General features: G+C 38.0%; 1 protein-coding gene, 2 non-coding genes and 2 pseudogenes across 4 annotated transcripts; 3 read left to right on the forward strand and 2 right to left on the reverse strand.

Annotated features, from left to right (window-relative positions):
- Positions 1–4023: 4023 nt before the first annotated feature.
- On the forward strand, positions 4024–4374 carry LOC122689004 (annotated as a pseudogene).
- Positions 4375–10482: 6108 nt separating this feature from the next.
- LOC122690932 lies at positions 10483–10589 on the forward strand. Its single transcript, XR_006340186.1, has one exon. It is a non-coding gene; the product is annotated as a U6 spliceosomal RNA (small nuclear RNA).
- Positions 10590–58916: 48327 nt separating this feature from the next.
- On the reverse strand, positions 58917–60335 carry LOC122689600 (annotated as a pseudogene).
- A 16236-nt stretch (positions 60336–76571) lies between these two features.
- ATP7A (ATPase copper transporting alpha) lies at positions 76572–213851 on the reverse strand. Of its 2 annotated transcripts, XM_043895905.1 has the most exons (23): positions 213680–213851; positions 144617–144757; positions 127404–127893; positions 126163–126888; positions 121517–121723; positions 117569–117732; positions 106700–106861; positions 104929–105005; positions 104505–104730; positions 103157–103390; positions 101793–101884; positions 99852–99979; positions 98696–98850; positions 98348–98482; positions 94728–94922; positions 90597–90779; positions 88697–88913; positions 83757–83903; positions 82807–82949; positions 81045–81248; positions 80415–80532; positions 78187–78289; positions 76572–77805 (listed from the first exon to the last, which is right to left on the reverse strand). In XM_043895905.1, exons 2-23 carry the CDS (start codon positions 144734–144736, stop codon positions 77529–77531), a joined length of 4503 nt encoding a protein of 1500 aa, XP_043751840.1. In that variant the 5' UTR covers positions 144737–144757; positions 213680–213851; the 3' UTR covers positions 76572–77528. The 2 variants fall into 2 exon arrangements, with proteins under 2 accessions (XP_043751840.1, XP_043751841.1); XM_043895906.1 differs by lacking the exon at positions 103157–103390.
- LOC122690978 lies at positions 79630–79736 on the forward strand. The gene has a single exon (XR_006340229.1). It is a non-coding gene; the product is annotated as a U6 spliceosomal RNA (small nuclear RNA).
- Positions 213852–214152: the final 301 nt, after the last annotated feature.

Consider the following 214152-nt stretch of genomic DNA (forward strand, 5'->3'; position numbering starts at 1 on the left):
GCTGGAATGAAATAATTTGAGTCAGAAACATAAAAACTAAAAAAAAAGAAAAAAGAAAAACTTTCCACGCGGTATTCAAGATCCGGGTAAGATGTAAGAAATATTAATTCATAGTGCACTGGTACTGAGACACAAGTTCAAAGTTATAAGCATTCGTTTCTTTCAATCCTGTCAGTGCATATTTGGGAAATCTCCATGGAGTTATTTCCAACTGAGTCTGAATTTGAGACCCAGATGGGCCTGCTGGCCTCCTGGTCATCAGCTCTGCATACCTTTAGCACTCATTTCACTCCACCTGGGTTGCTGTAGTAGTCGGAAGCAATTCCTTTTGCATAAGATAGAATAGCAACCAAGGGTATCAGCAAAGAAACTAAAACAAGCATATAATCTGACAGACTGAATTTAATAACAGTTCCCAATTATTCAGCGCTTGCTGTATGCCAGACACTGTACTAAGGATTGAACATACCTGACCCATTTACTCCTCACAATAGCTTTCTGAAGTAGGTACTGTTATTATCTCTGTTTTACAGATGAGAACACGGAAGCTCAAAAAAGATAAGGAAGCTTTTTCCACTACAAATTTGAAGGAGCATCAGATATGCAAAGATCCTAAAATGGGAAAGAGTAGGAGACAACATAAAAAGTCCAGCGTTGCTGGAAAATAGAGTTGAAGGAAGAGAGGTCTAAAATTACACTGATGAGGCAAGGCAAGGGGAGGCCAGATCCCGTGGACTTAACAAACATGATAAAGATGTGATTTTTATCCTAAAGAGCTATGAGAAGCTATTTGTTGCGAACACTGTTACCTTGAATTCATGATATATAAAGAACTCTCAAAACTCAATGTTAAGGAAACAATTTTTTTAATGGTCAAAGGATTTAGTGTGTGCATGCTCAATTGCTCAGTCTGTCCAACTCTTTGCAACACCATGAACTGTAGCCCACCAGGCTCCTGTGTTCATGGACACTTCCCTAAATACAATATACAGATAACAAATTAGCACATAAGAAAATGTTTAATATCATTTGCTATTAGGGAAATGCAAATTAAAACTGCAATGAGATGCAAGTTTATATCTATTAAGGTGGCTAAAATAAAAATAATACCAAGTGTTGACAAGGATGGAGGGCCCTGGAACTCTCCTACACTGATGGTAGAAATGCAAAATGGTACAGCCACTCTAGAAAACAACTTGGCAGTTTCTTATAAAATTAAACCTATACTTAGAATATGACCCAGCAATCCCACTCCCTGGTATTTACCCTAGAGAAATGAAGATTCACGTTCACACACACACCAAAAAAACCTGTACACACATGTTTATAGTAGCTCTAGTCATAATTGCTTAGAATTGAAAACAACTCAGAAGTCCTTGGATGGATAAGCTAAAAAAGAAGCATGTTCCTACAATGAAATACTGCCCAGCAATACAAAGGAATGAACTATTGATACAAGTAACAACTTGCATGAACCTCAAGGGTATTATGCTGAATGAAATAAGGCATACTCACCAGTTACCTGGTGTGTAAGATTCCAAATGTATGACAGTCGGGAAAAGGCAAAACTAGAGAGATGGAGATCAGATCATTGGTTGCCAAGGACTAGGAGCCAGTGGAATATGTGATTACAAAGGAGATGCATGAGGAAGATTTTTGTGACAATCGAACACATTGTATTCTGAGTGTGATAAGGGTTACATGAATCTATACCTGTATTAAAACTCTTAGCACTGTCCCTCAAATAAAGTACATGGAGAAAAAGAAAAGACTCTACAGGCCAGTATTGCATAACTCAAACAGAACGTCTACCAGCTGGATTCAGCCCATGAGCTATGAGGTTTTAACCTCTGCTCTTTAGTTTGCTGTGCTCATATTAAAATAGAGGACCTCAAAATAATCTACGGTGTTAGAAGTCAGGATAGTTATTTCCTTTGGGGAAGAGGGGTGGATAGTGACTGACAATCCATATGAGGGCTTCTAGGGTGCTGATAATGTTCTGTTTTTTAATCTGAGTGAATTAGGGTAACCAACCACCCAGTTTGTTCAAAACAGAGGGGTTTCTCAAGATACAAATCTTTCAGTGCTGAAGCCAGGACACTTTTAGGGAAATTGGAACATTTGGTCACTCCAGTGGTTATGTCCACTTTGTGAAAATTCATTGAGCTGTATATTTGTGATTCGTGCATTTTTCTATATGTGTGCTATAAAATACTTAAACTGAGCACAGATGAGATCTGGTTAACACAGGATACACTAGAACTGTCACTTACAGTAGCATAGACTTAACTCAGCTTAAAGGTTACATTATCATTTTTCTCAGTCATGTCTTAGAGATAAAACTGTCATGTCATAGAGATAAAATCTAAATTAAACTTAGATATTTTTTCACATGAACTACTTTTTTACACATAGCAACACTTTTCTTCATATATACAAGTAATTTCTAAACTTAGGACTTTAGATTTTCCCCCCCTATTAAAGTTCATCCTGCTTCTGAGAGCTTCTAAAATATTCTATTCTATTTTACTGAAATATATCTTTGGATTTGGAAATTTAATATCTTAGCCTGGACCTGCATGATATTTTGCATGCTATTAAAAGGTATGAGGATTTCCCTGGTGGTCCAGTAGTAAAGAAACTGCCTGCCAATGCAGGGGACATGGGTTCCATCCCCCGTCTGGGAAGATTCCACATGTTGAGAGGCAACTAAGCCAGTGCACCACACCGAGTGAGCCTTCCAGTCACAACCACTGAAGCCCATGTGCCCTAGAACCCATGCTCCACAAGAAAGAGTAGCCCTCAAAATAAGCCCGTGCACTGCACAGAAGAGTAGCTCCTGCTTGCCCCAAGTAGAGAAACCCTGCTCACAGCCAAAAATAAATAAATACACCCCAGGTTTAAAAATGGATGTGAGAGTTGGACCATAAAGAAACCTGAGCGCCAAAGAATTGATGCTTTTGAACTGTGATGTTGAAGAAGACTCTTGAGAGTCCCTTGGACTGCAAGGAGATCAAATCAGTCAATCCTAAAGGAAATCAGTCCTGCATATTCACTGGAAGGACTGATGCTAAAGCTGAAGCTCCAATACTTTGGCCACCTGATGCGAAGAACTGACTTATTGGAAAAGACCCTGATGCTGGGAACAATTGAAGGCAGGAGGAGAAGGGGGCAACAGAGGATGAGATGGTTGGATGGCATCACCGACTCGATGGACATGAGTTTGAGCAAACTCCGGGAGTTGGTGATGGATAGGGAAGCCTGCCATGCTGCAGTCCATGGGGTTGCAAAGAGTTGGACATGACTGAGTGACTGAACTGAACTGAGATTTAAAAAATAAAAGGTATGAAAGAGCTCTCATCCACCAAACTCTATCCCCTTCACCCACCCTTGACATCATATATCAAAACCACCACTTTTTTCTGAATTGCCCCTCCCTTGTTGACCCACCTACCAATAGAGTTCTGAAACCTTAGAATACTTCTGTTGTTACAAATTCAATTAACTCTTATTCAAAATACTTGGGAAATATATATACCGATAAGGAGATTTTATGGTTAAACAAGTGGAGTGGCCATGTGACATGTCACTTAGAAATACCACCACCCCCATCCCTCAACCCCCTCAATCCCCTCCTTTAGAAATGAGACACTTAGGGATGGGATGGAGAGGGAGGTGGGAGGGGGGATCAGGATGGGGAACACATGTAAATCCATGGCTGATTCATGTCAGTGTATGGCAAAAACCACTACAATATTGTAAAGTAATTAGCCTCCAACTAATAAAAATAAATGGAAAAAAAAAGAAATGAGACACTTATTCCTAGCTGCTGGAAAATATTGGTTGCTGACCACTCACGACTGAGTACTTCCTCAGAAATTGTCCTGTGTTGCCCTTTCCTCTGCTGCTGCTTAGGTGCTTGGTCCTTCTGAGGCAGCTAAGGCCATTTTGTGGTGAGACCCTCACTTCATCTGGGTGACTAGCACCACTCCAAGCAGCCCCCATCTAGTATTTGCCTGCACTATGGCCTCCACCTTGGAGCTCACCTGCATCTATTCAGTCCTCATCCTGCACGGCGATGAGGTGAGGGTCAAGGTCACTGAGGATAAGATCAATGCCCTCATTAAAGCAGCCGATGTAAATGTTGAGCATTTCTGGCCATGCTTGTTTGCAAAGGCTTTGGCCAATGTCAACATTGAGAGCCTCATCTGCAACATGGGGGCTGGTGGACTTGATGCCCGCAGCTGGTGCTGCACCCACAGGTGGTCCTGCCCAACCCACACTGTTGCCTCAGCTGAGGACAAGAAAGTAGAAGCAAAGAAAGAAGAATTTTAAGAGTCTGATGATAACATGGGCTTTGGTCTTTTTGACTAAACTTCTTTAGTAACACATTCAATAAAAACCTGAGCTCTTTGCTGCTAAAAAAGAAAGAAAGAAATTGTCCTGTGTTGAACCTGCCTTGCCTAAGGTTATGCCCCCTTCTCAGGGGCAGCCCACATGTAGTGGTTGCTAAGTGAAGGTCACAAAGGCCTAGTTCCTTTGCTTCATTTCAGAACACTTCTGAAAGACTATCTCACTCTGTGAGATTGCAACCTCAAATTGCAACTTTTTCCTCTCTATCCAATCTTTTATTATATATAAAAATTAAAAAAAATTTTACTGGCGTATAGTTGATTTATAATGTTATGTAAGTTTCAGTAGTACAGTAAAGTAAGTCAGTTACACATATATACACATCCACTCTATTTTAGATTCTTTTCCCATATAGATCATTACTCCTCACTCCTTTACAGTTGTTGTTCCCAAAAGCAGTCCCCAGTAATCCATCTATCCACAAATCTCAAACTCAGAGTGTTTCCCAGGGAACCTTGGGAGGAATTATAAGATGGCTCTCATGATCTTCACCCTCTGGAATTCACATCTCTGTATAATCCTATCCCTTTGAGTGAGTAGGGCCTGCAACTTGTTTTTCACCAATGGAATATGCCAAAGTTGATGGGATGTCACTCCTATAATTAGATTACAAGGTAGATATGAGTGCTTCTTTCAGACATACACTAGAGGGATTCCTTTGCTGGCTTTGAAGTAACTGCCATGTTGTGTAAGGGACTATGGAAACAGCCACATAGCAAGGATCTACAGGTGGCCTCTAGGAGCTGAGAGCAGCTCTTGGTAAATAGCTAACAAGAAAACAAGAACCTCAGTACTACAGTTGTAAGGAAATGAAGTCTGCCACCATTCTGAGAAAAGTGGATCTTTTCCTAGCTGAACCTCTGATGAGACTGGCCAACACGTGGGCAACACCTAGATGGTAGGCTAATGAGACTTTGAGCAGATTATCCAACCAAGATGAGCCCATTCTCCTCACTCACAGAAACTATGAGATAATAAATGGATGTTGCTTTAAACTGTTAAATTTGTTACATAGCAAGAGAAAACTAATACATACACCTTGTAGACAGGAAGGTATGGAGACTGACAATCAGTCAAGGAAGACTGGACACTGACAACCCTTCATGGTGTACAACATTTGATTTTGAAACTATATAACTCTTCTTATAGATATCTCAACTTGTAGGGAAAATCTTTTGCTGAGGATTCTTTTTTCTGTAGGAATGTGTACATATAGACCTCAAATTCCCTAACTATCCCTTCCCCCTACCCTCCCCCCAATAACCATAAGTTTGTACTCTTAAGTCTGTGAGTCTATAAGTTCATTTGTATCATTTCTTTTTAGATTTTGCATAAAAAGGAGGATTGTATTTTTAATTAGGTAAATGGATATCTGCTCCAGAATGGAATGAAATTGAGACATTCTAAAATTTTTCAGTATCTAAATTTGTCAAACAGTCAAAGTAATTAAAAGTAGAGATAACTTATTGGAAAGATTTTGTCTTATAAAAACATTAGTCAAGGAAAGGTACTCTGAATGGAAGCAAAAAGACAGAACCTGTGAATATATTTGAGTTGAAGTATATATCCATTTCTAATAAAAATATTAGTATTGAAAAAAAATATTAGTGTTGAGAATGTCTTCCATTTAGTAGAATTGTTTTTTCTTCTGTGGAGGGTGTTTTCTCAGTTAAAAACATTGTGATGAGAAGAGTCAATTGAAGATGTTTGCCATTTCAAATTTATAAAAATTTGCAACTATGAGACAAACTGCAGGCAATTTTATGAAAAATGCAACTGTGAAACAAGTTGCAGACAATTTTATAAAAAAATTAAAATATCACAGTCATATGGAAAAATACATTTTCAGAGAAACACTGACAGTGTGATGTTAAGAGACAGGTGTGGCTAAGAAACCAATTAAAGTATGTGGATATATACCAAAAATTCTTCTGTTTGTGTTACTTTTTAATGTTCAAATAATCAATACAAATAAGTGTTTGTTGCTTTAATGTGAAGTGACATATGTTTTTACTTTTAGAAAGAATTTTATTTTTGAAATTAGTTTTTAACAGTACTGTTTTATAGTCTACGAATATAGTAAAGCCAATTTGTTGATAAATAGGTAAATATTTCATATATATATTGAATTACTTTAGTGCCTCCTTTCACTCTCTAAAGTATCCCAGTCTAGTTAATATGGTCTCTAAGGCTTTAGGATCTTTCCTTTTTGTTTTTATCCCTATCCTTTAGCATAGCAGTTTCTATAACCCAGATCTCATGTCATATGTAAATTTCACCTTCCACAAATATAAAAGGGTCACTTATTTGGGTCACTTAAGCTACCCATTGTTTATCACATTCAAGTGGGATAACAAGGAAAGAGATGTAGAAAGTTTAGAGGTATAAACAGGTTCTTGTTTTTGTTTTCTGGGAGGCCACTTTTTGCCAATTAATTCATTAACAAGTCCCACGAGTTGCCTCAGAAAAAAATTGTTATCTCCAAGGACATGTGAATAAAGCAATAAGAAAAGAACAAAGCAAAAGAAAAAAGCCTACACACATATGAGAACAGAGAGAGAGAGAGAGAGATAGCAGCCCTAGCAAACAGTAAATGATTCTGATGGGAAAAAAAGCACCAGTGTTGTGAGGGCAGGAAAGTAAAGCCTATGGGAACCCTAGACACTTTTGCACTGGTCCCTGGGAGGGAAGAATTTATGCCATTCTTCAGGTTACAGTTCCTCAATACCTTCAATGTCAGAGTCCTTAGTATTAGGTCACCATTGTAGAAGAAACCATTTCCCCCTATTTACTAATAGAACTTCTAAATTTTAGCCAGCTAGATGGCTATCCAGCGAGAGACTACATTTCCTCATCTCCCTTGCCACTTGAAGCGGCCAAGTGACCAAGTTCTGAAAAATCAGTGTGAGCTATTCCACATATGACACTAAAATGGAAAGTTCATGTTCTCTTTTGGCCCTTTCCCCCATCCTGCTGGCTAGGAGATAACAAAAAATGAAGCAGCCACCTTGGACTCAGACATGGCAGAGCTTCTTTACCAGCCCTGGACCACTTACCTCTACCCTGTTAACATAAGAGAAAAACCAACTTCTATCTTGTTAAACTACCTGTGTTCAGTCTTGGGTCTCTTTGTTACAGTACCTGCACCCTCCTTAATAAAACCATGCTGAGCTGAACTTGCAAAATTTTAAAAGTACACACTGAGTCACTACAATATGAGTAGACAGACCACTGGGACAAAAAAGAAAGTCCAGCATAGAACCAAACACATAGAGAAAATTAGTACAAAATCAAATCAGTGCAGTAAGCATGGACTTTATTTTTTGAATGAATGGTGTTGATACAACTAGGTAGCTGTACTACAGAAAAAGATAAAGTTCAATCTCTTCCTCACACTATAGGTGGGTTAAAACTCTAAGTGGAACAAAGATTTGATGGATTTACCTTTGAGCTAACAGTTTTATTTATGCAAATCTATTCACAATAAGGACGCTTCTGTACTTTATGGATAATGTAGGTACATTTTCTCATTGTTTATAATAGCAAATGACAGGAAAAAACTTACATGTCTAACAATAGGGGATTAAATTTTAAAAACTATAGTATACAATAGAATGCTATACTATATATGAAGTTGTAAGAAAGAATGGGAAAGCTCTGTAAGCACTGATATATCTTCAGGACGCACGTAGGTGGAGAAAGCAAGATGCAGAATAGTATGAAGTAATAAGGTACATTTTGTATAAGTTAGGGGAGAAATTAAAATATATATTTATTTTTGCTTGTATCTGTATGAGAGTGAAAGTGAAAGGAAACATCACTTAGTTGTGTCCAATTCTTTGTGACCCCATGGACTGTAGCCTGTCAGGCTCCTCTGTCCATGGAATTCTCCAGGCCAGAATACTGGAGTGGGTAGCCATTCCCTTCTCCAGGGGATCTTCCCAACCCAGGGATCGAACCCAGGTCTTATGCATTACAGGTGGATTCTTTACCCTCTGAGCCATTAAAAAACACTAAAAGGACATATCAGAAACTAATAAAATGGTTAGTTATGAGAGTGGAAAGAGTGGGGTAGATGGGAACAGGAATGGTTATGTGAGTTCTAAATTTAAGTATTATGTAAATAATAATTCATCTCACACACTTGCAAAGTAATGCTCAAAATTCTCCAAGCCAGGTTTCAACAGTACATGAACTGTGAACTTCCAGATGTTCAAGCTGGATTTAGAAAAGGCAGAGGAACCAGAGATCAAATTCCCAGCATCTGTTGGATCATCAAAAAGGTAAGAGAGTTCCACAAAAGCATCTACTTCTGCTTTATTGACTATGCCAAAACCTTTGACTGTGTGGATCACAACAAACTGTGGAAAATTCTTAAAAAGATGGAAATACCAGACCACTTAACCTGCCTCTTGAGAAATCTGTATGCAGGTCAAGAGACAACAGTTAGAACTGGACATGGAACAACAGACTGGTTCCAAATCGGTAAAGGAGTATGTCAAGGCTGTATATTGTCACCCTGTTTGTTTAACTTATATGCAGAGTACATCATGAGAAATTCTGGGCTGGAAGAAACACAAACTGGAATCAAGATTGCCAGGAGAAATATCAATAACTTCAGATATGCAGATAACACCAGCCCTATGGCAGAAACAAAGAAGAACTAAAGAGCCTCTTGATGCAAGTGAAAGAGGAAAGTGAAAAAGTTGGCTTAAAACTCAGCATTCAGAAAATGAAGATCATGGCATCTGATCCCATCACTTCATGGCAAATAGATGGATAAACAGTGGAAACAGTGACAGACTTTATTTTGGGGGGGCTACAAAATCACTTCAGATGGTGACTGCAGCCATGAAATTAAAAGATGCTTGCTCCTTGGAAGAAATGATATGACCAACCTAGACAGCATATTAAAAAGCAGAGACGTTACTTTGCCAACTAAGGTCCATCTAGTCATGGCTATGGTTTTTCCAGTAGTCATGTATGGATCTGAGAGTTGGACTAGAAAGAAAGCTGAGCACCAGAGAATTGATGCTTTTGAACTGTGGTGTTGGAGAAGACTCTTGAGAGTCCCTTGGACTGCAAGGAGATCCAGCCAGTCCATCCTAGAGGAAATCCGTTCTGAATAGTCATTGGAAGGACTGATGCTGAAGCTGAAACTCCAATACTTTGGCCACCTGATGTGAAGAACTGACTCGTTTGAAAAGACCCTGATGCTGGGAAAGATTGAAGGCAGGAGGAGAAGGGGACGACAGAGGATGACATGGTTGGATGGCATCACCATGTCACCATCACCATCACCGATTCAATGACAATGAGTTTGAGTAAACTCCGGGAATTGGTGATGGACAGGGAAGCCTAGCATGCTGCAGTCCATGGAGTCACAAAGAGTCGGACATGACTGAGCGAATGAACTGAACTGAAGTAATAATTATTACTATTATCAAGTATTAATAAGTATTATTATATAAGTAAATGTATTATTTGCATTTTGAACTATGCTGATATATTAATTATTTTAAACAAACAAATAAATATAAATTTCAAAGAAAAAAAATAAGGGTGAGGAAAACAAAGTCATCTATCAACTGCATCATGAAAGCCCAAGGTTTTCATTTACTCAGATGCCAAAGCCATCACTAAATCCTGCTACATACACATTCAGTGAACACCAGCATGCTATTAGTGTACCTATAGAAGACAAAATCAAGAAAACTGGTGTGTCTTTGGGTTGCAAATTGGCTCGAGAATCCAAATACCATGAAACTACAGTAGAAGTCACAGAAAGGTGATGTGCGCAGAATTCTCTATGGCAGTTAGACTTCTTCCTGTCCCTCTTCTAGTCATCACATATGGTTTCCAGAGCAGTCCCTTTAGGCCACATAGGAAAATGGCAGAGAGGATCAGCAACAATGAGATCACAGCATGCAAGGAATTTTTATTGAATCATTTAGCCATTTGGTCATGTACAAAAATAGCTGTATGAATAGAGAGAATTGATAAGGATCTTCAAATGGCTTCAAGTGGCCACCTTGCTTAGATTTCCTGGTACATTGAAACCACCAAGTAGTGCTCGCTTCGGCAGCACATATACTAAAATTGGAACGATACAGAGAAGATTAGCATGGCCCCTGCGCAAGGATGACACGCAAATTCGTGAAGCGTTCCATATTTTTAGATCTGAAAAAAAAAAAAAAAAAAAGAAAGTATCTAATATTAAAAAATGAAAAAAAAAAAAAAAGAATGATACATACACACATATATACATGTATGTATGTGTATATGTGATAAAATTGTATTCAATGTGCTCATAATTTGAATATGTATTTATCCAAAAAATAATAAAATAAAGATTAAAATTTTCATCCAAAAAAAAAAAGAAAAAAAAGAAACCACCAAGTACTTAAACCATTTAAGGCAATGTCAGGTAAAATTTGGAAAACCTTGGCTAACTAGGGAGTTAGAAAGTTGTATTAGGTGATTACCTAATATTGTGCAGAGGAGAAAGAACCATCAGAGAGGGAAGGGGCAAAGATTCAAAGTAAGAATAGTGATTGAAAAAGAAAAAAAAAAAGAGTAGTGATTGGTGGAAAGAGATTTCTAAGAGAATAGGAAGGGATGGGAGATAAAGCTGGCCAGAAATTCTTGGAAAGATTGAGGTATAGCATGGAGAACTTTATTGAAGCAGGAGACTATAAAGTTTTGGGGTGTAATCAGATCAAAATGTGGTGAGTCAAGAATACGGAAAAATAGTGGTTGAAGTAATGGATTGTAGGGCCCAGGCCAGTTAGGAAAGAAAATTAGTCTGGAGGAGACTGATAAATTGGGAGAAAACAGGAAACCAAAGATTAGGAGTAGTAAGAATGAAGAAATATAATCCCTTATATGGGAAAAAAAGTAGCCAGAGAGTTGCAAATACAAATTTAAGATATTAGAAGTGGAACAGTAATGAGTGATTTAAAAGACCCTGGATGTGGCCATGAGTGTGGACAACTGAGGTGCAGGGTAAGTCTCTGAAGTTGAGCCAAGTGGTGCTGTATGATTTATCTTCATGGATGTTAAAGTCTCTCCATGATAGTACAAAGACTTGCATCACATATTCAATTTACATTTGGGAGAAACCAGGAAGTAGGCAGATGCCAGTGATGAGACTCACTGGTGGGAAAAAGCTAGTGTCTCAATTGTCATTTACTTACCCTTTGACTATATGTTTGTCCATATAGTCAAAGCTATGGTTTTTCCAGTAGTCATGTATGGATGTGAGAGTTGGACTTTTGAACTGTGGTATTAGAGGAGACTCTTCAGAGTCCCTTGGACTGTAAAGGGATCCAACCAGTCTATCCTAAAGGAAATCTGTTCTGAATATTCATTGGAAGGACTGATACTGAAGCTGAACCTCCAATACTTTGGCCACTTAATGTGAAGAATTGATTCATTGGAAAAGATCCTGATGCTGGGAAACTAAAGGCAGAAGGAGAAGGGGATGACAGAGGATGAGATGGTTGGATGGCATCACCGACTCAATAGACTTGAGTGTGAGCAAGCTCCAGGAATTGGTGATGGACAGGGAAGCCTGGTGTGCTGCAGTCTATGGGGTCGCAAAGAGTCGGACACGGCTGAGCAACTGAACTGAACCTAATAATACCTTATTAAGAATTAGACAGTCATCTAGAGTTCTGAAAAATGAGAACAAGAAATTATTATTTTCATTCTGAAAAGAAAGCTAAAAGGAATGGTGCAATGAACACTACCAGAAGAGGGCAGGCTTGGGTGAGCCACAAGAATAGGGATTGTGAGGCAAAGATGAAACATGAGAGCTTAGAAAATGGAGTTAGGAAAAAAAAAAGAAAGAAAGAAAGAAAATGGAGTTAGATGGGGAAATGGACGGGCCAGGACAAAAGCCCGTCTAGTTCCACACAAATGTCTGACCTCCACCAAGATTTACTAGATTATATGGTAGATGAAACTCCACACGATACAAAAAATGTAATACAAATTGAAAGAGGAGCTATAAAATTTTATCAAGTACCCCAGGTGAATCTAATGCACAATAAAATTTGAGAATTGCAGTTTTCTGGAATCTATTCACCAAGGTAGTTGTATTTGTCATTGTGAATAATTAAATTTGGTTTGGGGGGAGGGCTGGACAATTCTACAAGAATTCAACCCGAGGACATGCCTAAAGGCCTCAGTGACATCATGATCAAAGACTGGAATTAAAGTAAGTGAAAAAAAGAGAGGGAAAAGAAACACTTTAAGAAAAAAAGAGAAAGAAAAATTTGAAGCAAGGCAAATTTGAGCAGACACCGGCCTCATCGTAAGATGAAGAAACAAACCCACAAATTCCAACAGATTCTACGAAGGAGGAAACAGAAAAGGCTCTATCTTGAAAGTAGGACTCCATCTTGGGCCAGACTGTGGACTTTGAGCTATATGCCCAGTATCTATGGAAACGACATACCAACTGGAAAACCAGGCCCCGGGAAGGAAGAGCCCCAGGGCTTTCCATCGCCTAAAAGAATACCCTAATTATCTGTGTAACCGAATAGAATTCTATTCTATTCTATTCATTCTTTTATGCTTATTGGGGTATGACCACAGGCCTATTGATAACTGTCCACTGTTAACTACCTAGGCTTAAGGCATATGAATCATGGGTTAACTTTGATTGTCAAGGAATTTGGGGAGGTGGGTTTGTGCACGTACACTTAGGGTATATACGGTTTTCACAAAAACTGGTCAGGGGTCCTTGGCTAAGAGGAGACTCTGCCTTGGGCCTGACAGTGTAATAAACTCCACTCCACTATCTGCATCGTCCTTCTGAGTGAGTTTGTTTCCTGCAATGCGTGGCTACAACACTACTATTATAGTTACAAACTGAAGGATACTGTTCACATATGCATAGTACTAAAATAATGATTGGTCACACAATGAATCATCAACCACATTTCTCTCACTATTAGCCATATTATCATGAAATATAAAGAACAGTGCATTATATATATTCAGAGATAATTTAGTTACTTTCACTAGTGAAGGTAAACAGTGTCATGGATAATTCAAGCTTTCACATAATTAAAGCTCACCACTCTGTGCCTCAGACAATGAGGAGTCTGCCTGCAATGCAGAAGACCTTGATTCATTCCCTGGGTTGGGAACATCCCTCTGGAGAAGGAAATGGCAACCCACTCGAGTTTTCTTGCCTGGGAAATCCCATGGATAGAGGAGCCTGGCAGGCTACAATCCATGGAGTAGCATAGTTGGACACAACTGAAAGACTAACACACACACCAGTTTGGCTGTAGAATATACTTTTTAAATGTGCTCAAAAGCAAATATGTATCAAAATTCAGATGTTAACAGATAACAAATGAGTGCCTGTATTTAAAAAGTTATTTGCTTTATAGCAAATATAGTCAGAGTATGAATCTCTTTACGATAATTCAACTTATAGGCAGCACTTTAAATCTGTTGTTAAATTTGTTTTAATTATTTGGGGGGCAAGAGGTGAGTAGTGACTAAAGAGGGGCTAACAGTCCCTTTGCTAATTGGCTGCTCATTACTTGAGTGTGTTTATGAAATTTCATCAGGCTTATTATGCACTTTATGTATACTTCAATTGAAAGGTTAAAAAATAAAAAGATGAGGGAAAGTATGACAGGAAAGCAAACAAAATACACAATGAGAAATAAACAATGCTAGAGCAGATACTGTTATTTTCCTGTAAGTTTGAACAGAACCATACAATCTTGGTCACTCTCATCAATCTATAGATACCTATAAACTACATGTGGGGTAATATTTAGATGTGGATATGAATAGCTGAACAAGTGTGAATTAAATTTTTGTGATTGCTCTACTGAAAACAATAACAATAAGATAAAGCTTTTCGGCTATATACATTCTCTCAGATTTTCTTGAAGAAACTCATATTGTCTGCAAACAATGACAGCTAGTTTTGTCTTTTCTTTTATAATATTTATGCATTTTTATTTCTCTTTCTTACTGATTGGCACTTCCAGGAAACTGTTGACAAGAAGTCATACTATTGAACATCTTGTTTTTGTTTCTGACTTTTATCAGTACTTTCACCTGTATATCAAAGCTTTTCAACTTTTTTGATCATGTCTTGCAGTTTAAAAAAATTATTTTACATTCCAGTATACACACACACACACCAAATTTTCAAGAAAAAATGTTTATCCTTTCTATATGCAACACACTCTAACATTTTATGTCCTAGTTTATGTTTTCATGCTGAATGCATTAAAGATCTTTAGTGACAACTGAGGAAATTTGAATATGAACAGATTTTATCTGATATTAAATTATTGCTATTCTTCATTAAGTGTAATAATGATATTGTGATTATATAGAGAAATATGCTTACATTATAAACACTGAAGGTTTTAAAGGCAGGGTGACGTGATAATTTACTTTGGTGATGGACACACCTATTACATGGCTTTCTTTGTTTTTTGAGGGGGGTTTTGGCCATGTGACACAGGATCTCAGCTCCCCAAACCAGGACTGAACTCAGGCCACAGCACTGAAAGCCCAGAATCCTAACCACGAGGTCACCAGGGAACTGTCTTACATGACTTTTTTTAAAAGCTGGCAATATCAAGACCTGGTGAGGATGCAGAGTAATTGAAGCTCTCATATATTGTGGTAGGAATACCAAATGGCACAGCCATTCTGGAAAACACCTCGGCAGTTTCTTATAAAGTTAAGCGTACACTTATCATATGACCCAACACTCTCACTCTTAGGTATATATCCAAGATAAATGAAAATATACATCCACATTGAGACTTGCACATGAATGTTTATAGCAGCTCTATTCATAATAACCAAAAAGTGGAAATAACCTTCAATGTCTGTGAACTGACAAGTGGATTTTTAAAAGTATGGTACAATGGAATAATACTCATCAATAAGAAATAAACCATTATTAAATGCAAAAGCATGGTTGACTCTCTAATGCATCACATTAAGTCATAAGAAGCCACATTCAAAAATGCTATATACTATCTGATTCCCAGGGCGAGGAGTAGGATGAGGAAGGTTGGTGCTCAGGGCTGTGCAGCTGCAGGATCAGAACCTAAGAGTGGATGGCTCCTTACATTTTGCTCCATAGACATACCACTTGCCTCTCCCTAGTCATAGCCCTGATGATTCCATTTATATGATGTTCTGGAAAAGGTGAAAAAAGGAATAAAATGAAGATCAGTGTTTGTCAGGGATTGGGGTGGGGAAAGGGTTGGCAACAAAGGAGTAGAATGACAAGATTTGAGAGGGATCAGTCATAGAATATCACCTGATTGTGGTGGTGGTTACATGACTGGGACTGCATGCATTTATCTAAATTCAGGTAACAATACACCAAAAAGAGTGAACTTTAGTCCACACAAATTTTTTTAAGTGAACAAAAATCAAGAGAAAATCTAAATAATGAGTATATAATAATTCATGATATTATTTTCTCCATTTTTCCTGATGCTAGGTATTTTTCATAATAAAGAGTAAAACATCAAAATGCCAGTTGCTTGCAAGCATATTGATTTCTCAACCCATTGTTTTAAAAACACTGTGCTAAATTATACATTGAAACATGTATATTATCATTTGTAAAATAGATGACCAGTGCAAGTTTGATGCATGAAGCAGGGAACTCAAAGCCAGTGCTCTGGGACAACCCAAAGGGATGGGGTGGGAGGGGGATTCAGGATGGGGGGACACATGTGTCCCATGGCTGATTCATGCTGATGTATGGCAAAAACTACCACAATATAGTAAAGTAATTAGCCTCCAATTAAAATAAATTTTTAAAAATGAAGAAAATAAAAACACTGTGCTAAATTGTACATTTCTGTAATGTTTGAATATTTACTACAGGATGGATAAACAACAAGTTCCCACTGAATAACACAGGGAACCATATACAATATCCTGTGATAAACTACAGTGGAAAAGAATATATGTATAGGTATAACAGAATCACTATGCTGTACAGCAGAAACTAATACATGATAAGTAAACTATACTTGAAAAAATACATTAAAAAATTTTCATCTTCTGTTCAGTAAGTGAAAGCATACTTGAAGATCAAAAAAATTTTAGGCACTTCCCTGGCTGTCCAATGGTTAGGGCTTCAAGCTTCTACTGCAGAAGGCATGGGTTTGATCCCCATGAACTAGAATCCCACTTGCTGCAAGGGATGGCAAAAAAAAAATTGTTTTAAATTTTAACAAGTCTTGTGTCTCCCATGAAGGAGTCAGGCTGGCAGGGATAGTTCTCCATATCAAAAGCTCTAATTAAATTGGAAACAATTAATGAGACTTATTATGGAACAGGCATAATGCTAAATATTTTACATGCTATATCAGTTTGCTATGGCTGCCATAAGAAAATATCACAAGTTGAGCGACTTGAACAACAGAACTTTATTTTCTGAGTTGTGGAGACTAGCAGTTTGAGATCAAGGTTTCTTCTGAGGTCTCTCTCAGTTGACTTGTAGACCAGCGTCTTCTCACTGTGTCCCCACCTGGTCTTTCCTCTGTGCACACATGTTCTGAGATACTGGGGGGTTAGGACTTCAATGTATGAATTCTGGAGGGACACATTTCAGCCCATAACACATGTATTATCTGATGTATCCAACAATATTATAAGGTGCATTCATCCCCCATTTTACAAATGGAGAAGTGTGTGGGAAGAAGTCAAAATATAAACTCAATCCATTAATTAAAAAAAACTTCAAGAAAAATGCCTCTTCACAAAAAGGCATTTTGTAAAAAGTTTCACTTTTAATTAAAATATAAAGAGATGGAAACAACTAAAGCAGTACGGATTTTTATTTGAAAGGGAGGTGATTTGGCTCTTTCAATTTGTCTGCTAAGGCAAATACTATTTCATTTCTGTGCAATTTTTGTTTTCACCCTGACTGGGCCAGATGTGACCCTCTACCCTGTGGGGATTTCTGCTTCCCTTCCAGTCCTTCTCTTTACATAGCAAAACCATGTCAGCTGGAGAGCTAAGCTGAAAGAATCATTTCAGCTATCTCCAAGAGGTTACCATAGAATTCTCTTCCTCCTTCTGTAACCAGGAAGGGTTAATTTTAAATTCATGCTAGATCTGCTTCTGGGACTTTAACTCTCATCTTGCCACTTGCTTTTGTTATTGTGGCATACATAGTAACTTCCCAGGTGGCTCAGTGGGTAAAGAATCCGCCTGCAGTGCAGGAGATCCATGCGACTGGGGTTTGATCCCTGGGTCAGGAAGATCACCTGGAGGAGGAAATGGCAACCCACTCTTGTATTCTTGCCTGGAAAATTCCATGGACAGAGGAGCCTGGCAGGCTATGGTCCATGGGGTCACAAAGAGTCAACCACCACTGAAGCAACTGACCATGCATGCATGCATGCAGGCAGGCAGGGAGGCATACCTAATAGCCTGCATCAGGGAGATAACCTGAGCCTGACCACCTATGAAGGACTGTAAGGAAGTGAAACTAACAGGACACCCAGTCTGAGGCTTGCCATTCTAGGAGATATTTGCAAGGATTGAATAGTCTTTTTACTTTGTTTCCTTACCTCCTCCCATCTCTGATCCATAAAAGAACCTGGCATCTAGGCCCTGACAAAACGGTTATTTTGAGGTGCTAGCCTGCCATCTTCTCCATCAGCCAGCCACCCAAATAAAGCCCCTTCCATGTCTCAACCCCTCATCTCTTGGTTTTATTGGCCTAATATGTGGCGAGCAGAGCAAACTTGGAACTCAGTAACACTCCATCTGAAAAAAAAAAAAAAAGAGGCTGGAGAGATTTGTTCTATTCCAGTTTGGCCCAACTCCAGACTTTGAAAAAGAATCACATAAATTTTTTCATACCAATAGCAAGTCAGAAAAAACTGACTATATTACAGCTTCCCTCAACCAGTGGTTCAAGACCAATCCTTTTGTAATTTAAACCTCATTGATTTACTTTCAAATAAGCTAGCAATCAGATTCGAAGAATATATTTGGGGGTAATGCAGCTTTATTATGAAAATTAAAATGGTCATCCATAAGTAAACAGTTAGCCATTTGTCTGCCTGAAGCATCACCAAAACAATCAAACAGAAACCCTAAGAAGTGTTGTTTACATTTGATGTGGGCACTCATTGAAGTAGGGTGAAGTGGACAGAATCTGGTTTCCAAACATACTAGTTGTGTCATCCCTTAGGCACTCAATTCTCAGCAAAAGAACCTTAAAGTTTAATCTGAAACATTTTTGTTTATGTTGAGAACAAACAGACATTATGTTGAGTCCTGCCCAAGGCCACAGATATGAGGCTTTGCACCAAGGCCACAGAAGTGGAGCCCAGAACCAAGGTCACCTCCTGAGCTGACTGAGTGTGTGTGTTAGTTGCTCAGTCGTGTCCAACTCTTTGCGACCCCATGGATTGGGGCCCACCAGGGTCCACCATCCATAGGATTTTCCAGGCAAGAATACTGGAGTCGGTTGCCATTCTCTTCTCCAGAGGATCTTCCCGACCCAGGGATCGAACCCAGGTCTCCCACATTGCAGGCAAACTCTTTACCATCTGAGCCACTAAGGAAGCTGACTGAGCCCCTTTGTAACTGTTGCCAAAAGCCCTCTGATCATCACCAACAAGCTTCCTGACTCCCAATTAGGCAAAGGTGCCTGTCAGGGAATATTTGATGGGAGGGTTCCTATGTGCTGTTTCTCGTAAATTCTCTGTTCCCTATCAGCTTCTGCCAGAAGCGAGTAGAACTGCACACAGCTCTCAGGAATGAGGTCATTGTGTGAGACAGGCTTAGGTCTCCTTTAGTAAAACATTCTCTTTATGACAAAACTGCTTAGTCTCGCCCCCCTCTCTTGAGATATGGATTGTCTCCTGACCTTGTAACCATTATTATCCTTTGCTCCCTTGGTAACGGTTACTGTACGTTTGGTTTTCTGATCTTTATCATTATCGAAAGAAATTTCTTGTACTACAGCGTATATACACTCACAGAAAAATCATTAAAGTACCTTTGCTCCATCAGAGCTTGGTTCCCCGTGTCTTTCTTTCTTTCTCTCTCTCTCTCCCTCACTCTGGCTCTCTCTTTCACTTTCTTATCGTCAACTCCGGACTGCCAGGTCCCGGTCCATTAAAGGACTCCAACAGGTGCCCACTTCAGCAAGCACCCTATAGCACCCCAACCAATCACCTAATGCCAACCTGCCAGCAGGAATTTTCTTTGTCTTGAGGCTGTAAAAGTTGGCTATTAACCCACAAAAACTGTCAACTTTCCCTGGTCTATCAGGTGGTCAGCCCACTGCGATCACAGTGCCCACATTATCTCTGCTCTTTGTTCTTAATAAACTCACTCCCTTCTGAAATGCTCTCTGTCTGGAAATTCTTTTTCAATCCATGCTCGGACTGCCTCAACACAATAGTCTCCATTCAGACTTGTGACTGTTGCAGAGAAAGAAAAAAGAGGAATGAGATTTTCTCTTTCTTTCCTGAGAACAAAGAGGATAAAGAGAACAGTGAGCCGGCCTGAACATTCCTAGCATTTTTACTTTAACTGCTCCTAACTCTTTTTTGCTTTTCTGACCCCTAACTCTGCAGGAGCTACAATTCACATTTTCTCCTTTGACTCTATGCTAAATACATCCCCTATCTGGTGTTTACCCTTACAACACCTTTCCCCTTGTAGTTACATATCAGAAAAAAGGCTGCAGAGCCACCAAACTACCAGACTCAATTACTGGGTTACTAATGCCATTTTATGACTTTCTTTGAAACAATGCAAGAGGAAGAAATCAATATCCTATCACCTTCATATCGCATCACTGACTCCTGACTGATAGCCCTTTCCTTATATAAGCCCCTAGACTCCCCCTCATGGAGCAGAGGCACAGTTCTTGAAATATGAGGCTATTGTGTTCCCCTCTCTGACGGCTGAGACTAAAAGCCACCTTTCTGTTTCCTCCAAACTCTGTCTCCGTATTTTTCATTTGGTTTCAGTGGGCAGAGAAGGCCAAGATTTTAGCCGGCAACATGACCATGCTCCAATCTGGTGTAGAATTTAATGGCAGCCTCATTATACCTCTCCCTGGTTATTTAAATTTGAAATCATCTAAAAGGGTCCTCCCTTTGAAGGAGGAAACAGACAGAGCTGGATTCCATCTTAGACCAGCCTGTGAACATTAGGCTACACGCATGGTCACCCTCCCAATGGACTCTGAACTTTGTGCCCAGTGTCTATAGAAACGGCATACCAACGGAAAACCAGACCACCACCACAACACCCCCTCCAACCCCGGGGATAAAAGAGCCTCAGGACTTGTACCTAGACTCTCCGTCGCCTAAAAGAATATGCTAATTATCTCTGTAACAGAACATAGTCGTAAATCACATAATGCTGATGGGTATGACCACAGGCCTATTGATAAATGTGCACTGTTTATCTAGGCTTATGACACATAAAGCATGGGTCAACTTTGATCGTATCTCTCTTTTACCTTGTCCCAGACTAGTTTTAAGGAATTTGGGGAGGTGGGTTTGAGCACATACACTTAGGGTATATAAAGTTCCCACAAAAAGTGTTCAGGGTCCTTGGCTAAGAGGAGACTCTGCCTTGGGCCCACCGGTGTAATAAACTGCACTCCACTATCTGCGTTGTCTTTCTGTTTCCCGGAAAGCGTGGCTACAACACCTTCACCCAATTCCCTCTTTTCCATCAACCTTCCCTAACTTCCCATCCCCTTCCTCATTTCCTCCTTATATTCCCATCAGTCATAAGCCTACAATAACCTGCTTATAAAAAATCTTAATGTCACAATGATTTATTTACTATATTTATACTTATTTAGTGTCAGGAAGTGCTTGGTTAACTCTACCACTTTTGCTTATTCTGAGGTATTTCCAGCTTTGCCTGGGTACACAAAATCTGCTGAAATTGAAGTACGGAAGCATGAAATGAAAATATCTCCTGCCACATTACTCAACAAGAAATGTCACAGGCATCAGTGATTTCTGGCCTCCAAATGTTAATGAGAGATCCCAAGCTGCAATCCAACCTGGCGGATGCTGCCACTCCCACAGTGATTGCTGAGGAGTTGGGGAAATGCAGGAAGCAAGGTGAGCAAGGAAACAGGATTGGCCCCAGACAGCGGAGGTGCATATGAAAGGAATGAATTCTGTGAGTCCAGAGGCTTGCATCTTCCCATATATATAGAGTGCTAAATTCCTTAACTTGATATCTGATGTTTGATGTTCAGACTCTCCACTCCCTTTGTTGCAAGCTTGTAAATAGTCTGATTCCCCTCTTACCTCCTTGGAACAGTTTTCTCAGAGCTACTGGGATGCTGTCCCTGGCTCGGTGTCCTAAACATTCCCACCAAATAAAATAACTCTCTACTTTCAGGTCGTGATTATATTTTTCAGTCAACAGAAGTCTGCCTAAACTGCAGAAGACGCTGCACACCACAGGTGACAAGAAATGTCTGTGGAGGGCACTGGATATGGGTGTTGCACCTGGAGCTCCACAGAGCTGACATTTTTCCATTTCAATAAATACCTAAATTTATATGAGGCCTGCATAGCATTCCATTTTATAGACCTATTGTCATTTGTTTTATCAATGTCCTATTGGCAAACATTATTATGGTTTCTGAGTTTTTATCATTACATATAATGCTTGAAGAAATAGTTTTTTGTATCTTTCAGAATTTGTTATTTCCTTACTATTAATTCTGGCACTCAAAATGCTAGATTCAAGAGGATGGGCATTGAAAAAATATTTAATGGAAAATACATACATATGTAAGTTGATAAAAATTCAGATCATACAAAATTCAGGATATGGAATTGAAAGTGTCTCCCTTTTACTCCATACTTTCCAAGTCCCTCTTCTTTTCACATGAATGATAGCATAATATATACATGGTATTGCTTTTCTTCATTCAAATGTCTTAGAAAGATTTCCATGTCTTATTTTTCATTTATTTTCCATACTAAAGATAAATAATGAACCTTGAAGACAGTATGTTAAGGCAAATAAACCAGATATAAAAGGACAATTATTTTATGATTCTATTTACATGAATACCTACAGGAGTCAGATACATAGGATGGAAATTAAGGCAGCAATTACCACGGGCTGGGAAGAGGAGAAAGAGGGATTTATCACTTAATGAGTACAGAGTTTCAATTTGGGATAACAAAAATATTTTGGAAATGGATGGTAATAATGGTTGCACAATAGTGTGAATGTACCTAATGCCACTGGAATGTGCACTTAAAATGGTTTAAATGGCACATTTTATGTTATGTGTATTTTAGCACAATAAGATAAAATAAAAAGAACTACGAGCACTCTCCTTCATCTTGTTAGCACAGTTAATTGCAAGTAGTCATAATTCTGCATTTTCATAAAGGTAATCGGACACAACTTAGCAACTAAACAATACAAAAAAATCTACCCAATATTATATTATGTGTGTGTAAATAAAGTTATTTGTATAAGATGGACAGTATTAAACATAGTCTTTTGCTCTTGAGAGGAAAGCTAGAAAAGGAAACTAGGAGTCAGCACCAGAAGTCAGCCAACAGGCTCTCTTGAGGATCCACAAAGCTAGGTTAGTGGCAAAGCCTCATTTTTCTCAATGATGCATTATTTGGATGTATCAAAATGTAACCAACCACTGCCCTGCTGAAGGACATTTGTTTCCAATCTTCTGTTACTAAAAACAATGCAGTAATAAACACCTTTATATAAACCTCTTAGAAAGGAAGAGGGAATATATATGTAGAATAAATTCTTACCTATTCTGAGTCAAAGCATTTAGGTTTAAATTATGGATATATATTGTGAATTTCCCTCCAAAAAAGTTGTACAATTTACACTGTTATCAACGATATATGAGAGTGTTCTTTTTCCACCAACACAATGTACTGTCAATCTTTTTAAAATTTTTGTTCATAAGCAAGGTAAAAATGGTATTTCCTTATAGTTTTAATTTGTACTTCTCCTATGAATAAGGTTGGAAATGTTGGTTCAGTTCAGTTGCTCAGTCATATCCGACTCTTTGCGACCCCATGGACTGCAGCATGCCAGGCTTCCCTGTCCATCTCCAACTCTGACAGCTTACTCAAACTCATGTCCATCGAGTTGGTGATGCCATCCAACCATCTCATCCTCTGTTGCCCCCTCTCCTCCTGCCTTCAATCTTTCCCAGCATCAGGGTCTTCTCCAATCAGTCAGCTTTTCGCATCAGGTGGCCAAAGTATTGGAGTTTCAGCTTCAGCATCAGTCCTTCCAATGAATATTTAGAACGGATTTCCTTTAGGATGAACTGGTTGGATCTCCTTGCAGTCCAAGGGACTCTCAAGAGTCTTCTCCAACACCACAGTTTAAAAGCATCAATTCTTCAGAGCTCAGCATTCTTTCTAGTCCAACTCTCAGATCCATACATGACTAATGGAAAAACCATAGCTTTGACTAGACAGACCTTTGTTGGCAAAATAATGTCTCTGCTTTTTAATATGCTGTCTAGGTTGGCCATAGCTTTTCTTCCAAGGGGCGTCTTTTAATTTCATAGGTGCAGCCACCATCTGCAGTGATTTTGGAGCCCAAAATATGTTAAGGCTTTTATTATTGTCAAACTGCCTTTAGAAAGAGGTTTATCCCTAGCACTCCCTACAGGAATGTGTAAGAATAATAATTTTATTAAATGCTCACCAACAACTAGTGATTATTCATTTCATGTTTGCCAATTTGTTCAGTCAAATATGAATCTTATTATTTTTACTTTAACCTATAATAATATCAGAGTTGAAAATTTTTTCATGTACTTATTGACCAATTGTGTTCCTGGTTTTGTCACTAGCCTTTTCATACCTGCTGCCCAATTTTTCTACTATGGTAGATGTATTTTTCTTTTCTTTTTTTTTCATTTATTTTTATTAGTTGGAGGCTAATTACTTTACAATATTGTAGTGGTTTTTGCCATACATTGACATGAATCAGCCATGGATTTACATGTGTTCCCCATCCCAATCCCCCCCCCCCCGCTGTATTTTTCTTTCTAATTAAAAAATTATAGTCTGCCTCAAGCCTAAAGGCAGTAGAGGCATGTCTTTTGGAAAGTACATTGTGCGTGGAGGAATGGTGAGCATATGATTGTCTTCCTAGCAGCAAATGAGTAGTGTCCCTGTCTTTTCTCCTCAGCTCCTATTTTTTAATGCCCACATCCTAATCTTTCAGGAAGCGGTGGGAGGGCAGTGTACTCTCCCTGCTACACTTTCTCAACATCTCATTCTCAGCCATCTTCCCCCTTACCACTGTGGGGTGTGTGACTGCGTGTTTTGTTCTCTGTAAAAGGAAGCAGGGATATGGCCTTGCTCTGGTTGGCGGCCTTGGTTCTAATCACTTGTACAGCAGCAGAACCAGGCCTTGTGCTCCCTTTTAAAACGAGAAATTCAAAAAAATAAAATAAAATGAGAAATTCTAAAGGATTTGTCATCTGAGATTTTGTTCTTGTGTAACTAAGCTTCTCAAGTGATATGAACTTAGCAAGAGCAGCAAAAGACAGGTCATGTGGTAATCCTTCATTCTTTAATGCATTTGTTTGGACAAACACACTTACAGTACACAGTGCATAACTGCAGAAGATACCAAGATAAATTAAATTCTCTGCCTTGAAGGAGCTCTCAGTCTAGTGACAGTTGAGTAGTATTTATGTCTTCGCTAGATTTACTGGGACAAACATAGAATAAGTGAAGACCCAGAAGAAATCACCAAGATTGCAGAGAAAATGTTCGCTGTGCCCCTAGGTGAGAGTAGCTTCCTGATTGATTCATGCAACAAATATTTATTGAGTGAAATAATACATACTCAATACAGGAGGGGCAACTACCTCCTGTTTTAACAAGACACAGTAAGTAAGTGAGAATATGGCAGATTTGTATGTTTCATAGCAGAAAAAAGTTGGGAGAATGCCCATTTGATATCTACTCTGTGAAATGAGGTCATCTACCCAGAGGGAGAATGGGGGAAATAGCAAGATTAGAGATTTGAAAAAAGTGAAAACGTTTTGTAGAGTATTGAAGCATAAGTTAACCAAAGAAATAGAGTAGGACTGCTGAGCAGATGTTAAGGGTCAATTGAGCTTAGTGATAAAGGATTTATATTGGTGCCAAGTTGCCCTTGGGGAAAGACTTTCCGAGGAGCTCTTGGTTGCTACTGTGTAGTCACTGCCATACCAGCAGGGCCCTTGAGAGGAACCAGGTCACTGCATAATATCCAAGGGCTCCAACCTTTGCTTCTGTTTGTTTTATTATGTTTTCTGTGTATCTGGATACATTCTGATATTCTGACTCTAGAAACAATGTTTGCTAATGTGGTAGGTTAACCTATGAAGATACTAGTTTATTCTTTCTTTTCTCAAGGATAGCTAAAGAATTAGAAGATAAATCCGTTCTGCCTCTTGTGAAAGGATAGCTAAGCCTTTGTTTATGAAAGTCTAGGCTTTTTGTGTTTCAGGAGTTGTCCTTGAAAAAAAATGCTCTGTGAATTGAGTCTCAACTTTTAGGAGCATTAAGTCAAATTCCTTTGTCTGTTGTGGATTCACCTTTTTATTATTGGTTAGTAAGAAGTCCTGTTCAGTAAATGTTTCATTCATTTTTGTGTTTTAATTTTGTTTTATGATGGGTTGTTTTGACATATAGAAATTTTACATTTTATGTCTTGTCTTTTATGATTTTTGGTTTGTCTTTTGTTTAGAAAGGCCTTTCCCAACCCCATGCAAGAAGTTTTAAGTATCAGGCTATATTTTCTTCAAAACAAAAAAAACTTTTGTTTTACATTTAAATCTTGAATCCATTTATGTGGTTACTTCTGAAAATGTGTTGGGGAGTATTAAGTAGCTTTTTTTTTTTAAGTAGCTTTAATAAGGTGCTTTCTTAGAACTATTTTCATTTGGAAGTCACAAAAACGTAGACAAAATCCAGCAACTATGCAACACAATGTTGCATTGTGTACAAGACAAAAGAAATAATTGCATATGTATTTTCAATATCAGTATAAGAACACTTTTCTTTATTGAACTTTAATGAGATTTCCACCATGAATTGACTTTAAATATTTTAATGTACAAAATATTCTGTTAAGAAGTCTTATCTGTATCAGTGCTAAAATTCAAATACGATGAGCTGCAAGATCAATGGCACTGCTGCCACTCTATTTGGTTTGGTCAAAGTCCCTTATAGCCTTCAGGACCAAGGCCATTCACCTACATTTGTTCAGTTTATAGCCCCAGTTCCTGCAGTAATTTAGCATGTGTCACAGACTCATTGCATGTACCTACAAATATTTAAGCATAACTGCTTGGGAACGAAAATTGAACTAAAGATAGAGGGAAAGATATTTAACTTCAAGAAGCAAGATTTTACTGAGCTAGGGGAAAACAAAGATAAAAGAAATAATATGATGTTAGTGCTTTTTGAGAGGTGGTTATGCCATCTAAAAAGTTATGCACAAACAATTTCTGAGAGTATAAATATGTATTTATACATATAAAGGTGTCATGTATATATATATATATTTTTTAAATTTTGAATCAAAAAAGGAAAAAAACTTGAATCAATTTAGAAATAATATTTATAAAATAATATGTATGTATGTATGTATTTATAATCCCTACTTACTTTACTTAATATCTCACATAAAAGCATTTTTCATATTATGGTATACTTTTCATAAACATAATTTTTATGACTATATTTCCTCATATGGATGAACCAAAATTCACTCAACTATTACTCTCTAAAGGTAGACATTTGAGCTGTTTTCAATATTCAGTTCAGTTCAGTTCAGTCACTCAGTCGTGTCCAACTCTTTGCGACCCCATGAACCGCAGCATGCTAGGCCTCCCTGTCCATCACCAACTCCCAGAGTTCACCCAAACCCATGTCCATAGAGTCAGTGATGCCATCCAATCATCTCAGCCTCTGTCGACCCTTCTCCTCCTGCCCTCAGTCTTTCCCAGAATCAGGGTCTTTTCCAATGAGTCAGCTCTTCGCATCAGGTGGCCAAAGTATTGGAGTTTCAGCTTCAGCATCAGTCCTTCCAATGAACACCCAGGACTAATCTCCTTTAGGATGGACTGGGTGGATCTCCTTGCAGTGCAAGGGACTCTCAAGAGTCTTCTCCAACACCACAGTTCAAAAGCATCAATTCTTCAGTGCTCAGCTTTCTTCACCGTCCAACTCTCACATCCATACATGACCACTGGAAAAACCATAGCCTTGACTAGATGGACCTTTGTTGGCAAAGTAATGTCTCTGCTTTTTAATACGCTGTCTAGGTTGATCATAACTTTCCTTCCAAGGAGTAAGTGTCTTTTAATTTCATTGCTGCAATCACCATCTGCAGTGATTTTAGAGCCCAGAAAAATGAAGTCAGCCACTGTTTCCACTGTTTTTCCATCTATTTCCCATGAAGTGATGGGACCAGATGCCATGATCTTCGTTTTCTGAATGTTGAGATTTAAGCCAACTTTTTCACTCTCCTCTTTCACTTTCATCAAGAGGCTCTTTAGTTCTTATTCACTTTCTTCCATAAGGGTGGTATCATCTGCATATCTGAGGTTATTGATATTTCTCCCGGCAATCTTGATTCCAGCTTGTGTTTCTTCCAGCCCAGCGTTTCTCATGATGTACTCTGCATATAAGTTGAATAAGCAGGGTGATAATATACAGCCTTGACATACTCCTTTTCCTATTTGGAACCAGTCTGTTGTTCCATGTCCAGTTCTAACTGTTGCTTCCTGACCTACATACAGGTTTCTCAAGAGGCAGGTCAAGTGGTTTGGTATGCCCATCTCTTTCAAAATTTTCCACAGTTTATTGTGATCCACACAGTCAAAGACTTTGGCATAGTCAATAAAGCAGAAATAGATGTTTTTCTGGAACTCTCTTGCTGTTTCGATGATCTGCCGGATATTGGCAATTTGATCTCTGGTTCCTCTGCCTTTTCTAAAACCAGCTTGAACATCTGGAAGTTCACAATTCACGTATTGCTGAAGCCTGGCTTGGAGAATGTTAAGCATTACTTTACTAGCGTGTGAGATGAGTGCAATTGTGCAGTAGTTTGAAGAAGTACCTTAAAAAGATATAGGAATGTCTTTGTGCATAAATCTTCCTGTATTCTTATTATCTCCTTAAAATAGATTTCTAGATGTAGAATTACTGGATAGAAGTGTATGATATATATGTAGAATTGTTCTCCAGTTCTCCAAAAGGATTTTACCAACTCCACCCGTCTCACCAGCAATGTCTGAGAGTACCCATTTCCTTATACATGTAGAGGATTTGAAGCGTCAGAATCACTTACATTCAGCTTACTAAAAACAAACAAAAGTTAAATCTTGGCTCACCATCTCTTTCTTGCTCTTTCTGTACTCTCTCCTCCACAATATGTGCCCAGAGTCTTCTGTGCTACTTCCCAGCCACCCAGGGTCTCTCATTGAGCTGTCCACCCAAACCAGCCTTCCCGAGAAAACACTCTAGACTTTTCCTTCCCTATCTCACCCCCACATCCAAATTAAAAACTCAGTATCCTGCATCAGCCTGCCCTGGCCAGCAGATTGATCTTATATATTCATTACTGACAATGTAAATGATAATAAAGAGAAATATGTTAGGCCAAAAAATGGTCCCCAAAAGAAATCCACATCAAATGACTAGAGTGTTTGCTGCTGTATTTGGAAAAGAATCATTGCAGATGTCTATTGAATTAAGCAGAAGCAGATGTTTTTCTGGAACTCTCTTGCTTTTATGATGATCCAATGGATGTTGGCAACGTAATCTCTGGTGCCTCTGCCTTTTCTAAATCCAGTTTGAACATCTGGAAGCTCACAGTTCACGTACTGTTGAAGCCTGCTTGGAAAATTTTGAACATCACTTTGCTAGTATGTGAGATGAGTGCAATTGTGCGGTAGTTTGAGTATTCTTTGGCATTGCCATTCTATGGGATTGGAATGAAAACTGACCTTTTCCAGTCCTGTGGCCACTGCTGAGTTTTCCAAATTTGCTGGCATATTGAGTGCAGCACTTTCACAGAGCTTTTAGGATTTGAGATAGCTCAGCTGGAATTCCATCACCTCCACTAGCTTTGTAGTGATGCTTGACTTCACATTCTAGGATGTCTGGCTCAAGGTGTGTGATCACACCATCGTGGTTACCTGGATCATGAAGCTCTTTTTTGTATAGTTCTTCTGTGTATTCTTGCCACCTCTTCTTAATATCTTCTGCTTCTGTTAGGTCCATACCGTTTCTGTCCTTTATTGTGCCTATCTTTGTATGAAATGTTCCCTTGGTATCTCTAACTTTCTTGAAGAGATCGCTAGTCTTTCCCATTTTATTGTTTTCCTCTATTTCTCTTTTCCAGTAGTCATGTATGGATGTGAGAGTTGGACTAGAAAGAAAGCTGAGCACCAAAGAATTGATGCTTTTGAACTGTGGTATTGGAGAAGATAATTGAGAGTCCCTTGGATGGCAAGGAGATCCAACCAGTTAATCTTAAAGGAAATCAGTCCTGAATATTCATTGGAAGGACTGATGCTAAAGCTGAAACTCCAATACTTTGGCCATCTGATGCAAAGAACTGACTCATTGGAAAAGACCCTGATGCTGGGAAAGATTGAAGGCAGGAGGAGAAAGGGACGACAGAGGATGAGATGGTTGGATGGTATCACCGATTTGATGGACATGAGTTTGAGCAAACTCCAGGAGTTGGTGATGGACAGGGAGGCCTGGCATGCTACAGTCCATGAAATCACAAAGAGTTGGACACGACTGAGTAACTGAACTGAACTGATTGAATTAAGCATCTTAAAATGAGGAGAAGATACTTGATATTCCAAGTGGGCCCTAAATGCCGTTTCCCTATAAGAGATAGGCAAAGGAACATCAGACACACAGAACTGGAGAAGACGATGTGAAGTAGTCAAGCAGAGATTGGAGTGATGCAGCCGCAAGCTCTGGAACAGTAGCCAGCAACCACCAGAAACTGGAAAAGGCAAAGAACAGATGCTCTCCTAGAGCTTCTAGAGGCATCATGGCGCTGCCCACACCTTGATTTTGAACTTCTGGCCTCCAGAACGCTGAGCAAATAAATTTTTCTTGTTTAAGTCACCATCTTTGTAGTGATTTGTTATAGCAATCACCAGAAATGAATACAGTGTATCATCCCGTTCTCTCAGTTAACACTAAGGGTGCACATTAGAACAAGACTATATGAGGAAATGGAGGAGGAATTGGCAACCCACTCCAGTATTCTTGTCTGGAAAGTTCTATGGACAGAGGAGCCTAGTGGGCTACAGTCCACCGAGTCTCAAAGAGTCAGACATGACTGAGCATGCCTGTGGGAGGAAAAGATAGTGTAGGTCAGTAAATAAGCACCAGGTGGCAGTACATGCAGGGGATAGCAAGAAAACATGTTCTGAAAAAAAAAAAGAAAAAAGAAAACATGTTCTGCTGCTGCATGTTCTCTTTTTTCCTTTCCTCACTGCACCTCATTGACTCCAATCTTTTTTCTGACTGTAAAAAGCTGCAGGCTTGGGCCTTTGTATCCAGGGGTATTTTAGATTATAGAGATTAGGTTGGGCACGTCAAGGGATGGTAAGCAATGAAGTGAAATCTATCTTTTAGCACTCTACAAATCTTGACGTATCATTAAAGCAGAGCTGTACCCTTTGAGGGAAACAACCTAGGTATCCCTTTGAGATGACCTTTAGCAAATGGTGAACTATACAAAGCTGGTGGCCTCTATATTTCTAGCTGCTCCTCTTTAGTAAGCTCATCCTCAGACACCCATTGCTCTTTCTGCCCCAGGTCCTTCAGTAATGAGGAAGGTGCATTTCTTAGCTAACATCTATGAGCCAGGCATCCTCCTAAGACCATCTGCCCATTGTTTCATTTAGTCTTTAAAACAGACTAGAAAAAAACTATTATAATTAACCAGATTTTTACAAAATGGAAAATTGAGGTTTAGAGAGGTTGAGTAATAGAATTATAGTTCCTAAGTGGTGGAGTCAAGTCTCAAACCTTGGTCATTTGATATTAATTGCCATTCCTTAGTGCTACTCAGCTTCTGGCCATCTTTCTCTTCTCTAATTAATTTAGCATTTACAGTCTGTATCACTCATTTGACTAGCATTTTAATTTTGTTACATAAATATATGTTATCTCCTGATTAGGTTGCAAGCTCCATTTAGGGATTACAACTTAAGCTGTGTTTGCAGCCCCACACAATATCTGTGGCAGTGAGCCTAAAAGTTGTAGCTTTTCAAAAATGCTTAACATTTCTCATCTTGGGAAATAGTTCCCACAGTTAGAACCCTGGTCTGTGCCACTTTGTTTAATGACTTTCAATTTAGAAAGATTCCATTGAGAACTTTATTTGGAAACTACAAAATTGCTAGGACTGAATTTAGAACCACCATAATCCACAGTAGCTTTATCCCATTCCTCCTAAATGTTTTTGGATGCAGTACGCCACCTGCTGCTGCTGCTGCTGCTAAGCCGCCACCTAGGACAGGCTTAAATTCCTCCTAGAGGTACTATTTTAAAAAATCAAAGATGATTGTAGTAAGTGACATTATTGGGTCAGTGTCATCTTAATCTGCCAACAAAACCTTTACAGCAGTGTCCAGACACATCTGCAAATCTGTTTTTATAGTTCCCAAGTTAATAGAGCCTCCACACTGTTCTCATTTTTCCATTTAGTATCTGCATTTTCTTAGGCTAATTTTAACTCAAGTTGTTTACTATTTTAAATGAACACAGGTATAGCTTCCAGAACTATTTTTTTCGCTTCAACAATTAGAATGAATGTTATTTTAGACATAGTAATCAAATCTACCCAAGGATGAAGAAGATTCTTTCTAGGAGTCTATGAACCATTCTATTATTTTCATGCTTAAAAATATATCCTCACAAAAACAAACAAACAAACAAAAAATATACCCTCACTATATTCTTTTATCTTAAAACTCTTATATCTATTTTGTACTCATAATTTATTTGAATTTCACTGTACCTATATATTAAGAGTTTCCCAAGTGGCACTAGTTATAAAGAACATGCCTGCCAATGCAGGAGACATAAGAGATGCAGGTTCAATCCCTGGGTCCGGAAGATCCCATAGAGGACAGAGGAGCCTAGCGGCCTACTGTCCATCAGGTTGCAGAGTCAGACATGACTGAAGTGTCTTAGCAGACACGCCCTTACCTATATATCATTCTTGCAGTTTTTCCCCTGCCTTACTGATATATAGCTGACATAATATTGTGTATGTTTAAGGTGTACAATGTGTTGATTTGATAATTTATATAACTGCGGAATGATTACCATCATAGCATTCTTAAGTTTTTAATGGCCTTAGGCAAAAGCAATACAATATTGACCTACCTTCATATTTATTGGTAGAATGATTAGGGTACACTGGTTTAGTGGGCTACCCATCACAAAGTTATCAAGTGAGATCATAGGTATGAAAGTGCTTTGGAAAAGTAATCAACAACACGTGTAAAATTATAGTACTGTTACTGTTATTTTTTTGAGAAATATCACAAGAGAAATCCAAAGAATATGTAATGATTACATTTTGGTCACTGTGTAACCTAGGAGGAGTTAATATTTGAAGATAGGAGAACCTTCCCAGAGCTTCCTCAATGTAAATAATTTCTTAACCCAGTGCTTTTCAAGCTTTTATGTGCACAAGAATCTTCTGGAGATCTTGTTGACATGCAGATTCTGGTTCAGTAGGTCTGGGATGGGCCTGAGAGTCTGTATTTCTGACAAGCTCTAGGGGGTTGCTCATGCTTCTGATCTCTGGACTACACTGTGCATGCCAAGGAATAATTTTGGCTCTGCCTCTTAAACTCAATCATTAGTCCTATTATTAAGGGCAAATGTGTATTTGCAAAGAAACATATATTTAATAGGTGCAGACATTACCCTTTTCCCATAAATACAGAGCTGGCACTTAAACTCTAATTTGGAAGATAAGTTTAAAAATCATCCAAGTAAGCCCATATAAATAATTTGAAACAGATTTCTACCCCCTTTTTCAGTATCTGTAGGGAAAAATCTTTCAGATCTTTCGAACAAATTAAGCTTAATGTATTTATAGCTTTACTGGTAGAAACATTTCTCTTCCTCTCATCTAAAATTTTTTCTCTTCCAAGTTAAACCTCTTGTTACTCCAAATTGGTTGATAGAGAAATTAACTATATCATCATTTCCAAATATCTTTTTTTATATAATCAGAGCTCCAATGACTTCATTTTAAAATGCCTATGTGTGTGTGCTAAGTTGCTTCAGTCATGTCCAACTCTGTACAACCCCATGGACTGTAGCTTGCCAGGCTCCTCTGTCCATGGGATTCTCCGGGCAAGAATACTGGAATGGGTTGCTGTGCCCTTCTCCAGGTTATCTTCTGAAACTAGGTATCGAACCTGAATGTCTTACATCTTCTGCATTGGCGGGCTGGTTCTTTACCACTAGCGCCACCTGGGAAGCCCAAAATGCCTATAGTTGTAGTAATTTAGTTTAGGAAATGAATTTCCCTGTATCCCAGCTAAGTAAATATTTGATACATGTAAAGACATAATGCAAACCTTTGTATAACATGTATGCCTTGAGTCACTACCCCAGTCCCATCTAAGATTAAAACAACAAGAAATGACAACAGCATTTAATCTATAGTAGTGATGGTATTTTTTTTTTAATATAGAAGACAATTCCATTTATTTTTTTAGATGACCTCAAAGACTGGTGAGATAGTTTCATTCAAAGAAATAATCATCCATTTACTGGATTAAATAATATGTTATGTGGGGAAATACCCTCTGTTTTCCTATTTGGAGATTTAAGTTGTAAGAAACAAATCCTATGCACCTGGCTGATAGTCATAAGCAGGGCCAGTGTCATGGCCATGTGCAGTCACACAGGGCCCCACACTCAGAAGGTCCCTATACTTGGTTTAATGCTCTGCCATCTCTGTCTTGAAATTCTGAACATTTTTGGACAAGTGATCCCACTTTTTCGCACTAGGCCCTGAACTTATGTAGCTGATTCCAAGTACATGGGTAAACACTGCCGTTCATCTACTTTCCTAGAATATGTGTATAAAATTTAGTCTCTGTTCCAGCACAATTGCCTCATCATTTCAGAAATGAGACCAGTTCAAGGTATTAATTATTCACCTTTCCTTCTAAGAAAAACTACACACATATGCACCAATATGTACTTTCCTACTAGGCTACAGTCATCACCCTCTTCATGGTATTGTGTCCCTCATATCACACACTATAATTTCAGGGAATCCTATACTGCCATTGATTGGCATGCTGCCCAATGATCTTAGTCTGCCTGTCATTTTCACTTATTAATTTTACAACGGGATAATATATAGAGATATTTTTGCTTTATTTTTCTTGCCATGTAAGAATCAGGAAGAATAAGAGAAATATAGCTCCCCCCATCCAAAGGGAACATGCTCCTATACCTGTTGAAGTTGTCTGAATACAACCTGTCTTCCTGCCGTATTTCATTGAGTCATGCCACTGTGTGTGTGTGTGTGTGTGTGTGTGTGTGTGATGGGGAGAGAGCAGGGCATAGAATGGTGACTGAAGCAGCCAGAGAGGTAAAGGTTACTTAAGATCAGGAAAACAACAGAAGTCTACTTGCTGTTTCCTTGAGTAGAAGGATTCAAGACATAGTCCATATCCTTGGAAGTAAATGGCTATGCCCAATTTCAGCAAAAAAAAAAAAAAAAAAAATGCATTGTCAAGCACAGCCCGGAGGCAGCATTGTCCTCATATTCCAGGGATCTGACTTGGACAATAGGCATACAAGGGGTAATCAATGTGGGCCAAAGACTGGAGAACTTGCCCGCAGTTTTCTTCAGGATGCAAAAAGTTGTTTTGTTTTTCCCTCCTGAGCACTTCTTTTCTACAAAAGTCTTCCACCAACTTATTCTTTTTTTTTTTTTTGCCTTATGCAAGAACATGAGGAGTTAGTGGGTGAGAGGGAGAAACCCATAATTTCTAAGGTAGACTTTTCCACCAATCTAGCAGAACAGGGCCTTAAAATCAGATATCTTTTGATTTTTAAAAAATTAAGTAATGTGATATTCTTGCATGCCTTATCAGGCAGTTGTAAATTATTTCCTGCAACAAGGTAATATTTAACCCACAAACATCCAGCTGATGACTCACAATTTCCCACACAAATGCCCTTGGAATTTTCCATAACAGTTTAACCAAAGTCCAGTCCAAAACAGGCTGCTCACCTCCCTTCAGACAGGGGAGTCATTTATATACGGAGAGATCTGGCAAGGGCCCACTGAGGTAAACATTTGACTACCCCAGCTGCTAAAGATTCTGCCTGCCAGGGTCTTTTTTTCCTCAAAAAACTCTTCCTAGAGTCTTGGGGATAAAGGAGGACTGGAGAAGAAGCCAGTCATAAAGACCAAGTCCTTGTGGAGAGACAATCAGAAGAGGGCTGTGTTGGTACCCTAGTCATCTGGCTATAGACTGATCTCTAGATCCCTATGGACCCTCTTGCTCCACGAATTTATAGCACTTTTCCTACAAGAAATCCCTTCTACAGGAATTTGTAGCACTTTTGCCTACTACCAGAGCCATGGCCCCTATGCTGGGTGTTGCTCCCTATAAACATTGCCTGCTACAGGACACTGGTGTGTCTGAAAGATGAAGCCATTGGGAATACAACCCTGTCTAAGAATGGCTGCCAAAAACTGCTTGGTCTATGAAGTCTGATTTTATCACAGCTAGGTGATAGTTTCTGTAGCCCTCATTGCGCTGCTAGATCAAGGCTGCTTCCCTTTGAGTAAATCAGTGGAATCAAACTAGGACTCTCCTAACTCTTGGGCTCTGACTTAAACAGAAGCTGGCCTTTGGAATTTCATTCCCTAACAGAGAATACACTAGAATTCTAAATGTTTTGCTTTTATTGAAGCCTATGTGGTGTTTCTGTTCTTATAGGTTCTTGGAAGGAGTGCAGTCCAATCTATCTTGACAGGAACTGATTTGGATAAACTAGCTGAACAATGTTCTCAAGCACATATGAGGGCCCTGCTGGTCCCCAGAAATCCTAGTGATTTGTCTCCCAAGCTTCCCCTTAATAAAACAGGAATACTTTCCAGATATCCTATACTCTAATACTGGGATTACTTCCTTTAACAACATTCCTGAAGCTTCTTCAAGCAGCTTCCTTCACTCTTCCAGTTGCCTGATGGACATTAGCCAAATAACAGTCATGAGCAGCCTTCTCCCTGCAGAGCACTTATGTTCAGTCACACTCATAGCCTGTACACACCTTAGGCAACATTGGATTTGAAGTCACAAAGACTTCCTGTCACTGAGCCACAATTAGCTGTGTGTTGTCTTTCTCCACAGATTCGTTGCCCAATGCATTTCTAATGCGAGTCCAGAAGAGTGGCCTCTCCTGGGCACTGTCTGGCCAGGTGATAAATGTCTGCCTGTTCACAAGTTTCCTGAGTCAGTGGTAGCTGGATAACTTATAGTTCGGGATCTCTTCCGGTAAGATCAAGATGATGACATCTTCATGCTCATACAACATCTTGATGCTGGCCAACTGTACTTCAAGCCAACACCATTCACTGTGCAGGCAGTGGTTACTCACCACACACAAAGTTTTCAGGCTGGTGTCAGTGGCATTCTGGATGTTCTCAAAGATATCTGTGCCTGGCTCAAAGTCTCGGTGGTGAAGGCAAAGCTTAAAGGTGGGCTGGCCACCTTCTTCTAGGGCTGGAACAAACTCTTCATATACCCACTGCTCATCAGTGGCAGTGAAAGAAACAAAGGCATTATAGATGAACTCCTTCTCTGTCCTATGCCACTTGGGCAGGTATCAGGCTCGAAATATGTAGAGCCCATAACATAGAGATGGAGCCATCTTGTCAATGAACCAAGAGAAGATCATGGTTGTGAGGACCAGACTGGAGGAGCAGAAGAAGCAAACTTTTCCCAGATCAAAAGTACACATAGAATCATCAAAATCTATCAACAAATTTTTGATATTTGGCTGTTGACAGGTGTAACTCTGGAGGTAAGGGATATGGAAATTTGCTGTGTTTATTGACCAATTCTTGAACCATGCAATGTCATAGCTGCACTGAAGTTTATTCCCATAGATATCAAAGTACTTCAGAGATTTCAGATTCTCCAGATGACTTTGATTAATGACTCTTAGGTTGTTGAATCTTAAAGAGAAGATCTGAAGGCTTTCTAAGGCAGAGAATATGCCAGGAGTCAATGACTCTAAGTTGTTGTTTTCCAGGCACAGCATTTTTAGTCTTTTGAGTTTTTGGAATAAAGAAACATTTAAACTGAGACTTCCGTCTCCAGATTTTATTCCTGAGATATCCAACTTTGTGAGATTAATCAGGGAGTCAAATTGAAGGTGGTCTAGGAATACAATGGAATTTTTCCCTAGGAGTAGCTCCTGCAGGTCATTCAGCCCTTGGAAGAAGTTGGTTGGAATAACCTGAATCCCATGTATTTGTCCTTCTAGGTTGCGTTGTTTCAAAGACTTGAGGTTCATAAATGGAGGAAATGGCAAGGTCCTAGTGGTTTAATAAGTGATTTTGTTAAAACTGAGATTCAAAACTTCTAGATTTTCCAGGCCCAAGAAAAGGCCAGCTTGAAAACTTGACAAGATATTGTATGCCAAGTCGAGTTTATAGAGGTGATTGAGGCCAGAAAATGCATACTTCTCTGTGATGCTCAGGTGGTTCTGGGAGAGAATGAGAACTTCAAGCTTCTTCAGAAACCAAAAGGTTTTGCGTTTCAGTGTCTGAATATTGTTGTATTCAAGATTTAAACTCACTAAATTTGGAAATTGAGCAAAGCAGTATTTGTCAGTTTTTACTATCCAGCACCCAGCCAAATTGAGTTCCTTTAATGAATACAGCTCATAAAAGGCCATACTATTGAGTTCTGTGATGGGATTTCTAGAGAGAAAGAGTGATTTTAAGTACCTCAAGGGTGAAAACACAAAATCTGGAAAGTTTTTAAACTTGTTGTGTCTCAGGTCTAGAGGCTCAGGTCTCAAGTTCTCAAGGGCATTCCAGGTCCTGCTGATGACAAAGGAAAGTTGACACTTGTTTAGATTCAGCCTTTGGAGGCTGGGTATAGCATCAAACTCACTGTCATTGAGGTGAGCCAGATCATTGCTTTGGCCCAGGTCAAGGGATAAAAGCCTGGTAACAGTTGGCAAGGCGCTTTATGCTCCCTGCATTAATGGCATTTTTCCTAAAAACCAAAGCCTTCAATATAGGCAACTTCTGGAGGAGGCAACACACTGTCCTGAGGTTTAAGTGACTACCTCTAAATTTCTGGTTACTAAGATCCATTTCACTTAGATTCTGTAGGTGTTTGACTGGAAGCATCTCTAGTTTCACCAGTGTTCCACTCAGATTCAAGCTCCTCAGTTGGGGCAGAGCTTCCAGATCCACATTCTGAATGACTCAATAGCTATTCTGAGAGACATCCAGAGTGGTCAGATTAGGCAGTGACAAGGCAGAGAAGTTTAATTCTGTTAGTTTGTTCTCCTGCATCCCCAGCTTGGTCAGGGAGACCAATGATCTGGGGCTGTGATCCAAGGACATTATGCTGTTGTTAGTAAGATCAAGGTATTCCAGGTGCGGCAGATTCTGGACTGCTTCAAGAATATTGGAAAAATCAGTAATAAAATTTTGAGATAAACTTGAATGTTTCAATTTGACAAGAGGGACAAAGGCATTTTTGTGAATATGGGTGATCTGATTGTGACTCAGGAGCAAAGTTTCCAAGTTGGACAGGCCCTCAAAGGAGTAGTTCACAGTTTGAATCTTATTTTCTACTAAATTCAAAAGGGTTAGACTTTCTAGTCCCCAGAATGCCCTCTCATCAACCTTCCAACTGAAATTTCATTGCAATCACAAGTCCACCAGAGCAGACAAATTAGTGAAGCAGTAGGGAGGAAGGACCTGAATTTGGTTCTGTGTCAGGTTGAGGTGAGTAGTGTATCCAGGGATGTCATGAATGGCATCTGTTAAGTTGGTGATCTTCTTCCGAATGAAGAACACATGATGAATGTCCAATTCATATTGTGTGCATTTACTGAACCCATATGTCTCTGCCAAAGACAGCAGAGAAAATCCAATTAAAATGAGCCAGAATGGTTGAGGAGGCAGTAGGTTCTCTAAACCCATCTTGTCAGCCCCAGACCTCAGAGTTACTATTAGGAAAAAAATCCCTTCATATGTGTGACACTCATTTTTGAAAGAATGGTCCTTCCATTTCAATTTGCTGCAAAGAAAAATGGAAAGTTACTTAGTTTACATTTCTCTCTTCTAATAAATACTTCATAGCTGCTTCAGCAAAACTAAAAAAATTTGTCCCAAAGTTAAATTCCAAAACAAATCAAATTCCAAAGCAATCTCTGTACAGATCATCAAAAACCAGTGTTATTTCTCCTGTAATCAAAATTGTTAGCACATGGAGGCAGAGAAGGCAATTACACATTTGATTTAATTTAGAGAATTAAGATGCACTCCAGCCCTGTTCTCACCCCTGCACAATAAATTACCCCCTGACTGTTTGTACTGATACCTGAGATTCCACAACTGGAGATGCACTTTGGGGTCTATGGATTTCAATCCAGGTAAAAGATAATCATCATGGTAGGGGGAAAAAACAAGTTTTTCTATCTTAATGTGAATGAATGCAGAGTCTGCTTTAAAGACATTTATTTCACCACAATTTACATCTCTCAGGCAATCAAATTCATTATCAGCATATGGCATTTCTGGTAAGCAGGAAAAATAAAAGCACAATAACCATAGATCTGTCAGTCTACTTTCTGATGTGTGCTGCCCAGGGTTTCCCTACTCTTGTGTCCCAGTTTCAACCTGTTTGTTCTGTCACTTCTGGTAATGTAGTGAAAAGAGGACCAGACCTGGACTACAATCTGTGCCATTTGAAGAATTATTTAACCACTCTGAACATGTTTCCTTATCCAAACAATGGGCTAATAGTGCCTATTCCCTCATAACAATGTATAGATTCAATGAGACAACTTAAAGTGCCCAGCTTGATGCCTGGTACACAGTGGAGCTCAAAAAAGATCATTTCCTTCTTTTCACTTTAAATCTAGGCCAACATTAGTATACCATCTCTGAGTGGATTTTCTAGCTCTTGTCTCAAGAGCACTGGTAACCACAAAGGAAGCAGAGAAACAGTATTATAGTTGAGTTGGGTATATACCTTAAAAAATGGGAATTTTTTGGATTGGTATATTTATAATTATGATGGTATTACAGTGAATAGAATCACAAAATATGACTTTGAAAAGTTTTTATAAGTAAAGTAAGCCACTTACTGAAGTCTGTAATGTTAAGATTCTCAAGACCACTGCATAAGAGGGCCCATTGGCTCACATCAGTAACACTTGGTATTATTTATTTCTATAATTTTTGCAATTATGGTGGTATTAGTGATATAATTTTGTCTTTTACTAACATATTTCTGAATATTTGTGATTTTGAAAATCTTTCCATATATTTAGGGTTTCCCAAGTGGCTCAGTAGTAAAGAATCTGCCTTCAATGCAGGAAATGCAGGAGACACAGGAGATGCAGATTCAATCCCTGGGTCAGGAAAATCCCCTGGAGAAGGAAATGGTCACTAACTCCAGGTTTCTCGCCTGGAGAGTCCATGGACAGAGGAGCCTGGTGGGCTACAGTCCATGGGGTCGCAAAGAGTCAGACATGACTGAGCAACTAAATAACAACAACAAGATGTTAATTCCTTGTTGGCTGTAATAGTTTAGATATCATCTATATGTCATTTATCACTTAATTAACATTGTCTATGATATTCTTTTTTTTAACATTGTCTATGATATTCTTAATGACCAGAAAATTTTAATAATAATATGGTAAAAGCCATCAAATTTTTGCTTTGTGATTTTGCTTTTAGATTCCTATTTCTAAAAAAACTTTTGCCTCCTTAGATTACAATAGGAGCTGTATATTTAGCTTCACCTTTCCCATTTACATCTAATCCATCTAAATTGCAGTTTTGTGTGTTGTATAAGGTACAGGGACAGACCTAGGTCTCCTGTATTGTAGGCAGATTCCTTACCATCTGAGCCACCAGGGAAGCCCCCAAATTAACAAATTAGCTCACAAAATCTGAAAAAAGAAATCAGTTGTGTTTCTGATGTTTTGAGGGGTATCTTTATCATATATCAAATTACCCTACATAGGTGAATGTATTTCTGAGCTCACTTTTCTGTTCCTTTGTTTACTTATCAGTTCCTATAAGAAAGGTACCATGTTATTTTATTACTATGGCTTTAAAGTGTATCTTAATATCTAATAGAGTGAATCCTTTTTCACTGCTTTTCTTTGTCAAGTTGATTTTCAAAGTGATTATTCATGAAATTTTTTCACTATTAATAATAAAGTAATAAAGTTTACCAACTTTTCCCAAAGTTCTGCTGGAATTCGATTTGAGATGGCACTGAATTTGCAAGTTAATGTGAGATGAATTGGTGCAATTGCTATGTTAAATCATCCCAAATATAGACATGGAATATTTTCATTTAGTCAAAACTTCCTTTATATTTTTAAAAAGTTTTAAAATATTGTCTGTAAAATTTTGTGTCTCTGTGTTAGGCTATTTCCTAGACACTTTTAGATTTTATTATTTTGGGAAATATCTTATTTTTTCTTATTTAATTTTCTAGTTAGGAATAGCAAGAGTGCCATAAGATTTTAATTTTTAGTGTTTTTTATTTTCAATTTTAAAATTGTTGATCATAAGCATAGAGGGCTTCCCTGGTGGCTCAGATGGTAAAGAATCTGCCTGCAATGTGGGAGACATGGGTTTGATCCCTGGGTTGGGAAGATTCCCTGGAGGAGGGCATGGCAACCCACTCCAGTATTCTTGCCTGGAGAATCCCCATGGACAGAGGAGCCTGGCAGGCTACAGTCCATGGGGTTGCAAAGAGTTGGACACGACTGAGCGACTAAGAGCTTAAGCTCTTAGGACATGACTGAGCTTAAGCACAGCATAAGCATAGAAAGCTTTCTGAACTTTTATTAGTTTTAAAAATGTGACCATTGGGCTTTACTGATGGCTCAGTGGTAAAAAAAAATATTGCCTGCCAATGCAGGGAACTCAGGTTCGATTCCAGATCTGGGATGATCCCACATGCCGTGGAACACCTAAGTCTGTGCACCACAACTATTGAGCCAGTGTTCTAGAGCCCGGGAGCCACAACTACTGAGTCCATGTGCTGCAAATACTGAAGCCCATGCACCCTAAACCAGTGCCCTGCAACAAGAGAAGCCAACACAATGAGAAGCCCACATGTCACTACTAGAGAGTAGCCCCTGCTCTCCACGACTAGAGAAAGCCAGCTCAGCAATGAAGACTTAGCATACCCAAAAATAAAAATACATAAACAGTGTGTTTATTCTATTAATCTGTTAATGATTATATTCTCTGTAGGTAATGGAAGCTATGTATCTTTTTCAAATTCATAATTCCCTATGCCTTTTTTTATGCTGGTCTCATAATATTGGTCACAATCTCCCTATGTTAAGTCATAGTGATGATAGATTTTTTTGTTACTAGGATAACATCTATAGATTTTTCCGTTATTTTATTTGCTGTAAGTTTTAATATATATCCAGTCAGAAAATTGTGCATATAGTCCTAATGTTTTAAGGAAGATTATAGTTAAGTTTGGGCTTCCCAAGGCAGCATTAGTGGTAAAGAACCTGCCTGCCAATGCAGGAAACTTATTAAGAGACTCGGGTTCAATCCCTGAGTCGGGAAGATCACCTGGAGGAGGGCATGGCAATCCACTCCAGTATTCTTGCCTGGAGAATCCCCATGGACAGAGGAGCCTGGCGGGCTCCAGTCCTTAGGATCACAAAGAGTCAGACATGACTGAAGTGACTTAGCACGCACGCATAGTTGATTTTGACCAGAGCACAAAAGAGGGAGGGGGGAATAAAGCCATCAACTAAAGGAGAGTGTCCAGGGACAACAACTTTCTTGCACAAATGATAAACTGGCAGTAAGTACAGAGTATGAAAATATCAAGCACTTACTGTGTGTTCAGCATTTTGATAGGAATAAACCACAATAAAATTCAGCAAGATAAACAGTCTTAGCCTCATTTTATGCATGAGGAACTGGAAGCTCAGAGAGTGGGCTTGCACAAATATTGCACAGCTAATGTATGGCAGATTAGCGATTCAAAGCAAAGTTTGTATCATCTCCGAACCTCATGTTCTTTCCACTACACCCTGTAGTGGACCTTAAGTCCAAAAAAGCAGTCCCCAAACATTTGTAACAAGGATTACATCACAAGGATACTTGTAACAACTCTGATTGCTTTGATAAAAGCTAATTTGGTATATAAATTCTAGAATATTCCAGAAAAGGTGGTGTCCTAAGTTTATACTTACAATTTATATTCATGTCAATGACCAAGAAAAATGAAAAAAAAAAAAAAACAATGACCTAATGATAGTTTCAATTTCAGTTTTAAGTCAGCCCCCTGGTATCGGGGGATCGGTGAAGATTGGTTCAGTGCTGGAGGCCAATGCTTTAAAGTATTTTAACTTTGAAGAAAAAAATAAAGTATTTTAACTTTGTTAGGCAACAAGAAGGAAATGGATGAAAGGATGAGAGATTTCTTTGAAAAAGTAAATATAAGAAGGAGAAGGGAAAAGAGGAGAAGGAACAGAAGAGGAAGAAAAAGTAGCAGTATAAGTAAATATGTCTTGCATAAGTGTGAGGTGGGGCTCAAGGAAACTGGGTGCAACAAGATATTACTGGATTAATGTGTTCTCTGCTTTCATAGATGACAAGGGTTACCAATATGATCCCCAATATTTATCTCTGTTTGTCACAGGAAATTTTAAATGAAGGGAAAGGGTAAAGATCCAAACATCCAAATAGCCTGCCCTGACAAGGTACAGAAAGGGACAAGCTTTGTTGGCAAATGTTTCATGGGGACAGGGCTAGTGGAAGAGGTTTCTTTTACCTGAAACTGCTGCTGTTACTGCAATCAAAGGAGCATTCAAAGTCAGTGTCAGAGCAGGGAGCTGAGACCTGAAAAACCATAGAAGAAGAGAAGTACTTAAAGGTAAGCAAAATGAAGGGCTTCTAGAAGCAGTTGTGGAACCTAGGTTCATTCAGCATGCCAGGGAGATGAGAGCAGAGAGCAGACAAGTAATAAAGAGAATAGGAAAGAATCTGTGCAGCAAAGACCCAAACAGTGCTGTTTTTTGCAACTTCAGTTTAGGCCTGTCACACAGAATTTTTTCTTTTTCGATTGCCATGGCTAGGACTTCCAAAACTATGTTGAATAATAGTGGTTAGAGTGGACATCCTTGTCTTGTTCCTGATCCTAGAGGAAATGCTTTCAGTTTTTTATTGAGTATGATGTTAACTGTAGGTTTGTCATATATGGCCTTTATTATGTTGAGGTAGTTCTTTCTATGCCCACTTTCTGGAGAGTTTTTTTTTTTTAATCATAAATGGGTGTTGAATTTTGTCAAAAGCTTTTTCTACATCTATTGAAATGATCATATGGTTTATCTTTCAATTTTTTGTATGGTGTATCATATTTGTTAATATTTGCATTATACTGAAGAATCTGCATTCCTGGGATAAACCCCCCTTGATCATGGTATATGATCCTTCTAAGGAGTTGTTGGATTCTGTTTGCTAGTATTCTGCTGAGAATTTTTGCATTTATGTTTATCAGTGATATTGGTCTGTAATTTTCTTTCTTTGTGATATCTTTGTCTGGTCTTGGTATCAGGGTGATGAGGATCTCACAGAGTGAGTTAAGGAGTGATCCTCCCTCTGCAATATTTTGGAAGATTTACTTTTTCTTGAGGAGTCTGGCTAAAGATTTATCAATTTTGTTTATCCTCTCAAAGAACAAACTTTTATTGATCTTTGCTATCATTTTCCTCATTTCTACTTCATTTATTTCTGCTCTAATTGTTATTATTTCTTTCCTTCTACTGGTTTTAGATTTTCTTTGTTCTTCTTTCTCTAGTTGCTTTAGGTATAAGGTTAGGTTGTTTATTTGAGATTTTTCTTGGTTGTTGAGGGGAGATTGAATTGCTATAAACTTCCCTTTAGAACTGCTTTTACTGCATCCCATAGGTTTTGGGTCATCATGTTTTCATTGCCATTTTTTTCTATGTATTTTTTATTTCCTATTTTATTTATCAAGTGATATCTTGGTTATTTAGCATCACACTGTTTAGCCTCCATGTGTTTGTGTTTTTTACAGTATTTTTCCTCCAACTGATTTCTAATCTCATACTGTTGTGGTCAGAAAAGATGCTTGATATGATTTTAATTTTTTTAAATTTTCCAAGGCTTGATTTGTGACCCAAGATGTGATCTATCCTGGAGAATATTCTATGTGTGCTTGAACAGAAAGTGTATTCTGCCACTTTTGGATGGAATGCCTTATAAATATCAATTAAATCTATCTGGTCTATTGTCTCATTTAAAGCTTGAGTTACCTTGTTTATTTTCTGTCTGGACAGTCTGTCCATTGATGTAAGTGGGCTGTTAAAGCCCCCCACTATTATTGTGTTACTGTCAATCTCCCATTACGGCTGTTAGCATTTGCCTTGTGTATTGAGGTGCTCCTATGTTGAGTGCATAGATATTTATAATTGCTGTATCTTCTTGGATTTGTCACTTGATCATTATGTAGTATCCTTCCTTATCCCTTATAACAGTCTTTATTTTAAAGTCAATTTTATCTGATGTGTATTGCTATTCCAACTTTCTATTGGTTTAAATTTGCATGGAGTATCTTTCTCCATCCCCTCACTTTCTGTCGGTATATGTCCCTAGGTCTGAAGTGGATCTCTTGTAGACAGCACATATGTGGGTCTTGTTTTTGTATTCATTCAGCCAGTCTATGTCTTTTGGTTGGAGCATTTTATCCATTTACAATCAAGGTAATTATCAATACATATGTTTCTATTACCATTTTCTTAATTGTTTTGGGTTTGTTTTTGTGGGCCTTTTTCTTCTATTGTGTTTCCTGCCTAAAGAAGTTCTTTTAGCATTTGTTATAAAGCTGGTTTGGTGGTGCTGAATTCTCTTAGCTTTTGCTTTTCTGTCTGCTTTTGATTTATCTGTCAAATATGAGTGAGATCCTTACTAGGTAATCTTGGTTGTAGGTTTTTGTTTTTCATCATTTTAAATATATCCTGCCACTCCCTTCTGGCCTGCAGAGTTTCTGCCAAAAATCAGCAGATAACCGTATGGGGATTCCCTTGTATGTTATTTGTTGCTTTTTTCTTGATGCTTTTAATATTTTTTCTTTGAATTTAATTTTTCTTAGTTTGATTAATATGTGTCTTGATTTGTTTCTCCTAGAGTTTATCCTGTATGGGACTCTCTGCACTTCCTGCACTTGAGTGACTATTTCCCTTCCCATGTTAGGGAAGTTTTTGACTATAATCTTTTCAAATATTTTCTCAGGCCCTTTCTTTTTCTCTTCTTCATATGAGAACTCTATAAATTCAAATGCTTGTGCACTTAATGTTGTCCCAGAGGTCTATGAGACTGTTCTCAATTCTTTCTTCTTTATTCTGCTTCTCAGCAGTTATTTCCACCATTCTACCTTCCAGTTCACTTATTTGTTCTTCTGCCTCAGTTATTCTGCTATTGATTCCTTCTAGTGTATTTTTCATTTCAGTTATTGTGTTGTTCATCTCTGCTTGTTCTTTAGTTCTTCTAGGTCTTTGTTAAACATTTTTTGTATTTTGTCAATCTGTGCCTCCATTCAATTTCCAAGATTTTGGATCATTTTTATTATCATTATTTTGAATTCTTTTTCAGGTAGGTTGCCTACTTACTCTTCATTTATTTGGTCTGGTGGGTTTTTACCTTGTTCCTTCATCTATAATATATTTTTTGTCATCTCATTTTTTTTGATGGGTGAGACTGTGTTCCTGTCTTACTGGTTGTTTGGCCTGAAGCTTCCAGCAGCGGAGTTTGCAGGCAGTTGGGTAGAGTTGGGTCTTGGTGCCAAGATGAGGAACTCCAGGAGATCCCACTCTGATTGATATTCTCTGGGGTCTGAGGTTCTGTTAGTTCAGTGGTTTGGACTTGGTGCTCTCACCACAGGAGCTTGGGCCCAACCCCTGGTGCATGAACCAAGATCCTGCAAGTGCTGTGGTGAGGCCAAAAAAAAATGGAGCAGAACAATAACAAAAAATAAAATAAAATTAGAAAAATAACAGATAGATTAGAAAATTTAAAATATAAATGAAACAACAAGGTAAAACAAAACCATAATAGCAAAAGAACAAAAATTTCCAGAAAAGGCCTTGGCTGTGGGGGGCAGACCTTAGATGAAGTGGGATTTAGGTGGGGGTGGGGCCTATGCTCAGGATCTAGGAGGCTGGACAAGGCCTTGGGGGGTGGGGGCTGGGGCAGAGCTTAGGGTCAGCACTGCCAGAGGGGGCCCCAGATTGCCTCTGGCCTTGGAGGGTGGAGGATCAGGCCCAGAATTTCAGTAAGCTCACAGGGGCCCAAGTGTGTGAGGGGAAATGCTAGCAGAGTTCCCCCTTATCTCCCAAGGGTCTCCTCCCCTTCCCCGTTGATCCTTTCACAGTGAGTGGGCCCCTCCAGAGGTAGGAACCCCTCCCATTCCCCAACTGCCCTTCAGGGGTACTAGTCCCATCCTCCCTCCATTTCTTCTCCCCCCTTACTCCCCCCATGTCCTACCCAGTCACTTGAGGGCGCCTCCTGTCCCCTTAGGTGTGGAAGTCCCCCACGAGCATCCAGTAGATGCCCTACTTGTGAGAAGATGCAAACTTTGCGTCCTCCTACTCCACCATCTTGACTCCATCCCCTCTGTCACTATACACTCAGGTATAAATACTAATTCACTTTTAAACTCAGCTTTTTTTATTAAGAAAGACAAATGATATGAAAGAATTTCACATATACTGAAGTAACTTGCCAAACCATTTGTGTGGAAGACTAGCCCATCTCTATCATGACTCAGTATAAATCCTTAAAACATAATACATTTGGAGAGATGAAGTGACTTGTCAAAAGAAAAGCCATGAGAAGAACCCAAGTTTCCTGATTTTAAGTTGATTTTATCTTCCATCAGGTTGTCCATGTAAATTCCAGTCCCACAGATGGCAGAAAAGGCTATGAAAGTCCTACGAGAAATGATGTTATTTTGCTAGATGGATGGCTATCTCACAGACAGGGATACAGGGTTTCCTTTAAGATAAGAACAGTAAAAGGAAACAAAGGGAACAAAGGGATAATTCTTTCCTAACAATATCATTGCCACATGACATATATTTAATGCTGATCCAATCATATTCTCAGCAAAATCTCCATTGACCAAAAGGTTTAGAAAACTTTTTCCAAAATGGAAAACTTAAGACTCTTTTTTTTTAATTAAAAAGATAGCATATCTGTAGATTAGTCAAGCATTTATAACAAAAACATGTACTAGCTTTATACTTTATGATTTATGGTGTAGAGAACACCAAACTTGTCTATCATTAAATTGTCTTTATTCAGTGGCAAAAATATGTTTAATAATTACAGAGTAGAATTAGGAAACATTCTCAAATATATTTAGGCATAAAGTAACTTATTATTATTGTTTCATCTCACTTCTCCTATAAGAGGTAATTTGATACAGTGGAAAGGATATGGGTTTCAGAATCAGATTCCAACATTTGCTCTGTGTAACACTGGACTTAATCCTTGAGAACCTTAGTTCTGGAACATTTATAAAATGAGTTAAAAATCCACACCACACATAGCAAAATTTACATATGATAACATGGATGAAATTGGCTAGCACAGGGCCTGGAAGGTCATATGTGCTTAATAAATGTCAATTCTTGATAAGCAGGAACTTAGGGTTTGCCAACTGTTGCATCTTAGAAAAAGCAAGAGAATTCCAAAAAATATTTACTTTTGCTTCATTGACTACTCTAAAGTCTTTGACTGTGTGGATCACAACAAACTGTGGAAAATTCTTAAAGAGATGGGAGTACCAGACTGCCTTACTTGCCTCCTGCAAAACCTGTATGTAGGTCAAGAAGCAACAGTTAGAACCAGACATAGAACAACAGACAGGCTCAAAATTAGGAAAGAAATATGGCAAGGCTGTATGTTGTCACCCTACTTATTTAACTCATATGCAGAGTACATCATGCAAAATGCTGGGTTGGATGAAGCACAAGCTGGAATCAAGATTGGCAGGAGAAATATCAATAACTTCAGATATGCAGATGATACCACCATTTTGGCAGAAAATGAAGAGGAACTAAAGAGCCTCTTGATGGAGGTGAAAGAAGAGAGTGAAAAAGCTGGCTTAAAAATCAACATTCAAAAAACGAAGATCATGGCATCTGGTCTCATCATTTCATGGCAGATAGATGGGGAATAAATGAAAACACTGACAGACTTTATTTTCTTGGGCTCCAAAGTCACTGCAGATGATGACTACAGCCATGAAATTAAAAGACGCATGCACCTTGGAAGAAAAGCTATGACAAACATAGACAGCGTATTAAAAAGCAGAGACATCACTTTGCCAACAAAGGTCTGTAGAGTCAAAGCTATGGTTTTTCCAGTAGTCGTGTACAGATGTGAGAGTTGGACCATAAATAAGGCTGAACGTCAAAGAATTGATGCTTTTGAACTGTGATGTTGGAGAAGACTATTGAGAGTCCCTTGGACTGCAGGGAGATCAAACCAGTCAATCCTAAAGGAAGTCAACTCTGCATATTCATTGGAAGGACTGATGCTGAAACTGAAGCTCCAATACTTTGGCTACCTGATACAAAGAGCCAGTTCAGTAGAGAAGATCCTAATGCTGGGGAAGATTGAAGGCAGGAAGAGAAGGGGACAGCAGAGGACAAGATAGTTGGATGGCATCACTGACTCAATGGACAGGAGTTTTAGCAAACTCCAGGAGATGGTGAAGGACAGGGAAGCCTGATGTACCGCAGTCCATGGGATCACAAAGAGTCAGACATGACTGAGCGACTGAACAACAAGGTTTTTTTTGACATCTCAGATACAAGAAGACTATAAAAGACAAGTCTAAGTGTTTTCGGGTCTGAAATAGTAAGAACATTATGTTCATTGATAATATCATCAGTTTTTCAGGATTTGCATAACATAATGAACATTTCTACGTCACACAGGTTTAATAAGAAGGAAACCAGAATTCAGTATTCACCAGCATGAAGAGTGGGTCTGCTCCCTGCAGCAGAAAAACATACAGAGCAAGAGACAGATTAGATGTCCCAGGGCGTTACCTGTGTCCTAGAAGCCTGAAGGCAAAGAGAACACGTTTTTACATGTGTTGAGAAGGAAGAAGTAGAGAGAGCAACATGGAGTGGGAAAGAAAGAGTGAAGAGCAAGGGGCAGAAAGAGATTTGAACTGTGGCTGTGGAGACGGACAAGAGAAGGGGAATTTTATCAAGCCTTACTGTTTGACATGCTATGTAAAGCCATGTATCTAAGAAAATCTACAGAAAAGATTTTAAGAAAAAGTTGTTGAAGTTGGATTTGTGCTTTGATTCTGTGCCAAGACCATACCATAAGAGGACCTAATTTTAACAGTTTATACAAGCCTAATACAAGTTGATTTCCAGTGCATCTCTCAGCAAGACAGATTGCTAATTGATTCCACATTGCCTGGACCCTAAGAAGCCTGAAGCCTTTGCATTCTCTAAAACCCATTTAAAAATCTTACAGGAAAAAAAAAAATCTTACAGGGAGCACCTTATCGTCTCAACCCATCTCATTCCTGGGAGGTAAGAAAAAGATGTGGGAAGTTCTTGGGCTGACCTGACTAGAAGTAGACTCAGCTTTGAAATCTGGAAAATCTGGCTTCAAGTTCCAGCTCTGTCACTTACCAGCTATGCTCAAGTTATGTACTTGTTTCAGTCTTGGTTTCCTCATCTATAATCTAGAAGTCAATCAGTGGCCTAATATCCATTGTAACTCAGGCCAAAAGCTTGTTGCGGAGCACTGAGCAACCAGGCTTCTGGTCAGCCCGTGGTATCTTGGTATGTTACCCATCAACTGGAGTTCCTCCTGGAGAAAAGCAGAACTTGAACAGAGGGGCCAAGGAGCCCAGTGGAGAGGGGCATAGGAAGAAATATTCTGTGTTGCTAAGGGGGCTGTAAATATCCTCTTGACCATGCCAGGGGGTGGGGTGGGACTAGAACCGTGTCTGAATTCCTGGGCCATTTCAGCAAAACCCAAGAGGGAACTGAAGGCTACTGTGTACTCCACAGAAGCATTATTTTGCTTGGGCAACAGGAACCAGCACTGGGTGGAGTTGGAAATGAAAGTGGAGGTAGCATGGGGGTTGGGAGGGAAGCTGTAACTCACTAACACTGGAAAAGTTTGACCTTAAATAACAAAGTTATGCAAGACGCTGATTCAGAAAACTGTGGTTTACTTAGTCTCCAGTCACTAGGGAACTTTCAGAGCAGATGGGGCTTTGGGCACTCTGGCCTCTCCCATGCCAGAAGCTAAGCTGGCTGCTCTTTTTCTTTTTGTATTTTTAAAAAACTTTTTATTTTGTATTGAGGTATAGCCAATTAACAAACATGTTGTGATAGTTTCAAGTTGTGAAGGGATTCAGCCATACATATACATGTATCCATTCTCCCTCAAACTCCCCTCCCATCCAGACTGCCACATAACATCTAGCAGAGTTCCCAGTGCTATACAATAGGTCTTTGTTGGCTATCTATTTAAATATAGCAGTGTGTACATGTCCATTTCAAACTCCCTAACTATCCCTTCCCCCCTCCTTCCCCACATAAGCCAGGTGCTCTTAAATGGAAAAATGAGGAGTAGAAGTATGACTCAGGCAGAATAGGGTACAGGCTACACTGCCCTTGACTTCTGTGGATGAGGTTAGGAACCAGCTTTAGATAGATGGACCCAGAAATTTCATTAAGAGGTGTCTAGACTGCCACTAATCTGCTCCTTTCCCAACAGAGATTTTCTTGCCCTATGGCTTAATCCATCCTGGGATCAATCATCTGCTGATCCTAGCTCCAGATATAGCTCACTGACCTTTATTGCTAATCTAGCTTTAAAAAGTAGTTAGAGGGACTTCCCTGGTGACTCAGTAGTTAAGGATCTGCCTTGCAGTGAAAGGGATGTGGGTTTGATCCCTGGTAGGGGAACTAAGATCCCATGTGCTGTGGGGAACCAAGCCTGCATGCTACCTCCAGAGAGAAGCAACTAAGACTCGATGCAGTCAAATAAATAAATATTTTTTTAAAAAGTAGAGAATTTCAGGACTGGGAGGGACTTCCAAAGACCATCAAACAGGCCTCTGCATACATAATATACAATAGATGAATTCTGAGCCAGTTTGTCAAGGTCTAGGGAAGGAGAGTCCACAACCTTCTCAGTTTACATATACAAGTATTTGTTTATTGGTTCCTTATAGTCCTGATCTTCCAGCCTTATTCTCTGCAGTTTAAATTTATTCCTTTTTTTTGGACTTTCTAGAAGTGAAGACAAGCGATAGCACACAGTACCTAGCTAGGATAAATGTAAAAAAGAAACATGCCTATAAAATAAGATATACTGGGGATAACAGGACAACCTAAGGAATTCTTCAGTTATGTTCTGAACAGAAAGAAAAAGGAACATGACATAAAAAAAGATAACTAGATATAATTTATCAACTGAATTAGGACACTTTTGAAAGTGAAAGTGGCATTAAACACAATAGGCGCTAATTGACCTGTAGCAGACTGCAACATCTGGTCCCCCTGAATATAAGATAACACACTTGGACTTCCCTGGTAGTCCAGTGGTTGAGAATCTACCTGCCAATGCAGGGGTCACTTGTTCGACCCCTGGTCCAGGAAGATTGCATATGGTGCCGGGCAACGAAGCCCATACACCACAACTACTGAGTCTTCACTAACTACTGAGCCCGCAAGTTGCAACTACTGAAGCCTGCACGCCCCAGCGCCCATGCTCTGTAACAAGAGAAGCCACCACAATAAGCCAGCACACTGCAACTAGAGTAGCTCCCACTAACCACAACTAGAGAAAGCCCATGCACAGCAATGAAGATCCAGCCCAGTCAAAAAATAAAAATAAATTTTTTTTATTAGTTGGAGGCTAATTACTTCACAACATTTCAGTGGGTTTTGTCACACATTGACATGAATCAGCCATGGAGTTACATGTATTCCCCATCCCGATCCCCCCTCCCACCTCCCTCTCCACCCGATTCCTCTGGGTCTTCCCAGTGCACCAGGCCCGAGCACTTGTCTCATGCATCCCACCTGGGCTGGTGATCTGTTTCACCATAGATAATATACATGCTGTTCTCTCGAAACATCCCACCCTCACATTCTCCCACAGAGTTCAAAAGTCTGTTTTGTACTTCTGTGTCTCTTTTTCTGTTTTGCATATAGGGTTATCATTACCATCTTTCTAAATTCCATAAAATTAAAAAAATTTTAAATTAATTAAATTAAATTAATTAATTAAAAAATTTTAAAAAATAAAATTTAAAAATAATAAAACAACATATCTAAGATAACAAAGAGAAACCGAGACCACTTAATTATATTTTATTTATAGCTTCCAAGTCAAAACAACAGCAATCAACATTTTCAAGTTGGAAAGGATAGAATAAATATGACTAAGAGGGAGCTGAATGCCAAGATAGTTAAGGTATTGGTAAAAGAATGTATGTGTGTGTGCTAAGTCACTTCAGTCGTGTCTTGACTCTTTGTGACTGCATGGACTGTAGCCCACCAGGCTTCTCAGTCTGTGGGCTTGTCCTAGCAAGAATACTAGAGTGGGTTGCCATTTCCTTCTCCAGGGGATCTTCACAACCCAGGGACTAAACCCATGTCTCTTGCATCTCCCACATTGGTAGGCAGAGTCTTTACCACTGAGCCACCTGGGAATCTTAGAGAGAGAGAGAGAGAGAGAGTCACTATATATATAGTGACCATTATGTCTCGGTTTATGCCTATTGCTGTCATTCCATTCAATTATTATACCCTCCCACTCTCCAAAGTATTCAGGTTGAATGATAAATTTTATGGTTACCCTACATATGTATCAGTTCAGTTCAGTCCAGTCGCTCAGTCATGTCCGACTCTTTGCAACCACATGAATTGCAGCACGCCAGGCCTCCCTGTCCATCACCAACTCCTGGAGTTTACTCAAACTCATGTCCATCGAGTCAGTGATGCCATCCAGCCATCTCATCCTCTGTCGTCCCCTTCTTCTCCTGCCCCCAATCCTTCCCAGAATCAGGGTCTTTTCCAAGGAGTTAACTCTTCACATGAGGTGGCCCAAGTATTGGAGTTTCAGCTTTAGCATCAATCCTTCCAATAAACACCCAGGACTGATCTCCTGTAGGATGGACTGGTTGGATCTCCTTGCAGTCCAAGGGACTCTCAAGAGTCTTCTCCAACACTGCAGTTCAAAAGCATGTATAGCTAATATTTATTAGTGCCATTTATTGTGTCCTAATATTTGTCATGCAAGAGTTTGCTTAATCCTTATTACCACCTTGTAATATAGGTGTTATATCATTATTCCCATTTTGTGAATGAGGAAGCTGAGTCTCTGAGAGTTTAAATATGTATCCCCAGATCATAAAGGTAATGAACAGGACTGACTTATCAGTTAGGCACAAGTAGATACAGGGTCTAGGGCTAAGTAGACACTTTATCTACAATGTATCTATACAAGTATTCAGGAGTCCATAAAAATGTTATTGTCTTTTTTCAAATCAGATAAAAAATGAACTTTCAGGTTGAAGGAAATGTTTTAATATATAATATATTTGTCTTTGTACCAACACAGTTGAAAAGTCTAATTTTTATAGTTTTTTTCTTTAACGGAAAGGGCCCACAAGGTAAAGGCATCTAGGGCCCATGAATGTCATAATATGGCCCCGGTAGTGAGTGACAGAACTAGGATCCAAACCCAGTACCCAAGTTCTTAAACAGTAAATTGAAAAGCTAAACAACTGAGGGAACAGGAGGTAGGCAGACCCAGAGCATCATCTGATGTCATCAGCTATCTGAAGGGTGGTCATAAGAAAGCACTTCCATACTTATTTGATGTTTCTTTCTTGCCCTTCTGCCTCAATTGGGCTTGCTGAAATCTTACCCAAACTTCAAGATAGAGCTTAGTTCTTACCATCTCTATGATGCCTTCCCTAACTCCCATCTTTGGAATTGGTTTCACCTCTTCTCTACTCCAGCAGATCATCTTTATATTTATTTTATTTGTATTATATTATGTATGTTATAGCATGTAATATAAATTTTATAGTATTTATATTATGGCAGGTACCACATTCTGCCATTGTCTGCATGTTTGTCTTTCTTAAGAATCTGTAAGGGACGAGGACTATATTTTCCTTATCTTTGTATATACAAAATAGAGTGGTTTAAACATACTTTTGGCTCAGCTTATTTGCACTGAGTTGATCATTTCACTTTAAAGATAAACTTCTCAACAGTCAGAGATGGTCCATATTGGACCTTTGAGATACTAAGCTCCAGGTATTGAAAATGTTCAAGCAGGCAGGAAGTACACAGAGGGGATTCTTGTGTTGGTTGGAAGGTTGGACTGAAAGTCCTTTAATGACCTTTCCAACTCGAAGTCTACTGTTTTAGAAATTTGCTTGCAGTCTTGAGAGGCAATACAATACAGTGACTGAGAGTATGAAGTCTGGAACCAGACTGCCAAAGTTTAACTCCTGACTATTGACTTTCTGGACTTGGGCAAATATTTAATTTCTCAGAGTCTCAATTTCTTCATCTGTAAAACTGGGACAATAATTGTCCCTTCCACAGAAAGTTACTAAAGATTAAATGAGTTAATATATGGCAAGTACCAGCACCTGGCACAAAGTAAAAAACATACAAATGTTTTTTTCAATAAATTTTCTGCCCCTTCACTTTGTGTATGTGTGTGTGTGTGTGTGTGTGTGTGTGTGTGTGTGTGTGTATATATATATATAGAGAGAGAGAGACAAAGTATATATAGAGAGATAGTGTGTGTGTATATATATATAAAATAACATATATTTTGAATTCCAAAGTAGCATATATTTTGAAGATTTAAAAAGCCTGGACCAAAAAATAAAAATTAAAAAAAATAAATAAATAAAAAGCCTGGACCAAAATATAGCCCAAAAGAAGGCTGACCTCCCAACTCCAGTTATATGTGATGCATATATATATATATACATATATATATATACACACACACATATATATACACACACATATATATATATCTGATAACGTGACTCTCATATCATGCTTGCCTTTTGAGCAGATCTCCAAGGACCTTCTTTTGTCAATCTGAAATGTCAGGATGCTATTTCAGAACCCAGGGAGTAGTAAGGACAACCTAGCACCTTTCTTGATGTCTCAGGCATGTTGGCATTGCAGTTGCAAGCAAGCAAGAAGGGATTGCTTATCTTTTGGACATAAGGTGCACTTTCTGGTTTGACAGTCAGAAAACTTAGATTTTGGTCTTAGCTTGTTCAATCATCTGGAACAAATCTTATACCCCCCCTGGATCTAAACCTATCAGTAAGGGTTCACTTCACCCTGGCTTGCTTCTTAAACAACCACATTACTGTGAAGCTTAGGGAAATGACAGCAAGTCTGGTGATTGTAAAAGGAAAAAAGCTTCTGCAAATCAGACATACCTGCGTTCAAATCCTGCCTGACATTGTGTCTCCTTTGGGAATCAGGTCATATAAGTTCAGTCTTTTCTGTAGAAGGAAGTAAGACTCTTATAAGATTATTGAAAGGATCAAATATAGTGATTATAAATAAAATGACATAGATCCTCAATTAATGTAACCATATTTGCCCCTGTGCAACATGCATTCCCCCACATGTATGTAAACATTACTCTGTTTCTATACACCTTTATTATAACAGTAAGCCAAGAGAAGATGTAAAATAATAGACTGACTTAACTTCAAACAGAAGTTCATATTATCTCACTGCTGCTCCAGGATTCAATAGTTACATGTATGAAATAATTTTTACCCCTGAAAACCACTTTTTAAACAAGTATGATGAGTACGGACTTTTCCCCACAAAAATTTCACTGTGTAATGGAGGTGGTTTCATTGTACTGTGCATTTAATACATTGTCAAATGTGGGTGGTCCTTCTCTCAGCCCTGCCTGCCCCCTTCATGTTTTGAGTGATGACAGGCATTAGTCCCACTAATGAAATGAAATGAAAAGAAGAAATGAAATGAAAAAAGGAGAAATGAAAGCAAAAGAAGTGCCCGATCTGACTTTGTGACTAGGGGAGTTGGGAGTAATGGGGGGATAATGAAAGAAATGAAGGGACTAGAGATGTCCAGTTTGAAATGAAGAACATTCATGGACTTTACAGTAGCTGTATTTTAGCAACCACTGTCCCCAGTCACTATTTTCTGGAGAACGTCTTATTCTAGGCCTCTATACAGGAATCCTATATGGCAAATGGCTTTTTCTAGACCTTTAAGGAAGAATAGAGGGGACCAATGGGCAGAGGCTTCCTTACCAAGAAACACAGGATTCACTCTGCCTAGGCCTTGATTCCATCACAGAGACAGGCCCTGAGCCAGGAAATGCTATCTAATCCTACAACCTATAGTCCAGACAATGGATTGGAAAGCCCATGACGAAAACTCTGTACAATCCTGAGAAACTTGTTCTTAAGGATAGAATACACTTGTGGTTTTCAATCCTGCCTGAGCAACAGTATCATGCAGGGATTAAAAACGGATTTTCTGAGCCCCACTCCAAATTCTGTATTTTAAACAAATGCCTCAGGTGTGCAGCCAGGGATGAGAAGCCCTTAATCCTATAGTTTTCAAGTTTGAACATGAGTCAGAATCACTTGAATGGCTTTTTAAAACATGGATTGCTGGCCCCACTCCCAGAGTTTTCAATTCATTTGGTCTGGAGAGGGGCCCAAGAATTTGAATTTTCCTCAAGTTCCCAGATGGTGTTGTTACTGGTCCAGGGACCACACTCCTGTGAGCAACTGGCATTGCCTCTTTATCTGAGTTGGGCCTCGATTCAAGCAGTTCTCATGGCCTCTTCCTCAGGTGATCCTTGTACCAAACAAGTGCTGAGGAAAATTGAACCAGCCCAAACCCTTGGTTATCAAGTCAATCTCTACCTACTCTGTGTATCACTACAGAAAACAATCAGCTCACAACACTGCCAAGATCTCCTGGGCTAATCACACATTCATGCACCTCAAGCCATCTGCTTCGTAATGTAAAATTTCCCCCTAACAACTCCTGGATCCAGAAGGGCAGGGCTGGCCCAGCAGGGAACAGCAGTCTCTGACATCATAGTCTCATTGGAGCTCACCTAAAACAGAGCAACTTGGGGAAGTAAATCACTGTGCAGATAAATCAAGACATTTTCTTTTCTTTTTTTTTTTTCTGTCCCTAATGCTTTATTAGTCACCTATAAGCCTGTTCTCAGTTATGTGGGCTCCAAGGAGGGGGTCACCATTCACCAGCTCGCAGCTGGGAGCTTGAGAAGGACTTGGCCTAACCCTTCTGTGCTCATGGACTGTGGAGTCTGAAGGAGCAGGTCTGGCATTTCCTGGGTCAGTACAGGACACAGGTAGGGGTCTAGAGGCGGGCCAAGAGCCCAGGCGTGCCACCATCTGCCAGCCTAGTTGTGTTTGGAGAAATATTCCTTGCTGTCGTCCACGTTGGGTTTGATCGTGTCACTGCCTGGTGTCCAGCGGTGGGGCAGACTTCCCCGTGCTCATCTGTGTACTGGGAAGCCTGAACCAGCCTCAGAGCCTCATCCACGGAGCGTCCCACGGGCAAATCATTGACGGTGATCTGGCGAAGGACACCCTTGCTGTTGATGACAAAGAGGCCCCTGTAGGTGACCCCCTCATCTTCCTTCAGCACTCCATAATCACTGGACAACTTTCTGGTTACATCAGCCAGCAGGGGGATGTTCAGCGGGCCCAGGCCTCCCACCTTCCGGGGAGTGTTGATCCAAGCCAGGTGGGTGAACTGAGAGTCCACGGAGACGCCCAGCACCTCGCAGTTCAGCTTGTGGAACTCCGCAGCACGGTCGCTGAAAGCTACGATCTCCATGGGGCACACAAAGGTAAAGTCCAGCGGGTAGAAAAAGAGGACCACGTACTTCCCTTTGTAGTAGGAAAGCTTCACCTCCTTGAAGGCGCCATCCACCACCGCCTGGAATTCCGGGGCGGGCTTTCTGAGGTGCGCCTTGCCGCAGGCCATGACTGAAAGCTGCGTGGGTAAGGGCGGGACGCACCGACTCTCGGATGCACGGACTTGATTTCGCAGGGCCCAAATCAAGGCATTTTCTAGCAGGAGATAAGCATAAGTCTGAGAATGGAAGACAAATCTTGTCACATTTACAAGGATTATCATGCCTCGGGAGAATTCTTGAGGTTCTTTGCCAAGGCTGAAGACCCCATTGCTTTTACCCCTGCCCTGTGTCCTTCTGAGAGAGTTAATTCATAGGTAGGCTGATAAGGAGTCTGGGGCCTTCAGAGAGGAGAAAAGGGTCTGGGGCCCTTGAGGAAGAGAAAGGGACATTTTTTTTTCTTCCTACATTCTTTCCTCTTAGTCACATAATACTTTTTTTTTTCTTAAGCTCTGAGTTATTATGGCAACAATCTATTTGTTCTAAGACGAACTTTCTTTAAGCCCAGAGCTAATGAATACACAACAAAACAACATACCTTGCTCAGTTCAGTTCAGTTTAGTTGCTCAGTTGTGTCCGACTCTTTGCGACCCCATGGACTACAGGACATCAGGCTTCCCTGTCCATCACCAACTCCCGGAGTTTACTCCAACTCATGGTCATTGAGTCAGTGATGCCATCCAACCATCTCATCCTCTGTTGTCCCCTTCTCCGCCCACCTTCAATCTTTCCCAGCATCAGAGTCTCTTCAACTGAATCAGTTCTTTGCATCAGGTGGCCAAATTATTGAAGTTTCAGCTTCAGCATCAGTCCTTCCAATGAATATTCAGAACTGATTTCCTTTAGGATGGACTGACTGGATCTCCTTGCAGTCCAAGGGACTCTCAAGAGTCTTCTCCAACACCACAGTTCAAAAGCATCAATTCTTCTCAGCTTTCTTTCTAGTCCAACTCTCACATCCATACATTACTACTGGAAAAACCATAGCTTTGACCAGACGGACCTATGCTGGCAAAGTAATGTCTCTGCTTTTTAATATGCTGTCTAGGTTAGTCGTAGCTTTTCTTCGAAGGAGCAAGAGTCTTTTAATTTCATGACTGCAGTCACCATCTGCAGTGATTTTGGAGCCCCCCAAAATAAAGACTGTCACTGTTTCCACTGTTCCTATTTGCCATGAAGTGATGGGGCCAGATGCCATGATCTTAGTTTTCTGAATATTGAGTTTTAAGCCAACTTTTCACTCTTCTCTTTCACTTTCATCACGAGGCTCTTTAGTTCTTTTTGCTTTCTGACATAAGGGTGGTGTCATCTGCATATCTGAGGTTACTGATATTTCTCCCAGCAATCTTGATTACAGCTTGTGCTTCATCCAGCCCAGCATTTCTCATGATGTACCCTGCATATAAGTGAAATAAGCAGGGTGACAATATACAGCCCTGATGTACTCCTTTCCTGATTCGGAACCAGTCTGTTGTTCCATGTCCAGTTCTAACTGTTGCTGCTTGATGTGCATACAGATTTCCCAGGAGGCAGGTAAGGTGTTCCGGTACTCCCATTTCTTTAAGAATTTTCCACAGTTTGTTGTGATCCACACGGTCAAAGGCTTTGGCATAGTCAATAAAGCATAAGTAGATGTCTTTCTGGAACTCTCTTGCTTTTTCAACGATCTAACAGATGTTGGCAATTTGATCTCTGGTTCTTCTGCCTTTTCTACATCCAGCCTGAACATTTGGAAGTTCACGATTCATGTACTGTTGAAGCCTGGCTTGGAGAATTTTGAACATTATTTTGCTAGCATGTGAGTTGAGACCAATTGTGCAGTAGTATGAACATTCTTTGGCATTGCCCTTCTTTGGGATTGGAATGAAAACTGACCTTTTCCAGTCCTGTGGCCACTGCTGAGTTTTCCAAATTTGCTGGCATGTTGAGTGCAGCACTTTCACAGCAACATCTTTTAGCATTTGAAATAGCTCAACTGGAATTCCATCACCTCTACTAGCTTTGTTTTTAATGATGCTTCCTAAGTCCCACTTGACTTCACATTCCAGGATGTCTGGCTCTAGGTGAGTGATCATACCATCGTGATTATCTGGGTCGTGTAGATCTTTTTTGTATAGTTCTTCTGTGTATTCTTGCCACCTCTTCTTAATATCTTCTGCTTCTGTTAGGTCCATGCCATTTCTGTCGTTGATCGAACCCATCTTTGCATGAAATGTTCCCTTGGTATCTCTAATTTTCTTGAAGAGATCTCTAGTCTTTCCCATTCTATTGTTTTCCTCTATTTCTTTGCATGGATCACTGAGGAAGGCTTTCTTATCTCTCCTTGCTATTCTTTGGAACTCTGCATTCAAATGGGTATGTCTTTCCTTTTCTCCTTTGCTTTTCACTTCTCTTCTTTTCACAGCTATTTGTAAGGCCTCCTCAGCCAGCCATTTTGCTTTTTTGCATTTCTTCTTTTTGGGGATGGTCTTGATCCCTGTCTCCTGTACAATGCCACGAACCTCCATCCATAGTTCTTCAGGCACCCTGTCTCTCAGATCTAATCCCTTGAATCTATTTTTCACTTTCACTGTATAATCATAAGGGATTTGATTTAGGTCACCCCTGAATGGTCTAGAGGTTTTCCCTACTTTCTTCAATTTCAGTCTGAATTTGGCAATAAGGAGTTCATGATCTGAGCCACAGTCAGCTCCCGGTCTTGTTTTTGCAAACTGTATAGAGCTTCTCCATCTTTGGCTGCAAAGAATATAATCAACTGATTTCGGTGTTGACCATCTGGTAATGTCCATGTAGAGTCTTCTCTTGTGTTGTTGGAAGAGTTTGTTTGCTATGACCAGTGTGTTCTCTTGGCAAAACTCTGTTAGCCTTTGTCCTGCTTCATTCTGTATTCCAAGGCCAAATTTACCTGTTACTCTAGGTATTTCTTCACTTTCTACTTTTGCATTCCAGTCCCCTATAATGAAAAGGACATCTTTTTTTGGGTGTTAGTTCTAGAAGGTCTTGTAGGTCTTCATAGAACCGTTCAACTTCAGCTTCGGCATTATTGGTTGGGGCATAGACTTGGATTACTGTGATATTGAATTGTTTGCCATGGAAACGAACAGAGATCATTCTGTTGTTTTTGAGACTGCATCCAAGTACTACATTTCGAACTCTTTTGTTGACTATTATGGCTATTCCATTTTTTCTAAGGGATTCTTGCCCACGGTAGTAGATATAATGGTCATCTGAGTTAAATTCACCCATTCCAGTCCATTTTAGTTTGCTGATTCCTAAAATGTTGATGTTCATTCTTGCCATCTCCTGTTTGACCACTTCCAATTGCCTTGATTCATGGACCTAACATTCCAAGTTGCTATGCAATATTGCTCTTTACAGCATTGGAATTTACTTCCATCACCAGTCACATCCACAACTGGGTGTTGTTTCTGCTTTGGCTCCGTCTCTTCATTCTTTCTGTAGTTAGTTCTCCACTGATCTCCAGTAGCATGTTGGGCACCTACCGACTTGGGGAGTTCATCTTTCAGTGTCTTATCTTTTTGCCTTTTCATACTGTTCATGTGGTTATCAAGGCAAGAGTACTGAAGTGATTCACTATTCCCTTCTCCAGTGGACCACGTTTGTCAGAGCTCTCCACCATGACCCATCCGTCTTGGGTGGCCCTACACAGCATGGCTCACAGTTTCATTGAATTAGAGAAGGCTGTGGTGCATGTGATCAGATTGGTTGGTTTTCTGTAATTGTGGTTTTCAGTCTGTCTGCCCTCTGATGGAAAAGGATAAGAGGCTTATGGAAGCTTCCTGAGACTGAAGGGGGAAACTGGGTCTTGTTCTGATGGGCAGGGCCATGCTCAGTAAATCTTTAATCCAATTTTCTGTTGCTGGGGGGAGCTGTGTTCCCTCCCTGTTATCTACCTGGGGCCAAACTATGGTAGTTTTAGAAAAGGCAGAGGAACCAGAGATCAAATTGCCAATATCTGCTGGATCATCAAAAAAGCAAGAGAGTTCCAGAAAAACATCTATTTCTGCTTTATTGACTATGCCAAAGCCTTTGACTGTGTGGATCAGGATAAACTGTGGAAAATTCTGAAAGTTATGGGAATACCAGACCACCTGACCTGCCTCTAGAGAAACCTGTATGCAGGTCAGGAAGCAACAGTTAGAACTGGACATGGAACAACAGAGTGGTTCCAAATAGGAAAAGGAGTATGTCAAGGCTGTATATTGTCACCCTGCTTATTCAACTTATATGCAGAGTACATCATGAGAAATGCTGGGCTGGAAGAAGTACAAGCTGGAATCAAGATTGCCGGGAGAAATATCAATAACCTCAGATATGCAGATGACACCACCCTTATGGCAGAAAGTGAAGAGGAACTAAAAAGCCTCTTGATGAAAGTGAAAGAGGAGAGTGAAAAAGTTGGCTTAAAACTCAACATTCAGAAAACCAAGATCATGGCATCTGGTCCCATCACTTCATGGGAAATAGATGGGGAAGCAGTGGAAACAGTGGCTGACTTTATTTTTTGGGGGTCCAAAATCACTGCAGATGGTGACTGCAGCCATGAAATTAAAAGACACTTACTGCTTGGAAGGAAAGTTATGACCAAACTAGATAGCATATTAAAAAGCAGAGACATTATTTTGCCAACAAAGGTCCATCTGGTCAAGGCTATGGTTTTTCCAGTGGTCATGTATGGATGTGAGAGTTGGACTGTGAAGAAAGCTGAGTGCCAAAAAATTGATGCTTTTGAACTATGGTGTTGGAGAAAACTCTTGAGAGTCCCTTGGCCTGCAAGGAGATCCAACCAGTCCATCCTAAGGGAGATCAGTCCTGGGTGTTCATTGGAAGGACTGATGCTGAAGCTGAAACTCCAATACTTTGGCCACCTCATGAGAAGAGTTGACTCCTTGGAAAAGACCCTGATGCTGGGAGGGATTTGGGGCAGGAGGAGAAGGGGACGACAGAGGATGAGATGGCTGGATGGCATCACTGACTCAATGGGCATAAGTTGGAGTAAACTCCGGGAGTTGGTGATGGACAGGGAGGCCTGGCGTGCTGTGATTCATGGGGTCGCAAAGAGTTGGACACGACTGAGCGACTGAACTGAACTCATCTGCAGACATTCATTCTAACAGTATTGGCTGAAGGTATGCCACAAATTAAACTGTTCATATCTTGTTATTACTATTATTTTTTAATATTCTATGCCTTCTCTGTGAAATTGAAAAGAGTGGATGCTTTTATTTCTATTCTTGGAAGTTTCTTGACAGCATTATGACTTGAAAATTCAGCTGAGGATAGGGGAGATGAGAGCAGAGATGATCCACACTGCATGCTCTACTTTGAGGAGTCTATGGGCCTGACACCCAGAAAAGCCAGTTTGGAATTCAGTTCAGTTCAGTTCAGTTGGTCAGTCATGTCTGACTCTTTTCAATATTCAACATTTTGTAATAACCTATAATGGAAAATAATATGTATATGTATAACTGAATCACTTTACTGTACACCAGAAACTAATACAACATTGCAAATCAGCTATACTTCAATAAATAGATATAACAAATCCAGTCCTCTTGACCTCCACTCCAATGCTCTTACCACCTCAGCACAGGTGGTGCAAACAGATCTTGACACCTGCTCTCTAAGTACTGCTGAAGGGACTGTGGGTGACATGGGCCCAGAATGGTATCTTGGATTCTATTCTTTTCTTTTAAATGCTTACTCTTGATACTTCTGAGGTGTGGTGAAACCCAGTCAAGAATCACTGTGGTAGTCAAAATGAAAATTAGCTCTAAACTTGCATATGTAATCTTAGTGAGTTTATTAGACTAACAAGTGCATTTTTAAAGGACTGTGAAAAGTTAGAAAGCATATTCTGCCCAGTAGTTACAGCAGCACCTAATTTAGGATGTACTTGAGGATCCCAAATTCTTTTATTCCAGTTTTATCATTATATTGTTATATAATTGACACATAAATTTGTGTAAGAGTAAGGTATACAACACAATGATGTGATATTTGTATATGTTGGAAAATGATTATCACAATAAGCTTAGCTAAAATCCATCACCTCACATAGTTATAAAAATTTTTTCCTTGTGAAGAGAACTGTTAAGGCCTACTCTTTTTAGCAATTTTCAAATATACAAAATGGTACTTTTAGTTATAGTCATCATGCTGTACATTAGATCCCCAGAACTTATTTATCTTATAACTGGAAGCTTGTACCTCTTGAACACCTTCACCCAATTGCCCTACCCCCACCTCCTGCTTCTGGCAACCACAAATCTGACCTCTGTTTCTATGAGTTTGGTTTTTCAGATTCCACATAAGAGCGAGCTCATACAGTATTTGTCTTTCCCTGACTTATTTCACTTAGCATAGTGCCCTCAAAGTGTATCCATATTGTTGCAAGTGGCAAGATTTCCCTATTTTTTATGGATGAGTTTTATTCCCTGCATATACATATCACATTTTCTTTATCCATTCATCCGCTGTTTGACATTTATTTCCAGATCTTTGCCATTGTGAATAGTACTGCAGTGAACATGGGGGTGCAGATATCTCTTCAGATCCCAAATTCTTAGAGCTTCTTAGGTCATCGGGTACAGGTGGAAAGGTTTAAGCAGTAAGAAATAAGGCTTGTTTAGTGATATGAAAAGAAATGCTATGCCACCTCCATGTAACACCACTATCTATAGTGGAATTTGTGAATGAATTACTTTGAAGAAAACATTATTTTCTTGATCCTCCAGTCTCTAATACTGCTATCTATCTCTTGCTACCATTCTGGGAAGGATTTCTTCCCATAATCCCCTGTGTATTGCTGGGATACAACCAAGGGTCAAGGAAAACAACATACCGGTGAGAAGCTCTTGGCACATATTCCTGTTGCTCATCTTTCTGTAGTCAGATTTTCTCTAAAATGAGAAACTTTTCTCTTGGGAATCTTCAAAACCTCAAGATGATTGCTGAGCTCTTAGGACATGTGACCAAGCTAAAAGCATTTTCTTCCTCTTTGGATCTCTCTTTTTTTTTCCCCAGGAACTAAGGGAGTTTCAAATCCTGCTTGACATGTGTTATGAAACAAACATTTTTAGTGAGAAGATTTCACCTTCTGCCCACCATAAGTTTCTCCAGATTTCTTCCTCCCTGGGAGCTCTTAGGGTTACTCTGCTGGTTCAAGTCCTGCATTGAGAGAAATTCTAGCCGAAATGTCTAGAATTGCACATATGCACTGGGTGTGCTTCATCTTCATCCAGATCCCAGCTGTGTCTGAGCATTGTGGTCAGGCTGTCTCATCCTGCTTCCTTCCCCTCTGACTCCTTTCTACCACAAACTTGACTGCCAGCTTGACAATATTGCCTGTGTTGTCTTATATTTTCTTTGGTTTGAAGTGCAGAATTTGTTACTTTCTCCTAATGATGGCCAAGAGAAGCCTGTAAAGAGACTGAATTCTGAACCTACAACATGATCAAGAACTAGAAGCCATTACTAAAGGGTGGGAGGAAGAAACATCACAAAAACCCATTTACAGGGCCAGTTCTTGGCAGAACTGAGAAATTTCTAGCCAGGTCTTAGTAGTTTTAACCTTAGTACTCTCTCTTTCATACACCTCTAGAGTACCATGTGTGTCACACTCCAGAAACTTGGAGAGAAACCTTCCTTTGATAGCCCAGGGCTTCTCACTTTTAAGTACTGAAACTACAAGGTTTCAGTGGAGGTGTTTCTCAGAAAAAGACATAAAAGCAGAATAGTATGTCTTGCAAAAACATCATAATTGGGAGGTGGGGTAACCCCTGGACAACATCTTTTTTTGTGAGTCAGGAGACATTCCCTAGCAGGATCCCTGAGGTTTGTAGCAATGCCTTTTTTGGGAGGAAAGGACCCCCTTTTGGCTTTTTCAAAACTCTCACCTATTCTATGTATCCTCTCTTGTTTTCAAATAAAAATAGCTAATGGCAACTTCCCTGGTGGTCCAGTTGTTAAGAATATGCCTTCCAATGCAGGGGATGTGGGTTTGATCCCTGGTCAGGGACCTAAGATCCCAGCCCTGGGGCAACTAAACCTGTGCACCACAACTAGAGAGAAGCCTCTGTGCCACAAGGAAAGATCCCAAGTGCTGCAGCTAAGACTCAATGCAGCCAAATAAGTAATAAATAAATAGAAACAATTTATCATGTGCCAGGTGTAATTAGTACTTTACATGTATTTACTCGGGTAACAAGTAATTCTATGAAGTAAATATCATTGTTCCAGTTTTTAGATGAGGAAACAGACACAGAAAAACAAGTAGCCCAAGGTCACCTAGCCGGTAAGGAACAGAGCTGTGATGGTATCAGTTTACCCAGGACCATGTGGCTTCTCTTAATCCCTATACTTTCTGCTAGTGAGCTAGGTTGATACATGGATCTAATTATTCCTATGCAATATCCTAGGCAGGTTCCTATGCAATATTGTTCTTTACAGCATCAGACTTTACTTTGACCACAGACATATCTCCAGCAGTGTCATTTCCACTTTGGCCCAGCTACTTCATTCTTTCTGTAGCTATTAGTAATTGCCCTCCCCTCTTCCCCAGTAGCATATTGGACACCTTCCTACTTGTGGGGCTTATATTCTGGTGTCATGTATTTTTGTGTTTTCATACTATTCATGGGGTTCTCACAGCAAGAATACTGGAGTGGGTTGCCATTTCCTTCTCCAGTGGACCATGTTTTGTAAGAACTCTTCACTATGACCCATTTGTCTTGGATGGCCCTGTACGACATGGCTCATAGCGTCATTGAGTTATGTAAGCCCCTTGGCCACAAGGCTGTGATCCATGAATGCAAGAACAGCTGCAACTCTCCTGTAATACTGGCAGGAATGTAAGATGGCACAACCAGTCTAGAGTTTGGTTATTTCTTACAAACAGACACTCATCATATGACCCAGCAAACAAACTCCTGAGCACTTACCCTAGACCAGGATTTCTCAATCCTGGCACTACTGACATCTCCAGCCAGCTAATTCTTGATTGGGTGGTGGGGAGCAGGTTGTTCTATCCTTTGGAGGATGTTTAGCAGCATCCCTAATTTGTGCATTCCAATAGATGCAAGTAGCACCCCCTTCCACCAAGATGAGACAATCAAAACGTCTCCATTGTCAGATATCCCTTGGGATTGCAAAACAGCCCCCACTTGAGAACCACATTGCTAGTGAAACGAAACTTAAGTTCATGAAAACCCAAGCTCAAGAGGGTGTGGAGAAAAGGGAACCCTCTTACACTGTTGGTGGGAATGCAAACTAGTACAGCCGCTATGCAGAACAATGTGGAGATTTCTTAAAAAACTGGAAATAGACCTGCCATATGACCCAGCAATCCCACTTCTGGGCATACACACTGAGGAAACCAGATCTGAAAGAGACACGTGCACCCCAATGTTCATCACAGCACTGTTTATAATAGCCAGGACATGGAAGCAACCTAGATGCCCATCAGCAGATGAATGGATAAGGAAGCTGTGGTACATATACACCATGGAATATTACTCAGCCGTTAAAAAGAATTCATTTGAACCAGTCCTAATGAGATGGATGAAGCTGGAGCCCCTTATACAGAGTGAAGTAAGCCAGAAAGATAAAGAACATTACAGCATACTAACACATATATATGGAATTTAGAAAGATGGTAACGATAACCCTATATGCAAAACAGAAAAAGAGACACAGAAATACAGAACAGACTTTTGAACTCTGTGGGAGAATGTGAGGGTGGGATATTTCAAAAGAACAGCATGTATACTATCTATGGTGAAACAGGTCACCAGCCCAGGTGGGATGCATGAGACAAGTGCTCGGGCCTGGTGCACTGGGAAGACCCAGAGGAATCGGGTGGAGAGGGAGGTGGGAGGGGGGATCGGGATGGGGAATACGTGTAAATCTATGGCTGATTCATATCAATGTATGACAAAACCCACTGAAATGTTGTGAAGTAATTAGCCTCCAACTAATAAAAAATTAAAAAAAAAAAAACCCAAGTTCATGCAAATACCTAAACCCAAATGTTCATGAGTGTCTTATTCACAATTACCAAAAACTAGAACAACCCAAATATCCTTCAGTGGAGAAAGGAATAAGAAAACAATGCTAAGTCCACACAATGTAGTACTATTACTACAGCAAAAAAAAAAGTCATTAATATACACAATAAATTTAGTGGACCTTAAAGTTATTATGCTGAGTGAAAGTCAATCTCAAAATGTTACACAATGTATGGTTCCATTTACATGGTATTCTTGAAAAAAGTCAAAATTATAAGGACAAAGGTACATCAGTGGTTGCCAGAAGTTAGGAATGAAGGGAAAATGTGGCAAAGGGATAACATGAGTTGAGTTTTGGTGGGTAGTAGAACTCTTCTGTATACTGACTGCTGTGGTGTTTACATGTACTATAGCTTACAGAACTGTATACCAAAAGAAGGAGCCAATTTTATTATATGTTTGAAGTAAAAAAAATTAATTAATTTGGCTGCATCAGGTCTTAGCTATGGCCCATAGGCTCTTCCTTGCAGGGTGTAGGCTTCTCTCTCTAGTCGTGCCTCACAGGCTTAGTTGCCCCATGGCATGTGGGATCTTAGTTCCCTGATCAGGAATTGAACCTGCGTTCCCTGCATTGGAAGGCAGATTCTTAATCACTGGACCACCAGGGAAGTCCTAAATTTTTTTTAAACAAGAAGTTTTTAAAAACCTGGGACACAAGGTTTTTGGATGTTATTAAGTGAAGCTGTGATTCCAGGAGCTGCTATAGCCATCTTGTCTTTGATTATGTCAGTGGTAATGAACTTTGGAACTGCCCCTCTCAGGACTTCTTGCTATGTGAGATAATATATTTCCCTTATACTCAGGAGATATGGTACATATATACAATGGAATACGATTCAGCCATAAAAAGAAAAAAAGAATGAAATTACCATTTGCAGCAACATGGATGCAACTAGAGATTATCATATTAAGTGAAGTAAACAAAGACAAATATCATATGATATCACTTATATGTGAAAGCTTTAAAATACAAATGTGAATGGATAAAAAAGCTGTGGTAGATATACACAATGGAATATTACTCAGCTATTAAAAAGAATGCATTTGAATCAGTTCTAATGAGGTGGATGAAACTGGAGCCTATTATACAGAGTGAAGTAAGTCAGAAAGAAAAAAACCAATACAGTATATTAACGCATATATATGGTGTTTAGAAAGATGATAATGATGACCCTATATGCGAGACAGCAAAAGAGACACAGATGTAAAGAACAGACTTTTGGACTCTGTGGGAGAAGGCAAGGGTGGGATGATTTGAGAGATAGCATTGAAACATGTGTATTACCATATGTGAAACAGATCACTAGTCCAGGTTTGATGCATGAGACAGGGCGCTCAGGGCCAGTGCATTGGGATGACCTTGAGGGATGGGATGGGGAGGGAGGTGGGAGGGGGTTCAGGGTGGGGGACACATGCACACCCATGGCTGATTCATGTCAATGTATGGCAAAACCACTACAATATTGTAATTAGCCTTCAATTAAAATAAATAAATAAATTTTAAAAATACAAATGAACTTATTTACAGAATAGAAATAGATCCACAGACATAGAAAAAAAAATTTACAGCTACCAAAGACAACAGGGCAGAGGAGGGATAAATTAGGAATATGAGATTAATATATATACATTACTACATATAAAATAATCAACAAGGACCTACTCAATATTTTATAATAACTTATAGTGGGAAATAATCTGAAAAAGAATTGATATATGTATAACTGAATCACTGTACTGTACACTGAAACTAACACAGCATTGTAAATCAACTACCATATAAAATAAAAATTAAATTAAAGATACAAAGTTTATTGTAACCTGTTACAGCAGCAATAGGAAACTATTAAATAATACAGTCACCCAGCTGGTATGTGACAGAACTGGAATATTGCAAATAGGTCTGGTGGACTCCACAATCAATGCTCTTTCTATCACCTTGGAGATGTGGTGCTTTTAAAGAAACGGTGGATGGGACTTCCCTGGTGGTGCAGTGGGTAAGAATCCACCTGCTGATGCAGGGGAACACGGGTTTGGTCCCTGATCTGGAAGATCCCACATTCCATGGGGCAATTAAGCCTGGTGCTGCAACTACTGAGCCCACGTGCCCTAGAGCCCATGCTCTGCAACAAAAGCCACCACAATGAGAAGCACGTGCACTGCAACTAGAGAGTAGGTCCCACTTGCCACAACTGGAGAAAGCCCGCATGCAGCAACAAAGACCAGTGCAGCCAAAAATAAATAAATATTAAAGAAAAGAAACAGTGGATACAAAAGTGAAAGGTAAAAAGCTACAAGAAGGAAGAAGAGCTTAGAGCTGATTCTGTGTTCTACAATATGACCTCTTCTACATGGCCTGTTGTTTTTCATTTCAATAGTTATAAAGTTATTTGGATTTAAAATAATCTTTTCAAGTAATTGCTAATACTTCTGGCTAGATCTAAAGGTCATTAGTACTTTAGAATGAATTAATCTCAGTTTTTTATTATGTGGTGCTAATAACTGCAATGAAGAAATTGAAATTTTGATTGGGTGAGGGTGAAGCAAATAATGCTGAAGTAATGGCAGCACTTCAGTTTACAGACAGGCCTGGGGGCTTGGGGAAGGGCTTTGACAATGAAAAGCTGGGGGCCATTCGAGGGCAAGAGATACACTATGCCAAAGACTACTTTAAATTTTTCAGAGAACTGCCTGCATGGAAGTTTTCAGATTTAAATTGCATGAGATCCTATTTATACTAGCAATTTCATTTAAACCTTGTCCTCAAGAACCTTGCCTTTCACACCTTACTCATCACTCATTTCCACAACTAGTGGTCACATCTGTGAAAAGGAAGCATTAAGCAATTCACAAATTTGACTAGGGCTCACTAGCTCTAGTCAAATTTGTGAAAGCAGTAGGCCAACCTCTCTCATCTCTATTTGAATTTTAGCAGGGCCTTTAAAGCCTCCCCCAACAGAAGGTTTCTGGCTTCTTTGTTTTGCTTTGGTTTTGTCTGGAAGGTTTTGAAACCTCACTGTCTTTCTCAGAGGTCAGTCAAGGCTCCAACAGGAAAGAGGGCTAGCCAGCCAAGCAGACACCTCAGTGATTTTATTCTTCTACTTTCATTTCTAATCTTATTTTCATACCCTGAATAATCCCAAGGATTTGAGAGGGAAATAAAACTTAGTTTTTCCTTACAAATAAGTTTAAAACCCTTCCTTAACTTAAGTAAGTGTTAGGTATGGGAATATATTCTGGGTGGGATCCTCATACACACTGTTGTATAGGACTCCCCAATTGCTAGAAAAGCTTTTGTCTCCATTTAGCTCATTTAGGGTAGAAAATCTATAAAGAAAGTATTACAGGCTATGAAGGAAAGGAGGACAATTATATTCCTTTCTTTTTTTTTATTCCTTTGTTTCTTATCCTCACTAAAAGATACAGCAAGAGGAGTGAAGTCTGAAGGAAAACAGATTTCTTCCCTCTCCCTCTTAGTGAATGTGTGGTACTGCCTCCAATCCTGCCCCATGGTTGATTTAAAAAAAAAAAAAAAGGATACCTAAAACCACAAGGTAGGTTGGAACTTCTGGTAGAGGAGTTGGATGATATAACAAAATAGACACTGACCACAAGAAATCTTTTTTTTTAGAATACTATAATTGTAAAGTTGAAGGCACATCCTTGGCAGAAATATGATCAACTGCATGCTTATGGAAAAACGAACTACTGAATATCTTGACTACAGTAGATGATTATTGCACAACATTGTCCACTGACGTTTTGGGTATTAAACAATCAATGTTCAACAATGGTTAATTAAACATTTCTTTAACTAAAAGCATAAGGTTGAGACGCCTGGTTTTGGCTATAAAAGGCATTTATTATCAATGCCATTACAGAAGCTCTTTTCATTGAAGAACAAGAATTCGTGCTTTTGTACTTTATCTGGTTACCCATACCAGATAAACTTTCAGAAAGACTACAGAAAGTTAGTGTAAAAACAGCTAATAATTTGGCATGAATCTAAATTTTTTATATTTGGTAAAACAGTATTTTTATAGAAAAGAAACAAAAAAACCTAAAAGGAGTGAGTCCAGAAATGTTTTTGTTCTTATTAAAACAACCAGTAACCAGATGCCTCACCCAAAGAAAATAACAAAATAGAGTAAAATAAATACTAAGGAAAATAATTTTAAAGCAAGATCCACAAGTAATGGAAAAAATTCTCTAAGAACATACATTTTTGATTTTTAAGCTGTGTATATAAAAGATATGGACACTTAAATTTTTGGAAACATTTTTACTACAATGCAATTTTAAGTATTCTTAACAAGGAATACATCCAATAGAAGAATAACTTTTAAAAAGTTAAAGCAAAGTATAAAATTATTTGTTCGCAAGGCATCAAATCTAATACTCTAAAATGTTGATACCAAACTAGGAAAAATAACACTTCTATTGTCACAACTGACAACCATACTTCTTTAGACTATGACACTAAATAGTTATGTTTAACCTTTGAAATTTAAAAGGCATCTTTGGGTATTTAAGATAAAAGATGCCCCTTAGTTGAGTCTGAATCAGCATTGGATATGAAAACATCCTTGTTATCATCAGACTGAGGGCATGGTTGCTGAATGAATACAGAAGAGTGATGAAGGAACAACAAAAATCAAACTTCAAATATTCTAATATCAAATTCAAATATAAATCCATTTCCTTCTATATGGTAGCATGTGCATACGTGTATGATACGAGTAAACACAGATGCTTATACACACATTTATAAAGTTTGTTCTCATTAGTAAATAATTACCTAAAGCTAGTTACTAACTAAAAGCAGTGTTTTTGATCCACTCCGTATATCACCTCTCTCTTTGGTGACTACAGATGCTCTGTGAAGCTAATGGGAGCTCAGGATTGCAAGAGACTTGTGGAAGAGAATTCAAAGATAGTGACAGATATTTAAAGCAGGATTCTTTCGAAACAGCATGTTTTCTATTCCTGTACAAAAGGCTAAATTATATTCTTGATTTTTCTCAGATTATACAGGCTTTCTTCTCATTGTCCCATGACGTGCATCTCTTGGCATGTGGGGCCAAATGGACAACTCTAACACACACATGATAATAAAAGTAGTAACTGGCTATGTTCAAGTCCTTCAGAGAGATAGGAATGAGAATGAGGGGAAAGGTGTCACGTTTTTCAAAAGTCTCTATTATACATATTTTTGTATTAGCTATTTCTTCTAGAAGAAACAAGTTATGGATGATGGACCACTGGAATTAAAATAAGAAACAAGTATTAAAATTCAAATTGAAAGCATGGAAGATGGCATAGGCACTGGTCTAAAAAGAGCCTGGACATACAAATTCATTCATACTTCATTAAAATTGGTTTGCTTTTCTAGATTAAAAGCACCCTCATCACATTTTAGTTCTCTTAAGATAGCTGAGATAAAAATGAGATCTTTTCCAAATCTGAAAAGTCAATGTGGAATTATATTGTAAACTTTTTGAGTTTGTATGACAGAACAAGAGAAAAAGGAAGTTGGGGAAGAAGAAACCCATCCCCTACTCCCACATGATTTGACTCTGCTCTGTAAAAACAATTTTTAATATTTATTACTGACCTCAAGGGGATATAATAACTAATATTTACTGAGTATAAATCTTATGTGCTAGGCATTGAGTTAGCAGCTTTACATGTGACAATGGGAATAGATATTAGGAACTTATGAGTTTTTTTCACTTACATATTCTGCATCTGAAATCCACCTTGCAGTTAACAAGTTAATTTAAATAGTCATACAAGTACCAGACCTCTGACCAATGTATTAACTCCCAGGTACTCACAGGGCAATTTCTAAATTTATATGCCAATGAGGAGCCCATAAATCTGCCAATCACACTAACTAGCAAGTGCAAATATTTTAAACTACAGACAAATATAATTTGGCTAAAAGGTATCACAACCTCGGGAAATTCTCATTTCTGTATTACAATTTACTATAGTTTTTTGAAAAAGCAGCTTAGTGTAATGGCATTATTTTAAAATCATTTTGAGAGATTATCTAAAACAATAAGACAATTAAAATCTATTAAATTATAAATATGTATGTAAAGTAATTAGCCTCCAACTAATAAAAATAAATGGGAAAAAACCATTAAATTATCAGCTAATGTCTTATATTCTCTCCAAAAAGGACAGATTTAGTGAATCCAGGTTTTCATTCCAATCCCAAAGAAGGGCAATGCCAAAGAATGTTCAAACTACTGCACAACTGCACTCATTTCACATGCTAGCAAAGTAATGCTCAAAATTCTCCACACCAGGCTTCAACAGTATGTGGACAGAGAACTTCCAGATGTTCAAGCTGGATTGAGAACAGGTACAGGAACCAGAGATCAAATTGCCAACATCCATTGGATCAAAGAAAAAGCAAGAGAATTCCAGAAAAACATCTACTTTTGCTTCACTGACTACACTAAGGCCTTTGACTTTGTGATCACAACAAACTGGGAAAGATTCATGGCAGGAAGAGAAGGGGACGACACAGGATGAGATGGTTGGATGATATCACCGACTTAATAGACATGAGTTTGAGCAAGCTCTGGGAGATGGTGAAGGACAGTGAAACCTGGCATGCTGCAATCTATGGGGTGGCATAGAGTTAGATGTGACTGAGTGACTGAACAAGAGCAAGCAGAACAAGGTAACTTTATGACCAGTATATGCTAAAGATGGTAGTGTCAATCTTTGAAAAAAAAATCAATTGTAGAAGTGGCACAAAATCTTAAGTTCCTGAACTGAGGCTGACAGACAATAAGAACTTATAGCTGAACTCAGCAGGAGTGAACTGAAAGATTACACAGAGCTAGGAAGTCACTGAAGGAAGAATCGGATGCATTTTTTATAGCAGTGGAAAGATGGGAAGCAGGGAACTATATAGGCCCTTAAGGTCTTTGAGCTACAAGATAAAGAAACAAAGGTGGTACTGGAAAATTTGTCAGTTACTTTTGTCAATGAGAAACTATTTACACTTAGCTCACTTGAAAGAACATAACAAAAGTTAAACACACTAGGGCATCTAAGAAAGCAACCGCAAAGACCAAGATGCAGGGAGAATAAGAGGGGAAAAAAGCCTGTAATAAATAAGGCACGTCTATTTTTAAACAATTTCTACTCTTTTTCTTCAAAAACTAGATGTTTTATACAGTGCTTTGAAAGCCACTGCTCCCCAATCTGGCAGGCAGGGAGAAGGGCTCAAGAATCTCAAGATTATGCACCTAAATTTTACAATGTTTAATTATCTTTCCTTGAACTTTTAGTCAAATAAAAAATTATTTATGATTTCAGCAGCAATTCAGCATCTTCAGCTGTAGGACTTGTAAACCTCACTGCTCTACTTTATCTGTTGCTAGTGAAAACAAAAAATACTGGAATTTCATTTTCAATAAAGCTAGGTTCTGAGCTGATGCCCTGAAAAAGATATTTTTGCCATCAGACAAATGCAATTCAAATAGGTTCCCTAACATGAGAGCATGAGACCAACATAAAGCCTTGCAATATTTTAAAAAGCTAAGGTGATCAGGAACACTGTGTCAGTGCAGGACAACATCATCTAGCAGCATTCTCTGTGGCCTGTTACAACGCACTGTCATCATCTTCCCTGCAGTCTCCGACCAGGAGTGAGTGCTTGTCAGGTTCACTGGTACCAACGCTGTTTAGTGATCGTTTATCAGACAGTAGTGAATTTATGGAAGCTCTGCTGTAATTAACAATTCGGTCCAGCAAACCCAGTTTAGGAGAATTTCTTGAGGTATCATCTATTCCAACATGAACACTTATTTCTGAAGGACTTTTCTGTCCCATTTGGTTTCGGGCACGTAGTTCATAATTCTCATAAGTTGGTTTCCTGTAACTGGAAAGATGCAAAAGTATACTAATTTGAAATAATCAAATGTGAACCAGGCACTTGTTACATTCAAAAATGAAAAGAGATTTGGATAGTGTGAAATGTATAAAGGTGGTCCCTGCTAGGAAGTTAGCTCAGAAGGAGTTGTGTGAGGTCACATGATCAGAAATCCTACTTCTCAGAGCCAGTGCACTAGATTTTACACCCCTCAGTGCCTGTGGTTGCTCTGTATAGACTACGCAAGGTGATAATTACATAAAGTTAATATTTATTATTAAAAACAGTTTGGGCTTATCATTAATCAATACAAGAAAAAAACCTATTAAGACTGACTATGGGTGATAAAAGGAATACAAAAGAGAAGCGTGAGCAAGCCATCATACTTACAGTTTGAGGAAGAGTGAAGAAAGTACTACTGAAACAGATGAAGCAGCCATTGCAGCAGATCCCATCCAGGGCTGCAAAACCAAACCAATGGGCATAAAAACTCCTAGGAAATAAGTTTGGATTAATTAGAGCAGATAGTACTAAAAACATTACCAATGTGTTCCTAATACATATATACAAATCATTTTCTTGCTCAATATTTAATCAGCAATTTATCCTCCTGTTGGTATAGATTTATGTCATTGCCAATTTTTCACTAACACAGTGTTGCTGTGAACATTCTTGTACATGTCTCCCTGTGTACGTTTAAGAACTTCCCTAGGGTACATACCTAGAGGTGAAACAGCTGGATTATAACATGGGCACACCTTCAACTTTAGGTAGATGCTTCTCAGTTGTTCTCCAAAGTGGCTATACCAGATCACAAACGCTCCAATAGTGTATTAGAGTTCATATTCTACAAACTTATCTACACTTGGTTTTGATAGACATTTTAAAATTTGTTCAAATGATAGGGATGAGACAGACTTACTGTACTTGTAGTTTTTTATGTGCTAATCTGTATTTTCATACTTTTTCTACAGTAACCATATATTACTTGTATAATTTTTCAAAAATAACTTGCTCCATGAATTAATCTCCCTGGATTTTGATTGTTCTTTTACTTTGTCCTCTCTGTATCTGTGTTTCCCTGTTGATAACCAGCTTTGTAATTGTTCTCATGTTCTTCATGTTCATCTTTGGCTCTCTAACCAGAGAGAACAAAAAGAAAGTGATAACTAAAAAAAAAAAAAAAAGAAAGTGATAACTATTTTTCTTTTTTAAAAAAATTATTTAATTTTTATTTATTTTTGGCTGTGCTGGGTCTTCATTGCTGTACGTGGGCTTTCTCTAGTTGCAACAAGTGGGGGCTACTCTTCACTGCAGTGCGCGGACTTCTCACTGTGGTGGTATCAGTAGTCGAGAAGCGCAGGCTCCAATAGTTGTGGCTCACAGGCTTAGTTGCTCCACGGCATCTGGGATCTTCCCAGACCAGGGAGGATTGAACCCGTGTCCCCTGAATTGGCAGGAGGATTCTTAACCACTGGACCACCAGGGAAGTCTGGTAACTATTTTTCTCATGTTATTGTTAACACCTACCAAGCCCCTAAGTAACAGGGATGATCAGATACTTATTAAATAATTCTAACCTGCTTTTTTTGGGGTCATATTCTTTTGTTCAGTCTCTCTTTCTCTCTCTCACACACACACACCCCTGGCTCCCCAACCTAAAAAAAATGCTGTTGGTTATTAAAACATTAAGAAAATTCTCTGTATAATTCATGTCAATGTATGACAAAACCCACTGAAAAAATAAATAAATAAATAAAAGAAAATATAATTACAACAATGAAACAAGATAAAAACTGATACAGAGTAAAAAAGATCAGAAAGACATGTACAGTGCTCGCTTCAGCAGCACATATACTAAAATTGGAATGATACAGAGAAGATTAGCATGGCCCCTGCGCAAGGATGACACGCAAACTCGTGAAGCGTTCCATATTTAAAAAAAAAAAAAAAAAAGAAAGACATGTACAAACGAAAATACCAACAGTAGTTGTGTTTGGGTAGTGAGATTAAAGGTAAATTTATTCTCTTCAGCAAAAAAATAAATGACCAAGTAAATAAGTACATATGGAGAAAGAGATGAAGCAATGTGGCAAGATATATTAACTGTGAATTTAGGCGAAGGGTATACAGATTTTATTATATCATTTCCCCCCCTTATTTTTGTAGGTTTTAAAATTTCAAAATACAAAGTTGGAGGGGAAAAAAGGTAAAGTAAAATAAACCTGTCTGAAAGAGTATACATTCTAAGGCATAATGAAAATGCTGAAAATTTAAATTACTGATTTTCCCTGATAGCTCAGTTGGTAAAGAATCCGCCTGCAATGCAGGAGACCTGGGTTTGATTCCTGGGCTGGGAAGATCCCCTGGAGAAGGGAAAGGCTACCCACTCCAGTATTCTGGCCTGGAGAATTCCATGGACTGTATAGTCTATGGGGTCGCAAACAGTCGGACATGACTGAGTGACTTTCACTTTCACTTTAATATTATCTCTCACCATACCAGCAGGCTACATACAAAACTGGGCTCAAAACTAGTAAGAAGAAGACTAAAACTTCCAATATGGTAGGCATCTAATGACTTCAGGAAAAAAGCAATACAAGTTAACCATCACATACCGGCAGCTATGGGAATTCCAATCAGATTATAAATTAAAGCAAAGACAAAATTTATCCGAATCCTCTTGACTGTCTTCCTTGATAAATCAATACTTGCCACTACATCCAGAAGATCATTCTGAGAACAGAAATATTTATGATATTAGCAACAGATTCTAACTAGTAACTTGGATTTGATACCATGTATGATGAAGATGATGTGTATCTTAGGGAAATATGTGAATTAACTCAAATCTCAGATACTGCTAAAAATTTGAGTCAATCTTGGAAGAGGTTTTTTGGAATTTTTTTCCTCAGGGTTCTAAAAACACTTTCAGGGTTGTATGCTGGCACAGGGACTAAATCCCACTAAAATAACTTCAGCAAGTACTTGCTGAAGATAACTGTATTCTATGTATATTCCTAAATTTAATTCTTCATTTAGAAGCTTGTCATTCTCATTTGCTCCCCTGAATTGAGAAAGTCTGAAAGTAATTACTAAGACTTCTCATACTCCCATCTTGAATTCTCCCTTTCTCAAAGGCCAGGAGGATGGGAATTAGGACAGAATCACTGTGTTCAACATACAACATTATCTCTGACCATGCAGAGCAGTTTCACACTCCTCAAAGGTCAGGCCACCAGACTTACCCTTATCAAAACCACATCAGCTGCTTCAATGGCTACGTCTGTGCCTGTGCCAATAGCAATTCCAACATTAGCCATCGCCAGAGCTGGGGAGTCATTGATTCCGTCTCCTACCATTGCTACCTGTTTCCCCTCCTCTTGAAGTTGCTTCACCTTAGCAACCTTGTGGGAAGGTAGAACTTCAGCAAACACTTTAGTAATGCCAACCTACATGAGGAAAAACAAACTCCACTCATTTCAAGAAATATTACTGAGTACTTGAAATATAGGGCTTCCCTGGTGGTTCAGTGGTAAAGAATCTGTCTGCCAATGCAGGAGGTGCAGGTTCAATCCCTGGTCTTGCCTGGGAAATTTCATGGACAGAGAAGCTTGGTGGGCTACAGTCCATGGGGTCAAAAAGAGTCAGACATGACTGAGCGACTAAATAACAAAAACAACAAAGCCTAAAATATAACTGTTATATTTTATATAAAATATTTATTATTTTATATAGTGATTTTATATACATAACAATGATGGTTCATCATTTTATATGATGAGGCACCTTCATTTTCCACCTACCAGATGTCCAAATTTTAAAATATTAGTAACATCTAGGGATAGTAAGACTACAGGGAAATGAGCTCTCTTAGATACTGTTGGTGGGTGTGTAAACGTGTACTGTCATTTTGGAGGGCATGTACCAGCATCTATCAAAATGTGCATGTCATTCGGTTAAGGAATTCCACTCCTAGCTATATTTTGGACATACTTGTACATGTATAAAAAGATGTATGTCCAAGGATGTATATTACTGCCTTAGTTGTAACAACAAAATTTTCAAAAGCACATAAATTATTGTTTTAGGGTTAGGAGAAGGGAAAGGCTACCCACTCCAGTATTCTGGCCTGGAGAATTCCATGGACTGTATAGTTTATGGGGTCGCAAACAGGTTAAGCCAATTATGATACATTCACACCATGGAATTCAATGCAATGATGTAGAAAGAATGAAGTAACTTAATATGTTCAGACATGGACAAAGCTCCATGGACATGGACAAGGCATACATATTATTATCTGAAAGAAAGTAAACAATTTGTACAAAAATGATCCAATTTATGTTGAAAATACCAGAACTATACATCTGTATATGAACAATAAGTATACGAGAAAGTGTAAGGGGAGAGGGCTGGACAGGGAGCTTGGGAAAAGGGTGACCAACTTACTTTATATCCTTCTGTATCTTTTTATACAAGACAGTATTTATATATTACTTGCATTAGTCAATAGAAGAGGGGAGAAGGCATTTCAAAGTAGAAAAGACTAACATGAGAAAGTTTTAGAGGAAAGGCAAATGTGGGGGATCAGTAGCAGGAAAATGCTATGGAAGAGATGTTTCGTTCTATCAGTGGTATCCAGGATGGACTAGAAAGGGCCATGCGTGGAGCTACTGCTGTACTTTAGGCATGAGAAGTTGAGAGCCTAGCTTAGGCTGGCAGCACTGGTAGAGACTACGAGCAACATTTCAAAGGAAGCATCAACAGAAACTGTGTACAATGTCACTAAGCATCTCATGAACTAAGCAAATAGCTTTTTACTTCCAGAAAAAAGTGCAAAGTCCTTCCTGCACAGGCAGTATGCCAATTCTTTTTTAAGGAACTCAGGGATAATGAAAATAATAGGTAGTACGAATTCTTTAGCACCTGAAGGCAAGAAAGAAAATGTACATGAAGAGTTAGAAGTTAACACATACTCCCACCCCAACTACTAAGTAAATCCATTACCTGAGAAGCAATAGATCTAGCTGTTTTACTGTTGTCTCCAGTCATCAGAACAACTTCTAAGCCCATAGATTTCAGAATATGGACAGCCAGTTCTGCTTCAGGCTTCACTGTATCAGCAATAGCTATCAAACCACACAGCTCATCTAATACAGGAGCACCAGAAAATAGAATTTGGAATATGGTGAAAGCAGAATAATATTCTGACTTAAAATTTCAGAAAGAAATGATTTTTGTTAAACAAAGTTGTTCAGGGCTTAGCTTAACTCAAAATACCCCCAAGACCACACAACCCCACAGTAAGCCTCTATTCTTGGTTGTGAAAATACCACAAACCCCACAGTAACCCCACAGTAAGCCTCTATTCTTGGTTGTGAAAATTTCAGTGACGTAGGGGTTACTAATGAAGGTAATAATAGGAAAATGAAAATAAACTTTACTGGATACTAAAAGACTTACTTTCTTCCTTTAGAGAAGTATTGCCAAGAGCTCCAAACACCAGCTAATTTAAAGGCAAATGAAACTGAAACCCAATACTTTCTTCCTTTCAAAGGTGAAGGGGTGGATAAAAACAAAACTGGCATTTTATACTGGGGAGAAAAATCACTGCAAGTAGCTATTTTATTTCAAAAATGAAAGTAAATGGTATTTTCTGCTTTTCCCTGGACCTAAAAAGGCCATGGTAAGATACTGCCTTCATACTTAGCAAAGATTATAAATGTTAACTAATTAATCTCACAGCTACAAACTTGCTCTAAGAAATAATTTAATAAAAGCCAGGCAAACACAAGAGCATTTTAAATTAATCAGTAACAATTATGTATTGCTAACATTTTTATTTTGCATTCAAGATGCTTTTGAATAACCCTCATAGTTCAGATGTCTCTCAAAAATACACAGAAAACAACTGAGATCACAACACTGAGTCACAGTGTGCTTAAGGAAAACCTTACCATCAACTGCTACCAGTACAGCAGTCCGACCTCTTCTCTCGTGTTCAGCCATGGAATCATTTACACTGTTATTAATGGCAAGACCATTTCTAATCATCCACTCCCGGTTGCCAATGAGAACTTTGTACTGCTGAGCATTAAGAGCATCTGAAAGAAAGTACAGAAAAAACATTTAGTGAACTTGTTTAATATTTATAGCAACCCTTTAGGGACATTCTTCCTCTCTAACCTTGCAGTTACTACATTGGTTTTTTTTTGGTAGAATATAGTCTATGACAGTGATTTCCAAATATTCAAGGAACATACTCTGCTCTTCTATGCCTCTGGACCTTTGCACATGTTGCTGCCTCCACCTGGAGGTCCTCATCTCTCCTCTCCAAATACCAAATTGCATCATATTCCTTAAAAGCTAGTTCAAGCATTACTTTCTTGGTGATGCTTTCCATTCAACATTTCCTTATGATCTTCCATGGCAACTGAAGAAAGTTAAAAATATTTAGTGTACATCAGTACAACCATCAATGGTTAGATAAGAACACAGATCTACAGTGATATCTTACTAACTTTAAGTGGGCCCTTAGTGCTTTCTGGCAATTTTACTGTATTTCCCTAGTCCATTCATTCTCCATTCCTTCTAGATGGCTATTTTATACCTTTTCTTCTCCCATTCTCATACCAGATGATGATGTGCTTCCTACTTCAGAAAGGAAATAAAAGCAATCAGAAAAGAATTTCCAGAAGCTCTCATTGCCATATATACCCAACTACCTAAACCTCTGTACATACTGATCTAGCTTCTTTTCTGTTACTATAAACAGCCCCTACTCCTATTTAAGGCCAACTTCTCCACTTGCAGAAATAGATCCCTCTCCTTTGCCTATTTCAGAACATCTCTCCAACAATTCTCTCCTCTCTCTTCTGCATCATCATATTTTCTACTTCTGCTGCACACAGTCCTATTTTTAAAAAAGAAAACAAAACAACAGATCTCATTTATCTCTCTAGCTACTGCCCCATTTCTTTGCTTCTGTTCATAGCAAAACTCCTACAAAGTGTTGTCTCTATCAGCTTCCCATTCTCCTGTGAACCTGTTCCAATAGAACTTTTGTCTCTCTTATGCCAAAGAATTGTTCATATGGTACACCAGTGATCTTTAATAACTGCAAAGGGTAATTCTTAGTCTTCATCTTACTTGCACTATTAGCATTTAACACAGTTGACCATTCTCTCCTTGAAACACTTTCTTCATTTGGCTTTTAGAGCACCACATTCTTATGAGTTACCTCCTACCACTTCTGTTTTCTTTACTGATCATTTCTCATCTCCCTGACCTCTTAATTTGTAGTGTTGCAGGGCTTAATCCTTAAACCTCTTCCCCACCAATCTACTCTCACTTGCTGATTTTTTGGGGGTGCACACCTCATGGCTTACAGAATCTTAGTTCTCTGACCAGGGATTGAACCCAGGCCCATGGCAGTCAAAGTGCCTAGTCCTAACCACTGGAATGTGTGAATACTCAGTTGCTTCAGTCATGTCTGACTCTTTGAGACCCCACGAACTGTAGTCCACCAGGCTCCTCTGTCCATGGGATTCTCCAGGCAATACTGGAGTCGGTTGCCATGCCCTCCTCTAGGAGATCTTCCTGACCCAGGGATCGAACCCATATCTCCTGCATTGCAGGCAGATTCTTTACTGCTGAGCCACTGTGGAAGCCCCCTAACCACTGGACCACCGGGGAATTCCCAACTCTTGAAGATTTTATGCAGTCTCATCACTTTAAAGACCATCTATATCAGCACTGTCTGACAGAACTTTCTGTGATGACAGAAATGTTCTACATCTGCTGTTAATACAGTAGCCACTAACAACATGAAGCTATTGAGCACTGAAATATGACTAGCATGGCTGAAGGGCTGAGTTTTAAACTAAATTTTAATTAAATAGTCACATGTAACTAGTGGCTACCACACTGGACAGCCCAGATCTATAAGTGGATGACTCCCAAGTCTACAGACTTGTACAGCCACCTGCCTCCTTGATAGAACATTTACACATCTCCATTTGAATACCTAACAGGCACTCAAACTTAACATGTCAAAAACTGAACTACTAATCACTTTTCCTCAACATTACCTCTCCTGCGATCTCCATCTTGTTTAAATGGTAACTCCATCCTTCTAAATTGGTTAGGCTGCAAACTTTGGCCTAATTCTTGACTCCTGCTTCTCTCATACCCCATTGCCAATATGTGAGATCTCTCAGTCATCTCTCCCTTCAAGATATATCCTGGGGAATTCCCTGGCAGCTCAGTGGTTAGGACTTCCATTGCAAGGGGGCACAGGTTTGATTCCTGGTGGAGGAACTAAGCTCCCACAAGCCACATGGTATGGTCAAAAAAAAAAAAAAGAAGATACATCTAGAATTTGACTACTTCTTACAACCTCTACTGTTATTACATTGGTCCAAGCCAACATCTTTTACCTAGATTATGGCAACAGCCCACTAACTTATCCCCTTGCTTCTGTCCTTGTCCCTACCCACAGAAACAGTGTATTTTTACCAGAGAAGCCCAAGTAATACTTTTATTAAATATTAATAATTTTAATCAAATTATTAAATTTATTAAATATTAAATTTTATTAATAATTTATTAAATATTAAAATATTAAGTCAGCTTCTGTCACTCCTATGCTCAAAACTCTCCAATGGTTTTCCACCTCAGAGTAAAAACCAAAGTCCTTACAAAGTTCCCAATCATTTACTCTGTTCTAGCCACAGAGTTCCTCAAACTAGTCAAGCACACTCCTGACTTAAGGCTTCTGTACTTAACATTCCTCCTACCTGGAATGCTTTTGTCACAGATATTCACGTAACTTTCTTCCTCCCTCACCTCAGGTTTTTGCTCAAGCAGCACCTTCTCAATGAGGCCTACCCTGATCAGCCTATATAAAATAGCATTCCCTAGCATTCCCAATACCACTTGCTCTTCTTCATTTTCTTCATAGCACTATCCATCAGACAGACTCTATTTGCTTATTTATTTGCACACTGTCTAGTGTTCTTTCACCAGGAATGTAAACTCCATGAGATAGGGTCTTTGTCTTTGCTGATTCTTTAGTATCTTGAACAATGCTTATAAAACCTATCAGATGAACGAAATCACTATGTGTCAGTGTTTTTGATACTATGAATTCATAGACAAATAATAAAGAAATCACAACTTAGTAGAATCAGGCAGGTAAATAAAGAATTATCATGCAGTGTGCCAGATTAAGTATAGTTATGACTAAAAAGGAAGAGCAAATATCTCTGCCTATGTATGTCAGTCAGTGGAGGCTTCACTAAAGAGAGATGTGAGCTGAGTCTTCAAAGATGAGAAAATAGTAAGTAGTTCCATAAGAACGAAACACAGGGTACATGGCTGACAGTGGAAAAACACAAGACGGGTGGTGCAGGGAGGCAGGAGACATATCATGGGGAATAGATCTTGAACAAAACTCAGAGAGACTGGACCTTGTCCTGTCAGAGATGGAGAGCCTATAAAGCCAGGATCCTTAACAGATTTCCACGGAGGGGCTTAAGGATATATACAAATGTCCAAAACAGAAATTTTCTGAGTAGTGGGCATAGCTTTTATCTCATTCCTCCAAGGGTTCGTGACTCAAAAATAGGTTATAAACCACTGCAATAAAAGGTATTAGTCAGAAAGTGATATAATCAGGTTTGAACGTTAGCAAAATTACTCAAGTTCAAATGGTTGGGGAGGTGCAAGCACACTTAGGTATGTATATCTTGGTTTTGGTCAGATGGATAGACCAACAAGAAACTCGGGAAAGCGGCGTTGGCTGCAGATTCGGATTTTAGAGTGGCAGTGGAAACCCTACAGGTGGTAGAATAAGCAATAAGTATGAACGAGATTATCTAGAGAGAGTATGTAAAATCAGCAAAAGACAAAAGACCAAAACTCTGAGGACACCCAACATTTGAGAGGAGAAAAGAGCAATCAGGTGAGGATTAAAAAGAACAGCCAAATTGGTGAGAGGAGACTCCAGAGAAAGCAGGGTCATGGAATCAAGGGAGAAAAAAAAATTAGGAAAGAAGAAATGGTCAACATTGTCAAATGCCTTAGCGAAGTCATGCAGCAATGAAGACTGAAAACTGACCACTGGAGAGGGGACTAAACAAGGTCATTGGTGGACTTAAAATAGTTTCACTAGTATGGATGGGGCAGAAGCCAGACTGTGCAGTGAATTCAGCCAGCTTAGACTAGTCCTTCTAGAAGTTTGGATATTAACGAAAAGACAGACAGATGGGACAAAAATCTAGATGGGAATATAGTGATTTTGATGGGAGAAATGTTTCTATGTTTAGGAGAAGGAGCTATCACAAACAGTTGGAAAAAAAAAAGAAGCAAGGGGATATAATGTAACAGAGTGTGAGGTCCTTGAGGAATCAAGAGAGGGTGAGATCTGAAGCAAAGATAAGGGGATTCACTAGGTAAGAAGAGGCATACTTCTTTCTCTGAAAACGGAAACATTCTGGGGAAAAATAAAACTGAAAGAACACATATCTGAGAATCTTAAATTTCTGTGTGAAAAATAAGCCAGACAATTTGCTTAGAGAACTAGGGAGAAGGCCATAAGAGCTTGTGAAAGATACAAAAGGTCTGGAGCAGCTGTGGTGAGAAATAAAGACAGCTGAACTAAGATGGAAGATCATCTAGAGCTAGGGTTTATCACCTTCTACTGTAATCAAGGAGTGAAGTTGAAAAATGTTCTTCAGCAATTCAGTGAAATAATTAGAAGGCCTGTGGTGAAACTGATTTACAAGAATGAAACCATGACGCTAATCTTTGTTTCTTATATAACAGTTCAATTTATAAGGTTAGATACCTGTTAATAACTGTCCCATAATTGGTACTACAAAGAAAATTAGCTTACTTGAGAACTGAGCATCAATAATCATGGAAGACGAAGTTGATGACTGTTCATTACTCTCATCTATTTGAACCAGGGATGCATTTTTAATATTATTTTCCTCTATCTTCCAGTTATTCTTGTGTAGCAAGCCTTCGATATTGGTGACTTTACAGTTAATGCCACAGCCTGGCACAACCTGGAAATCTATGCAGGTACCCAAGGTTTCAGTGTCCAGCTCCTAACAAATAGAAACAGAAGGATTTCCTCTGCTGTTCTAACAATCCAAGGTTATCATTAGCAAGATCAAAGATTACTGTTGGTTAATTCTAAATGTTTAGATACAATCTACAGGCCTGGTTAATTCTAAATGTTTAGAATAAAACTGTCACTTATCATTGCCTATTTGACAGTGGGTTTTGATAAGGACAAAGGAACAGAGCATTGAGTATAATGTTCAAAGTTACAGGAGAACCTCATAAACCTTTTAAAAAATCCCACTCTGTAAGATTTATACCAAGTTTAGGGGAAGAAAATGTGGAAGGTTTATCAATATTCTCTGTCCTTTCCAGTAGAGATATTTAATTCTACTGTCAAGTTAGATTTTCTATTTAATACAGGGCAAAGGGTAACAAAGAACACAGCCTTTAGTTACCAGAGGGCCTCTCTATTATGATTCTGTGTCCTTAGTAAGCCAAAGAATTCTGGTGACCATCACTGTTTCCTGGCTCTTTATATCTTTGTCCTCTCCATTGTTTGATTTGGGTGTACAGAAGCCAGGTCAGTAATAGTTAATAGGTAAAAAGGAAAGAACAAATAAAGAAATGGCAACACCAATAGTGAAACTGCCACATTTTAACTGAAAAATTATGTGAGATAATTTACAAAGAACTTATACAAATCAATAAGAAAAGGTAAACAATCTTATGAAAAAAAGAGGCAACAGATACAAGCAAACAGGATATAGAAAGAAATGCAAATGGCCAATAGGCATGTGGAAAGATGCTCAACCTTATTCACAATTAAGACAATGCAAAGTAAACAGTCAACGAATAAATATTTTTTACTTACTGAATTGGAAAAAATTAAGTGTTAGTGAGAATGTGGGGGAATGTCATTCAACTTCTGGTGAAAGTATAAACTGATATACCTTTTTGTGTGGGTGTTGATAACATTTGCCATTTAAGCATTGGTAACATTCATCAAAATTTAACTGCACCTATCCTTTGATCCAGCAATTACAGTGATAGGCATTAAACATTAGAGATAAACTTGCAAAAGCTGACAAGGATGTTAACTACAGGTTTTAAGAGCCAAAAAGCCAATCATACAATGGAATATAATATAGCCATTAAAAACAATGACGCAAATCTGTATGTCCTGATAAGGAAAAAATCACAAATTTTAAAAAAAATACCAAAGACTGGTGATTGTATTATCACCTTTCTATGTAAAGTTTAAAAATAACAAATGTTGGTGTATACACTAAAAGTAGTTAACAGATGCGTACTTTTGTAAATATACTAAAAATTATTGACTTGTACACTTTACAAAGATGAACTTTAGAGTATGTGAGTTTTATCTCAATAAAGCTGTTGTTCAAAAAGCCTGTTAACAGGTTAATACTTGTTAAACTTTGGAGAGAGAAATTACAGAAAGGGGCAGGAAATGAGGCTTTCCTTTTGCATTATGTAATGCTGAACTATCTAAATTTTCCTCCCAAAAATATGTTTTATTTCTATTTTATTTCTTAGTTGACTGAGGTTATCTGTGCAGTAGGGTTACAGTTAATTTTCATTTTCATCTTTTTACTTTTCTCTATGAAGAAATTAAGACATACAAAATAAAATGAGAAAACACAAGTCTCTGTAGTTTCATACCAATTATATATGGAAATCATGAATAAACAAAGGAAAAACTGTACCTGTTTGCAGTATTTGGTTATGGCTGCTCCCAGAGGGTGTTCACTGTTACTTTCAGCAGTTCCCACAATAGCCAGGATCTTATTGCGTGATATTCTGTTACTTTCCACTAGAACCTTTACTTGATTCACTACTGGGGTTCCATGGGTAATGGTTCCAGTTTTATCAAATACCACTACCTTTACCTGTAAGAAAATCAAAATAGAACGCACTGTATGACGTGATAACTCTTAGTATCAGCATTCCAGAAATGAGAAAAAAGGTTTACTGTGACAAACACATTACTATTTTGTTTCTTAATAAGCTGACTTTGATTTAATTGGACTTAAAGGGTCTTTGGGAGACTAAAAAGAAGGGACAATAAGGGAAGAAATATCATTAGTTACACCTAATAACCCTCCCTTGCAAATGTTCAACGTGCTGCGGACATGTGTTAAATAGCTAGAACTACCTGTTAAGAGTTGACCGTTAATAGGTAACTTAGAGATGCCTCTAGTGCCTCTAGGGAAAGAAAAAGATTTTCAATACTAATGAATTTTAGATCTGTAGGGAAAAAAATTCTGGGCAGTAGGTAAATAATTATAATTGAGTAATTAATTTGAAGTGTGCACCAGCTAAAACCTTCTGGGTTGCTTTGACTTTATTGAGTCTAGACGAGAAGCTTGGCCAGAGAATATTGCTCAGGAAATCAACGAGGGGAACTCAAATCAGGCAGGAAGGAGGAATAATCTGGAATTACAGAACATAGATGCCTCACAGTAAACTCAGACAATGAACCTTGAGAAATGAATAGCTTGAGGAACCAAGATGAGAAAAGGTCAGTTCAGTTCAATCGCTCAGTCATGTCTGAATATTTGCAATCCCATGGACTGTAGCACGTCAGGCCTTCCTGTACATCATCAACTCCTGGAGCTTACTCAGACTCATGTCCATTGAGTTGGTGATGCCATTCAACCACCTCATCCTCTCTCATCCCCTTCTCCTCCCGCCTTCAATCTTCCCCAGCATCAGGATATTTTCAAATGAGTCAGTTCTTCCCAAAAGGTAGCCAAACTATTGGAGTTTCAGCTTCAGCATCAGTCCTTCCAATGAACACCCAGGACTGATCTCCTTTAGGATGGACTGGTTGGATCTCCTTGCAGTCCAAGGGACTCTGAAGAGTCTTCTCCAACACCACAGTTCAAAACCATCATTCTTTGGTACTCAGCTTTCTTTATAGTCCAACTCTCACATCCATACATGACTACTGGAAAAACCATAGCTTTGACTAGATGGACCTGTGCTGGCAAAGTAATGTCTCTGCTTTTTAATATGCTGTCTAGGTTGGTCATAGCTTTTCTTCCAAAGAGCAAGAGTCTTAAATTTTCATGGCTGCAGTCACCATCTGCAGTGATTTTGGAGCCCAAGAAAATAAAGTCTGTCACTGTTTCTACTGTTTCCCCATCTATTTGCCATGAAGTGATGGGACCAGATGCCATGATTTTAGTTTTCTGATGTTGAGTTTTAAGCCAACTTTCTCACTCTCCTCTTTCACTTTCATCAAGAGGATCTTTAGCTCTTCTTCATTTCTGCCGTAAGTGTGGTGTCATCTGCATATCTGAAGTTACTGATATTTCTCCCGGCAATCTTGATTCCAGCTTGTGCTTCCTCCAGCCCAGCGTTTCTCATGATGTACTCCTCATACAAGTTAAATAAGCAGGGTGACAATATACAGTCTTGACGTAGTCCTTTCCCGATTTGGAACCAGTCTGTTGTTCCATGTCCAGTTCTAACTGATGCTTCTTGAACTGCATACAGATTTCTCAGGAAGTAGGCCAGGTGTTCTGGAACTCCCATCTCTTTAAGAATTTTCCACAGTTTGTTGTGATCCACACAGTCAAAGGCTTTGGCATAGTCAATAAAGCAAAAGTAGATTTTTTTTTGGCAACTCTCTTGCTTTTCCGATGATGCAATGGATGTTGGCAATTTGAACTATGGTTCCTCTGCCTTTTCTAAATCCAGCTTGAACATCTGGAAGTTCACAGTTCATGTACTGTTGAAGCCTTGGAGAATTTTGAGCATTATTTTGCTAGCGTGTGAGATGAGTACAATTGTGCAGTAGTTTGAGCATTCTTTGGCATTGCCTTTCTTTGGGATTGGAATGAAAATTGACCCTTTCCAGTCCTGTGGCCACTGCTAAGTTTTCCAAATTTGCTGGCATACTGAGCGCAGCACTTTCACAGCATCATGTTTTAGGGTTTGAAATAGCTCAACTGGAATTCCATCACCTCCACTACCTTTGTTCGTAGTGATGCTTCCTAAGGCCCACTTGACTTCACATTCCAAGATGTCTGGCTCTAGGTGAGTGATCGTACCATCGTGAATATGTGGGTTGTGAAGATCCTTTCTGTATAGTTCTTCTGTGTATTCTTGCCACCTCTTCTGAATATCTTCTGCTTCTGTTAGGTCCATACAACTTCTGTCCTTTATTGTGCCCATCTTTGCATGAAATGTTCCCTTGGTATCTCTAGTTTTCTTGAAGAGGTTTCTAGTCTTTCCTATTCTATTGTTTTCCTCTATTTCTTTGCACTGATTGCTGAGGAAGGCTTTCTTATCTCTCCTTGCTATTCTTTGGAACTCTGCATTTAAATGGGTATATCTTTGCTTTTCTCCTTTGCCTTTTGCTTCTCTTCCTTTCACAGCTATTTGTAAGGCCTCCTCAGACAACCATTTTGCCTTTTTCTTGGGGATGGTCTTGATCAGTGCCTCCTATGCAATGTCATAAACCTCTGTCCATAGTTCTTCAGGTACTCTATCAGATCTCATCCCTTGAATCTGTCACTTCCGCTGTATAATCCTAAGGGATTTGATTTAGGTCATACCTGAATGGTCTAGTGGCTTTCCCTACTTTCTTCAATTTAAGTCTGAGTTTGACAATAAGGAGCTCATGATCTCAGCCACAGTCACCTCCCAGTCTTGTTTTTGCTGACTGTATGGAGCTTCTTCATCTTTGGCTGCAAAGAATGTAATCAATCTGATTTTGGTATTGAGTCTCTGGTGATGCCCATGTGTAGAGTCTTCTCTTGTGTTGTTGCAAGAGGGTGTTTGCTATGACCAGTGCATTCTCTTGGCAAAACTCAATTAGACTTTGCCCTGCTTCATTCTGTACTCCAAGGCCAAATTTACTGGTTACTTCAAAAGAGATATGACAACTAAATACAATGCATGATTCCAGATAAAAGAAAAAATAACTATAAAGGATTATGGAATCAACTGAGGAAACTGAAATATGGACAACAGATTAGACAACAGTATTTTATCAGTATCAACTTCTTGATTTTGATCTTTGTATTATGTTTATGTAAGAGACTGTCCTTGTTCTTAGGAAAGGAGCCTGATATCTGTAGTAAAGTGTATGTGAAAAAAAAAAGTGTATGTGAGATTTCTTTATACTATTCTTGCAAATTTTATTTAAGTTTGAAATTATATAAAAACTTAAATTACTATAAAAATTAGTAACCTGTATTCCCTGGCTAGATGAAATTCCAAATCTGTTCTAAGTTGTGTTCTGTGTTTAGTACATGCATGGGTATATAATTTATATCCTCATAATAAGAATATACTAGAAGGAACATGGTTTTAGTGAAATTAAGTGGCTTTGATTGAGACTGTAATGGAAATTCTAACATGAGAGAGATCAGGGACAGGATTATATATTCCTGAAATCATAGTTGCAAACTGTCAGCTGGTGGCAGCAAAGATGAAAGTAAGGGCAAGCCCTATCAAATGTTGAACAGCACAAACATGGAGTCACACCCAAATAGATGAGAAGCCTGATAGACTTGGGCAAATTGCCTCAGCAAATATCTATATCTTCCTGCCCTAAAGACCAGTCTAGAATGAGTTGGGACAGGACTCTAGGTTTTCCACACGAGGGTATACTCTAAAGAGAGTAGCTCTGGAGAAGAGATCTTATACTCTCTGCCAATTCAGAGCAGAACCAAAATAACACCTTTCCTACCTCGACCCTCAGGACAATGACAGAAGAAGCTCAGCTTATGGGCAATGTAGAAATAATTGAAGACTCTGTTTTTCAGTAGGGGTGCTATTGCCAGTTTGGATGAGACAACTCTTAGTTCTAGGAACTATCTTACCTTATGAGCCATCTCCAATGGCTCACCACCTTTGATTAGTATGCCATTTTGAGCACCTACTCCTGTACCCACCATCACAGCAGTTGGAGTGGCCAGTCCCAGTGAACAGGGGCATGCAATGCACAGAACTGTGATAGAGGCTTGGAAAGCAAAGCGTATTATTGTTTCTGTTCGGGATATACTTCTGTTGTAGCCCTTGAGAAGAAAATATGAATTTTGATTACTGATTTGTAGCTGAATAAAACAAAAAGAACAAAGCATAACTCTAAATAAAACCACAATTCTGGAGTAACACATAATCCTACTTAGCTATCAACATGTTTTAATTACTAGTAAGAAAACACTTTTTTTCTTTTATGAATATAAGAAATTGTTGACATAACTGTAAACAAGTTACAGTTCTAAAATTTAAGATTTCAATTTTGCTGATTCCAGAGTTACATACTATGGAGTGAATATAAAAAACAAGAAAAGTAAGTTTCTCCACTCCCCACATTGAGAGTAAGTGTTTTTATTAGGGACTTTCAGAAATAGCTGCAAACATGGGACCGAATTCTCAACAAATTTGACCCGAAACAAAAATAATTCTGTCCTTCTGTATACTAAGACCATAAAATTGCCTTTCACACTATTCTTTGAAGACAATGAGAAAAATCACTCAGTTTGCAAAGGTTGCTTAATTACATCTCAATAAAATTCTTTTGGACAAAGCAATGTTAATGAGTGTATCTGGTAGTATAGCTCTTACTGACATTGAGTATGTGCATCCATGAGTAAAAATGATTGATAGTATTATGAGAAATCTCCTAAGACCCTCTGAACCCATGAGAAAAATTCATGAAGGAGACACATTCCAAAATACTTCCCAGCAATCCTCTTGTTTAGTGAGTATTTAACCAATGGGTGGTGGTTTCGTCACTAAGTCATGTCCAACCTTTGCGACCCCATGGACAGAGAAGCCTGACAGGCTACAGTCCGTGGGATTCTCCAGGCAAGAATACTGGAGTGGGTTGCCACTGCCTTCTCCAATTTAACCAATATGAATCATTTCAAGAAACTTTTTAATATTATACTAATGATCACATCATGGAATAGATGTTCTGATTCTACCTGTTCTTTAATTGAAGGGACAAACACTATGAAACAATGTATATATAGCATGCATTTAAAAAAAATACAACAAAGATCTTCTTAGTAATAATGGTTTTACAGTGCTGTATTCTTACTAAGTTCTCAAATACTTAAACAAAGTGATCATCTAAGAGTTATACAGAGAGAGAACTGGAAGGGATTTTCATAGACATCTAAGCTTATGCTTTCCTATATGTCTTAAATGTATACATTAATTCCAATCCTGAAATTTAGGTATTATTATCACTATGTTACAGATGACAAAACTGAAGATAAGAGAAGTTAAGTGAATTAAAGGTTATATCTCTAACATGAGGCACAGTCCAGGTTTACTACACCACTTTATGACACCATACCATAGAGACTATCATAGACTTTGAGAGAAGCAGACATTAATATTACCTTATATTTATAAAGATTTCAATAAATTACAAAGAGTTGCTAATACATCATTTAACTTTTACAACAACTGCAAGTTATGTTGGATGAGTATTATTAAAATCTCACTTGAGGAAACTGAAGCTCAAAGAGAAATTAAATTGACTTCAGATCACACTGATGGTGACAGAGCTGAGATTTCAAAGTTTTCCTCAATATTGAGGGAAACTTTAAAAATATATCCATAGTCCTTTGTGAAAGCAAAATCATGCTAGGATTGAGACTATGTATAAAATGTGAAAGGTCAGGCATCAATTGAGTTCAGTCACTCAGTTGTGTCCGACTCTTTACAATCCCATGGACTGCAGCACACCAGACTTCCCTATCATCATCTCCCGGAGCTTGCTCAAACTCATGTCCATTGAGTCAGTGATGCCATCCAACCATCTCATCCTCTGTCATCCCCTTCTCCTCCTGCCTTCAATCTTTTCCAGCATCAGGGTCTTCTCTAATGAGTCGGCTCTTCGCATCAGGTGGCCAAAGTATTGGAGCTTCAGCTTCAGCATCAGTCCTTCCAATGAACATTCAGGACTGATTTCCTCTAGGATGGACTGGTTGGATCTCCTTGCAGTCCAACAGACTTTCAAGAGTCTCCTCCAACACCACAGTTCAAAAGCACCAGTTCTTCAGCACTCAGCTTTCTTTATGGTCCAACCCTCACATACATACATGACTACTGGAAAAACCACAGCTGTGATTAGACAGACCTTTGTCAGCAAAGTAATGTCTCTGCTTTTTAATATGCTGTCTAGGTTGGTCATAGCTTTTCTTCCAAGGTGCAAGTGTCTTTTAATTTCATGGCTGCAGTCACCATCTGCAGTGATTTTGGAGCCCAAGAAAATAAAGTCTCTCACTGTTTCCACTGTTTCCCCATCTATTTGCCATGAAGTGATGGGACCAGATGCCACGATCTTCACTTTTTGAATGTTGAGTTTTAAGCCAGCTTTTTCACTCTCCTCTTTCACTTTCATCAAGAGGCTCTTTAGTTCTTCTTCGCTTTCTGCCATAAGGGTGGTGTCATCTGCCTATCTGAGGTTACTGATAATGATATCAATAACCTATTATAGGCATACCTCAGAGATATTGTGGGTTCAGTTTCAGACCACCAAAATAAAGTGAGTCACAAGAATTTTTGATTTCCCAAAGAAGGTAAAAGTTATGTTTATACTATACTATACACTGTGTGTGTGTGTTAGCTGCTCAGTTGTCTCTGATTCTGCGACCTCATGACAGTAGCTCACCAGGCTCTTCTGTCCATGGAATTCTCCAGGCAAGAATACTGTAGTGGGTTGCCATTCCCTTCTCCAGGGGATCTTCCTTACCCAGGGATCAAACCCAGGTCTCCTGCATTTCAGGCAGATTCTTTACCAACTGAGCCACCAGGGAAGCCCATACTGTACACTATACTGTGGTCTATTAAGTATGAAATATCATTATCTCTAAAGAAATATGTCTGGTGTTGGTTTAGTCGCTAAGTCGTATCTGACTCTTGCAACCCCATAGATGGTAGCCCACCAGGCTCCTGTGTCTATAGGATTTTCCAGGCAAAAATACTGGAGTGGGTTGCCATTTCCTTCTCCAAAGGATCTTCCTGATCCAGGGATTGAACCCGTGTCTCCTGCACTGCAGGCAGTTTCTTTACCAACTGAACTAACAGGGAAGCCTAAAAAAGGCCAAAGAAATATGTATATACCTTATTTAAAAAGTAATGCTGTTGTAAAAATGGCATCAATAGACTTGTTCGACACAGGGTTGACACAAACCTTCAATTTGTAAAAAACACAATATCTGCAAAGCACAATAAAGCAAAATGCACTAAAACAAGGTATGCCTGTAGTTGCTTTTGGAAAACCACAAGTTATAATGAAAAAAATCTTTCCAAAAGGAAATCTTTTATGTCTACAGAAATGCAAAAGTTATTCTTATCAGCTTCTCACTCCAGTTTGTTAAAGATACCAGTAATTATTAAAGTTATTTCCAAATTAATTACTTATGCAAAAGATTCACAAACTGTTTTATATATAATAAAGAGATGTTTATAAGTCACTCACGGGAAAGTAGGTTTCCACGATTTCAAAATTCAGAAATCCAATTATAATCCAAACCAAAAGGGTAGCAATGGAAAGAATAACAATAAAAGGAACAAAGTAGCCACTGAGTTTGTCTGCAAACTGCTGGATAGGAGCCTAGAATTAAAAAATAATAATAATGATATGTGTGTGAAAGTCTCTTGTTTTGATAATGAATACAGAGTATGTGTAGTATTGAGCAGAAATATTTTAATAAACTCCATATTAATATAACTGGAATTAAACAAAGGAACCTATCAAAACTAGCCCAAGATTTATACTGAGTGGGCTTTAATGAAAATGCTTTCTGTTCCTAGGGAGTTAAGTTACCTTTGACGTTTGTGCCTCCTCTACAAGTTTGACAATTTGAGAAAGGGTTGTGTCTGCTCCAACATGGGTTGCACGGATAAGGAGAGACCCATTCTGGTTAATGGAACCAGCAATCACTGTGCTTCCAGATTTCTTTGCCACAGGCATTGCCTCTCCTATGTAAGGAAAAAAGATAGATTTAGGGAGCATAAGTAAATACTATCTTGAAATACACCATTATTTGTTAATTATCAAAAAGTCATCTAGAAAGGAGATTCTTCCTTCATGCAACAGAATCTGGACAAACACCTAGGTGAAAATTGCCTGACTTTTTCCTTATACCAGTTCTGGGCCAAACCCCAGGGATATATATCTTAAACTGGAAAAACCTAATGTGCTAACTCTTTTGGTAAGTACTTTTGGAACTCCACACTAGTCTTAGATCATTGGTTCTCAACCTGTTCCCAAGGAGCATTTATAAATGTAAGAGAGTTCTTGTCTGTAATGACTATGGATGGGGCACAGAGTATTGCTACTCCAACCTAGTGGGTCAGGATCAGGGATACTAAATTTACCATAATGTACAGGATAGTCAGACGGAACTAAGAACTGTCCCATCCAAATGAGCAATAGCACCCCTACTGAGAAACGAAGAATCCTAAATTATTTTCACATGCAGTTCATAAGCTGAGCCTCTTCTGGTACTATGATAAGGATTGAGGTAGGAAAAGTGTTAGTTTGGTTATACTTTGGACTGGCCTTAGTTATCTAAGATCTCCAAAACTACTCCAGGTCTATCCTCTTTAGAGCTGACCCTGATGTTGAAAACCTGGAGTCCTATCCCAGCTAAGACTAGATGGGTCTTTAGGGCAGGAACTCAGGAAAATCTGCCAAAGTCTATTGGGCTCTACAGCAGGATATGACAACTTCTTCTGGTTATACATTCTAGTAATTAACAATCTTCAGTGAAAAAGAGCCTTCAGTAGCATAAGTAAAATCACAAAGTAAATCTGCAGAAATTGATTCAGTACGGTCTTAAAAAATAACTCATATTCTCTATGCTTATTATTTATTCAGTCCACAGTTTCTATAAAAGCTCTTCACCTTTCATGCCTATTTTTAATTAATACTTTGGATTCACTTCACCTTAATGTCATGATCCTCTGAAAGAACATACCTGTGATGAGGGATTCATCTACCATAGAATGTCCTTCAATAACACGCCCATCTACTGGAAATTTGCCTCCTGGAACCACTTTAATAATGTCTCCACGTTGTACAAGTTCCACATCCACTTGCTCTTCACTACATATGAGTTAAAATAAAAAGCACTATGAAAATCTGCTTTTCCCTCTGATCTTTCCATGCAGGCTTTATAGTTCACATCACGCTTGTGGCCCCATAACTGCTACCAATGGAAGTTAGAACCAACACTTAAGAACTACAATGTCAGTCAGTCCTTTTCATTGTTGGGGAATAGCTCAGTACCTGGCACAAAGTAGCACTCTAAATATTTGTTGAATAGTCACTGAACAAATACATGAAAGCTTTAGAAATAAAGTAATAGGTTTTATTTAACAAAACAACTTATTTACACAATTTTATAAGGACAGAAATGAGAAATACAAAAGAATGAAATCTAATCAAGTCTTTAGCTCTAACTTTCAGTTTACAGGTAATAAAGGAGTTACAGAACAAGTTAAATGATTCCAGAAGGAAACAGAGACAAATCGACTGTGGGATATTTTCAGGGACAGCTGACAGATGTGTCTTTAACAAGTTAAATGTATGGAGACAGGGAGGAGCAGCAAGAAATGAGGGAGGGAGAACTGGAGAGAGGAGTTGTTCTAGATTAAAGCAAACATGTCAGGAGAAAGACAAATATTGTATGATGTGTATGCGTGTGTGCATGTGTTCAGTTGTGTTCGATTCTTTGTGACCCCATGGCCTGTAGCTTGCCAGGCTCCTCTGTGCATGGGATTCTCTGGACAAGAATAAGGGAGTAGGTAGCCATTTCCTTCTCCATGGGATCTTCCTGACCTAGGGGTCAAACCCACATCTCCTGTACTGGCTGTGCTGTGCTTATTCACTCAGTTGTGCCCAACTCCCTATGATCTTTACCACTGCACCACAAGTTCTTATACTGTATGATATCACTTATTATATATGTGCAATCTAAAAAATACAACAAACCAGTGAATATAATAAAAAAGAATCAGATTCACGGATACAGAGAACAAACTAGGGGTTATCAGTGGGGAGAGGGAAGGGTGAAGAGCAACAGAGGTAAGGGATTAAGAGGTACAAACCATTAGGTACAAAAAAACCTACAAGAATATATTGTTCAATATGGGGAATATAGCCAGTATTTTATAATAACTACAAATGACAATGTACATAACCTTTTAAATTGTGAATCACTATACTATATACTTGCAACACATAATATCATACATCAACTATAACTCAAAAATAAAAAAATACATGTTAGTCAAATGCAATAACACATGGACTTTGAATTCCATTTTAAACAAAGAAACTCAAAACATTTTGGAGACAACAGGAGAAATGTTAATAAGGACTGTGTATTAGACCATATTAAAGAATTATTGTTCATTTTCTTAGATGCAATATGGTATTAAATTATATAAGAATATGTCTTTTTTTAAAGATACAACAGGAATATTGGCAGTAAAACCATATGACTGGGATTTACTTTAAAATTCTACTACAACAAAAGAAAGAAAGATCATACAGATGAAGTCAAGTGTGGCAAAATGTGAATAATTGTTAAATCCTGGAGAAAGATTATGTGGGTTCATTATACCCTGGTGTGTGCTCAGTCACCAAGTCATGTTCGACTCTTTGTGACCCCATGGACTGTAGCCACCAGGCTCCTCTGTCCATGGAATTTTCCAGGCAAGAATAGTGGAGTGGGTTGCCATTTCCTACTCCAGCGGACCTTCCCAACCCAGGGATAGAACCCATGTCTCCTTCATTGCAGGCAGATTCTTTACCACTGAGCCACCAGTGAAGCCCCACCCTTCTCTCTACTTCTGTGTATATTCAATATCTTTCCTAAAAGTTAAAAAAGAGGAGGAATAATGAAGGTAAATACCTCAAGAGGATATTATCAGAGTCAAGAGTTACAATAGTTGCTTCTGTAGCTTGTAGTGAAATTAGTTTGGCAAGAGCCTCTGATGTTTTGCCCTATAAATTAAAACACACATGTAAACAATGCCAAGGAAGAAAAAGTCTTATGTAAAATAAAGACAATCTTTAACATTTACCTAAGAGACCACTTTAGGAATGTTAATTAATTCATATCAGAAGACGTCTGACTTCAAAAATAAAAAGTACACAAAATATAAAATATATTATTAGGTATAATTCATAAAAAATATTGTAAATTAATGAGAAAAACATCAGAACCCAATAGGTACAAAGGCAAAGGACATAAATAAGCAATTCATTTAAGAAGAAATATAATACCTGCTGTGTAGAATAATGTTTATTCCTGATACTAATAGAAATGAAAACTAGAGCAACTCTATGATACCATTCAATATCTACTAACTTGGCAAAAATTTAGATAGGAATCAGTGCTGATGAAGTTGTAGTAAAACTACTTACATACTCTTGATGGCAAAAATTGTTAAGATTAATAGCATGAGCCATAGAAAAATTTATGTCCTTTAGCCATATCTTTTGTAATTTATCCTAAGATATTAATTCAACAGAAATAACTATTAAACAGAATATGTTTGCTGCAGGATTATCTAAAATTAAACACTGGAAACAATCTAACTTAGAACAAAAGCAGAATGGTTCAGTAAATTACAGCACAAAGACTTGAGAGAGTATTATTTAGAAATACTGAATAATTATCTAGACTGCAAAAATAGGGGAAAAACTTTAAAATGTAAAGGGTACAAAGTGGTATATATACCATATTTGCCACTCTGTAAAATATAAATGAATATGGAATAGGATTGGAAAGTTATTTCCATTATAGCATGGGACTGTGGGTGAATTTTTTTCCATCGTTATTTTAAATCTTGTGGTCACATCAATTTTTCCATTAATAATGTGATGTAAGTAAAATGTGCTTGTCTTGTGCTTGTGTTTAGTTTGCTCAGTCGTGTCCAACTCTTTCGACCCTTTGGACTGTAACCCATCAGGCTCTTCTGTCCATGGGATTTCCCAGGCAAGAATACTGGAGTAGGTTGCTGTGCCCTCCTGCAGAGGATCTTCCTGACCCAGGGATCAAACCATTGATTATAGGCAGATTCTTTACCACTGACCCACCAGGAAGCCCTCCAAAGGAATACTTAACCTAAAATACCGCTAAAATAAGAATATTTATTTTAGTACATGGTTAACAACATAAATCAATGTATACTTCCAATAATTGGTCTAGAAAATATTATAGTCATTTATCTACCCAAGATTTTTAACAAATGTCACCCTTTTTTACTTTACCTTTGCTACATGTTCCAGCCACCGGCCTAGTGCAATAAACACAAATAGCATAGGAGGTGTGTCAAAGAAAGTAACAGGGTTCACTTTGGCTCTCTCATACATTGCAACCAGAAGAATAACCAAAGAGTAAGCAAATGCAATGGTGGTTGCCAGCACAATCAATACATCCATATTTGCAGTTTTATGCTTCAGTGCTTTGTAGGCCTGAATATAGAAGTGCCAGCCTCCAAAAAACTGTAATACAGAAACACTGATCAGTGCTTTTTTTTAAAAAAAGCTGAAAGTCATGTTTATACCACAATAACTAAGATAAAGTATCAATGTTAACTTCCTTCGGCTTTTATCCAATCCATAAACAACCAAGGAGAATTTTTTTTTTTTTTTTTTTTTTTTTAGCCACACCACATGGCTTATGGGAACCTTAGTTTCCCCATCAGGGATCGAACCCAGGCCATGGAGAAATTCCCCTAGGGCTTTGTTAAAGCTGAAACAAAAGTGTTTGTAGTTTAGCAGATACATGTGTGTAGGGATTCAAATTGCTGTAAAGCCCTTGGCAGCCATCCTCTATGATTCAATGAATAGAATATTCCATAATATAAAGAAAGTCAAGTGATTCTTGGATTTTTCTTTTGAAGCTAGCAAAAAACAAGAACTAGGGAAAGAATTATATTCTTTGACAATGATTCAGAATTCAACCCAATGGTACATCACAAGCTACTGGATCTGTCCACTGTTTTCATTAGAAATATAACTGAAAAGCTTATTTTTCACTAGTTAGAGAAACATAATAGGATGTTTTAAAAATCATTATTGCTTTTTATGAGGATCAGAAAAAGGAATAAATCTATTAGAAGTGTTCCACAGGAAAAATCTATCTGAAAAGAAGAGCTGAAAACATACAGAAAATAATGAACTTAAGTGCCATGGAAAAATAATAAAAATAATATCACTGTTATGATTATTTAATAGAATAAATAATAAATATGCTAAAATAAAATATATAATATAAAATAATTTTAATGAAAATATAAAGAAATAAAATAACATTTTATTATTATAATAACTTTAAATATGAAATTATACAGAGTGGCAGATATGAATGCCAAATTCATATCTAAGTATGAATTGAACTCTTATTATTTGTTCTGTCGTTAAACAGTATCATTTAGGGATTAACATGAAATTCATATCTACTTTAACCCTCAGTTTAAAATTATTTTTGTAAAGCATCCAGCATAAAATGATCATACTTTTGGCCACTATTTGTCATACAGTTGAAAATAGCCTCAACTACTAGTTTTGACTAGTTTTCATTATTAACAAATATACTTGCTAACATTTCACTTGCCTGTACAGGAACACACAATAAAAAAGATAGCAAATTCATAATGGACAATCCTGGCAGGATCTGGCGCTCCAGGAACATAGAAGAATGAATGTTGATCATTTCTTCTTGGCTCATGTTCTGATTATGGTGAAGACTTGCAAGATGGTGGTCCATAACCATCATATATATCATCAGTCCCATTACAGGTATACAGAAAAACAGGCTCACAAGAAAGGCCCGTCGCCATCTAATATAGAAAAGAAAGATCATTTGAGTAAACATCTAATGGTTAGAGATTCTGTGTACCATAGCGAAATATAACTTGTGACCAATTCCTACCCAGTGTAAGGATGCTACTGAAAAAATAACTGACATGCTAACAGTATGTTAAATTTGTAAATATAAATCAAAATCTGTTTTTTACTGACACTCCAAAAGTACTTACTGTCTTATTTCTCGTTTATGGTCTAGGTGGCTTGCTGACCGGTCCTTCTTGACCAAAGAAGCTTCAAAACCTAAGCTCTAAGGAAATTCATGAGAAAACAATTATTTCTCTGAATGTATAAACATTATGTACAGAAATTTTAAGCTGTGGTATTGTCATCAAGAATAATTCAAGTGCAAATCACTATGGGGAATATAAAAATGAAGATGTGCTTCCTTCTCTTGCATGCTCAGTCGTGTCTGTTTTGACGCCTCAGACTGTAGCCACCAGGCTCCTCTGTCTGTGGAACTCTCCAGGCCAGAATACTGGAGTGGGTTGCCATATCCTTCTCTATTCCTTCTCTTAATTATCTTTGTTTCTAGTCTTTCATCAAAGAAATAAATATTTCCTCAATTCTAGTTAATATCTATCCTACTATTCTCAAACTATTAATTTAATTCAAGTGTAGTTGTCCTCAGTAGAGGTTCTTCTATCAAGAAGTAACTAAAGCCTCCAATAAGTAATTTTGGAAAAAAGCAGAAATCTATTACTCAGTCAAGCTGACAGACTGTATGATGATCTAATAACGACAGAATTCAGCAGTAAAATCATAAATCTTATACTTGGACAAGCACCTACTAGTACTGATGTATATTAGTCAGTTTAATTTTACTTTTAATTTTGACATCTATCTATCCATCCATGCATCCCTGAGAGCACAGAAAACTGAATGATAGGCCATAAAAGTTAGCACCATGGTAAATATATTATTCAAGGCTTTGCATATGTAGTCTTTACTCTTGTTCTAGCAGAAATAAATAACAAGAATGAAAATTTTCCTCAATAAAATAAAGTACTGAAAGAAAATTATACCTAAAAAAGATTCATATGAACATAGACAGTAACATACACTATATTTTCAGCTGCTAGGGAAAATGCTGCCTTCTTATATTTCTTGACAGTGTAGCACAGAGAAAAGAGCAAGCATGAACACTGGAGTCAGGAAGATTAGGCTCAAATCCCTGGCATGACACTTACTAGCTTATGTGACTTCGGGGAAGTAACTTAACATTATATAACCTGAGTTTCCTCACCTACAAAATGAAGACGACAGTACTGTTGTGAGAATTAAATCAAGAGCTGAAGCTTTTCAATTTGCATAACTGGCACATAGAAGATACTCAATAATGCTAGTTTCACAAATATGTTAATGGTACTACTGTCTACATTAACAGGATCTTATCTAAATGATTAATATGCTTTTTAGGTCATTAGAACAACAATGCTACACCACACTGAAACAATACATGCTATACTTCACATGTATTACCATTTACGAGTTACTGAAGAATACAGGATGAATTTGTCACAATGAAAAAGGTTTGGTCTTTTATATTTCTTACTTTAACTAAGGTATCATTTGCTTTGAGCTAACAAACAATATAGCATCTAGCAGGATGTTTCACTTTTATAATGATTAATATGAATTTTACTCAGAAGAAATTATACTTTACTTATATTTTCTAAACATTTTAAATGACCTGAGGTTCTACTTCAAGTCTGATCCTGATTAATACTATCAATGTGCCTTTAGCTAATTCCTACTGACAAAGTCCAAAAAATAAAAAAATAAAATGGTAACACATGCTTATTAAATTTTGAGACAATTATTACCTATAAACAAAGGAATCAGATGTTTTTCATCATTCCTTTCTGATACAAACCGGAAGTGATCTGAGAGAGTCCTGACTGGATAGGTAAGAACATGGAAATACAAAGTCTTGACACTTACTTCAATTGTATGAATAATATCTCTGGGACCAATAATTTCCGGATCATATTTAATATGTGCTTTGTTGGTTGCCAGGGCTACAGAGCAGTAGAAGATCCCTCTGTGTTTTGTGAGGGTAGATTCTATTTTATGGACACAGGAGGCACATGTCATTCCTCTCACCTGTTAAAGATAAAGGCTTTGTTACTCAGAAATGCACTTATTTCCCTCCATTAAACGTGTTATTACTTTAAACTGAAAGAACTCCTGTAACATGGTATTAACACACAAAATCTTATCTGCACTATTAACATGCTTTAGATATGACCATTAGATCACTGTTTTTATATCACATTGAACAAAGATATGGTCTCAGCTACAAAAAGTTAAGGGCTTCCCAGGTGGCGCTAGTGGTAAAAGAACCTGGTTGCCAATGCAGGAGATGAAAAAGATGCAGGTTTCATCCCTGGGTTGAGAAGATCTCCTGGAAAAGGAAATGGCACCTCACTCCAGTATTCTTGTCTGGAGAATCCCATGGACAGAGGAGCCTGGTGGGCTACAGTCCATGGGGTTGCAGAGAGTCAGACATAACTGAAATGACTTAACAACAGGTTAAACAGAAGAGGATCTCATTAAAAGTCTCCCTCTTCCTGTTACACTCAGTGATAAAGGATTTGACAACTATCACTGTTTCTTGTATTCAGTGCCTTGTTTCCCTCTAAATTTTTCTCACCCTGCTCAGTTCAGCTCAATTCAGTGATGCAGTCATGTCCAACTGTTTGAGCCCCATGGACTGCAGCATGCCAGGCTACCCTGTCCATCACCATCTCCGGGAGCTTATTCAAAGTCATGTCCATCGAGTCGGTGATGCCATCCAACCATCTCATCCTCTGTTGTCCCCTTCTCCTCCTGCCTTCAACCTTTCCCAGCATCAGGGTCTTTTCAAATGAGTCAGCTCTTCCCATCAGGTGGCCAAAGTACTGGAGTTTCAGCTTCAGCATCAGTCCTTCCAATGAACATTCAGAACTCATTTCCTTTGGATGGACTGGTTGGATCTCCTTGCAGTCCAAGGGACTCTCAAGAGTCTTCACCAATACCACAGTTCAAATGCATCAATTCTTTGGTGCTCAGCTGTCTCTATAGTCCAACTCTCACATCCACACATGACTATTGGAAAAACCATAGCTTTGAGAAGACAGACATTTGTTGGCAAAGTAATGTCTCTACTTTTTAATATGCTGTCTAGGTTGGTCATATCTTTTCTTCCAAGGAGCAAGTGTCTTTTAATTTCATGGGTGCAGTCACTATCTGCAGTGATTTTGGAGCCCAAGAAAATAAAGTCTCTCACCCCATCTATTTGCCCTGAAGTGATGGGACCAGATGCCATGACCTTAGTTTTCTGAATGTTGAGTTTTAAACCAGCTTTTTCTCTCTCCTCTTTTACTTTCATCAAGAGGCTCTTAAGTTCATCTTCACTTTCTGCCATAAGGGTGGTGTGATCTGCATATCTGAGGTTATTGATATTTCCTCTAGCAATCTTGATTCCAGCTTATGCTTCATCCAGCCCAGCATTTCTGATGATGTACTCTGCATATAAGTTAAATAAGCAGGGTGACCATATACAGCCTTGATGTATTCCTTTTACTATTTGGAACCAGTCTGTTGTTCCATGTTCAGTTCTAACTGTTGCTTCTTGACCTGCATACAGATCTCTCAGGAGGCAGGTAAGATGGTCTGGTATTCCCATCTCTTTAAGAATTTTCCACAGTTTGTTGTGATTCACAAAGTCAAAGGCTTTAGTGTAGTCAATGAAGCAGAAGTAGATGTTTTTCTGTAAATCTCTTGCTTTTTTGATGATCCAACAAATGTTGGCAATTTGATCTCTGGTTGCTCTGTCTGTTCTAAATCCAGCTTGAACATCTGGAAGTTCAGGGTTCACATACTGTTGAAGCCTGACTCAGAGAATTTTGAGTATTACTTTGCTACCGTGTGAGGTGAGTGCAAATGTGCAGTAGGTTGAGCATTCTTTGGCATTGCCTTTCTTTGGGATTGGAATGAAAACTGACCCTTTCCAGTCCTGTGGCCACTGCTGAGTTTTCCAAATTTGCTGGCATGTTGAGTGCAGCACTTTCACAGCATCATCTTTTAGGATTTGAAATAGCTCAACTGGAATTCCATCACCCCCACTAGTTTTGTTCATAGTAATGCTTCCTAAGGACCCCTTGACTTCACATACCAGGATGTCTGGCTCTAGGTGAGTGATCATACTATTGTGAATATGTGGGTTGTGAAGATCCTTTTTGTATAGTTCTTCCGTGTATTCTTGTCACCTCTTCTTAATATCTTCTGCTTCTGTTAGGTCCATACCATTTCTGTCCTTTATTGTACCCATCTTTGCATGAAATGGTCCCTTGGTATCTCTGATTTTCTTGAGGAGATCTCTAGTCTTTCCCATTCTATTGTCTTCCTCTATTTCTTTGCATTGATCGCTGAGGAAGGCTTTCTTACCTCTCCTTGCTATTCTTTGGAACTCTGCATTCAAATGGGTATATCTTTCCTTTTCTCCTTTGCTTTTCACTTCTCTTCCTTTCACAGCTATTTGTAAGGACTCCTCAGACAACCATTTTGCCTTTTGCATTTCTTTTCCATGGGGATGGTCTTGATCCCTGTCTCCTCTACAATGTTACAAATCTCCATCCATACTTCTTCAGGTACTCTGTCTATCAGATCTAATTCCTTGAATCTGTTTGTCACTTCCACTGTAAGGGATTTGATTTAGGTCATACCTGAATGGTCTAATGGTTTTCCCTACTTTCTTCAATTTAAGTCTGAATTTGGCAATAAGGAGTTCATGATTTGAGCCACAGTCTGCTCCCAGTCTTGTTTTTGGTGACTGTATAGAGATTCTCCATCTTTCTGCAAAGAATATAATCAATCTGATTTCAGTATTGACCGTCTGATGATGCCCATGTGCAGAGTCTTCTCTTGTGTTGTTAGAAGACGGTGCTTGCTATGACCAGTGCGTTTTCTTGGCAAAATTCTATTAGCTTTTGCCCTGCTGCATTTTGTACTCAGAGACCAAATTTGCCTGACACTCCAAGGTATCTCTTGACTTCCTACTTTTGCATTCCAGTCCCCTATAATGAAAAGGACATCTTTTTTTGGTGTTAGTTCTACAAAATCTTGTAGGTCATCACAGAACTGTTCAACTTCAGGTTCTTCAGCATTAGTGGTTGGGGCATAGACTTAGATTACTGTGATATTGAATGGTTTGCCTTGGAAATGAACAGAGTTCATTCTACCATTTTTGAGATTGCATCCATGAACTGCATTTCCCTGATGGCACAGAGGGTAAAGTATCTGCCTGTGATGCGGGAGACCCGGATTCGATCTCTGGGTCAGGAAGATCCCCTGGAGAAGGAAATGGCAACCTACCCTAGTATTCTTGCCTGCAGAATCCCATGGGTGGACGAGCCTGGTAGGTTACAGTCTACGGGATCACAAAGAGTCGGACATGACTGAGTGACTTCACTTTCTTTTCTTTCACTGGATTTCAGACTCTTTTGTTGACTATGAGGGCTACTCCATTTCCTCTAAGGGATTCTTGCCCACAGTAGTAGATACAATGGCCATCTGAGTTATATTCACCCATTTCAGTCCATTTTAGTTCGCTGATTCCTAAAATGTTGATGTTCACTCTTGCCATCTCCTGTTTGACCACTTTCAATTTACCTTGATTTATGGACCTTACATTCCAGGTTCCTATACAGTATTGTTCTTTACAGCATCGGAATTTACTTCCATCGCCAGTCACAATCACAACAGGCTGTTATTTTTGCTTTGGCTCCGTCTCTTCATTCTTTCTGGAGTTATTTCTCCACTGTTCTCCAGTAGCATATTGGGCACCTACTGGCCTGGAAAGTTCATCTTTCTGTTTCCTATCCTTTTGCATTTTCATACTGTTCGTGGGGTTCTCAAGGCAACAATACTGAAGTGGTTTGCCATTTCCTTCTCCAGTGGACCACTCTGCTAAAGCATATGTATGTATGTAGACATGTATGTACATATATATGGATGTATGTTCATATGTATCCTCTAGTATTACTTCTAGGGAAGGTTAATAAATGACAAAAGTGTTCTACCTTTGTCCAAAAACATATTTTGCCCTATGTCTTGAGTAAAGTTATACTTCATTTACACATAAATTCTATAGTGGAAGGGCAGGACTGCTGGAATGACTGTGCAAGGAGTTCAGCAAATCCTTGCCCCAAATGGCAATGATTAAACTGTGAAAGTTTAATCATTGGACAAAAGTTTCAAAAACCAACCACTGAAATATTATGAGAAATAACCAAAAGGAGTATACAACAACTTACAAAGTATTTATTCAAGAATATCTACTAAAAGAACATCATCAGTAGTAGAGGAAGGATTTCTGAAAATTCTCCCCCCCCCAAAAGCAATGAGAAAATCTGCAAAAGTTGTCACCACCAACTATTTCAGAAGTTAGAAAGTTGGTGGGAATGAAAATTGCTGCAGCCACTATGGAAAACAGGATGGATCTTCCTCAGAAACTAAAAATACAACTACCATATGATCCAGCGATTCCACTTTTGGGCACAAATCCAAAGAAAGCAAAAATACTAGTTCACAAAGATACATCTCAATGTTCACAGCAGCATTATTTACAATAGCCAAGATATGGAAGCAACCTAAGTTCCATCAGTAGATGAATGGATGAAGAAGATGTTGTATGTATGTATATGTGTATATATATATATACGCACAGAGGAGACTACTACTCAACCACAAAAAGAATGAAAATTTGCCATTTGCAACAGCATGAATGGAGTTGGAGGGTATCATGCTTAGCAAAATAAGTCATACAGAGAAAGATGAATACTGTATCTTATCATGTATATGTGGAATCTAAAAAATAAAACAAATGAATATAATGAACAGGAACAGACTCATAGAGAACAAACTAGTGGTTATCAATGGGGAGAAAGTAGGGAAGAGGGACAATATAGGGGTAGGGATTAAAAGGTACAAACTACTATGTACAAAATAAGCTACAAGGATATATTGTACAGCATAGGATATAGAGCCAATATTTTACAATAACTTTAAACAGAATGTAATCTCTAAGAATTCTGAATCACTATGCTGTATACCTGAAACTAATATAATATTGTAACTCAACTACACCTCAATTTTAAAAAACTGATTAAAAAAGAAATTTGGAAATTAAAAGCTTACAGCAATGCAGGAAGCATTTATTCAAGACATCAGATAAATTCCAGTAAAAGAGTAAGCTATGTGGCATTACAATTTGCTGTATTCGCATCCCCTCTCCTCCAGCTCGGTGGTAGCTATGAAGACCAACAGGCCACAATCACGGTGAAAAACAGCATCAGGGAAGCCACCAGAGAGAAAAAAAAAAAGGACTGGCATGTCTTCAAAGTCTCATTCCCATAGAACTGTCATTATTTGACCTGTCTGATGGTTCTCTGAAATATTCCACTTGCAAAGCTGTCTGTCTGTTCCCAACGATAGTGCATACAAAAAGCCTTTTCCCCAGGAGAATTTGTAAAAACAACTAGGGGAAATTATTTAACCTTATGGCTGCCTGAGCCAATGGATAACAGCGGGGGAAAACAATAGACTAACAAAAGACCCTAAAAGGGAAAAAGCTGGGAAGGAAGATGTCCATAAGAGTTCCAGCACATTCTTAGGAATCTAGAAGACCATGCACATGAATAAGGCTATGCACATGTCCAGGGCTGTGTGTATCTTCAGAAAAGAACTGAAAGAGCCCTAAGTTCTCACCTCAGGCTGACCTTTAGGCTCTGTAGAAGCAGGAATTGAAGGTTAAGGCGAAACTGACAATGGCTTGGCTGAGTGTTCAAGGCATGCCTCAACATTTACAAAGACCTCTTTAGCAAAGGCTTGGATACTTTTTTTCTTTTTTTTTTAAATTCATTGATTTTTTAATTGAAGGTAATTGCTTTACAGAATTTTGTTGATTTCTGTCAAACTTCAACATGAATCAGCCATAGGTATACATATATACCTATATGTCAGCTCCCTCTTGAACCTCCATCCCATCTCCCTCCCCATCCCACCCCTCTAGGTTGATACAGAGACCCTGTTTGAGTCCCCTGAGACATACAGCAAATTCCCATTGGCTATCTATTTTACATACAGTAATGTAAGCTTCCATGTTACTCTCTCCATACATCTCACCCTCTCTCCTCCCCTCTCCCCATGTCAATAAGTCTGTTCTCTATGTCTGTTTCTCCACTGCTGCCCTGCAAGTAAATTCTTCAGTACCATCTCTCTAGATTCCATATGTATGCATTAGTATATGCTATTTATTTTTCTCTTTCTGACTTATTTCACTCTGTATAATAGGCTCTAGGTTCATCCACCTCATTAGAACTAACTTAAATACATTCCTTTTTATGGCTTAGTAATATTCCATTGTGTATATGTGCCATAACTTCTTTATCCATTCATCTGTCGATGGACATCTAGGTTGCTTCCATGTTCTAGTTATTGTAAACAGTGCTGCAATGAACATTGGGGTACAAGTGGTTTTTCAATTTTGGTTTCCTCAGGGTATATGCCTAGGAGTGGGATCGCTGCATCATATGGTGGTTTTATTCCTAAGGACTGGGATACTTATTGGTTCCAGATATTTAAGGAAATCACTGTGGAATTGTTAGCTGACTACTGAGATAACCAAACAGAGACTTCAGTGGACACACAGAACAGAGAACATTGACTTTATATAATCAGCTCAGAAATCACTGAACAAACAATAACAATGACAAATAACAACAAACAACAAGCCATAAGGCTAACAGCCAATCTTTCAACAGAAACTCTGCAGGCCAGAAAGGAGTGACAGGATATACTTAAAGTGATGAAAGGAAAAAAATCTACAACCAAGATTACTCTACCCAGCAAGAATCTCATTCAGATTCAAAGGAGAAATCAAAAGCTCTGCAGACAAGCAAAAGCTAAGAGAATTCAGCAGCACCAATCCAGTTCTTCAACAAATGATAAAGGCCCTTCTCTAGACAGGAAACACAGAAAAGGCCTATAAAATCAAATCCAAAACAATAAAATAAATGTTAACAGTATCATACTTATCATATTATTGATAATAATCACCTTGACATAAATGGATTAAATGCTCTAACCAAAAGACAAAGACTGGCCAAATGTATACAAAAACAAAATCCCTATATATATACTGTCTACCAGAGACTCACCTCAAACCTAGGGACAAATACAAACTGAAAGTGAGGGGCTGAAAAAGCTATTTCATGCAGACAGAGATCAAAAGAAAGTGGGAGTAACAATAGTCATATCAGATAAAATAGGCTTTAAAATAAAGATCATCATAAGAGACAAAGAAGTGAAGTGGAAGTCTCTTAGTCGTGTCTGACTTTTTGCAACTCCATGGATGATATAGTTCATGGAATTCTCTAGGCCAGAATACTGGAGTGGGTAGCCTTTCCCTTCTCCAGGGGATCTTCCCAACCCAGGGATCGAAGCCAGGTCTCTCGCATTGCAGGCAGACTCTTTACCAGTTGAGCCACAAGGGAAGCCCAAGAATACTGGAGTGGGTAGCCAATCCCTTCTCCAGCAGATCTTCCTGACCCAAGAATTGAACCAGGGTCTCCTGCATTGCAGGCAGATTCTTTACCAACTAAGCTATCAGGGAAGCCCTAAGGATACTTCCCTGGTGGCTCAGACGGTAAAGCGTCTGCTTATGATGTGGGTGACCTGGGTTCAATCCCTGGGTCAGGAAGATCTCCTGGAGAAGGAAATGGCAACCCATTCCAGTATTCTTGCCTGGAAAATCCCATGGACGGAGGAACTTAGCAGGCTACAGTCCATGGGGTCGTGAAGAGTTAGACACGACTGAGTGACTTCACTTTCATTTTCAAGGATACTACATAATGATCAAGGGATCAATCCAAGAGGATATAACAATTATTAATATATATACACCCAACATAGGAGTATCTGAACACACAAGGCAAATCATAACTACTGTTAAAGGGGAAATTGACAGTAACACAATAATAGTGGGGGACTTTAATTCCCCACTCACACCAATGGACAGGTCATCCAGACCAAAAATTAATAAGGAAACACAAGTTTTAAATGATACATTGGACCAGTTGGACCTAATTGATATCAACAGGGCATTTCACCCCCAAACAATGGATGTCACCTTTTCTCAGGCGCACATGAAACACTCTCCAGGATAGATCACATCCTGGACCACAAATCAAGCCTTTGTAAATTTTTTAAAAACTGAAGTCATTTCAAGCACCTTTTCTGATCACAATGCTGTAAGATTAAAAATCAAATACAGGTCTATCCAATGTCCCTTGGGAAGGTCTGAGACTAGGGCCATAGAGCGGCCCTAACAGGGCCCTCCCTGAGCTTCGGGGAGGTGAGTTCCCAGAGAACGGGGCTCCGCGCGAGGGTAGACTGGGCAGGAGATGCCATGGACCCCGCCCTTGCGGAGGGGCCTGGCGGATGCCTCCTTAGCCGGAGCTTGGAACAGACTCACGGCCAGCGAAGTGAGTTCAATGGCTGAGGTGAGGTACCCCGTGTGGGGGCCTCATAACCCAATTCAGACTACTCTCCCGCCCGAAAAAAAAAAGAAAAAAAAGAGAAAAAAAAAAATCAAATACAGGGAAAAACTATAAAAAATACAAACATATGGAGGCTAAACAACATGCTTCTGAACAACAGATCACTGAAGAAATCAAAAAGGAAATTAAAATATGCCTAGAAACAAATGACAATGTAAACACAACAACCCCAAACCTATGGGATTCAGTACAAGCAGTGCTAAGAGGGAAGTTCATAGCAGTACAAACCTACTTCAGGAAACAAGAGATACATCAAACACACAACCTAACCTAACACCAAAAGCAAGTAGAAAAAGATGAAAAAAAACCCCACCAAAGTTAGAAGAAGGAAAGATATCATAAAGATCAGAGCAGAAATAAATGAAAAAGAAATTAAGAAGACCATAGCAAAGATCAATAAAACTAAAAGCTGGTTCTTTGAGAAGATAAACAAAATAGATAAACCATTAGCAAGATTCATCAAGTAAAAAGGGGAGAAGACTCAAATCAGTAAAATTAGAAATGAAAAAGGAGATGTTACAACAGACAACACAGAAATACAAAAGATCATAAGAGACTACTATGAGCAACCATATGCCAATAAAATGGACAACTTCAAAGAAATGGACAAATTCTTAGAAAAGTATAACCTTCCAGAACTGAACCAGGAAGAAATGGAAAATTTGAACAGACCAATCACAAGCACAGAAATTGAAACTATAATGAAAAATCTTCCAACAAACAAAAGCCTAGGACCAGATGGCTTCACAGGTGAATTCTACCAAAAATTTACAGAAGAGCTAACACCTATCCTACTCAAACTCTTCCAGGAAACTGCAGAGGAAGGCAAACTCCCAAACTCATTCTATGAGGCCACCATCACCTTAATACCAAAACCAGACTAAGATGCAACAAAGAAAGAAAACTACAGGCCAATATTACTGATGAACATAGATGCAAAAATCCTCAACAAAATTCTAGCAAACAGAATCCAGTAACATTAAAAAGACCATACATCATAATCAGGTGGGCTTTATTCCAGGAATGCAAGGATTCTTCAATATACGAAAATCAATCAATGTGATACACTGATTGATATATAAACAAATTAAAAGATAAAAACCATATGATTGTTTCAATAGATGCAGAGAAAGTCTTTGAAAAAATCCAACAGCCATTTATGATAAAAACTCTCTGGAAAACAGGCATAGAAGGAACATACCTCAACATAATAAAAGCCACATACAACAAACTCATAGCAAACATTATCCTCAGTGGCAAAAAACTGAAAGCATTTCCTCTAAAACCAGGAACAAGACAAGGGTGCCTACTCTTAACATTACTTGCCTTTTGACTTTGTTTATGATGTTTTTCTCCAAACATGAAATTTTTATGTACCTGAATTTATCAATCTTGTCTTTTATGGATTTTATATGACACTTAAAAAGACTCTTCCTACTCTAGTATTATTTTTTAAATGTTAAATTAGGTGTTATCATTGGGAAAAGCTAGGTAGAGGCTACAAGGAAATCCTCTGCACTATTTTTGCAACTTCTTTGTGATTTTAAAATTGTTTCCACAATGGACTGATGGACTAATGTATGATAAAACAAATAGAGTAAAATGTTAATTGTAGAATACATGCAGTGTGTTTAAGAGTGTTCAACTGCACAATTCTTTTGACTTTTCCAATGTCTGAAATTTTTATAATAAAATATTGAAAAAAACTATGTCTTCTAGTAATTTCATGGTTCCATTCTTTACATTCAAGTTTTTGTCTGAGCTGGAACTTACTTTGGTACAAGGTTAAATTTTTTGTTTTAATTATTTAAGTTATACAAATAAAATATTTTCTGGGTTGGCAAAAATGTCATTTTAAACCAATATACCTTATACCTAGCTTTATGACTTTATTTATAAAATTTAAGTCTTTAATGCATCTAGAATTTATTCTTTTACATGCTACTAGGTAGGAATCATACTATATTTTTAAAGTTAATTTTCATTTATTCATTCAAACCCAATTCCTGTTTATTGGTTCTTAATAGAGATGATGATTATCTTTTACATTCTGCACTTGAAGGTCACCATTATCAATATCTTTCCAGTTTCCTTCATTTTCATTTTATGTTTTACTTTCCCAACATTTTAATTATTTCTGGATCTTTTTTCTGAATTCTCGCCAAGTTTTTCCTGTTAATTCTATTAATCACACAAACTTCTTACTTACAACAAGTTCCAAAACACCATCTCCTTCATCAGCATTTTCTATCACAATGGCTCCAAATCCAAGCTCTCGGATTAACTCGGCTATCACTGGGGGTTGTATGACAGCAGGGTTATACCTCACTTCTGCCTTGCCAGCCATCAGAGCCACAAGTACAGAATATATTCCTAGGAATATTGATAAGAAAAACAAGTCAAATAACATTTCTCATAAAAAGAGTAATCTTTTTAAAAAAATATTTATTTATTTGACTGTGCCAGGTCTTAGTTGCAGCATGTGGGGTCTAATTCCCTCACCAGGAATTGAACCCAAGTCACCTGAATTTACATCATGGAGTGTTAGCCACTGGCCCACCAGGGAAGTTCCCAAGAATAATTTTATAATAGTCTTCTTTTCATTTAACTGTGAAAGGGTTAAGTGAATCTGGAAAAATTTATTTCTTTACTTTTATACAATCTTGAACCCAAATAAAACTATTTGAAAACTAGGCCTCATTTTAAAAAAATTTTTATTATGGAAAATTTCAAATACACACACACACTCAAGAGAGAACAACATAATAAACTCAATGTACCCATCTCTCAGCTTCAATAACTATCAGTAATACTGGGCTGCTCAGGAGAAGGCAATGGCACCCCACTCCAGTACTCTTGCCTGGAAAATCCCATGGACGGAGGAGCCTGGTAGGCTGCGGTCCATGGGGTCGCTAAGAGTCGGACACGAACGAGCGACTTCACTCTCACTTTTCACTTTCCTGCATTGGAGAAGGAAATGGCAACCCACTCCAGTGTTCTTGCCTGGAGAATCCCAGGGACAGGGGAGCCTGGTGGGCTGCCGTCTATGGGGTCGCACAGAGTCGGACAAGACTGAAGTGACTTAGCAACAGCAGCAGCAGCTCAGGTTTCATATATATTCCTACCCACTCATCCCTACCCTCTACCCTGATTATTCTGAAGCAAATCCCAGATATCATATAATATGTAAAATTTTAAATATGTATCTCTAAAAGATAAGACTCCTTTCCTTGGACTTCCCTGGTGGTCCAGTGGTTAAGAATCCACTTGCCAATGCAGAGGACATGGGTTCAATCCCTGATCCACAAGGATCCCATATGCTACAGGGCAACTAAGCCCATGTACCACAACTACTGAGCCTGCGAGCCTCACTACTGAAGCCTGTGTGCCTAGAGCTCGTGCTTCACAACAAGAGAGGCCACCACAATGAGAAGCCCTCACACTGCAACTAGAGAGTAGCCCCGCTCACCACAACTAGAGAAAGTCCACACACAGCAAAAAATGAAAACCCAGCACAGTCAAAATAAATAAATAACCTTTTAAAAAAGACTTTTTTCTCTTAAAAAATAATAATACCATTATCAAACCTAAAATAATTATTCAATACCATCAAACATCCAGGCAATATTCACATTTCCACAACTGTCTTAGAACTGTTTAACAATGTTTGAATTGTGATCCAAATATAAAGTATTTTTAGGAAATGAATATAAAGTATTTTTAGAAACCTGTAAGACAGAGTCCTAGAGAAAAGAACTCATTTACTTAGGAAATCAATGTAATTGTAGCAAAAAATCTAAGAATATACCAACATACACATTATAATATTATCAAATAACAGTCATGTATTGCCTGACACATACTAATCAAAAATGCTCTTATCCCCCCCCCCCAAAAAAAGTGCCACATGACTTAACAAAGTAGTTCATTTTATGGCAGTCATGCTGTTCTCTGGTATCAGTATTTTGTTAACAACCGCTCCACTTCTCTAGGTCAGCTATTGCTGTCACTTCCAGGAAGAAAATTAATAACATGCAGCAGAAATGGCAGTTCTTTCTAGGAATCTGTGGCACTTGGTTGCTACCTGACAGGGAATAGGAATCAACAGTCCATAGGTCAGCTCCGGGGTTTGATAAAAAGAAAAAAATATCCAAATACTAATTTAATAATAGTTTTTAATATGAAAATGAACTATCTAATATAATCTAAGCTTTCTATATGAAACTGGTTACCAAAAAAAGTACTCTTTTCTTTGGAGAAAAAAGGTAGTTATACACTGGGCTTTGTGAGTACCAAATAATTCAGAGGATTGGATCATAGGAAAGTATTGGTGATAAGATAAGGGTATAGGGAAAGGAAAAAAATCTTTTCACTTCAGTTGGATGTAATCTATAGCCAAAAAGAAACAGAAAAATCTGTCTTTTCAAGTTTCAAAAACATTTTATACTTATATAAATTATGGACAATTTTTAAAATTTTTACTTCAAAATACAATTAGAACTTTTTTCTATTCATTTTTAAAAATATAATTCAGGTGAAACTGAGGGAAGACCAGTGCCACTTAATTAAAAAAAAACAGAAGTGAATATAGGTAGACTGTGAATGTTGACCCCAGCTAGGCCAAAGATATTTCTAACTAGGTTAAAAGGTGGTAAAGGAGCAGTAGAAAGTAATTGGGACAATCAGTTTTAGGGATTAAAAAAAAATCTGTAATTGTTATCTGTAGTAGTCATTGCTTGTCTCATAAGAAAGGCTATATCTGAACTGCTCCTAAAATAGTTGGTTCTAAAGTTAAACAAGCCCCTTGGAAACTTCTTTTTTATTTCATTTTCTTGCAACCTTCCTCCTGTTCTTCTTAATCACTCAAACAAAGTATAATTTAGCCCAGACTGCATTCTAATTAGATATAATGCAAGATGAAATGAAGGATGTAGAAATGACAGAATGTGGACAAGGTAATATTGAACTTAAGATGGTTCTCGTATATAACAATACATTTTGTTACCATAATGTTCTGATCTTTACATATAAGGTGAGTCTACTAGCCATAGGTCTGTATTATTACTCTACATACTTTATTTCCCAAATAGTGATGATAAGCTTATACTAATCATATTTATTCAGCCCTTGTGACTATCAGTAAGATACCTAGGGCTAGGGCTACCTGAGTACCAAACCTATGACTTCAAGCTCATTAAACATAATCACCTATCTCTATGGTTAACAAATCTATCTCTATGGTTAACAAATCTTCACTATGCTGTGAAGTCCATTAATGTGAGTGCAAAATTAAAAGCTAAAACATCTGAGTGTTACTAAATAAAAAAACGTATTGCAGATTTTCTAAGAATTTGTAACCCAAAATGAAAACTTGTACACAATATTGAGTAACTTTTGAACACTTTTACTGCAAGCAAAGATCAGTGATCAAACTGCTGGAAGAGAACAATTCTAAAACTTGGCTTTGGTCCAGTGCTTGCCCTGGGTATAGTAATACTGAAACTCTGAAACTTACAGATTCTAGCTGTTAGTTTTAAGCATAGCTTTATCAGAAAATTTAGTTTCTTAAAATCCACTGCAGACAAGGTCCATAAAGAATAGTAATCTTATGTATTTCCTTCTGCTGCTGCTGCTGCTAAGTCGCTTCAGTCGTGTCCAACTCTTTGTGATCCCATAGACGGCAGCCCACCAGGCTCCCCCATCCCTGGGATTCTCCAGGCAAGAACACTGGAGTGGGTTGCCATTTCCTTCTCCAATGCAGGAATGTGAAAAGTTAAAGTGAAGTCGCTCAGTTGTGTCTGACTCTTAGCGACCCCATGGACTGCAGCCTACCACGCTCCTCCATCCATGGGATTTTCCAGGCAAGAGTACTGGAGTGGGATGTCATTGCCTTCTCCTTTCCTTCTGCTATTTGACTACAAATTTCACTGATATTAAAGTGCAGCCATGAGATAAATGAGACAAGAAATATATCTAAGGAAACAAAAACACTAACAAAAACTGGCTATCAGGAAGTCAAGGTTGTCCTGTAAATCACTGATAGTCTTTATGAGGCCTTGGCAAGAATCATAAACATGGTTACAAAACACATAAGAGGACAAAAAGGACAAAGTTCTCAAATTAGTACATAAAATAGCAAGTTTTAAGAGTGTCTTACCTTCTTCTCGTCTTAAATTCCGTTCAATGTTTGCTACACAGGAAGCACAAGTCATACCAGTGATCTGTATATAACACTTAGATGAAGTCTTTGGCTCCTCCTTGTCATGAGTTGGTGTCATCATTTTGGTGTGAAATTCATTAGTTGAGGTCAAAAGTGGCATTTCTGATGAGGACTGAGCTATTACTACCAATGGCTCATTTGTATCTGGTGGACAGGGAAAGATTCTTTTCATTTGAGGTATTCTCCAGCTGCATCCTCGTCACTTATCACAATCCACACCTCCTAGCACTGTCAACGCTGTTGCAGCTGCTGCTGCTAAGTCGCTTCAGTCGTGTCTGACTCTGTGTGACCCCATAGACAGCAGACCACCAGGCTCCTCTGTCCACGGGATTCTCCAGGCAAGAATACTGGAGTGGGTTGCCATTTCCTTCTCCAGGCACTGTCAATCCATTCCTTTAAAACTGTCATGGACCTAGCCCTGTGCAATAGTATCTTTACACTTTCCAGGAAGTGACTTCCAAGTTCAACACTGCCCATCCCAATTCTTGGGAAAATCAGAACTAGCTGAATAAACAGAACTTTATATCAAGATCTTCAAGCCCATTATCTCTACCCCAAACTCCAGTAGACAGTGGTTTATTAATAGAAAGCTCTTAGTTTTATAATGAATTTCTATCATTATGTTAATGATTTACATACTGGCAGTAAAGCAATTCATGTAAGTGGGACAAAAAACAATCTGCAAAACAGCAATGCAGTACAACGTCATTTAAAAATTGTTAGAGTGCATAGATGAGAACATGCATAAGGAAGCCTAGGAGAGTACATACCAAACTACTAGTAGAGGCTGTTTCTGGGGAATGAGGTTATGGCAGGAATAGAATAACAGAAAGATGAACAAATTTCCTCTATAGATATTGCTGTATGTTTGAATTTTAACAATAATACACAGTGTTTTTTAAATTAAAATGTCTTTGGTGGACAATGGAAGAAGAGGCAAGGAGTAACTCAGCAATAATCTTCATTTTTCACAAAGTATTCAGAGAATTTTTCTGTAGAATGTTTATGGACTGTGAAACAGTGGAAAGCATCTGTCATCCCAGAAGCTCCCCTGCAGTCTTAGTGGAGACTTAATTTATCCATTTCAGTATTAATTACCTCCCAAGAAGGGAGAAAGTATTCTTTTTAGGACATCCATGTACCTGCAAAAAAAGCTAAAGATTTTAAACTCTACTGCAGAGATAAGGAGGAAAAGAAGTGATGTGGAAATTTCCACTAACGTGTTACTTCTTTTCCTTGGGCAAAAAACTGATTCAAGTCTATTTGGCTAGTCCATAGAGGAAATCCTGCATAGCAGAGGTAGTTTTTAGGATACTGAAAAAAGGCATCTTTTGAAGAAACTTTAACAAAAGCCTGACCACTTCCATAACAAAAGCCTGACTTCTCAAATCAGTTATAATAAAGGCTCTTAAATTTTGACATACAATCACGTGGGGGATCTTGTTAAAATGTAGATTCTGATTCAGTACATTGAGGGTGAGGCCTGAAATTCTGTTCCAATAAGCTTCCAAGTGATGGCAGTATTGCCAGTCTGGGTATAGCAAAGGACACTTTGAATAGCAAAGGATGAGATTCTCCTAATTCCAAAATTAGACAGTCTCTGATCTTATATGTGAATCAATTCAGAAAATGATATTCATTCAGATTATGAGAACATTATTTAGAACAAAGAGGATAAAATTTACCAAACAGTACCAAAAATTCAAAAAGGAGGCTCATCTGCCCAAAGGAAATAGCTTTGGCTTGGGGGAAAAAAAACATTATTTTAGTCTAGCCAGGAGCTTATTCATTCTATCATAATTATTATGAAGATTTAAAATTCTGAACTTGGACAGTGAAAAGAAAGATTATATTACCAATTACTTTAAGTCTTATTCCAGAGTAATTTAGTTATTTCAGGTACCAGAAGTAACCAAAACATCTGCAATTCACACTCTAGAAGTACAGTACTGAGTTAAAATAAGTCATAGAGGTAACCCCTTTTAGTTACAATGGCATGATTTCTCAACAAAGATTCACAAAATTGTGACCTTTATCCCAGTGAATGTGGCAAGAAGAGCAAATGCTTCCATCTTCCACAGAGGCAGTACAGGTGTTAAAAAGCCAGAGTAAATTAAATGGCTAGTTTCTTTAAATTGGCTTTCCCATAAACTGAAGCAACACTGCTACTGCTGCTGCTGCTGTTAAGTCGCTTCAGTCGTGTCCGACTCTGTGCGACCCCATAGACGGCAGCCCAGCAGGCTCCCCCGTCCCTGGGATTCTCCAGGCAAGAACACTGGAGTGGGTTGCCATTGCCTTCTCCAGTAGCAACACTACTTATGCATAAATTAATTCAAAAGAAGACTGACTCTCCTGCATGTGAGGCAACAACCAGAAAAGAATCCAAAAATTTCAAGAAAGGGTTTCCAGTCTGATCCTCAAAACTGGCAGGTTTAGTCTAAAGTAATATGAATAAATATATAATCAGAAAACGGCTTAAAAACAACTATGTTTATGTTTAACTATAAACATCATGTCTGCAACTTACTCTCAAATGATTCAGAAAAAGATAGATACGTGTGTGTGTATTGTGTGTTTGAATATATATCTGTTGATAGAGAAAAAGAATGATAAAACAAATGTGGCAACAGTATTAACAATGGAATCCGAGTAAAATTGGTAAACAGGAATTCTTTGTACTGTTCTTGCAGTTTTTCTGTAAGTTTGAAATTAAAGATGAAAAAGTTACAAAAAAGGAAAAGGAATTTAATCGAGTATTTCGTTTGCTTTAATTGGTTAGTGAAGACAACTTCTTATATTATATATCTTTTTATGATAACGATGATATTGGTGGTCATGATAAAAAGTACCTCCTATATTTCTCACTATTTCCTTTATTACCATTTATGGTCCACCCAGGACTGGTATGACATGAGGGTGAAATGCAATGATCCCTCTAAGTCTATAGGAACAGGTTTCAGAGTGGTAGACTATGAAACCTGGACCAGCATTGACACTAGCATTCAGAAAGTGGGCAGCCACAATTCTGGTGGCATCTTAAACTCTGATTGATCTATAGCAGAAACACACAATGCAGTCAATTGATATCAACTTTTTACCCCAATAATATGGGTTACTGTAGTCACAATTCATAAGTTATTTTATGGTCACAATCACTTTGCCAAGGTTTTCTACCTATTCATCATGGCTTTTAACATGCTTGTTATTGTTGCTGCTTAGTCACTAACCCGTGTCTGACTCTTTTGCGACCCCACGAACTGTAGCCTACCAGGCTCCTCTGTCCATGGGATTTCCCAGGCAAGAATACTGGAGTGGGTTACCATGCCCTCATCCAAAGGATCTTCCTGACCCTGGGATTGAACCTGTGTCTCTTGCACTTCAGGTGGATTCTTTACCGCTGAGCCACCGGGGAAGTCCAATGACATTGTCTAGAAATTAGTTATTCAACTTTTCCATTATATTCACAGCGAGAAATTTCATTTAGGGAATTTCCAGTTTAATTCAAGGCTAGGTTCAATTCTAGTTCAAAACAAGTTCACATGGGCAAATTCCATTGGATATACATCTCTGGTTTCAGTTCAAGGTAAGAGCTACCAGAAAACAGGAAGACTTTGGGCCAGTTCTAGAGTCAGGTTAATTAGAATGCCTAAATTTGAAACTACAGCTTAAATTCTACTATTTATCTCTACTATTTTCATTTTATTTTTAAAATTTTTGTTTGCAATATAGTTGATTTACAATGTTATATCAGTTTCAAGTGTACAGCATAGTGAATCAGCTATACATATACATATATCCACTCTTTTTAAGATTCTTTTCCCATATAGGCCATTATGGAGTATTGAGTAGAGTTCCCTGGGCTATTCAGCAGGTTCTTATTAGTTATCTGTTCTATATATAATAGTGTGTATATGTCAACCAAATCTCCCAATTTATCCCTCCTCCCCTTATCCCCTGCTAACCGTAAGTTTGTTTTCTACATCTGAGGCTCTAATTTTTCTTTTAAAATAACATTTGCTTCTCCCATATTATATATACATAAATACATACAAATATACATGTAACCCTGCCACAAAAAACTTAAAATACATAGGAAAGCACAATGAAAACAAATTATCATCTTTATCCTACCACTCACAAATAACTACAATTAAAATTTTGTTCATATTCTACCAGGAATTTTATTCATACACATAAATAACATATACATGGCATAAATCCTTATACATGTGTTTATAAAATTTTGACCATATGACTTTTTCACTTGCTTTTTCATTTAACAAAATATCTCAAACACTTTCCCGTGGCATTAAGTATCTTCAACACCATAATTTTTATGGCTTCAGAGCATTTCCTCACATGGAGGTATCATGCTTTATTTAATGTTTCTAGTTTCTATATAATTATGTAAACATCTTTATGCATCTTTATATATGCTTCGTATATGCTGCTGACATATGTCATATTTCCAAAAAGTGGAACTGCAGTGCCTATTACTCATTTTTCACTGATAAAAGCCAAAAGAATTAGCAAAGTGTAAATAAAAAAACATTAGAAGAATCAAAGGACAAAATGATAATTACCTGACAAGGAAGCATCAAATCCCATGTTTTCTATTGCTTCTCTCAAGGTTTCTGGAGAGGTTAATAAAGGATCATACTCAACAGTCCCTTTGCCATTGGCAAGTGATACTTGTATGGATTTTACACCTGCCTTTTTTGATATGACACCTTCAATAGACTGCACACAAGAATTACAAGTCATGCCATCAATGTTTATCACAGTTTCTTGAGTTAGAGGCTGGCTAACTACATTCAAAGGACTCTTTTGAAGAGACGAGCTGGAGGGAGAATTTGAGGTACTCTCAATTTCACTTGCACTACTAACTCTATATTGCCCTTGTGATATGGCCTCTATTGCTTTTCTCAGTGTTTCTGGAGTGACTAAACTTGCATTGTACTTTACTATGGCAGATTTATTCTCTAAAGAAACTACTACACTGCTTACATGTTGGAGTGTAGATAAAGCACTTTCAATATTTGACACACATGATTTACAATGCATGCCATCTATGGTGAAAATGACTGTTGAATTACTGGTGTATGATGGACTCCTTTGCTGTGATCCTTCTGAGGATTTGACTGGTGTGTTCTTTAGACGTTCTATGTCAATAGCTCCCAATTTGAGGTATTTGGGCTGTTTTTTGATGAATGCTGTGAAGCCCACAACTTCAATCTGCTTTTTTATTTCCTCTGCTGTGATAAGATGAGGCTGATAAACAACAGTAGCTTCTTGATTGTCCAAGGAAACTAGTTAATAAAAAGAAAAATATTTAATTCAGTTATTCCTGGGCCACTTCAGAAAACATTCTATAGACCAAATTAATACCACACATAATTGTTTCTCTCGTTATTATCCTTTCTTAAAATAATTCTGTTCTTTTCAGAATATGTTACTGACGTGGACTAGAAAAAAGCAAAAGATGTGACCACTGTATCTGTGGTCTCCAAGTTTCTGCATGCCTGAATAGAAACAGAGGTCAAGAGGACCCTAGGCATGTTGTGTTAAGAACCCTGAACTCCATGAATGCCACCTTGGCTGCCTTTTATGCTAGTTCAAGATTCATGTAACTTTTAATTATAATCATTAATTTTACTTGACATTAATCCTGGGAATACACTGTTTCTCAGACTTCAATGAAGCAGTAACATTCTAGTCCCACGGATTCAAAACCCATGCTTAAAAGAAAATGCTAAAGTTAAAAGACCAAAACAGAAAACCAAGTCTTACAAAGCAATCAAATAAACAATATCAGTCATACTACCTTTAATTCGCTGAACACCTTGCAGTTTCCCAATTTTTCCTTCAATGGTGCTGGTACATGAATGGCAGGTCATCCCTTCCACCTTCATCTTCAGCATGACTTCACCTGGTTGAGCCATACTATAATCTTCACAAGTTCCTAACTTTTTCTCCAGAGTTCCAGTACCTAAACTGAGATCAGGAACCAGCTCTACTATCTGACTGGCATTCACTATAGAAGGGATTATTGTCACCAGTGCAGTTCTCTGCTGAGGGGAAATTTTAATATCTGTCACACCCTTGGTCTTGAGCAATGTGCTTTGGATATGGTCCCATGGCGGAACCAGTGAAGCAGTAACAGTCAGAAACACAGTTTCAGTTAAAACAGGGAGAGGCTTAGGATTGTGGAGAACAGCATCAAAGCCCATGTCATCAATAGCTTCCTGCAGGGTCTTTGGAGTTTGTAGTTTTGGGTCATAAATAATAGTTGCATTTTTTTCTTCCAGTGAAACCTTTTGGAAGGAAATTGCAGAAGTCATTTTAATTAAATTTTATGATATGGAACTTAAAATTATCAATCATCACACCACCGTCAAGAATAAACAAATAATTAAATCAAATAGAGTTTCTTTATTAGTTCTCATTTTTCCTATTCTCTTTAGAAAGCAGCACAGAATGTCTTGTGTACCTACAGGAATGGTAAAGCTCTATGTAGGTGTACTTGACTCAGGTAATGATCAGGCATTTGAAACGTGCACAAACACACCCTAGAATTTCATAACAGAGAACAAACTACTCTTCCTCTCCTTTCACAAAGTATTCCAACACTCAGCACTCTACCAATTCAAAAGATAATTTCAGGAAAGAGGATCAGCTACATAAAACAAATTGGAAGTGAAGTTTAAAGTTTTAAAATGTTCAGTTAAGATAAACTTGTTGCAAAAAAAGGTATAAACATGCTGGTTTATGAAAGCAATATTCATAGGGTTTTGTAGCAAGTATTTCTATAACCTTCTAAGTCACTATAGTCTAGTATTACTTTTGTGCAAAATAAGAACATCTTTATCATTTTTCCTGACTTGATTATTAAAATAATGATTGTATTCTTAAAGCTCTGAATATAATTTAACTACTACCTGGACATCTTACCCTGCATCTTTTTGGGTAACACATGGATTATAAAGATTTATGAAGTAGTCATATACACACACAAAACTAGGTTAAGAGTCAGAAGATTTGAGCTCCAGTGTCAATTCTCCACTTATGAATTAACCACACTCACTAGCTCTACCATCAGAAAAATGAAGAAATGTGCTCTATTCTCTTCCAGGGTTATTATAAGGATCATATGAGTAAACAGGAAAGTAGTTCTTTGAAGCAGTAAGTCATATAAAAGTAAACACTGAAAAACTAATATTTATCAAACACTTATTATATGTGCCAGGAACTAAGATTCTCATGATACAAAGCTGATCATGACATAGTCACAGGGAGCAATGCTAGAACAGAGGACAGAGAAAAAGAACACCCATTCATCCCTGGGAATGTGTGTCAAAAAGGTTTCTTAAGGGAGATAATACCTGAATGTTAAAGGAATAACAGAAATTAGCAAGGACATTTGAAGCAGGGAACTCATGACAAATGTAAACACAAAAGTAGAGAAAAAAACGAAAGGCTGCATAATTAGGCAACTGCTTTATCATGGGGGCTTTTGTATGCCAATAATCATCTGTACTTTATTCCATAGGTAATAGAGAGTCATGGAAAAGTTAAGCAGGGGAATGACATAGTTATATTTGCATTTAGAGAAGAATCATTTTGGAGTGATGTGGGTGATGGAACTGTGCTGTCCTGGCTTTGGGTAGTTAAATTAATCTAAGTGTGTTAGTTGCTCAGTTGTGTCCGACTCTTTGCGACCCCACGGATTGTAGCCCACCAGGCTCCTCTGTCCATGGGATTCTCCAGGCAAGAGTACTGGAGTGGGTTGCCATTTACTTCTCCAAATTAATCTATACATGTGTTAAAATTAACCAAACCTAAAAAAAGCAAGCAAGCAAACAAACAAAACATTCATAGAACTGTACGCCAAAAAGAAGTCAATTTGGGGGTATAATTTTAAAAACAAAAATGAAAAGATTAAAAAATTCAGTTCCTCAATTACATTAGCCACATTTCTAGTGTTCAATGGCCAATGTGGCCGCCACAAGGGACAGAGTAAATACAGAACATTTTCATCATTACAGAATGTTCCATTGGACAGTACTGCTCTATGTACTACTCTACTTTTTCTGATCAAGTGCCAAACTTTTAAAAAAGGGAAGGGGATTTTTCCCCCGCTCACCCTGCCAAATTTCAATTTACTGAGGTACCCAATGAGAAAGTGTTCTGAAAATTGATTTTTAAAAGCAAAAATCACTTTATCACCCGATGATTTGCTACACTTTTCATTGCCATAGCCTGAACATAAAAAAACAAGGAAACTATGTATACAAAATACTATACAAAAAAGTTGTTTTATCCTATGTTGTTTTCATGCTGCAAACCAGAAAGTTCAGTTCAGTTCAGTTCAGTTCAGTCGCTCAGTCGTGTCCGACTCTTTGCGACACTTCCTTATTTAGTAACTTCTATTTGTGTGTTTTAAAGCCAGGTCAACCATACCTAGCACAAAAAAATGTTCCCCTTTGGGATAACAGCACTTGACTTTTCCTCTGAATGTTAGATACCAGAGATTTTTCAAGCCGAAAGTCTAAGGAAACAAAAACAGGCAGCACCTTTGTGTAAGAGGAAATTCACAGTGTTTATCACAGAACTATTCTGGATGCCAAATCCTTGAGCAGGAAGCTAAAATAGCACTTATTTATTTAACAAACATTTACTGAATACCTATTATGTATTAGCTGCTAGGGATCCAATGGTGAGTAAAAGCAAGCACAGATTCCAAACAACTGGAAATTGCTGGGAGCAATCTGTCTGATTCTGGATCTGCGCCACTCTCCCTGATCACCACCAACGCAAACCACCTTCGCCTATTCCCCACAGTACTCCGAAGTTTTAACTGCTTGTTTTTCTTCTCAGAATCTTTCATTAGGAATCAATGTGGTTTTGTTTTGTTTTTTCCCAGAGGAACTATGTTTCTATTTTATCAATAGCTCCCCTGAAAATAAACATCCAAAAGCCTACAATCTATAAATGTGGCTCCTATGAAGGACTTAAGATGGAGCACTGTTCACTATATTTAGATGAAGGCAGGAATGAAAGAGAAGAAAAGAAACCAAACATACCCTGTGGCCTCAACAGTATTAACAGTGGTGTAGAGGGTGCTGTCCATAGATATTGTAAAGATCCATTATTTTAATGCATAAGGAGTTATTTGTCTACTGAAATGTCTAAAACATGAAATTCAAGCATCGTATACTTTATCTGTATGTAATTTCTGTATAATTTGCATAAATATAAAAAGACTGCATCATCTATTCTCAAGCAAGAAACTTAAGACAAATATAAGGGCTTAAGTTTCTTGAAAGACAGTTCTTTTGAGCTCTACCTTTCTATAAAAGGTGTTATAAAAACTGTGTTATTACCACTTCTTGGATTGTTATTGGTATATTTTCTTTTGTGTATTCCTTCTCATCTGGTAATAAAAGGTGATCCAATTTCCTATCTGAAGGCTAGGACACTGAATAAATTGCCCAAGAAGCTCAGCAAGAAAATGAAAGAGCTAGAATTCAAATGTAGGTCTCTGTAACTCCAAACTCCATACTCTTTCCATTTATAAATGATAAATCTAGATGATCTTTGATCTCCCTGAAAAACCAAAATTCTATGCCTGTGATTTGAGGGATTTGTGACTTAAAAATACCTGAAAAGTATGAAATATTTCTAGTGTGTGAACTAAATTTTAGTTCTATGTTTACTTTTCCCCTCTACATTTCATATCTTCTCAAAATAAAAAATGACTAAGAGAATGTATTTCTTTAGGTTTTTAGCAAGATTTGACAATCAGTATATTCTAACATTTCCCCATTTTTAAAAGTCACTTTGGGAAAGGTACTTTGCTTTAGCACACTGAAATTCCCTTTTATCCCCCCAGGAGTTGATTGATACGTCCCCAAAATAAATTCAGATTAGCATGCTACTAAGCCAGTGGGGAAATCTTCAAATGGTTTAAAGCCTACTTTCTAACATTTTCATAACAACTCAATATAGAGGGATTTAGAGGTTTTGCAGGAGCTTGAAAGGATCCTGTCCTTCTACAGAGACTAAACTCAGAAAAGTAAAATGATTCATCATTAATCTTGAATTTCTAATATGTCTGATTCTTCTTGCACAATATATTTTGCCAACTAAATACTATATAAAATACATAATAGGAATCCCATTTATATTACATATGTCTTAATACAAATTCTATCACTGTTTGCTGAAAAAATAATATATATATTTTAACTGAGTAACACTCTGATGTTTCAATAAAGGATACTGAAAATTAAAGTATAAGAGTATAAGAGGAAGGCATCAAGTTCTATTGATATTTATTCAATTTGACCAATCTAAATAAAAGTTACAAATTAAAAACTTTATTTTTTTTCCATTTATTTTTATTAGTTAGAGGCTAATTACTTTACAATATTGTAGTGGTTTTTGCCATACACTGACATGAATCAGCCATGGATGTACATGTATTCCCCGTCCCGATCCCCCCTCCCACCTCCCTCTCCACCTGATCCCTCTGGGTCTTCCCAGTGCACCAGCCCCGAGCACTTGTCTCATGCATCCAACCTTGGCTGGTGATCTGTTTCACCCTTGATAATATACATGTTTCAATGCTGTTCTCTTGAAACATCCCACTCTCGCCTTCTCCCACAGAGTCCAAAAGTCTGTTCTGTACATCTGTGACTCTTTTTGTTTTGCATGTAGGGTTATCGTTACCATCCTTCTAAATTCCATATATATGCGTTAGTATACTGTATTGGTCTTTATCTTTCTGGCTTACTTCACTCTGTATAAGGGGCTCCAGTTTCATCCATCTCATTAGGACTGATTCAAATGAATTCTTTTTAATGGCTGAGTAATATTCCATGGTGTATATGTACCACAGCTTCTTTATCAATTCGTCACTGATGGACATCTAGGTTGCTTCCATGTCCTGGCTATTATAAACAGTGCTGCGATGAACACTGGGGTGCACGTGTCTCTTTCAGATCTGGTTTCCTCGGTGTGTATGCCCAGAAGTGGGATTGCTGGGTCATATGGCAGTTCTATTTCCAGTTTTTTAAGAAATCTCCACACTGTTCTCCAGAGTGGCTGTGCTAGTTTGCATTCCCACCAACAATGTAAGATGGTTCCCTTTTCTCCACACCCTCTCCAGCATTTATTGCTTATAGACTTTTGGATAGCAGCCATCCTGACTGGCGTGTAATGGTACCTCCTTGTGGTTTTGATTTGCATTTCTCTGATAATGAGTGATGTTGAGCATCTTTTCATGTGTTTGTTAGCCATCTGTATGTCTTCTTTGGAGAAATGTCTGTTTAGTTCTTTGGCCCATTTTTTGATTGGGTCATTTATTTTTCTGGAATTGAGCTGCAGGAGTTGCTTGTATATTTTTGAGATTAATCCTTTGTCTGTTGCTTCGTTTGCTATTATTTTCTCCCAATCTGAGGGCTGTCTTTTCACTTTGTTTATGGTTTCCTTTGTTGTGCAAAAGCTTTTAAGTTTCATTAGGTTCCATTTGTTTAGTTTTGCTTTTATTTCCAATATTCTGGGAGGTGGGTCATAGAGGATCTTGCTGTGATTTATGTCAGGAGTGTTTTGCCTATGTTCTCCTCTAGGAGTTTTATAGTTTCTGGTCTTACATTTAGATCTTTAATCCATTTTGAGTTTATTTTTGTGTATGGTGTTAGAAAGTGTTCTAGTTTCATTCTTTTACAAGTGGTTGACCAGTTTTCCCAGCACCACTTGTTAAAGAGGTTGTCTTTTCTCCATTGTATATCCTTGCCTCCTTTGTCAAAGATAAGGTGTCCATAGGTTAGTGGATTTATCTCTGGGCTTTCTATTCTGTTCCATTGATATATATTTCTGTCTTTGTGCCAGTACCATACTGTCTTGATGACTGTGGCTTTGTAGTAGAGTCTGAAGTCAGGCAGGTTGATTCCTCCAGTTCCATTCTTCTTTCTCAGATAACTTTGGCTATTCGAGGTTTTTTGTATTTCCATACAAATTGTGAAATTATTTGTTCTAGTTCTGTGAAAAACACCATTGGTAGCTTGATAGGGATTGCATTGAATCTATAGATTGCTTTGGGTAGTATGAACTAGCAAAAGACAATTTTTAGAGACTAAGACAACAGCCCCAAACCACTCTAACAATTCAAAGGTCAAATGTTTTAAAATGAAAAAGACATGGAGATTTTGTTAGTTTAAGTTGTAGTATTGTTTTTCTGTAAATTGAGTGTTTTTTCCAAATTTTCATTGCTAATATAATTTCACTTTATTCAAAAATTATATAACTAATGCATGATTATTCATTATAAAAATTTATATACAAAGAAAGGAAATAGTAAAAGTCCCTCTTTACATGATTCCTCTACTGCTAGTTTTAAACCTTGGATTTGATATGATCCTTGGTTCAACTAAATCAGAAGCCTAAGCCTGTTTGAATAACCGATTCTACATCTTCATGGATGGCCATTTATTACCTAAGAATTTATACAAGGCAAAATGCCTGTATTACTCTAATACAGCATTTGAAAAAAAGAAATGTTCAATGCACTATCATCATTTGCCATACCAAATGTTAGAGGGAAAAAGTTACAACTAGAAATAAAGACAGATTTCTATATGCTGACAGGAAACAATAAGATGTATTTGCCAGGTGAAAAAAAGCAAGGTTAGAACAGTATGTATATAGTATGCTTCAGTTCAGTCGCTCAGTCGTGTCCAACTCTTTGCGACCCCATGAACCGCAGCATGCCAGGCCTCCCTGTCCATCACCAATTCCCGGAGCTTACCGAAACCCATGTCCATCGAGTCGGTGATGCCATCCAACCATCTCATGCTCTTTTGTCCCCTTCTCCTCCTGCCCTCACACATATACACACACATATATACACAGTTAACCCTTAAACAACAAGGAGATGGGGGTGGGGGCACCCACCTCATGTATAACTTTACATTTGGCTCTCCATATCCTCAGTTCCACACCCTCAGATTCAACCAACCACAGATCGTGTAGTACTATAACACATATTTATTGAAAAAATGTGCATAAGTGGACCTGTGCAGTTCAAACCTAGGTTGTTCAAGTAAGCATATAGATCTACAAATGTTATTCATCTTATATTCAGTCTATTTCTAGGAGAATTCATACATAGGAAACTGATAACTGGTTTCTTTTGGAAAGGGGATTTTACTCTGGACATATGTTACTTTTCCAATAATTTAAAAAAAAAATAGTTAATTTTAAGGGGAGCAAGGAATGTATTGATCCACAGGATGAATTTGGTAACTGCTAGCATCTAGATTGGTTTTTTTTTTTTTTTTTTGGCCACACTGTGCAGCTTGTGGGATCTTAGTTCCCTGGCCAGGGATTAAACCCAGGTCCTCAGCAGTGAGTGACGAGTCCTAACCACTGAATTGCCAGGGAATTACCTAAATGACCATTTTTTTTTTAATGACCATTTTTGTAAAGGATAGTCTGTTAGGAAAATGGACTGCAGCCTTTATCTGAGTAAAGGAAAAAGTACACAAAACACAGTTAAGTTTCAAGGACAAAGTAATCTGTAATAAGGCATTAGCCTTTAGAGCCATTTGGTGCTTATATCTAATTAAATTTAATTTTACATTACCCCTTTCAAAAAGGCCAATCTCAGAGAAAGACCTTCACATTATCTACCCATTTTATTTTCCTGCTGAACTGACCACTGGGGTGATTAAATAAAACTTCAAGTTAATCTCTTTAAAGTCTACAGTCTTGGCAGAACAAGAGTATAACACTCATTTATAAACTTTGCAATTTAAGACATAATATCCAAACTATATTTAAATGCTGAAGCTGCAAAGAGGTATAATCATATTGATTCTATTTATTTCAAAGTTAGAGACTTCTTGACAATTCACTTGCCTTGAATCCTGTTAATTAAATCTCTAATCTGTTCCACTGCAACATTTTTTAAATAAAACAATCATACTCAATTTAACATCACAATTATATCAATTCATACCAGAGTTTTATTCCAAACACAACAAACAGCTCCTTGACTTAGTTGAAACAATGTCCTCTTCAAATCTGGTTTCTGAATTGACTATACATTAGTCTTAATTATAATCTCAGAAACTATGATCCAGAAATTTTAAACCTTAACAGTCTTTAAGAAGTGACCAATATTTATGTGTTAAGCTGCATTCTGACTATAAATTATGTTCGGACAAGGACAATTTTCCATACAGTGCCTAGAAAGAGGTGAATCCACCTTTTGTGGCCTCTGAAATGTAAGCTTTTTGAGGGACCTTCACTAAGGAAAATAGCACAAAACTATAAATGAAAAAACATCTGTACAAATGTAAATATTCTAAATGAGGCTGGATGCATGAGACAAGTGCTCGGGCCTGGTGCACTGGGAAGACCCACAGGAATCGGGTGGAGAGGGAGGTGGGAGGGGGGGATCGGGATGGGGAATACTTGTAAATCCATGGCTGATTCATGTCAATGTATGACAAAAACCACTACAATATTGTAAAGTAATTAGCCTCCAACTTATAAAAATAAATGAAAAAAAATAAATGAGTAACAAAATTACAAGTTATAAAGTTTTGAAACTTACCAAATACCATAAAATCCATTAAAGTAACTTTTTTATTAATAATACCTCCTATACCTGTATAATATTTTCTCTTTCTACATGTTTGGCTATATATGTACTCTGCTGCTTCATTTAACAGTGATTTTGTAAAATCATTTTATATATGATTGTCAAATTTGGGAAAACTATCAAATTTCTTTCATATAGGAGCAATAAGATCTCAGGGCATTTCAGAAGTTTACTTGTGCAGTGAACTAGTTTTAAATACTCTTTGAATTGATAACACTCATTTATCACTTTTACACTAGGCCCTACTCCTTTATGCCATGACCCTGGTGAGTTGGCATCATGAGTGGTAAGGACATTATTCTACCAGAATCTGCAGCACAAATTTCATTATACACAGAATCAACTAAGAACCATGTGTGTATATGTGCGTGCACGCACATGCACACATGCATGCTCAGTCGTGTCCGACTATTTGCGACCCCATGGACTGTAGCCTGCCCGGCTCCTCTGTCCATGAAATTCTCCAGGCAAGAATACTGGAGTGGGTAGCCATTCCCTCTCCATTCTCTTCTTCCTGACCCAGAGATCGAATCCATGTCTCTTGCGTCTCTTGTGTCTCCTACATTGGTAGGCGGATTCTTTACCACTAGCACCACCTGGGAAGCCCTTTAAAGCCAAATATTTTACTAACTCCAAACTAAACATATCCCCAATTCAACCTATTAATCAGATCCCCAAAATGCCTGTGGCACATCCAATACTACCTACATAAAAGGGAAGTCTAAAAGAGGTGGGTCGAAGTGGAAGTAGACAATGGATTTAAAGGATTGTGGTTAAAATATTTTACTTTCACAAAAACACATAACCATGGGAACATTGCTTTGATTCCTTCCAGATCTTAGAAGGGGTCGATGCAAGTGGAAGGCTCTGAAACTTAAGCTTAGCTTCACCATAAACCTGTCTCTGGGCCTAGAAAACAACACTTAGTAATATACATTTTAAAGGAAGGAGAAAAGAAGAAAGACTACTAGTATACTCTGTATCATATGGGCTTCTGACTGTAGAGGCAGAGCTGGAAAAGACAGAAAAAACATGTCTACCTTCATTTTTAGCAAACAAATTATGAATGTACTCAGGAAATTATAGCCTTAAATATCTGTCACTAGGATCCATATAAATCACTGTTGATAATACAAAGTGCTTTCATGTTATACTTCTGCTACTTTTCTTGTACAGCTTAATCCAACTTAATTGCATTTTTCTGACTTTCAGTTCAGTTCAGTCGCTCAGTTGTGTCTGACTCTCTGTGACCCCATGAATGGCAGCACGCCAGGCCTCCCTGTCCATCACAAACTCCCGGAGTTCACTCAAACATGTCCATCGAGTTGGTGATGCCATCCAGTCATCTCATCCTCTGTCATCCCCTTCTCTTCCTGCCCCCAAGCCCTCCCAGCGTCAGGGTCTTTTCCAATGAGTCAACTCTTCACATGAGGTGGCCAAAGTATTGGAGTTTCAGCTTCAGCATCAGTGCTGAAACTCCAATACTTTAAATAGGTCATATTAAGCAGTGGTGAATGCAGTAAAGTGGAAGATGCAGTCTTATATATGAGTGGGGTGCAATAAGTCTCTAGGGGAAAATTTATACAGGAATGTACTTGCAAATGTCAAAAGAGAATCTCATCTTTTAGTTTTACATAGATAACTAGGAAAAATTTAATAATTTAAAACAGTTTGTCAGAGAGTTGAGGGTTTTGGAAAATGCATTAAGTTGTCAGGAGACAATAAGAACCTAAGTAATTTGAAGAAAAACTATGTGAACTAGTTTCTAGATGGTTAAAACAGCTTTACTGAAATTAGCACACACTTAATTAAGACTTAGCTTCTATTCTGGCCCCTAGCAACAGCCATTTTAGCTCAAGTGGAGAAGTTTAATTGGTTTCACTTGAGGATAAATCAAGTACAGATGTCATACTTATTCACTGAAATTATTCATTTTTAAAGTTTTGGAACCGAAGGTTGCAGAGCTATTTTTGCCATCCTCTTTTCTAATTAGCAAATTGCAAAAATATCTCTCTGATTTTTGGACAGTCACAATTAGTGAAAAATTGCAAAATGTTTTTAGAAATTTGAGTATTCTGAATACAAACACTTTGGAGGAAACTTGTAGTAGAGTTAATAAAAGTTACCTGTTATCTCTCAGATTTTCCAACTTGGCTCTCTCCTCAAAACAAATTAAAGGCAGCAATGTCCTTAGGGTGGGGAGGAAGAGAGGAGGCAATGAGGAAGCCTCTAAGACTGTAGTTATGCCAAGGTAGATGGTAAATGGGGCTTCCCAAGTGGCATTAGTGGTAAAGAATCTGCGGGCCAATGCAGGAGACGTAAGAGATGCTGGTTTGATTCTTGGGTCAGAAAGATCCCCTGAAGGAGGGCATAGCAACCCACTCCAGTATCCTTGCCTGGAGAATCAGAGGAAACCCCACATTTGGAGCATGAGTGAAAGTGAAAACTTCATATGTAAGTATTCACATGGATACCTACAGGACAGAAAACTCAGCAGAAGGCATATTACACTGTAATATGTAAAGGAAGATTTTCCTGCCACAACCATCAACATAGTTTCATCTGACCAGAGTGTGTAGTTTAGTAAGCAAATGAGAAACACTACTTTCTTCCCAAACAAATAGTAAAATGGATACAGTTTACTTTGTCCTCTCTGGCCAAGATGAATATGAGATTCAGACATGGAAAAAAACAGGTAGAGTTTCAGATATAGAAAATAACTGTCAACATATTGGCACCACAACATGTGGTGAAATTTTGTATCAAATTTCATGAAGAATCACTATGTGCCAATTAGCCAATTTTCTGGTAATAAAAACAAGGTAAACTGAAGCTAATTTGCTTAAGATCTTATGAGATGCATGAATCACAGACAAGAACACTGTAAGGACAAGAAAGCATGAATCCCCTACTTCACTGAAAAGCTAAAATCCATTTGAAATCTTTGAAGAATGGGTAAAAACTTAATGTTTAGATTAAGATTAAAAGACAGAACTCCCATAAGTATTTGATGTGGAGATACACAAAACATTCTGGTTTCAATTTAATGATTTGAGCACTTAAAATATGTAATGAGCTTCTGATTATTAGAATCCATCAGATTCCTAATTCTAAATCCTGTAGTAAATCTGATGTCCAATTAGATAAAGCTCCCTTCAGAATATTTACATCTACTCTGGGCAGCATGTCTAAAATTTATCTTTTGCAGATGGATCTGAACTAGTCAAAGAAAAACCTTTTTAGGACTGATGCAAGCTGGTCAAATTCCAAAGTTGCATCAACTTTCTGTCATCACTGTAATGAATACTGAATAAAAGAAAAATTACAGAAAACTTCCAGTAAATAGAACCACCACCAGTATAAAGTTGTTTTAATGATTTGAAAGCTTAAACAATATATTAAAACAATAAGTGTATTATACAAATGAAGACACAACTCAGTCAAAATTACACACTGACTCATTAAGCCCTGGCAATAAAAATAAACATGCTGAAGAGTCAGCAATTCACAGTATATTTAAGAAAAAGCATCCATATATTACCATCATTATAGTAGAAATCCCCAAACTTTTGGCAAGGAGGTATTAATGTCTTTGGGCCCTCAGATACAAATTGAAGAGAAATTGGTAAGAACAAGTGGGGAACCAAACTGAATGAAGCACGTGAAAGAGCACTGAAATTATGCTCCAAACAATGCTGAGAATTCTGAAGAGTGACAAGAAAAGAGGTGGACAGAGGGCAGCAGAAAGGCTTGAAAATGGCATGGAGATATGCTAGGAATTTCCAATCCATTAGTCAGGGCTTTCCTGGTGACTCATACGGTAAAGAATCCTTCCACAGTATGGGAGACCCGGGTTTGATCCCTGGGTTGGAAAGATCCCCGGAGGAGGGCATGGCAACCCACTCCAGTATTCTTGCCTGGAACATCCCCATGAACAGAGGAGCCTGGCAGGCTGCAGTCCATGGGGCCGCAAAGAACTGGACACTACTGAGCAACTAAGCATAGTCAGGGACCTCTACCTTAAACAAAGTACAACAGGCAGGAAGGCCCAGACCAAATCTTCAAAGCATCAGCAAAATACATGATCAAAATCAAATGATGCTGTCATGAAAATAAATAGCAAGGAATTCCATGGGTGACAGGTACAAGGAGATTCCTTGTACTTCTGTGTATGTTTGAAATTTTTCATTAAAAGTATTCTTTGACCAAGTTGGGCTTATCCTGGGAGTGCATGGCTAGTATAACATTTGAAAATCAATCAATGTAATACACCATATTAACAGCCTTCAAGAAGAAACACAATATGATCACCTCTAGATGCAGAAAAAGCACTTGAAAAAATTCAACATCTATTCATGATTACAAATAAAAGCTCTCAGAAAACCAGGAAGAGGAAAGAATCTCCTTAACCTGATATAGGGCATCTACAAAACCCTACATTAACACAATACTTAAAGGTGAAGGACAATGTTTTCCCCTTAATCAGAACAAGACACAGATGTTCACTTTCATCACTCCTATTCAAAATCATAATGGAAGTTCTAGACAGAAAATGAATAAAATACATACAGACTAGAAAGGAAAAAATAAAACTATTTTTATGCCCTGATGATATAATTGCTTATGTGGAAAATCTCAAAGAATCTTCAGAGAAGCTAACAGATTTAATGATAGTTTAGCAAAGTTCAGGATACAAAGTCAACATACAAAAACCAACCGCATTTCTGTATGTTTGTAATGAACAACTGAAACTGAAATTTTAAAAAAGTACCATTTAAACATCATTTAAAAACAGAAAATAATTAAGTTCAATAAAATATATGCAGGATCTGCACAATGAAAACTACAGATCCCTGATAAGGAATACCTAAATAAATGGAGAGTTATATCATGTGCAAAGGCTTGAATACTTAATATTATTATCATGTGCAAAGGTTTAAATACTTAATATTATTAAGATGTTAATTCTATCCAAATAGATCTATAGAATCAACACAATCACAGTCAAAATCCCAGGCGATATTTTCATAGAAACCTATATACTGATTCTAAAATTTATGTGTATATGGAAAGAAAATAGAATAGCTAAAATAATTCTGAAAAATAACAAAGTTGAGAAATTATACTACTTGATTTTAAGGTTCATTACAAAGCTACAATAATCAAGATTGTGTGATATTTACAGGACAGACACACAGATCAATGGACCAGAACAGAGTATACAGGAATATATCCATAAGTATGTGGTAAATTGGGCTTCAACAAAGGTGCAAAGGCAATTCAATGGAGAAAAAATAAACTCTTCAACAAATAGAGATGCTTAGCAAACTGGACATCCATATTTAAGACAATTAACCTCAACTCATACCTCATAATGTATACAGATTAATTTAAAATGGATCATAGATCTAAATGTAAAATCTTTTGGAAGACACAGGTGTAAAATCTTTGTGATCTTGGGTAAGGTCAAGATTTCTTGGCTATGACACCAAAAGCATGCTCCATAAAAAAAGTGGATAAATTAGAATTCAACAAAAGTGAAAACTGCTGCTCTGGGAAAGACACTTTTAAAAGATTAAAAAGTCAACCCACGGACTGGGGAAAAAATTGGAAGACGTATATCTAAGAGAAGACATACTCAGAATATACAGAAAATGATCAAAACTGAATAATAACAAAACATGCAGCTAAAAATTTCACAACAGGCTTGACAGACATTTCACAAAGAAGGTATACAAATACCTAAGAAGCACAAAAAAAGATACTCAATTTCATTAGCCATTAAGGGAATGAGAATTGAGATACCACTACATACCCACGAGAATGTCTAAAACTAAAAGGACTGGTAAAACAAAGTGTTGTAGAGAATGTGAGAAAAGTGGAATCCTCAAACATTGCTGGTGGGGACATAAAATAGCACAGCCCCTATGGTAAATCATTTGCCAGTGTCTCAAAAAGTTGAACATACACTTACCACATGATAGAACAAATCCAATCCTAGGAATCTGCCTAAGAGAAATTAAAACTTATACCTACACAAAGACTTGGATGTGAATGTTCAGAGCATTTTTCATAATCACAAAAGAAAGTGAAAACAGTCCAATGTCTCTCAATAGATGAATGGGTAAACAAACTTTGGTACATCCACACAAGAGAATAACACCTCAGAAACAAAAAGGAAAGAGCCAGTGATACATGCAACAACATGGATGAATCTCAGATGCACAATGTTAAATGAAAGAAGCCAGGCTCAAAAGGCTACATATTATATGATTCCATTTATATGGCAGTTTTTAAAAATTAAAGCTATAGGAACAATAAATAAATCAGTGCTTATGAGGCTCTAAAAGTAAAGGGGAATAATTTCAAAGTAGGTTACCAACTAGATTTAGTAAATGAAAATATAGGACAGACCCAGTTAAATTTAAATTTCAAACAAATGACAAATAATCTTTAATGTAAGTATAGCTCATGCAATACAATGGCTCTTAAACTGTGGTCCCAGGACCATAGCTTTAGTCAAGTTCTTAGGCCCCATTCAGATCTATTACTAAAACAGAAACTCTGGGTGTGGAACTCAGCAATCTATGTTTTACAAGCCTTACAGGTGATTCTCATGCTGTGGTTTGAGAAACACTGTTCACTATACCTGTCACTGGCAAAAAAGAACCATAAGAAGCTAATATGATGAGAAAGGGGCACATTAACCTGTTTGAAAATCAATTTACCATCATCAAATAATAACTGAAGAGCCAAAGGGTATACAATAGAGATTCTCTGAGAAGGGACTACAGGAGTGATCTCCAACTGAAGGCAATTTCATCCCTAGGCAACACTGGCAATGTCTGGAGACATTTTTGGTTGTCACAAGTGGAAGGAGAGGCTACTGGCATCTCATGGTTAGAGGCGAGGGATGTTGCTAAACATCCTTCAAAGCACTCTCCTAAGACAAAGAATTATCCGGCCCAAAATGTCAACAGTGCTGAAACTGAGAAAGTTGGACTTCATCAAAACATATTTTTAACCCCAAAGACTTTAAAAGATACTTTTATGAACATGGAAATAGAAAGATTAAAAATACAGTGACAAATAAAATACAATTCAAAGCATCTCATGCTAAAAATATTCAAATTATTCTGAGAAGAATTTATATAAAGAATAGTGACACAGAGCTAAAACAGCAATTTGGTGGTAGGAAGCAAGTTGGTGATGAAAACACCAGGCTGCTTTTTTTTTTTTTTTTGGAAGCTATATGACAGAATAAATTGGAGATCACAAGTTTGAGAACCATATGCAAATTAAAATGCATCTGTAAATACTGTATGACCAGAAAACATTCTGGCCCAGGAATCATGGAACTTGAGTCCTAGTTTTATTTGATATTAGGTAGCTGTGTAATTTAGCACAAATCACTTCCTTATCTGGGCTTCAGTCTGTCCATGTGTAAAATGAGGGGGTTAGACTACTTAAGTCATATCTAAGACCCCTTGCAGCTTTAACACACTATGTCTAGTCAAAAAAAACGAGCACAGGAAACATCCAAAGACATTTTTTTACAGGATATAAGGGGCATGGTATCATTTTGTTTCCTTTGGGGTAGTCCTGTGTTGACTTTGCTACTTTTGGCTTTTGTGTTTAAAAGGTGTTAAACAAAGCTTAGCTTTTCTTATTTATGTATAATAATTATAATAACAATTCATGTTCACTACAGAGAAACTAGAATGTACAATAAATCACTCTTTTACACTAAGTAGGAATCTGAGATGAATTATAGCAGGAGTGTGTTAAGATAGTCTAACAAAAGTCTATTTTAGTTTTGCAATTAAAAACTAAAGTGAAAATGTTTAGAAAATTAGTTATATTTTATATGCACGTTCTTAGGGAAGATTACATTATTACTAAACATACTAACTGTCATGATATAAAAGAGAAAGAAACCCCATAATCCTTCCTTTGAGAACATGTATTTTAGTTCAATATGACATCAACAGTAATAAAAAATGTTGTTGTTGTTCAGTCGATAAGTTGTGTCTGACTCTTTGCACACCAGGATTCATTGTCTTTCACTATCTTCCAGGGTTTGTTCAAACTCATGTCAGCACCTATACTCATAAAATATAAACTGATACAACCATAACATCAAGACTCAATCTTCAGATGTTTTTAAATTTTAAAAATGTATAATTTATTATTGTCTTTAACAAGAAAATAAGTTAATGGGCCAAAGAAAACTTACTCAGCTTCAAGGTTTGAAGTATGACAGTCTTTATGTCATACATGTAAGTGTTTCTGCATCTATTTCAGTGTTAGAAGTATAATTTCCCAGAAGAATTCCAGTCAACAGCACTGATTTCCAAGGAATAACTTACTTTGATATGATGTACACCATTCAGTTTTCCAATCTGCTGTTCAATGGTCCAAACACAGGAACTACATGTCATTCCCTCAACAGAGATGGTGACAGAATTCACACTCATACTCAGATCCATTTTGATTTCTTCTTTACATTCCTATTAGAAACAATAAACTTATTAATATCAGCCATGGAAATAACCCTTCCTCTTACATGTACCCCAGTGTTCATTGCAGTGCTGTTTACAATAGCCAAGACATGGAAACAATCTAAATGTTCACCAACAGATGAATGGATAAAGATGTGGTACATACAGTGGAATATTACTCAGCCATAAAAAAGAATGAACCAGGCCATTTGCAGCAACATGGATGGACCTAGAGATTATCATACAAAGTGAAATAAGTCAGACAGAGAAAGACAAATATCATATGATATAATTTATATGTGACATCTAAAAAAATGATACAAATGAACTTATTTACAAAGCCAGAAGCAGACTCACAGACTTAGAGAAGGAACTTAGGGTTTTGGGGGGGAAGGTGGGAAGCAGGGATAGATTGGGAATTTGGGATTGTCACATATACACTACTATATTTAAAATAGATAACCAACAGGGACCTATTGTATAGCACAGGGAGCTCTGCTTAACAGTCTTTAATAACCTAAACAGGAAAAGAATTTGAAAAAGAATAGATACATGTATATGTATAACTCAATCACTTAGCTATACACCTGAAACTAACACAACATTGCTAATCAAGTATACTCTAATATAGAATAAAAACCTAAAAAACAACAAAAAATTTAAGTTAAAAGAAAAAGAAAAAAGAATCCTTCAACGTTCCCACCTGCCCAACTGAAAATATACTACTAATATAATACGGTTAGCATTCTTTTCTCTCACCTCATTTTACTCCCATCCCAGCTCTTTTAGGTTACCTATTCCCTTGATTTAGTGCTTTCTTCTCTTAGATATCTGTTTAGCTAACTTCTTCATCTCTTTCAAGTCTTTACTCAAATCTAATCTTCCTAACGAGTCTTACACTGAGCACCTCGTTGAAAATTGCAACCTACATCCCTTCCACACACACACATACTCTGATTCCCCTTATTTCTTCCGTCTTTTTTTCTCATGTTCATAGAACTTAAAACCTTCTAATAAGCTCCATAATTTACTTGCTATGTTGATTACTTATTATCTGTCTTCCTGTTGTTGTTTTAAAATGTGTTCATGAATTCTTTGTCACTCCTTCGTTCAAGAGATCAAATTTAACACCTTTGAATGTGGCCTCAATTCAGTGACTTGCTTCCAAATCACTAGTGGAAGTGACAAGGTGTGATTTCCAAGATAAAAGGCACTGAAGTTGGGGGGAAAAATCATTGTGGCTTGCTCCTTGTCCTCTCTCTTCAATCACCCCATCTAGGGGAAGCCACCTGCTATGTCATGAGGACACTCAAGCAGCATTATGGAGAGGCTGACATGGTGAGAAAGTGAGGCCTACAATCAGTAACCAGCAAAGACCCTAAGGCCTCCTGCCAATAAACAGGTGAGTGACCCGTCCTGGAAGCTGATTCTTCAGACTCAGTTAAGTCTTTAGATGCCTGCAGCCTCAGCTGACATACAGACTTACAACCTCATGAGAGATCTTGGGCCAGAACCACCCATCTATACCACTCCCAAATTCATGACCCACAGAAACTGTGAGATAATAATTGTTGGTTTTTTTAAGCCACTAAATTTTGGAATAATATGTTATACTGTAATAAACTCCTCACTAAAATGAAAATTCTCTGAAGGCAGGAGTCTTTTTTTTTCCACTGATAATTAGTTTGAATCACATGAAATTTCCATTTTATTGATATAATTGATATTTAACATATTAGTTTTAAGTGTATAATACAATGATTTGATATGTGTATATATTGCAAAAGTACCACCAAAAGTTTAGTTAACATCCATCACCACACATAGTTACAATTTTTTCCTGTGATGAGAATTTTAAGGTCTACTCTCTTAGTGACCTTCAAATATACAATAGAATATTGCTAACTATACTCACCATGCTGTACATTGTATCCTCAGGACTTATTTATCTTATAGCTAGGAGTTTACATCTTTTAACCACCTTCATCCATTTCACCCACTCCCTACCCCCTACCTCTGGTAACCAACCCATCAATCTGTTCTCTGTGTCTATGAGTTCAGGTTTGTTCAGATTCCACATATAAGTGAGTTCATACAATATTTGTCTTTCTCTGTCTGACTTATTTCACTTAGTATAATGCCCTCAAGGTCCATCCATGTTATCACAAGTGGCAGGATTTTCTTCATTTTTATGGCTGAATAATATATATATGTATATCACATTTTATCTATTCATCCACAGATGGACATTGGTTGTTTCCATGTGTTGACTGTTGCAAATAAAGCTGCAATGAATATGGGGGTGCAAATATCTTTGAGATAGTGATTTCATTTCCCTTGGATAAACACCCAGGTGTTAGTAGATCATATGATAGTTCTGCTTATTAATTTTTTAGAACATCAATACTGTTTTCCATATCCATTTTTAAAATGTAAAACTCTTCACAAAGCTGAAAGAAAAATTCAACACTAGCTGCATCTTTCTCAGTCTTAATTTCAACTAGCACTAATTATGGAACTGTACTTTATAGTGTGATTTGATCTGAAATAGACTATTTTTGTTATTTACTTTCAAAGTTAGAGCCAAAGTTATTCCAAATGCAACACTTAACAATTCAGTTATGTCCACTAATTCTTATGAAATTAGTATTAAATTATCAATTTTTACATAGATTATAATATCCATTCAACATAAAAGAATATAGTTTATCTAACTTTTGTTTTTAATGACTTGAAACAGCCTTTATTCAAAGTAAAAAAAACAACAATCTCTAACAAACCACACTGCCAGTGATATTCACGGTAATCTATGACTTATAATCTATATGTAAAAATAAGCTGTCATCACCCTGAGAAACTTCATCTTCCTTCCTCTAGCTCGAGCAGCTGCTGTCAACAGGACAAAATCTGAATCTTTGAATGAATGGTAAGTGGAATAGGGAAGAAGCAGTAGAAATGAGGGCTTCCCTGGTGGCTCAGTGATAAAGAACCTGCCTGCCAATGTGGGAGATGTGGGTTTGATCGCTGGGCCGGGAAGATGCCCTGAAGAAGGAAATGGCAACCCACTCCAGTACTCTTACCTGGGAAAGCCCATGGACAGAGGAGCCTGGCGAGTTACAGTCCACAAGGTCGCAAAAGAGGACTAAACAACAACAGTAGAAATTTAGAGGAGCCAGAACTAGCTACTCCAGCTCAAGAAGTTCTTCATGCTGTCTGAATTCTCCATTGCATGAAATTTACAATTTAAATATTGTTGTATTAATGAATAGCTTTCCTGTTTTCCAAATCTTTATTATGAAAAATTTCAACATGCATAAAAGCTGAAATAGTACAATGAACATCTATCTGTATATCCTCTGCATGAATTCAACAACTGCTAACATTTTGCTGTATTTGCTTTATTTTTCTAATCTAAGTTTTAGAGATCATAATACTTCAGCATGCATTTCCAAAGAATTAAGGACTGCCGCATAACCATAATACTATGATCACAGCTAAGAAAATTAATCATTATACATCCTTTAATACAAATTTTCTATGTAAACCGTCCCAAATGTCCCAAGAACATCTATTCAGTTCAGTTCAGTCACTCAGTCTTGTCCGACTCCTTGCGACCCCATGAACTGCAGCACACCAGGCCTCCCCGTCCATTACCAACTCCTGGAGTCCACCCAAACCCATGTCTGTTGAGTCGGTGATGCCATCCAACCATCTCATCCTCTGTCGTCCCCTTCTCCTCATGCCCTCAATCTTTCCCAGCATCAGAGTCTTTTCCAATGAGTCAACTCTTCTCATGAGGTGGCCAAAGTATTGGAGTTTCAGCTTCAACATCAGTCCTTCCAATGAACACCCAGGACTGATCTCCTTTAGGATGGACTGGTTGGATCTCCTTGCAGTCCAAGGGACTCTCAAGAGTCTTCTCCAACACCACAGTTCAAAAGCATCGATTCTTCTGCGCTCAGCTTTCTTTACAGCTTTTATATTTTTCCAAATCAGGATGCAGACAAGGTTCACACTCTGTATTTGGAAGTATCTCTTTGTCTCATTTAATCTAGAACAGCCTCTCTCCCATATATCTTTGCCGCTAAGTAACTTTTTGAAGAACCTAGGTCAGCTGTTTGAGACATTGTATCCTCTTTCTAAAATACAAACTCCTCTTTGAGAGTTTAAGACACTGACAGCTGGAATTACATCTCCTAAAAACTGCTGCTGCTGCTGCTAAGTCGCTTCAGTCCTGTCCGACCCTGTGCAACCCCAGAGACAGCAGCCCACCAGGCTCCCCAGTCCCTGGGATTCTCCAGGCAAGAACACTGGGGTGGGTTGCCATTTCCTTCTCCAATGCATGAAAGTGAAAAGTGAAAGTGAAGTCACTCAGTCATGTCCGACTCTTAGCGACCCCATGGACCGCAGCCTACCAGGCTCCTCCGTCCATGGGATTTTCCAGGCAAGAGTACTGGAGTGGGGTGCCGTTGCCTTCTCCACTCCTAAAAACTAGGTAAGATCAATTGCTACAATAGAACAGAAGCCCAAATGAAACAGGAAAGGCAGGTAATTGTGAACAAAGAATTCTTGGAATGTAGGGAATTCGCAGGCCCAGGTTAAAAGTCCAAGGTGGGGTACTTAAGGCAAGCGTGAAGGCATTAGGGCTACTGTTAGGGGAAGCACACTGATTGAAACCGCCCACCCTGGCCAGGCACCATAGTAACCATTTGCATGAGTTGTTTTATGGCAGGAGATCCTGATAAGGAATACGGAACTAATAGGCCACCACCAGCCGTCGGGAAAGATCGAGAGGAGACACTACCTGTCCGTCCACTTCCCAGAATCCCTCTTGCTAGCATCCATCTTGGCTGAGCGATGCGTGCGCCACCAGGAAAGACTGTGAATTAGAATGATTGGCCAAAGACCACCCGGAAACTAATCCCATCACCATAAAACCCAAGACTGCTTGAGCCACGCAGCAGAGCAGTTCTCCTGGGTTCCCTTACCTACTGCTCTCCACCCGGGTGCCCTTTCCCAATAAAATCTCTTGCTTTGTCAGCACATGTGTCTCCTCGGACAATTCATTTCCCAGTGTTAGACAAGAGCCCAGTTTCGGGCCCTGGAAGGGGTCCCCCTTCCTGCAACACTACCACTAGGGAGAGGGTCACTGGGAAGCACTAATATATATAAAAAGGTAAGTAGAATAATGTCTAAAACAAACATATTATCAAAATTTTGCCTACCATTATTCTTTTCCTTAAAAAAGAATATGCTTCCTCTTGCAGCACATGGCTGCCTGCCTCTAGGTCAAAACAGTCACACTTAGTACCTATATGGCTCAAATATGCTATGGGTCAAAATAGAGCTTTTCAGGGCTCATTCAGGTACATTACCAAAACTGACTAAAATTGTTTTATAAGAAACTGTCAAGTTCAAAAAACAGAATTGGTAACAAACTTCTGGAATACAATATACTCAGCATATGAAGGCTAGTTTACCTGGTTAGTTAGGAATGTAAAACTGAAATACAGTTTTATTTTGGGCTTTGTCTCAGGCCAAAGAGGAACTGATAGAGACTAGTTAAGCAGCAAAGTGCTTTTTAAAGTGACTGGATTATTTACCCTGGAAATGTGTGTGTGTGTGTGTGTTAGTCACTCAGTCATGTCTGACTGACTCTTTGCGACCCTGAGGACTTTTCCTCGCCAGGCTCCTCTGTCCATGGGATTCTCCAGGCAAGAATATTTGAGTGTCAAGCCATTTCCTTCTCCAAGGGGTCTTCCTGACCCAGGGATCAAACCCAAGTCTCTTGCATTGCAAGCAGATTCTTAATCGTCTGAGCCACCAGGGAAGTCCCAGAAATATGTATTAGGGAGCAAAGAAATTCTGAGCATGAATGAAAATTACATTAATACAGCCACTTTTCCCACTACATCCTAATTTAAGCATATCAAATCATCTATGAATAACATATATTTCCCCTGCCTTCATAATTACCTGCATTTTTCTCCAAAACTATATTTAAAGTGGGCCTTACACTCAAAACCTGACGAATTCCATCCCCTTCATACTATTTTATTTTTTCATATATTGTACATATATTTATACATAATATATAACACACAACTCACTGATTTTGTAAATATATGCTATGCCCATCTTTTGAATTTTAAATGTCTCAAAGATAGATACAAAGTCAAGAACATCTTTTGTAACTCTCACTGCATTTAGCAGAATGACTCAGAAAACAAAGTAAGAGTATAAATAATTGCATACAGTGTCAATATCAAAGAAACAAATCTGGCATGCACCTATTAGTAATGAGGTGACTGAGAAAAAGAGCATCCAACAACACTGAGGGAAATAACTTCTAGTTATTAAAGTATTTTTAACCACTCCCTAAACACAGATGGTAATCACTATCAGTAACAGCATTTTCTAAGAGGAAGAAGAGTATTATGACTAGATCATCATCTCTGGTTTGGAAACAGAAACTGTAGAAGTTGAGTACAAACAAGCATTATATGTATGAAGTCTGATGGCTCAAAACCACTTCTTAAAGCTGATCAAAGAAGCTCAAACATTAGTTTTAAATCCACCTAAAATAATGAGTCCTCATAATTTGAGAAAGGTGTCTGGGTTCTTAATAAATTATATGGTAAAGTTAATTTTTTTGGATACAGCTCCACCTGGGTAATTTTTGATCACTACAGTAATCAAGAAAATGCAAATTAAAACTACAATGAATATCATTTACACCCATCAGGTAGACAAAAATTTCAAAATTTGACAATACCAAAGTGTTAATGAGAATGTGGAGCAACAGGATCTCCCTTATTCAGCTGGGAGTGTAAATTAGTACAACTATTACAGAACATGGTTGGCAATATCTGGTAGAGTTAAAGATATGCATGTATTAGAACTCAACATTTTCACTCCTAAGCCTATTACCCTACAGAAAATCTCACACTGTGTAAGAAAACATGAACAAAAATATTCACCATGGGGAAAAAAAAAAACTTTAGAAATAATCTAAATGTCTATTAACTGGAAAATGGAAAAATAAGTGGTGATATATACATCATGAAGCATGACAGAGTAGTTAAAATGAATGAAGTAAAACAATGGTTCTCACTGGGAGAAGGGAGATTTCGCCATCAAGGGACATCGGCAATGTCTGGACATTTTTGGTTATCACAACTGGGGTGGGGAATGGAGGGGAAAGTGCTACTGGGATATTGCTAAACTTCCTATAAAGGACAAGAAAAGGCCTCACAACAAAGAAATAGCAACAAATGGCAACAAAACAGAGATTGAGAAACTGCAAACTAGGGCTATAAGTAGCAACATGGAAAAATCTCATAAACATAGTTGAGGAAATAAAAAGTTTCAGAAGGATACAAAAGCCTAAAAGTGTAAAATAATACCAAATATTGGTTTTTTATACATTCATATATAGTAGTATTACTTAAAATATTAAAATATGCACGGGAATAATAAACTCCAAATTCAGAAGTTTGGGGAGGAGGGAAGGGATGCAATTGGAACACAAAGGGAAACTTCAACTATATATGTAATGTTTAATTTCTTAGGCTAAGGACAGGATACCCACATATGTTACAGGGTTTCCTATACTCTTTGTAGGTCTAAGTTATTTCATTATAAGAATTTTTAAAAGGAAAATAAATGAATAAACTGAGAGGACATTGTGCTAAATGAAATAAACCAGACACGGAAAGACAAAAACTGCATGATCTCACTTACATGTGGAATCTAAAGTCTGAGTCTTAGAAGCAGAGACTAGAATTGTGGTTATCAGGAGCTGGGGAGTTGGGGAAATGATGCAGGATGAATAAACTCTGAAAATCCAATACACAGCGTGATGACTACAGTTAATAATACTGTACTGTTTACTTGAAATTTGCTAAAAAGAGATTTTAATTGTTCTCAAAAACAACAAAAAATGGTAACTATGTGAGGCGATGGATATGATAATGAGCTTGATTGCAGTAATCATATGACAATGTATATCAAAGCATCGCACTGTACAACTTAAATATAAACAGCTTCTATTTGTCAATTATACCTCAATAAAGATGGAGGAAGAAAGATTCTTTAAAAACACAGCCCACTTTAGGGGGAAATGAAGAAAAACTGTAGGGAATGTGCAGCAATTAAGAGAAAAGTTACCAAAATTGAAATAATTCAATAAGTGAGACTAATAATAAACTGAAACATATAAACAGACAAAAATTACCCAGTCTATTACACCAGGGCTATAAAAAATACCCCTATTTTGTTAAGCAAACTGATAATTTTTAGCTATGCAAACAACACTGAACTAGCTGTCTCCAGAGTATGTATTTCTAAATCAAATTTTTAATTTAGTTTTTTCCTATTTGCTTTTATTTAAAATCTACTACCTCTAAATCGAAAACAAAAGGGAGAAAGTATTGGCTTCTTTATTATTTTACATAACACATCTTGTTTAAATTGCATAAACATTTAAAATGAACACATCTTACTCCTTAACTTGTTTTCAAAATATCGAGTGTCTAATCTCTTTCATCAGACAATTGTCATTATACAAACAGAAGACTAAGATTCCAGATGAAACAGGTGGAGTAGACAAATGTATGTTTCAAAACATAGTTGTTCTACTCAATTGACAATTCCCAAAATTGATGCTAGTGATAAAGAACCCGCCTGCCAATGTAGGAGATGTAAGAGACGTGGGTTCGATGCCTGGGTCAGGAAGATCCCCTGGAGAAGGAAATGGCAACCCAGTCCAGTATTCTGCCTGGAGAATCCCATGGAAAGAGGAGCCTGGCATGCTACAGTCCATAGGGTCACAAAGAGTCAGACACAACTAAAGCAACTTAGCATGCATGCACAAAAGATTAGGAGTCAGAAAAAAAAAAAGATAAGGAGTCAGGACTTCAGACATATTAGTTAAGGTCAAAAAAGATCAAAACATTCAAATTAGGAAAAGGCAATGTGCTCTGCTGGCTATTTTTGTGACTCCTAGATAAATCACTGCCTCTTAAAAAAGTGTTATTCTTTGTATAACTACAGATATTTCAGAGTCCTATAGCATTGCATAGTTGACAAAACATTCATATACATAATTTCACAACAATTCTGCAATATAAATAAGGTAGTAGCCTCCTTTTATTTTAAGGAAGCTAATACTCAGACTTCATTGCTGTTGTTCAGTCAATAAGTCATGTCTGACTCTTTGCAACCTCATGGACTATAGCACGCCAGGCTTCCCTGTCCTTCACTATCTCCTGGAGTTTACTCAAACTCATGATCATTGAATCGATGATGCCATCCAACCATCTCATCTTCTGTCGCCCCCTTCCCCTCCTGCTGTCAATCTTTCCCAGCATCAGGGTCTTTTCCAATGAGTAGGCTCTTCACATCAGGTGCCTGAAGTAATGGAGCTTCAGCATCAGTCCTTCCAATGAATATTCAGGGTTGATTTCCTTTAGGATTGACTGGTTTGATCTCCTTGCAGTCCAAGGGGCTCTCAAGAGCTATCGCCCCCTCCAGTGAATCATTTTGCCAGAACTCTCCACTATGACCTGTCCATCTTGGGTGGCCCTGCAAAACATGGCTCATAGCTTCACTGAGTATACTCAGACTTACATATGCTCATACAGGCAATTCAAGCTAGAGTCTAGAGCTAACAATAGCCTCAAAGGAATTAACTTAATAGGGTAACGTCTGCAAAAGGCATAAAAGAAAACCAGCCAAAGATGCTCCCATCTTTGGAGTTGAGGAAAATGCTTGAAAAAATAGTTACTCTGCAATGAACACAGGTGAGGGGACAAGTTACTCAGAAACTGAGAAACAGACCTCAAGTTACTATCTGCCTTTCTACCAGGAACTGAACATTTGCTGCCTTGTCAATAATAGACTAGAGGAAAATGTTTTTGGGTGAAACTTTTCTTGCCTCAGACAAGGCCATTTTTATCCCAGAAAAAGTAGAGGCAAATAGTTTTCAACAATTTGACATCGAAATGTGTCAACTACTTTTCAATCATATTATGGGTTAAATATGGTCTTGGTGCAGTCATCTAACTTAGATTCTAAGATTATTTAGTAGCTGAAATGCTTTTTCCCCCATGAAAACAATCACCTGTTTCAAGCTTGTCAGATATAATCTGTAGGTAAGTCATGGTCCACTTGTAATGCTATAGCTCTTTTTGCAAGGAAAAATCCATCTTCTAATTTTAGTTCTAAGACAAAACTGTGCCCCAAACCACTGATGAAATAACATTAAATACCTATGAAAAAGAAAAACAACTGACAGTACTTAAACACTATATGCAGTAAGTTGGAAAAGCACTTATTTTATATTTGCTATAACTGATTAAGAAAAAATAAACCATAAAATAAATGATAGAAGTTTGATGAGGTTGAAAATGACAATTCAGTTTGACTAAACTTTCCAAGTATGTCATGAATTTTATAAAAACCATCACTAAAAAGGATAATAATGCTAACTACCTTACCACACATTAAAATGTTTTTAGAAGTTTTATTTTTTAAATTGGCTTATAACATTATATAAGTTTCATGTGTACAATATTACTAATGTCAGAACAGAAAGATTCTTGGTAACAGAACATAAAGTACCAGAAACAGACATGTGTGTATATATAAAAATTTAGTATATAACAAGGGAAATATTCAAATTAATGCAGAAATAAGTGGTGTTGCCACAACATACTAACCATGTGAGGTAAACATGTTTAGACTCCATATCATTTCAAAATTAATTCTAAATGAATTAAAGACTAAACTGTAAAAAAAATTAATGCTATTAAAAAGTAGATAATAATTAACAACAACAGCAACAACAAAACTTGGGGTGGGAAGGCCTTTCTAAGCCTAAGCCAAAAGCAGAAAAAATTTTTTAAATTAACTTTTATGAATTTTAAAACATGTCATGTGGCAAAAAAAAACCCATGTGTTGATTCATGTTGATGTTTGGCAGAAACCAACACAATTCTATAAAGCAATTATACTTCAATTAACAAAAAATAATTTTTAAAAAGTTTTAAAAAATAAAAGAAAAAATATCCATGTAAGCAAATTATAAAAATATATATGCATGGAGTTTCTTTCTGGGGTGATGTTCTGGAATTAGGTAGTAGTAATGGTTGCACAAGTCTGCAAATACACTAAAAACCCTAGAATTACACATATAAAATTACACTGAATTTTATGACATGTAAATTATATTTCAAAAAAGCCCATATATGTAATATATGTCAGGCAATTAACAAAATAAGAGTTTTATAGTTTCTGGTTTTATGTTGAGGTCTTTAATCCATTTTGACTTTATTTTTATGTATGGAGTTAGGAAGTGTTCTAATTTCATTACATGTAGTTAACCAGTTTTACCAGTACCACTTGTTGAAAAGATTGTCTTTTCTCCATTGTATATCTTTGCCTCCTTTGTCAAAGATAAGATGCCCAAAGGTAAGTGGATTTATTTCCATGCTGTTTATCTTGTTCCACTGGACTATATTTCTGTTTTTGTGCCAGTACCATAATGTCTTGATGACTGTGGCTTTGTAGTATAGCCTAAAGTTAGGAAAGTTCCATTCTTCTTTACCAAGACTGCTTTGGCAATTCAGGGTCTTCGGTGTTTTGATACAAATTGTGAAATTATTTTTTCTAGTTCTGTGAAGAATACCATTGGTAGTTTGATAGGGATTGCATTGACTCTATAGATGGCTTTCAGTAGTATAGTCATTTTCACTATATTGATTCTTTCAATCCAAGAACATGGTATATCTGTCCATCTGTTTGTGTGGTCTTTGATTTCTAAACCTAAGACCAGAAACTATAAAACTCTTAGAGGAAAACAGAGGCAGAACACTCTCTGACATAAACCACTGAATTGATGCATTGATTTGTTCCCCGCTGAAGACTCAAGGGGGACCCTGCACAGATTTTGGATATCTCCCCAGCCTCCATATATGAGATCCTCTATGACCCATCTCTGACAGTAATGGAAATCAAAACAAAAATAAACAAATGGGACCTAATTAAACTTAAAAGCTTTTGCACAACTAAGGAAACTATGGGCAAGGTGAAAAGACAACCCTCAGAATAGGAGAAAATAATAGCAAACGAAACAACTGACTAAGAATTAATCTCCAAAATATACAAGCAGCTCATGCAACTCAATACCAGAAAAACAAACAACCCAGTCAAAAAAGTGGGCAGAAGATCTAAACAGACATTTCTCCAAAGAAGACATACTGACAGCTAATAAACACATGAAAAGATGCTCAACACTAGTCAATATTAGAGAAATTCAAATCTAAACTACAATGAGATATCATCTCACACAGGTCAGAATGGCTATCATCAAAAAGTCTATAAACAATAAATGCTGGAGAGGGTGTGGAGAAAAGGGAACCCTCTTACACTGTTGGTGGTAATGCAAATTGATACAGCCTCTATGGACAACAGTATGGAGATTCCTTAAAAAAAAACTAGGAATAAAAATACCATATGACCCAGCAAACCCACCACTGAGCATATACCCTCAGGAAACCATAACTGAAAAAGACACACGTACCTCAATTTTCACTGAAGCACTATTTATAATAGCTAGGACATGGAAGCAATCTAGATATCCATCAACAGGTAAATGGATAAAGAAGCTTTGGTATATATACACAATGGAATGTGACTCAGACATAAAAAGGCATGCATTTGAGTCAGTTCTAATGAGGTGGATGGACCTAGGGCCTATTATACAGATGGAACTAAGTCAGAAAGAGAAAGACAAATATTGTATATTAATACATATATATGAAATCTAGGAAGTCAGTATTGATGATCCTACTTGCAGGGAAGCAAAGGAGACACAGACATAAAGAACAGACTTTTACACACAGTGCAGGAAGGAATGGGTGGGATGATTGTAGAGAATAGCACTGAAACATATACAATACCATATGTAAAACATATAACCAGTGGGAGTTTGCTGTGTGACACAGGGCATCCAAAGTTGTTGCTGTGTGACAACCTAGAGGGGTGGGACAGGGAGGGAGGTGGCAGGGGGGTTCAAGAGGTCAGGGACATATGTATACCTACGGCTGATTCGTGTTGATATATGGCAAAAACCATCACAATCTGGTAAAGTAATTATCCTCTAATTCAAAATAAAATTAAAAAAAACAACAACATTAGAAATCCAAAATTCCAATAAACATATGAAACTACATTTGAAGTTATAAATTAAAACAACTAAGATACAATGTTTTCTACCTACTGGATTAGTAAAATGTGTCTATTACCATGTAGCTTAAATCAGCAAAATAGGAAACAACCTACATTTTTTTTTTACAGTAGGGCACTGGTTAAATAAACTCTAGTATATTCACACTTTTACAGATGGCTGTCATATTTTTGGCTACCCAGCATCCACACACACACCCTGCTGTGAATGAGCATCTTGGTGACAGGCAGTAGCACTGGGCCCTGACTACTGAAGCCAAAGTTTGGAGGAGGAGATATTCCTTTTCCCTTCATCCTTGAAGCTAAATAAGTCTAGATCTAAATGGGCAGATGCTTCTGCCCAGGCTTTTGAATTCTGAGAGTGACACAAATACACAATGATAATTTAAAAGAATTTGCAGCAGCAGCAGCAACACAGTCAAGATGCCAGCAGTGGTGGTGGCAGAAGTTCTGAGAAAGCTAGTGCCACTGCAGATGACTACCAGACTGTTGTGGGGACCATGACCTTGGCTGTTTTAGCTTCCCTGGGCTTCTATCCATTTTTCCAAGCGTGGTTGATCATCTTTCCTGTTGACTCTATAAACAGTCTTAATAGCTTACCAATTAATTCCTTGTCTGGTTAAGCGAGTCAAGCTGCTTCATGTTGCTTGCCAGCAAAAACTCATCATAATACATGTATAATAAATACCATGTGGCCATTAAAAACAATGATGTAGATCTCCATTTACTGATGGGAAAAATACATTAATGTTCAGAATACATTAAGTAAGAAAAATCTAATTTTCACTCTGCAAAAAGTTCTCTTAACCAACCATCAGTGGATTAACTGATAGTCTCCACTCTATCACTAAAATATTCAGATGCCAACAGCATGCTGAGGTGTGCTCCTTGTCCCACCAGCAGTGTGGACATGCTTAGTTTCAACTGTGTTTGTTCCCAAACCTGTGTATGCCCACTGACCTTTCTTTAATGTGATTTAAATATTATATAAACTGACGAAATGTGAGTATAAAAGACAGTTATTATTTCTATGAAAACAAAGGTGAGTGCTTCAGAAACATTCAATAAAGGTGAACAGTAACTGCCAAAATAGCTGTACATGAAGCAACTTTAACAGAATGGGGGGGAGGGGAGAGAGCACAAAAATCTAAAAATTCTAAAAAGTCTCTACTTTCATGAAAGCAAACTAGAAACTGGAAATTTGGAAACCTGGAATGAAACAATATGGATGTGGCTATACTAGAAAGAAAAGGAAGATTTCAAAGAACCCATATACAAACAAAAGCCTTGGGCCTACATATAAATATTGGGGAATGAATGAATATATGTTCCAGGTTTTTACAAAATGAACAGGGTACATATACATAGTTAACACGGTTCCTTTCTTCAACTGACAAACCACTGGATGGTTTACGAGTTTCTATCATTATTTCCAACTTCTGTGAGGAAGTCTCTAGAATATACCACAGAACAAAGAGGAAAAAATACCTGATTCCATTTTGTTTTCATTCTCAGCCTTGACTAAAACTTTTATAAATAGTTGAATAACAAGGTAGGTTTCAGAGTGTATATCCCTAACAAGGACATCACTGAAATTGAGATTTAAAGAATTTTCTTCCCATCATGAATGTCTTGTTTGTCCTCTAAAGACATGAAATGTTACAATTGTCTATTGCAATAGTTATGTCCACTACATTATGCTATTTTTTGTTTCCCACTCAGAATCCTCAGTGGAAGCCACAGATGATTTTCCTCAGTTTTTTTTTTTTCTCACATAGTTTTATATGGCATTTCTTTTTCCTCTAGAAGTATTTATGGGCTTAGCAAAATTACTATTTCCTGATAAAGGCAGATACTTCGTAAAAGTTTGTGTGTGTGTGTGTGTGTGTGGTAAAATATACATAAAATTGATCGTTTTAACTATATTTTAAATTATAGTTGATTTACAATATATTAGTTTCAGGTAATATAGTATTTTTGTATTTTCATAGAATATATTCCGTATATCATAAAATAGTATGTTCCCTGTGCTATACATTACATCTTCGTAACTTATTTACTTGAAAGCTAGTAGTCTGTGCCTCTTAGTCCCCTTCAGCTCTTTTGCCCCTCCTCCCACACATCTCCCTCTGGTAGACACTAGTTTGTTCCCTGTATCTATGTTATCTGTTTCTATTCGTTCATGTTTTTTATTTTTTGGATTCCAAATAAAGTTAAAATAGACAATATCTGTCTTTCTCTCTGAATTATTTCACTAAGCATAATACACTCCAGGTCCATCCATGTTGTCACAAATGGCAAAATTTCATTTTTCAATGGCTGAGAAATATTCCATTTTGTGTGTGTGTGTGTGTGTGTGTATATATATATACACGACATCTTCAGTATCCATTCATCTGCTGATGGCCACTTAGGTTGTTTCAATATCTTTGCTAACTGCAAATAAAGCTGCAAAGAACAATGAGGTGCACACACACACACATATATATATATATAATTGGTGTTTTCATTTTCTTTGGATAAATACCTTGAAGTGGCACTGCTGGATCACATGGTAGTTCTATATTTTAAGGAACTTTTATATTGGTTTCTATAGTGGTTGTACCAAGTTACATGCCTACCAGCAGTGTATGAAGGCCCCCTTTTCTCCACATCCTCGCCAATATTTATTTCTTATCTTTTTGATGATAGCCATTATGACAGGTATGAGGTGATATTTCATTGTGGTTTTGATTTCTGTGATGGTTAGTGATATTCAGCATCTTTTCATACATCTGTTGGCCATCTGTATGTGTTCTTTGGGAAGAAATGCCTATTCAGGTCCTCTGCCCATTTTTTAATCAAACTGTTTTTTAATGTTGAGTTGTATGAGTTCCTTATATATTTTGGATTTAACTCATCAGACATATTGTTTGCAAATGTCTTCTCCCATTCAAGGTTGTCTCTTCATTTTATTGATGGTTTCCTTTGCTGTGCATAAGTTTTTAAGTCTGATTAACTCTCATGTTTAAATGCTTGCTTTTGTTTCTCTTGTCTGAGAAGACAGATGCAAACACTATTCATAAGACCAATATCAAAGAGCATGTTGCCTATGTTTTCTTTTAGGAGTTCTATGGTTTCAGATGACACCACCCTTATGGCAAAAAGCAGAGGAATTACAGAACCTCTTGATGAAGCTGAAAAAGGAGAGTGAAAAAGCTGGCTTAAAACTCAATACTGAAAAAACAAAGATCACAGCATCTGGTCCCATCACTTCATGGCAAATAGATGGGGAATAAATGGAAACAGTGACAGACTTTCTTTTCTTGGGCTCCAAAGTCACTGTGAATGATGACTACAGCCATGAAATTAAAAGACGCTTGCTCCTTGGAAAAGCAATGACAAACTAAACAGCATATTAAAACAGAGATATTACTTTGCCTACAAAGGTCCATATAGTCAAAGTGAAAGTTGCTCAGTCATGTCCAATACTTTGCAACCCCATGGACTATACAATCCATGGAGTTCTCTAGGCCAGAATACTGGGGTGGGTAGCTGTATAGTCAAAGCTATGGTTTTTCCAGTAGTCATGTACAGATGTGAAAGCTGGATAATAAAAAAGGCTGAGCACTGAAAAATTGATGCCTTCGAACTGTGGTGCTGGAGAAGATTTTTGAGAGTCCCTTGGACAGCAAGGAGATCAAACCAGTCAATCCTAAAGGAAATCAACCCTGAATGTTCATTGGAAGGACTGATTGCTGAAGCTGAAGCTCTAGTACTTTGGCCACCTGATGCAAAGAGCCAACTCACTGGAAAAGACCCTGATGCTGGGAAAGACTGAAGGCCAGAGGAGAAGGGGACGACAGATGGTTGGATGGCATCACCAACCCATTAGATATGAGTTTGAGCTAACTCCGGGAGATGGTGAAGGACAGGGAAACCTGGCATGCAAACAGTTGGACACAACTGAGCGACTGAACAACAACAATGGTTTCAGATCTTACATTTAGGTCTTTAATCCATTTTGAGCTTATTTTTAAATATGATGTGAGGAAATGTTCAAGTTTCATTCTTTTTATGCAGCTGTCAAACTTTCCCAATACCACTTACTGAAGACACTATTTTTCCCCATTGTATATTCTTGCCTCCTTTGTCATAGATTAACTCACAACATAACTGTGGATTTATTTATTTCTGGGCTGTCTACTCTGTTCTATTGATCTGTGTGTCTTTTTGTGCCAGTACCATGCTGGTTTTGATTACTGTAGCTTTGCAATATTCTCTGAAGTTAGGGAGTATGGTTTCACAGGTCTTTTCTGTTGTTTCTTTGGTTTTTATTTATTTCCACTCGTATCTTTATTATTTGCTTCCTTCTGACTTTTTGGCTTTGTTTGTTCTTCTTTTTCAAATTCCTTTAGAATTAGAGGGCTGGAGCCAGGTATGAGTCAGGGCCATTTTAACCATTTTTTAAGTATACAGTTCAGTGGCATTAAGTACATTCACACACTTGTGCAACCATCACCATCATCCATCTGTAGAACTTGCTCATGTTTGTAAACTAAAAATGTAAACACTGATTACCCACATCCCCTCTACCTACCCCCAGTCTACTTTCTGACTCCATTAATTTGACTACTCTGGTTTCCTCATATAAGTAGAATCATGTGTCCTATTTTATCTGCTGTATTTCATTTAGCATCATATGTTAAAGGTTTATCCATGTTGTATCACATGTCAGAATGTTATTCCTTTTTAAGGCTGAATAATATTGCATTGTATATGTATACTATATTTTGTTTATCCACTCTTCTAATACAGCAGTCCCAAACCTTTTTGGCACCAAGGACAGGTTTCATGAAAGACAATTTTTCCACAGACCATGGGGCAGGGAATGGTTTGGGGATGATTTTAGTGCATTATATTTACTGTGCACTTTATTTCTAATCCAATTCAGTCACTGATCTGACAGGAGGTACTGGTCCACGACCCAGAGGTTGGGGACCCATGCTCTAATAGACTTTTGGGTTGTTTCTACTTGTGTGCTATTGTGAATAATGCTGCTATAACCACTACTATACAAGTATCTGTTCAATTTCTTTATTTTAATTCTTTTGGCTATATACTCAGACTTGAAATTGCTGGATCATTTGGTAATTCCACAGTTAATTTTTTAAGGAATCACCATAATGTTTTCCACAGTGACTTTACCATTTTTCATTTCTACCAACACAGGAGTTTCAATTTCTCTACATCCTTGCCAACACCTGTTGTTATTTTCTGCTTTTTAAAAAAAACAATGGGTGAGAAGTGGTAACATATTTCATTACATCTCAGAAATTTCAATAAACAATTAGTGAAAAAAAAAAAAGAATTTGTGAATTAGGGACTTCTCTAATGGTCCAGTACTCCACACTTCCAATGCAGGAGGTCTGGGGTTGATCCCTGGTCAGGGAAGTAGATCCCACATGCCACAACGAAGAGTTCACATGTCACAACCAAAAATCCTGCAAGCTGCAATGAAGACTGAAGATCTTAAGTAGTGAAACTAAGACCAGGTGAAGCCAAATAAACAAATAAATGCTTTTTAAAAAGGAATTAGTGAATTAATGCTAAATTATGAAGTAGATGGAAAGCCATAATCTTTCATTATCAGCTATTTCATTGTTATTTTATTTCATTTACAATGTAATCTTATACTATTTCTTAACAATTTATCCTACATTCTGATTTCATGGCAAGAACTGGTTACAATATATACTTTATTTTTTAAAATATCTATTTATTTATTTTTGGCTGCATCAGGTCTTAGTTGCAGCATGTGGGCTCTTCCTTGTGGCACTCAGACTTCTCTCTAGTTGTGGTGCATGGGTTCCAGAATGCATGGGCTCCAGAGTGCATGGTCTCTAGTTGTGGCACACAGGCTTAGCTGCCCCATGACATGTGGGATCTTAGTTCCCCAACCAGACGTCAAACCTGTGTCCTCTGCATTGGAATCCAGATTCTTAACCTGAACTACCAGGGAATTCCCTACAATATATACTGTAAATATGAAAGATTATGTTTCAGTCCTATGTATGAGTGATTTAGCTTAATAAATTAGTACAATAACTTGGGATGAATTCAAAGGGATCAGGATAAGAAGATGTGGGAATTTCCTGGTGGTCCAATGGTTAGAACTCAGTGCTTTCACTGCTATGGGCTGGGTTCAATCTCTGGTCAGGGAACTAAAATCCTTCCAGTTATGTGTCATGGCCCCCAAAACAGGAAGATGTAACAACTGGTCACTATTAAATGTTCTTGAATCAACGTGTGCTTATTTTTGTAGTGTATATAAAAAGAGAAAATGTTGCAAATTTCATTTACATCAGTTCTTCAGAAACCTAACTTTCAGATTTAAGCACATTTCTCTAAAGCTTTTCCTAAAGCTAGTAACAGTATACTAAAGGGTACAATATTTGGCTTTCAGCACTATAAATGAATAGCTAAATAATAATGAAGCAATACTAGGTACAATTACTAAAGCAAAGTAGACTGGCCAGTGAAGAGGATGTGGGCAGTATCTAGAACCTAGGAACGTATTACTCTATCACCCTCCACAACTTCTTTGTTATATCCACTTTGGAAAGTATTAGCAGAGGGACTGAATTCTATCATTAAAAGTTACTTATTCAGGGACTTCCCTGGCAGTGTGGTGGTTAAGACTTCATGCTTGTACTACAGGGGACATGGGTTCAAGATCCTTTATGCTGCACAGTGAAGTTATTTATTCAAATACTTGTTCTTGGGGCTTCCCTGGAGGCTCAGTGGTAAAGAATCCACCTGCCAATGCAGGTGGAGACATGGGTTTGATCCCTGACCCACGAAGATGCCACATTCTGCAGAGCAACTAAACCCATGAGCCACAATTACTGAGCCCACATGCCGAAACTACTGTAGCCCATGTGCTCTAGAGCCTGTGCTCCACAAGAGAAGCCACCAAAATGAGAAGCCCATACACTGCAACGAAGAGTAGCCCTGAAATTAGAGAAAATTAGAGAAAATCCTGTGCAGCAATGAAGACTCAGCACAACCAAAAACAAATAAGTAAAATTATGAAACAAAAAAATACTTAAATAAATATTTGTTCTCAACCCACCTATGCTTTGATATAAATGTCTCCCACAGAAGAATAAAATAATTTGTAACACATTTAGGGCCAATTAAATGCATGAAATCTCAGGAAAATTTAAGTAGGAAATTATACCTATTTTAAATTAGGCAAATGTATATAAACAGCAACCTAGTACTAGTTATTGCTATATGTGTTATAGTTATATAGTAAGTATTATTACTATACAATAAAAAGTCAGAGATTAATGGCATGAGCCAAAATCACATATACTTAGCCAAACACTGATCCAACATTAATCACTTTTTTACTTCTCCATAGGGACTCCCAACTAGTGGCAGATACAGCTACAGCATATACATGTGCCTCTACTGTTTCCCCTCTTACTTAGATGAAAATCATCTATTTCAAATATTCTAAATATGAACTAGGGAGAAAACCAGACTGGAAGGAGAGACACCCAAAGAAAGAGTAACCCAAAGCAGTTTTTTAATAAACACTTTTTTGTTATTGGGTGGATGGTCAGTTGACTTGCTGGATAGACAAACCAACTCTGAACTCTCCCATGAGATAAGAAAGATGAATGAGGGAAAGTGATTTCTTCTTAGTCAGAGGCCCAAATATGGCGGGAAACTACTAACATCCTGAGATATTTTCCAGATACTCTTTTCTTTTCTTCTGACTGCAAAATGAAAAGGAACAAGTTTACCTTAACTCAGTAATCAATATTAGTTATCACTGATAGTGAAACAACCAGGCATTGTATGCCTTCTATGTACCACCTGTTAAAAGTATTCTCACCAAAAATCCTTAACTGACATTGGTAGTGAGAGGTAACCTAACCTAGTTACCTCTAATTTCCAATGTACAGGAAATAAGAGGGAATAAAGGATGAAGTTAGTGACAACATGAGGAAATAATCAGAAAATTCCAGAAGGTGGAGCAAGAGCAGCACTGTCCAATAGAACTTTCTGCAGTGTTGGAAATGTTCTGTATCTTTGCTGTCCAATACAATGTGTCTATTGAGCACCTGAATTTTCCTAATCAAAAATGAGATGTGCACTCATTATTAGAGAAATGCAAATCAAAACCACAATGAGGTACCATTACACGCCAGTCAGGATGGCTGCTATCCAAAAGTCTACAAGCAATAAATGCTGGTAGGGTGTGGAGAAAAGGGAACCCTCTTACACTGTTGGTGGGAATGCAAACTAGTACAGCCGCTATGGAAAACAGTGTGGAGATTTCTTAAAAAACTGGAAATAGAACTGCCATATGACCCAGCAATCCCACTTCTGGGCATACACACTGAGGAAACCAGATCTGAAAGAGACACGTGCACCCCAATGTTCATCGCAGCACTGTTTATAATAGCCAGGACATGGAAGCAACCTAGATGCCCATCAGCAGATGAATGGATAAGGAAGCTGTGGTACATATACACCATGGAATATTACTCAGCCATTAAAAAGAATTCATTTGAACCAGTTCTAATGAGATGGATGAAGCTGGAGCCCCTTATACAGAGTGAAGCAAGCCAGAAAGATAAAGAACATTACAGCATACTAACACATATATATGGAATTTAGAAAGGTGATAACGATAACCCTATATGCAAAACAGAAAAAGAGACATAGAAATACAGAACAGACTTTTGAACTTTGTGGGAGAATGTGAGGGTGGGATATTTCAAAAGAACAGCATGTATACTACCTATGGTGAAACAGATCACCAGCCCAGGTGGGATGCATGAGACAAGTGCTCCGGCCTGGTGCACTGGGAAGACCCAGAGGAATCGGGTGGAGAGGGAGGTGGGAGGGGGGATCGGGATTGGGAATACATGTAAATCCATGGCTGATTCATATCAATGTATGACAAAACCCACTGGAAAAAAAAATAATAATAAAAAAAAATAAATAAAAGAAAAAAAAAATGAGATGTGCTATAAATGAAAATATATATACTGGATTTAAAAGATGTAGTAGAAAAAAACAATGCAAACTATCTCAAGTATATATTGATTAAATATTGAAAGACAATAACTTGTATATAAAGTTAAATAAAATATATTATGAAAATTAATTTCCCATTTGCATTTATTTTTATTGTGGCTATTAGAAAAATTTAAATTACATGTGTGGCTCACATTTTATTTCTATTGGACAGTGCTGTTCTAGATCATTGCACGTGCAGGCGTGCATGGGTGCATGATAAGTCACTTCGGTCAAGTCCGACTCTGTGCAACCCTATGGACAGTAGCCCACCAGGCTCCTCTGTCAGTGGGATTCTCCAGGCAAGAATATTAGAGTGGGTTGCCATTTCCTCCTCCAGGGGATCTTCCCAACCCAGGGATCAAACCCACATCTCTTATGTCTCCTGAATTGACAGATGGGTTCTTTACCACTAGCACTACCTGGGAAGCCCCTCTAGATCATTATTTTACCCTTGAAAGTTAGGCCTGTGATCCACCTGGAACTATGTTTTGTATATAATATGAGGTAGGAGTCTAGCTCATTTTCCCCATAAGGATACTGAATTGATCTACTACCATTTATTGAAAGAGATTTTCCTTACATGTAATGTTCTTCTCAGTTTTTGGTATAAAGGTTACACTTATTCAATAAAAAAAGTTGTAAAATATTCATTATTTTTCAGCTCTCTAGAAGATTTGGTGTTAGATTGGTATTAGGTCTTTACTAACTGGAAGAATTCACTGAAGAAGCCACTTGGACCTTAAGTTTTCCTTGTGGAAAGGCTGTCATATCAGTTATTGAGAGAAGTGTATTAAAATCTCCAACTATAATTACAGACCTACAGTTCTGCCAATGTTTGTCTCATACATTTTAAGCTATAAAATTGGTTACATAAAAGTTAAGATTATACCTATCTGTTGAATTAATCTTTTTATCATTATAAAGTATTCTCCAGTAGTATGGCCACACTAGTTATCTTTTGGAAGTATTTGCCTAAGATGTTTTTCATATCGTTATGTTCAACCTTTTTATGAATGACATACAATTTGTATGTTATGTCTCTGAATAGCATTAGTTGGTTTTTTGAATCCTCATAAGTAATACTCTGAAATGTAATACTGGATCAATTTACATTTAATAAAATTACTAATATTTTAGGGTTTATATCTATCTCCTTGATAGTTTTCTAACTGGCTCAAGTATTGAGTCTTTTTTTCCTTTCTTGCTTTATTTTGCATTAATCAAGTATCTTTCATTATCTGCTTTTCCCATGTAATAGGGCTTCTTAGCACAATACAGCACACCCATGTAATAGTTTGATATGTTATAGTTGTTAAACATTACTCTCATAGTACCCAAGAGATTACAACATGTATCCTTGATTTACTACAGTCTACTTTAAATTCAAACTTTTATTCTCTGCCTACATAGTGTAAAAACTTTTTTTAAAATTTTTATTCATTTTTTATTTATTTTTGGCCGTACTGGGTTTTCACTCATGTGCGCAGGCTTTCTCTAGTGGTACGGAGGCATCTCATTGTAGTGGCTTCTCTTGTTGCAGAGCATGGGCTCTAAAATATGAGGGCTTCAGTAGCTGCAGCACCCGGGCTCAGTAGTTGTGGTCCATGGGCTCTAGAGTGTGCAGGCTCAGCAGTTGTAGCACAGGGGCCCAGGGACCCCATGGCAAGTGGAATTCCCCTGTACCAGGGATCAAACCCATGTCCCCTGCACTGGCAGATGGATTCCCAACCACTGGACCACCAGGGAAGTCATGAAAAACCTTTAAAACATGTTAACTCCATTTAACATCCCCCCTCCATCAGTTTCTTATTGCTGCTATAAAATAAACTGCCATAAATGCAAATGTATTATCTTAGGAGGTCAGTAACCCGAAATAGGTCTCACTGGGTGAAGTAGAGTGAAGGGAGCAAAGTCCACCTTCACTCAGTGATCAATATTATCATGATAATGTCATTTGCAGCAACACGGATGGACTTAGAGATTGTCATACTAACTGAAATCAGTCAGAGAAAAACATCATATGAGATCGATTATAGGTGAAATCTCTTGAGCAAGCTCCAGGAGTCTGAGCAAGCTCCAGGAGTTTGTGATCAGCAGGGAAGACTAGCATGCTGCAATCCACAGGGTCGCAACGGGTTGGACACAACTGAGTGACTGAACTGAACTGAACTGAACTGATAGGTGGAATCTTTTTTAAAAAAAAGAAAAGGTACCAATGAACTTATCTACAAAACAGAGAGTTACAGATATACAAAACAAACTTATGGTTACTGGGGGTAAATGAGGGGGAGGGATAAATTGGGAGATTGGGGTTGACATATACACACTACTATATATAAAACAGATAACTAGTAAGGACCTGCTGTATAGCACAGAACTCTACTCAATGCACACACACAGACACACACATAACTGATTCAGTTTGCTATATACCTGACACTAACACAACATTGTAAAGCAACTATAAGCCAATCAAATTTTTTAAATATTAGTATCATGAATATTATGCACCACCTATGAGACATTTTTACCAAAAATCTTTTTTGTTATTGTTGTTCAGTTGCTAAGTCATGTCCCACTCTTTGTGACCCCATGTACTGCAGCATACCAGGCTTCCTGGTCCGTCACTATCTCCTGGAGTTTGCTCAAATTCAAGTCTATTGAGTCAGTGATGCCATCCAGCCATCTCATCCTCTGTCATCCCCTTCTCTTTCTGCCCTCAATCTTTCCCAGCATCAGGGTCTTTTCCAATGAGTTGGTTCTTTGCATCAGATGGCCAAAGTATTGGAGCTTCAGCATTAGTCTTTCCAATGAATATTCAGATGGATTTCCTTCAGGATTGACTGGTTTAATCTCCTTGCTGGAGATTAAGCGATCTTAACTCTCCAAAAATCTTTAACATGTTCCTAATCAAACCTTTAGAGCTAACTTCTAATATACAGGAAATAATAGGAACTAAAGGATTTCATCTTGTAGTCAAGAGGGAAAGGAAAAAAAAATAAAGATATTGGCAGATTGTATCCATCTGGAGGCTCAAGGGGAGAATCCACCTCTCTGATTTTTCCAGCTGCCTACACTCCCTGAAGGTCATGGCATCTGGTTCCATCACTTCATGGCAAATAGATGAGGAAACAATGGAAACAGTGACAGACTTTATTTTCTTGGGCTCCAAAATCACTGCAGATTGTGACTGCAGCCATGAAATTAAGATGCTTGCTCCTTGGAAGAAAAGTTATGACTAACCTAGACAGTATATTAAAAAGCAGAGACATCACTTTGCTGACAAAGGTCCATCTAGTCAAAGTTATGGTTTTTGCAGTAGTCGTGTATGGATGTGAGAGTTGGACTATACAGAAAGCTGAGTGCCGAAGAATTGATGCTTTTGAACTGTGGTGTTGGAGAAGACTCAAGAGTCCCTGGACTGCAAGGAGATCAAACTACTCAATCCTGAAGGAAATCAGTCCTAAATATTCACTGGAAGGATTCATGCTGAAGCTGAAGCTCCAATACTTGAGCAAGCTCTGGGAGTTGGTGATGGACAGGGAAGCCGGGCGTGCTATAGTCCGTGGGGTCACAAAGAGTCAGACATCACTGAGCAAATGAACTGAACTGAACATTCCTTAAATCCAGCCCCCAATTGCACAACTCTGACCTCTGCTTCTACCTGCACATCTCATCTGACTCTCCTGATATCCGTTTACTTTACAAGGACCTTTGTGATCATATTGGACCCAACCATATAATCAAGGATGCTTTCATCTCAAGATTCTCAAATCAATCACATCTGCAAAGTCCTTTTTACCTGTAAGGTAGTCACAGGTTTCAAGGATTCAGGCATATACATCTTTGTGGGGCTATTATTCTGCGTACCACAACCCTCCTACATTTTGTGTTAGTGGTGGTGACACATATTTTAATTCAATATGTTTACAAATACTTCAGAAAGGAAAGCTCTATCTCTCAGAATGCCAACTAATGAGTGTAGACAAAATAATGAAGTTAGAATAATCACCACTTGGTAAATGTCACAGTAATAACTGACTATGGAAGAAATCATTCATGAATGCTAATACTAGTGAAAAAAAGTTTTATGAGAAAAAGGATACTTACACAATCACAAAGTACCACCCCACAAAATACTTATCAATTAGCAATAAATAAGTACAAAATACTCCTTAATTGGGCTTCCCTGGCGGCTCAGTGGTAAAGAGTTGGCCTGTGATGCAGGAGACACGGGTTCAATCCCTGGGTTGTGAAGATGTCCTGGAGAAGGAAATGGCAACCCACTCCAGTATTCTTGCCTGGAGAATCCCATGAACAGAGGAACCTGGTGGGCTATACAGTCCATGGGGTCGCAGAGAGTAAGACATGACTGAGCGACTAAACAACAACTCCTTAATTAACCTTATAGGAAATAAATCTTTTTTAAAAAGTTTATCATCACAAATTATCACAATTAATAAGACAAAATTGACATACCATGCTAACTCTATTCAAAAGAAAGCTAAGAGGTTATATTAATACATAAGTATATTTCAGAGCAAAGACTATAAAGCAGAGATAAAGGGCATTTCATAATGACAAAGGGACCAATTAATGAAGAGGACATAATAATTCTAAATGTTTATGCAACTAATGACAGCTTCGAAATTCATGAAGCAGTGAAAGAACTGCAAGGAGAAATAGAAAAACCTACAAGTATAGTCAGACATCTCAATACCCCTTTCTTAATGATTGATGCACTTCCCTGGTGGTTCAGATGGTAAAGAATCTGCCTACAATGCAGGAGACCTGGGTTCAATTCCTGGTTCAGGAAGATCCCCTAGAGAAGGGAATGGCAACCCACTCCAGAATTCTTGCCTGGAGAATCCCATGGACAGAGGAGCCTGGCAGGCTGTATTCCACGGGATTGCAAAGAGTCGAACACAACTGAGCAACTAACACTTACGTACTTACACTTAATGACTGATAAAACAAGTAGGCAGAAAGCCGAGGAGGACAGAGTAGATTTGATACACACTGCCAACCAATTTCACCAGATTGACAAGCACAGAATAGTCCACCTAACATCAACGAATGATACTTTCTTCTTAAATTCAGAAAGAACATTGGCCAAGACAGACCACACCTTGAGTTACAGAATGCCATGCCATGTTAAGTAGCTTCAGTCATGTTCGATTCTTTGCAGCCCCATGGACTGGAGCTCGCCAGGCTCCCCTGTCCATGGGAATCTGCAGGCAAGAATACTGGAATGGGCAGCCATTTCCTTCTCCAGGAGATCTTTCTGTCCCAGGGATCAAACCCACGTCTCTTAAGTCTGCTGCATTGGCAGGTAGGTTCTTTACCACTAGATCCACCTGGGAAGCCTGAGTTTCACAGTAAGTTTCACTAAATTCAAAAGGATGCAAGTCAAAGAAAGTATGTTCTCTGGCTACAATGGAATTCTAGCAGAAATAAAAAAACAGAAAGATGTCTAGAAAACCCACAATTATTTGGGAAGCCAAATACACATAACTATGGTCAAAGACAAAATCAAAAAGGAAATTAGAAAGTATTTTGAACAGCATTAAAATGTGACATAGCAGAATCTGTACTACGACACTAAAGCAGTAGTTAGGGGAAATTTTATGGTACTAAACATTTATATGAGAAAAGAAAAAAGGTTTCAAATCAATGACCACAGGTACCACCTCCAAAATCTAGAAAAAGAAGAGCAGTTGAACCCAAAGTAAGCAGAAGGAAAAAAATAATAAAGATGACAACAAAAATCAACAAAAGAAAAAGAAGAAAAACAATAGAGAAAATAAATAAATAAGTGCTGGTTCTTTGAGAAAATCACTAGAATTGACAAATCTCACTCCAGAGTTATAAGAAAAAATATGATGACAAAAATTACCATTATCAGAAACAGCAGAGGTGAATCATTACAGAGTCTACAGACATGAAAAGAACATTAAGGAGTAGTATAAACAACTTTATGTCAATGAACTTAACATTTAAACGAAATGGACCACTTCACTAAAAGATACAAGTGCATCCAAGAAGAAAGAAATAGCCTTAAAATTCCTAACCTATTAAAGGAATCTAAATTACAGTATAAACAAAATTTACTTTATATGAAAAACTCCAGGCCCCAATAACTTCACTAGTAAACAGTACCAAACATTTAAGGAAGAAATCATACACACCCTTCACAAACACTTACAGAAAAAAAGGAGAAGAGGGAAATACTTCCTAACTAAAGTCTATGAGCCAATGTTAGCCTGACACAAAAACAAGATAAAGGTACCACAAGAAAAGTACATACAAATATTGCAAGAATACAGACAGAAAAATCCTCAGAAAAATCCTAGTAATCCAAATCTAGAAATAAATAAAAAGGATTATACACTATGATCAAGTAGAATTTGCAAGGTTGACTCAACATACAAAAATCAATCAATGGTATACACCATGGTATTAGAATAAAGGACAAAAAACAATCTCAGTGGATGCAGAAAAGACATTTGACAAAGTTCAACAGACTTTCATGTTAAAAAAAATCTCAGAAAATGGAAAATTGAAAAATTGAAAGAACTTCTTCAATCTGAAAAAGGGCATCTGTGAAAAGCCTACAACTAATATCATACTTAACAGCAAAATACTAGAAAGCTTTTCCTCTCAGTCAGGAATAAGGCAAGGGTGTTGAACCTTGCAGCTTTTAACTCATATAGTACTGGAAGTCCTATCCATAGTAATTAGGTAGGGAGAGGTGCAGGGAGTGGGGAAGACATCTAAGTTGAAAAAGGAAAAGTAAAATGATCTCTGTTTGCAGATGACATGATCTTATATCCCCAAAGACTCTAATCAAAAAAAAAGTTAGAGTTAATAAAGAATTCAGCAATGTTTCAGGATATAAAGTCAACAGACAAAAATCAGTTGTGCTTCTGTAGGTTGACAACAAACAATCTGAAAATTAACAATTCCATTTATAACAGCATTAAAAAGAATACTTAGGAATAAACTTAACCAAGGATATGAAAGATCATAACACTGAAAACTACAAAACAGTGCTAAAAAGAAATTAAAGGAGATGCCAAAAAATGGAAAGACATCCTGTGTTCATAGATTGGAAGACATAAAATTAAGATGCCAATACTATCCCCAACAATCTACAGATTCAATGCAATCCCTATCAAAACTCAAAGAATATTTTTTGCAGAAATAGAAATAAACCCATCCTAAAATCTATATGGAATCTCAAGGGACCCCAAGTATCCAAAACAATCTTGAAAAAGAAAAAAATTAGAAGTCTCATAGTTCCTGGTTTCAAAATATATTACAATGCTACAGTAATCAAAACAGTGTGGTACTGGCATAAAGATGAACATATAGACCAATGGAATAGAAGCCCAGAAACAAACCCTCTCATATAAGGTCAAATAATCTCCAAAAAGGGTGCCAAGACCACTCAACAGAGAAAGGACATGTCTTCAACAAAGAGCCTGGGAATACTGTATATCTACATGCATAAGAATGAAGTTAAATCTCTACTTACATCATACAGTAAAATTAACTAAAAGTGGGTTAAAGACATAAACTTAAGAGTGAACTCTATAAAACTCTTCAGAGAAAACATAGTAGGAAAGTTTCATGACACTGGATTTGGCAATGATTTCTCATATAAGACAGCAAAAGCACAAGTAACAAAAGGAAAAATGGGTAATCTCAGTTCAGTTCAGTTGCTCAGTCGTGTCCAACTCTTTGCAACCCCATGAACCACAGCACACCAGGCCTCCCCGTCCATCACCAACTCCTGGAGTTTACCCAAACCCATGTCCATCAAGTCGGTGATGCCATCCAGCCATCTCATCCTCTGTCGTCCCCTTCTCCTCCTGCCCCCAATCCTTCCCAGCATTAGGGTCTTTTCCAATGAGTCAACTCTTCGCATGAGGTGGCCAAAGTATTGGAGTTTCAGCTTCAGCGTCAGTCCTTCCAATGAACACCCAGGACTGATCTCCTTTAGGACGGACTGGTTGGATTTCCTTGCAGTCCAAGGGACTCTCAAGAGTCCCCTCCAACACCACCATTCAAAAGCATCAATTTTTCGGTGCTCAGCTTTCTTCACAGTCCAACTCTCACATCCATACATGACCACTGGAAAAACCATAGTCTTGACTAGGTGGACCTTTGTTGGCAAAGTAATGTCTCTGCTTTTTAATATGCTATCTAGGTTGATCATAACTTTCCTTCCAAGGAGTAAGCATCTTTTAATTTCATGGCTGCAATCACTATCTGCAGTGATTTTGGAGCCCCCAAAAATAAAGTCTGACACTGTTTCCATTGATTCCCCATCTATTTCCCATGAAGTGATGGGACCAGATGCCAATAAAAAACTTTCATGCATCAAAGGACACTATCAAGAGAGTGAAAAGGCAACACCTACAATGGAAGAAAATATTTACAAAATAGTTATCAGATAAGAGATTGTATATTTAGAATATATAAACAAATGGTACAACTTAACAACAACAAAAAATCAGTTGAAAAATGGGCAAAGGACCTGAATAAACATTTCTCCAAAGAAGATAAAGAGCAAAAAAATACATGAAAAGATTTCAACATTTCAGCCATTAGGGAAATGTAAATCAAAATCTCAAGGAGATACCACTTCATACCTACTGAGGATGACTATAATAATAAAAAAAAAAGCATTGGTGAAGATGTGGAGAAATTGGGACACTTGTGCATTGCTGGTAGGAATATAAAATGGTGTACTTTAGCTGCTATATAGCACAGGGAGCTCAGCTCTGTGCTCTGTGATGACATAGAGGAATGGGATGAGGTTGAGGTGGGAGAGAGGCTCAAGAGAGGAGAGATATATGTATACATATTGCTGATTCACATTGTTGTACAGCAGAAACTAACACAATATTGTAAAGCAATTATGCGTGTGTGTTAAGTCGCTCAGTCGTGTCCAGCTCTTTGCAATCCCATGGACTATAGCCCGCCAGGCTCCTCTGTCCATGAAAATCTCCAGGCAAGAATACTGGAGTGGGTTGCCATGCCCTTCTTCAATGGATCTTCCTGGCCCAGGGATCAAACCTGGGTCTCCTGCATTGCAGGTAGATTCTTTACCATTTGAGCTACCTTGGAAGCCCAAAGCAATTATACTCCAATTAAAAATAACATAAATACTACAAAAAATAAAATGCATAATAAACTTGTATAATATATAATATATATAATGTATAATAAACCATTCTAATAAATAAATAAAATTAAATTAAATAAGATGCTGCACTCACTGCAAAAAAGTTTAACAGCAATTCCTCAAAAAGTTAAACATAGAATTACCGTATGATCCAGAAATTCTGCTTCTAGGTCTATATCCAAAAGAACTGAAAGCAAGCACTTAAACAGATAATTGTATACCCAAGTGTTCTTTTTAATGTTTAGCAATATAACAGGTAAAAATATTTCATTCTTTATGTGTTTCTTAGATTATTAATGAGGTTGGTTATCTTTTTATACATTTCTTAATCATCCACTTTTCTTCTCTTGTGTACTGATTATTTGACCATTTTTCTGTGTCTGTGTGTGGGTGGGAGGATATTCTAAATGAAAAACAAGCACTTTGAAAAAAAAAAAAAAGAAAAACAAGCACTTTGAAAGTTCTTGATACATGCTGACAAATTTTAATAGCTAATATTTATGCTTTTATAATAAATCTGATTCACTCAGCATTTACTGAATTTTTACTCTACACAGGCATTAGAGGATATGGGAAGAAATTACTTGTGTCTTCAGGGATTTATAAATCAGAACTATTTTCCTATTAATACATACTAGTGTAAGTTTGAACATCTCATCTTTTTTGACAAATATGTTCATGACTGAAATGCAAAATCTAACAGGAAAAAGTTTTAGCATATATGAACATATGGGATGACCTTAGAGGTTGGAACTACTCATCAACATATCTTGAGGTTACAAGAATATAACTCATCATCAAAAAAACAAGAGATAATAAATCTTGGCAAGGACACAGAAAAGAGGGAACTCTTACACATTGCTGGTAAGATGCAAACTGTTAAAGCCACTATGGAATATAATAGGAAAGTTTCTCAAAAAATTAAAAATAGAATTACCATATGATCTAGCAATTCCACTCTGGGTATATATCCACAGGAAATGAAATCACTGTGTCAAAAAGAGATCTGGACTTCCATGTTCACTGCAGCATTATTTATAATAGCCAAGTCACAGAAACAACCTAAGTGTCTATCAATAGATAAATGGATAAATAAAATGTGATATATATATATATATATACACATATATATATATATATATATATACATACACACACACACACACATACATATATTGGAATACTATTCCACCATAAAAAAGAAGGAAATCCTGTCATTTGGGACAACATGAATGGAACTTGGTTGCATTATGCTAAGTGAAATAAGTCAGAGAGAGAAAGATAAATACTGTATGTGGAATCTTAAAAAAGAAAAAACAACAACTTAGAAAAAGACCAGAGCTGTGGTTATCAGAGGCAGGGAGTAAAGGGTAAGAAAATTGAATGAAGGTGGTCAAAAGGTACAAATTTACAGTTATAAGATAAATAAGGACTAGGGATATAGTGTACAAATGATGATTATAGTTAACACTGCTGTATGATATATTTGAAAGTTGCTAAGAGAGTAAATCCTGAAAGCTCTCATCACAAGGAAAAAAAATATTTTTTTTCTTTTTTCTAGTATCTATATGAGGTGATGGATGTTATTAAACTTATTGTGATAATTATTTTGCAATATATGTAAGTCAAGTCCTTCTGCTATCCTCCTTAAACTTATACAATGCTGTACATGTATGATACCTCAATACACCTTTAAGAAAAAAGACTGCTAACTTCAGTCCACCTTATTATATCTATAAATTTATTTTAAATCACACCTCTTGATGGACATAAAAGTCAGAATTAAATCTGTATCTGTTCTGGGCTTCCTTGGTGGTACAGTAGTTAAGAATCCACCTGCCAATGCAGGGGACATGGGTTCGATCCCTGGTCCAAGAAGATCCCACATGCCCATGTCCCACAGCTACTAAAGCCCACGCACCCTGGAGCCTGTTCACCACAAAGAGAAGCCACTGCAACCAGAAGCCCATTCACCACAATTAGGGAAAGCCCCCATGAAGCAACAAAGACCTAGCACAGCCAAAAATTAATAAATGAATCCTTGAAAAAATCTATATCTGTCCTTTAAAAAAATATATATATATATATATAATTTGTAGCCTTAGAAATATAACAATATAGAATCACAGAAGTCTTAACAAAGGTCAGCAAATAAAATCTCTCAGGTGAAGGCAGTGTTATAACTGTATAATCACAGTTATATATATAATCACTGAAGAGAGAAGAATCTGTCCAATTTATGAAGTTTCAATGAAGACCACAAATCCCAGTGACTCACAATTTATCATTTCAGTGTCAACCTACAGAGATTATTTGGCAAATTATACTTCTACTGCCTTATGGCTCTGTGATTTTATTGTGTAATGCTGGTCAATTTAGTGCATATGCCTACAGGGACTTTGGCCTATACGCATAAAGTAAATAAACAGGTGTCATAGCAGGTTGATGTTAAATAGAAGTGAACTAATCAGTTATCAGATTAAAAAAGATGTATAAAGTAAAAAAAATTAGACCACAATCAGGAATGACATAACTGTCCACAAAGCTAAGTCACCCTCACTGACAGACTTGAGCAGTGGCCTATTCAGGGAGATAACAGGTGAGAGGGCAGCCTAGGATAGAGACAAGCCATCAGCCCAACACATTCTGAAATCTACCAGTTGGGATTTCTATATATGCACCTGAAAAGATGACCAATTCATACAAAATTCATGCATTCATTACTTCATTCCCACCATATGCAAGAAATGAGAGGATAAAGATTGCATGATTTCTTCCAACACCTACATTTTTTCTTACTGAGTGATCATAGTGTATGCTTACAATCCTTTTTATTTAACATATAATGTAATTATTAAGGGCTTCCCTTGTGGCTCAGCTGGTAAAGAATCTGCCTGCTATGCGGGAGACCTGGGTTCGATCCCTGGCTTGGGAAGATCCCCTGGAGAAGGGAAAGGCTACCCACTCTAGTACTCTGGCCTGGAGAATTCCATGGACTGTATAGTCCGTGGGGTTGTTATTAAATGAATAACGTTATTAAATGGGGTAGTTATTAAACTACTTATTAATGTTATTCAATGAAAAAATGTTAAAACTAGCTAAAAATAAAATTTGGGAAATACAAATTAGATATTAACTAAAACAGTAACATCATATATTTTGCTTATCATGGTGGAAAAAACTTAAAAGACCAATGTATCTATTCAATATGATCAAGGATGAGAAAAATGCTTTACCATCCTGTCAATCAAGTATAAAACACTATGGGACTTTCCTAGTGGTCCAATGATTAAAACTCCACGCTCCCACGGCAGGGGCCTCAGGTTCCATCCCTGGTCAGGGAACCAAGATCCCATATGCTGCACAGCACAATCAGAAGAAAAATATGTATAAATCACTATAGCTTTTTTTGGAGGGCAGTTTTGCAATGCCTATCAAGATTATCACATGAATATAACCCTTAGCCAAGCAATTTTACTTAAAAGACTAGAATCTACAAAAATATGTACACAGATGTTCAAAGCTATAGGGTAAGCACACCTAAAATAGTTAAAACTTGGAGATTCTCTAAACATCAATAAAGAAATAGATTATGATGCATTCATACTATAGAAGACTACAAAGCAGTTAAAGAGAATAAGCTAAATCTACATATACTGACATGGAACCATATCCATAAATAGAAAAAGGTCTAGAAAGAGACAAACCATTAAAAGTGATTACCCATATTGTAAAGTAATCAGCCTCCAACTAATAAAAATAAATGAAAAAAAAAAAAACAAAAAAAAGTGATTACCCTTTGTGGGGATGACTTTCTGTTTTGTTTTGTTTTGACTTTATATACTTATATTACAATTTCATTAAAATAAGCATGTATTACTTTAGTATTCAGAAAAAAGCTAAAATTGGCTAAACATACTTTCTTTGCTTCAACTGGATATATCTATTTTTTTCTAGAACTTTAGACATCTGCAGATAGTGTTTTTCCAAACACAAGAGGAAGCAGGTCACATACAGTTCCTGTTTTTGAAGACAAAAAAATGTTAAGGGTGACAAAGAAAAAGGAGGCTGTATAAAATAAAGGAAGTGAGGGAAAGAACAGTAAAAGATGGTTGATAGAGAAGTGTGGGAAAAGGAATTCTTTTAGTGCTGGGCCTGAAAATAATGAACAGAATATAATGCTTTAACCTTAAATTAAAAAGAGAAGCAAAAAAGAAAAACTGAGAAATAGGTTTCTTCAGTCGCAGACAGTGTAAACAGCAACAACAAATCTCACCATAATCAGTTTTAAAAGACTAAAAAAATCCAACTGATCAGGAAATTTTACATACTTTCAGAAAAAGAGGAACAAACTAGTTGCCAAACTGGTTGAGAATCTTTGGAATAGCAAGGAAAACACACAGAATGTTCTAATAATCTGACTTTAGGGATGGATTTGGGACAAAGGAATTTGCAAAATTTCCATAAGCAAAAGAAAAAGTTTGAAAGACTATATAAAGTTATCTGGGAGAGTAGTAATACTAATAGTACTGTCTAACCACACTTAGGCAGATACTGTTAGAAGTACCAGGGCTTCCCTGATAGCTCAGCTGGTAAAGAATCCACCCGCAATGCAGGAGACCCTGGTTAGACTCCTGGATGGGGAAGATCCGCTGGAGAAGGGGTAGGCTGCCCACTCCAGTATGATTAGACAGACACACTCCTACACTGCTAGTGAAAGCATGAAATTATATTTTTCTGGAGGACAACTTGGCAGTATGTATCAAAAGTCTTTCAAAGTACTCACCACTTTTATACGCTGTTAGTGGCAGTATAAATGTGTACCACTTTTCTGGAGGGCACTTTGGCACTATTTACCAAAATTTAGAATGCACATGCACTTTGATCTAGCAATTCCACTTCTAGGAATTTTATCTAGAAGGTAGGCTCTAGGAATTTAATCTAGAAGATAGGCTCATAAAGACATATACACAAGGATACTCATTGAAGCACTGTTTATTATAGAACAGAACTGAAAACAACTTAAATGTTAACCAAAAAGGAACTAATTAAATAAAATATAGCACATCCACATGATGAAACATCATACAATCATTCTATAAAATGAGGTAGGTCTATATTTCTTCATACAAGATGAACAAGATATGCTAAATGAAACCTGCAACGTGCAAAATAGTATATGTATAGGATAATCCCATGTGTGTAAAGAGGAAAAAACAGAAATAGGTATTACAAAGGCGTGAAAATGCACTGAAGTGTTTTAGAATACACAAGAAAAGTGCTAACACTTTCTCGGAGGAGGAGCTGGGAATTCAGAGCATTTTACTTTTTGCACCTTGTGACTTTTTATTATTACAAACATATATATTATTTTTGTTATGAAAAAGAAGCTTTCCATTTATTTCCTTACAGTATACTCCTGAAAGCAGTACTGCCATGTCAGAGTGGTAGTTGTAAGGAAATAAATGGAAAGACAATCAGAGATACTGTATAAACATAAGAATACTCTTCACAAAAAAAAAACTGGATACAAGTTAAAAGACTAAAAAAAAAATGAGGATTAGTAAAATAAATGATGATCCATGTATTTAGTGGAATACTGTACAGCTAGGAAGTTTAAATATTCTGACATAGAGAGACAGTCAATAGTATACTGAATAATAAGTCTTTGTTTTCAAAGGAGACACAGACAGACCAAAGTGTACATTTGCACAGGAAAAAGTTTGGAAGACTATATAAAGTTATCTTGGAGAGTAGTAATACTGATAGTACTGTTATGATTTTTTGCTGTGCTTTATGAAGTTTTCTACAGTTAATATATTCTTTACTGAAAGAGAGTGACTGACAACACATGTGAGGTCAACCCCATGCCTGCCTGTGCTATGTGCTCAGTCATGTTCGACTCTTTGTGACCTCATGGACTATAGACCACCAGGTTCCTCTGTCCATGGAACTTTCTAGGCAAGAATACTGGAGTGGGTTGCCATTTCCTCCTCCAGGGGATCTTCCTGACCCAGGGATTGAGTCTGGGTCTGCTCTGTCTCCTGCATTGCAGGCAGATTCTTTATCCACTGAGCCATAGGAGAAGCACTGGTCAAACCCATAAATCCTAGGAATTAGACAATTCAGTCCACTGCCCATGTATATTCCTCAAAGTTCAAATTCCACTTTGATTAATCCAATCCTGTTAGAATACTGGGCTATGTCTAGCTCTGGCAAGCTGTTTCACAAGGGTCATATGATTCCTGATGTTTATGAGAAGATTTTAATTTATTAGAAAAAGAAGCACTAAAACTAAATAAGCCTTTTGAAAATGTATGTTAAAATCTTGCTCTCTATAATATTTAAAATTTCAGGATACTTGTGAAAGAAAAGTACTTATCTCTTGTTAGCACCTTCCATCTTGGGCTGCCTAGAGTGCAAGATAAATGCTTTTCTGTAAGAGTCCAAGAAGCTCAAGTAGATATACTATGCTCACAAAATTTATCATTAACTTACACAAATGGTCTACTGAATGACCTAGCAGTGGTAAAAGTTTTTCTGGTATGATCAGTAAATACCAGTGAAAAGGTTTTTTTGTTAATATATGATTTCCCATTTTTAATTGAAAAGGACATTTCTATGACTTTCTACATGACTTGAGAGTTAATCAAGTTACATTTACTTTCATTAATTGAATTGTAGTATATATGCTACCAACTTGACATACATCTTAAGGGAATAAATAGTTCCCTTTATTTCTTCAGAACAAATATTAACACTAACCAACAGCATATCTATTGATTTGGTGAGAACTGGCAAGAAGGGTATGTGGGAGGGGTGGGAGGGGTGGGAGGGAGAGAGAACCATTCCATTACTTCCAAACTTTTCTCATGCTATGCCTATAAACACTTCCCTATATCCCCAAACCCTGGTACCCACTAATCTCTTTCCCTTCCTATAGTTTTGCTTTTTCAGATTATCATATAAATGGAATAAGACATTATGTAGCCTTTTAAATCTAGCTTCTTTCACTTAGCTAAATGCATTTTAAGATTCACCTGTGTTATCGCATGAATCAATAGGTAGTTCCTTTTTTATCATAGAGTAGTATTCCACAGTGTGGATATATAACAATCTGTTTATCCACCAGTTCAAATAACTTAGTCTTTTCCAATCTGGGGTGACTAACGCTGAATAATACTGCTATAAATATTCATGTCAGGTTTTTGTATGAACATAAGTTTTCAGTTCTCTTGGATAGATAGCTAGAAATAAGACTGCTGAGTCATATGATAGAAATACATTTAATTTCATAGGAAACTAACAAATTGTCTTCCAAAGTGGCACTAGCAATGTATGAAAGTTTCAGCTGCTCTGATTGCTAACCTTTGGTATTGTTGGTTTTGTTCTGACATTCTAATAGTTGCAATACAGTATCTCATTGTGATTTTTTTTTAACTTTATTTCTCAGAGCATTTTTTTCCTCAGAGCATTTTTAAATCAGATAAAAATTGAACAAAAAGTATAGAGATTTCCCATTTACTCCTTTCACCCCCACATGCAACCTCCCCCACTATGAACATCCTGAATCAGACTGGTATATTACAATCAACACTGTGATTTTAATTTGCATTTCTCTAATGATTTTAATTTTCATTTCTTTTATTTTTTATTTGTATATCTTCTAGGTGAGGTGTTTATTCAGATCTTTTGCCCACTGGATTATTTCTCATTAGTTTTTTCTTTATAAATCATTTTGCCTTGCTTTTTTTAACATTTACTTTTAATTGGAGGATAATTGCTTTAAAATATTGTGTTAGTTTCTGCCGTACGAAACTGTGAATCAACCATGAGTATACATATATCCCCTCCCTCTTGAGCCTCCCTCCCTTTCTCCCCCTATTGTTGACACTTAAGGGTTTTAAAATTTTATTCTGGATATAACTTTCTGTCAAAAACGTGATTTGCAAATATTTTATTCCAGTTTGTGACTTGAATTTTCACTTTCTTTCACAGTTTTTTTTTTATTCTAATAAAGTCCACATATCCATTTTTTCACTTATGGATTATACTTTGGGGGTAATATAGATTTTTAGTCACATTTCTTTGTTTATGTCTTTCTTTATATGAGTAATGTTTCTCCTAACTACCAGCCTCAGTCATAAAGTTGAGAACAAATAAAAACTGCCATCAATTTTGTTTAAATGGGTACAGAGTTTCAGTCTGGGAAGATATAAAAAGTTCCAGAGATGGATGGTGGTGATGGTGTCATAACAATGTGAATATATTTAATTTCAACAAACTGTACACTTAAAAATGGTTAAGTTGGGACTTCCCTGGTGGTCCAGCAGTTAAGACTCCGAGCTTCCACTACAGGGAGTGTGCAGTTTCAATCCCTGGTCAGGGAACTAAGACCTCACATGCCGAGTGGCCGAAAAGAAAAAAAAAGGTTAAGTTTTGTTTTATAATTTTACCATAATAAAAAGAAAAAACTGCCATCAAGCAACAGTATGTCAGGAAAGTGTCTGTTCTACAGCTCATGGACACTGTATGGCAGTGGCGAAACCAAGGAAATGGAACCAAAGCTTCACTTTACATGGATGATGAATGAGGGTTCATTTCCAGGATGAGAGGGAGCCAGCCAAAAGGGACACTGCCCAGCACTTTATAGAAAGGTTCCCTCATTTAGTCCTGTCTGTCTCCTCATACTTACAAGGAAGATACCACACTATGCTTATTTCACAATTAACAGAGCTGAGGCTTGGAAGGCAAAGTTGCCTATTCAAGTTCAAGTCAGTAAATCAAGGAATGAAGATGAGAGAACCATCTGACCCCAGCGCTCTCACTCCAGACCATTCCCTTATATGGTTTACAAATCCATGAAGAAAAAGTCTCTATTCAGCTTTTGTGTTTAGATATATGAAAGTCTTAGGAAATTACAAATAATTTAACAAACATTCCTTGGGGATTGTTAACTGTAATTTCAATATATTGATTTCACAAGGTACACTGAAAAAAGAAAAGCTACCTGCTATCTTTTTTAAAAAATTAATTTATTTATTTTAATTGGAGGCTAATTACTTCACAATATTGTAGTGGGTTTTGCCATACATTGACATGAATCAGCCATGGATGTACATGTGTCCCCCACCCTGAACCCTGCCTCCTACCTCTTTCCCCATCCCATCCCTCAGGGTCATCCCAGTGCACTGGCCCTGAGCACCCTGTCTCACGCATCAAACCTGGACTGGCAATCTATTTCACATATGGTAATATACATGTTTCAATGCTATTCTCTCAAATCATCCCACCCTTGCCTTCTCCCAGAGTCCAAAAGTCTGTTCTTTGCATCTGTGTCTCTTTTGCTGTCTCACATATAGGGTCACTGCTACCATCTTTCTAAATTCCATATATATGCATTAATATACTGTATTGGTGCTCTTCTTTCTGACTTACTTCGTCCTGTATAATAGGCTCCAGTTTCATCCACCTCAATAGAACTGATTCAAATGCACTCTTTTTCATAGCTGAGTAATATTCCATTGTGTATATGTACCACAGCTTTCTTATCCATTTGTCTGCTGATGGATATCTAGGTGGCTTCCATGTCCTAGCTACTGTACACAGTGCTTCCATGAACACTGGGGTACACATGTCTCTTTTAGTTCCGGTTTCCTTGCTGTGTATGCCCAGCAGTGGGACTGCTAGGTCTTATGGCAGTTCTATTTCCAGTTTTTTAAGAAATCTCCACACTGTTCTCCATAGTGGCTGTACTAGTTTGCATTCCCACCAACAGTGTAAGAGGGTTCCCTTCTCTCCACACCCTCTCCAGCATTTATTGTCTGTAGACTTTTTGATAGCAGCCATTCTGACCAGTGTGAGATGGTACCTCATTGTAGTTTTTTTTTTTACTCTTTTTTTTTCATTTATTTTTATTAGTTGGAGGCTAATTACAATATTGTAGTGTTTTTTGCCATACATTGACATGAATCAGCCATGGATTTCCATGTGTTCCCCATCCTGAACGCCCCTCCCACCCCCTCCCCATCCCATCCCTCTGGGTCATCCCAGTGCACCAGCCCCGAGCACTTGTCTCGTGCATCCAACCTGGACTGGCGATCTGTTTCACACTTGATAATATACATGTTTCAATGCTATTCTCTCAGATCATCCCACCCTCGCCTTCTCCCATATGACTCAGCAATCCCACTCCTGGGCATACACACTGAGAAAACCAGAACTGAAAGAGACACATGTACCCCAATGTTCATCGCAGCACTGTTTATAATAGCCAGAGCATGGAAGTAACCTAGATGCCCATCAGCAGACTAATGGATAAGAAAGCTATGGTACATATACACAATGGAATATTACTCAGCCATTAAAAAGAATACATTTGAATCAGTTCTAATGAGATGGATAAAACTGGAGCCCATTATACAGAGTGAAGTAAGCCAGAAAGATAAACACCAATACAGTATACTAGCTCATATATATGGAATTTAGAAAGATGGTAACGATAACTCATTGTGGTTTTGATTTGCATTTCTCTGATAATGAGTGATGTTGAGCATCTCATGTGTTTACTAGCCATCTGTTATGTCTTCTTTGGAGAAATGTCTGTTTAGTTTTTTGGCCCGTTTTTTGATTGGGTTGTTTATTTTACTGGAATTGAGCGGCATGAGCTGCTTGTATATTTTTGAGATTAATTCTTTGTCAGTTGCTTCGTTTGCTATTATTTTCTCCCACTCTCAAGGCTGTCTTTTCACCTTGCTTATTTGCAACGGAGTGGGTAACAGCACTACACCTGAAGTCAAATGGCTTGGTGTCAAATCCTGGCTCTGGCTTTGTGTTGAAATAACTCATGCATATTAGTTCTTATAAATAAAATTTCTAATTGGGGGTGATAAAATCATAAAGCACTAGAAGCTTATTTACTCAAAATATGTTACTTATCCTATTTTGAAGCTCCAAAATATGCATAAGCTTCTCTGATATTGTGAAGACCAAGTGATGTTTAGAATAGTATTCTGAATCTCTATAAAAGTTAGCTATTATTGTTTATTAAAAAAGAGTTACCTTGGACAAATCCCTTCATCTATAAAAATGGAAAGTATTTAAGAACAATGGCCCTGGAATCAGGCTACCTTGGTTTAAATCCTAGTTCTGCTACTTGCCACCTTTAAAGCCCTAGGCCTGTCACTTTGTCTCTTTAAGCTTCAGTTTTCCATGGGGCTGAAAAATTAAGAGTAATAATAACATTGCTGAGGTTAAAATGAGACAATCTGTGCAAACTGCTTAGTACAGTCCTTTGTACACAGTAAGCCATCAATGCACATGAAATGTTGCTCTTTTACTAGCAATACCAAAATTTATAGGTTCAAACTACTGCACAATTGCACTCATCTCACACACTAGCAAAGTAATGTTCAAAATTCTCCAAGCGAGGCTTCAACAGAACATGAACCGAGAAATTCTAGATGTTCAAGCTAGATTTTAAAAAGGCAGAGGAACCAGAGATCAAATTGCCAACATTCGTTGGATCATAGAAAAAGCAAGAGAATTCCAGAAAAACATATACTTCTGCTTTGTTGACTACTCCAAAGCCTTTGTCTGTGTAGATCACAACAAACTGTGGAAAATTGTTAAAAGAGATGGGAACACCAGACCACCTTATCTGCCTCTTGAGAAATCTGTATGCAGGTCAAGAAGCAATAGTTAGAACTAGACATGGAACAATGGACTGGTTCAAAATTGGGAAAGGAGTACGACAAGGCTGTATATTGTCACCCTGCTTATTTAACTTATATGCAGAGTACATCATGAGAAATGCTGGGCTGGATGAAGCACAAGCTGGAATCAAGATTGCTGGGAGAAGTATCAATAACCTCAGATATGCAAATGACACCACCCTTATGGCAGAAAACAAAGAGGAACTGAAGATCCTCTTGATGAAAGTGAAAGATGAGAGTGAAAAACCTGGCTTAAAACTCAACATTCAAAAAACTAAGATCATGGCATCTGGTCCCATCACTTCATGGAAAATAGATGGGGAAACAGTGGAAACAGTGACAGAATTTATTTTCTTGGGCTCCAAAATCACTGCAGATGGTGACTGCAGCCATGAAATTAAAAGATGCTTTTTTCCTAAAAGAAAGTGTTGGGGATGATGGAGAGGGACTGGGGTAAGTTACCTACTGTGAGGTCAAAGCCTCTGTTCAGGTATCATCTTCCACACTAAAGAAAAAAATCTGCTGGTCACTGTGGAATATCATTTAAATTCTAGAACTGCGTTTGGCAGCTAGGGAAGTCTCTGAATACCACCTCTTTCCTCAGCTAACATTTATTGAGTGGTTACTATGAGTAGTACTTAGCATGTATTAACTCTGAACCCTTACAATAACCTTGAGGTAAACAGTACAATTACTCCCATCTTACAAATGAGAAAACAAAGGCACAAATATGTTAAGTAACTTTTGCAAGGTCACACAGTAGCTAAACCTGAATTTAAACTCAAAAAGTCTAGTTCTAGAGCCCATCCTTTTAGCAGCTAGCTGGTTTTTTTTTTGTTTTTTTTGTTTTCATTGTAAAACACTGACATGTTAGTGTCTGGAATTCTTTTCTATAGGGTCATTTGTTTTTCAGAAGAATAATTCTCCAATCTCCTGCCTGGGAAGCATATACCAGGACACTAAATTTAAAACAAGGTGAGGGGAAGAGGCTAACCACTCGGTCTGAAGACTTCCACTCAATCTCCCTGTTCTCGGTCCTTTGTTTCAATGCCCTTCACTCTACCCACTGTCCAAGAGTTCAAAGCCTGTCAGGTTCACTTAGGTCAGAGACTCTCCTCTGGGTCTCCTACCACTCAAGGTGGGTGGAAGTGGTGGTGGTGGGTGCAGGGGCAGGTGGATGGATCACTGCAGCATGAAAGGGAAGAGACCTAAGGGGTCCAATCCCATTCTGTCAGTTTTTAAAACATTTCCCTTATTTTCAGCCCTGGATCACCTCCTTACCTTTTAGGAAAAACCACTTACCTTCAAATTCTAAGCCTCTCATGTGTCCTGTGAGATAAAAGAACTCACTTCTCCAATGGAACAAGATAGAAAGCCCAGAGATAAACCCACACACCTATGGGCACCCTACCTTTGACAAAGGAGATGAGAATATAATATGGGAAAAAGACTCTCTTCAGTAAGTAGTGCTAGGAGAACTGGACAACTACATATAAAAGAATGAAATTAGAACACTTCTTAACACCATACACAAAGATAAACTCAAAATGGATTAAAGATCCCCAATTTTCATTGCAGCACTGTTTACAATAGCCAAGACATAGAAACAACCTAAATGTCCACTGACAGAAGAATGGATAAAGAAGACGTGGTACATATATACAATGGAATATTACTCAGCCATTGAAAACAATGAAATAATGCCATGTGCAACAACATGGATAAACCTGGAGATTATCACACAAAGTGAAGTAAGTCAGACAGAGAAAGACAAACAGCATATGGTATCACTTACATGCACAATGTTTTAAAAAATGACACAAACAAGTTTGTTTCCAGTGGCAGAGTCTGGGGAAGGGCTGGCAGGTGCCATACTGGGCAACAAAGGTGGCAAGAAGCCCCTGAATCAGCCCAAGAATCAAGCCATGGAGACAGATGAGGAAGATAAGGTATTCAAGCAGAAACAGAAGGAGGAGCAGAAGAAACTCAAGGCTAAAAGCCAAGGCTGTGGGGAAAAGTCCCCTGGCCATAGGTACAATTAAGAAATCTGGCAGCAAGTAAGCTGTTCCTTGTGCCTGAGGCAATGATGATGATCCTTAGTTTTATTCCTATTTAAATATCTGAATCCCATGTTATAACATCTGTTGCCACCTATAGCTAGAATGTAGTGTTGTCTTGGAATCCACTGTACATTTAAGAATAAACTTTCGGGACTTACCTTGTGGTCCAGTGGCTAAAACTCCAGGCTCCCAATGCAGGGAGCCCAGATTCAATCCCTGGTCAGGGAACTAGATCCCACATGCCACAACTAAGACTTGATACAGCCAAATAAATAAGTATTTTTTAAAAAAAGAATAAACTTTTGTGCAAGAAATTTAAAAACATGATATAAACAAGCTTACTTACAAAACAGAAGCAGACTCACAGAGTGTTTTGGCCATGCTGCATGACATGCAGAACTTCCCCAAACAGGAATCAAATGCATGCCCCTGCATAGCAGTGTGGAATCTTAACCACTAGACCACCAGAGAAGTTCAAGACTCACAGACTTAGAGAAGGCACTTACGGTTATTGGTAGAAGCTGGCATGGGGAGGGGGGGAGGTAGTAGCTTAGGAGTTTGGGATTGACATGTACACACTGCTATATTCAAAATGGATAACCAAAGACTTTTTTGGTGGGCCAGCGGTTAAGACTGTACTTCCAACGCAGGGAACATGGGATCAATCCCTGGTCAGGGAACTAAGATCCCACATGCCATGTCGTGTGGCCAAAAAAATTAATTAGTTAATTTAAAAAATAAATAAGATAACTAACAAGGACCTACCTACCTATTATATAGCACTGGGAACTCTGCTCAATACTCTGTAATAACCTAAATGGAAAAAGTATTTGAAAAAGAATAGATACATATATATGTGTAACTGAATCTCTTTGCTGTATGCCTGAAACTAATACAACATTGCTAATCAACTCTACTCCAACAACAAAAAAATTTTAATGGTAAATAATAATTAATTGAGTGCTTTATGTTCAAAAAGTAAAATAAAATAAATGCTTCTCTAGTAGAGCAAAAATGTGCTTTACTACAAAGGAGCCTTTTTCCCCATTTTAAACAAGCAGTTTTCACAAAGTAGATGCTTCCCTTCAGTTAGTTAACTAATTTAAAGGGGGTTTAGAGATCTGAAAGAGACACGTGCACCCCAATGTTCATCGCAGCACTGTTTATAATAGCCAGAGCATGGAAGTAACCTAGATGCCCACCAGCAGACGAATGGATAAGGAAGCTGTGGTACATATACACAATGGAATATTACTCAGCCATTAAAAAGAATTCATTTGAATCAGTTCTAATGAGATGGATGAAACTGGAGCCCATTATACAGAGTGAAGTAAGCCAGAAAGATAAAGACCAATACAGTATACTAACACATATATATGGAATTAAGAAAGATGGTAATGATAACCCTATATGCAAAACAGAAAAAGAGACACAGATGTACAGAACAGACTTTTGGACTCTGTGGGAGAAGGCGAGGGTGGGCTGTTTCGAGAGAACAGCATCAAAACATGTACATTACCTATGGTGAAACAGATCACCAGCCCAGGTTGGGTGCATGAGACAAGTGCTCGGGCCTGGTGCACTGGGAAGACCCAGAGGGATCAGGTAGAGAGGGAGGTGGGAGGGGGGATCAGGATGGGGAATACATGTAAATCCATGGCTGATTCATGTCAATGTATGACAAAAACCACTACAATACTGTAAAGTAATTAGCCTCCAACTAATAAAAATAAATGGAAAAAAAAAATAAAGGGGGTTTAGGAACTTGCCTGGTGGTCCAATGGTTGGGAGTCTGTCTGCCAATGCAGGCGACATGTGTTTGATTCCTGCTCTCGGGATATTCCACATGCTGCAGGGCAACTAAGCCTGTGTGCCACAACTGATGAGCCCATGTGCCGCAACTACTGATGCCTGAGCGCTCTAGGGCCCAAGCTCTGCAACAAGAGAAGCCACCACAATGAGAAGCCTCAGAGCACTGCAACTGGATAAAGTCCACTTACAGCAATGAAAACCCAGTGAAGCCAAAAATTTAAATAAATAAATAAAAATAATTAAAGGGGGTTTACCTTCTTAATCCTTAAAAATCTGTGGGCCCCAGGTGGGATGCATGAGACAAGTGCTCGGGCCTGGTACACTGGGAAGACCCAGAGGAATCGGGTGGAGAGGGAGGTGGGAGGGGGGATCGGGATGGGGAATAAGTGTAAATCTATGGCTGATTCATATCAATGTATGACAAAACCCACTGAAATGTTGTGAAGTAATTAGCCTCCAACTAATAAAAAAATTAAAAAAAAAAAAAATCTGTGGGCCCATGCTCTGCAACAAGAGAAGCCACTGCAATGAGAAGCCTGTGCACCACAGCAAACAGTAGCCCCCATTCACCACAACTAGAGAAAGTATGCATGCAGCAATGAAGACCCAGCATAGTCAAAAATAAAAAGATTAATAATTAATTTTTCTAAGAAACCTAAATTCTAAATTATGGCTTAGTATATTCTGTTAGGTCTTTGAAATAAATTATTAAAGCACCTCTTCTCTTGCCTTATCTGCCCTTTTTTGCTACTTCTGATGAAGGGTTCATGTGCACAAACACACACAAACACACACAGACATATATATATACATATATATATATATATATACACATACACATAAGACATAGATTGAACTTATTAACATCTTCCAGCTAAAAACTAATTCTGACAACACCTTTTTTTGAAAAAAGTATAGTTATGAATGCAGGACAGAAAGGGAATTGAACCCAGGCCGCGGCGGTGACAGCACCAAATCCTAACCACTAGACCACCAGGGAGTGTCTGATTCAATATTGGATCCTCTTAACTCCTTGGGAAAAGTATGTGAAATAAAAGCTTTAGGCAATGCTTTATAATAAACTAGACTATCATTTTTCTCTCTCAGTAATTCCTCCGGTCTCCTATTTATTCCATCTTTGCCTCCTCCTCCTGACTTACTACCAAGAGATCAGAATGTTATAAAATAACAGCTGAAAAGGAGGAAGAGTTCTAGGATCTCCCAACTGCTTGAACCTATAAATATTTTGAAATTTACAGGATTGTTCCTGCATGCTAGCTGATTAAAGGGAGGGTATGTGTTTTCTTCATATATCTCAGTGTCAGCCATGAAAAAGGATCTGATCCCCAGTGCAGACTCTCCCAACAGCTATTGCTATAATGTGAGGGTTTCCTAAACCTTTGTAGAACCAAGTGACAAACTTTCTCTGGGTTTTAGCAACAGGTGAATTATGCATCTTTTTTCTTTTTAAAAAAACTATGTGTGTGTGTGTGTGTGTGTGTGTGTGTGTGTGTGTGTTAGTTGTGTCTGACTCTTTGCTACCCCATGGAATTCACCAGGCAAGAACATTACAGTGGGTTGTCATTCCCTTCTCCATGGGACCTTCCCGATCCAGGAAGAACAAACCTGGGTCTCCTGCACTGTAGGCAGAGTCCTTACCATCTGAGCCACCAGGGAAGCCCTTCTAAACTATACTGGCTTTTAAACTTACCCCAATAGCTGCTAAGATTGGGGCTTGATAAATCTACCTGATGTCTCCCAAGATTCCAGCATCTAACATATGAAAAAACTCACACAAATAAATCAGCAAAGCAAATAAGCACTGAGAATTAAGTAGCATTTTAAGGTTCACCAAAAACTCCAGAAGCAGGCTTTTGATTAAGAAACAAGTAAAGAAAAGACCTTTTAAAACACACAAACCAGTAAAAAATGCATAACGGGTCCCAGTTTCCATACTATTAGCTACTCCTTTGGGAATAAGTAGAATATTATAAATAATGGTGTATTATTTACATAACATGAATCAAGTCAATGTTTCCAGAGCCACAAAAAAATGTTGTCTTCTAAATGTGGTATCATTGATACTTTATTTTTTATCACTGAAATGAGCCATTCATATCAATGAATTTTAATTCATTGATAAAGTCTTCTAGAATATACTCCACAGGTTGTAGAATACTGTAATTAATGCATTCTTATCCACAAAAATGCAACAGAAAACTGACAATAATGCAAAAGATTCTTTTTGATAGGAATGTAAAAGAAAACTGAATGGTGGTCCAGTGGCTGAGACTTCGTGCTCCCAATGCAGAGGGCCTGAGTTTGATCACTGGTCAGGAAACTAGATCCCACATGACACAACTAAAAGATCCTACATGCCACAACTAAGACCCAGCAGCCACATAAATAAATAAATAAAAATAGTTTAAAAAGGAAAACTGAATGCAAATGAATGATTTTTGTCCATGGAAAGTAAAGTTAGCTGTATTTGGCAAAACGTAATTGATTAGTACTATGTGACTATTGACCAGTTTTTACATTTGTAAATTTTTTTTCTGTGAACATATACCAAATATAAACATGTGATTCTTTTATTTCACCTCTGAACCAGTTATAACATCATACTGTTTTACTCACTAATTAGTGACCTAAAAAATCTTGATAGGTAACTCTTTTTTTTTTTTTTAATTATTTTTTTTTTCCAGTGGGTTTTGTCATACATTGATATGAATCAGCCATGGATTTACATGTATTCCCAATCCCGATCCCCCCTCCCACCTCCCTCTCCACCCGATTCCTCTGGGTCTTCCCAGTGCACCAGGCCGGAGCACTTGTCTCATACATCCCACTGGTGATCAACTCCTTTTATACTTGCATAATATCAAGATTTTATCTTCTCTTTAAAAAATTAGTTTTTAATAGTACTTTATAAAAACACTACATAATTTTTTTTAAAAAGCCTACTGTCCAACAATGGAATATCATTCAGCCATAAGAAGGAATGAAATTCTCACATATACTGCATCATGAATGAAGCCTAAAGACATTATGCTAAGTGAAATAAGCCAGATACGATAGGACAAATATCGTAAGATGCCATTTATAAGAAGTACCTAGAAGAGGCAAATTCACAAAAACAGAAAGTAGAACAGAGTTTACAGGGGGTGGGAGGAGAGAGAATGAGAAGTTATTGTTTAATGGGTACAGACTTTCCACTCAGGATGATGAAAAAGTTCTGGAAATGGACAGAGACGACTGTTACACAACATTGTGAACATGATTAATGCCACTAAACTGTATACTTAAAATGGTTAAACTCGTAAACATTACATTATGTATATTTTACAGTAACAAAAAAAAAAAAAAGAAAAAAAGCTCTTGCCCAGAAGAAAAATGATTAGGAACTGAATACAAATGAAAGGAAGGAGAAATTTTGAGAAATATCAAGAACTAGATAACATACTTGGTGACTGAATGAATGAAGGGGTAAGGAAAAAGAACAACTCTTTGAGTTTCTGGATAGAGAAGAGCAGCATTATTAGCTTCCTTTTCCACATAGGGACACAAAGGCCCAGAAACAGATATTAATTTGTCAAAAGTCACAGGTTGTTAATAGCAAACTGCAACTTAACACACCAAACTCCTGACTCAAATTCTGTGCTCTTTCCACTAAAATGAGATGAGTGCAATTGTGTGGTAGTTTGAGCATTCTTTGGCATTGCTTTTTAGGGACTGGAATGAAAACTGACCTATTTCAGTCCTGTGGCCACTGCTGAGTTTTCCAAAATTGCTGGCATACTGAGTGCAACACTTTCACAGCATCATCTTTTAGGGTTTGAAATAGCTCAACTGGAATTTCATCACCTCCACTAGCTTTGTTCATAGTGATGCTTCCTAAGGCCCACTTAAAGGATGTGAAGTCACACTCACTGGCTCTAGGTGAGTGACCACACCATCATGATTATCTGGGTCGTAAAGACCTTTTTTGTACAGTTCTTCTGTGTATTCTTGCCACCTCTTCTGAATATCTTCTGCTTCTGTTAGGTCCCTACCATTTCTGTCCTTTGTTGAGCCCATCTTTGCATGAAATGGTCCCTTGATATTTCTAATTTTCTTGAAGAGGTCTCTAGTCTTTCCCTTTCTATTGTTTTCCTCTATTTCTTTGCACTGATCTCTGAGGAAGGCTTTCTTATCTCTCCTTGCTCTTCTTTGGAACTCTCCATTCAAATGGCTATATCTTTCCTTTTCTCCTTTGCTTTTGGCTTCTCTTTTCACAGCTATTTGTAAGGCCTCCTCAGACAGCCATTTTGCTTTTTTGCATTTCTTTTTCTTGGGGATGATCTTGCTCCCTGTCTCCTGTGCAGTGTCATGAACCACAATCCATAGTTCATCAGGCACTCTGTCTATCAGATCTAGTCCCTTAAATCTATTTCTCACTTCCACTGTATAATCATTGGCTAAAAGCTCAACATTCAGAAAACTAAGATCACGGCATCCGGTCCCATCACTTCATGGGAAATAGATGGAGAAACAGTGGAAACAGTGGCAGACTATTTTGGGGGGCTCCAAAATCACTGCAGATGGTGACTGAAGCCATGAAATAAAAAGACGCTTACTCCTTGGAAGAAAAGTTATGACCAACCTAGACACCATGTTAAAAAGCACAGACATTACTTTGCCAACACAGGTCCATCTAGTCAAGGCTATGTTTTTTCCAGTAGTCATGTATGGATGTGAGAGTTGTACTATAAAGAAAGCTAAGCACCGAAGAATTGATGCTTTTGAACTGTGGTGTTGGAGAAGACTCTTCAGAGTCCCTTGGACTGCAAGGAGATCCAGTCAGTCCATCCTAAAGGAAATCAGTTCTGAATGTTCATTGGAAGGACTGATGCTGAAGCTGAAACTCCAATACGTTGGCCACCTGATGCAAGGAACTGGCTCATGAGAAAAGACCCTGATGCTAGGAAAGATTGAAGGCAGGAGGAGAAGGGGACGACAGAGGATGAGATGGTTGGATGGCATCACCAACTCAATGGACATGAGTTTGAGAAAACTCCGGGAGTTGGTGATGGACAGGGAGGCCCGGCGAGCTTCACTCCATGGGGTCACAAAGAGTCAGACACAACTGAGCAACTGAAATGAACTGAACTGAACTCCACTAAAATACAAAACATCAAGAAAGAACATTATCTTATATTTGAATATCACTCTATAACAAAGTGTTTTTATATACATTATTTCACTCAATACTTATGACAACCCTGTAAGTTAGACAGGGAAGGTACTGTTTTACTGAGTACACTTACATAAACTGAGAAAAATGATGCAACTCCTTAAAATCCTCAAAGATCTAATTTCATCTGTTGGACTTCAGGAGACCCTTAAAGTGGGAAGTGGGACTACCACAGCTGTTTCACATAGTAAACACTGAGGGGAAAGGGGGAGTTTGGGTAGGTTTCGGGCCACCACATTGCATAACTCCATGTCACAATTTCTACAGATAACAATATGACTACTGACCATTCGAGTTGTGTAAGACAGTTGTACTGGATGAAATAAAGTAGGAGTCTCCAACCTGCAGATCAGGATCTGCTGGCAGATCTAGAAACCTTGCCTCGTAGAGCTGCACCCTGGTTCCCAATAATGTCTTCTCTCTACTACTCTTCTTTCTGTCACATGTCCCAGCTGACTTCCCCAAAGTGAAGAGGAGAACAGCACAACCAGCAACTAGTCAAGGACTACAATTTTGGTATCTGCCCTGATCTAAAGACTCAGATTAAAAGAAGTTCCTCTGTATAATAAGGTTGGAGATTACCATAATAAAAGACTGGGAAGAAACAAAAAAGATGGCCTTGTGTAATCATTCCTATTTGTCCAGTGGGGAAAAAAAATTCTAGGAAGTGCCAGGATAATGCTGTTAAACCTTAGAACATCATCATACTTACATTAAATCTAAAGGTAATGAGAGAGAAAAGGCAGGTCATAACAGGCATTCATTTGGTAATCCACTCATGCTTTAAGCCAATAAGAGAATACTAACAGAGATTACAAACAAAACAATATTTAAGCTTCTGATCAAGTTGTGTTTAGGTACAACACAAAACTAGGACACAAATGGTCTAGCCAGATGCTTCATGTTGAAGATAATCAAAAACTGACCAGATGCTTCAAATGTAGAAGAGAGGGACTTCCCTGGTGCTTCTGTAGCTAAGATTCTGCACTCCCAATGCAGGGGGCCCGGGTTTAATCTTTGGTCAGGGAACTACATCCCACATGCCGCAAGTAAAGATCCCGCATGCCACAATGAAGATCAAGGGTCCCATGTGCCACAACTAAGACTCAGCGCAGCCAAATAAATAGAAAAATATATAAATATTTTTTAAATTGTTTAAGAAATGTAGAAGAGGACCTAAAACAAGCAATGGAAGACCTCAAATGGCCATGTCAATTATATGCAGCTAAGTTTCTCTTCCTCGTGTTTGGACAAAGATAACACGCTATTCTTACAGAAACATAACTGAAAACAAAGGCTAGGCAAATGCACTCTATTTTGCTTGAAGACATTTCTGAATGCTTTCTTCCAACCATCACAGAACACATTTCTTTCTCTTTCCTTGCCTAGCTTTCTTCCACTTCTCCTGACTTCTCCTTAGACTCCCCACTGGCACTTCATGTACACACTGCTCTCTAGAGTTACCTATTGCTCCTAGGGTTACTGACCCCAGCTGCTCTGTGTAAATACCATTTTACTGCCCATATAATTGTGTCACTACGAAAATTTAATACAAAATGCTAAACTTAGGAAACAAAATGGAGATGGAATCAAATTGAGATAGTATGGCTCCAAAGTCCATGCTCCTGACTCTCTCCAAAATAAGTGTATCCAAAGGAATTTACCACAGTATCAGTATCAGTTCAGTCGCTCAGTCATGTTCAACTTTTTGTGACCCCACAGACTGCAGCACAAGAGACTTCCCTGTCCATCACCAACTCCCAGACTTTGCTCAAACTCATATCCATCGAGTCAGTGATGCCATCCAACCATCTCATCCTCTGTCGTCCCCTTCTCCTCCTGCTTGCAATCTTTCCAAGCATCACAGTCTTTTCAAATGAGTCAGCTCTTCACATCACACGGCCAAAGTATTGGAGTTTCAGCTTCAGCATTAGTCCTTCCAATGAACATTCAGAACTGATTTTCTCTAGGATTGACTGGTTGGATCTCCTTGCAGTCCAAGGGACTCTCAAGAGTCTTCTCCAACACCACAGTTCAAAAGCACCAATTCTTTGGCGCTCAGCTTTCTTTATAGTACAACTCTCACATCCATACATGACTATTGGAAAAACCATAGCTTTGAGAAGCATTAACCCCACCATAGAGTCACCAAGCAGATGACCCACAAACTACAGAACAATTATACCAAATAAATTTTTGCAGTGTTAAGAAAGTCCTAGGACCCACAACAGATTTCCCAACCTGTGGATCTGGGAAAGGACTGAGAACCCCCAGGGAATTTGACTTTGTAGACCAATGGGGTTTGATTACAGAACTTACACAGGACTGGGGAAACAGACCCTTGGAGGGCACAAACAAAACATTGTGTGTGCCAGGATCCAGGAGAAAGGTGCCGTGATCCCACAAGAGACTGACCCAGACCTGACTGTGAGAGTCCAGCAGTCTCCAGCAGAGGCGTGGGTCGGTGATGGCCTGCTGCAGGGTCAGGGGCACTGAATGCAGCAGTGCATGCACAGGACCTTTTGAAGGAGGTTGCCATTATATTCATTACCTCCACCATAGTTTGGTCTCAGGTCAAACAACAGGGCCCATCTACAGAAAATTGGATTAAAGATTTACTGAGCATGGCCCCGCCCATCAGAACAAGACCCAGTTTCCCCTACAGTCAGTCTCTACCAAAGCATTCAAAAGATGACTGAAAAAATGACTGTATTGGAAAAAATCTTGTGTTCCTCTTGTGTTTCTCCTGTATTCTTACACTACTACCACACTCACAACACTTCTGACACCAGGCACGTGGAAATTTTTCGCCACAAAGCAATTCTCTGCAACACCAGCTAGGTGGCCTATAATTTAACTAAATTCTAACACTATCCACATGGAAATGGAGACAGATCCCACAGGTTAAGGCCTCAGTCCTGCAAGACTGTTTCCACCCCACTTCCCATAGACTTAAATAGCTGTTCAGAGAGTTACAAAAGACCACCCACATCTATCACATTCAATACTCCTCCCAGAAATAAAATCTCTACTACAATCAGGCAACTGCTCGAACTGCCATACAGGCAACTGCCCTCACTGCCATATAGTCCATGCTTGCCATTTCTACAACTCTGTTTAGATTGCCCCCTCACCTTCTACATACTTAAATCCTATCACCTCACTCATCTGTAAACTCCACAAAAATGGGATCATATGTGTTACATTCACTATCATATCCTAGCACCCTGTACATGATAGCTATTCAAAATAACTGAGTGAGCAAATGAACCAAAATACCACCTCTTTCATGAAAAACACTGTCATAAACTCATATCCCATAGTAAAAGCCATAAATGATAAACCCACATCAAACATTATCCTCAATGGTGAAAAATTGAAAGCACTTCCCCTAAAGTCAGGAACAAGACAAGGATGTCTACTCTCACCACTACTATTCAACATAGTTCTGGAAGCTTAAGCCACAGCAGTCGGAGAAGAAAAAGAAATAAAAGCAATAAAGACTGGAAATGAAGAAGTAAAACTCTGTTTGCAGATGACATGATCCCCTACATAGAAAACCCTAAAGACTCCACCAGAAGATTATTAGAGCTAATCAATGAATACAGTAAAGTTGCAGGATATAAAATTAACACACAGAAATCCCTTGCATTCCTATACACTAACAATGAGAAAACAGAAATAGAAATTAACGAAACAATTCCATTTACCATTGCAACAAAAAGAATAACATACTTAGGAATAAATCTACCTAAAGAAACAAAAGACCTATATATATAAAACTATAAAACACTGATGAAAGAAATCAAAGAGGACACAAATAGATGGAGAAACATACCATGTTCATGGATTGGAAGACTCAATATAGTGAAACTGAGTATACTACCTAAAGCAATCTAGATTCAATGCAATCCCTATCAAGCTACCAATGGTATTTTTCAGAGAACTAGAACAAATAATTTCACAATTTGTATAGAAATACAAAAAACCTCAAATAGCCAAAGCAATCTTGAAAAAGAAGAATGGAACTGGAGGAATCAACCTGCCTGACTTCAGGCTATACTACAAATCAACAGTCATCAAGCAACTGGCACAAAGACAGAAACATAGATCAATGGAACAAAATAGAAAGCCCAGAGATAAATCCACACACCTATGGACACCTTATCTTTGACAAAGGAGGCAAGGATATACAATGGAGAGAAGACAACCTCTTTAACAAGTGGTGCTGGGAAAACTGGTCAACCACTCCTAAAAGAATGAAACTAGAACACGTTCTAACACCATACACAAAAATAAACCCAAAATGGATTAAAGATCTAAATGTAAGACCAGAAACTATAAAACTCCTAGAGGAAAACATAGGCAAAACACTCTCTGACATCAATCATAGCAGGATCCTCTACAACACACCTCCCAGAATATTGGAAATAAAAGCAAAAATAAACAAATGGGACCTAATAAACTTAAAAGCTTTTGCACTACAAAGGAAACTATAAGCAAGGTGAAAAGACAGCCTTCAGAATTGGAGAAATAATAGCAAACGAAGCAACTGACAAAGAATTAATCTCAAAAATATACAAGTAACTCCTGCAGCTCAATTCCAGAAAAATAAGCAACCCAGTCAAAAAATGGGCCAAAGAACTAAACAGACATTTCTCCAAAGAAGATATACAGATGGCTAACACATGAAAAGATGCTCAACATCACTCATTATCAGAGAAATGCAAATCAAAACCACAATAAGGTACCATCTCATGCTGGTCAGAATGGCTGCTATTAAAAAGTCTACAAATGATAAATGCTAGGGAGGGTGCGGAGAAAAAGGAACCCTCTTACACTGTTGGTGGGAATGCAAACTAGTACAACCACTATGGAGAACAGTGTGGAGATTCCTTAAAAAACTGGAAACAGAGCTGCCATAGGACCCAGCAATTCCACTGCTGGGCATACAAAGTGAGGAAACCAGAACTGAAAGAGACACATGTACCCCAATGTTCATCGCAGCATGGTTTACAATAGCCAGGACGTGGAAGCAACCTAGATGTCCATCGGCAGATGAATAGATAAGAAAGCTGTTGTACATATACACAATGGAATATTACTCAGCCATTAAAAAGAATACTTTTGAAACAGTTCTAATGAGGTAGATGAAACTGGAGCCTATTATACAGAGCGAAGTAAGTCAGAAAGAAAAACACCAATACAGTATATTAACGCATATATATGGAATTTAGAAAGACGGTAACAATGACCCTGCATGCAAGACAGCAAAAGAAACACAGATGTAAAGAACAGACTTTTGGACTCTGTGGGAGAAGGCGAGGGTGGGATGATTTGAGAGAATAGCATTGAAACATGTACATCATCATATGTGAAACAGATTGCCAGTCCAGGTTTGATGCATGAGACAGGGTGTTCAGGGCTGGTGAACTGGGAAGACCCTGAGGGATGGGATGGGGAGGGAGGTGGGAGGGAGGGTCAGGATGGGGAACACATGTACACCCATGGCTGATTCATGTGAATCTATGGCAAGAATCACCACAATACTGTAAAGTAATTAGCCTCCAATTAAACTAAATTAAAAAAAAACCTCATATCCACTTTCTTATTGAATTCTGAATATCATCAGAATCAGCATCACAGTTTTAGTACCTAATTTCTATGCAATTGTTTGGTATTAGACTTATTTCTTAACTACACATTCAGTGTATATTTTATGCTTCTATGCATATCTCACAGGGTCTATATAAACACTAGACATACAACAATCACAAGTAACATTTATTCATTGGAGTGCTGATGTTTTTTATAAAAATTCAATTTATATACAACTTTGTAAGAAAGCAGGTATTCTGCAGAGTAGGTTAGACATGCATAAAGCCTTTTCTGTTGCCTACATTTTATATTTCTGAAATCATTCAGCAGAAGTAAGGCTCACCATTTGGCAGAGAAATAATCTAGAAAATCTGATGTCCCAAAATCTGCAGCTCATTAATTGCACAAAGCAGATTGCTTTGAGTTTTCTTGGTGGAGAGGTACAGAAAGAGAATGAGCATATCAGGGTGATTTGACTTGCTAGCTGTCATGAGTTTTGAAATGTTATGCTTAGCATACTATAGGTAGACTATACTATAGTATAGTAGGTTACTGTGCCCTCCCAATCTGAGTTTCCCATTTTCTGTGGCATAATTTAGAAATTAAATATCTCATTCAGATACTGACTAGTATGCTATTCCTCTAGTGCACTAAATTTATAGTACAGTAAAACTATCATTTAGGCCTTCCCAGGTGGCTCAGTGGTAAAGAATCTGCTTGCCAACTGAGGAGACACAGAGACACAGTTTCGATTCCTGGATCAGAAAGATCCCCTGGAGAAGGAAATGGCAACCCACTCCAGGATTTTTTTTTAATTAATTTATTTTTTAATTGAAGGATAATTGCTTTACAGAATTTTTGTTGTTTTCTGTCAAACCTCAACATGAATCAGCCATAGGTATACATAAATTCCCTCCCTTTTGAACCTCCCTCCCATCTCCCTCCCCAGCTCACCCCTCTAGGTTGATACACAGCCCTTGTCTGAGTTTCCTGAGGAATTTATTTGCAGGAGAGCAATGGAGAAACAGACATAGAGAATAGACTTATGGACATGGAGAGAGGGGAGGAGAGGGTGAGATGTATGGAGAGAGTAACATGGAAACTTACGCTCCAGTACTCTTGCCCAGAAAATCCCATGGACAGAGGAACCTGGTGGGCTACAGTCCATAAAGAGTTGCAAAGAGTCAAAGGGTTGCAAAGAGTCAAACACTACTTGGCAACTAAGCATCACACACTGAACTATAACTTACAATCTTATGTAAATGAAACAATATAATTTACAATTTTACAGTAAACCTATAACATACAATTTAGGGGTTGCTAAAAACATCTTAAAAGACAATATATATATAAAGACAATTCCTGGTTCCAAATAGGAAAAGGAGTACGTCAAGGCTGTATATTTTCACCCTGCGTATTTAACTTATATGCAGAGTACATCATGAGAAACGCTGGGCTGGATGAAGCACCATCTGGAATCAAGACTGCTGGGACAAATATCAATAAACTCAGATATGCAGGTGACACCACCTTTATGGCAAAGTGTAGAAGAACTAAAGAGCCTCTTGATGAAGGTGAAAGAGGAGAGTGAAAAAGTTGGCTTAAAGCTCAACATTCAGAAAACAAAGATCATGGCATCTGGTCCCATCACTTCATGGCAAATAGATGGAGAAACAGTGGAAACAGTGGCAGACTTTATTTTGGGGGGCTCCAAAATCACTGCAGATGGTGACTACAGCCATGAAATTAAAAGACTCTTGCTCTTTGGAAGAAAAGTTATGACCAACCTACACAGCATATTAAAAAGCACAGACATTACTTTGCCAACAAAGGTCCATCTAGTCAAAGCTATAGTTTTTCCAGTAGTCATGTATGGATGTGGGAGTTGGACTATAAAGAAAGCTAAGCACTAAAGAATTGATGCTTTTGAACTGTGGTGTTGGAGAAGACTCTTGAGAGTCCCTTGGACTGCAAGGAAATCCAACCAGTCTATCCTAAAGAAAATCAGTCCTGAATATTCATTGGAAGGATTGATGCTGAAGCTGAAACTCCAATGTTTGGCCACCTGATGTGAAGAACTGGTTCACTGGAAAAGACCCTGCTGCTTGGGAAGACTGAAGGCAAGAGGAGAAGGGGACGACAGAGGATGAGATGGTTGGATGGCATCACCAACTAAATGGACATGAGTTTGAGTAAACTGCAGGAGTTGGTGATGGACATGGAGGCCTGGCGTGCTGCAGTCCACAGGGTCGCAAAGAGTCAGACACAACTGAGCGACTGAACTGAACTGAAAGACAATAACAATAACTAAACTTCATTGTGTATTTACTACCTGCCAGGCACTGCTTAGGGTGTTACATATATTAATTCATTGACAATCCTACCATTATTGTTGCTGCTTTAGAAATTTGAAGAAACTGAGGCACAAAAGGTAAGAGACCAGTCCAAGGTCATATAAGCAGTAAACAGAGGAGCTGAAGTTCCAACCAAGGCAGTCTGGTCCTGAAGTCCCACTCTTAACTCGATATTATACTGTCTACCTCAAAAAGCAGATTACAGTACAATGGTTAAAAGTTTAAAAGCCTTGAAATTATCAACAGAATAATATCCAATAATCCATAAAAATGCAACTAGCAATGTCTCAATTTATGCTTGCTTATTAACTTTTATTATATGTTCTCTTAGTACAGTTTACATTCTAAGCATGTGGTAAATATCAAAGTCTTGCCAAGTTCAAAGATGTGCTGACTGTAAAGATAAAAAAACACATAAACCATTTCTTTTCCTGGGAGACTCTGAGAATACAAATCAAATAAGACTAACACCATTTTAAGTATTAGGTTATTGAGGATATCTTTAAAAAATGTATAATTAGCCAAAAACAAAACTATGAGTCTTTACTTTTGGAATTTCATTTGAAAGTACTAAGGAAATTTTGAGTTAACAATTTTTAATCATCAAATCAGTTTGCGCATTCATACTTTCAAATAAGATAAATAAGTGTTTCCGTTTTTAGGATAAACAAGGAACTTAATTACAATAGACCTAATTTTGCTCAAATGTTATGTATTCTTTTTAAAATTTCCCTGGTGATCCAGTGGTTAAGAATCTGCCTTCCAATGCAGGCAACTTAGGCTTCATCCCCGGTGAGGAACTGAGATCCTACATGCCACACGACAACTAAGTACCCGTGTCACAACTAGTGAACCCATGCCTGCAACAAGAAGCCCTTGTGCTGCAACTAGAGAGAAACCCTCAGGCACTCCAACTTGAGAAAGTCCGCATGTCGCAACGAAGAGCACATGTGACACAATGAAGACCCAGTGCAGTAAAAAATAAAAATAATAATAATAATAAATTAAAAAACAGGGGTAGGAAGGAGATTCAAGAGGAAGGGGACATATGTATACCTATGGTTGATTCATGTAGATGTATGGCAGAAACAGAAACAACATTGTAAAGCAATTATCCTCCAATTAAAAATAAATTAAAGAAAAAAGAATGCTAGGATCATAAAAACTTTTTTAAATAAATAAATAAATAAGTATTTATTTATTTGGCTGCACCGGGTCTCTGTTGTGGCATGCACAAGGGATCTTTTAGTTATAGCATGCAAACAGTTGCAGCTTGTGGGACCTAGTTCCCTAAACAGGGATTGAACCTGGGACCCCTGCACTGGGAGTGCAGAGTCGTAGCCACTGGACCACCAGAGAAGTCCCATCAAATATCTATGTATTCTAAAAACTATAGTTCCTTTATGTTTGAAAAGAACATAGTTTCTGAAGCCAGACTGACTGGCTTTAAAGCTCATTTTAGCCACTTGCTAGGTCTAGGAATAAAATTTGGCCCTAAGAAAGAACGTGTCAACTTTTACCAAATTGCAAACAATAGACAAAGTAAAAGATAAATTTTTTTCCATAACAGACAGAGGAACAGTTCGGGCTCCTTCACTTTGTTGTTATTGTTGTTCATTCTGAGCTTGTCCAACTCTTTGCAATCCCATGGACTGCAGCATGCCAGGCTTCCCTGTCCTTCACTATCTCCTGGACTTTGCTCAAATTCATGCCCTTGAGTCGGTAATGCCATCTAATCATCTCATCCTCTGCCACCCCCTTCCCCCTTTGCCTTCAATCTTTCCTAGCATCAGGGTCTTTTCCAATGAGTCGGCTCTTCACATCAGGTAGCCAAAGTAATGGAGCTTCAACTTCAGTCCTTCCAATGAATATTCAGAGTTGATTTCCTTTAGGATTGACCAGTTTGATCTTGCAGTCCACAGGATTCTCAAGAGTATTCTCCAGCACTACAATGTGAAAGATCAAATCTTTGGCACTCAGCCTTCTTTATGGTCCAACTTTCACATCCTTACATGACCACTGGAAAAACCACAGCTTTGACTATAGGGACGTTTGTCGGCAAAGTGACATCTCTGTTTTTTAATACACTGTCTAGGTTTGTTGTAGCTTTCCTTCCAAGGAGCAAGTCTTTTCATTTCATGGCTGCAGTCACTGTCTGACGTGAAACTGGAGCCCAAAAAAATAAAATCTGTCACTGCTTCCACTTATCCCCCTTAACGTGCCATGAAGTCATAGGACCAGGTGCCACGATCTAAGGTTTTTTAACATTGAGTCTTAAACAAGCTTTTTCACTCTCCTCTTTTACCCTCATCAAGAGACTCCTTAGTTCCTCTTCACTTTCTGCCATTAGAGTGGTATCATCTGCATATCTGAGCTTGTTGATATTTTTCCTGGCAATACTGATTCCAGCTTGTGATTCATCCAGTCTGGCATTTTGCATAATGTACTCTGCATGTAAGTTAAATAAGCAGGGTGACAATATACAGCCTTGTCATACTCCTTTCCCAATTCTGAACCAGTCAGTTGTTCCATGTCTGGTTCTACTGGCTGCTTCTCAACTCGCACACAGGTTTCTCAGGAGACAGGTAAGGGGGTCTGTTATTTCCTTCTCTTTAAGAATTCTCCACAGTTTGTTGTGACCCACACAGTCAAAGGCTTTAGCATTGTCAGTGAAGCAGAACTAGATGTTTTTCTGGAATTCTCTTACTTTCCCTATGATCCAACAAATGTTGGCAATTTGATCTCTGGTTCCTCTGCCTTTTCTGAATCCAGCTTGTACCCCTGGAAGTTCTCGGTTCACCTACTGTTGAAGCCTAGCTTGAACAATTTTGAGCATAATGATTGCTAGCATATGAAATTGGCGCAACTGTATGATAGTTGGAACATTCTTTGGCATTGCCCTTCTTTGGGATTAGAATGAAAAGTGACCTTTTTCAGTCCTGTGGCCACTGCTGAGTTTCCCAAATTTGTTGACATACTGAGTGCAGCACTTTAACAGCATCATCTTTTAGGATTTTTAAATAGCTCAGCTAAAATTCTACCACCTCTGCTAGCTTTGTTTGTAGTAATTTTTCCTATGGTCCACCTGAATTCACACTCCAGCATGTCTGGCTCTAAGCAAGTGACCAAACCATCGTGGTTAACCTGGTCAATAAGATCTTTTCTGTATAGTTCTTCTGAGTATTCTTGCCACCTCTTTTTAATCTCTTATGCTTCTGTTAGGTCCTTAACTGTTTCTGATCTTTATCATGCCCATCCTTGCATGAAATGTCCCCTTTATATCTCTAGTTTTCTTAAGGAGATCTTTAAGTAAGTATTAGTCACTCAGTCGTGCCTGACTCTTTGCGATCCCATGGACTGCAGCCCACCAGGCTCCACTGTCCATGAGATTTTCCAGGCAAGGATACTGGAGTGGGTTGCCATTTCCTTCTCCAGGGGATCTTCCCAACCCAGGGTTTGAACCCAGGTCTCCTGCACTGCAGGCAGATTCTTTACTGACTGAGTTACAAGGGAAGCCCAAGGAGATCTTTAGTCTTTCCCATTCTATTATTTTCCTCTATTTCTTTGCAGTGTTCATTTAAGAAGGGCTTCTTATCTCTCCCTGCTTTTCTCTGGAACTCTGCATTTAACTGGGTATATCTTTCCCTTTCTCCATTGCTTTTTGCTTCTCTTCTTTCCTCAGCTATTTGTAAAGCCTCCTCAAGACAACCATTTTGCCTTCTTGCATTTCTTTCTCTTGGGGGTGGTTTTGAACACTGATTCTGTATAGTGTTATGAACCTCCGTCCATAGTTCTTCAGGAATTTTGTCTACCAGATCAAATCCCTTGAATCTATTTGTCACCTCTACTGTATAAGCATAAGGGATTTGATTTAGGTCATACCCAAATGGTTAAGTGGTTTTCCCAACTTTCTTCAATTTAAGCCTGAACTCTGCAATAAGAAGCTCATGATCTGACCCACAGTCAGCTCCATGTCTTGTTTTTGCTGACTGTATAGAGTTTCTCCATCTTCAGCTACAAAAAATATAATCAATCTGATTTCAGTATTGACCATTTGGTGATGTCTGTGTGTAGAATCGTCTCTTGTGTTTCTGGAAAAGAGTGTTTGCTATGACCAGTGTGTTCTCTTGACAAAACTCTGCTAGCCTTTGCCTTGCTTCACTTTGTACTCCAAGGCCAAACTTGCCTGTTATTCCAGGTACCTCTTGACTTCCTACTTCTATATTCCAGTCCCCTATGATGAAAAGGACATCTTTTTTTGGGTGTTAGTTATAGAATGTCTTGTAGGTTTTCATAGAACCAGTCAACTTCAGCTTCTTTGGCATTAGAGGTTGGGACATAGACTTGGATTACTGTGATATTGGTTTGCCTTGGAAATAAACCGAGATCATTTTGTCGTTTTGGAGATTGCATTTAAGTACTGCATTTCAGACTGTTCTGCTGACTATGAGGGCTACTGAATTTCTTCTAAGGGTTTCTTGCCTATAGTAGTAGATATAATGGTCATCTGAATTAAATTCACCCATCCTCATCCATTTTAGTTCACAGATTCCTAAGATGTCAATGTTCACTCTTGGCATCTCCTGCTTGAAGATGTCCAATTTACCTTGATTCATGGACCTAATCTTCCAGGTTTCTATGCAATATTGTTTATTCTTTATAGCATCAGACTTTACTTTCACCAGCAGACACATCCACAACTGAGTGTGATTTCCGTTTTGGCCCAGCCACTTCATTCTTTCTGGAGCTATTAGTAATTGCCCTCTGCTCTTCCTGTAGGATACTGGACACCTTCCAACCTCGGGAGCTTAGCTTCTGGTGTCATCATATCTTTTTGCCTTTTCATACTGTTGATGGGGTTCTCACAGCAAGAATACTGGAGTGGGTTGCCATTTCCTTCTCTAGTAGACCCCATTTTATCAGAACTCTTCACTACGACCCATCTATCATAGGTGGCCCTGCAGGGCATGACTCAGCTTCAGTGAGTTACACAAGCCCCTTCACCACCACAAGGTGGTGATCCATGAAGGGATCATCTATGCACAACAGAAAGAAAAAGTAAAGATTCAAAATCCCATGACTTATCATTTGCCCTAAAGTTAAGAAACAGGAATTCACAGGTTAGTTTTATGATAAACAAAGTGGACAAACTCTAAGGCAGTCTTTTTTTTCTTACTGAGATATAGTTGATTTACAGTATTATGTAGGTTTCAGGTATTACAATATAGTGATTCACAATTTTTAAAGGTTATATTCCTTTATAGTTTTTATGAAATATTGGCTATATTTCCTGAGTTGTACAATATATCCTTTATAGCTTCTTTATTTCATACGCAATTGTTTGTACTCTTAATGCCATACCCGTATCTTGCCCCTCCCTTCTCCCCTCTTCTCACTGGTAACCACTAGTTTGTTCTCTATTATCTATGAGTCTGTTTCTTTTTTGTTATATTCACTAGTTTGCTGTATTCTTCAGTTTACACATATAAGTGATACCATACAGTATTTGTCTTTCTCTGTCTGACTTATTTTACTTAGCATAATACCCTCCAAGTCCATCTATGTTGTTGCAAATGGCAGGATTTCATCCTTTTTTATGGCTGGGTAATATTCCACAGTGTGTGTGTGTGTGTGTGTGTGTGTGTGTGTGGTTGCTTTATCCATTCTGTTGATGGACGCTTAGGCTGCTTCAATATCTCAGCAATTGCAAACAATGCTACTATAAACATTGGGGTACACATATCTTTTCAAATCAGTCATTTTTGTTTTTTCAGATACATACCCAGAAGTAGAACTGCCAGGTCATATAGTAGTTCTATTTTTAGTTTTTTGAGAAGCTTCTATACTGTTCTCACAGCAGCTATACAAATTTGTATTCTCACCAACAGTGTATGAGGGTTTCCTTTTCTTCACATCCTCATTAGGCAGTCTTAATCATACTGTGACACTCAAGGTCAAATATTAATTTATTCCTTTATCTATCATCATACAATGAATTTAAGGCTTTAAAACAATCTGAAGGTTACAAAGGATTTTATGACTAAAATAAATCCTATTATTACCTAATTAGAAACAGATGAGCAAGATAAAATACCTTGCTTTAGATGGACAATAATGACATATGACATTGCTAATATTTAAAAAAAGGTACTTACAGTTATGATAAGTAATTATTACCAAGATACTATGGCTATAAATCTGGACTAAAAATTTATATTAAGAACTAACAGTAAAATGTTATAGTAAAATAAGAGAAAGCATTTATTGGTCAAAATGAAATTAGCTGTATACAAACAACTGAATATTAATATTACTGTTTTAATGATATTAATATACTTACCAATAATCAACACAATATACTTTCTATTTTAATACTATTATATTAATGATTAGTAGTTCAATTAGAATTCTTAGATCAAATAATTTTATCATTACCAAAAAAGTCAGACACCTTTTTTCCCTACCATTTTAAGTGAAAGGATCAACAAAGGAAATTACATGTTGAACTCTTTAACAACTAAGCTCTCTTAAGCTTTGGTTAGCTCAATATCAACTCTTAGTATCCTAATGACCCTAAAGATCAGCTACAAATTTATCCTAACTACACCTGACAGTTTTGTTTAGCAGGCTCTCCACTGTGAAATTCTTCCTTTCCATTCTTCTACCTTTGTTGATAGTGTTTTAGGTCTTAACAGAAGCCCTCTTAATGCCCTTTTCCCCTGAGTGGCAGGTAGCATGCTTCAAGTAAACATTCAGGAGTTGGGAAACAATTTTCTCCACATTTCCAAGAAATATACAGTGTTCTGCAAACTCAGGTGGGATCACAGGAAGGAAGAAATTCCAGTATTATTCCCTCCCTATCTGCTTTGGTTGTGACATAAAATCCACAAGCAGATCAGGAGCAATTACAATATCAAACAAAACACTTTAACTGTTTAGAAACAAATTAACTAAGGTAAATAATTTCCATAAGATGTGGAATAACCCATTTATTCCAATTAGTATATTGTTAAAATGCTCTCCTGATTACAGGTCTGGAAAAATCTCCTGATTATAGGTCTGGAAAACTGAATGTCTACACTAGAGAACTATAAAGCAAAAATAGGTTAAAAAATTTAATCCTTCAGCCATAGCTGTATAATTCTAAATATAGATGGGCAACATGGGACAAAGCACAGCTAATTGGCTTACCTTATATTCATTTCCTTCAAAGATAGAAGTATCTGTGGAAACTGATGTAATCTACCAATATCAATACATTTGAGCCCACAAAGATGATGAAATCAATTTTCTAATAGTGCTAGAACATATTTGTGAAACCAGAAACACCTAACCCTTTCACTTTAATGCAACACATTCGAAAAGTATTGTGACACTATTTCTGCCATACTGTCTCAGCAATTAAGTAAACAGATGATATGAAAGCCACCTGAAGACTGAGATCTATAAATGAAACACATAGTTGCTGGGATAGCAGACTGAACTGAAATAGGCTAACTGTCACCTGATTCTCCCACCCTGCACCCTCATTGTGATTTACATCCTAAGAAAGATTTCTGTTTAAAAGCAAAACTGTAAAACCTTTAAAAGGTGAACTTCCCTTAAATAAAGATGAGTAGAAGGACTTTTGAGACAAAACCCCCAAATATTTTTCTCATTTATGCCAACGCCTGTATCATGACAGACAAATCTCTCCTCACAATTTACTTTCCCAACTGGCAAGAAAAAATTATTTTCACTCACTGGGATGTCAAAAGTCTAGATGAAAGTTTGCCATGCATTTTTAAATATGTAGATAAAAGCAGTTAGCATGAGGAATTTATAAGAAAGAATATGTTGCCTTAGATCTCTCACAGAAGTAAAGCTTGTGGTATGTTGGGGTTATTTTTGCTTGCTCTTTTTGAACTCAAACTCAATGTAAACTCTCTTAAGGCCAGGTACTTTGTCCTGTTTCTTGTGTATACCCCTACCACACCCCACACCTCAATATTACCTAATTCAGTGTTCTGCACATATTCTCAATACAAAGTCATACTACTGTAGATGAAGAGGCTGTAATTAAAACAAATATCAGATGCTGAAAAAAAAAAAAAAGGCTTGCGAAACGATAGAAGAGTTGCTAGTGCTTAGGATAAACCTCAACATACACGACAAAAAGTGTCAAAGACAAAGATGCCACGGAGTACAACAAGGATGGAGAGTAGCTTTACTGGGGAGGGGACAGAATGAACAAAATGAAATGGAAACAAAAGTATTCTCGCAGTTTAGTGCATACTCCCAGAACGAGACAAGAAGAAAGATATATAATTTCTTTACATTATTTCATTAACGGTGATCAGTCCATGTGAATTCCAACACAGGGCACAGACCTTGTACCATCGATTAATTAGATAAACATGAGCTATGGACGACCAGGACACTTCCTCAGGAGGGGACAAGAAAGCGACAGGGGGTCAGGACCTAATCTCCCCTCCTCTATCCTCTGCTAAGGGACATAAAACAAGAATGTAGTAAATACCTGGCTTGTGAGGCAGAGAGAGTTTGGAAACACCCTCATATTAAAATAATACTGTCCCACTCAGTAGTACAGACAGTACCGAATACCCCTCTAATAACAGGGGACTGATATAGGACTTACCTGTTTTTTCTGTCCTCCGGAGCTACGCAGCCGGTGGCGGCAACAAATCCACACGCGTGGACTCCGATCTCACACTCCGGGAGAAGTCACAGAAGCCCCGGCGGCGACGGCGACGGCGACGGCGACGGCGACGGCGCCGGCGACCACCGCGACTGCCGCGGCAGCACCAACTCCTCCCTCTGCTGCTTCTCTTGCTCCACCCCACGCCGCCAGGCCGCCGCTTTGACCCAACCCTCCCTCCCCTCGACTTCCGGCTGATGCCCCGACCGGAAGCAGCCAGCGAGGCGGAGGGACGCGTCACGTGAAAGGAGAAAAGCGCAGCGGAGAGTCAAGCGTCTCCCGCCCCCTACTGCTCTCGGGCTGACGCACAGCCTCGGTTGGAAGTTTTCCTTTTTGGTGCTGCGAGGCCTCTTCCCATTTCGCCAAGGACAAAACAACGCCCTCCCGCCACCAAAATCCGTAGTTTCCTAACC

This window comes from Cervus elaphus, chromosome X (genome assembly GCF_910594005.1).
Source record: "Cervus elaphus chromosome X, mCerEla1.1, whole genome shotgun sequence".
Taxonomy (NCBI): domain Eukaryota; kingdom Metazoa; phylum Chordata; class Mammalia; order Artiodactyla; family Cervidae; genus Cervus; species Cervus elaphus.

Coding starts and splice junctions, on each gene's coding strand:
- ATP7A (XM_043895905.1), bottom strand. CDS start 144,736: ATGGATCTGAGTATGAGTGTGAATTCTGTCACCATCTCTGTTGAGGGA. Junction 99,980..101,792: donor TCTGATAATATCCTCTTGAG/GTATTTACCTTC, acceptor ACTCATATGTAG/TGAAGAGCAAGTGGATGTGG. Junction 83,904..88,696: donor TATTGATGCTCAGTTCTCAA/GTAAGCTAATTT, acceptor ACTTTCTTTCAG/ATGCTCTTAATGCTCAGCAG.